The 288,358-nt window shown below is 31.1% G+C and overlaps 2 protein-coding genes, 2 long non-coding RNA genes and 1 pseudogene across 4 annotated transcripts; all 5 read left to right on the top strand.

Annotated features, from left to right (window-relative positions):
• The first annotated feature begins 14,651 nt into the window (after positions 1–14,651).
• On the top strand, positions 14,652–42,196 carry LOC142317933 (uncharacterized). The gene is made up of 5 exons (XM_075354471.1): positions 14,652–14,768; positions 25,300–25,404; positions 37,897–38,025; positions 38,823–39,269; positions 42,188–42,196. The coding sequence occupies exons 1-5, from the start codon at positions 14,652–14,654 to the stop codon at positions 42,194–42,196; spliced, it is 807 nt and encodes a 268-aa protein (XP_075210586.1).
• An 11,696-nt stretch (positions 42,197–53,892) lies between these two features.
• LOC142318431 (uncharacterized) lies at positions 53,893–61,197 on the top strand. The gene is made up of 3 exons (XR_012754908.1): positions 53,893–53,979; positions 55,182–55,336; positions 60,991–61,197. It is a non-coding gene; the product is annotated as an uncharacterized LOC142318431 (long non-coding RNA).
• Positions 61,198–110,450: 49,253 nt separating this feature from the next.
• Positions 110,451–117,709, top strand: LOC142318430 (uncharacterized). Its single transcript, XR_012754907.1, has 3 exons — positions 110,451–110,537; positions 111,738–111,892; positions 117,503–117,709. It is a non-coding gene; the product is annotated as an uncharacterized LOC142318430 (long non-coding RNA).
• A 299-nt stretch (positions 117,710–118,008) lies between these two features.
• LOC142317932 (uncharacterized) lies at positions 118,009–165,209 on the top strand. Its single transcript, XM_075354470.1, has 9 exons — positions 118,009–118,074; positions 119,738–119,845; positions 127,281–127,391; positions 128,893–128,982; positions 141,946–142,035; positions 145,219–145,422; positions 159,154–159,222; positions 164,043–164,132; positions 165,029–165,209. Exons 1-9 carry the CDS (start codon positions 118,009–118,011, stop codon positions 165,086–165,088), a joined length of 888 nt encoding a protein of 295 aa, XP_075210585.1. The 3' UTR covers positions 165,089–165,209.
• A 21,031-nt stretch (positions 165,210–186,240) lies between these two features.
• On the top strand, positions 186,241–221,591 carry LOC142317931 (uncharacterized; annotated as a pseudogene).
• Positions 221,592–288,358: the final 66,767 nt, after the last annotated feature.

The raw sequence follows: 288,358 nt of genomic DNA, 5'->3' as shown, positions 1-288,358 counted from the left end.
TCGTAATTTTCATTAAAATTGATTACATTCCTCTTTATATTGCAATGAGATGACAGAAATATATACTATTATTTCAAGTTTTTGAATTAATGAGATTATTATAAAGGCTTATATTTTAATTGTGAATGGATGCATATATTGAAATTAAATAAATTATCTCAATTCAGTAGTAAATGGTGTAAACTATTTAGCCATTTTATAACTGAAACTAAGTAATCAATGCAATATAATTCATTAATTTCATTGAATTAGTTTAATATTTTACAATTTTAGAATAAAATAATTTGTAAATTATTTTCTGATTTTTATTTTTATTTTTTTTATTTAGTCCTTTCATTAACAAAGTTTTTGCATTTGTTATATTAATAAAAACAATTTATAAGAAAATATGTGCCAAAAGACTGTTCTTTAAAATATTACATAATTTTGATCTCAATATTCACTAAGAAGTATGTTTATTTTTAATAACAGAACAATATGATAACAAGTTTTATTGCACATTCTAAAATTAATAAAATCTAATTAAAAATGAATATTTGTTTGTAAATTAGTTGTAATAAATACATTTTTAACATGTTTTTAGAATTTATTTATAAAGTTTTATTTTAGCTTTATAATAAAGAAATAATTATTACATAATAATATTATTATTGTTATTATTCATATTAAAAGTTATAATAAGTAGTAATGATAATTAATTTCTGGTAATTCTGTCAGAACTTCCTTCTTTGTAATTATTCAAACCTTACTTGAATTTTAACTAAATTTAATATTATAATGTTATAAATATTAGGTTTAAAAATGTTTCTGCTATGTAGAATTAGTTAACTATGTTTAATCATTGGAATATCCTTTTAGTCATAAATAATAAAACAACTTTATTGGTATAAAGCTGATAAATTCATAATTAAGTTAAAATAGCTGGGTAAATTTTTTTCAAGTAATTTAATATATCTTTACAGAGTGTGTTACAAATTTCAATTTTTTTTAATAGTAATAAACATTTTATTTGTTTTATGTGTATAAGTTACTTAATATTTTATTTTATTAACTGTAATATTACAGAATTCACTTGTCAATATTTATGTAAAGTTTTTAACATTACATCTTGTTCTATCATGTGTACTGATTGTTGGTTTAATTTGTTATATGCATGTACAAATGGTCATTCATTAACCTCTCATAAAGATAAAATCCCATGTTTTTCCCCAGTTATCATCTTACACATCAGACTCATAGGATTTTTATGATTGTTAAACAAGTTCATTTATCAGTCTTAAATCTAGGTCATTAGAAGGTGATTTGACTTCTTCAGAATACTGATATCAGCAGTAATATTGACATTACATAACTCAAACCCTGTCCAGAATTATTTCTCTAATGAACATTAATATCTAGAGTTACAAAATAAAACAAATTCTAATTATTGTAAATTATTTAATTGTTACAACCTACAGTAAGGGATTAATTATTTGATAGAAGCATAATTTTTTTTTGACAGGTATGGAAGTATTTTTAAGAAAAATCTATACATTCAATTTTATCATTATCTTATTAAGATAATAAGATTGAGCAACAAACAAGTGCATAATGTAAGTATGACATTTTTAGCAACTGCTGAGAAAAAGTCCAAATAGGCTATACATTTGGAGAATTCTAGAAATTTAGATTGTCAAATGAAACCATTGTCACCACCAATCACAGTAAAAATCATAATGTTTTTCATATAAATGTAAACAACTAATGTATGTCCTCTATCCTGAACCACTTTGCTAGATAGGTGCTCCTATTTATTCATATTTTTCTAACTTTTCTGAGTTACTAGCAGCAAAATTATTTTTGAGTGGGGAATGCTTAGCTGGTTATTATTCAACAATGATCATTCATTTCTTGTGTATGGTTTGGAATTTATGTTGTAAGATGATTTTATAATATTTATTATAGAGTTTAGACTCTTAGCTTAAGTTTTTTTTATTTATTTTGAAGTTGTAATAATTGATGATTTGTGTACAAACAAAATTATAATTTAAAATATCTTTTTTTTGTTTATAAACCTCACTTTGTTAAGAGTTCAACAAAACATAGGATTTGAAAGAATTTATATACTGAATGAGAAACCACAGTTAAAATAATTGTTTGAAATTCCTCCTTCACAATGTACACAGCAATCTGCCCGACATAAAATATTTCTAGTGGCTTACTATATCAACTCAGGGTTGTTTCATACAAATACAATAGCATTTGTGTTTTTATAAGTATCTCTTGTTTGCATTGACTTCTTGATGGTGTTCTATTGTTTTCATAAGGCCCCAAATGAAGTAATCTAGTGGCACTGGGTCAAGTGATTTTGGTGTCCAATTGTTGGTCCACCACGTCCAATAAAGTTTAAGAAATTAGTTTTCAAGTGACTTTTAGCTACTAAAGAAAAAAGTGGCATTGCACCATCATGCTGGAAAATCATTCGCCATCTAGTTTGTAAAGGTACTTCCTTCAAAAGAGCTGGCAAATAATTTTTTAAGAAATGAATATGTGCATCTCCCTTAAGGTTTTCATTGAAAACAAATGGTTTCTGAATTTTGCCATAAATAATGCCACACCAAACATTAATGAAAACTCTACGTTGGGAACTACTTTCCACAGTACCATGTGGATTGTTTTCACTTTACAAATGACTATTTTTAGAATTGAAGACTCCATTTCTTGTAAAAGTGGCTTCATCAGCAAATAAAATTGAATTTATCTTATCAGCGTTTTTTAAAAGCCAGTGACAGAAGTTTAATCACTGGGAGTAATCTGTTGGTTGCAAATTTTGAACCTTCTGCAGGCGGAAAGGATAAACATTTTCTTTCCTTAAGATGTGCTACACTTTGTTTTTAAACAAATCAATATGACATGAAATTCGCCTTTACTAGTTCCTGGGCTACATTGAATATGCTGAATCACACAATGTTCATCATTAAAATGATGATTTACTTGGCATTCAACAGAAAACGAACACATTGGAAATGACCCTTTTGTTTGTAAATGCTGATACACCAAAGAAAAAGTTTTCATATTTGGAATCCACCTTCCAAAAAATCTCTCCTGATATTCACATCAAGCAGTTCAGAATTTCTGTTACAAAATCAGAGAACAAAATTTTTGTGTCATATTCCTTGTTAGAAAATTGTAACAGCATTTTTACACACTACATATGATGACACTATACTTCCTTTATTTGTTTGATAATTTATGACAACAGATTCAAACAAAGTATGCAGTTTTCATTGTTGACCAGCTGGTGTTAGTATTGCCAATCTATAAAATTTTTTTAAATATTTCTAAAGTAACATAAATCTCAATTTCATTTTTTACACAATTATTTCGTTTTACCTTTGTGAATTATTAAATATACATAGCTAAAATACATAAATAAATTTTTTATTTCTTTTAAAATTATTTTCAGTAATTAGTGTTTTTGTTATTCAAAAGAATGTTAATAAGGTACAGAAAGTACAATATGATTTTCTGTCTGTTTTGATTCTATAGAAAACTGATTTTTAAAAGTTTTTATTTACTTTTTTATGGCTAAATTATAATAAAAATTTGCTAAAAAATTCTATAAGTTTAGTTACTAATTCTTCTGCATTTATTATTCATTTAACAAAGCTATTGTACTACAAACCTAAAAAACACCAAATTTTTCGACATCAAATTTTGTGTTTTACATCAGATATCTTAAAAACTACTTGAGTTACAGTTCTGGGACCTGTTTTATTCAATTTCTCAGCCTAAGTTACACCAGACACCACCAACTTTTCTCCTTAATTTGGGTCCCAAAAATTGCAGTAGGGCTTCTTTTTATTAGAAGAGCTGAAATCCAGGCAAAATCTTTTGCTAGCTGTAAGTCAAAAACAAAGCGTTTCCAGACCTATGTTTATATGAAATTATTTTTACCAGTAAAACATGACTTGAAAGTTTTTTCATGAGACACGTACATAATATTATTGTAGTGTATATAGGTTTAACATTTGGATACCCAAATTTCAGGCTAAATATATATATATTAGAAATAATATTTAAAATAGTATTCTCATACTGCTCCAACATTCTTATTACTTGTGTTTAATAAACAGTAGCATGACATTTTGTAGTATTCTGGATATATTATTTAGATTGTTCATTCTTGCAGTACTGAATAAGCTGTTAAATTTTTTATTTTGAAGTTTCCATCTATGCTGCTTTTAAAATTAATTTTATAGTCTTATTTATGAAATAATGTTTTTCTTTCTCTTTCTATCAAAGGATTCTTTTGAGAAATTTAATTTAAATCTCTTCAAATACAAATTTACAATGAGAAAAGAAATAAACATGCAGATCTGAAATTCTGGTAATTTGAGTAGAACAGGTGTCACTTTATATAGCAAAATATAATTGTTATTCTGCTAATTTCCAGACTTTATTTTGCTGCCTTTCCAAAAATATGTATTTACTTGTATACTTAATAAATTCTCTTTTTAATTTGCAATTTCTTTTCTTGATAGCAGTAAAATTTATACAAAACTATCTCAATCCTAAACACCATCAGTAAATAATATATTTGCAAGTAAGCAGCAAAAACTGCTTATTTCAAAGTATACAGAAAATACATACATACGTGTTATATACCTCAAACACTTCCTAAAAACTCTTAACATTTAGAATCATAATCCTTAGTTTACTCAACGCATCCAAATCACTTGAAGATCACACAGAACTCAGTCCTAAAATACTGAGTAACAGATTGATGTAATAACTCATTAACACCCTCATATGGAACATTAATAAAAACAAAGATAATAAAAAATATTATTACACTAGGATACATTTACAAAGATTCAAAGAAACAAAGGTGATTATTATTATCCTTCAGAACAAAAAACAAAACAAACTGTTGTACACAGTCACCAAACAAACACGTGCACTGGAGTTTAGTAGATTTGTGCAATTATCACTTAAAGTGTCTGTTGATTTTTCCTATATTTTAATGCACTGATAGACCGTTAATAGATTATAAAAATAATTAAAAACAGTAGGTTAAGATACTGTTTGAATTTAAACAAAATTTAACAAAAGTTTTATACTGATAAGCAATTTTAGGTACAGCTGAGCAGTTATAGCAAGGCGTTTATGGAAGGGAGTAGATGTACAGCTGTGGGAATTTCACAAGAAATGCGGGGAAGAACTTATTTGTAACAGGAATCAGTATACTAATCTATTTAAAAAACATTAAACATAATATTACCCTAATTAATGTAACTCTTCAATACTATTAATTTCACCATCTGAATCGTCATTGTCACTGGATTCACTGTCACTATTACTATCAGTATAGTTTTCACAATCATTTTCTATGTTCACTATAGTTTCTGATACCTGGTCAATCACGGCCTCAGTCACTAAATATTTTTTTCAAACTGTTGCACAACCAATCATCTTTATTAATTGCACTAATTTTACACAATCATCCAATTTGAAAGTCACATTTTTCAGCAATATAATTCTATTTCAGCCTATATCATCTCAGTTGGATTGAGATCCGGGCGATATGGTGAAATCCGTAATACACTAACCCTTTTCAACAAGTAAAGCATCTATTTTATACATTTTAAATCTTGATTTACTGATAGAAATTAATTTATGTATTTTGGGTTTTAACATTTTTTCATTGGACAGTATATTTTTTTCAGTAAGCCACTCAATCATTTCACATTTCTTGGAGGTTGATTTTGGTGCACCATTGAACTCCAAATTATGATATGGTGCGTTATCAATGAATAACCCTGAATGTTGTAATTTTTTATAAGTTGATTTCTATCCCATTTTTCATAATTTCTATAGTTCATACTATTGTGGTAATCGCCAGACTTTTGCCCATATTTGAAAATCAATAACACATCTTTTATGAAACAGTTTTCCCCACCAGCACGAATGATAATTACTCGTTGACCTTTAGAAGTCAGAACAAGTAACCTGGATATTTCATTGGAATCGTTTGTCCAACAATATGGCCTTGTGCATGTTGAATGCACTTGCATTTTGTCCATATAGATGACTGGTTGTCCTTCAACTCTGTATTTTTCTAATGCCCATAGATATAGTATTCATTTCTTCTGAATATAATTTTTCTCTATCAAACATTTTTTATTATTACAAATCTTTTTCCGTCTGAACTCTAATTGTCTAATAACCTCCCACAAAGCCTATTTTCCACCCTTAAAGTCCATTTTGTTTTTTACTACTGTTAATAAACTTTTTATAGTAGATCGTTGACCTTGTGAAAAATAAAATTCATTTGTACTTTGTATAATAACACATTTGTTAAAGTTATAAATTTATTTTGCAAATGGTTTTTGTTTGGAGTAGAAAATCCACTACCTGATGTTGCATTTTTTTACTTTCCTGAGTTATTCATTGAACACTACAGCGAGAAATTCCTGTTGCTTTAGCAGCCCTTTCCTGAAATTTTGTTATTAACCATGGACCTTCCATGGCTTCTTTTTCATAAAAGAACAGACATTGAAAATAACTTCACAAGTATGTGTAAAACTTTATACCATCAATTTTCTTTGGAATTTCCATAATTGCAGATGTAAAACTGTTAACAATAAAAACCATGAAACACATCTGGTATTTACAATTAGTATAATTTAAATCAATAAATAAAAATAATAAACAATATTCTTATCATAAAATAAAAATGAATGTATAAAAACTTATTTTCCTAATAATTTTTACATAAATGCACACCATGATTTAACAATAACTGTGTTTAGTGTTTTATGTACTATACTGAATACATTTCTTTGTTTTTATTGCTGAATTAAAATGTTTGTTTTTGTTGGTGAACTGATGACTAATCAGAGTCATGTGTGTGACTACACACCTTCAATTTTAAGAAACCAACACTTTACTGGAAGGAAGCAAGAACCAAGCCCAATGATTAATATGTTTAGACTATTTAAAATGTTTGTAGCTGGCAGTGAGATAGCCATGAATTTGTTTACAAAAACATTATTGCATGAAAATTGATGCTTATAAAAAAATTTATGTAAGCAACAAAATAATTTGTACTTTTTTGATAACCAACCAATGATTTTAATCAAAATATTTTAAAGTTTTATAATACAGTATAAAAAAATTACACAAAAAAAATGTGGCACAATGCATTATGCATGTACAATCATTGTACTGCAGCTAATGTTTTTAACTTTCATTTATACTTCGAATTGAATTCTATGATGTCAAACTAAAAACTGAGTAATCAGTGCCCACTGAAAAATGGCTTCAGTCTGTTACTCTAATTAGAAGAGAAAGTGCCTTGCTAGAACAGTTCCACTATACAGTGATAAACAGTAACAGAAAGAAAGAAATATTTGTTTGAAGAAAGTAGAAGAAACAAGCTCATTTCACATGTTTTTACCATTTCTGCTACATGTGCCATGGTGATGATTGCTTGAGCACACCATTTTTACCTGGAAAATTTGGTATGTACATCTGAATGAGTATACATATATGCTTTAAAAAAGTTAAGTTTTTGCTGGACTCTTTAAATTTAAATTATATTCTTTGAAGAAAAACAAAATATTTGCTAGTGAAGAATTAGTTCTTCTAATAAATTTTTATGATCTGATTGATTACTTCCAGAGCACAGTAAATTGGAAGAAATCTGTTATTGATTAATTGAAAATACTTCATTAACATATATATATATCTGAAGTTTACAGGACAAAATTTGAAGTTAAGAGTACATCTGCTTATACAGAGTGATTCAAAGAAACGGGAAATTTTGAAAGTTGTGTTGTTAGCCGTGGGCGATTGTACCACTTGATAAGTGGCGCCAGCCTCTCTAACCTAACCTGCCATTTAGTTGTCATGGATCCTTGGAGTGGTGCGCAACGTGCATTTACTATCAAAGCGTTTTACAAAAACAATGACAGTGTGGAGGGAGCGCGTAGAGAATTTCGCCGTCATTTAATCTGGGACGGCACGACCGTGTTCCATCAGCACATGCAATTAAAACATGGATATCTAATTTTGAGGAAACCGGTTCGGCAATGAAAAAGAAACCTCCAGGCCGTGAGCGAACCGTCCGTACACCACAGAATGTTCAAGCTTTACAAGATGCTGTCACACGAAGTCCACATCGGTCAATCCGTCATCTCTCAGCATCTTTACAATTGCATAGTTCAAGTGTTCGAAGAATGTTAGTGAAGGACTTGCAATACCATCCGTACAAGTTGTAGATCGTCCACGAACTGAAACCGAACGATGCAGTTGTGCGAGCACAATTCTGTAATGTAATGCTTCAGAAGATAAATGATAACGAAGAGTTTGTTCACGAACTGTGGATGTCAGACGAAGCGCATTTCCATCTCAGTGGATTTGTTAACAAGCAAAATTTCAGGTACTGGGCACAAGAAAATCCTACGCAGCTACACCAGCGTCCGTTGCACAGCCAGAAAGTGACCGTGTGGTGTGCTATGTCATCTTACGGTGTTATAGGCCCTTATTTTTTTGAGGATGACAACGGTCTTGCGATTACGGTGACGTCGGCTCGTTACGTAGCCGTGCTTGAAACCTTTGTTGTGGAACAACAAACGAGATTTCCACCGATTCTTAACACAGCCTGGTTTCAACAAGACAGAGCAACGTTACATTGAGCAACCTGCTACAATGGAAGAACTGAAGGCAAAGATCCAAGAAGCAATTGCGGAAATTCCAGTTGAGATGTTACGTCAAACCATGAACAATTTAACGAAGAGACTTCGTGAGTGTTTACGTAGAAGAGGAGGTCACCTGCAAGATGTCATCTTTAAAAAATAAACTAAAATGTATGTATCCTAAAATGGCAACATTTGTACAATTACATGAAATAAAATTCATTTTCTAAAAAAAAATTTTCATTAACGTTATTTAATTTTTTAAATTTCCCGTTTCTTTGAATCATTCTGTATTATATGAAATGTAAACCACCTTAACAGTAGTTGATTAAACTTAGCGTATGTATATTTATATATATATATATATATATATATATATATATATATATATATATATACTAAATTGCAAAACCGAAAAACTTTACAACCTCCAACACATAGAAAACTCTGTGAGTTTATCATCATTTTGTCTTCTTCCTTTTGTCAACAGCAATGATCATCAGTAATAGAGGAAATTAAAAAAAATACACACTCATGTATCAGTATCAATAAAATTGGTAATGAAACTTGGGATTGATTAAAATGTGGTTCTGAATAACATTGCTGTTTATTTTGCTTGAAATAATTTAAGTTAGGTAATCACACATCATTATTTACTTTTTGTATAAAAAGAAACATATTAAATAGAAATTTTTATATTGTGTACATTTTTCTACCTTTTCAGCTTTATCTTAGCTAAATCACACGTTGAGCAATATATATTACATTAAAAAAATATCTGAAACGCAGATGTAAAATATAAAAATTGTGACAATCTTAGCAGAGAATGTATTTATTTTAATAATAAACAAAAATTTTATTATCTTTTGATTATAATTTAATTTACAAAAGCAGGTTATTGTGTTATTGTCCGCAAAAGGGAGACTGATTTTATAAAATTGCTTGAATTTTAATGTCCTTTTCCAACCAAAAATTGTCCATATGCTGTAACTCAAACTATATAGTAAAATATTTAACATTCTGGATTCTAAAAATTTTGTCCACAACAGAGAGTTGTGTCTATGTGAGAAAGTGTCCTTGAAGAAAGGTTTATGTAATAAATAAAACTTTGCTTTAAATTTTATGGCTGTAGGAGAACGAAGAATAAATTAATTTGTAGGAAAATTTGCAATTTTAACAATAGAAAAAAATTTGCATATAATTGAAAATAATAAATAGACATTGTGAAATTTTTAGTATTCAATTTTTTAATAGTTTTGGGAATTTTATTTTAAAGTGTTTTATTGCTTGATGTTCTTAATTATTAAAATTTTTGTAAATGTAATTTAAAAAGAAATATATGTATAGTTGGAGGAGAAAGTGGTGGCAATCTAAGATAGTGAAATAGCAAGGACAGATATAGTTTTCAATGTGAGTGCAGATGACATTAAAAGAATATAAAGTTTAGGGAATAGAAAGAATTCAAGTAAAAACAATTAAAGAAACTGAAACAAAATCTGCAGTAGGACACAATTTAGAAAAACCTTTTAAATGCGTTCATTCTAGAAAAGATTTGAGACAATCATGCTTAATATCTAATTGTGTGTTGCTTTATTTAGTTTAAAATAGTTAACAGTTCAACTGATAAAAACCTGAATCTATGTTTATATCTTATATTTTTGACTTGATACTCATTACTTATATTTAAATCATACCATTATACTTCATTGTTGCATGATCTATAATTGTTTTAAGCAAGATCTTGTATTTTTTGGTAGATCATATTTATGATTGTTAAATCACTATGAGTTGCATGATAATGTAAGTTAGTTAAACTTTGGGCATATATTTTTTCATCAGTAAATCAATCTGCTCTGAGTTTCTAATCATTTTATAACTTACAGTAAGTATTGCTATATATTGCATGTACAGAATTGTAGACAATCAGGTTTTGACAATAAGATTAATAAATTCTTAAAAATATTTGTTGTTTTATGAATACCATTTTATATCTACACATTCTAAGTCTACAATGTGTGGATTTACAGTACTACAGTTGAATGAATATATCTTTTACTTTTATTATTTGTTGATTTAACTTATATGCTTGCAAATGTTTAAAAAAGTAAATTGCATAACATTTTTAGATAATCATGATTGGAATTTTTGTATAAATTATGATTTAATTTGGGAAGGTAATTTCACTACTGAAGAAAAGAAAGGTAAATGAAGATTTATATTGATAAGAAGTATTATGAAATGTGACAAAGAGGTTATGAAACGATAACATAAGATATTCATGGATTACTGATATTGAATTATATAATAAAATTAATTTATAGGCAAGCTAATTGCATTACTTATTTTGATAAATATATTTATTTGTAACAAAGTATATATTGTAGACTGTTGAATAAGATAGTATAAAGATTTCAAGAGAGTGCCTGGTAATATGTTTTGTAAAAAAAACCTATATCTGAGAATATTTTGATTAATAGGAAGATATATTTTATGTAAGAAATTATTTAATATTTGATTATTTTTTTTTTAAATGCCCTCTCTTCTTACCTAAACAATTAGAATCAACTATTCTACAAAATTGGACTTAATTACAAACAGTAATTTAACAATTTTTTGTGACATATTTCATTCAAACTATGAACTGAATCCAGCCAAACTACATGCTTTTTAATTACCAAAACATATAATATGATTATTCTAATATGCACAGTTAGCAAGCAAATAACTGTTAAACAAATATTTACATAAATAACCTAAATTATAAAATAAACAGTTTTAAACAAAATTTGCTAATTATATATTATTGGTAAGCGTTCTAAATGCTCCCTATAAAAGTATTATGAGAGCTGTATAGAAGTTATTCATTTAAAATTTAAAAATATTTCTTTGATAAAATGTTTACATTGTCTTTTTAATTTCTTATTGCAGGCTGTAGCTTTTGTATCATAGAGGAACTAAAGAAAAATGTTGATTCATAGATATGGACTCTTGACAAAACTTTTTTTCACTGAACATTTGTAACTGTTTTTACAATTAAAATCAGTATATAAATACTTAGAGGTATAATAAGTGTTTTAAATGTTTAAAAATATACCTTTCATGTTTTCATTTTGATTAAATCCAAACATAATCTAAGGTATGTTTCTGGATTAGTAACATACAAATTTAAATTTAAAATTATTTCCATCACTGTTAGTAAAAATTATGGTTAGCACTTTATTCAGTTTATTCTATAGTAGTTAGGATATGAGCTTTTAAAGTAGTTCTGGGACAATTCCTGGTTTAGTATGCTGGCATTTATCTTGTTGTATTTAATAAAATAAATGGGTAAGTACTAGAAATAATTACATAATTATTAATAATAGTTTAGTATTAATTTGTTTTGCTTACTGTCATTAGTAAATATTTTAGTACTTTGTTTTATTTAAATTCTTACTTCTCAATACTTTTTGTTCAAATAATTCATGTAACAATACTTAGTAAATTATGTATTACTGTACCTAACATAGCTTCTCAATAATAAGACAATCAGATTAAGGTTACTAGTTTCACAATAAATTGGAAAAATGTAATTTTTTACAAGAGAAATTTAATTAACGGAGTATATCTAGTATATTAGCTATGCTTTGTGTAGATAGTCTAACAGTTTGATCTTATAACACCAAACAAAATTATGTATAAAAAAAAGCTTATTAATTGTAATATTACTTTTTAATTTACCTGGGCCTTTTGATTCTGTGTAAAAAAAATTATGTTGGATTCTGCTAGCAGAATAATGCATGGAACCATGTGTGATTTTTTTTAGAATAAACTTTACATTGGCATTCATCTTAAAGGAATTATTTAGGAAAAAAAATCGTAAAATGGCAATTTGAGTCAAAATGATAAAAATCTTGATGTCACAAATTCTATTACATTTTAAAACCAAATTATCCATTCTTATGTAAATGGATACACATAAAACATCAGATGTATAACAAACTGGGAATCTTTCCACAACCCAGAATATAATAAAATTACATGTAAAGTGCCATTTCATATTGTGATAAACTATTTCAATAGTACTTTCGTGTTTTTATTTTGGTTCTAATTGAAAAAGTTAACAGCAAATTGGGTTCTACCTCCTGTATGCAGAATTACTTTGTTTTTGGTAAATAATTTTAAACTGCAGTAATGGTGTTCAAAAATACTGACAATCACCCTTCCATAATCATCAAAACTCATTTATTTTTCATCTGTTTTTGGATGATATTTTGTTCAAAGGGAATTTCTACCATCTGCTATGTGAAACAAAAGTGGAAGGTTTACTGAAAGTTGAATAAAAGTTTTTTCCCTCTGACCTTGAACATCAGTGAGTTTTGAAAAAATGTGTAGATGAACTTTTCTAAGAATGAATTTATACAACACTACTTGTCAATAACATTAGCAGGTTCCTAACTCAAAATTTTAAACACAAAATAAAAATACTTTAGGAGCTTTGCAATAAATATAACAGAAACTTACAAACAATATCATATATACATAATGAAATAATTAATTTTCATACATATTTTTATAAACTGGATACTAAAATACTATAGTTATAACATTAATCATTGCATTTGCTCAATATTTCTTCATTTATTGTTAATGTATTAAATTCATTGCAACTAATTAACTAATGTATAACCAAACAAAACTGTTTTTATCCAGGCAGGGTACTGCAATGGTTATGCTTATATTGTGACAGAGAGAGAGAGAGAGAGAGAGACAGTCTTATAAAGAATGGTTCAGTGACTTTTACTGGATTTATATGACTAGGTGTTGTCTTATACATACTGACTAACAAAATTATGGCAAGAAATATCTTTATTTGTCACATAAAATTAATTTATTTCGTTGAATTTAAAGGTTAATATACTATGAATTGCTACTATTTCATAATAATGAAGTCCACATTATGTATATTTTACAATTTTAAAACAATACAAGTGTAACTTATTAAGACATGTATAAATAATTATTCAAATTAAATGTATTAAATTCCTGAAAATAATAATAAATATTGCATAACAAATAATTAAATTAGAAATTACACGTTAGTATTGAAAGATTAACATTAACATTTTAGTGTCTGTATAACACTAGTATATGTAGTACAGTATTGATGTCATAACATTGATAAGTTTAAAAAAAGCAAACCACCAGTTTTGCTATTTGACTTTGCCAGCAAGTATAAATTACTGTGTTCTAATTAATAAGTAAATATCGAGAATAAATGAGTTGCACAGATGTAAAGTAAGAATAGTTGTTGGTTTTAATAAACTTAGGTACTAGTACACTGAGATATGTGTTTATTGGTAAATAGTGAATCACATGCTTTTCAGTAGATATTATCCTAACTTTCTATTCTCTGGTCCTAACTATTTTTTTTTCTAGTCTGTGTGCATTCTAAGAACAGTTCTGTACGTTTTATATGGAGATGTAAATTAAATTTCAAGATTTTACTACCTGACTGTCCTCAACAATAGTGTTTGTTGGAAAATCTATCTACTCCATTTCAATCCTTTGTGGGTGAATTTTATAGCAATTCTCTATACTTTAAAAAAACCTTCCTTGATAATTGTCAGGTGTTTGGACTTAGGGTACTGGTGATATTGAGGTATGTGATGATGAGTGTGTCAATGATTGAGGACTTTGACGCATGTTAGTAAGGAATTTATTCCATTTTTGTTTTATATTATGGCCAAACAGTGGAACTTTTTATCATTATGATGAAAAATTTGAAACAACTTGAAATAAAAATATAATAAATACAATATTTAAAAAATTTCTATCAAAATATTTTCATTAGTTTTTATGGCCATTTTTCTGTTCTTACCATAGCGTCACTTGATTTTATTTGGTTTTTCATTTCTCTACTGCTACGTTCTGAAACTCGTTGACCCATTCTCTCTTTATTACATGTGTCACCATGTTATGAAGTCAAGCATGGCTGCTATGTTATCGCATCTAAAAGAGTGTGTAGAGATTGAATTTTTAACAGCTGCAAAAATGAATCCTAGTGATGTTCGTTGTCATCTAAAAGGCATTTGTGGTGATGAAATTGTTAGTTGAAATAGTGTGATTTTCATTTTCTGATTTTTCATCAGAAAATGTAAAATTGTAAAGGGAATATTGAGGATGAAAACTTCAGTGGTCAACCAGTTTCTGTAACTGGTGAGAAGGACCAAAAGGAAGTGGATGAATTGATTCAAAATGACCTCCACATCATACAATAATGGCACCCAGGTTGACATGTTGAAAGAACAAATGGACACACTGCACAACTGGGCTACTGTGAAATCTGTTTGCAGTGAGTAGTCTTGTGAATTTCAAATTTTAACCTATTCCACACCTTCTGTACTCACCAGATTCAGTGCCCTATGATTCTCACTTCTTTCTGCAATTAAAGAAAGATATTATGGGGATTCAGTTCACCATCCATGGTGGGCCGAAGAATGCAGTGAGGTCATAAATCTAGGAAAGATCGCCAGTATTCTTCATTGATGGAATGAGAAAACTGATTCACCAATGGAAAAAAATCTGTAGCTGTAAATAGAGACTAAGTGGGAAAATAAATATAAGTTTTTGTAGCAAATAAAATGCACTTTTATATCATATCTGTTTCATTGCGCAAGTTATGAATGACCGTACATTATATTGTAGCCAACTTTCTTAGTCTCCTTTTCCTATGTTAATGAAAAAAGTATTTAGCTGGTTGTATGATAGTTTTTGTTTTCATTTCAATGTATAATAAAAGTTCCACAATGTATTATGACCAAAAACAGCATCACTTTTTTTTACCTACGACTTCATCTTCCTATAATATATGTATGTAACATGTATGCTTTTCATTGCAATACTAAAATGAAGTAAAAAATTTCTTTTTTATTTCAGCAAAGTTAGAGAACTAGCTTATAGGTTGCATGCTTGTATTTGTGCGTTAGTAAGTTGGAGAGTTAGAAAGTATAATAGAAATCAGTAACTTAGTTACTAGAACTATAATTAACTATGGCAATTTTTTAATATTCTTGGTAATTACAGGTGGTATTCTTGGATATTTTTGTTTTTAATTGCATGCAATCAAGCAAATACAAGTTTTGAAATGCATTGAAGAATTTGGTTTAAGCAATAGCAACTACAATACCTTACTGAAATTTCACAATATTTTTTTTAGATTACCAGTATACCCATCTTCCTAATGAGTTGAACCATTAAATACAAGTATAATGCTTGTTTCATAACAGAAATACATTAATGATTTACTTAATCACATTAATGTACAATGAATGACTGTTCCAATTTTCTTATTTAGTGATCAGTAAAACATTTACGATACTGGAAGCTTAAATTGAAGTATCTTTCTCTGAGAGTAATACATAATCTATATGTTCATTATACCACTAGACCCCTATAATGAACAGAGTGAAGATATTTTCAAGGTTGCCACTTGCATTTCTCTGGTTGACATGCTGATTAGTAATAGTATAATTGGCTCAATAAAGAAGATAAAAGTAAATAACTTTCATCCTTATTAACAGCATTAAGTCTTGCATGTGATGGTTATTATTCATGAGAATGTCTATATTGTCTTCAAAAGTGGCTAACTCACATAATCTACAACGTTATAGTTATGCTACTTTACCTACACATATCTGTACTTGAACGACTGTTTATTGTTTCTGCTAAGTTAGAAGAGAAAGTTTTTTCATTAAGTAATGGCAGCAAAGTAAGGTAATGATGTTATTAACAAAATATATAAGTTTAATTATATTTACATTTAGTTATTATTAATTTAATTTCTAATACATATGTAGAAATAAATAAATTACCGTTTGTCTAATTGTAATTAAAAATTATGTTTTAAAATGTAATACTGAAAATATGACAATATAAAAGTAGTATTCCCAACATTGTGACTGGATTTTGAATTACATATTTTTTTTCTATAACCTCTTGGACCACTGTTAGGTATTGCTTCAGATGATGAGATGAATGATTTGTAGCATGTGAAAATCCCATGTCTGACCGGGATTTGCACCTGGGACCTCTGGATGAAAGGCTGAGACTCTACCACTCACGCCACAGAGGCCAGTGAATTTACATACTGTAAATTTACAACTAAACAAAGCCTTATCAATTGTTAAAAGTAGGTGGTATCTTTCAGTAAATGTAATGAATAAAGTAGAAGCACAAATACACCTCACTTTTTAATTTCATATGATGTATGCGATTGATTTCATCATAATGAAATATTTAATAAAAATTATAACCGTGTTATTTTTATCAGATCTGTTTGGCAAAGAAACGTAAATGTAAATATTTAAGTTAAATGCAGATTATTGTTTTAATATGATGTGATATATAACTTATTTAGTAGCCAATTACAAAACCGCCAGAAAAGAATTAATAAAATCAATTATTTTACAACTTTTAAGTACCCGTCAGCAGAAAGTTTTCCCGCCATGCAATAATGCAATTAAAAAAAAATCCGTTCATAAAAACATTCTATGCCAATTGTAGTGTTCAGATTTATTTTATTCGAAGTTTTATAAATGCCAAATATAAAATAGATAGCCTAACAAATTTTGGTAAATAAAGTGAAGACCGACTGGATTAGAATATAGATGAATACAATAAATTATAATTAAAGAGGTCTAGGAAATGATTAATTAAATTTCCTGAAAATAACCTTCTTGTAGAGTGTGGGTAGTTTTATATCTGCTTACTTTTGTTTAGGTTCCAGAAGAAAACAGAATTAATAAAAATATGTATAAATAAATTGTATTCATTTCATTTAATTTTAAAAAAAATAATTCAGTACGGTAAACATTTTTATTTTATTTTATCATATGTACGGCATAGAGTGTTGTTAAATCTCTTTGGAATTTTAAACTGCCAGCGACCGTTGCTGTTATTCGTGTCCATTATTGGTATTACAGAAAATTCAAGATTGTTGTGCATGTGGTTTTTATTTTTGTGGTTTGAAGTTTAATTCTTTTATGTAAGTAGGTTTTTTAAATACGTTAAAGTAATCCAGATTTTCTCTCTTTTGGATGTAATTTGTGCATATTTATAATTTTTTGTACTTTTATTTTACGGATTAACTGTAAATAATTTTTCATTCTCTTGTCGTCTCATAGCTGTGGAAGAAGGTATTACTTCTATTTATTACTATTACTTGTTTGTATTTTCTACTCTGGGTAAATCCATTTGAAGTGTCCCAAAAAAACATAAGCGGTTGCTTGACCAATTGAAAAAAAATAGAAACCCAATTGTTTCGTACATGTCTCAGGACCTTAAAACTATCTTTGTTTTTATTTAAGCAGTTTATCTGTGGTGACCATTTTTGTTACGGTGCACATATCTATTTTTGTGATTGTAAGGGTTTACAGAAAAAATCATAACTAAAAAACTATTGGTCCTATTGGATCCTGGAAGGATGAAACAAAAAGCAACTTTATCATATTTTCTCAATGTAAAAGATTGGTCCAGTGGTGTATTTACCTACCTCTCATCTTTCTATGAGAAAATTACCAATAAATTTGAACATGAAAAAAACGATGAAATTTCATTTTTAGTAATTTTTTTCAAGAGGCAGGAATGGCATACACAATTTGAATTATTTTTCTATATGTAGGTATATTGAGATTGTAGGTTTTTTATATGTAGGTATATTGATTGTAATTACTAACACTATATGTTAATAATTTTACCATAAATAATATTAATGGTGATATATACTTACTGCTATGTTTTTATTAATTTTGAAAACTAATTTTTTTTTTTTTAATTCAAGTTTTGGCTTTAAATAACTCTGATGGTGCTGGTGATAAAAATCTCAAATTTGCACAACTTACACTGTTATTGTAGATGTTTATGGCAAATAAAAAAGTTTCTTGTATATTGTACCAATAAAGAAGTTATAACCTCTCAAAAATCTTAAAAAACCTGTTAAAAGCGATACCATTTTGACTCGCTAAACAAGTGCTCCAAGGGGGTTTCTTGTCTCTTCTTTGGACTTTAATTTTTTATATTTAGTCCCTATTTTGTTGAAGTTGACATTTTCAATATTATTAAATAATTATTTTAAAATTATTGAGGTAGGTTGTAATTTAATGATAACCAATACCAGTAACCTAATACAATTTTAATTAAAAAAAATCTTGTAAAACCTACCCAAACTGAGATTTCAATGAGTAGGCTACATATTTTTTCAAGAATACATTTTTATTTTTATATTGGTTTATTTTTGTAAACACTATTGAAGAAAAAATAAATTGTAGCAAAATTTTAATTATTCTTCAATGAAATAGCCTGTTTTTTGTAGCAATGAAAGTTTATTATTTAGTGTGGTTAACAAACAGCTGTGATATCTCTTCTAATAATTCTCTTGAAATTGTGTGAGAATGACCCGTCACAGTAGTTAATTCAAGTGGTGTCATGTGGTCTCAGGACTTTGCAGATCGGTACCCACACTTTGTCTTGTTGAGACTTTTGAAATGATGTACGTGGCCATGCTAGGTGGAAAAATGAACCTGCACACATTTTTCGAGGCTAATATCTACCGCTTCTATCCATCATTGATAGTCATATACAAAAGCAATAGTCTTTTTCCATGAGTGAAAGTGGTACAATACTTGACACAGGATGATCTTCATAGTCCGTGGAGTTTGAAGTAAAGTAACATCTTTCAATGCCTTTTGACACAGGAACATACTTATGGTAGCTTCTAGTATCTTAGTTTTTAATTAATTTTGATTGAAGTGATACACCAAAATGCTACAAGCAGCATCCAATTGTTCAATATTGTAATGTGGGACAATATATTGCTCTTGGTCTTTGCATTCATATAGTTCTTTGTTCTGCTGAGAAAAAATATTTTTGAAACACAAAGAAACTGGTTTTTTATGAGTTCTCAAAGTGTTGCAAAAGAACTGTCCATACAGGTGACTGTATGTTGTCAAAAACATTTTCACGATATTTTCAAACACTAGTGACATCTGAATTAACATGTAAAAAAATAGGTTCTTGGTTTCCATCACTAAATTCACAAATTTTAATGAGTTCTTGTGGCAGTATAATGTTTTGACACTTAATCAGATAAATTCCTATGGAACATTGTTCTTCCTTTGTTTTACTTGAAAAATAATGTGAAATTACTTGAAAATAATGTAAAATTTTAACTAATTTTAAAATTGCTAATAATATTTTTAAGTAAAAATTATTTATTTAAACACTTCCAAACACAGGATAATTTGAGACACTTGGTAAAGTTGTGAACAGGTCACTGACTAATGTCAGACTCACCAGTCTGTAAATGCAAAGCTAAATGATGCAACAAGCATCTGAATTAACATGTAAAAAAATAGGTTCTTGGTTTCCATCACTAAATTCACAAATTTTAATGAGTTCTTGTGGCAGTATAATGTTTTGACACTTAATTCAGATAAATTCCTATGGAACATTGTTCTTCCTTTGTTTTACTTGAAAAATAATGTGAAATTACTTGAAAATAATGTAAAATTTTAACTAATTTTAAAATTGCTAATAATATTTTTAAGTAAAAATTATTTATTTAAACACTTCCAAACACAGGATAATTTGAGGCACTTGGTAAAGTTGTGAACAGGTCACTGACTAATGTCAGACTCACCAGTCTGTAAATGCAAAGCTAAATGATGCAACAAGCATAATTGAGCATGTTGCAACATGAATTTTCCTGATGACTGGAAATGATTTCAAGCGCCTGTTATAACATGAGCACTGCAACTGAATGGTTGAAACAAGTCTATTTCAACTATAGTATTAAGTATCAAAATTTTAAAGTGCCAAGAAGACAAGAAACCTCTTGGAGCAGTTATTTAGTTAGTCAAAATTGTATCGCTTTTAACAGGTTTTTAATGACTTTTGAGAGGTTATAATTTTTTTATTAGTTAATACACAAGAAACTTTTTTATTTTCTATAAACAAAAACACTGCAAGTGGTGGAAATTTGAAATTTTTATCACCAGCCCCATCAAAGTTATTTGAAGCCAAAATTTAAATCATGTAAAAAGATTAGTTTCAAAAAATTCATAAAAATTTAGGGGTAAGTATATCACCTTTAATATTATTTATGGTAAACTACTAACAACAGCTACATATAAAAGAATAATTCAAACTTTATGTATGAATTTCATTTTTAATTTTATAGTAGAGTAATTTTATAGTGTTTTTGTAGCTTATGGAACTCTTTTCTTATTAATAAATTTCTATTCATGATCAGTATCAAATTCTGGTTAGGCGTGACATTTTTCATGCACTATAAAATTCCATTTCCATGTTCCATGCACAAGCTTCATGCTTATATTGCGATATAAAAAATAAATATTGTTTACAATCAATTTTTATGAGAAAATATAATTATATTTTCTCATTTAGTAAATGCTAACTATTATAAGATTAATATTTTTCTAATCTTACTGACACTACTGTCAGTAAGATTAGAAAAACTAAATCATGAGAATTACTGCAACATTTTAACAAATTATTTGATTGCAGAAGCTTACAATTTGTAGAAAGCAACACCACCTTGTAAGGTGATGTTGTAACAGGTAACAGCATTTTTAATATTTAGATTTGTGTGACAACATTTAGCAAAAGAAACATTTCTTAGGTTTTTCCATACAAAACTTGTCACAGTAAAGTCGCCTAATAATTATAATAATTTAACTGTGGCTGCGCTGTTTGTGTATGGTGAGTGAATTACATATACAATTTATTTTACGTTTATAAATTGTACAATAAATCAAACATATTTACTTTGTAGCATTAATTTATTGTTTTTTAGTACAACTGAAAGAGGAGGAACTGCTTGACATGATGAATGGTGATAATAAAAAAAGATCTCTAACAATTGAAGAGAGCAGACCAGAAAATTTAAAAGTTGAAAATGAAGTGGTAAGTGTTAGATTTTATATACAGTGGCACACCCAATTATTTAGATGGACATTGCAAGGCCAAATCTGGATAATTGAAAAGGGTAATTTAAAAAAGGTTGTGGTATATATTGCACATATAATTCTATATTTAATGAGTAATACAATAAGTAAAAAAAAATAAAAAGTTAATGTGTTTCAGTTAAATTAAGAAGAAATTTGGAAAATGAAAATACAATGTACAGTGTAAGAAAAAAGAGATAGTAATATGGTACAAAATATACAGTATACAGACATTTGCTTTTATAATCAGTTTTACAAAGGTTGGTGTATATATATATATATATATATATATATATATATATATATATACACGTTTTTACTAATATTTGTTGAGTTGCAATTAGGCAGTTAAGTAACACTGTATTATAAATATTAATGTAAAAAATTCCTATTTAAGCAAAGATTTGTTTCAATGGTTTAAATTTTCAAATAATATAAAGTTTGCTTGTCTGGATTTAAGCAGTTCAATTAGTTGGGCCATCTGGAAAATTGGCATCCCACTGATTATCTTTTCATTATAATTATCTAATATGTAAATTTTAAATTACATACCTAGAATTTATTTCTTAACTCGTATATATATTTAGCCCACCCTGCTGGTCTAGTTGTTAATATGTGGCAAATCAGTTGTTTAACAGCTGATTTTTGAAGTCAAAAAGTTCTAAAGTTCAAATCCTAGTAAAATTTCATGATTTTATAGAGATCTAAAATCTAAACCATGGATACCTATGGACTTCGGTTGTTGGGGTTCCATTAACCATATGTCACAGGAATGGTACGCCTGAGTGTACAAGACTACACATTGTTTACATGTCATACATATCATCCTCATTTAAGTGGGCCATGGTGGGGTAGCTTTATTGTTCACTAGTTGGTTACTAGTTTCTAAAAGAGTAATGACAATATTAGTGGTGTAGCCATGATTAGGAGTTTTTACAATTTGTGTGTCTGCACCTACATATGCTATCAAGTTTTATTTATATATATCCAGTTTCTGACTCTGAAATGTCTTAATATCAAAGTGTGCTCTTTTTATTCTAATAAAGTGAATGAAGTTTAGCCTACCTTTCCAGTAAACTTTCATCATCTGCTAAACTTTTTTCTGGTGTAATACATCTCTGAATTTTTTAACAAGATAGTCAATAATCGATTTTATTTTTTGAAGATTTATTAGTATTATTATCATCATCAGTAAAATTGAGGAAACACAATAAGAAGTTTGATTCTTTGGGCTAAAACTTTTCCAAATCCAAGAGTTGTAAAAAGGAAATTGTTTGTGTAATAACATTCAGTTTATGGCTTTCAGGTAATTCCTGATAGCATATATACAGCTACAAACAAAAGCATCTCATAATTATCAGTCTGTTTCCACAGGTGAAACCTCAAAAAGTGGTTTATTAATTTGTTTTTTTTTTTTAAGAAATCTTTGATATAAAGATTAGTTTGCTTCACTAGAATGTCAACTAATTTATTTGTAAAAAATAACCCGAATAATGAATATACATTGTTAGGATCATCAATTGGGGAGCTTATACCTGGAGTACAAGTAAATATTTGAGCATTGCAAAGCTTTGTGGTAACGTCATACATCAGCCATTCTAAGCTCAATGTTTTGTATTTTTTTTTTGGCAGCAGATGCTCAAGGTGTTCTAAATATCTGAATAGGATGTTCAAGGTCATCTGAACAGGATGTTTTAAATCCTGTTCCTCATCATGCTCATAATCTGTAATATCCCCACGAAAATGAGAATCACTCTCTGAATCGGTGTCAGCTAAATCATATAAAAGTTCAATTGTATCACTAACATTTACTCATAATGAACCGGCCATGTTGAACTAATAAATATCATTTACAATCTCTAATTATTATGTAAGTAATAAAGGCTGGAGTAAACAACTGCATTGTTAATTATTTATGTATGGTCACATCCATGAACACAAACAATTGGAAATAAAAATGACTGAAAATTACACAAAAATAATAGTAAAATTATTAAACGATAAAAGAAAACAATAGATTACATAAATAAATAATAAAAATAACGTAAACTCAACTTATGGAGCAATCAAAACTACGAAAACAAATCCATAGTAACACCTGTTCAGAATGCTCTAAGAATCGAAGACATATAGAATAGAGAAACAATATGATACTAGCGTTTCAGCATTAAATTAGAGTAAAAATGGAACTAGACTCTGTTATGTTACAGTAACCCATCAACAAACACAATAAAATGGGTCAATTCATAATGCTGAATTATTTCATCAGTGGCACTTTTCAGCAAAAAAGTGGATGACGAATTATTTCGTCAAGGAAATTTTTATCAGGGTAGTTATTTGATGAGTTATTTCATCAAAAACCATGAAGGGGGTTAAATAACTTGCTATTAATGTCAGTATTTGGTGTCATAAGTTTAAATGATTTATGTTTGGTTGAATTGTAGTTTTAATCTCGCTTGTCTAATCAAATTCCTTTTACGTTCCTGTTATTTCCTACATTTTTCCCCTGGAAACCTGAAATATTTTGCAATTGTCATAGTAAATATTCTTTGATGTATTTTTCTGTTATTTTTATTTCTTCTATATCTTTTTCAGTTTCTCTGTTATTATTTTTTAGATTTTTAAAGTGTATAAATAGCTTGTTAGGGTTCATTCTTTGTAGATGACCGACCATAAAAGGTGATTTTTCTTTTTCTGATTAAATCTAATATTTTCTCCATGTTCATTATTGTGTCTTCTTTTCTGTCTTTGATGGGCTGAAAGACCCTTTTTTTTAATATTGTTCATTCATTTGTCTATTAGAAGTTGTCAGATGTTCAGTCAGACATAGAGCTTCTGATCAAATGTGACTGTTCAGTACTGCCTTATTTTATCATTCAGTGATATTAATTTTCTGCTGTAGGTGTTTAGTTAATTGATAGATTAGGCACTTTACTGTGTTTGGACCTAATGGCTTCTTATTTAGAGATGTTTGACTTCAATAATCTCTTCTGGGTATTTTAAATCTTCAATTTCAGTAATTTCCTGTGTGTTATTAGTTTATTTGACAGCTAATTAAATATCATTATAAGAAATTTAGAAAAGTAACCAGACAACAGTACTGTCTTTTCATAACTTCAGCTTACAGGAAGAAGAGCCTTATTGTGCTTCTGAATTGCTGAATCATTTGAAAATCTTCCCACCAATTTATTTAAAATAAAATTAAATATTCTCTTTTATGGAAACAACATTCCTCTGTTGATGAATTTTTAAATAATACTAATTATAAAAAAAACACAATTTATTTGCATTCCGATCAACTTGTATTTAAATATATGCTCAAAATAATTTTCAATAGCGCTCTGAATTGTGAATTATCTTTTTGTGACTTTTTTCATTTATACCTTAACATTATTTCATGTGTTTTATGTAAACAATTAATATAGACTTTGATCGCATCTATTTTTATCATATAATTTGTTTTTCTATTAATCTATTTTATGATGACAGTATATCTTCATAATAAATGAATTTACAATGGTATAATTAAGTTTGTTAGAATAAAAAAAGATATTTTATTGAATATTAATTAATTTCAACATTTTTGTAAGGTTTTTTTTATCTTATTTTTAAAGGAATCCGAGATCTCATTAAATGATGACATTTCACCTAGGATTAATCTTAAAATTAATGATGTACACACTGTAAAGGCAGAAGAGATAGAATTTTATCCGGGTCATGTAAGTATTTATAATTATTGGATATTGTAACAAACATGATTTGCCTCTTGTTAATTTCATTACTGTATATATATAAATACCTCTCACAATTTAATATCCTTTGACAACATTTGGAACTATTGCATTCTTTCTTTCCATACTACTTCTGCACATTCTAATTTGAATTTAGTTGTCAAACAGAAAACATGTCGTTTATCTTGTCACTTCAACAACATTATTTTTCTCTCCTTATCACACACTATGAATTTATTTTTATTTAATTTTAAAGTAGATTTATATTATTGTAGCTTATTGAACTGTTTTCTTATTAATAAATTTCTATTCATGATCAATATGAAATCTTGGTTAGGTGTGACATTTTTCATACACTATACAATTCCATTTCCATGTTCAACCGGAAAATCTCCACTACTACATACATATACTCATATTTTCTTGATTGTAAAACTTACTTATATTTTAGATTGAAAACATATCTAAAAACCTTCTTCTCAGTTATGCTGAGAAACTTGGGTAAAAATTTGGTTGATATTGATTAAGGACTTTCTTTGTTTATCCCGAACAAACAAAAACCCACGTACTCTTTATATAATAGTATAGATATAGATAGGAAGTATTATCAGCAAGTACTGCTTTGTTAAAGTGAAGCTTAATTCTAAGAATATATATTAAATTAATTTTAAGTTCACCCAAAAAGATTTTTAATTTGAAAGTTGTTAAAAAAAATTTACAGATTGCTGGCATGCAGAAATAAGAAAATGAGTGAAAAATCTCATACACAACCCAGCAGCTGTTTTTAACATATGAATAGATTTTTTAAACAACTTTGTGTTCATTCAAAACAAATAAATTTTGCTGCTTTTATAAAATAAATTCTAATTTTCTTATCATTAAACTTTAAAATCCAATATCTTCATTGTTTGCATACTGTCTAATTCATAAACTATCTACAATGCTAACTTCACTCATTGTAAAGTTCTTGTTCAGCTATTTATTATTACTGTACATCCATTCTCAAAATTGAATATTTTCTCCATGTATGTTAAATAGCTGAAACCAATCAAACTAGATAAACTACCTGATGATTAACATCATATCGGCCGCTTAGTATGAGAGGTGTGCAGCAGTATCTGACCCGCTAGACACAATCAATGTAATAGATATCATGTTGCAAGAGTTGTGAAGTGGACAGTTAAGGCCAGTCACTGTCATCTGTGCAGATGGGTGGTGTCTGTATATTTTTAGTTCATGTTGGATTTTGGAATTGAAATCTTACTGCTGGTTCATGGCAGTTTAATAATTTTTTGAAGTACTTCCTATAATTTTGCAATTGTCTTTGTTGTTAAGGCCTAATTTTCCATTTTTATTCTCAAGCAAAGGCTGGGTAATTTGTATTTGGTAAATTTTTAAATTTATTTATTTATATTTAATTTAATGGACAGGCATGAGACCCATGAATGCAAAATCATAAATACATAATAAAATAGAAAATCATGTTTTTTTTTTGTTTTACATCGGAAGTGGGAAAATATGTTTAAACCAAATGCTCAGTAGCCTGTACATACTGGGTGTGTGAGGTTCACCGCCTACTGCAGTGGACTAGCTAAAAACCCACTTCTCATGCAATGTGGTGCTGGAACTGACGTAAAGGCTCAACCTCAGCACCACGTGCGTCACGGGTACCCCTCACATTCATACAAATATTTACACACCACATTCACATGATATTTACAACTCAATATATAGTATACAAGTAGATTCTTAACCCCACACAGCTATGCTGGCCTTAGATGGCAGGGGAGCCATTGCTGATAGCAGTGTCGAGACACCCTGCCATCTGCCCCCAATGACGGTGCCCAGCACTACCCTCAACTGACATTCTTGCTGCCCACCTCATGTTCTTCCTTTAGTAGTTTCTGGTGGAGCGCTCACCAGAAACCACTGTGAACACTTGGTCCAACCCTCACCGAACAAGAGTATCAACTGCATGACCCCCCAGCGAGTCCAAACCATCACATGGCAATTCTTCCTTCCACCTGGGACACATGAAAAAGATGTGCTCCATTGTGTTAGTTTCTTCACAATACTGACATTGATCTGTACACCTCCTTCCAATCCTGCAGACGTAGACCCCAAATGACCCACGGTCTATTGACCAATACAGCTACCTCTAGGATCAAAATATAGCTCTTAATTTCCTTTTGGATTCTTCCACCTCCTGCTATTCAATAAACATACGGCTCCTCGCCTCCTCTTTGCCTTCTGTGGTCTTGTCCCTTTTTTCCTTGGCTATGAGGTCCAATGGTGGCATTCCCACCACCACTAGTGAAGCATCCAAGGAAACTTTTTCCTATATAGTTGGGCCACCCTGATTGCAAACTTCCTATACATGCTGTTCAGTCTGAAGGCCTCCCACTTTACCGCCATCACATACAATATTGTATGTGATAGCAGTAGTATCCAGTATATCCAACACCACCGTAGATGCTAATATGTTGCATTTAGATGCCCTGGGACCTCCGACATTGGCCATTAGCCCCATCAGTGTTGAGGACATTCCCTCCATCTTTGTGGCCACCTAAAATAGATCTATCATTGTTTTTGTTAGTTAATTTTTTTAAAATCTTTGGAATCTTTGGAATCATTAGATAAAGATTCCTCAACTTTAACAGTATAATTAAAAAATAAATCTTAGACTAAGAGTATTACAAATATTTTGTTCTTAAATATATCTTAATAATAAGGTAGATCTATGTTGTTTTTGAAGCTTGTGGAAGTTTTTCTCATTAATAATTGTGTAAATTCTCAGTAGAGAACTGCTTCAAAAATTAAATTTTTTATAAATATTTTTGGTACATGATTATCAACAATATTGTTAATATGTAGTTGCAATTCTTAAAAAAAAATTCTATATTGGTGATAAATATCAAATCCGAGTCAGGTATGGCATTTTTCATTTGCTACAAAATTCAGTTTCCATGTTTCATGCACAAACTTCAATATTATATGACAATATGAAAAATAAATATCATTTACAATCAAACTCCTATTTAGTAAATGTTAAATGTTATAAAAATATCTGGTAAGAATTGTTGAGGTATAAGATTAAATTCAAAATCTTAGGCAACGTTATCTCTAAGGTAAATGATATTTACCATGATAAAAAATTTTACTGTAAGCAGTATTAAGATAATGTCAGTAAGATTAGAAAAAACAAACTCATGAGAATTACCACAAGTGTTTTAACAGATTATTTAATTGTAAAAGGTTACAATTTGTGGAAAAATCTATAAGTTGAGTTGAAACATTTTTTGATAATATTTTGCAAAATCTGGCATATTAAAGTCACCTAATAATAGTAATAATTTAACTGTGGCTGTCCTATATGTGTATGCTAAGCAAATTACAGGAGCAATTTTATATATTTAATAAATTATACAAAAAAATCGTAAAAATCTTTACGTTGTAGCATTCATTTTTTTGTTTTTTATTACAGCAAGTAGATTTACTACAGCTGAAAGAGGAACTACTTGATATCAAAAAAGATCATTTAGCAATTGAAGACACCAATTTGTATAAATCAGAAAATTTAGAAGTTAAAAATGAAGTGGTAAGTAAGGATATTAGATTCTGCATACAGTGAAAACACCAATTGTCCAGATGAACCTTTACAAGGCCAGATCTGGATAACTGGGTAAAAATTTACTTTAATAAGTTTTACAAAGGCTAAAATACATATATGTTTTTGCTAAATGAATTGCAAAAAGGTCAATTGAAAAATTCAGTAAAATAAACATAAATAAAATATTTCTGGTTGAAGTGAAGATTTATTTTTCAAATAATGTATTATTTTTTCTTTAATTTCTTAATTTGGATCTAAGCAGTCCAGTTTGTCAGACATCTTGAAAATCGGCATCCTACTGTATTGTTTTTCATCATTATGGCCTTGCATGTAAATTTTGGATTCCATGCAGTTCATTTGTGAACTCGTATATATTAATTATTTAGCAGATTAAACTTTTTATAGTCCTTTTTTTTTCTCTCTACATAAATGTCTATATGTACGATAGAATATTCTTTCAGCCTCTGCAAAGCACGGAATTAGAGAAACACTCTTGCCTCTAATTTCTTACTTCAAAATGCCTTCAGGCCTAAGCTCATTCTCAGTGATAACTTTTATAAATTCTTTAACTGTTCACAATTTATATAATAACTATTAGCTTTTTACATGTGTAAAAATTGTTTGTTTTAAATAAAAATTAATAAAACAAATTTTAAACTTCTAAAAATATTCGAAATGTTTTTAAAGATTTTTTATTAATTTTTATTTAGCTTTGTAATTTTTCCAGTTTTATTCTGTAGATCAGTCAGGGAAATTCCCAATTCTTTCATATCTTCTGTAATTTCTTTGATCCATCCTACTTCTAGCTTTTGGAACCAGAGCTTTTCAATGATATTTCATGACAGTCGTGTTTCCTTGTGTCCTTATGAGATGACCAAAGAAAGAGATTCTTTTTTTCCGCATAGTATCAGAACAGGCTCTATTTCTCGATACACCACCTCATTTGGCACAATCCACCATCGGCCTTCTTTTTGGTGTTTTTTATTGATACACGTTCCGACAATTCTCCTCTCTATTTTCAGAATTTTTTCAATTCGGTTTGTCTGAGTGATTTTGAAAAGGGTCTCGCTTCCGTAGGTGACTTCTGGCTGTACTACAGTTTTATAATGTTTAAGTTTTGCTTTAGTCGAAAGGCATTTTTTGTTATATGTTGACTGAGTTAATTTTTGGGATTTAATCATTTTATTTGTCCGGTTTTGCCATGTCACTTTTTCATTTAAATTATAAATTATTAAACCCCATGATATTTAAATTGCTTTACTATTTTAATTTTCTGATTGTTTACCGTAATGTGCTCTATTACCAGAGGATCTATGGCCATTAGTTCAGTTTTTTCGAAAGAGATATGAAGCCCTATCTTTTGTGCTAGGTTTTGAAGGCTCATGATTTGTGTTTTGGCTTCTTGAATATTATTTGCTAAAAGAGCGAGGTCATCTGCAAATCCTAGGCGATTTAGTGTGATGGAGTTTTTCTTAGTACCCATTTTTATATTTTTGGGATTTATTTCATACCATTTTCTCATGACAAATTCGAGGGCGCAGTTAAAAAGGAGTGGTGAGAGGCCGTCTCCTTGCCTCAATCCAGTTTTTATGTAGAAGGGTTGAGAGAGTTCACCTCTGAATTTCATTCTGGACTGGGTATTGGTTAAAGTTAATTTTATCATGTTTAAGAGTTTAGGGTGAAGGCCCAGGTTTCTCAGAATATTCAGCATGGTTGGTCGGTGTATACAATCATAGGCCCTTTTAAAGTCAACGAAGGTGATTATTAGTTGTTTTTTCCGTCTTTTAAATAAGTCCATCATAAGTTTTAGGGATATTATTTGCTCCGGGCAACCTCTCCATGGTCTAAATCCCCCTTGGTATTCCCCAAGTTCCAGTTCATGTTGGTTGTATATGATTCTAGACAGGATTTTGTATGTTTTTAATGCTTTATTATATGATTATCAGGTTTGTATTTTTTATTTGTATACCCATCAATTTAGTTTTCTATAATGTTATTTGTGTAAGATTATTTTACATATTTTTATGGGTAATAATGTAGTAATATTTGTATTACTGAAAAATTCTGGATTATATTTTTAATATCAATCAATGACGTATGATATCCATTTTTTTATAGCTATATTCTTTATACTAAAATTACAAAATTCCCATTTGTCGTTTATGTATTTATTGCTCTGTTTATAATGTACTTAAAAATATTAACCTTCTGGGACCAAATATGATTAGAATTCCTATTTATAATAATTTCATTTCAGGTAGGTTTTTTATATAATTCAGTTATTATTTGATTGTTTTTATTTTAATATTTACATCTAAATAATTTAATTTTCTGTTATGTTCCATTTCATATGTAAAATATAAAGTTTTATGATCTGAATTTAATTTATTTAAAATTACTTCATCATTATCTATAACTGGTTCATATATAACTAAATTATCATCCACGAATCTGACCCACAATAAAATTTAATATACGTTATTTATGCCATATACTATTATCAAATTCCTGCAATATATTTTTGACATTAAAGCAGATAAGGGAAATCCCATGGGTAAAATATTTTCTCATATGTAACAGGTTCCAATAAATTCAAAATAATTCTGCTTACACATGTTTCTAATTGCTAAATATTTATAAATTTTTTGTCTTCACCTGCTTTTATTAATTTATTTTCTATTGAGATTGTGTAATCAATGGGTTAATCTGGGAACATATTGGTTATATCTAAGCTAGTAATTATAGTTTTAATAATGTTTAACTTATTCAATTTATTAATTCATATCTGTTTTTTATATTTTATTTGTATTCTAAATTTATCTTTGATCTAATTGCTATATCAATAATTTTAGTAATAATATAACTTGGGGCTGTTTTGAAATTAATTAATGGTCTTGTTGTTATACCTTCCTTGTGTAATTTTGGGAAACCTGTAAGTTTTGGGGTACAAGGTATATGTGGATAATCTGATATGATATTTTAATTTATTATTATTATTAAATATTTCCTTGTATTTAACTATGGAATCTTTTTTTAATTTTTAAAACTTTATTGTTGGGTCATTAATTTTTTTTAAAACCATTTCATTTATATATTCATTTTATTTCTCAATTGAAATAACGGGAATTTTTGTTTTATCGTATTCTTCTGGTATTTATAAAATTAAATCCAACAATTGCAAAAAGATTACAAAATGTAAAAAGCTAATAGTTATTGTGTAATTATAAACAGTTTAAGAATTTATAAAAGATATCACTGAGGATGGGCTTAGGCCCAATAGCATTATGATGAAGTAAAAGATTAAAGGTGAGTGTTTCTCTAATTCTGTGAATTGCGAAGGCTATTGTGTATATATATATATATATATACGGGTGTAACATTTAGGATCAGACTTTTTAACTTTTCTCCAAAATAACATCTTTTAACAAAAGTCAGATTGAGCCTTCATGGGTTATGCTTGGAAGTATCCCAAACAAATAGGAGAAATTTGTTTGGTGAACTGAATCTAAAAAAACTTCATAGCTTCATTTATCATCAAATCACACCTCACTAGATCACATTTAGAGATGTAACTCGGAACCTAGTTTGACAGGTGTCCCCTTGAGAGGCGTCACTGAATGGTCTTTTATAAGAAATACACCACCTGCTGAACCAAGCAACACCAGAGTTTAGAAAAGGCAGCATTTGGATATGGTGGGCTGCCACTTAGAAGATAACATGCAACTTGGAAGCATTGGAATGCCCTAACACTACACACACAAATAAGAAAAATACAAAGTCCAAAATCAAACCATCTACATTTCCACACATAAAGTAAACTTGCTGCATCAGAATGGTAAACTAAAAATAATAACTGGCCGAATGGACCAATACAAAATTCTCATCATGGGTCTGCAGGAAATGAGAAACACTGACCAGGATGCCATGGAATCTCACGGATATAGACTCTGCAGAGGTATACCTGGAAAGAGAGTGATGAAAAAGTCCCACAGTTTTGAACTGGCTTTTTAGTCAGACTCAAAATAATAAACTCCATACAAGAATTCAAGTCACAATCTCCAAGAATCGCAACACTCACACCAAATGCATCTAATAAAATCTACACTATAATAAACAGCCATGCATCCACTAATAATAAAAATAATTCTCCAAAAGACCATAAAGAAACAGTATGGTTCTGGAATCTACTCGACCTAACTATAAATAACATAACTGAAATCCATGTTAAACAATTAATTGGAAACTCAATGCCCAACTAGACAGAGAAAGAAGACCACGACATAATCGGAAAATGGCCCGCCCAAAAGAAAACAAACAAAAATGGACAGAGATTCATCGATCTCTGCAGAAATGACAACCTAATCTTGAAATCCACATATTTCAAGAGGAAACCTTAAAAAATCAAAATCATAAAACACCTTGATTACATTATAGGAGAATGGTAACTAGACCGTCTTTATGGATAAACAGCACCACATTGAGATCTACAGTGTAAAAGTCATCCGAGGCGTAGACTCTGGATCCAATCACTATGTAGTCAAAATTAAATTTGCTTCACAAAGAAAACAACAAAATCAAGTCCTAAAACTAGAAGAAAAGACGATCCTGCCCGACTGGTCAAGAATGAAAATGACCAAAAAGCAACCAAAAAAATAACAATCACAGATAAACTCGAAGATCCAGTCATCAACATTAAACAAATTGCAGAAGAATTAGCCCCAATAAAATCCTGTACAAAAACATCAATGTTGGAATAGCAAATGTATCAGAACAGTGGAAAAAAATCTACTATTGCTATTAATCCCAAAAATTAGAAATATTCTTCCAAAATCTAGTAAAACAAAGAAAAGAAACCACCTGACCCCTAAGGAGAATAAAGAGACTACATCATTAAAAAAACACTGAAGTCAATATAAGAAACTGGCTAACAGAAATATAAACAATGTGGAAATCCTTGTTAAATATTTTAACGATATCCTAAATTGCGAAGAACCAACAATATTCTTAAACTTTAACACCAACACCACCAGAAAACATCAACCCTCCCACAATAAAAGTAATCTACCAACCACTGGGTGAGATGAAAAATTACAAAGCACCAGGAGAAGATCAGACTTTTCGAAAGATCTGAATATATGCATGAAGATCAGCAAAAATTGTCCTTCATCATCAGTTTGTCAACATCTAGATCAAAGAAGAACTACCAGAACAGTGGACGATAGCCCTCATCCATTGACTACACAAAAATGGGGGCAAAACAGACCCTAACAATTAACTGGGGAGTCTCACTCCTAGACACAACATACAAAATTCTTTCAAGAATCATCCTCAACAGGAGCAAACCACAACTCGAAAAAACCAGGAGAATACAAGGAAGGTTTCAGAGCCTGTAGGAGCTGCCCAGAACACATCTTGAGTTTCAAGCTAATAATGGATTACAAGAGGATGTGGTCATAATGTTTGTAGATTTCAAGAAAGCTTATGACTGCATCCCTACTAAAAATTCTAAGACACCTTGAACTACTTATCAAATTATAAACATGATAAAACTGACCCTTACAAACAGTGTCAAAGGTAAAATTCAGAGGTGAGCTCTCAGAACTTTTTGAAATCAAAACAGGATTGCGCCAACGCAATGAGTTCTCATGACTACTGTTCAACTGTATTTTAGAAATTGTAATTAGGGAATGGCTCAAGCTCTCAAAAAGTTGTCTACCAAAAGTTAAAATGGGTGGAAAAATTGAAACAAACCTTCCTAGTTTTGCTGACGAGTTGTCACTTGTAGCAAATGGCATTGATGAAACTAAGTCACTGATATTAGTACTTCAAAACATTACAAATAAAATTGGACCCAAAATTTAGTAACCCAATTTAAATACCTTGGAGAAATAGTAACAAACAATCTAAACAAACATTCCTTCATCTGAATAAGAAGAAAAATCTAGCTGAAGCACAAAAATGAACCTGGTACACTTATAATAAAAATGCCTATCAATAAATACAAAAATAAGACACTAAAACACAGTTATAAAACCATAAACCACTTATGCAGCAAACACTCTTCCACCTGAACAAACAATCAAAGACAGACAGATTCCAGAAGAAGGAAAGAAAAAATTAGAAGAACTTGCATGGATAAAAAGTATCTGAAAGATGGGCAGTGGTGGGAGTGTGCCAAACAAAATCATGTACAAAGAGTTGGAACCCATTACTGATATGCATAAGAGGAGATAAGGATTCTTTCGACATAATCATGTGGATGCAGTATTCAAGACTTTGGAAACTGCTAATGCAGTACAATCTCGACTCTGAAAATACAAAGGCAGGATGCAGATGATTGAGAGAAATGATAGGATCTGAAGGAAATTGGCATTACATCAGTAGACGCCACAGGTACGATAAAATTAAATGAGAAACTCATGAACAAAAACTCTTATAAGATAAAACCTCACAACACAAACATTTTCAACACTAGAAAGGGCACAAAGATTGAAATGTATGAAAAAGTAATGGGAGGACCACAAGGCCCAAACAGTCCCATCAAAGAGACATGCATAACAGACTGACTAAAATGATCCTATGCGGTCATAAAAGATAATAATAATATATATATTTAGCCCACCAGGCTGATCTAGTGTTTAACTCATCACAAAAAAGTTGTTTTAACAGCTGATTTTCAAAGTCGAAAGTTCTCAGGTTCAAATCCTAGTAAAAGTCAGTTGCTTTTATACAGATTTAAAAACTTAGCAGTGAATACCTGTGTACTCTGGTGGTTGGGGTTTAATTAACCATATGTCTCAGGAATCGATCTTCTGAGTCTCTACTAAACTAAACAAAGTGTAGTCTGATACATATCATTATCTCATTGAGCCATGGTGAAATAAGTTTACATGTTGTGAATCTTCTATGTATATATTTCTAATCTTACTGTGAAAACGATTAAATTATTTTCTATGGAAATAGTTCATAAATATTTATGAATTTAGCCATTCAGAGTTCAAGATCACAGAATAATAACTTAGATTCATGTTTGCCAGTTCACAGAGTTATTACTATATTTCAGTTTAATACTAGTCATACATTTTTTTTTTAAATGAATTTTAATGTTTTTGAAATATGAAAATGTTTTCCTTCTTAGTGTGGAAATTTCTAAAACAAGGGGCAGGACAAATACCAACATCACATTCCCGACAGTTATATTGTGATTCCTTTCTTATGTTGTTTGCATAACAAACAATACATCTTTTAGGTGCAATTTTTATTCTGTATCGGGAATATACGACAGGAAATGTCATTCTCAGAGTATGAGAGAATCATCTCCTACAGAGAGCCTACAATTTTTGGGAGTGACTTTGATGAATTTCAACATTTTGTTCAATAAGAACATTTTGTTCTTCTCAGAATTGAAGAAGAGTGTACTGGACTGTAAAGTTAAAAAAAAATGTATTAAAATTGTAGCTCCAGCTTTTTAATGTTTTTAGTGAATGGAGTCATATATAATTTATAATTTTCTGTTTAAAAGACCATTAGTTGGTTGCTTTAAACTTTCTTCCCTAGTTTTTTTTTAAAGTTTGATTTTGTTTCATGTGAAGCAACTAAAACACGTCTGGGCACAGTCATGGTAATGTTCTCTGATAGTTTTGATGTCCATTGTACATAAATTTCTGTGGTATAAATAATTGAGCTACTTGTATGTGGCTGACTATCACCTTTATTTCAGTGGTAATATCATGTTTATGTAACACTTGTGTATATTTGTTGCGTGAAGAAAATATTGCAAAACCTCTTCTCTTTCATTCTTGAGAATGACTACTGCCATTTTTATTAGTGATGTGTCTAATGTCAGGTCTTGCATTAATCATTCACTTGATATATATATATATACACTATAATTCACTTCTTAAATATTCAGGTAAAAAAAAAAAAAGTTACACAAATAAATATAAATAAAAATTTCAATGTATGAAATGTTTTACAGTTTTCAGCGAGTTTGTTGTTTTCATTATAAATACTTAAATTTTAACTTAGAGTGTATTTATTTTTGAAGATAATGGATGTTCTGATGTTTAACCAGACTGATTGATATGTACTGCCACATTGGCCAAAAAGATACTGTTCACTACAATAATGTGCCGGTACAGATGTCTGTGATAGTAGTTGCAAAACTCAATGATAATTTACACTTTGACAATGACATGTGGAAGCATGTGCTGTATTCACCTGACTTAGCTTCAATTAATTACTTCCTCCTCCCAAATCTGAAGAAATGGCTCATTGGACAAAGATTCATTTCTAATGATGCAAAGGTGAGAGAACTGCTTATTTCGCTGAGTTGGACAAATCACATCATACTGATAATATAAAAAAAGTTGGAAAATCTGGGTAAATGAATCAAATTGCAAGAGAATTAAGTTGAAAGTTTAAAAAAAATTCTTCAAAACCTTCTTCAACAACCGCCATATTTGTTTTAAATTGACTTATAAAATTAATTTTCTCAGAATTAAATTTGTGATTAATGTGTTTGCTATTTTTTTATTTTTTGCGAATACACTTTGAGAAAATAAAGTGTATAATATATATATATTAATAACAATTGTAATATTATATTAATAGTAAATTCATATAAAAATAAAATTAAAATAATTTTCTTCTTTTTTGGCTAAATTTTGTCATAATACTTGGATTTTTCTAAAATTTTTAGCAAGACAGATTTTAATGGTATTTACTGCCAAAAATATTTATTTTTATGATATGTGATTTGTATATAAGTGGTATTATTACTAAGTTCCAGTCAGAAACAAAAAAAAAAAAAAACATTTATTGGAAATTAATTAGTTTGTAATATGATTTCTTTATCTTTTTTTTTAAAGGAATCTGAGATCTTATTGAATGATGATGTTTCACCACAGGTTAATCCTAATATGAAAAGCAATGAACTTCGAATAAAAGATTTTCACACAGTGAAGACAAAAGATGGGATGGTATTTTATCCATGTCGTGTAAGTATTAGCAATTGGCTATTGTAACAAACATGATTTGTCTCTTGTTAATTTCATTACTGTATATATATATCATTGTGTTCGTTATGTATAGTAATGTTGTGAACAGTAGAAAGAGATATTTGCAGTCCATAACGAGGTCGCCTAATAAAGTTAATGGGACGGGCAGTGAATGCGTCGCTTACTTGATCCATTGCCTCATCACAACTGAAACCTTTGATGATTTCTGTCTCTTCTGTCTCTTAGAGGACGTTAAACTTTGACATAAAAGAATTGATATTCCATTCAGTTTGTACAAGCTGTTAAACATGTGTACATGATTGAAACTCCATTAACAAAAGCATGCACTGAATGGTTTTTGTGGGATCCATATCTTGATGGACTACAATCGCATTGGAGTCAGCTTGTCTGCACATCATACGCATATTCTACTGAATATTGAAAACACACTGAACAATTCTTCGAGATTTATGCTATCATTGAGTACTAAGAAGTTAGGACTGATTTCCTAAATATAGGCCATTTATTTTGGATACCTTTAGCCCAGACAATCTCTAAAGTTTCAGCTATGTGTATAGATATGCAATAGGATAAGTAAAGTTTTTTTATTATGTTAAACTTTACTTGTGAATCATGAAATAATATTCCAAACGATGTTTATTTTGAATATATGTTTAAAATATTCAGTTTTTTATCCATATTTTGCGGCTTTTTACAAAATAGAATAATGGTATTGTAATGGAAATAATTTTACATTAATTGATAATTACTTTTTAATTGTTGTTTTAATTTTACAGGTTATTATTGATAAATTAACCATCACTGCAAGTACTAACAATTGTAAGAGATGTGTAAATAATTCAGTATATGGTGGAATTATAAAACAAAAAACCAGTGAATGCAAGTGTGCGAATTGCGATTTAAGAACAGAAAATTTAGTGAAGGATATAAGTAATGAAAATGAGTTACCTCAGCATAAAGGAAAGAAATTGGTTTGTGAATTTTGCAATGAAAGATTCAGATGTAAATGTTATTTAAAGAGGCATGTTAACTGTCATGCTAAAGAGAAAGAAAATAATTCTAACTCTTGTCAAAAGTCTCTTATTCTTGAAAATAAGTTAAAAACACAACTTATTACGCACAAAGAAGAGAAAAATTATGTTTGTAACTTTTGTCAAAAGTCATTTAATCACAAAAGCAATTTAAAAATACATCTTAATATTCATACAAAGGAGAAGAATTATGTTTGTAACTTTTGTCAAAAGTCATTTAATCACCAAAGCAGTTTAAAATTACATCTTAATATTCATACAAAGGAGAAGAATTATATTTGTAACTTTTGTCAAAAGTCATTTAATTGCAAAAGCAATTTAAAAATACATCTTAATATTCATACAAAAGTGAAGAATTATATTTGTAACTTTTGTCAAAAGTCATTTAATCACAAAGACAGTTTAAAAAATCATCTTAATATTCATACAAAGGAGAAGAATTATATTTGTAACTTTTGTCAAAAGTCATTTAATCACAAAAGCAATTTAAAACTACATCTTAATATTCATACAAAGGAGAAGAATTATATTTGTAACTTTTGTCAAAAGTCATTTAATCACAAAGACAGTTTAAAAAATCATCTTAATATTCATACAAAGGAGAAGAATTATATTTGTAACTTTTGTCAAAAGTCATTTAATTGCAAAAGCACTTTAAAAATACATCTTAATATTCATACAAAAGAGAAGAATTATATTTGTACCTTTTGTCAAAAGTCATTTAATCACAAAGGCAGTTTAACAAGACATGTTAATATTCATACAAAGGAGAAGAATTATATTTGTAACTTTTGTCAAAAGTCATTTAATCGCAAAAGCAATTTAAAAATACATCTTAATATTCATACAAAGGAGAAGAATTATATTTGTAACTTTTGTCAAAAGTCATTTAATTGCAAAAGCACTTTAAAAATGCATCTTAATATTCATACAAAAGAGAAGAATTATATTTGTACCTTTTGTCAAAAGTCATTTAATCACAAAGGCAGTTTAACAAGACATGTTAATATTCATACAAAGGAGAAGAATTATATTTGTAACTTTTGTCAAAAGTCATTTAATCGCAAAAGCAATTTAAAAATACATCTTAATATTCATACAAAAGAGAAGAATTATATTTGTAACTTTTGTCAAAAGTCATTTAATCAAAAAAGCAATTTAGAAATACATCTTAATATTCATACCAAGGAGAAAAATTATGTTTGCAATTTCTGCCATAAGGTTTTTAATCGGCCTTCTGTTTTAAAGCGACATCTTAATATTCATAACTAATGAGAAAAATTATATTTGTAACTTTTGTCAAAAGTCATTTCATCTCAAAAACAATTTAAAAATACGTCTTAATATTCATACAAAAGAGAAAAATTATGTTTGTACCTTTTGTCAAAAGACTTTTAATCAAAATTCTGGTTTAAAATCACATTTAAATGTTCATACCAAGGAGAAAAATTATGTTTGCAATTTCTGCCATAAGGTTTTTAACTATAATTCTAATTTAAAGCAACATCTTAATATTCATACAAAACACAAAAATTATATTTGTAAATTTTGTCAAGTCATTTAATTTTTAAAATATTTGTGAAGTTCACAAGTGAGATTTCTTAAACAAATCACACGTTACATGTGTTTTTCTCAAATTCATTTTCACAAATAATGTTGATCTTGAATGAATCTAATACCTCATTCTGATTTTGTATTAAAGTTTACTCGCATATTTAAAACAAATAGGAGGATTCCTGCGCCTGTTGTTTGTATTGACCTCAAAAACCTTTTTTTTTTAATTTGTTATCAACATGTAAAAAAATGACTGCTTCTTTCAATATATTTGTCAATTTCTTAAAAATGTTTTCTTATCTTATCTCCTGGTTGTGAGTTATTTTCCTCTTTTTGTTACACACTAACATTGTTAAAAGTTCTCATAAACTTGAATATGAACAGAAACTAACATTTTGAAATACATGTCTCAAACTGTTGTGTTATTATTGCTATTATATTCTCAAATATATTCTATTCACAATAGAAAAAGGTTTTGGAAAGTATAGGAGCTGCAAACTTAAACAATAGAGGGCAGAGACTTGAGATGCCAGGTCTCTTACCACACTTTGAAATTTGATCTACTTCTGTACCACTTAACTCTTTACTGCTATTATTACATTAATGCTATCGTCGGTTCATAGCTGACCCAAAAATTGAAATTCTCACAATAATAAATATTTTTTTTTTGTTGACAAAATTATTGACCGTATTTGCAATGCAAAAACATACAAACATGGCTTTTTTGTTGTTTTATATAAAATTTAATGAGATTACCTGATTGTAGCATGTAAAACATCAAATTACTTAATATACATTATTTCAAATATCTATCATTGCATTTAAGAAATAAAATATTCAACATAATGTTTAGAATATATATAAATTAATAAAACTAATTTGATCTAAATATGTGATATACGTATGAAAATTGCAAATGTGTTTTTTGATAAAAAGATTAACAATTTTAATGATTTTTTTATTTCTTAATACAGACTACTTATGAAAATTTTTTACACGTATTATAAAATAAACGAAGTAATTAAAAATTTAAATAATCAAAAAATGTTCTATGTATGATGAAATTTAAAAATGTCTGATTCTTGAATGAAATGTATTTGTAACAATAAATTGTGATATATCAAAACTAATAGGAGACAAATATGTATTGAAAAATTGTAAAAAAATCTCTTTTTTACTATTTATTTTTTCCACACAGAATCTTCCCTTTCTAATCCACCCTGATATATTTCCCAATTTGTTTGTTGATGTGCTCTTCTCTTCTTTGTATTCCCTACAAGTTTTGTAAGATTTTTAAGGTTACTGAAAGGCGAGACATTCCTCTGTAATTATTGACTCCACTGTAAATTTTGTCTCCTCTTTTGTGTTAAGGATGAATTGGGGCAGACTGGCCATTCTTGCAGGATTTTTTCTGTCTTCCAAATATTTTCTGTAATAGATCATTGATTAATTAGCTAATAATCATACTTTTAAAAATTACACAGTTATTGGGTCCTCACCCGGATGCTTTATTATTTTTTAGAGATCTGATTATTCTTTATTTCTTGTTTATTCAGGGGACTTGAGTTTTCTTTCTTTAGTTACTGGTTACAAACAGTTCAGCTTTTTTCTGGATTTTTTAGCAGTTTCAACAGTTTTTCAAAACTATTGGCTAAACTTTTACTATCGCAAAATATTTTTTATTAAATTTTATATGTACTCAATTTTTTATGAAATAAAGTATTTTATTGTAATAAAAAATTAGTTTATTTAAATTTCAGTTTTAGAAATGATTATAATATATAAATTGCGATTATTATGTGATGTTAAGAAATAACATTTTGTTCATAAAGTAAAAGATTTGAGAATTATATAGTCTGATTTTATAATATGTCTGTGAAATGAAAACTTTAACATCCTTTTAAATATTTAAGTGGATTAAACTATATTTATATACTCTTATTTAAAAATTGCGTTTTTGATTATTTTCATATGTACATTCAAAGTTATTTATTTTTTAATCAAATACAGTTCTATAAAAAACATATTGCTTTTTTATTTAAAATGTAGAAGATTCCTTTTCGTAAGAATAGTTGGTTGTATTATATTGTGACCAGATGCATTTATCTTGTACCAGTTAGATAATTAAAACTAAATTAAAGCTACCCTCTTTGCCTGACCTATGTTGTGAATCTGCATAGTCTTAACTTTTCCGTTTAAATTTTTTAGTGTCCCAGCCATGGGGGTTTAAATGCGGTGGCCTCACATCAAAAAGTAGATTATTATGAGGTTTCATTTATAAGAATCTCATTTTTCTACATTTAATGGGGTATGTCATTGTTATAATTTTAGGCATATATGGACAATGTTAATGATAATTTTTTCTTGCATTTTTTTTTGTTTTAACTCATTTTCTCTCTCTCTTCTCCAGTCTATTTCTTTCCCGACCATCTTCTTTTTCTATTTTCCAACTCGTAATTGAAAATTAACTTTCTAAACAGATCTTGTTTTAAAAAAGTTTCAACAATACCTACGTCTTAGAGAACCTTTTTAATCGCTTCAGGCCAATTAATTTATTTTGTTTTTCTTTCTGCAGAAATCTATTATTTTCTTTCAGTATTCTATTATTACTTTTTAAAAAGATGAGACAAAAGAAACAGTTGTGTACCCTTTTTAATTAAATTTTACTCTGCTTGGGTTTTTTTATAACTTTACTTGTTCCTAGTCGGTTTAAGTTGTTTTGACTTTCTTGAACCTCTTTGTTTTTTACTCTAAATTACAGCCTCTCCTAGTTTAGATCCTCCTAGGTTCTTGTTTAAATCCAGTTTTTAGAAAAGAACTCTTTAGTGTTTTCTTTTTGGTGCTTTTGTGTACCCTTTTTAAATTTTACTCTGTTAGATTTTCGTACAACTTTACTTGTTAAAAGTTCCTCTTCGGTTTAAGTTGTTTTTACTTTCTTCAACCTTGTAGTTTTTATTTTTTATACGCTAAAATAAAATCTCCTTGTGTATATCGTTTTAGGTGATTAAGTCGAATTAGATTCTATTTAATAGAACTCTTCAGTGTTGTCTTTTTTGTTTTTTAAAACTTAATGGATTGTTTTTTTTTTTTACTGTAAAATTTTTTCTCCTTGTGTTTAACAGTTTTATTATATAGTTATTTTTTCTTTTGTACTAGTGATATAGTGAAGCTCACTAAATACATTTAGATGTGAACCTTTTTCCTTCTCTGTTTACCTTATTTAATCTCTTACTTTTCTTAATATAGTCAATAAAGTATTTTTCTTCTATCTAATTTCTCTTGATAAGTTGAGCTGTTGTTGTTTCTTTTATATTAAAAAATTGATTAGCTTAAATCTTTTTATGTAAGCGTTATGATGTAGCAAAACTTAAAGTAATATACTTCTACATGAAATGCTAATAAAATTAAATTTGAAATAAATTGATCGTTGTTCAGTTATTATTTAATCATTGTTAAATATAATTGACTTTTTTTTTAGTTTTACTGGCAGTAACTGCTATGGTCATTAGCCCAATGGAAAATATAGCAGATGAAAAATTTCATACCTGACTTCTTAATTTTTTTACATTATTTAGGTAGATTTCATAATAAATTTAGCGATTGTAAAGTATACTATAATTCAATTTCTGGAAAATTTCTACATATCTTTGTGTTTCACGTCCTCCCAGACCCCAAAATCACAATCAGCTCAAAAGTTTATATATACATATATATATATTTCACTTTCAAATTGTTCCTTAAAAATAACTTGTCACAAAATCTCAGTTAAGTTCATTAACATTCAAAATCAGAAAAGGGGGCTGCATTTTCGAATAAAAAAATATCACTATAACTTAATTATTAAGAAAAATATAGAATTCATTTAAAGTTGTTACTACTCTATGGATAAGGGCCTAAAACTTATATAAGTAAAGTTTTTTGATATAGCCAACCATTGGCCCAGGGTGTGTAAAAATGTAGTTTTGAAGACAAAAAGTTATACCCTCCCTAGGCACAGTAGGCAATCGGTTTAAAGTGGTTGTTAGTGCTCCAAACATTACCTAAAACTTATGTTCTTTAACAATTTTTGATATGACCTACCCTTACGACAAGGGATGACCAAAATGCTCCTGAAGTTGTAAAAAGATGGGGCATGTTATATGCCTAACATGAGAAACTTTTTTCACATGCAACTATCGTCATATTGAGTAAATTTGAAGTTTTTCTTAACTTTAAGGTGGAAATATTTTTTTAACACTGATGAAATCTACCTCTGCCTTCCAGCATGTCGAAGGGATTTTTTTTTATTCAAATATTTATTTAGTCCTTCAGATGTTTATTAAAACATTATAAATGGTCTGATATTTTACATTATTCATGCATGTGAAACACCACTGTATATGTGAAACATGTGAGGTGTTTACATGTGCAGTATTCATTCAACCCAGATGTAAGAATTTTTGAAAACAGTTCTTTTTTCAGATGGCTTAATTCAGCTTGTTTCTGGAGTGTAGGGCCATTGATGATGTGCACTGTGTTTTATAGTCTGCTCCAGGTACAAAGCTGAACATACTAAAGCCGTTAGAAAGCTTGCGAGAATCAATTTTGTTTTTGATCTGCAAGTAAATTGGAAGACCAAAAGGTTGTGGAACATAGTTTGCTGGCTTCCTTAGATTCTTAGCCCTGTGGAGGATGGCTGAGGGTGTCTGATGCTATTATAGAATAGCAACCTGTGTAGCTAGGGGCCTGCCTGGGTGCTTACTACCTACCAAGGTAGGTGTTTTGGCATGACGTCCCAGTAAGCTTAGATATTTGCTGTTAGGATGAGAATGGATCTTTGGATAAATGTGTGATGAAGCTGCAATATGGGAGGGTGTAGGCATTACCCTGCTTCTGAAAGCAGACCAGAGCAGAGAAAAATAGGGTAAGTTTTCATTAGAAGCTTATTAAATTTGTGAATCTGTTTCTTGATTTATGAGTAAACAAGAAGACTTTGAGTAAATTGAATTGCAAGACAGAATTATTTTTTGCGATCAACATTTTGTTTTATAACACAAAACTTAATTGGTGTGAGAGTAGTACTTTTGGTGTCTAAAGACTCAACCAAGTAATGATCTGAGTGCACATTCTAATTGAAGTTAGATAAGGGAAGAATTTTTGTGTGAAACCTTCAGTGTTAGAGGAAGGCATGGGAATCACACTTCTACAAATCGGTTTACTTGATTGAGAGTTGTAAGTTATGGTAGGTGGATCATGGTTGGAAGAAGGCAATGGTAAGTTGTGTAAATACAATGATGGAAGTGTCTGCAAAGGCATTTGCATTGTTGGCTTCCTGACAGAGGCCAGACTGATGACTGTGAAGTGATACCAGGTTTAGAGGGTCTAAAAGATGACCTCTGGTAAAATGGTAAAACCCGTCAGGACTAGGACTAGAGGGGTATGTGGTGACTGGGATTATCACAAGGTGGAGGGAGTCTTCCCTATGGGGGTCAGGATGTGGTAAAGAGCTTGAGCTGTACTGCAAACCGCTTAAAAAAATAAATAAATGTCACAAATGACTGACAAAGTACACTGCACAAATGAAACACAACATTGAAATAAATATAGCAAACAGAGAACTAACACTTCTGTTAGCCATTAAGTTACAAGGAAAAATCAATATAATCGGTTACAGATCTTAAAATAAAATGAATCGCGTACATTTAATTTGGTTTAAAAATTAATTTTATTTCATTTGTAATTTTTACATTTTTCATATGTAAAAAAAAACTTGTAAAATAACTGTGGTGTATGAATAATAGAAACACATTTTTTGTACATTTCTATAAATATAAATAATATTCTGATTTTTATAATAGCTGTTAAAAAACATGTAACAAAATAAATAATTGTTGCTGCAATGCACCCGTACACATATAAACATAACATAGATTTTTAACATACATACATTTTAAAATTACACTCTATGAATCATGAGACCTTGCCGTTGTTGAGGGGGCTTGAGTGCTCAGTGATTCAGAGTAGCTGGACTGAAGGTACAGCTGTATCGGAGAGGTATCTGTTGAGAGCCAGACTAAAGAATGATTAATGAAAGAAGGCAGCAGCTCTTTCAGTAGTTGTTTACGGCATAGGTCGGGAGGACTTACGGCCATAGCAACAACAGTTAATCTTCAGTACTGTGCAGCTGAAAGCAATGGAAAACCACAGCTGCTTTTTTTTGCAAGAAAATGTAACTCTCTGCATATTCATATATAGTAAAGATGGAGGCGCCTACCTTAGTAAAATATTAAAAAAGAACATTTTATGAGTCTGAGCGGAATGTTGGTAGGTTAGAAAATTTAAAGAGGTAAATGAATAGATTTAACGTAGATGTAGCAGGAATTAGCAAGGTTTGGTAAGAAGAGGAAAACCGACTTTTGGTCAGGTGATTTTAGAATAATTAACACAGCTTCAAATAAAGGGCAGGCAAGGAGTAGGTTTCATATTGAACAAGAAGATAGGGAAGAGTAGATCTGATTGAAATCCTTTTACAAATATAATTGATTTACTTCTATATTGTTTTATTGACATAAATTAATTGAACTGTCTTTGTATAGGTGAACACTAGACTGAACAATTATCAAAACTGTAACTGAGCTTGTAATTTATTACGGGATAAAACAAACTCATACAAATTACATTTAACATTTTATTATATGTTTTTTAGTTACTTTAAAGAAACTTGTTTTTTTGTAAGTTGTGTTCTTTGTAGAATCAGAAGTTTACATCCCTGAATGTAAAATTAATATATTACAAATTAATAATTCTGTTGAATTAAATATATAAAATATGCATACTGACGGTATTCCTTTTTTGAGCTTAGCAATCCCAAAACAAGAAGATGAATCTTTGGCATTATTTTAAATGTAAAAATGGATTTAATTTTTTTGAACTTCCTGATAATTTTAATTTTATGAATCTGAGTTTTAAAGGATAGAGAAATATGGTACAAATAAGAATCGAATACCTACTTGGTGAGCTCTTAATCAAAAATTTATATTGTTTTCACGTTTAATCATCTCAGTCATTCCAGAAGTTTCTACATAATGCTTCATGCATTGCCACTCAAACCCTCTTTCGTAATCTAGTACTCGAATGATGAATTAATATGAATAAATAGAGAATAATGAACTTTTATTTGCATTTGAAGCTATTAAATTGATCCCATTAAATTCTCTCAGAATGACAAAGCGCAATATTTTAAAAGAAAACAGATATAAATTAAAATACAACTGAATATAGGGAGAAAGGAATAAAGCAGACGAAATCTAATTTTAAATAAAGTAGATTGGCTATATATTAAAAATAACATTAATAATTTATTTGATTGAATGAAAATAGGTGTGAATGGTTAAAATATTTACTAGCATCGGTCAATAAGATTTTAAAAAATCTCTAAATTCACAAATAAATGTTAACCCTTCCCTTCAGCAACATATTCAAAAGAACTTTAAGTCAATATATTTTACAGCTACACTAATAGGACAGGGTAGGATAAAAATATTTTGTGGATAAAATGTGTATTTTATATGTTTATAAATATATTTATATTTTTATTCTGCATTAAATTTAGTAAAACAACAAGCTTAAGAAAAACATGAATTCTACGGCTTACGAAAAATAATTTTTTTCTTTACGATTGTAAAGAAATTGCGGTTTGTAAGTTTAACTCAGTTACCACCCTGCAAAAACGGCCATCCCGAATAATTTTCGGCCACACAGTTGCAGATAATTTTTCATGTACTGAACAATATTATGCTCCACACTTTTTTCCCTTGCTTCCGAAAGTAATTTCTTACAAATAAAAACCGGTAATACCCTTTTAGGAAATTCCACATAATACTACTGAAAACTACTATGATAAACGCATAATGTGCAACAATAAAACAATATAGTTCAAAACATAAATCCCGACCCAATACTTGCTTACATAAAACATGATTAATAAAATACAAAATTAGATACAGACGATGCAATATCACCTATATATACATAAAAATACAATACACTTAATACATACAGAAACTAATTTCACCCAGCTACATATATCTACTAATATGCAATACAATGAATAATAATGAAATACACAATAATAAAACACAAGCCCCGACCGAAAAAGAGCACATCAACACAACCCTTGCGAGGTACTCCTACTCGCCATTCTTTGTCTCTCTTACACGCACAAAGCCTCAACCATGGCAGTTATACTCCGCCACGCTGCTTCCGAGGCAAGCATCTTAGGGACTACATTCCCGACCCTTAACTCCCCAAACTCATCCACTACTGGGCGCCTTACATCATGCCACCGCCCACAACATGTTATGGGGAGTTAACGACCCTACAATACTGACATAGAGCAGAAGCCCAATTCCCAATCGTATGAAGATATGCCCCAAAGCAGCCATGGTTACTCAAAAACTGTGTCAGCTTATAAGAACGTCCTCCTCACCCAGACAATTATTTCTGCGATGAGGGATATGGTCATTCACCCGTTCTCGACTCTCTCCATCTCTCCTGCCACTGGTTGATAAGCCATGTACACGCGTCACCGGCCGCCGTACCCCGCTCATCTGCTACGAGACTCAAGAGTGGAACTTCGACAATGAAAAACACCGCCTCTTTGGATACAGTGCTGTACGCACAAGCAATCTGCAAGGCAAGCATTCTCTGCAGCCCATCCAGGTGCTCCCTGGCCCGCCTGGTGCTAAGGGCTGTAATCCATACGGAGCCCTATACAAACACACCGACTACGCCACAGAGGCGAGGAGTCTCCTCTTGCTGGTAGATGGGCTGCCAAGAATTCTCATTAGCTTCGCTAGGGCACTAACTCGTCCTCATTGCTATTCACCTCGCAAGTGTGCTCAAGAAAAGTCCTCCGCCTGTCCAACCAAACGCCAAGGTACTTAGCCTTGCTGGTGGTCGCAATATCAGTTTCACCGACTCAGGAAACGATGGGGTCAAGCCTTCTGCCAGCCAAGACCACTGCTACCGTCTTCCGTTCTGCTAATTTAAGGCCATTTGACTCGAGCCACTCCTTTGCCATGCAAATTGCTGCATTGCCCTGTTCAGCCACTTCTTGTTGTACTACTAGGGCCGTGACCCTTCCGGATACCCGATTCTGAACACAACATCGTATGCGACGTTCCATAGCAGAAGCCCGAGAACCGAGCCCTGCGACACATCACCCTCCAACTCATGGGTAATTTGCATTACTTCAGAGTTGGCGACTACATACCTACGGGACAGGTACAGATTTACGATCCGCCGGAGTACGCACTTGCACCACGTCTCTCCACTTCATCATGAGTCACTCGCCAGGGCAGGGTATAGCAAGCGTTTTCAACAACCGGAATCATTCTGATACGCCAGGAACCAGCAGCAGCCTCATCGACCAGCTTCATTACTCGGTTGAGAGAATGCACTGTGAACCTACCTTTGCAAAAACAATACTACCTACCCTAGCATGCAACTCGGTCGTCAATCTACCCACAAGAAGGCGCTCGAATAGCTTATCGAGTGTACTCCGTAGGCACAAAGGACGGTAGCCAGTGACATTAACTTCCTGATTCCTACCCTTTTCCAATAGCACCAACCGAGCAACCTTCCAAGCATCTGGCACAAAGTCATGTGTAAGCAGTAGTTGGCAGCATCTTGTAGCTTTTGCGGGACCACATTGACCAGGACTTGCACTGCATCACTCGGTGTTTCTAGATGGACTAAATGGTGATGCCATCTAGTCCAGTATTCTATTATAAATATTTTATCAAAAATTAATCCAAAGATGAAAAAATAAAATCATTAAACTTATCAAGAAATTTTTTTAATATATTTAATAATTATATTATTGTAACCTCAAACAGTCAGACATTAATTAACTCTTGGAATACTTTGTTTTTATCCAATAAACCCATCAGCAGTTATGCTAAAACCTAATTTACGCTTAAATATTTATTAATAACATGAATAATGTACATAAAAAACCTGTTACCCATTATTTTAAGTAAACACATATATACTGTTATAGTTAGTGTTAATCTCTATAAATATTAGTGTAGCTAGCATGTAAATGTTAGTAGTTAGCAATTAGTATGGTAATTGTTAGTAACATTTTTTTTTTGCGTACATATTAATGTTGCTATATTTCAGCAAGCATTAACGAAATGATAAGATATGTTTTTCTTTTAAGACATTATAAATTTAATCTGCTCAGAAGGTTGACATAATAATTATTATTACATATGTGCCTATCAATTAATTATAGCAAACCAAGAATGGGTTGATAAAATCATAAATATTGAAAGAATTGATAAGAAGACAATAAAAATATTAATTATTTACAAAATTTCTTTTTAAATTTAATGTATATAAAGGGTTGACAGGATATTTGTTTATTAAAATATTATATGAAACAAGAAATCTAAAGCATTGTGAAAATAAAAGTTTCTGTTATCATACCTGACCGTGAAATAATTAATATAAAGGAATGTAAAAATAAAATTATTGATATAAACATAAAACGATTATTTACAATTCAGCTAAGGGTAAATAATGAATGAAATCATAAGGATGTGTATGTAAAAGACAGTTTAAAAATTAATCCACATTCCTCAAGGACATGGGGGTGGTAAACCATGAAAGAATGGTTGAAAATTTGTGTTGCTAGGGTGAAATGCAAAATAAGTGGTTTGCTAAACAAAATAATTTTTGTTTATATAAATAAATTACAAAGTAAACTGCTAACGTTTCCACATTAATTTTAGGGTTGATTAGGTCAAGATAGGACAAGATTAACTTTTTAACTGTGATTTGGGTTACAGCCACCTCTGAAACAATATGGCCTGCAATAAAAAAAGGTACCAATAAATATAAATTTTTTACATTCTAATTTTTTAATAATTTTGTAAAAAAAATGTCTATTAAGAGGATGAATACAAGGAGAGCGAGTAGTGGAAGTAGTTGGAGTGAGGTTATCCTAGAACAGTCATTCTTTTTATGGAAGATAAAAATAATAGCAGAAAATGTTAATTATCACACTGAGGAAGGGGAATGAAAACCAGTAATTACTAGCTATATTTTTAGTAAATTATTTAGTATTTGTGAATAAAAAAGCAATTACTACTTCAGTTAATTTTATCAGTATTTATTGAAATACTATTTACCGATACTACTAAGTAAATACTGAAATTTGGGGGAATAATACGTTTCATTTACTTAAATTTATCAGTTATTACTAGCTCGTTGATTGTTAGTAGTAATCATACTAAAAACATTTACAGTTTAATAAAATGGCTGCATTTATGAGCATTTGTACTGTAAAAACAGTGTGTGGTGTAAGAACAATCAGTGGTGATCAGTACAAGAAAATTTGTGTTTGTGAAAGAATCTGTTGAGTTTTTGACAATATTTTTTTTACCTGAAACAAATGAAACTAGAAGAGTTACTTTAAGCATGCAACAAAAAACTGAAGTTTTTCTCAGACATTAATCATATCCAGGATTTCAGAATGGTGTTAGCAAGGATTTCATACAGAAGAACTGATACAAAAGCATTCAATTATGTTCTCGAAAAAGCAGTTTTTAAGGAAAATTGATGGATAATTTTTTTCTGAAATGCAACTGAAATTGCTAAAGCCAAAGGAAAGTGGAGTATTAGATTCAAAATTCCATATGTAATTGATGCTGTTGATTGTAGAAAAAAATAATTATATTTCATTATATAAACTAAAAGGATTTGCCAGACAACAAAGTATCCAGCACTGAAGCCGTATGATCTGGAAGCACTCATGATAGCTGGATTTTAAAACCCAGCATAATTAGTAATGACATTTGTAAATTTAGATCTAAATTCATCAGGTTCTATAAGTATTTTCCAAATTTAAAGCAATATTACACAAACAAGTTGCTCTTCAAAACTTTTAATCTTTTTTTTATACAAGAAAAAATTTACAATTTTCTTTTGGAATGTTGAGTATAGGATCCAGGCCAACCTTTTCTATCCACTTCTTCGAATTTTTATTAATCAATCAAGTTGCTGTTATCACAACGGTAATGACTTTACTGAGTTCAGTCTGTAAATTTCCTTATACTCTATTGCCAGAGGGTTGTACTTAGTTATTTTATCTACTCAGCCTTAATAATATTGTGATCAGATATCAATGAGAAGAGCAGTCTTTTCTTTAATGTTGTGGAGAACCACGTCTGGCCTATTCGCAGCAATAATTTTATCAGTATTTACCGAGAGATCTAACACAGTCTATAGTGCTCATTTTCCAGCACAGGCCTCGCCTTATTCATAACAAGGACACTGTTCCCTGTCATCTACGAGTCCTAATTTCAACGCGAACGCCTGATGAACAGTGTTTAATGTAAGATCGTGGTGATGCAGATTTCCTTGTCAGCCAGACTGGCGCACTCAGTTATAAAATGATCAATTGTCTCCGATAATTGGTGACACATCCCGGACTCATCACTGATTTTCTATGAACTGTTTGTAATTGTTCATCGCAACGACCTTATCCTGGATGGCATGTAAAAACCTTCAGTTTCTCTAAATAGAAGTCCGTCCCTCAGCCAACGCGTTTATGCGACCTTATTAGCATTTTCGTGGTAATGGACAAATCTACCGTGGAGCGCCTTAGATTTCCATGCTTGGATCCTATGTCTAGTTGTAATGATACTATGTAGAAATTGTCAACATTCAGATTTAGAGGGGAGTAACCCTTGTCAGATGCAACTACTGCTTTGTCCAATGATGATGTTTCAGATCTGGAGAGAAAATATCACTTCATTGAAGCAATGTGTCTGTTACAAAGTGATTTTAGGTCGAGGAGGCCTCTATCATTTTCTTTAAGAGATATTTAGACATTTGACTTCGGATTTAGGGTGATGCATTCTGTATTTTGTCGGCGATGCGCGTACAAAGATGTTCATGTTTCAAGATATCTGGGACCAATAAACATCTCCTAACAAGTATATGAGAACATTGTTATTATTATTAAATGCTGGCTTAGTATTTTTTTTTAATTTTAATAAATTACAATCGCTTCTAAGAATTTTATGAAAATTTCAGTACAATTTTTATTTTTACATTAAACCACTTAACTTTTCCGTGAATGAAAAATTATTTTTAAGTATGTTGTGCAATATTATACGTATGTATTTATATTTTTTTTCCAAGATTATATCCAGAGGTCGTATGTATTAAAGTATACAATTGCATGTGTTGGCATCACTGATCAATTTGTGGGAAAGCGTTGTTAGGAAGAGATGTAGTAGATGTTCTAATTTTATTATTGTGTACTTGTTGGTGTTTACTTTGTTTATCTGGCTAAGTAAGTAATGTTATGCTATTCAAATATAAATCAATAGAATTTAAGTTTGAATTTTTTGTATTGATCAATTATTGGTGTGAACTTTAACCAGTCATGTAAATTGTTCTAATTTTAACCCACCGGTCTGGTCTAGTGGTTAACGCGTCTACAAAGGTCTACACACACACACACACACACATAATTTGAAATGTAGAACAAAGATGTGTGTAAACAAAGATTTACAAACCAATATTATCAATCTATTTCACTGACATATAATAAAAAGAACTTCAGTGAACCTGTGCTTATTGACATCTATATATTTAAACAAGCTTGCATTGTTTTTTGAATTCTGCTTAATCTGAATAATGTTAGTATTTTTCCCTATTTTTGGTAACATTTATTATTGTGGGCATGTTGAAAAAAAAAAAGTGTATTCTAAAATGGGGCATACAAATTAGAAAAAGTTTTTAGATAACAAGAGTGTGGGCTGGTGGTTCAGCTTGTAATGGAATTTATTATTACCTTTTTGTATAGTTTTTGGTTGGGGATTCCTCCATTAAATCCAAAATGGCAGCTTCCAACTCGTGATGTTTTGTAGTAAACTTAATTTAACATTTTTATTAAATAAGTAAGTTATTTGTATATTTTTAGTCACAGGAACCAAGTGGTATAGTGAGTGTTCAAAAATCTTATAACTGGGAGATCATTAGTTCTAGTTTTCATGATGTCTTTTTTTTTTTAACTTATTATTTAAATAAAACACATGAAATAATGTTAGGTAAATATATTTATAAGAAATAGCAAGGTGATCAGGATGTAGAAAAAAAAATTTTTTTAATTTAATTAAAAATTCATCTTCAGAGTAATTATTTAATAGTGCCATCACAAATGAATCAATATCAAATATAACCTCATTCAAGCCACTATAAAACATAAAGAACAGTCATTAAGGAATTATAAGAAAGCTGTCTATGAGAGGTGTTTGGAAGAGTCTATTTAGTAATGTTGTTGTTTGATTTAATTCAGTAATATTTTGAAAGGATTTTGTTTGTCAAAGGTAAGAAGGAAATACCTTTGTCGTTATTTCATTCTGTTTCATCTGTTGTTTTCATGATTGTTTCTGTAATTTGCTGCAGTAAAATTAACCCTTGCTCCCTTGTTATTTAATTTCTGGCTGATTTTGCATATTTTGATTTAATTATTTTGTTTGGATTTTTCAGTTCAAGTTGCTAGATTTTGAATTGAATTGTTACCTTGGCTTCTTGGTAGTTTAATGATCTTTTAAAGTACTTGCTGGAATTTTGCAATTGTCTTTGCTGTTGTGGCCTAATTTTCTATTTTTACCCTAAAACAAAGACTGTACAATTGCTATTTGGTAAGTATGTTAAATTTTAAATTGTATTTATTTATTTAATTGATATAGACAGGCATGAAACCCATGAATACAAAATCATATTAAAAAATCAACATAATTACATAACAAAATTATCATTCATAAGTTAGAATAGCTCTTGAAAAGGTTAAGGTATTAAGTGTACTTTACATAGTATAGGTGGCATAGTAATAGATAATCTATGTGAGTTGATTGAACCATGAAAATTAAGTCAAAATAATTACTAAAAATTTTAGTAGCAAATATTAAATCTGTCCTGATCAGAAATCTCTCAATTCTTGGTATTTTTAACAAATTAAAGATATGAATAAAGTTATGATTGGTAATAGAATCATAGAATTGGCATAGAATCACATGCAACACATGTAAAAAAAATTCTATGTGGTATTTCAGGTAATTTTAATTGCAAGTCAGCAAAAGGTCACCAAACAACAGAGTTTATTAATTTTAATTTAGTACTTCATAAATGCATGACCTAAAATTTTAATTAAAATTTGTAGAGTCTCTTAATAAAATTTATCATTTTTAGTGACTTACAGTATTACCAGTTTATTCATTGAAGGATAACTTGCTATCAAAACATACAGCTAAGTCTTTAATAGAAGATACCTTTTGTATTGCAGTATTATTTTATATTATTCAGCTGCACAATTATATCAACATTTTCAAACCTTCCAAATTGAATATGAAATTAATTTTTTTAAAGTTAGCAGAAATAATATTTTTGCTCACAGTTCAAGTTGATTGGAAGTAATTGAATATCAACTAGATTTGTAATCGGCTTAAACAATTTCATATATCATCTGCAAAAAATTTAAAAAATGCGAATAGCCTATGAATAAACAGTAATTTATAAATACAAGGAAAATTTGAGAACCCAAATGCATGCCTTGTCTTAATCCATATCTAACATAAATAGGCTTAGAGATAAAATTATCAATTTTAACATAAGGAATTCTGTTTGTACGAAATGGATATATCCAAGACAACAATTTATTATAAAATCCACACGCAGCAAGTTTTTTAATAAGTAATTTGATATTAACTACACCAATGGCACAACGAAAATCAGTATAAAATGATTCAAGATATGAAAGAATGATTGAAGAGCTTAGTTAAAAACTGTACAAAAAAGACAGAGCGTTTCTTCACTAAAAGAGGATGATTATATTCTGGGCCTACGAAAGAGTTATCATTAACTCAAATGGCCTTTTCAGTATCATTCTCAGTTAAAATAATGCAGGAATCGTTACAGTTAAATGTAATTTTAGTTAAGGAAAAATCGTTAATATAGACACTTTCACATTTTTAAGTGAAAAGGTTATATAATATTGGCGCCCTTATTAGCATACTCACTTCAAAAAGCGTACAAGATGGATAAGATCTGCTGTTGTCATTTTTATTAGCAAATTTTTAAAAAAATCTTTGACAAAGAGTATTGCATACAATTTCTTTTTAAATAATTCTTAATAATAAATAGATTACGTTTTTGAAGCTTATGGAATTTTTTGTTATTAATAATTGCGATAATAATTTCACTAGAGAACTGCTTCGAAAATTAATTTTTTTTTATAAGTAGTTTTGGTACATGACATTCAACAATATTACTGTAGTTGTCGCCATGAAAGATGCTACTTGCGTTTAAACTGTTGTATATCTGTTAAAAAAATCACACAATAAATGAAGGTGTTATTGGAAACTGCAGTTATTTTTTAACTAAATGGATTCAGCCAATTTTAGTTACCATCATATATTTCAAAATGAGGGATGGGTCAATCCATTTGATGTGAGGCAAGGATGGTTTGACCAATTAAAAAAAAAAAAATTGAAACTTACCCACTTGGTTCCACATGTCTCAGGACCTTAAAAGTATTCTTTTAAATTATTTTAGTAAGTCAGGAGAATTTCGTATGTTCCTTCACAGCGAAAGTTATTTAGTTTATACAGTCTTAATAACTAATTTATAACAGTTTTATTTAAGCATTTTTCCTGTGGTGGCCATTTTTGTTACGGTGCGCACACTTATTTTTGTGATTGTAAGGGCTTACAAAAAGATTCATAACTAAAGAAAACCATTAGTCCTGAAAGTATAAAACAAAAAAAAAAATTATTCATATTTTCTCAAGGTATAAGATTGTTTCAGTGGTTTATTTACATATCTCTCGTCTTTCTGTGTGAAAATTACCAATAAAGTTGAACATGAAAAATACAGAAATTTCACTTTTGGTCATTTTTTTTTTCAAGAGGCAGTGATGGCATGCACAGTTTGAATTATTATTTTTATATGTAGGTATATGTTAGTAGTTTTACCATAAATAATATTAATGGTGATATACATACCCCTAAATTTTTATGATTTTTGAAAACTAATTTTTTTACAAAAAATTAAAATTTTGGCTTTAAATAACTTTCATGGGGTTAGCAATAAAAATCTCTAATGTGGACAGCTTACAGTGTTTTTGTAGATTTTTATGGAAAATAAAATAGTGTCTTGTGTATTGTACTATTAAAAAATTATAACCTCTCAAAAATCATGAAAACCCTGTTAAAAGCTATATGATTTTGACTCTCTAAATAAGTTCTCCAAGGGGGTTTGTTGTCTTCTTTGCACTTGACAGTTTTTATATATTTTTATATTTAGCGCCTGTGCTGTTGAAGTTAATGTTTTCAATATTTTTTAAAATTGTTTTTTATTACTTACATTAGTTATAGTAATAGTTTTTTTCAGTAATTTAATTATAAATTAACCAATAACAGTAACCTAAAACAATTTTGATTTAAAAATATTTGTAAAACATACCCAAACTGAGATCTCAATAAGTAGCTCACATCTTTTTTTCAAGAATTCATCTTTATATATTGGTGTATTTTTGTTCACCAAAATAAAATTCTAACGAAGAAAAACTAAATTGTAGCAAAATTTTAGTAATTATTCAATGAAATAGCCTGTTTTTGTAGCAATGAAAGTTTATTGTTTAGTGTGGTTAAGCAACAGCTGTGATATCTCTTCTAATATGTCTCTTGGAAAAATGAACCTGCAGATCATCATTTTCAAGGCTAATATCTACCATTTCTATCCACCATTGATAGTCATACACACAAGCAATAGAGTCTTTTTCCCTAAGTGAAAGTGGTGGAATACTTGACAACAGATGATCTTCTTAGTCCTTGGAGTCTGAAGTAAAGTAACATCTTACAATGCCTTTTGACACAAGAACATATTTATGGTAGCTTCTAATACCTTAATTTTTAATTAATTTTGATGGAAGTGATACACCCAAAATGCTACAACCAGCATCCAATCGTTCAATTATGTGATGTGGGGCAATATATTGCTCTTGGTCTTTACATTCGTATAGTTCTTTGTTCTGCTGAAAAAAAATACTTTTGAAACAGTTAACACAAAGAGACTTTCCAGGTACTAAATTTAAATTTGGAAAATGTGTTCTTTTAGAGCTTGCTCTAATGTTATTTGTCAAGTTTTTCTTAACTGTTTTTTTTATGAGTTCTCAAAGGGTTGCAACAGAACTGTCAATGCAGGTGACTGAATGTTGACAAAAACATTTTCGTGATATTTACAAACACTAGTGACATCTGAATTAACATGTAAAAAAATAAGTTATTTGTTTTCATCAGTAAATTCACAAATTTTAATGAGTTCTTTTGGCACTGTACCAGTACAATGTTTTGACACTCTTCATTCACATAAATTCCTATGGGACATTGTTCTTCCATTGTTTTACTTGAAAAATAATGTAAAAATTTAAATAATTTTAAAATTTGGTAATATAATGATGAAAACTTATTTATTTAATAAACACTTTCAAAAATAGGATAAAATTTGTGACACTTGGTAAAGATGTGAACAGGTCACTGACTAATGTCAGTCACACCAGTCTGTAACTGCGAAGCTAAATGATGCAACATGCATAAATGAGCATGTTGCAGCATGAATTTTCCTGATGACTGGAAATGAATTCAAGCGCCTGTTATGAGATGAGCACTGCAATTGAATGGTTCAAACAAGCCTATTTCAACTATAGTATTAAGTATAAAGATATTAAATCGCCAAGAAGAAAGAAATCCCTTTTATTAAGTCAAAATTGTATTGCTTGTAACAAGTTTTTCATGATTTTTGAGAGGTTATAATTTTTTTATTAGTACAGTACACAAGAAACTATTTTATTTTCCATAAACATCTACAAAAACACTACAAGTGGTGGAAATAAAAATTTTTTATTACCAGCCCGTCAAAATTATTTGAAGCCAAAACTTAAATCATGTAAAAAGATTAGTTTCCAAAAATTCATAAATATTTAGGGTTAAGTATTATATCACTATTCATATTATTTATGGTAAAACTACTAACAATACCTACATGTAAAAAAATAATTCAAACTGTGTTTGGCATCCTCGCCTCATAAAAAAATTACCAAAAGTAAAATTTCCCTGTTTTTCAAGATCAAATTTATCGCTAATTTTCTCGTAGAAAGAAGAGAGATAGGTAAATAAACCGCTAGACCACTCTTTCACCCTGAAAAAATATGAATATATTACTTTTTGGTTCATTCTTTCCGGACTTACAGTTTTTTAGTTACGATTGTTTTCATAAACCCTTGCAATCACAAAAATAGGTGTGTGTACCATAACAAAAATGGCTGCCACAAATAAACTGCTTAAATAAAAAAAAAAAAATTTTAATTTTAAGGTCCTGAGACATGTGGAAAACAAGTGGGTGAGTTTCAATTTTTTTTTGGTGGAATTGGTGTCAATTCTTGGGTCACATTAAATGGATTGACCCAGAAAGATATTTGGAATATATGTAAATTTGTACAATGTAACAAAAAATAAATATGGTGCAAAAACAAAAAAAAGTTTCTATGTGTAGAAATTTACTTTTATAATTGAGATTAATAAATTCCTTAATGTGTGTGTGCGCGTGTGTGTGTTTCCTGAATGAATTGCAAAAATTCAGTTAAAAACCCGCAGTAAAATAAACACTGATAAAAAATAATTCCTCTGTAGCAGAGATTTGAGTGTACAAGATTACACATTGTTTACATATCATTCTCATCTAATTGGCCCATGGTAGGGTAGTTTTATTGTTAACTACTTGAACAAATTGCAACATACACATTAAGGGAATAAAAAGTATATATATATATATATATATATATATATATATATATATATATATATATATATGACAGCATTTAGAACCACTGCTTTCTTTCCTTTCCATATTAATTCTACACAGTCTAATATGAATTTGGTTGTCAACATTATTTTTCCCTCCTTATCACACACTGTATGAATTTCATTTTTAATTAAAGTAGATTTATATTGTTTTTGTAGCTTATGGAACTCTCTTCTTATTAATAAATTTATATTCATGATCAATATCAAATCCTGCTTAGGTATGACATTTTTCATACACTATAAAGTGACATTTCCATGTTCCATGCACTAGCTTCATGCTTATTTTGCGATAAAAAAATTAATATTGTTTACAATCAATTTTTATGAGAAAATGCAATCATATATTCTTATTTAGTAAATTCTGACTATTATAAGATGAATATTTTTATAATCTGTTAAGTATTTATGAGAAATAAAATTAGATTTCAAAATTTTAGGTAACATTATCTCTGATGATCGTGATAAATTATATTTATCATGATAAAAAATTTCACCGTAAGCAATATTAACACTACTGTCAGTAAGATTAGAAAAACTAAATCATGAGAATTACTCGAACAGTTTAACAAATTATTTGATTGCAGAAGCTTACAATTTGTAAAAAACAACATCATCTTGTAAGGTAGTGTTGTTTTCAACACCCATTTATATGGTGAGTAACAGCATTTTTAATATTTATATTTGTATGGCAACATTTAGCAAAAGAAACATTTCTTAGGTTTTCCATATAAACCCTGGCACAGTAAAGTCACCTAATACTAATAATAATTTAACTGTTGCTGCGCTGTTTGTGTATGATAAGCGAATTACATATACAATTTATTTTACTTTTATAAATTGTACAATAAATCATAAACATATTTACTTTGTAGCATTTATTTATTGCTTTTTATTACAGAAAATAGATTCAGTACAACTGAAAGAGGAGGAACTGCTTGAAATTATGAATAATCAAAACAGATCTCTAACAATTGAAGAGTTTAACTTAGTTAAACCAGAAAATTTAAAAGTTGAAAATGAAGTGGTAAGTGTTAGATTTTATATACAGTGGCACACCAATTATCCAGATGGACATTTCAAGGCCAAATCTGGATAATTGAAAAGGGTAATTTAAAAAAGGTTGTGTGATTCTATATTTAATAGGTAATACAATAAGTAAAAAAAATAAAAGGTAAATGTGTTTCAGTTAAATTAAGAAGAAATTTGAAAAATGAAAATACAATGTACAGTGTAAGAAAAAAGAGATAGTAATATGGTACAAAAGATACACTATATCGACATTTGCTTTTATAATCACTTTTACAAAGGTTTGTATATATATATATATATTTTGTTACTAATATTTGTTGAGTTGCAAATAGGCAGTTAATTAACACTGCTGTAACAGCTGATTTTTGAAGTCAAAAGGTTGTAAAGTTCAAATCCTAGTAAAATTTAGTTGCTTTTATAGACAATTAAAATCTAAACCATGGATACCTATAGACTTTGATTGTTGGGGCTCAATAAACCATATGTCACAGGAATGTTACGCCTGAGTGTACAAGACTACACATTGTTTACATGTCATGCATATCATCCTCATTTAAGTGGATGTTCGTGGGATAGCCTTATTGTTACTAGTTGATTACTAGTTTCAAAAAGAGTAATGACAATATTAGTGGTGTAGCCATGATTAGGAGTTTTTACAATTTGTGTGCCTGCATCTACATATGCTATCAAATTTTATTTTCATATATCCAGTTTCTGGCTCTGAAATGTCTTAATATCAAAGTGTGCTCATTTTATTCTAATAAAGTGAATGAAATTTAGCCTACCTTTCCAGTAAACTTTCATCATCTGCTAAAATTTTTTCTGGTGTATATACATCTCTGAATTTTTTAACAAGATAGTCAATAATCGATTTTATTTTTTGGAGATTTATTAGTATTATCATCATGAGTAAAATTGAGGGAATACAATAAAAGTTTGATTCCTTGGGCTAACACTTTTCCAAATCCAAGAGTTGTAAAAAGGAGATTGTTTGTGTAATAACTTTCAGTTTGTGGCTTTCAGGTAATTCCTGATAGCATATATACAGCTACAAACAAAAGCATCTCATAATTATCAGTCTCTTTCCACAGGTGAAACCTCAAAAACTGGTTTGGTAGTTATTATTTTTTTTAATGAAATCTTTGACATAAAGATTAGTCTGCTTGACATAAAGAATGTCAACTAATTTATTTGTAAAAAATAACCCGAATAATGAATATACATTGTTAGGACATATAGAATAGAGAAACAATATGATACTACCGCTTCAGCAATAAATTAGAGTAAAAATGGAACTAGACTCGCATATGTTACAGTAACCCATCAACAAACACAATTAAATGGATCAATTCATAATTCATCAGTGGCACTTTTCAGCAAAAAAGTGGATGACGAATTATTTTGTCAAGGAAATTTTTATCAGGGTAGTTATTTGATGAGTTATTTCATCAAAAACTATGAAGGGGTTAAATAATTTGTGTCTTCTTTTCTGTCTTTGATGGGTTGAAAGACCTTTTTTTTAAATATTTTTTTAATTTACAATGGTATATTTAAGTTTGTCAGAATAAAAAAAGATATTTTATTGAATATTAATTAATTTCAACATTTTTGTAAGGTTTTTTCATCTTATTTTTATAGAAATCTGAGATCTCATTAAATGATGACATTCCACCTCGGATTAATCTTAAAATTAATGATGTACACACTGTAAAGGCAGAAGAAGAGGAGGAATTTTATCCAGGTCATGTAAGTATTTATAATTATTGGATATTGTAACATACATGATGAGGTTGGACAGAACCCTGAAAAAGAAACTAAATTATGAAATATAGGTAATAGGAACTATAGTAACTAAAGTACACACGCCTTTGACAATGAAAAATTCATAACTTATTTCTTTGCAATGGCGGCAGAAATATTCATTAATGAAGTAGAAGAATAAATCTATCTTTTCCTTAATGAATTTCTTTAATTCACAACTTCACCCATCTTGGGAGTGAAGAAATAATGAAATTTTTAATATCTCAATGTTCAAGGGAGCTAGGGCCTCGGTTAATGGCTTAAAACCTTCTCTGGGGTAACACATATGTATTCTGAAATTTGAAAGTAATCAGTCAGCTTCCTCTCACATGATGCATGAGCAAACAGACAAACTATATATATATATTCCCAGTTTGAATTTTCAAAATCGGATGATTGTTTTCTGATATAAGAGCACCTCCAAACAAGTTGTCCAGGGGCACCCCGTTTGTTAATAGTTCATAGTAATGATTGGGCTAGCCTCCCATGAGGTGTTTGTATACCTACTCTAGCCTCACATGCATACCCCAAGGGAAGGTCATTATTGTTAAACAGAAAGAAATTGTTCAAAATTTAATATTACTCATTATTTTTGTAATATTTTCAGTCGACTGATATGATGCATTCAGTTCAACCTCACCTCACACAGTGATGACTCACAGTTCATTAAAGATTGTGCTTCAACCATGAAAATATTTACACACCACATTCACATGATATTTACAACTCAATATTTACTATACAAGTAGATTCTTAACTCCACACAGCTATGCTAGCCTTAGATGGCAGGAATGCATTTCATGGGAGCCATTGCTGATGGCAGTGTCGAGGCACACCTGTCACCTGCCCCCAAAGACTGGTGCCCAGCACTACCCTCAACTGACATCTTTGCTGCTCACCTCATGTTCTTCCTTTAGTAGTTTCTGGTGGAGCGCTCCACCAGAAACCACTGTGGTCAACTCCACCAGAAACCATGGTCCAACTCTCACCGAACAAGAGCATCAACTGCATGACCCCCAAGCGAGTCCAAACCATCACATGCCAATTCTTCCTTCCGCCTAGGACACATGAAAAAGATGTGCTCCAATGTGTTAGTTTCTTCACAATACTGACATTGATCTGTACACCTCCTTCCAATCCTGCAGACGTTAGACCCCAAATGACCCTTGGTCTATTGACCAATACAGCAGCTACTTCTGGGATCAAAATATAGCTCTAATGTCCTTTTGGATTCTTCCACCTCCTTTTTTTTTTTTCCTACTCACCCCGATCGGATATCCAATTAAGTATACTCAGTCGGGGAGAGTGTCCTTTTACTCTCAAAGGAGGCGTCCCCCACCCGCCGGCTATACGTCCAGCACGGCAGGTTGGCCTCCCCGTTCTCGGATCTTTTGTTTTACATTGCCTGCCTCTAATCCCCCGCTTTAGAGCCAAGGTCCGGCTATGCCGTCCCCCAGCGCCTCAGCAGGGAACCGGGACTCGGTCTTTACGCCTTTGGCCTCTAATCGACAGCGCTGACTCCACAAAGAGCCTAGGCTCCCGCAGGGACGACCCCGCCGGCATGCTAGTCCTCCATGTACCGCTTCTGCAATTTAATGCCCAGTGTTTTACCTTCTCGACTCCGGTCACCGTGGACCGTCCCTTTCTAAATCCGTATTGTTCCGGATGTAGACATTGTTTTTCCGGATGTACTTTTCCCATATTATTTATGAGCGTAATCGGTCTATATGCTGTGTTCTCTTGAATTTGTCCTGCCTTTGGGAGGAAGACTGTTCTTGCTTCCTTCCAGCATTCAGGGAAGCTTCTATTTTGTAGGCCGTAGCTGGCTACATCGACTATTTCCCAAGGTACAATTCTAGCTATTATCTTAATGATGGTCGCTGGGATGCCATCTAGGCCGGGGCTTTTCTTATTTTTTAATTTATTTATAGCTTCCATGACCTCTTTTTGTGTAAATCTTCCTCCCTGGCATTCTATCATCTCTCTATTATATTGCTCCTCCGTTCTGGGGAATAACTTTCTGATCTGCAACGCAGCCGTTTCTTCATTCAGTGTCGGAGCTTGTCTCCCAAGACGCTTGGTTACTATTTTGAAAGCCTTTCCCCACGGATCAGCATTCAACTCCTCGCATAGTTCTAACCATTTCCTTCTTTTGGCCTGCTTTATGAGGAAGTTAAGCGTCTTTCTCGCTTGCCTATATTGCTCTGTCGCAATGTTACATCCTATTTCCGAACCAACTCTAGCTCGCAACCTCTGGGCCGTCCTCTTGTGTCTTTGCATAATTCTACGCTGTTCCTCTATCTCCCTGGACCCCCAAAAGACCATATTATGTTTAATATTATTTCTCCTCTGTATGTTCGCCATCTCTTCTTTAACTATATTTTGGAATATTTCAGGTGTTATCTGAGTACTATTTCTAATTCTATTTGCCGCATTATTAGCCACTCTATATATCTGTTGATCAGACAGTCTGATATTGTTATTTATCTGTCTTATTTCTGGCCGTTTCTCTCTGAAGTTAACAAAGATGGCTCTGTGATCGCTGGCTGTTTCGTCATTAAGAACCATGAAATCAGTGCGCATCCTTCCATCAATTATAACTAAATCCAGGACCGATTGATGCCCTCTTGCTTGGTAGGTGGCTGTTCCGTCATTAATAATGTCATTCCTGTCGCTGCCAGCAATTCCTCCAAGAGTTTTCCTCTAGCGTTCGAGGAGACCGCTCCAGCTAGAACACTCCTGCAGTTAAAGTCTCCAAGGACTACAATTCTCTTCCGAGCTCGTATAATGACTTGTTGGAGGTCAAGGAGTCTGTTCTTAAGAGATTCCCTGCTGTAGTTAGGGCTGATATATACACCTATTATAATCTTATCGCTTACTTCAACAGCAATGAGTCCGTCACCTCTACCATACAGATCATAATCCACATTTCCAACGATCTTTCTAATTGCCGCATCACCATTCCCATCGGTCAGCCACTGTTCTCTGGCCGCCGAATACACATTAGGTTCGGTGGCCACCAGGAAGTCCGCTTCGTATCTAGCTGCTATTTCTATGCTCAAATCACTAGAGAGTAGGCTCCTGTTATTATTAACTAGTATTACTTTAGTCATGACCTATGTTACAGCACGGGTTCCCGGTCCTATGTGAAGTGGCTCCACAGTCCAGGCATATGGTCGCCTCCTTGCAATCTTTAATTACATGGCCGGGTTTACCACAGTTGAAGCAGAGGTTTGAACAGTCCTGGCCTCTGCACTCTCATCTGCTGTGACCGACATCCCAACATCGATAACATTTCTCTATATCCGTCCGAATGTAGGCCCTGCAACTCACCCACCCTACTCTCAGCCTTGCTGCAATTAATTTTGTTGCATTCCTTTGACTTGTGACCACCGTGGCATTTTTTGTGTTTCCAAATGCCTCCCTTAGTGATGTGACCTGAAAGTTTTCTCCTTGTCCTAGTACCTTCTCTACCGCTTCCCTGACCTCTCGCTCAGTAGTGTCGCCTAGCATGTCTTTTACATGAACGACTGTTCTGCGGTCTCCTCTTGTTCTTATATCCACCTGGAGATCCTCTGCTCTGTTCTTCAGCAGGGAGGAAAACTTCCCCGCCTTCTGCGCCTCACTAATTCAGACCTCTAGTTGTTGATCCCTTCCCTGTTTAATTGACAGTATTTCGCCGGCCTCCTCAACCTTAACCTTTTCTTTCATGGTTTTCAACAGATCGGCATAAGATTTACCGGGGGCCCTTACTACGACCGTTTTACTTTCAACGACCGGGGGGGTTCACCTCCTTGTTGATACCGACCTCGACCTTGCCCTCCCTTGTTCGCTCAGGCTGGGGAGTAACATCCTCGGCAAGGTCTTACCCTTCCTCATCATGTATATTACTATTTTTCTCACTATGATGCCCGCTGGACCACTGGGAACCACAAAGACAGCTGACTCCAGCTTACCTACAGCTCTTCGTAAGGCCTTTATAATATGAGAGGCCATTATCTTATCTCCTTCTCTAGAGTCATACATTACCGTGTACCTAATTCCGGTATTTGTGATCTTTCCATCTTCGAGGATGGCGGAGTCTTGTAAGATCATTGTCCCAGGTGCCGTCCCAGCATACCGGCTGGATGGCTTTAATCCATTCAAATCGATGAAAAAACAGCTGTCATCTCCTGGTCTTAGATCTTTCTCCTGGGTCAGCCTGTTCATTACCCAGGTTGACCATCGTGTGGGTAATTGTCTATCAGTTGTTCATCTGTCAGCTCTACATCTAGAATATCTGACATCTCGTTCCTGCCATGACTTTCGGTTTGCGTACTTTGGTCAACTGTGTCTGGAGTCTCATCATTTATTCGTTGTAAACCTTTATAAATTTCTGTCAGCTCCCTCTCATGAGCCTTGATTGCCGTTACACTGGCCTTGCCAGTTAGTTGCCTAAGCTGTAATAGTGCATTACCCAGCCTGTACGTAACCTCCTTCAAATTAAGGGGGGCCTCCTCTTCTTCTGATGAGCCTGCTCTCGGCCGCTTGGCGGTTCTCCCCTCTACTTTCTTCCACTTTGCTTTTCCTTGATTTAATCCTGTAATGTCCATGTCTTCTGAGATTTCAGAAACACTATCCCTCCTTCCGGCAGTTCCCCTCGAGGGCCCAGCCTCTGGAGAGGCCTTATCTTCTATTGGAAGCGAGCTTCGGATTCGAAATCAGGGGTTGATTCCGAGTCCTATGATACCCCACACGGGCGGGTGCCCCCCAAAAAATTTGGGGGGGGGAAGTAAAATGTATGTGTCCAAATCCGGGGTCAAAATATGAGGGGCGGTCAGAAGGTCAGAAATCTTTGGTTTCGGATAGATATTTGGGAATTTTGGTTCTATGGTAAAAACTATAGGAGATATGGAGGATAGGAGTTTGCCCGTGTAAAATATCGCAAACACTTAGAAAAATTTCTACTAGTACACAGTAAAACTTCTGAAAATTTTACAAGTTTACTTGTATTTCAATGATGTCACGAACAAGCTTGACTTGCAAAATTTGTCTCTATATAAGTTAAATGTATATACTTGAACACTTAAAAAAAAAAACCTTATTCAAAGTACTTTTTAACTCACTCTGTCCGTGTAGTTGTATTTACTTACAATCCCACACCCCTTCGGTTCTTAACCGTTGTCCAAAAGGGCAGTAGCAATAAAAGTTCTCTACACTTTCCTCAAAATTTTGTATTTTCAAAAAAAAAAAAAAACCGAAACTCAAAAAACTTTGCACTTGTGTCCATTAACCATACCACTATAATTTCCGATGTCCGTATCCAGTAAAAAATCCAAAAAAACCCAATCAAAAAGTAAAATATCGCGGAGCTAGGAAACACGTCTGCACTCGGTTCCGTCCACAACTCGACTCGACTTCTTCCACCTCCTGCTATTCAATAAACATACGGGTCCTTGCCTTCTGTGATCCTATCCCTTTTTTCCTTGGCTATGAGGTCCAATGGTGGCATTCACACCACCACTAGTGAAGCATCCAAGGAAACTGTCCTATATAATTGGGCTACCCTGATTGCCAACTTCCTATACTTGCTGTTCAGTCTGAAGGCCTCCCACCTTACCGCCATCACATACAATATTCTATGTGATAGCAGTAGTATCGGCTATATATCCAACACTACCGTAGACGCTAATATCCTGCGTTTAGATGCCCTGGGACCTCCGACATTGGCCAATAGCCTCATCAGTGTTGAGAACATTCGCTCCGCCTTCGTGGCCACCTAAAATAGATTTATCATTGTTTTTGTTAGGTTATTTTAAAAAAACTTTGGAATCATTACATAAAGATTCCTCAACTTTAACAGTATAATTAAAAAATTAATCTCGACTTAGAGTGTTACAAATATTTTGTTCTTAAATATATCTTAATAATAAGGTAGATCCATGTTGTTTTTGAAGCTTATGGAAGTTTTTCTCATTAATAATTGTGTAAATTCTCAGTAGAGAACTGCTTCAAAAATTAAATTTTTTATAAATATTTTTGGTACATGATTATCAACAATATTGTTAATATGTAGTTGCAATTCTTAAAAAAAATTCTATATTGGTGATAAATATCAAATCCGAGTCAGGTATGGCATTTTTCATTTGCTACAAAATTCAGTTTCCATGTTTCATGCACAAACTTCAATATTATATGACAATATGAAAAATAAATATCATTTACAATCAAACTCCTATTTAGTAAATGTTGAATGTTATAAAAATATCTGGTAAGAATTGTTGAGGTATAAGATTAAATTCAAAATCTTAGGCAACGTTATCTCTAAGGTAAATGATATTTACCATGATAAAAAATTTTACTGTAAGCAGTATTAAGATAATGTCAGTAAGATTAGAAAAAACAAACTCATGAGAATTACCACAAGTGTTTTAACAGATTATTTAATTGTAAAAGGTTACAATTTGTAGAAAAATCTATAAGTTGAGTTGAAACATTTTTTGATAATATTTTGCAAAATCTGGCATATTAAAGTCACCTAATAATAATAGTAATAATTTAACTGTGGCTGTCCTATATGTGTATGCTAAGCAAATTACAGGAGCAATTTTATATATTTAATAAATTATACAAAAAAATCGTAAAAATCTTTACGTTGTAGCATTCATTTTTTTGTTTTTTATTACAGCAAGTAGATTTACTACAGCTGAAAGAGGAACTACTTGATATCAAAAAAGATCATTTAGCAATTGAAGACACCAATTTGTATAAATCAGAAAATTTAGAAGTTAAAAATGAAGTGGTAAGTAAGGATATTAGATTCTGCATACAGTGAAAACACCAATTGTCCAGATGAACCTTTACAAGGCCAGATCTGGATAACTGGGTAAAAATTTACTTTAATAAGTTTTACAAAGGCTAAAATACATATATGTTTTTGCTAAATGAATTGCAAAAAGGTCAATTGAAAAATTCAGTAAAATAAACATAAATAAAATATTTCCGGTTGAAGTGAAGATTTATTTTTCAAATAATGTATTATTTTTTGTTTAATTTCTTAATTTGGATTTAAGCAGTCCAGTTTGTCAGACATCTTGAAAATCGGCATCCTACTGTATTGTTTTTCATTATTATGGCCTTGCATGTAAATTTTGGATTCCATGCAGTTCATTTGTGAACTCGTATATATTAATTATTTAGCAGATTAAACTTTTTATAGTCCTTTTTTTTTTCTCTCTACATAAATGTCTATATGTACGATAGAATATTCTTTCAGCCTCTGCAAAGCACGGAATTAGAGAAACACTCTTGCCTCTAATTTCTTACTTCAAAATGCCTTCAAGCCTAAGCTCATTCTCAGTGATAACTTTTATAAATTCTTTAACTGTTCACAATTTATATAATAACTATTAGCTTTTTACATTGTGTAAAAATTGTTTGTTTTAAATAAAAATTAATAAAACAAATTTTAAACTTCTAAAAATATTCGAAATGTTTTTAAAGATTTTTTATTAATTTTTATTTAGCTTTGTAATTTTTCCAGTTTTATTCTGTAGGTCAGTCAGGGAAATTCCCAATTCTTTCATATCTTCTGTAATTTCTTTGATCCATCCTACTTCTAGCTTTTGGAACCAGAGCTTTTCAATGATATTTCATGACAGTCTTGTTTCCTTGTGTCCTTATGAGATGACCAAAGAAAGAGATTCTTTTTTTCCGCATAGTATCAGTAACAGGCTCAATTTCTCGATACACCACAGTAGTACGGAAATTGGCGTTCGGCGCCAGGAAGTTAGTCATCCAAGATGGTGGCTGTCCGCCATCTTGGAAAATGGCGGCCAAGATGGCGTCCAGGTCGGCCATCTTGGATGACGTGACGTCGGTGGCGCCGCAGCCCGCAGTCTTTCCGATGTGATTTTTTAGGTCGGCCATCTTGGATTGTGACGTCGTAGCCCGCAGTCTTTCCTAGGACGTTCCTCGAGGAGGATCCGAGTCGTTGCCCGCCCCGCTCGAGGTCTTCGTTGTGGCTCGTGCACCGGGGGTGGTGACTGTAAAAAAAAAAATTAGACTTACCTCGAGGATGAACCTGGTCGTCCAGGCGTCGCCGCTCGAGAGGTTCTCGTCGTAGATCGTGCATCGGGAGTCGGTGTCTGCTGCGCGTGTGTGTCAGCGGAGCGACGTAGAGAGAGATGTTTACCGTGCGGGATGCGGCGCTCGACTGACGATTGAACAGGAAAACATGCGCCTATCACCCCTCACATCCGCTCGACTCCGATTAAAACAGGAAAAAGCCTGCTTATCTATCAAGGAAAAAAATATTAAAATAATATTATTTTAAAGAACAAGGAAAAATACTAAAATAATATTATTTTCCTTGTTACGCCGGTGCCCCGTCAGTGTTGCCAACTTGATTTATTTTGTGTCGACATGTTTATATATTGAAGTAATATTTCAAAGGTTGGTATCAAACAAAAAAAATTATTATTTTCCTTATAAAACAGGAAAATATAATCATCCGACCACACCCTACCAACAAAAGTGTCTTGAGTTGTTGTAACCGGTTAAATCCAGTTGTGTTTGTAGTTCGAGTGCGACTGATACGAACGGTCGATACATGACACATACTTGCTTATCTGTAAATAAAAAAATGGTTGCATTTCCACACCACCCAGAAGGTAGCAACCGCGGCGCATTGAGATTTTTTTAACGAGTGATCTCTCCCCTAGAGGTCTACAAAACGCTCGACTATATATATATATCTTAAGAAACGTCTTCATGATACTTCTTTACAAGACCGGGATGTTATGAACAACAAATGCAGATAATGAGTAATGATAAACTTATACAAGAAAGCACATCTATGTGAAACAAAAAAATCCCAAGATAACCCTCTAATTTATGAATGCGAAACCTGTCTTCTTGTGTAAGTTTATCACTACTCATCATCTGCGTTTGTCGTTTATAACATCACGCTCTTGTAAAGAAATAATGATTCGCATACATAAACGTAATATTGCAAGCATATGTCTATCGCACCACTTTCGAAAATACTTAAAAAATTTGTTAAACACTCTCCTCACCATTTGTAACACAACTGATAGTGGATAAATCCAATATCATATATGTCACGGGCCTTGGAACCATTGCATACAGTAAACGTAAATAAATATCGTTTTAAAACAATAGTTAGTTACGATTTATTGTATGGGGGTTTAAAGTGTTTTTGTTTTGTGTATGTGTGTAATTTTGTGTTGATTGTGTAATGTGTTGTAGTCCTTAAAAGGACTTATTTAAACATCGTAGAAATTAAAAAATTTGTTGACGGTTTTCTTTATCCTCTTCTTTGCGTTTCGTATTCTTGTATAAAATAAAATAAAGAGAAGCGATGTGTCGTCCTTTCATATATCGATTGGTTTTAACGTAATCGAATTCTGAATTTTCATTTGTATCGTACGCCACCAACAGCGGTTGGATATCATCGTTACAACCATCGGCAGAACAATCTACCTCATCACAACCTCTGAAGAAAAGTCCTCCGTCCGTCGCTATATTAGAAGTTACTCTTCTTCTTTCATTTGCAACATACACGTTTACAGCGAGTACGTTGTTTTTTCGATGCGACGTATTGAGATCGTGTAACACGGACGCATTCAAATTCATATTTGACGAACGATTTAATTTGAACGCCTTTACGTTACCGTCGACACCGTAGAATCCAGAAAACAGTACTTCTTTGCTGTGAATAAGTGCGATAGCTTGTTCACCGCATTCAAATTCGCAATAATATTTTCGTCCATATCTATCCGAAATCATCATCATTGAAAACCACTCTTATGGCCAAGTTATCACCGTTTTTATCAAAATCATGTTCAGTTAAGTCGATAACATATGCGTAACTGTGTTTTAATTTAAAACACGTAGGCGTCAGACGTTGATCACCAACACGTACGCGCACATCTTCTTCTCTAACAGGAATCATGATGTTTACACCTCGAAAGTTTCTCAACGAATAAACTGCTTCACTCAGTTACACTGTATTTATAAGCTCCTCCCCACCACCACAACTACCACACCCTGCTATCAACGAATCAGAATGTCACAACCTCCCCTCCACAATTCGACAAAAATTCATCTGATAGGTATGGTGATATCCTGACAAGTGCATTTTGTATGATTTGAAGCTACAATTTTTCTATGATACATTTTCAAAGTGTTATTAATAAACTATTTTAATTTCGACTATCACCTTTTCGATACCATTAACATCTGGTTGGCATACGAATTCAGGACTCTGGCAACAACCCGAACCTATATCACAACGATGTAGAACGACATAAACCGGTCTGAAAATAAATCTTTGAGAATTTAAATCTTTCGAAAGACTCATTACCGGTACGGATCTTTGTTGCGGTATTTTACACCGAAAAGCTAACGTTTGCATATACGTTTCGTAGAATAACGAATGGTGACACTCTACAGTAGTTATAATGTAACACAAAATCTGTACACACTATGAAATATTCATTTTCCCGATGTTCAACCGTTCACACCAAATGCAGAAGTACGAATAAATTTATTGTCGTTAGCAGACGACTAAGGCGCCCCTCGCGAGAAATTTTAAAAACAAAGAACTAAGATCGTTTTTGTTTAAACACTCTCCTCACCATTTGCAACATAATCTGATAGTAGATAAATCTATTACCACATCATGTCGCGGGCCTTGGAACCACTAAATTCAATAAAATGTAAAAAAATATGGTTTTTTTTGTTTGAAAAAACAATAATTAGTTACAAATTTATTGATGGGGGTTTAAAGTGTTTTTTGTTTTGTGTATGTATGTGTAATTTTGTGTTGTTTGTTTAATGTGTTGTTTGTTTAATGTGTTGTCCTGAAAAGGACAGTTTGAATAGCTACCTGGTATTATTCGAATACCACATCGAAGGCTTTTCCGATGCGTCCTTTGAAGACGAGTTTAAGTTTCATTTCCATTATTGTGTCAAATTCGTCCTCTTTTAGTGTTTCCGCAAACCTTCTCGGCAAGTAAACATTGAACGTTGTTTCCTCACCATCGCGTAAACGACACACGATACTTTTTCCATACCGCGTTGCAATTTTTCTCAACCATACAACCTCGTACGGTTTCCCAATTGTTAGATCACCAACGCTCTTCGTCTCTAGGTTGGTTGCAACCAGACGCTTATTCAATTGGTGAATAAAATTGTTTCTACCGTCAGTCATTATGGTGTTGTTATTTCTTCAAACGTTAGCTCTAGAATGAGACTAGGACGGTTACGAATGGCTATTTATACCCACAAATCTGCTTATCAACATCCGCATTCGGTATTCCAAGAATCGACGAATAATATTAATTTTAATTTTTTATCAAAGCGATAAATAATTCCACGAATTGTATTTATTTTAATTTCTTATCTATTGTCCACACATTCGCTAAATTTTTTCATTATAAACAGGATAACAGAAATAAATTGTTATTTTTTCCTTTAAAACAGGAAACGTCTATCACCAATCACATTCGCTCAAGTTGGCTTATCTATTGTCCTCCGCTCAATTTTTTCCTTATAAACAGGAAAACAGAAATAAATTCTTATTTTTTCCTTTAAAACAGGAAACGTCTATCACCAATCACATCCGCTCAAGTTTTAACAACTATTTTTTTTTACTTATCAACCGCATGAACATATATAAATCTTTACGAATATAACAATCCTTTTATCCAAAAAATCGGTCCTTTTCAGGATCACCTTAAACACTCTCATTTACATATTACATGTCCACTACGATCACGTAATCTGCCAATCCACCAAATATATAGTTATCTAATGCCGTCGACAATTCAAATACATCGTCTTCTTCAATATTCGGATAAGACCAAACACAAACGACATAAAACTTTCGCGGTACCAACGCACTATATCGTTTTAAAAATTGATACGTTTGATCTTTCTTTATGGTGCTTTCATCCGAATAATAGTAAATTATTCTAGTATGCTTTAGAATAGTATTAAGAGTTGTTTGCCAGCTTAATGCTTGTAATGACTGAACACCAGTCACATATTCCCGTACTTTTCTTTCCTTGATAGACATAATAAACGCTAGTAGTGAACACTGTAAGGTCTGACAAGTGAATGAAAGTTACAATTTCCACACCACCCATGAGGTATGTAACATAGCGCGTTGAGATTTTTTTTTAACGAGTGATATCTCTCCCCGTGAGGCCTATAAACACTCGACGTATAGTTTTACAAACTTACTTTTAAATCTTCAGTGAAGCCGTCTTCTTTCATTCCGTAATAAGTTAATTTCATCGAATGATGTCTTACAACGGTCATTTCGTCTTCGGTAAATCTATTTGTATATTTCAGTGGTAAATAGATTCGAAAGCAACCAAGTTCATCCGCTTCGGCGTCGTACAATATGGCGCAAATACGATACTCATATAAAGGTGTAAACACCTTTCTCATATCCAACAATACATAGTCTACTCCAGCATAAAGATCAGACAACTTTTTCCACGGTATTTTCTTGAGAAAACAATCTTCATCGTTGAAAGTGTTAACAAATGATATGGCATCCATCATCACACCCGCAGGGCTGACACTCAAATGATTAGTTAACGATGGTACCGTGTAGATGTTTATATCCCCTCCACACCTCTCAGCAATTTTGCAAAGTAATCGATAGAGCTAGTTACAGTCGATAACTCTACAGGCAAACGGATTTTCCCATAACACTTCGTATTTATTTGCACGTAACATAGCGTATATTCTTTTCACGTTTTCAATAATCAAATCGCAGGAACACAAGTATTCTGGTAGTCCACGTCCGCAATAGTCGAATTTCTTACAATCGATAGCGTGTGTTTTATCACCACAGTGAACAGAGTGAGTGACAAGCATCATAAAACAATATTTACAAATATACGATGCAATAAACTTCAATTCGTTAACCGAATCGGTAAAAGTCTTCTCCATCACTAATACAAATCCGATAATTTTTTACATAAAAACAATATCTCTTTGTAATCGTTTAAGTTACGATTGGTCTTTGCGATTCTTTCGTTAAGTTTTTTTATTTTTTTTTGTCAAAAATATGTTCATATCACACTCACTCACCACAATCCAATCTATCATCTCTGTCAGTTCATTTTCAATATCTTAAAAGTATTCTTAAAAGTACGGTATTTGGTAATGTCTCAGTTTCTGTAATTATTGAAATCGGAAATCGACCCGTTAATATATCCTTTAAATGCGTTAGATTTGTTATCGGACTAGTCGGTAAGAAAGTCACCATCCATGTGGACACTTCCATCGTTAAGGCTTGAATGATTGTGGTTTTATATTATACCTTACCCCCACCACAATCACTATAACGAATATAATGTCTACACATTCCGTCTACGGTATCGATTTTTAAACTGTCTAAATATTCTTGTAATCCGTTGTAAAGTTCAGCGTAAGTAGCGTCGAATTTGAAAACCACTAACGGTATTGAAACGGTGTACATCTGCGGTTATACTTGTTGCGTGTGGAAACGCAGCGGTTGTAAGTTTCATAAGATGACGCAACGTTCTTACGCATCGATTTGGAAAAAATCTAATTGTCCACACCGATGCGGCTATATCAACATCCATCGCTAAACTGCGGATGGAATTGTACATCGGGAGGTCTATATAGTTGGTTACGTTTCCACACCACCCACGAGGTAGTAACCGTGGCGCGTTGAGATTTTTTTTACATGAGTGAAATCTCTCCCCAATAGGCCTAACACTCGAATCTTTTTGTTTTTTTTTTTCAAATTTTTGCAAGCATAAATAATATTCCTGGCATAAGGAAGGTTATTACTATAATTGAGATCTCTAACCAAAGATGTTTATTCATCAACATCTTGCAGCAGACTGAGCTCTACAGCGGTTCTCGACGTGGAACAACATGTTCAAACGAAAGCGGCACGTTTTCCTTGATGCAGTCTTGACAACGAGTTGAGTGGCGATGAGCATCCATCCTTTCGTTACACCAACAACATTTTACACACAATTCGTTAAAGGAATAGTAATAACCGTTTTTTGCCAATTCCTCTTTGTTTTCAGCGTTTGTGTTCACAAACGAACGCAATCGATAGGCTTCCCTCACAAGATCCAACGGCTTTTTACACAACTTTAACCATTCCATATAGAAACAACCGGAATGTAACGCACATTTTCCACTCACCTTGTGCGCGGTGTGGTACGGACAATTTACGATAAAGTTTAATTTCGGTTTCGGTGCGTCGTCCGGTATCTGACGAACATCGTTATGAAACCGTCGCAAAAATTCCACTTTCTCCAGCCCTTTGGTGTATATCGTGGCAAACTGTGAACATAACGCCTTCATGATATCGTCATTGTATACGACTTCGCCGTAATTCCAATCGATTTTGTGAAAATTCCTCTCCAACCATCCGGCCATCCGTTTGTATTTAGATGACATTTCTGACTTTGGGTACGGTGATCGAAAATAAAGAATCATATAGCATCCATTACCGACAACAGCAAGTTCCTTAACTATAAACTCACCTCGTTTGCCGAGAAAGCCGTGATACTCGATAACTCCTTCCATGACGAACGCTCAACCGTGAATGAGGACGGAGATATGTAACCACCTATGAAATTACAATGCTGGTGGGGGATATCCCTTCGTTCTCCTCCTCCCCCTTATCCGCCTTCTTCTTCTTATTGGTCTTGGTCTTTTTGATCGTCTGTTCAGGTTTATCATAAGATTTTTTACGCTGATTTCTCTTTTTGCGGATCTTCGTTGGTTTCGATTTCATCTCCTTCTCAGTCGGTTTCGGATGGTGTTCGGTATTATCGTTCATGAATAGAAACGATTGAACGTCGTCTGGCGAATAAGAACATCCTCCTTCCATGACGGATGGTCAACAACTACTGATTTGTATGCGCGCTGTCGGATTAAGCCTTTTTTAATTAGAAGTGGTGGGAGTAACCCCCTCCACCTCTTCTTCATCCTCTTTTAGAGGACCATCATAGTCATCATCATCATGTGCATGTAACGTTATGTTAGGTAATGAGATATTGGTAGCGTTTACCTTTGGTAACACTGTTGTCTTCGCTGAAGGTAATGATGATTTTACATTCACTATGGTTTTCCTCTTCAATGCGGTTTTGTCGATGTTTACCTTTGGTAACACTATTGCTTTTTCTGAAGGTGATGATGTAGTGTTGTTGCTAACTACGTCAGCAGACACGTTTTTTGAAGATGATGATTCGGTAGTGTTGTAAAAAATGGTCAACGCTTCCACAGACGATGAATTACACCATATTAACGGTACCGACGACGTTTGTGACGAAGAAAAAATAATTTTACATCTTATCGGTTTCATAATCGGACATGGTACCGGATAGATGTTAAATAATACTGACACAAGTAATCCGATCAATAAGCCTGTTTTAAATACTCCCAATGTTACCAACCACCACTTAAACGACCACCACCACCACCATCGTGATGCCGATCGTACATCGTACCCACCTTTCTTTTTTTCATCATCAAATGTAAACGTTTCCGTCATTACATAACCTTTTTCACTATTGCCGTAAGCGGAGTGTATGTGACGATGCTATCATGTATAATGAGACAGTAGGCAGTTGTCTGGGGGGGTATATTGTTTTTGGTCTCGAAATCGATACGCACATCTACCGTTCCTGTTTTAAGCGATTCGTTCTGACGGGAACAGTCAATAACTATTAATGGTACACTGGCTTTGAAATCTGCCAAACTGTAAGCGGGACACTCGTCCTCCGATTTGTTGTAATAACCAGACCGAAAGCTGGCAAACATTTCATACATCATATTCACATCACCCTGTAGACTGTCGTACGGATAGTATTGCGAATTCAAATACAGACGAACGTTTACCAATTCGCACATATCGAAGTGTGTCAGTGATTTTGTAGCTTTATCTTTTCTGTCCGTCTGTAAATCGAATATCACGTATCTCGGTTTCTCCGTTTGCGCACACGTTTTTACCGTCCATGAATGTATGTTTGTTTGTGGTAGTGCCGGATATTCGTGGATTTGCCATGTACGAAAAGCTATCGCTAACGGTCTATCTCGTTCTACTACTTTCAACAAATCTAACCGCATCGTATCGGCAACATGAACATATGGAATTTTCCACGCTACCTTTGTCACTTTCAACTTGGAATCGGGTGCTTCTTTGGAAGATATTAATGCGTTCACATCGTTGGAAGATCTAAGCAAAACCAATTCTTGTTTGACGTTCAATATTATTATGTGTTTGTAGTCTTCCACGAAACCCATCAGCATACGCAGCGGTATGTAGAAGCAAAATCTTCCCGTGTGTTCTTCCAAATCGAATTTATCCGACGCTTTGAACTTCCACCCGAAGTTTTCCAAAATATTTTCTTCGCTTTTACGCAACGATAAGATGTTTTTTATCGTTGTTGTTATTCCCAGCTTTTGTACGCGACACATCTCCGTTCCGTTTATCTCGTATCGTATCTCCTCGAAGAGAAACGGTATCGCGTTGTTTGTTAACCACGATTCAGTTGCCTTGTTATCGCCTGCCTTAGTAGTTAGCTTCCCTTCAACCATCAAATAGCTTCTATGCGGTAACGTGTACACATCCTGTTGGTGTATCGGTATCCGGATTTCATCGTTGTTGTTGTAAGTCGACGAAGAGTACGGTAGATGAGTGTGATATTCGTACTGAATGATAGTGTTGTCGAAAGAAACGCTTTCACCGACGTTTAACATATTAACTCCTGCCATTACGGTTCACCAAAACTGTAAAACCAAGTTTTCGAAGAAACAACACGTTACGCGATGTTAACGCTTTGGTGTTTGCACGTCGACTGATTGGTGTGTGTGACGTTTCGCTACTACTACCACCGCTATTGTATATTAACCCCATCGGTTGATTTTCCTTTGTAAATGCAGTCTCACCGTTACGGTTTCACCGCGGAAATTTATAAGTTTTCCGTCCTGATCGGTAAACTTTACTGCGATATCGTCTAAGTTCTTTGTATTCACCGGTAGATATATTATATTCTTTGGCGAATCGATTATTTTAAAACCAGGCGGTACGCTTAGCGTGAATTCGTGCAACACGTGTCCTGATCCGTTCGTATAGGAGCCTCGTATAAGGTTGCATTCGACCCGTACGGTGTTCACGTTGTTAATGGCGACTGGCTTCGATGACTCGTGCCATATATTTGCCGTCAGATTAGTTTTCTGGAACCCCAACAACGGTGCGAGACTATCTTTTGACGTAAGATCGATCGCGGCACTGCATTTAAGTTCGCATTTTAACGTGTTGTTATTCGGACGCATAAGTAAATCTATTTGGTGTTTGTCTTTGAGTTCATCGCTCAATCGTTTAGCGATATCGTCCAACTCGTACGATCCGGTCGGAAGCGTCAGTTTAATTGTTTTTTAGGTTTCTTTGGAACGACAATAATTGTGTTGTTGATTCCCTCTTCGACATTCGGAATAGAGTTATATGTGGTTAGGTTTATCAAGGCCAATTCCCAATCACCATCAGACAAATCCAATGGTGGAAAGAATGTAGCGTGTAATAACGACCTATTTCCACTTATACAGAACATGTTTACCTGTAGACTGACGAATCACGACTGAGAAATTCGAGACATAAATGACCGCAGATAACAGTGTTTATATTCTGTCTGGCGTTATAATTGAAATTTATAATCGCATCGGATGGAAAATAACGCATCAATTCGTTAGGTGGACGAAGATTACCGAAACTTTCAAAATAGTCCACCATCCGTCTACGTTTTCTATAACATACCCAGTGTGTACCATGACCGGTACTGCGATCAAGATTAACTATCGCAGACTCGTTAGTCTTTGGTTTTTTGGGTAATGCGTCCAACATGAAGACTCTTCGAAAATCGGCTATATTTAGTTTTCTGGCGTACCATATCAGTTCTATATTCGATAGCGGTCGCACTGGTATTCCCTTTATTGGAGACAACGACGACGGCGACGACGTTTTTTTTTACCACCAATCCCCGAACCGGTCAAAGGGTAGGGTTTAAGGTATAATCCCTGTCCTGCAGTGCTTGCTTTTCTTTTCATCATTTCAACAAGACGTTTTATATTAGTTCTTTTTGATCGTCTTCTTACTCTTCCACCACCGAACTTTGCTTTTAACTTCATCGCGTTTATAACCGCTAATGCGGTAGCCTTTTCTGCGATGCTCGAATCCTTAGCTTTAACTCTTTCCCAAGCGCTATCGGCTAATCTACGATCCGCAGCCGCTCTGTTTTCGTTGTCACTGTACGTAGCGTATGCGATATCGTGTTCTTTACAAGCCGCGTCCAACTTGTTTACACCAGGGTCACCTCTCTTTAATAGTTTTTTAAATTCGTTCCCGGCCCGCAGTACTGATAGCCCGGAATATGTAGCTCTACCGGCAATAAATCGATTCCTTTGTTTAAAACTTTACCCACAACCTTTTTGACACCTTTTAATGCCTTATCACCGATATAAGATCCTAACGCACCAGCAGCTCCTGTCGTTAGAGATGTTAACAGTCCTCCGCCTCGTTTAAGACTGGCTATTCGTTTAGATCTTCTCACCTTACCCTTTCGAACAGGAGAACGTTTTGACCTCCTCACTCTTGCCATGTCGGATAGACAATGAACCCATTTACAATGTTCCACCATCTTACATTGGTTCCGTGATCGGTGGTCTTATCATAACATCCTCCTTCTTCTTCGACGCATCTTTGTTTGAATCCGAGATCGGAGGGCGTATCATATTTTTGTACAAATCTTCTTTCGTTGCTGAATCCGTGATCGGAGGGCGTATCATATTTTTGTACACATCTTCCTTCGTCGTATCTGTTTTTGAATCCAAGATCGGAGGGTGTATCATATCCTTCTTCATCGTATCTGTTTTTGAATCCGAGATCGGAGGGTGTATCATATTTTTATTCACGTCCTCCTTTGTTGTATCTGTGATTGGTAGACGAACCTCATTCTTAGTCAGATCCTCCTCCTTATCTTCAATGCGTCTTTCTAGATCTGTGATCGGTTGGTCTTTTTGTAACTCCACTTTAACATTATCTGAAACTTGTTTAGACTGTTGTTTGCTTGGCACACTGACTTTGTCTAAAAGTTGCATAAAGACGTCTCGATCAACATTATTATAATTCGGATAATTAGGAAGTTCATCCTCTACATACTCCATTATCAATCTGTAAAATCTGAACAGACATTCCACAACGTATTCTTTTGTAGTTAGATCTGATGACTCTACTGGAGTTCTAGCGTTGGTAACAACACTTCCTTTGACATCTACTATTCCATCTTTCCTAAACAAACACCTATCATCGATATCTTTTTTTACACGAAACTCCTTTTGATCAACATACCACCTTGTGACAAGATCCTTTGCTCTTATCGCCTCACCAGAATTCATCAGGACGCTTTCTTTCATATCAATAATATTCTTTTCACCAAACAGGTTGTTATATAAATATTTGAGGTTTACGGCATCGCTTTTTTCGATAGGTTCACCAACATCACACAAACGCTTATTTGAAAAGGAAATATTGATTAAATTAAAACACAGTTACGCATATGTTATCGACTTAACTGAACATGATTTTGATAAAAACGGTGATAACTTGGCCATAAGAGTGGTTTTCAATGATGATGATTTCGGATAGATATGGACGAAACTATTATTGCGAATTTGAATGCGGTGAACAAGCTATCGCACTTATTCACAGCAAAGAAGTACTGTTTTCTGGATTCTACGGTGACGACGGTAACGTAAAGGCGTTCAAATTAAATCGTTCGTCAAATATGAATTTGAATGCGTCCGTGTTACACGATCTCAATACGTCGCATCGAAAAAACAACGTACTCGCTGTAAACGTGTATGTTGCAAATGAAAGAAGAAGAGTAACTTCTAATGTAGCGACGGACGGAGGACTTTTCTTCAGAGGTTGTGATGAGGTAGATTGTTCTGCCGATGGTTGTAACGATGATATCCAACCGCTGTTGGTGGCGTACGATACAAATGAAAATTCAGAATTCGATTACGTTAAAACCAATCGATATATGAAAGGACGTCACATCGCTTCTCTTTATTTTATTTTATACAAGAATACGAAACACAAAGAAGAGGATAAAGAAAACCGTCAACAAATTTTTTAATTTCTACGATGTTTAAATAAGTCCTTTTAAGGACTACAACACATTACACAATCAACACAAAATTACACACATACACAAAACAAAAACACTTTAAACCCCCATACAATAAATCGTAACTAACTATTGTTTTAAAACGATATTTATTTACGTTTACTGTATGCAATGGTTCCAAGGCCCGTGACATGATATGATATTGGATTTATCCACTATCAGTTGTGTTACAAATGGTGAGGAGAGTGTTTAACAAATTTTTTAAGTATTTTCGAAAGTGGTGCGATAGACATATGCTTGCAATATTACGTTTATGTATGCGAATCATTATTTCTTTACAAGAGCGTGATGTTATAAACGACAAACGCAGATGATGAGTAGTGATAAACTTACACAAGAAGACAGGTTTCGCATTCATAAATTAGAGAGTTATCTTGGGATTTTTTTGTTTCACATAGATGTGCTTTCTTGTATAAGTTTATCATTACTCATTATCTGCATTTGTTGTTCATAACATCCCGGTCTTGTAAAGAAGTATCATGAAGACGTTTCTTAAGATATATATAGTCGAGCGTTTTGTAGACCTCTAGGGGAAAGATCACTCGTTAAAAAAATCTCAATGCGCCGCGGTTGCTACCTTCTGGGTGGTGTGGAAATGCAACCATTTTTTTATTTACAGATAAGCAAGTATGTGTGTCATGTATCGACCGTTCGTATCAGTCACACTCGAACTACAAACACAACTGGATTTAACCGGTTACAACAACTCAAGACACTTTTGTTGGTAGGGTGTGGTCGGATGATTGTATTTTCCTGTTTTATAAGGAAAATAATAATTTTTTTTGTTTGATACCAACCTTTGAAATATTACTTCAATATATAAACATGTCGACACAAAATAAATCAAGTTGGCAACACTGACGGGGCACCGGCGTAACAAGGAAAATAATATTATTTTAGTATTTTTCCTTGTTCTTTAAAATAATATTATTTTAATATTTTTTTCCTTGATAGATAAGCAGGCTTTTTCCTGTTTTAATCGGAGTCGAGCGGATGTGAGGGGTGATAGGCGGCTGTTTTCCTGTTCAATCGTCAGTCGAGCGCCGCATCCCGCACGGTAAACATCCCTCTCTACGTCGCTCCGCTGACACACACACGCGCAGCAGACACCGACTCCCGGTGCACGATCTACGACGAGAACTTCTCGAGCGGCGACGCCTGGACGACCAGGATCATCCTCGAGGTAAGTCTAATTTTTTTTTTACAGTCACCACCTCCCGGTGCACGAGCCACAACGAAGACCTCGAACGGAGCGGGCAACGACTCGGATCCTCCTCGAGGAACGTCCGCGTCGAGGCGACGACGACAAGGTTCTCGTCGTGGATAGTGCACCGAGAGGCGGCGGGCGCCGCCTCCCGGTGCACGATCTACGACGAGAACCTTGTCGTCGTCGCCACGACAACCAGGATCATCCTCGAGGAACGTCCTAGAAAAAAGACTGCGGGCTACGACGTCACATTCCAAGATGGCCGACCTAAAAAATAACAGGTTGGAAAGACTGCGCCGACTCCCGGTGCACGATCTACGACGACCAGGATCATCCTCGAGTAACGTTCTAAAAAAACAGGTTGGAAATACTGCGGGCTACGACGTCACAATCCAAGATGGCTGACCTAAAAAATCACATCGGAAACACTGCGGGCTGCGGCGCCACCGACGTCACGTCATCCAAGATGGCCGACTTAGACGCCATCTAGTCCGCCATTTTCCAAGATGGCGGCAGTCCGCCATCTTGGATGACGTCACTTCCTGGCGCCGTACGCCCATTTACGTACTACTCACCACCTCATTTGGCACAATCCACCGTCGGCCTTCTTTTTGGTGTTTTTTATTGATACACGTTCCAACAATTCTCCTCTCTATTTTCAGAATTTTTTCAATTCGGTTTGTCTGAGTGATTTTGAAAAGGGTCTCGCTTCCGTAGGTGACTTCTGGCTGTACTATAGTTTTATAATGTTTAAGTTTTGCTTTAGTCGAAAGGCATTTTTTGTTATATGTTGACCGAGTTAATTTTTGGGATTTAATCATTTTATTTGTCCGGTTTTGCCATGTCACTTTTTCATTTAAATTATTAATTATTATTTCCCCATGATATTTAAATTGTTTTACTATTTTAATTTTCTGATTGTTTACCGTAATGTGCTCTATTACCAGAGGATCTATGGCCATTAGTTCAGTTTTTTCGAAAGAGATATGAAGCCCTATCTTTTGTGCTAGGTTTTGAAGGCTCATGATTTGTGTTTTGGCTTCTTGAATATTATTTGCTAAAAGAGCGAGGTCATCTGCAAATCCTAGGCGATTTAGTGTGATGACAAATTCGAGGGCGCAGTTAAAAAGGAGTGGTGAGAGGCCGTCTCCTTGCCTCAATCCAGTTTTTATGTAGAAGGGTTGAGAGAGTTCACCTCTGAATTTCACTCTGGACTGGGTATTGGTTAAAGTTAATTTTATCATGTTTAAGAGTTTAGGGTGAAGGCCCAGGTTTCTCAGAATATTCAGCATGGTTGGTCGGTGTATACAATCATAGGCCCTTTTAAAGTCAACGAAGGTGATTATTAGTTGTTTTTTCCGTCTTTTAAATAAGTCCATCATAAGTTTTAGGGATATTATTTGCTCCGGGCAACCTCTCCATGGCCTAAATCCCCCTTGGTATTCCCGAAGTTCCAGTTCATGTTGATTGTATATGATTCTCGACAGGATTTTGTATGTTTTTAATGCTTTATTATATGATTATCAGGTTTGTATTTTTTATTTGTATACGCATCAATTTAGTTTTCTATAATTTTATTTGTATAAGATTATTTTACATATTTTTATGGGTAATAATGTAGTAATATTTGTATTACTGAAAAATTCTGGATTATATTTTTAATATCAATCAATGACGTATGATATCCATTTTTTTATAGCTATATTCTTTATACTAAGATTACAAAATTCCCATTTGTCGTTTATGTATTTTATTGCTCCGTTTATCATGTACTTAAAAATATTAACCTTCTGGGACCAAATATGATTAGAATTCCTATTTATAATAATTTCATTTCCTGCTTTTATTAATTTATTTTCTATTGAGATTGTGTAATCAATGGGTTAATCTGGGAACATATTGGTTATATCTAAGCTAGTAATTATAGTTTTAATAATGTTTAACTTATTTAATTTATTAATTCATATCTGTTTTTTATATTTTATTTGTATTCTAAATTTATCTTTGATCTAATTGCTATATCAATAATTTTAGTAATAATATAACTTGGGGCTGTTTTGAAATTAATTAATGGTCTTGTTGTTATACCTTCCTTGTGTAATTTTGGGAAACCTGTAAGTTTTGGGGTGTAAGGTGTATGAGGATAATCTGATATGATATTTTAATTTATTATTATTATTAAATATTTCCTTGTATTTAACTATGGAATCTTTTTTTAATTTTTAAAACTTTATTGTTGGGTCATTAATTTTTTTTAAAACCATTTCATTTATATATTCATTTTATTTCTCAATTGAAATAACGGGAATTTTTGTTTTATCGTATTCTTCTGGTATTTATAAAATTAAATCCAACAATTGCAAAAAGATTACAAAATGTAAAAAGCTAATAGTTATTGTGTAATTATAAACAGTTTAAGAATTTATAAAAGATATCACTGAGGATGGGCTTAGGCCCAATAGCATTATGATGAAGTAAAAGATTAAAGGTGAGTGTTTCTCTAATTCTGTGAATTGCGAAGGCTATTGTGTATATATATATATATATATATATATATATACGGGTGTAACATTTAGGATCAGACTTTTTAACTTTTCTCCAAAATAACATCTTTTAACAAAAGTCAGATTGAGCCTTCATGGGTTATGCTTGGAAGTATCCCAAACAAATAGGAGAAATTTGTTTGGTGAACTGAATCTAAAAAAACTTCATAGCTTCATTTATCATCAAATCACACCTCACTAGATCGCATTTAGAGATGTAACTCGGAACCTAGTTTGACAGGTGTCCCCTTGAGAGGCGTCACTGAATGGTCTTTTATAAGAAATACACCACCTGCTGAACCAAGCAACACCAGAGTTTAGAAAAGGCAGCATTTGCCACTTAGAAGATAACATGCAACTGGAAGCATTGGAATGCCCTAACACTACACACACAAATAAGAAAAATACAAAGTCCAAAATCAAACCATCTACATTTCCACACACAAAGTAAACTTGCTGCATCAGAATGGTAAACTAAAAATAATAACTGGCCGAATGGACCAATACAAAATTCTCATCATGGGTCTGCAGGAAATGAGAAACACTGACCAGGATGCCATGGAATCTCACGGATATAGACTCTGCAGAGGTATACCTGGAAAGAGAGTGATGAAAAAGTCCCACAGTTTTGAACTGGCTTTTTAGTCAGACTCAAAATAATAAACTCCATACAAGAATTCAAGTCACAATCTCCAAGAATCGCAACACTCACACCAAATGCATCTAATAAAATCTACACTATAATAAACAGCCATGCATCCACTAATAATAAAAATAATTCTCCAAAAGACCATAAAGAAACAGTATGGTTCTGGAATCTACTCGACCTAACTATAAATAACATAACTGAAATCCATGTTAAACAATTAATTGTAAACTCAATGCCCAACTAGACAGAGAAAGAAGACCACGACATCATCGGAAAATGGCCCGCCCAAAAGAAAACAAACAAAAATGGACAGAGATTCATCGATCTCTGCAGAAATGACAACCTAATCTTGAAATCCACATATTTCAAGAGGAAACCTTAAAAAATCAAAATCATAAAACACCTTAATTACATTATAGGAGAATGGTAACTAGACCGTCTTTATGGATAAACAGCACCACATTGAGATCTACAGTGTAAAAGTCATCAGAGGTGTAGACACTGGATCCAATCACTATGTAGTCAAAATTAAATTTGCTTCACAAAGAAAACAACAAAATCAAGTCCTAAAACTAGAAGAAAAGACGATCCTGCCCGACTGGTCAAGAATGAAAATGACCAAAAAGCAACCAAAAAAATAACAATCACAGATAAACTCGAAGATCCAGTCATCAACATTAAACAAATTGCAGAAGAATTAGCCCCAATAAAATCCTGTACAAAAACATCAATGTTGGAATAGCAAATGTATCAGAACAGTGGAAAAAAATCTACTATTGCTATTAATCCCAAAAATTAGAAATATTCTTCCAAAATCTAGTAAAACAAAGAAAAGAAACCACCTGACCCCTAAGGAGAATAAAGAGACTACATCATTAAAAAAACACTAAAGTCAATATAAGAAACTGGCTAACAGAAATATAAACAATGTGGAAATCCTTGTTAAATATTTTAACGATATCCTAAATTGCGAAGAACCAACAAAATTCTTAAACTTTAACACCAACACCACCAGAAAACATCAACCCTCCCACAATAAAAGTAATCTACCAACCACTGGGTGAGATGAAAAATTACAAAGCACCAGGAGAAGATCAGACTTTTCGAAAGATCTGAATATATGCATGAAGATCAGCAAAAATTGTCCTTCATCATCAGTTTGTCAACATCTAGATCAAAGAAGAACTACCAGAACAGTGGACGATAGCCCTCATCCATTGACTACACAAAAATGGGGGCAAAACAGACCCTAACAATTAACTGGGGAGTCTCACTCCTAGACACAACATACAAAATTCTTTCAAGAATCATCCTCAACAGGAGCAAACCACAACTCGAAAAAACCAGGAGAATACAAGGAAGGTTTCAGAGCCTGTAGGAGCTGCCCAGAACTCTACTACTAAAAATTCTAAGACACCTTGAACTACTTATCAAATTATAAACATGATAAAACTGACCCTTACAAACAGTGTCAAAGGTAAAATTCAGAGGTGAGCTCTCAGAATTTTTTGAAATCAAAACAGGATTGCGCCAAGGCAATGAGTTCTCATGACTACTGTTCAACTGTATTTTAGAAATTGTAATTAGGGAATGGCTCAAGCTCTCAAAAAGTTGTCTACCAAAAGTTAAAATGGGTGGAAAAATTGAAACAAACCTTCCTAGTTTTGCTGACGAGTTGTCACTTGTAGCAAATGGCATTGATGAAACTAAGTCACGGATATTAGTACTTCAAAACATTACAAATAAAATTGGACCCAAAATTTAGTAACCCAATTTAAATACCTTGGAGAAATAGTAACAAACAATCTAAACAAACATTCCTTTATCTGAATAAGAAGAAAAATTTAGCTGAAGCACAAAAATGAACCTGGTGCACTTATAATAAAAATGCCTATCAATAAATACAAAAATAAGACACTAAAACACAGTTATAAAACCATAAACCACTTATGCAGCAAACACTCTTCCACCTGAACAAACAATCAAAGACAGACAGATTCCAGAAGAAGGAAAGAAAAAATTAGAAGAACTTGCATGGATAAAAAGTATCTGAAAGATGGGCAGTGGTGGTAGTGTGCCAAACAAATTCATGTACAAAGAGTTGGAACCCATTACTGATATGCATAAGAGGAGATAAGGATTCTTTCGACATAATCATGTGGATGCAGTATTCAAGACTTCGGAAACTGCTAATGCAGTACAATCTCGACTCGGAAAATACAAAGGCAGGATGCAGATGATTGAGAGAAATAAGATAGGATCTGAAGGAAATTGACATTACATCAGTAGACGCCACAGGTGAGATAAAATTAAATGAGAAACTCATGAACAAAAACTCTTATAAGATAAAACCTCACAACACAAACATTTTCAACACTAGAAAGGGCACAAAGATTGAAATGTATGAAAAAGTAATGGGAGGACCACAAGGCCCAAACAGTCCCATCAAAGAGACATGCATAACAGACTGACTAAAATGATCCTATGCGGTCATAAAAGATAATAATAATATATATATTTAGCCCACCAGGCTGATCTAGTGTTTAACTCATCACAAAAAAGTTGTTTTAACAGCTGATTTTCAAAGTCGAAAGTTCTCAGGTTCAAATCCTAGTAAAAGTCAGTTGCTTTTATACAGATTTAAAAACTTAGCAGTGAATACCTGTGTACTCTGGTGGTTGGGGTTTAATTAACCATATGTCTCAGGAATCGATCTTCTGAGTCTCTACTAAACTAAACAAAGTGTAGTCTGATACATATCATTATCTCATTGAGCCATGGTGAAATAAGTTTACATGTTGTGAATCTTCTATGTATATATTTCTAATCTTACTGTGAAAACGATTAAATTATTTTCTATGGAAATAGTTCATAAATATTTATGAATTTAGCCATTCAGAGTTCAAGATCACAGAATAATAACTTAGATTCATGTTTGCCAGTTCACAGAGTTATTACTATATTTCAGTTTAATACTAGTCATACATTTTTTTTTTAAATGAATTTTAATGTTTTTGAAATATGAAAATGTTTTCCTTCTTAGTGTGGAAATTTCTAAAACAAGGGGCAGGACAAATACCAACATCACATTCCCGACAGTTATATTGTGATTCCTTTCTTATGTTGTTTGCATAACAAACAATACATCTTTTAGGTGCAATTTTTATTCTGTATCGGGAATATACGACAGGAAATGTCATTCTCAGAGTATGAGAGAATCATCTCCTACAGAGAGCCTACAATTTTTGGGAGTGACTTTGATGAATTTCAACATTTTGTTCAATAAGAACATTTTGTTCTTCTCAGAATTGAAGAAGAGTGTACTGGACTGTAAAGTTAAAAAAAAATGTATTAAAATTGTAGCTCCAGCTTTTTAATGTTTTTAGTGAATGGAGTCATATATAATTTATAATTTTCTGTTTAAAAGACCATTAGTTGGTTGCTTTAAACTTTCTTCCCTAGTTTTTTTTTAAAGTTTGATTTTGTTTCATGTGAAGCAACTAAAACACGTCTGGGCACAGTCATGGTAATGTTCTCTGATAGTTTTGATGTCCATTGTACATAAATTTCTGTGGTATAAATAATTGAGCTACTTGTATGTGGCTGACTATCACCTTTATTTCAGTGGTAATATCATGTTTATGTAACACTTGTGTATATTTGTTGCGTGAAGAAAATATTGCAAAACCTCTTCTCTTTCATTCTTGAGAATGACTACTGCCATTTTTATTAGTGATGTGTCTAATGTCAGGTCTTGCATTAATCATTCACTTGATATATATATATATACACTATAATTCACTTCTTAAATATTCAGGTAAAAAAAAAAAAAGTTACACAAATAAATATAAATAAAAATTTCAATGTATGAAATGTTTTACAGTTTTCAGCGAGTTTGTTGTTTTCATTATAAATACTTAAATTTTAACTTAGAGTGTATTTATTTTTGAAGATAATGGATGTTCTGATGTTTAACCAGACTGATTGATATGTACTGCCACATTGGCCAAAAAGATACTGTTCACTACAATAATGTGCCGGTACAGATGTCTGTGATAGTAGTTGCAAAACTCAATGATAATTTACACTTTGACAATGACATGTGGAAGCATGTGCTGTATTCACCTGACTTAGCTTCAATTAATTACTTCCTCCTCCCAAATCTGAAGAAATGGCTCATTGGACAAAGATTCATTTCTAATGATGCAAAGGTGAGAGAACTGCTTATTTCGCTGAGTTGGACAAATCACATCATACTGATAATATAAAAAAAGTTGGAAAATCTGGGTAAATGAATCAAATTGCAAGAGAATTAAGTTGAAAGTTTAAAAAAAATTCTTCAAAACCTTCTTGAACAACCGCCATATTTGTTTTAAATTGACTTATAAATTTAATTTTCTCAGAATTAAATTTGTGATTAATGTGTTTGCTATTTTGTTATTTTTTGCAAATACACTTTGAGAAAATAAAGTGTATAATATATATATATTAATAACAATTGTAATATTATATTAATAGTAAATTCATATAAAAATAAAATTAAAATAATTTTCTTTTTTTTTGGCTAAATTTTGTCATAATACTTGGATTTTTCTAAAATTTTTAGCAAGACAGATTTTAATGGTATTTACTGCCAAAAATATTTATTTTTATGATATGTGATTTGTATATAAGTGGTATTATTACTAAGTTCCAGTCAGAAACAAAAAAAAAAAAAAAAAAAAACATTTATTGGAAATTAGTTTGTAATATGATTTCTTTATCTTTTTTTTTAAAGGAATCTGAGATCTTATTGAATGATGATGTTTCACCACAGGTTAATCCTAATATGAAAAGCAATGAACTTCGAATAAAAGATTTTCACACAGTGAAGACAAAAGATGGGATGGTATTTTATCCATGTCGTGTAAGTATTAGCAATTGGCTATTGTAACAAACATGATTTGTCTCTTGTTAATTTCATTACTGTATATATATATATATATATATATATATATATATATATATATCATTGTGTTCGTTTAAAAAAAAATGTTTGTAACTGTATTTAGTTCTGTTTAATTAATATCGATTTATTGAGATGATTGTGAATGATAAATGGTCAATGTGTGAGAGCAAAGTGTGTTTTTGAAATTCATTGATGACTGAAATATGTGAATTTTAACCTGTTGATGGAGTTGACATTTTAGTAAGCTTTGGGTGATTTGTTGTTAATTGTATTCAGTGTTCATGTTTCAATATTTATCAGGTAGGCAGTTTAAAGTGGACTTGGTTCAGACTAAACATGGTTGTGACATAAAATCTGTAAATGAAAAGAAAATAATATAATATAAAATCTAATTTTGTGTTTACATTAGGAAGACTTAACATATCTACCACATTTTGACAAAAGATATCCGAAGTGATCACCCTGCACAGCTGATGCAGCAATGTTAAAGTAATCATATTGAGAGTCACCTGATGCAAACTGTTGTCAATGACTTCAGTTTTTTATTGTGAACATTGGCCTTCAGTTATTGATAGTGTAGGACTTGCAACTAGACAAATCGTCTAGTCAGAATTGCAGTAGACAAATCGTGGTGACAAGGAAACCACTGTTCTCCAAAATTATTGCACTGAAGCATGAATAGTTTACAACAGACAATAATAGATTAGAGTAGTAATATACACCTCCAATAATAGAGCTAATAAGAGCAGTGTAAAAGGTAACACTAAAATACATGTAGTTCAAGCCCTCTCAGTTCGTTTTTAAGTTTCTTGCCCTGTGTGGAAATACATATATATATATATATATATATATATATTAGTGTTTCTTGCATGCGCACCACTTCATCAGATTTATTTACTAGTTTTTTAAAATGTTTTTAATATATTGTTAGAAGAGACGCGAATTTAGAAGAATCAAAAAAATTATACATTTTCATTTTGTTTATTATAAAATTATACATTATAAATCGTGTTTTCCAGTTTGATGATATATGATAACATATATATATGTTGTATTTTTTAATAAAAAATTCAACTTGAACAACCCAAGTACAGAATTATAAAGTAAATGAAATGACACTTACCTTATTTTTTATTCCAAAAGCACCTTTACAGGATCCTGCATCATCAGCTGTATATAATATATTTATATAAAATTACATATCAAACATAATAAAAAATTAAAATATTGTAAATAGTTAATTTTAATATTGAAATTTCAATGTAGTGAAAATATCAAGAAATTTAATTTAGATAATACTAGGTAAAGTTCGGACATTTTTCAGAGATTTTAAACATATAAATACAAAAGATTCCAACTTGATCAACTTTCAGACAGAATATGATGATGACACTTATAAAAGCAGCAACAGATGGCAGCACATTTTTAGATAAAAAAAAGAAATAATCATAATTTTTATAAATAGCGTGATTTAAATCCACTCAGTAATGTAAATTGGCTTTCCAGGTTACACAGCGTAAATTTATTCTATTTATTTTTTTTTAAATTTAAGTTGCTATTTATAGTAGAAGTAGTTATTTTATTTAACTGACTTCATACGTTTTTTATATATGATTGTAGTTTTAATTTTCTATTATGTTTGATATGTAATTTTATTTAATTATATTATATACAACTGATATGCAGGATTATTATTTTATTATTAGACCTACGCCTTCAATTTTTTGTTTTAAATCGTCCAAATCTCAAACTTTCCTTTGTTACAACTTTTAATGAAATTTCAAGGAAAAAAGTTAGAGAAGTTATATCTGAGAGATCTAGCTGGCCATGCAGTTGGTACTTCATCTGATCCTACATCTAGGGAATTTTTGTCAGGAATATGGTAACATCTCAATATAAGTGTGTAGGAGCACCATCTTGTTGGAAACTGAATCCGGCAGGAATCTGAGGAACAGGAAAATTCTCAAACAGGTTGAGATAAATGTACCCTGTCACAATGAGCTGCATGAAAAAAATCAGTTTGATTATACCATTTTTGTTTCATCATAACTAGACATTGACTTTGGGTGTGTCCTTTCATTTTTAATTACTGCATGGGGTTTTAAGTACATTAAATTTGACAGAGTGTCTTTAACTATCCTGCACAAATGAAAAGTTGTCTCACCACTAAATAAGATATCTAACTATAAATAAGAGTTGTAACTTGTATTCTTGCAAACTGAGTGCTTATAGTAATGTTGTGAACAGTAGAAAGAGATATTTGCAGTCCATAACCAGGTCGCCTAATAAAGTTAATGGGACGGGCAGTGAATGCGTCGCTTACTTGATCCATTGCCTCATCACAACTGAAACCTTTGATGATTTCTGTCTCTTAAAGTCATACTTGGAGGAGGTTAAACTTTGACATAAAAGAATTGATATTCCATTCAGTTTGTACAAGCTGTTAAACATGTGTACATGATTGAAACTCCATTAACAAAAGCATGCACTGAATGGTTTTTGTGGGATCCATATCTTGATGGACTACAATCGCATTGGAGTCAGCTTGTCTGCACATCATACGCATATTCTACTGAATATTGAAAACACACTGAACAATTCTTCGAGATTTATGCTATCATTGAGTACTAAGAAGTTAGGACTGATTTCCTAAATATAGGCCATTTATTTTGGATACCTTTAGCCCAGACAATCTCTAAAGTTTCAGCTATGTGTATAGATATGCAATAGGATAAGTAAAGTTTTTTTATTATGTTAAACTTTACTTGTGAATCATGAAATAATATTCCAAACGATGTTTATTTTGAATATATGTTTAAAATATTCAGTTTTTTATCCATATTTTGCGGCTTTTTACAAAATAGAATAATGGTATTGTAATGGAAATAATTTTACATTAATTGATAATTACTTTTTAATTGTTGTTTTAATTTTACAGGTTATTATTGATAAATTAACCATCACTGCAAGTACTAACAATTGTAAGAGATGTGTAAATAATTCAGTATATGGTGGAATTATAAAACAAAAAACCAGTGAATGCAAGTGTGCGAATTGCGATTTAAGAACAGAAAATTTAGTGAAGGATATAAGTAATGAAAATGAGTTACCTCAGCATAAAGGAAAGAAATTGGTTTGTGAATTTTGCAATGAAAGATTCAGATGTAAATGTTATTTAAAGAGGCATGTTAACTGTCATGCTAAAGAGAAAGAAAATAATTCTAACTCTTGTCAAAAGTCTCTTATTCTTGAAAATAAGTTAAAAACACAACTTATTACGCACAAAGAAGAGAAAAATTATGTTTGTAACTTTTGTCAAAAGTCATTTAATCACAAAAGCAATTTAAAAATACATCTTAATATTCATACAAAGGAGAAGAATTATGTTTGTAACTTTTGTCAAAAGTCATTTAATCACAAAAGCAGTTTAAAATTACATCTTAATATTCATACAAAGGAGAAGAATTATATTTGTAACTTTTGTCAAAAGTCATTTAATCGCAAAAGCAATTTAAAAATACATCTTAATATTCATACAAAGGAGAAGAATTATATTTGTAACTTTTGTCAAAAGTCATTTTATTGCAAAAGCAATTTAAAAAAACATCTTAATATTCATACAAAAGAGAAGAATTATATTTGTAACTTTTGTCAAAAGTCATTTAATTGCAAAAGCAATTTAAAAATACATCTTAATATTCATACAAAGGAGAAGAATTATATTTGTAACTTTTGTCAAAAGTCATTTAATCAAAAAAGCAATTTAGAAATACATCTTAATATTCATACCAAGGAGAAAAATTATGTTTGCAATTTCTGCCATAAGGTTTTTAATCGGCCTTCTGTTTTAAAGCGACATCTTAATATTCATAACTAATGAGAAAAATTATATTTGTAACTTTTGTCAAAAGTCATTTCATCTCAAAAACAATTTAAAAATACGTCTTAATATTCATACAAAAGAGAAAAATTATGTTTGTACCTTTTGTCAAAAGATTTTTAATCAAAATTCTGGTTTAAAATCACATTTAAATGTTCATACCAAGGAGAAAAATTATGTTTGCAATTTCTGCCATAAGGTTTTTAACTATAATTCTAATTTAAAGCAACATCTTAATATTCATACAAAACACAAAAATTATATTTGTAAATTTTGTCAAAAGTCATTTAATTTTTAAAATATTTGTGAAGTTCACAAGTGAGATTTCTTATACAAATCACACGTTACATGTGTTTTTGTCAAATTCATTTTCACAAATAACGTTGATCTTGAATGAATCTAATACCTCATTCTGATTTTGTATTAAAGTTTACTCGCATATTTAAAACAAATAGGAGGATTCCTGCGCCTGTTGTTTGTATTGACCTCAAAAACCTTTTTTTTTAATTTATCAACATGTAAAAAAAATGACTGCTTCTTTCATGTGTCAATTTCTTAAAAATGTTTTCTTATCTTATCTCCTGGTTGTGAGTTATTTTCCTCTTTTTGTTACACACTAACATTGTTAAAAGTTCTCATAAACTTGAATATGAACAGAAACTAACATTTTGAAATACATGTCTCAAACTGTTGTGTTATTATTGCTATTATATTCTCAAATATATTCTATTCACAATAGAAAAAGGTTTTGGAAAGTAATAGGAGCTGCAAACTTAAACAATAGAGGGCAGAGACTTGAGATGCCAGGTCTCTTACCACACTTTGAAATTTGATCTACTTCTGTACCACTTTAACTCTTTACTGCTATTATTACATTAATGCTATCGTCGGTTCATAGCTGACCCAAAAATTGAAATTCTCACAATAATAAATATTTTTTTTTTGTTGACAAAATTATTGACCGTATTTGCAATGCAAAAACATACAAACGTGGCTTTTTTGTTGTTTCATATAAAATTTAATGAGATTACCTGATTGTAGCATGTAAAACATCAAATTACTTAATATACATTATTTCAAATATCTATCATTGCATTTAAGAAATAAAATATTCAACATAATGTTTAGAATATATATAAATTAATAAAACTAATTTGATCTAAATATGTGATATATGTATGAAAATTGCAAATGTGTTTTTTGATAAAAAGATTAACATTTTTAATGATTTTTTTATTTCTTAATACAGACTACTTATGAAAATTTTTTACACGTATTATAAAATAAACGAAGTAATTAAAAATTTAAATAATCAAAAAATGTTCTATGTATGATGAAATTTAAAAATGTCTGATTCTTGAATGAAATGTATTTGTAACAATAAATTGTGATATATCAAAACTAATAGGAGACAAATATGTATTGAAAAATTGTAAAAAATCTCTTTTTTACTATTTATTTTTTCCACACAGAATCTTCCCTTTCTAATCCACCCTGATATATTTCCCAATTTGTTTATTGATGTGCTCTTCTCTTCTTTGTATTCCCTACAAGTTTTGTAAGATTTTTAAGGTTACTGAAAGGCGAGACATTCCTCTGTAATTATTGACTCCACTGTAAATTTTGTCTCCTGTTTTGTGTTAAGGATGAATTGGGGCAGACTGGCCATTCTTGCAGGATTTTTTCTGTCTTCCAAATATTTTCTGTAATAGATCATTGATTAATTAGCTAATAATCATACTTTTAAAAATTACACAGTTATTGGGACCTCACCCGGATGCTTTATTATTTTTTAGAGATCTGATTATTCTTTATTTCTTGTTTATTCAGGGGACTTGAGTTTTCTTGTTTAGTTACTGGTTACAAACAGTTCAGCTTTTTTCTAGATTTTTTAGCAGTTTCAACAGTTTTTCAAAATTATTGGCTAAACTTTTACTATCGCAAAATAATATTTTTTATTAAATTTTTTTATGTACTCAATTTTTTATGAAATAAATTATTTTATTGTAATAAAAAAATTAGTTTATTTAAATTTCAGTTTTAGAAATGATTATAATATATAAATTGCGATTATTATGTGATGTTAAGAAATAACATTTTGTTCATAAAGTAAAAGATTTGAGAATTATATAGTCTGATTTTATAATATGTCTGTGAAATGAAGATTTGAGAATTATATAGTTGATTTTATAATATGTCTGTGAAATGAAAACTTTAACATCCTTTTAAATATTTAAGTGGATTAAACTATATTTATATACTCTTATTTAAAAATTGCGTTTTTGATTATTTTCATATGTACATTCAAAGTTATTTATTTTTTAATCAAATACAGTTCTATAAAAAACATATTGCTTTTTTATTTAAAATGTAGAAGATTCCTTTTCGTAAGAATAGTTGGTTGTATTATATTGTGACCAGATGCATTTATCTTGTACCAGTTAGATAATTAAAACTAAATTAAAGCTACCCTCTTTGCCTGACCTATGTTGTGAATCTGTATAGTCTTAACTTTTCCGTTTAAATTTTTTAGTGTCCCAGCCATGGGGGTTTAAATGCGGTGGCCTCACATCAAAAAGTAGATTATTATGAGGTTTCATTTATAAGAATCTCATTTTTCTACATTTAATGGGGTATGTCATTGTTATAATTTTAGGCATATATGGACAATGTTAATGATAATTTTTTCTTGCATTTTTTTTTGTTTTAACTCATTTTCTCTCTCTCTTCTCCAGTCTATTTCTTTCCCGACCATCTTCTTTTTCTATTTTCCAACTCGTAATTGAAAATTAACTTTCTAAACAGATCTTGTTATAAAAAAGTTTCAACAATACCTACGTCTTAGAGAACCTTTTTAATCGCTTCAGGCCAATTAATTTATTTTGTTTTTCTTTCTGCAGAAATCTATTATTTTCTTTCAGTATTCTATTATTACTTTTTAAAAAGATGAGACAAAAGAAACAGTTGTGTACCCTTTTTAATTAAATTTTGCTCTGCTTGGGTTTTTTTATAACTTTACTTGTTCCTAGTCGGTTTAAGTTGTTTTGACTTTCTTGAACCTCTTTGTTTTTTACTCTAAATTACAGCCTCTCCTAGTTTAGATCCTCCTAGGTTCTTGTTTAAATCCAGTTTTTAGAAAATAACTCTTTAGTGTTTTCTTTTTGGTGCTTTTGTGTACCCTTTTTAAATTTTACTCTGTTAGATTTTCGTACAACTTTACTTGTTAAAAGTTCCTCTTCGGTTTAAGTTGTTTTTACTTTCTTCAACCTTGTAGTTTTTATTTTTTATACGCTAAAATAAAATCTCCTTGTGTATATCGTTTTAGGTGATTAAGTCGAATTAGATTCTATTTAATAGAACTCTTCAGTGTTGTCTTTTTTGTTTTTTAAAACTTAATGGATTGTTTTTTTTTTTTACTGTAAAATTTTTTCTCCTTGTGTTTAACAGTTTTATTATATAGTTATTTTTTCTTTTGTACTAGTGATATAGTGAAGCTCACTAAATACATTTAGATGTGAACCTTTTTCCTTCTCTGTTTACCTTATTTAATCTCTTACTTTTCTTAATATAGTCAATAAAGTATTTTTCTTCTATCTAATTTCTCTTGATAAGTTGAGCTGTTGTTGTTTCTTTTATATTAAAAAATTGATTAGCTTAAATCTTTTTATGTAAGCGTTATGATGTAGCAAAACTTAAAGTAATATACTTCTACATGAAATGCTAATAAAATTAAATTTGAAATAAATTGATCGTTGTTCAGTTATTATTTAATCATTGTTAAATATAATTGACTTTTTTTTTAGTTTTACTGGCAGTAACTGCTATGGTCATTAGCCCAATGGAAAATATATCAGATGAAAAATTTCATACCTGACTTCTTAATTTTTTTACATTATTTAGGTAGATTTCATAATAAATTTAGCGATTGTAAAGTGTACTATAATTCAATTTCTGGAAAATTTCTACATATCTTTGTGTTTCACGTCCTCCCAGACCCCAAAATCACAATCAGCTCAAAAGTTTATATATACATAAATATATATTTCACTTTCAAATTGTTCCTTAAAAATAACTTGTCACAAAATCTCAGTTAAGTTCATTAACATTCAAAATCAGAAAAGGGGGCTGCATTTTCGAATAAAAAAATATCACTATAACTTAATTATTAAGAAAAATATAGAATTCATTTAAAGTTGTTACTACTCTATGGATAAGGGCCTAAAACTTATATAAGTAAAGTTTTTTGATATAGCCAACCATTGGCCCAGGGTGTGTAAAAATGTAGTTTTGAAGACAAAAAGTTATACCCTCCCTAGGCACAGTAGGCAATCGGTTTAAAGTGGTTGTTAGTGCTCCAAACATTACCTAAAACTTATGTTCTTTAACAATTTTTGATATGACCTACCCTTACGACAAGGGATGACCAAAATGCTCCTGAAGTTGTAAAAAGATGGGGCATGTTATATGCCTAACATGAGAAACTTTTTTCACATGCAACTATCGTCATATTGAGTAAATTTGAAGTTTTTCTTAACTTTAAGGTGGAAATATTTTTTTAACACTGATGAAATCTACCTCTGCCTTCCAGCATCTCGAAGGGATTTTTTTTTATTCAAATATTTATTTAGTCCTTCAGATGTTTATTAAAACATTATAAATGGTCTGATATTTTACATTATTCATACATGTGAAACACCACTGTATATGTGAAACATGTGAGGTGTTTACATGTGCAGTATTCATTCAACCCAGATGTAAGAATTTTTGAAAACAGTTCTTTTTTCAGATGGCTTAATTCAGCTTGTTTCTGGAGTGTAGGGCCATTGATGATGTGCACTGTGTTTTATAGTCTGCTCCAGGTACAAAGCTGAACATACTAAAGCCGTTAGAAAGCTTGCGAGAATCAATTTTGTTTTTGATCTGCAAGTAAATTGGAAGACCAAAAGGTTGTGGAACATAGTTTGCTGGCTTCCTTAGATTCTTAGCCCTGTGGAGGATGGCTGAGGGTGTCTGATGCTATTATAGAATAGCAACCTGTGTAGCTAGGGGCCTGCCTGGGTGCTTACTACCTACCAAGGTAGGTGTTTTGGCATGACGTCCCAGTAAGCTTAGATATTTGCTGTTAGGATGAGAATGGATCTTTGGATAAATGTGTGATGAAGCTGCAATATGGGAGGGTGTAGGCATTACCCTGCTTCTGAAAGCAGACCAGAGCAGAGAAAAATAGGGTAAGTTTTCATTAGAAGCTTATTAAATTTGTGAATCTGTTTCTTGATTTATGAGTAAACAAGAAGACTTTGAGTAAATTGAATTGCAAGACAGAATTATTTTTTGCGATCAACATTTTGTTTTATAACACAAAACTTAATTGGTGTGAGAGTAGTACTTTTGGTGTCTAAAGACTCAACCAAGTAATGATCTGAGTGCACATTCTAATTGAAGTTAGATAAGGGAAGAATTTTTGTGTGAAACCTTCAGTGTTAGAGGAAGGCATGGGAATCACACTTCTACAAATCGGTTTACTTGATTGAGAGTTGTAAGTTATGGTAGGTGGATCATGGTTGGAAGAAGGCAATGGTAAGTTGTGTAAATACAATGATGGAAGTGTCTGCAAAGGCATTTGCATTGTTGGCTTCCTGACAGAGGCCAGACTGATGACTGTGAAGTGATACCAGGTTTAGAGGGTCTAAAAGATGACCTCTGGTAAAATGGTAAAACCCGTCAGGACTAGGACTAGAGGGGTATGTGGTGACTGGGATTATCACAAGGTGGAGGGAGTCTTCCCTATGGGGGTCAGGATGTGGTAAAGAGCTTGAGCTGTACTGCAAACCGCTTAAAAAAATAAATAAATGTCACAAATGACTGACAAAGTACACTGCACAAATGAAACACAACATTGAAATAAATATAGCAAACAGAGAACTAACACTTCTGTTAGCCATTAAGTTACAAGGAAAAATCAATATAATCGGTTACAGATCTTAAAATAAAATGAATCGCGTACATTTAATTTGGTTTAAAAATTAATTTTATTTCATTTGTAATTTTTACATTTTTCATATGTAAAAAAAAACTTGTAAAATAACTGTGGTGTATGAATAATAGAAACACATTTTTTGTACATTTCTATAAATATAAATAATATTCTGATTTTTATAATAGCTGTTAAAAAACATGTAACAAAATAAATAATTGTTGCTGCAATGCACCCGTACACATATAAACATAACATAGATTTTTAACATACATACATTTTAAAATTACACTCTATGAATCATGAGACCTTGCCGTTGTTGAGGGGGCTTGAGTGCTCAGTGATTCAGAGTAGCTGGACTGAAGGTACAGCTGTATCGGAGAGGTATCTGTTGAGAGCCAGACTAAAGAATGATTAATGAAAGAAGGCAGCAGCTCTTTCAGTAGTTGTTTACGGCATAGGTCGGGAGGACTTACGGCCATAGCAACAACAGTTAATCTTCAGTACTGTGCAGCTGAAAGCAATGGAAAACCACAGCTGCTTTTTTTTGCAAGAAAATGTAACTCTCTGCATATTCATATATAGTAAAGATGGAGGCGCCTACCTTAGTAAAATATTAAAAAAGAACATTTTATGAGTCTGAGCGGAATGTTGGTAGGTTAGAAAATTTAAAGAGGTAAATGAATAGATTTAACGTAGATGTAGCAGGAATTAGCAAGGTTTGGTAAGAAGAGGAAAACGACTTTTGGTCAGGTGATTTTAGAATAATTAACACAGCTTCAAATAAAGGGCAGGCAAGGAGTAGGTTTCATATTGAACAAGAAGATAGGGAAGAGTAGATCTGATTGAAATCCTTTTACAAATATAATTGATTTACTTCTATATTGTTTTATTGACATAAATTAATTGAACTGTCTTTGTATAGGTGAACACTAGACTGAACAATTATCAAAACTGTAACTGAGCTTGTAATTTATTACGGGATAAAACAAACTCATACAAATTACATTTAACATTTTATTATATGTTTTTTAGTTACTTTAAAGAAACTTGTTTTTTTGTAAGTTGTGTTCTTTGTAGAATCAGAAGTTTACATCCCTGAATGTAAAATTAATATATTACAAATTAATAATTCTGTTGAATTAAATATATAAAATATGCATACTGACGGTATTCCTTTTTTGAGCTTAGCAATCCCAAAACAAGAAGATGAATCTTTGGCATTATTTTAAATGTAAAAATGGATTTAATTTTTTTGAACTTCCTGATAATTTTAATTTTATGAATCTGAGTTTTAAAGGATAGAGAAATATGGTACAAATAAGAATCGAATACCTACTTGGTGAGCTCTTAATCAAAAATTTATATTGTTTTCACGTTTAATCATCTCAGTCATTCCAGAAGTTTCTACATAATGCTTCATGCATTGCCACTCAAACCCTCTTTCGTAATCTAGTACTCGAATGATGAATTAATATGAATAAATAGAGAATAATGAACTTTTATTTGCATTTGAAGCTATTAAATTGATCCCATTAAATTCTCTCAGAATGACAAAGCGCAATATTTTAAAAGAAAACAGATATAAATTAAAATACAACTGAATATAGGGAGAAAGGAATAAAGCAGACGAAATCTAATTTTAAATAAAGTAGATTGGCTATATATTAAAAATAACATTAATAATTTATTTGATTGAATGAAAATAGGTGTGAATGGTTAAAATATTTACTAGCATCGGTCAATAAGATTTTAAAAAATCTCTAAATTCACAAATAAATGTTAACCCTTCCCTTCAGCAACATATTCAAAAGAACTTTAAGTCAATATATTTTACAGCTACACTAATAGGACAGGGTAGGATAAAAATATTTTGTGGATAAAATGTGTATTTTATATGTTTATAAATATATTTATATTTTTATTCTGCATTAAATTTAGTAAAAACAACAAGCTTAAGAAAAACATGAATTCTACGGCTTACGAAAAATAATTTTTTTCTTTACGATTGTAAAGAAATTGCGGTTTGTAAGTTTAACTCAGTTACCACCCTGCAAAAACGGCCATCCCGAATAATTTTCGGCCACACAGTTGCAGATAATTTTTCATGTACTGAACAATATTATGCTCCACACTTTTTTCCCTTGCTTCCGAAAGTAATTTCTTACAAATAAAAACCGGTAATACCCTTTTAGGAAATTCCACATAATACTACTGAAAACTACTATGATAAACGCATAATGTGCAACAATAAAACAATATAGTTCAAAACATAAATCCCGACCCAATACTTGCTTACATAAAACATGATTAATAAAATACAAAATTAGATACAGACGATGCAATATCACCTATATATACATAAAAATACAATACACTTAATACATACAGAAACTAATTTCACCCAGCTACATATATCTACTAATATGCAATACAATGAATAATAATGAAATACACAATAATAAAACACAAGCCCCGACCGAAAAAGAGCACATCAACACAACCCTTGCGAGGTACTCCTACTCGCCATTCTTTGTCTCTCTTACACGCACAAAGCCTCAACCATGGCAGTTATACTCCGCCACGCTGCTTCCGAGGCAAGCATCTTAGGGACTACATTCCCGACCCTTAACTCCCCAAACTCATCCACTACTGGGCGCCTTACATCATGCCACCGCCCACAACATGTTATGGGGAGTTAACGACCCTACAATACTGACATAGAGCAGAAGCCCAATTCCCAATCGTATGAAGATATGCCCCAAAGCAGCCATGGTTACTCAAAAACTGTGTCAGCTTATAAGAACGTCCTCCTCACCCAGACAATTATTTCTGCGATGAGGGATATGGTCATTCACCCGTTCTCGACTCTCTCCATCTCTCCTGCCACTGGTTGATAAGCCATGTACACGCGTCACCGGCCGCCGTACCCCGCTCATCTGCTACGAGACTCAAGAGTGGAACTTCGACAATGAAAAACACCGCCTCTTTGGATACAGTGCTGTACGCACAAGCAATCTGCAAGGCAAGCATTCTCTGCAGCCCATCCAGGTGCTCCCTGGCCCGCCTGGTGCTAAGGGCTGTAATCCATACGGAGCCCTATACAAACACACCGACTACGCCACAGAGGCGAGGAGTCTCCTCTTGCTGGTAGATGGGCTGCCAAGAATTCTCATTAGCTTCGCTAGGGCACTAACTCGTCCTCATTGCTATTCACCTCGCAAGTGTGCTCAAGAAAAGTCCTCCGCCTGTCCAACCAAACGCCAAGGTACTTAGCCTTGCTGGTGGTCGCAATATCAGTTTCACCGACTCAGGAAACGATGGGGTCAAGCCTTCTGCCAGCCAAGACCACTGCTACCGTCTTCCGTTCTGCTAATTTAAGGCCATTTGACTCGAGCCACTCCTTTGCCATGCAAATTGCTGCATTGCCCTGTTCAGCCACTTCTTGTTGTACTACTAGGGCCGTGACCCTTCCGGATACCCGATTCTGAACACAACATCGTATGCGACGTTCCATAGCAGAAGCCCGAGAACCGAGCCCTGCGACACATCACCCTCCAACTCATGGGTAATTTGCATTACTTCAGAGTTGGCGACTACATACCTACGGGACAGGTACAGATTTACGATCCGCCGGAGTACGCACTTGCACCACGTCTCTCCACTTCATCATGAGTCACTCGCCAGGGCAGGGTATAGCAAGCGTTTTCAACAACCGGAATCATTCTGATACGCCAGGAACCAGCAGCAGCCTCATCGACCAGCTTCATTACTCGGTTGAGAGAATGCACTGTGAACCTACCTTTGCAAAAACAATACTACCTACCCTAGCATGCAACTCGGTCGTCAATCTACCCACAAGAAGGCGCTCGAATAGCTTATCGAGTGTACTCCGTAGGCACAAAGGACGGTAGCCAGTGACATTAACTTCCTGATTCCTACCCTTTTCCAATAGCACCAACCGAGCAACCTTCCAAGCATCTGGCACAAAGTCATGTGTAAGCAGTAGTTGGCAGCATCTTGTAGCTTTTGCGGGACCACATTGACCAGGACTTGCACTGCATCACTCGGTGTTTCTAGATGGACTAAATGGTGATGCCATCTAGTCCAGTATTCTATTATAAATATTTTATCAAAAATTAATCCAAAGATGAAAAAATAAAATCATTAAACTTATCAAGAAATTTTTTTAATATATTTAATAATTATATTATTGTAACCTCAAACAGTCAGACATTAATTAACTCTTGGAATACTTTGTTTTTATCCAATAAACCCATCAGCAGTTATGCTAAAACCTAATTTACGCTTAAATATTTATTAATAACATGAATAATGTACATAAAAAACCTGTTACCCATTATTTTAAGTAAACACATATATACTGTTATAGTTAGTGTTAATCTCTATAAATATTAGTGTAGCTAGCATGTAAATGTTAGTAGTTAGCAATTAGTATGGTAATTGTTAGTAACATTTTTTTTTTGCGTACATATTAATGTTGCTATATTTCAGCAAGCATTAACGAAATGATAAGATATGTTTTTCTTTTAAGACATTATAAATTTAATCTGCTCAGAAGGTTGACATAATAATTATTATTACATATGTGCCTATCAATTAATTATAGCAAACCAAGAATGGGTTGATAAAATCATAAATATTGAAAGAATTGATAAGAAGACAATAAAAATATTAATTATTTACAAAATTTCTTTTTAAATTTAATGTATATAAAGGGTTGACAGGATATTTGTTTATTAAAATATTATATGAAACAAGAAATCTAAAGCATTGTGAAAATAAAAGTTTCTGTTATCATACCTGACCGTGAAATAATTAATATAAAGGAATGTAAAAATAAAATTATTGATATAAACATAAAACGATTATTTACAATTCAGCTAAGGGTAAATAATGAATGAAATCATAAGGATGTGTATGTAAAAGACAGTTTAAAAATTAATCCACATTCCTCAAGGACATGGGGGTGGTAAACCATGAAAGAATGGTTGAAAATTTGTGTTGCTAGGGTGAAATGCAAAATAAGTGGTTTGCTAAACAAAATAATTTTTGTTTATATAAATAAATTACAAAGTAAACTGCTAACGTTTCCACATTAATTTTAGGGTTGATTAGGTCAAGATAGGACAAGATTAACTTTTTAACTGTGATTTGGGTTACAGCCACCTCTGAAACAATATGGCCTGCAATAAAAAAAGGTATCAATAAATATAAATTTTTTACATTCTAATTTTTTAATAATTTTGTAAAAAAAATGTCTATTAAGAGGATGAATACAAGGAGAGCGAGTAGTGGAAGTAGTTGGAGTGAGGTTATCCTAGAACAGTCATTCTTTTTATGGAAGATAAAAATAATAGCAGAAAATGTTAATTATCACACTGAGGAAGGGGAATGAAAACCAGTAATTACTAGCTATATTTTTAGTAAATTATTTAGTATTTGTGAATAAAAAAGCAATTACTACTTCAGTTAATTTTATCAGTATTTATTGAAATACTATTTACCGATACTACTAAGTAAATACTGAAATTTGGGGGAATAATACGTTTCATTTACTTAAATTTATCAGTTATTACTAGCTCGTTGATTGTTAGTAGTAATCATACTAAAAACATTTACAGTTTAATAAAATGGCTGCATTTATGAGCATTTGTACTGTAAAAACAGTGTGTGGTGTAAGAACAATCAGTGGTGATCAGTACAAGAAAATTTGTGTTTGTGAAAGAATCTGTTGAGTTTTTGACAATATTTTTTTTACCTGAAACAAATGAAACTAGAAGAGTTACTTTAAGCATGCAACAAAAAACTGAAGTTTTTCTCAGACATTAATCATATCCAGGATTTCAGAATGGTGTTAGCAAGGATTTCATACAGAAGAACTGATACAAAAGCATTCAATTATGTTCTCGAAAAAGCAGTTTTTAAGGAAAATTGATGGATAATTTTTTTCTGAAATGCAACTGAAATTGCTAAAGCCAAAGGAAAGTGGAGTATTAGATTCAAAATTCCATATGTAATTGATGCTGTTGATTGTAGAAAAAAATAATTATATTTCATTATATAAACTAAAAGGATTTGCCAGACAACAAAGTATCCAGCACTGAAGCCGTATGATCTGGAAGCACTCATGATAGCTGGATTTTAAAACCCAGCATAATTAGTAATGACATTTGTAAATTTAGATCTAAATTCATCAGGTTCTATAAGTATTTTCCAAATTTAAAGCAATATTACACAAACAAGTTGCTCTTCAAAACTTTTAATCTTTTTTTTATACAAGAAAAAATTTACAATTTTCTTTTGGAATGTTGAGTATAAGATCCAGGCCAACCTTTTCTATCCACTTCTTCGAATTTTTATTAATCAATCAAGTTGCTGTTATCACAACGGTAATGACTTTACTGAGTTCAGTCTGTAAATTTCCTTATACTCTATTGCCAGAGGGTTGTACTTAGTTATTTTATCTACTCAGCCTTAATAATATTGTGATCAGATATCAATGAGAAGAGCAGTCTTTTCTTTAATGTTGTGGAGAACCACGTCTGGCCTATTCGCAGCAATAATTTTATCAGTATTTACCGAGAGATCTAACACAGTCTATAGTGCTCATTTTCCAGCACAGGCCTCGCCTTATTCATAACAAGGACACTGTTCCCTGTCATCTACGAGTCCTAATTTCAACGCGAACGCCTGATGAACAGTGTTTAATGTAAGATCGTGGTGATGCAGATTTCCTTGTCAGCCAGACTGGCGCACTCAGTTATAAAATGATCAATTGTCTCCGATAATTGGTGACACATCCCGGACTCATCACTGATTTTCTATGAACTGTTTGTAATTGTTCATCGCAACGACCTTATCCTGGATGGCATGTAAAAACCTTCAGTTTCTCTAAATAGAAGTCCGTCCCTCAGCCAACGCGTTTATGCGACCTTATTAGCATTTTCGTGGTAATGGACAAATCTACCGTGGAGCGCCTTAGATTTCCATGCTTGGATCCTATGTCTAGTTGTAATGATACTATGTAGAAATTGTCAACATTCAGATTTAGAGGGGAGTAACCCTTGTCAGATGCAACTACTGCTTTGTCCAATGATGATGTTTCAGATCTGGAGAGAAAATATCACTTCATTGAAGCAATGTGTCTGTTACAAAGTGATTTTAGGTCGAGGAGGCCTCTATCATTTTCTTTAAGAGATATTTAGACATTTGACTTCGGATTTAGGGTGATGCATTCTGTATTTTGTCGGCGATGCGCGTACAAAGATGTTCATGTTTCAAGATATCTGGGACCAATAAACATCTCCTAACAAGTATATGAGAACATTGTTATTATTATTAAATGCTGGCTTAGTATTTTTTTTTAATTTTAATAAATTACAATCGCTTCTAAGAATTTTATGAAAATTTCAGTACAATTTTTATTTTTACATTAAACCACTTAACTTTTCCGTGAATGAAAAATTATTTTTAAGTATGTTGTGCAATATTATACGTATGTATTTATATTTTTTTTCCAAGATTATATCCAGAGGTCGTATGTATTAAAGTATACAATTGCATGTGTTGGCATCACTGATCAATTTGTGGGAAAGCGTTGTTAGGAAGAGATGTAGTAGATGTTCTAATTTTATTATTGTGTACTTGTTGGTGTTTACTTTGTTTATCTGGCTAAGTAAGTAATGTTATGCTATTCAAATATAAATCAATAGAATTTAAGTTTGATTTTTTTGTATTGATCAATTATTGGTGTGAACTTTAACCAGTCATGTAAATTGTTCTAATTTTAACCCACCGGTCTGGTCTAGTGGTTAACGCGTCTACAAAGGTCTACACACACACACACACACATAATTTGAAATGTAGAACAAAGATGTGTGTAAACAAAGATTTACAAACCAATATTATCAATCTATTTCACTGACATATAATAAAAAGAACTTCAGTGAACCTGTGCTTATTGACATCTATATATTTAAACAAGCTTGCATTGTTTTTTGAATTCTGCTTAATCTGAATAATGTTAGTATTTTTCCCTATTTTTGGTAACATTTATTATTGTGGGCATGTTGAAAAAAAAAAAGTGTATTCTAAAATGGGGCATACAAATTAGAAAAAGTTTTTAGATAACAAGAGTGTGGGCTGGTGGTTCAGCTTGTAATGGAATTTATTATTACCTTTTTGTATAGTTTTTGGTTGGGGATTCCTCCATTAAATCCAAAATGGCAGCTTCCAACTCGTGATGTTTTGTAGTAAACTTAATTTAACATTTTTATTAAATAAGTAAGTTATTTGTATATTTTTAGTCACAGGAACCAAGTGGTATAGTGAGTGTTCAAAAATCTTATAACTGGGAGATCATTAGTTCTAGTTTTCATGATGTCTTTTTTTTTTTAACTTATTATTTAAATAAAACACATGAAATAATGTTAGGTAAATATATTTATAAGAAATAGCAAGGTGATCAGGATGTAGAAAAAAAAATTTTTTTAATTTAATTAAAAATTCATCTTCAGAGTAATTATTTAATAGTGCCATCACAAATGAATCAATATCAAATATAACCTCATTCAAGCCACTATAAAACATAAAGAACAGTCATTAAGGAATTATAAGAAAGCTGTCTATGAGAGGTGTTTGGAAGAGTCTATTTAGTAATGTTGTTGTTTGATTTAATTCAGTAATATTTTGAAAGGATTTTGTTTGTCAAAGGTAAGAAGGAAATACCTTTGTCGTTATTTCATTCTGTTTCATCTGTTGTTTTCATGATTGTTTCTGTAATTTGCTGCAGTAAAATTAACCCTTGCTCCCTTGTTATTTAATTTCTGGCTGATTTTGCATATTTTGATTTAATTATTTTGTTTGGATTTTTCAGTTCAAGTTGCTAGATTTTGAATTGAATTGTTACCTTGGCTTCTTGGTAGTTTAATGATCTTTTAAAGTACTTGCTGGAATTTTGCAATTGTCTTTGCTGTTGTGGCCTAATTTTCTATTTTTACCCTAAAACAAAGACTGTACAATTGCTATTTGGTAAGTATGTTAAATTTTAAATTGTATTTATTTATTTAATTGATATAGACAGGCATGAAACCCATGAATACAAAATCATATTAAAAAATCAACATAATTACATAACAAAATTATCATTCATAAGTTAGAATAGCTCTTGAAAAGGTTAAGGTATTAAGTGTACTTTACATAGTATAGGTGGCATAGTAATAGATAATCTATGTGAGTTGATTGAACCATGAAAATTAAGTCAAAATAATTACTAAAAATTTTAGTAGCAAATATTAAATCTGTCCTGATCAGAAATCTCTCAATTCTTGGTATTTTTAACAAATTAAAGATATGAATAAAGTTATGATTGGTAATAGAATCATAGAATTGGCATAGAATCACATGCAACACATGTAAAAAAAATTCTATGTGGTATTTCAGGTAATTTTAATTGCAAGTCAGCAAAAGGTCACCAAACAACAGAGTTTATTAATTTTAATTTAGTACTTCATAAATGCATGACCTAAAATTTTAATTAAAATTTGTAGAGTCTCTTAATAAAATTTATCATTTTTAGTGACTTACAGTATTACCAGTTTATTCATTGAAGGATAACTTGCTATCAAAACATACAGCTAAGTCTTTAATAGAAGATACCTTTTGTATTGCAGTATTATTTTATATTATTCAGCTGCACAATTATATCAACATTTTCAAACCTTCCAAATTGAATATGAAATTAATTTTTTTAAAGTTAGCAGAAATAATATTTTTGCTCACAGTTCAAGTTGATTGGAAGTAATTGAATATCAACTAGATTTGTAATCGGCTTAAACAATTTCATATATCATCTGCAAAAAATTTAAAAAATGCGAATAGCCTATGAATAAACAGTAATTTATAAATACAAGGAAAATTTGAGAACCCAAATGCATGCCTTGTCTTAATCCATATCTAACATAAATAGGCTTAGAGATAAAATTATCAATTTTAACATAAGGAATTCTGTTTGTACGAAATGGATATATCCAAGACAACAATTTATTATAAAATCCACACGCAGCAAGTTTTTTAATAAGTAATTTGATATTAACTACACCAATGGCACAACGAAAATCAGTATAAAATGATTCAAGATATGAAAGAATGATTGAAGAGCTTAGTTAAAAACTGTACAAAAAAGACAGAGCGTTTCTTCACTAAAAGAGGATGATTATATTCTGGGCCTACGAAAGAGTTATCATTAACTCAAATGGCCTTTTCAGTATCATTCTCAGTTAAAATAATGCAGGAATCGTTACAGTTAAATGTAATTTTAGTTAAGGAAAAATCGTTAATATAGACACTTTCACATTTTTAAGTGAAAAGGTTATATAATATTGGCGCCCTTATTAGCATACTCACTTCAAAAAGCGTACAAGATGGATAAGATCTGCTGTTGTCATTTTTATTAGCAAATTTTTAAAAAAATCTTTGACAAAGAGTATTGCATACAATTTCTTTTTAAATAATTCTTAATAATAAATAGATTACGTTTTTGAAGCTTATGGAATTTTTTGTTATTAATAATTGCGATAATAATTTCACTAGAGAACTGCTTCGAAAATTAATTTTTTTTTATAAGTAGTTTTGGTACATGACATTCAACAATATTACTGTAGTTGTCGCCATGAAAGATGCTACTTGCGTTTAAACTGTTGTATATCTGTTAAAAAAATCACACAATAAATGAAGGTGTTATTGGAAACTGCAGTTATTTTTTAACTAAATGGATTCAGCCAATTTTAGTTACCATCATATATTTCAAAATGAGGGATGGGTCAATCCATTTGATGTGAGGCAAGGATGGTTTGACCAATTAAAAAAAAAAAAATTGAAACTTACCCACTTGGTTCCACATGTCTCAGGACCTTAAAAGTATTCTTTTAAATTATTTTAGTAAGTCAGGAGAATTTCGTATGTTCCTTCACAGCGAAAGTTATTTAGTTTATACAGTCTTAATAACTAATTTATAACAGTTTTATTTAAGCATTTTTCCTGTGGTGGCCATTTTTGTTACGGTGCGCACACTTATTTTTGTGATTGTAAGGGCTTACAAAAAGATTCATAACTAAAGAAAACCATTAGTCCTGAAAGTATAAAACAAAAAAAAAAATTATTCATATTTTCTCAAGGTATAAGATTGTTTCAGTGGTTTATTTACATATCTCTCGTCTTTCTGTGTGAAAATTACCAATAAAGTTGAACATGAAAAATACAGAAATTTCACTTTTGGTCATTTTTTTTTTCAAGAGGCAGTGATGGCATGCACAGTTTGAATTATTATTTTTATATGTAGGTATATGTTAGTAGTTTTACCATAAATAATATTAATGGTGATATACATACCCCTAAATTTTTATGATTTTTGAAAACTAATTTTTTTACAAAAAATTAAAATTTTGGCTTTAAATAACTTTCATGGGGTTAGCAATAAAAATCTCTAATGTGGACAGCTTACAGTGTTTTTGTAGATTTTTATGGAAAATAAAATAGTGTCTTGTGTATTGTACTATTAAAAAATTATAACCTCTCAAAAATCATGAAAACCCTGTTAAAAGCTATATGATTTTGACTCTCTAAATAAGTTCTCCAAGGGGGTTTGTTGTCTTCTTTGCACTTGACAGTTTTTATATATTTTTATATTTAGCGCCTGTGCTGTTGAAGTTAATGTTTTCAATATTTTTTAAAATTGTTTTTTATTACTTACATTAGTTATAGTAATAGTTTTTTTCAGTAATTTAATTATAAATTAACCAATAACAGTAACCTAAAACAATTTTGATTTAAAAATATTTGTAAAACATACCCAAACTGAGATCTCAATAAGTAGCTCACATCTTTTTTTCAAGAATTCATCTTTATATATTGGTGTATTTTTGTTCACCAAAATAAAATTCTAACGAAGAAAAACTAAATTGTAGCAAAATTTTAGTAATTATTCAATGAAATAGCCTGTTTTTGTAGCAATGAAAGTTTATTGTTTAGTGTGGTTAAGCAACAGCTGTGATATCTCTTCTAATATGTCTCTTGGAAAAATGAACCTGCAGATCATCATTTTCAAGGCTAATATCTACCATTTCTATCCACCATTGATAGTCATACACACAAGCAATAGAGTCTTTTTCCCTAAGTGAAAGTGGTGGAATACTTGACAACAGATGATCTTCTTAGTCCTTGGAGTCTGAAGTAAAGTAACATCTTACAATGCCTTTTGACACAAGAACATATTTATGGTAGCTTCTAATACCTTAATTTTTAATTAATTTTGATGGAAGTGATACACCCAAAATGCTACAACCAGCATCCAATCGTTCAATTATGTGATGTGGGGCAATATATTGCTCTTGGTCTTTACATTCGTGTAGTTCTTTGTTCTGCTGAAAAAAAATACTTTTGAAACAGTTAACACAAAGAGACTTTCCAGGTACTAAATTTAAATTTGGAAAATGTGTTCTTTTAGAGCTTGCTCTAATGTTATTTGTCAAGTTTTTCTTAACTGTTTTTTTTATGAGTTCTCAAAGGGTTGCAACAGAACTGTCAATGCAGGTGACTGAATGTTGACAAAAACATTTTCGTGATATTTACAAACACTAGTGACATCTGAATTAACATGTAAAAAAATAAGTTATTTGTTTTCATCAGTAAATTCACAAATTTTAATGAGTTCTTTTGGCACTGTACCAGTACAATGTTTTGACACTCTTCATTCACATAAATTCCTATGGGACATTGTTCTTCCATTGTTTTACTTGAAAAATAATGTAAAAATTTAAATAATTTTAAAATTTGGTAATATAATGATGAAAACTTATTTATTTAATAAACACTTTCAAAAATAGGATAAAATTTGTGACACTTGGTAAAGATGTGAACAGGTCACTGACTAATGTCAGTCACACCAGTCTGTAACTGCGAAGCTAAATGATGCAACATGCATAAATGAGCATGTTGCAGCATGAATTTTCCTGATGACTGGAAATGAATTCAAGCGCCTGTTATGAGATGAGCACTGCAATTGAATGGTTCAAACAAGCCTATTTCAACTATAGTATTAAGTATAAAGATATTAAATCGCCAAGAAGAAAGAAATCCCTTTTATTAAGTCAAAATTGTATTGCTTGTAACAAGTTTTTCATGATTTTTGAGAGGTTATAATTTTTTTATTAGTACAGTACACAAGAAACTATTTTATTTTCCATAAACATCTACAAAAACACTACAAGTGGTGGAAATAAAAATTTTTTATTACCAGCCCGTCAAAATTATTTGAAGCCAAAACTTAAATCATGTAAAAAGATTAGTTTCCAAAAATTCATAAATATTTAGGGTTAAGTATTATATCACTATTCATATTATTTATGGTAAAACTACTAACAATACCTACATGTAAAAAAATAATTCAAACTGTGTTTGGCATCCTCGCCTCATAAAAAAATTACCAAAAGTAAAATTTCCCTGTTTTTCAAGATCAAATTTATCGCTAATTTTCTCGTAGAAAGAAGAGAGATAGGTAAATAAACCGCTAGACCACTCTTTCACCCTGAAAAAATATGAATATATTACTTTTTGGTTCATTCTTTCCGGACTTACAGTTTTTTAGTTACGATTGTTTTCATAAACCCTTGCAATCACAAAAATAGGTGTGTGTACCATAACAAAAATGGCTGCCACAAATAAACTGCTTAAATAAAAAAAAAAAAATTTTAATTTTAAGGTCCTGAGACATGTGGAAAACAAGTGGGTGAGTTTCAATTTTTTTTTGGTGGAATTGGTGTCAATTCTTGGGTCACATTAAATGGATTGACCCAGAAAGATATTTGGAATATATGTAAATTTGTACAATGTAACAAAAAATAAATATGGTGCAAAAACAAAAAAAAGTTTCTATGTGTAGAAATTTACTTTTATAATTGAGATTAATAAATTCCTTAATGTGTGTGTGCGCGTGTGTGTGTTTCCTGAATGAATTGCAAAAATTCAGTTAAAAACCCGCAGTAAAATAAACACTGATAAAAAATAATTCCTCTGTAGCAGAGATTTGAGTGTACAAGATTACACATTGTTTACATATCATTCTCATCTAATTGGCCCATGGTAGGGTAGTTTTATTGTTAACTACTTGAACAAATTGCAACATACACATTAAGGGAATAAAAAGTATATATATGACAGCATTTAGAACCACTGCTTTCTTTCCTTTCCATATTAATTCTACACAGTCTAATATGAATTTGGTTGTCAACATTATTTTTCCCTCCTTATCACACACTGTATGAATTTCATTTTTAATTAAAGTAGATTTATATTGTTTTTGTAGCTTATGGAACTCTCTTCTTATTAATAAATTTATATTCATGATCAATATCAAATCCTGCTTAGGTATGACATTTTTCATACACTATAAAGTGACATTTCCATGTTCCATGCACTAGCTTCATGCTTATTTTGCGATAAAAAAATTAATATTGTTTACAATCAATTTTTATGAGAAAATGCAATCATATATTCTTATTTAGTAAATTCTGACTATTATAAGATGAATATTTTTATAATCTGTTAAGTATTTATGAGAAATAAAATTAGATTTCAAAATTTTAGGTAACATTATCTCTGATGATCGTGATAAATTATATTTATCATGATAAAAAATTTCACCGTAAGCAATATTAACACTACTGTCAGTAAGATTAGAAAAACTAAATCATGAGAATTACTCGAACAGTTTAACAAATTATTTGATTGCAGAAGCTTACAATTTGTAAAAAACAACATCATCTTGTAAGGTAGTGTTGTTTTCAACACCCATTTATATGGTGAGTAACAGCATTTTTAATATTTATATTTGTATGGCAACATTTAGCAAAAGAAACATTTCTTAGGTTTTCCATATAAACCCTGGCACAGTAAAGTCACCTAATACTAATAATAATTTAACTGTTGCTGCGCTGTTTGTGTATGATAAGCGAATTACATATACAATTTATTTTACTTTTATAAATTGTACAATAAATCATAAACATATTTACTTTGTAGCATTTATTTATTGCTTTTTATTACAGAAAATAGATTCAGTACAACTGAAAGAGGAGGAACTGCTTGAAATTATGAATAATCAAAACAGATCTCTAACAATTGAAGAGTTTAACTTAGTTAAACCAGAAAATTTAAAAGTTGAAAATGAAGTGGTAAGTGTTAGATTTTATATACAGTGGCACACCAATTATCCAGATGGACATTTCAAGGCCAAATCTGGATAATTGAAAAGGGTAATTTAAAAAAGGTTGTGTGATTCTATATTTAATAGGTAATACAATAAGTAAAAAAAATAAAAGGTAAATGTGTTTCAGTTAAATTAAGAAGAAATTTGAAAAATGAAAATACAATGTACAGTGTAAGAAAAAAGAGATAGTAATATGGTACAAAAGATACACTATATCGACATTTGCTTTTATAATCACTTTTACAAAGGTTTGTATATATATATATATATATTTTGTTACTAATATTTGTTGAGTTGCAAATAGGCAGTTAATTAACACTGCTGTAACAGCTGATTTTTGAAGTCAAAAGGTTGTAAAGTTCAAATCCTAGTAAAATTTAGTTGCTTTTATAGACAATTAAAATCTAAACCATGGATACCTATAGACTTTGATTGTTGGGGCTCAATAAACCATATGTCACAGGAATGTTACGCCTGAGTGTACAAGACTACACATTGTTTACATGTCATGCATATCATCCTCATTTAAGTGGATGTTCGTGGGATAGCTTTATTGTTACTAGTTGATTACTAGTTTCAAAAAGAGTAATGACAATATTAGTGGTGTAGCCATGATTAGGAGTTTTTACAATTTGTGTGCCTGCATCTACATATGCTATCAAATTTTATTTTCATATATCCAGTTTCTGGCTCTGAAATATCTTAATATCAAAGTGTGCTCATTTTATTCTAATAAAGTGAATGAAATTTAGCCTACCTTTCCAGTAAACTTTCATCATCTGCTAAAATTTTTTCTGGTGTATATACATCTCTGAATTTTTTAACAAGATAGTCAATAATCGATTTTATTTTTTGGAGATTTATTAGTATTATCATCATGAGTAAAATTGAGGGAATACAATAAAAGTTTGATTCTTTGGGCTAACACTTTTCCAAATCCAAGAGTTGTAAAAAGGAGATTGTTTGTGTAATAACTTTCAGTTTGTGGCTTTCAGGTAATTCCTGATAGCATATATACAGCTACAAACAAAAGCATCTCATAATTATCAGTCTCTTTCCACAGGTGAAACCTCAAAAACTGGTTTGGTAGTTATTATTTTTTTTAATGAAATCTTTGACATAAAGATTAGTCTGCTTGACATAAAGAATGTCAACTAATTTATTTGTAAAAAATAACCCGAATAATGAATATACATTGTTAGGACATATAGAATAGAGAAACAATATGATACTACCGCTTCAGCAATAAATTAGAGTAAAAATGGAACTAGACTCGCATATGTTACAGTAACCCATCAACAAACACAATTAAATGGATCAATTCATAATTCATCAGTGGCACTTTTCAGCAAAAAAGTGGATGACGAATTATTTCGTCAAGGAAATTTTTATCAGGGTAGTTATTTGATGAGTTTATTTCATCAAAAACTATGAAGGGGTTAAATAATTTGTGTCTTCTTTTCTGTCTTTGATGGGTTGAAAGACCTTTTTTTTTAAATATTTTTTTAATTTACAATGGTATATTTAAGTTTGTCAGAATAAAAAAAGATATTTTATTGAATATTAATTAATTTCAACATTTTTGTAAGGTTTTTTTCATCTTATTTTTATAGAAATCTGAGATCTCATTAAATGATGACATTCCACCTCGGATTAATCTTAAAATTAATGATGTACACACTGTAAAGGCAGAAGAAGAGGAGGAATTTTATCCAGGTCATGTAAGTATTTATAATTATTGGATATTGTAACATACATGATGAGGTTGGACAGAACCCTGAAAATAGGGTTAAAATTATGAAATATAGGTAATAGGAACTATAGTAACTAAAGTACACACGCCTTTGACAATGAAAAATTCATAACTTATTTCTTTGCAATGGCGGCAGAAATATTCATTAATGAAGTAGAAGAATAAATCTATCTTTTCCTTAATGAATTTCTTTAATTCACAACTTCACCCATCTTGGGAGTGAAGAAATAATGAAATTTTTAATATCTCAATGTTCAAGGGAGCTAGGGCCTCGGTTAATGGCTTAAAACCTTCTCTGGGGTAACACATATGTATTCTGAAATTTGAAAGTAATCAGTCAGCTTCCTCTCACATGATGCATGAGCAAACAGACAAACTATATATATATATTCCCAGTTTGAATTTTCAAAATCGGATGATTGTTTTCTGATATAAGAGCACCTCCAAACAAGTTGTCCAGGGGCACCCCGTTTGTTAATAGTTCATAGTAATGATTGGGCTAGCCTCCCATGAGGTGTTCGTATACCTACTCTAGCCTCACATGCATACCCCAAGGGAAGGTCATTATTGTTAAACAGAAAGAAATTGTTCAAAATTTAATATTACTCATTATTTTTGTAATATTTTCAGTCGACTGATATGATGCATTCAGTTCAACCTCACCTCACACAGTGATGACTCACAGTTCATTAAAGATTGTGCTTCAACCAGAAAATCTCCACTACTACAGATATATACTCATTTTTTTTTTGAGATTGAAAACATATCTAAAAACCTTCTCAGTTATGCTGAGAAATGTGGGTAAAAATTTGGTTGAAAGTGATTAAGGAGTTTTTTTGTTTATCCCAAACAAACGATAGCCTCTGCCTCTTTATATAATAGTATAGATAGAGATAGGAAGTATTATCAGCAAGTACTGCTTTGTTAAAGTGAAGCTTAATTCTAAGAATATATATTAAATTAATTTTAATTGCACCCAAAAAGATTTTTAATTTGAAAAAATTAACAGATTGCTGGCATGCAGAAATAAGAAAATGAGTGAAAAATCTCATACACAACCCAGCAGCTGTTTTTAACATATGAATAGATGTTTTTAACATTTTTATGTATTCATTCAGAACAAATAAATTTTGCTGCTTTTGCAAAATAAATTCTAATTTTCTTATCATTAAACTTTAAAATCCAATATCTTCATTGTTTGCATACTATCTAATTCATAAACTATCTACAATGCTAACTTCACTCATCGTAAAGTTCTTGTTCAGCTATTATAATTATTATTACTGTACATCCATTCTCAACATTGAATATTTTCTCGATGTATGGAAAATAGCTGAAACCAATCAAACTAGGTAAACTACCTGATGGTATAACATCATATCGGCCACTTAGTATGAGAAGTGTGCAGCAGTAACTGACCCGCTAGACACAATCAATGTAATAGATGTCATGTTGTTAGAGTCGTGAAATGGACAGTTAAGGCCTGTCACTGTAATCTGTGCAGATGGGTGGTGTCTGCATAATTAGTTCATGTTGGATTTTGGAAATGAAATCTTACTGGTTCATGGCAGTTTAATAATTTTTTGAAGTACTTCGTATATTTTTGCAATTGTCTTTGTTGTTAAGGCCTAATTTTCCATTTTTATTCTCAAGCAAAGGCTGGGTAATTGTATTTGGTAAGTTTTTAAATTTTTGCAAGAGGTAAATTTTTTAATTTATTTATTTATATTTAATTTAATAGACAGGCATGAGACCCATGAATGCAAAATCAATAAGTACATAATAAAATAGAAAATAGTGTTTTTTTTTTGTTTTACATCGGAAGTGGGAAAACATGCCTAAACCAAACGCTCAGTAGCCTGTACATACTGGGTGTGAGGTTCACCGCCTACTGCAGTGGACTCGCTAAAAGCCCATTCCCTCAGGCAATGTGGTACTGGAACTGCTGTAAAGGCTCAACTTCAGCACTACGTGCATCACAGGTACACCTCACATTCATGAAAATATTTACACACCACATTCACATGATATTTACAACTCAATATTTACTATACAAGTAGATTCTTAACTCCACACAGCTGTGCTAGCCTTAGATGGCAGGAATGCATTTCATGGGAGCCATTGCTGATGGCAGTGTCGAGGCACACCTGTCACCTGCCCCCAAAGACTGGTGCCCAGCACTACCCTCAACTGACATCTTTGCTGCTCACCTCATGTTCTTCCTTTAGTAGTTTCTGGTGGAGCGCTCCACCAGAAACCACTGTGGTCAACTCCACCAGAAACCATGGTCCAACTCTCACCGAACAAGAGCATCAACTGCATGACCCCCAAGCGAGTCCAAACCATCACATGCCAATTCTTCCTTCCGCCTAGGACACATGAAAAAGATGTGCTCCAATGTGTTAGTTTCTTCACAATACTGACATTGATCTGTACACCTCCTTCCAATCCTGCAGACGTTAGACCCCAAATGACCCTTGGTCTATTGACCAATACAGCAGCTACTTCTGGGATCAAAATATAGCTCTAATGTCCTTTTGGATTCTTCCACCTCCTTTTTTTTTTTTTCCTACTCTCCCCGATCGGATATCCAATTAAGTATACTCAGTCGGGGAGAGTGTCCTTTTACTCTCAAAGGAGGCGTCCCCCACCCGCCGGCTATACGTCCAGCACGGCAGGTTGGCCTCCCCGTTCTCGGATCTTTTGTTTTACATTGCCTGCCTCTAATCCACCGCTTTAGAGCCAAGGTCCGGCTATGCCGTCCCCCAGCGCCTCAGCAGGGAACCGGGACTCGGTCTTTACGCCTTTGGCCTCTAATCGACAGCGCTGACTCCACAAAGAGCCTAGGCTCCCGCAGGGACGACCCCGCCGGCATGCTAGTCCTCCATGTACCGCTTCTGCAATTTAATGCCCAGTTTTTTACCTTCTCGACTCCGGTCACCGTGGACCGTCCCTTTCTAAATCCGTATTGTTCCGGATGTAGACATTGTTTTTCCGGATGTACTTTTCCCATATTATTTATGAGCGTAATCGGTCTATATGCTGTGTTCTCTTGAATTTGTCCTGCCTTTGGGAGGAAGACTGTTCTTGCTTCCTTCCAGCATTCAGGGAAGCTTCTATTTTGTAGGCCGTAGCTGGCTACATCGACTATTTCCCAAGGTACAATTCTAGCTATTATCTTAATGATGGTCGCAGCGATGCCATCTAGGCCGGGGCTTTTCTTATTTTTTAATTTATTTATAGCTTCCATGACCTCTTTTTGTGTAAATCTTCCTCCCTGGCATTCTATCACCTCTCTATTATATTGCTCCTCCGTTCTGGGGAATAACTTTCTGATCTGCAACGCAGCCGTTTCTTCATTCAGTGTCGGAGCTTGTCTCCCAAGACGCTTGGTTACTATTTTGAAAGCCTTTCCCCACGGATCAGCATTCAACTCCTCGCATAGTTCTAACCATTTCCTTCTTTTGGCCTGCTTTATAAGGAAGTTAAGCGTCTTTCTCGCTTGCCTATATTGCTCTGTCGCAATGTTACATCCTATTTCCGAACCAACTCTAGCTCGCAACCTCTGGGCCGTCCTCTTGTGTCTTTGCATAATTCTACGCTGTTCCTCTATCTCCCTGGACCACCAGTAGACCATATTATGTTTAATATTATTTCTCCTCTGTATGTTCGCCATCTCTTCTTTAACTATATTTTGGAATATTTCAGGTGTTATCTGAGTACTATTTCTAATTCTATTTGCCGCATTATTAGCCACTCTATATATCTGTTGATCAGACAGTCTGATATTGTTATTTATCTGTCTTATTTCTGGCCGTTTCTCTCTGAAGTTAACAAAGATGGCTCTGTGATCGCTGGCTGTTTCGTCATTAAGAACCATGAAATCAGCTGCATCAGTGCGCATCCTTCCATCAATTATAACTAAATCCAGGACCGATTGATGCCCTCTTGCTTGGTAGGTGGCTGTTCCGTCATTAATAATGTCATTCCTGTCGCTGCCAGCAATTCCTCCAGGAGTTTTCCTCTAGCGTTCGAGGAGACCGCTCCAGCTAGAACAGTCCTGCAGTTAAAGTCTCCAAGGACTACAATTCTCTTCCGAGCTCGTATAATGACTTGTTGGAGGTCAAGGAGTCTGTTCTTAAGAGATTCCCTGCTGTAGTTAGGGCTGATATATACACCTATTATAATCTTATCGCTTACTTCAAACAGCAATGAGTCCGTCACCTCTACCATACAGATCATAATCCACATTTCCAACGATCTTTCTAATTGCCACATCACCATTCCCATCGGTCAGCCACTGTTCTCTGGCCGCCGAATACACATTAGGTTCGGTGGCCACCAGGAAGTCCGCTTCGTATCTAGCTGCTATTTCTATGCTCAAATCACTAGAGAGTAGGCTCCTGTTATTATTAACTAGTATTACTTTAGTCATGACCTATGTTACAGCACGGGTTCCCGGTCCTATGTGAAGTGGCTCCACAGTCCAGGCATATGGTCGCCTCCTTGCAATCTTAAATTACTTGGCCGGGTTTACCACAGTTGAAGCAGAGGTTTGAACAGTCCTGGCCTCTGCACTCTCTTCTGCTGTGACCGACATCCCAACATCGATAACATTTCTCTATATCCGTCCGGATGTAGGCCCTGCAACTCACCCTACTCTCAGCCTTGCTGCAATTAATTTTGTTGCATTCCTTTGACTTGTGACCACCGTGGCATTTTTTGTGTTTCCAAATGCCTCCCTTAGTGATGTGACCTGAAAGTTTTCTCCTTGTCCTAGTACCTTCTCTACCGCTTCCCTGACCTCTCGCTCAGTAGTGTCGCCTAGCATGTCTTTTACATGAACGACTGTTCTGCGGTCTCCTCTTGTTCTTATATCCACCTGGAGATCCTCTGCTCTGTTCTTCAGCAGGGAGGAAAACTTCCCCGCCTTCTGCGCCTCACTAATTCAGACCTCTAGTTGTTGATCCCTTCCCTGTTTAATTGACAGTATTTCGCCGGCCTCCTCAACCTTAACCTTTTCTTTCATGGTTTTCAACAGATCGGCATAAGATTTACCGGGGGCCCTTACTACGACCGTTTTACTTTCAACGACCGGGGGGGGTTCCCCTCCTTGTTGATACTGACCTCGACCTTGCCCTCCCTTGTTCGCTCAGGCTGGTGAGTAACATCCTCTGCAAGGTCTTACCCTTCCTCATCATGTATATTACTATTTTTCTCACTATGATGCCCGCTGGACCACTGGGAACCACAAAGACAGCTGACTCCAGCTTACCTACAGCTCTTCGTAAGGCCTTTATAATATGAGAGGCCATTATCTTATCTCCTTCTCTAGAGTCATACATTACCGTGTACCTAATTCCGGTATTTGTGATCTTTCCATCTTCGAGGATGGTGGAGTCTTGTAAGATCATTGTCCCAGGTGCCGTCCCAGCATACCGGCTGGATGGCTTTAATCCATTCAAATCGATGAAAAAACAGCTGTCATCTCCTGGTCTTAGATCTTTCTCCTGGGTCAGCCTGTTCATTACCCAGGTTGACCATCGTGTGGGTAATTGTCTATCAGTTGTTCATCTGTTAGCTCTACATCTAGAATATCTGACATCTCGTTCCTGCCATGACTTTCGGTTTGCGTACTTTGGTCAACTGTGTCTGGAGTCTCATCATTTATTCATTGTAAACCTTTATAAATTTCTGTCAGCTCCCTCTCATGAGCCTTGATTGCCGTTACACTGGCCTTGCCAGTTAGTTGCCTAAGCTGTAATAGTGCATTACCCAGCCTGTACGTAACCTCCTTCAAATTAAGGGGGGCCTCCTCTTCTTCTGATGAGCCTGCTCTCGGCCGCTTGGCGGTTCTCCCCTCTACTTTCTTCCACTTTGCTTTTCCTTGATTTAATCCTGTAATGTCCATGTCTTCTGAGATTTCAGAAACACTATCCCTCCTTCCGGCAGTTCCCCTCGAGGGCCCAGCCTCTGGAGAGGCCTTATCTTGTATTGGAAGCGAGCTTCGGATTCGAAATCAGGGGTTGATTCCGAGTCTTATGATACCCCACACGGGCAGGTGCCCCCCAAAAAATTTGGGGGGGGGGGGGAAGTAAAATGTATGTGTCCAAATCCGGGGTCAAAATATGAGGGGCGGTCAGAAGGTCAGAAATCTTTGGTTTCGGATAGATATTTGGGAATTTTGGTTCTATGGTAAAAACTATAGGAGATATGGAGGATAGGAGTTTGCCCGTGTAAAGTATCGCAAACACTTAGAAAAATTTCTACTAGTACACAGTAAAACTTCTGAAAATTTTACAAGTTTACTTGTATTTCAATGATGTCACGAACAAGCTTGACTTGCAAAATTTGTCTCTATATAAGTTAAATGTATATACTTGAACACTTAAAAAAAAAACCTTATTCAAAGTACTTTTTAACTCACTCTGTCCGTGTAGTTGTATTTACTTACAATCCCACACCCCTTCAGTTCTTAACCGTTGTCCAAAAGGGCAGTAGCAATAAAAGTTTACTACACTTTCCTCAAAATTTTGTATTTTCAAAAAAAAAAAAAAAAAACCGAAACTCAAAAAACTTTGCACTTGTGTCCATTAACCATACCACTATAATTTCCGATGTCCGTATCCAGTAAAAAATCCAAAAAAACCCAATCAAAAAGTAAAATATCGCGGAGCTAGGAAACACGTCTGCACTCGGTTCCGTCCACAACTCGACTCGACTTCTTCCACCTCCTGCTATTCAATAAACATACGGGTCCTTGCCTTCTGTGATCCTATCCCTTTTTTCCTTGGCTATGAGGTCCAATGGTGGCATTCACACCACCACTAGTGAAGCATCCAAGGAAACTGTCCTATATAATTGGGCTACCCTGATTGCCAACTTCCTATACTTGCTGTTCAGTCTGAAGGCCTCCCACCTTACCGCCATCACATACAATATTCTATGTGATAGCAGTAGTATCGGCTATATATCCAACACTACCGTAGACGCTAATATCCTGCGTTTAGATGCCCTGGGACCTCCGACATTGGCCAATAGCCTCATCAGTGTTGAGAACATTCGCTCCGCCTTCGTGGCCACCTAAAATAGATTTATCATTGTTTTTGTTAGCTTATTTTAAAAAAACTTTGGAATCATTACATAAAGATTCCTCAACTTTAACAGTATAATTAAAAAATAAATCTCGACTTAGAGTGTTACAAATATTTTGTTCTTAAATATATCTTAATAATAAAGTAGATCCATGTTGTTTTTGAAGCTTATGGAAGTTTTTCTCAATAATAATTGTGTAAATTCTCAGTAGAGAACTGCTTCAAAAATTACATTTTTTATAAATATTTTTGGTAGATGAGTATCAACAATATTGTTAATATGTTTCATTTTTTTGTTTTTTATTACAGCAAGATTTACTACAGCTGAAAGAGGAACTACTTGATATCGAAAAAGATCATTTAGCAATTGAAGACACCAACTTGAATAAGACAGAAAATTTAGAAGTTAAAAATGAAGTGGTAAGTAAGGCTATTAGATTCTGCATACAGTGAAAACACCAATTGTCCAGATGAACCTTTGCAAGGCCAGATCTGGATAATTGGGTAAAAATTTACTTTAATAAGTTTTAATACATATATGTTTTTGCTAAATGAATTGAAAAAAGTTAAATTAAAAAAACCAGTAAAATTAAGATCGATAAAAAAAAAATCCCTATTGAAGTGAAGATTTATTTGAAAAAATTGAAATTACAAGTTAAACACAGAGAGAGAATCTTCTAAGAGGGCCTACCTTTTTTGGAAATGACTATGATAAATTTCAACAATTTTCTGTCTGAATTGAAGAGGATTGTACGTCTCACCACTTTTCTTATGTAAACTATGAGCATTGAATACAGTGATATTGAAAAGTTGGCAGAACTGCTTTTATATCGCCCGTTTTGTCTTTTTCTTTTGAATGGATATGCGCTCAGCATTTGATCCACCTTATCAACTCAGTCTATAAAGATATAATCGTTGACAACATTTGGAACTATTGTCTTCTTTCCTTTCCATACTACTTTTACGCCATTTATGTTAAGTCATCAAACCCAAGACATCTCGTTTATCTTCCCACTTCAACATCATTTTACCCTCCTTATCACACATTGAATGAATTTCATTTTTATTTAATTTTAAAATAGATTTATATTGTGTTTGAAGCTTATGGGTTTTTTCTTATTAATAATTGCGATAATAAGTTCACTAGAGGACTGCTATGAAAATTACATTATTGTATAAGTATTTTTGGTATGTGATAGTCAACAATATTATTAATACATAGTTGCGATTCATCAGCAAAAATTCCGATATCATGATCCATATCAAATCCCGGTCAGGCATGACATTTTTCATGTTATAAAATTCCATTTCCATGCTCCACACAAGCTTCATGCTTATGTGATGATATAAAAAATAAATATTATTTGCAATCAGACTCATATAATAAATGCTGAATATTACAGAATTAATATTTTTATTATCTGGGAAGTATTTATGAGAAATAAGATTAGAATTCAGAAAAATTTTAGGTAACATTTTCTCTCATGTTCATGATAAATGATATTTATCACGATAAAAAATTTCAACAAAAGCAATATTAATACAGTCAGTAAGGTTAGAAAAAACTAAATCATAAGAATTACAGCAACAGTTTAACAAATTGATTGTAAAAGATTACAATTTGTAAAAAACAATACCACCTTACAATTTGTGAGTAGCACCATTTTTGATAAAATTTAGCAAAAGAAACATTTTCTGGAATAAAACTTGGCACATTAAAGGCAACTAATAATAATAATTATTTTTATGTAACTGTAATAATAATAATAATAATTATGTGGCTATAATAAATTGTAGCTGCACTATTTATGTGTGTGGTAAGCGAATTAGATAAATAATTTATTTTTATTTTATAAATTTCAGAATAAATCATGAACATAATTACTTATAGCATTAATTTATTGTTTTTTTTTTATTACAGCAAATAAATTTAGATAATGAAAAACGATCCCTATCAATTGAAGACACCAGCTTAGTTAAATCAGAAAATTTAGAAGTTGAAAATGATATGGTAAGAGTGTTAGATTTTGTATATAGTGGCACACCAATTATCCAGATGGACCCTTGCAAGGCCAAATCTGGATAATTGAAAAGGGTAATTTAAAAAAGTTTGTGGTATATACTTACCGCACATATCATTCTATATTTAATGAGTAACACACTAAGTAAAAAAAATAAAAAATAAAAGTAAACATATTTCACTAAAATTAAGAAGAAACTTTGAGCATATGTACAATGTAAGAAAAGAGAGATTTAGTAATATGGTACAACAAATACAGTGTGTAGAATGTAGAAAAATACTTTTACAAAGGCCAGTATATATATATATATATATATATATATATATATATATATATATATATATATATATATATATATATATATATATATATATGGTTTGTTAAATGAATTACAAAACTGTAGTTTAAAAACCCAGTATATTATACTGGGTTTTTAAACTACAGTTTTGTAGCCATTCTCTGCTTAAATGGGTATTTTTCTTATCAATCTTTATTAAAAATACCCATTTAAGCAGAGAATGTTTCAAATAATGTATTAGTTTTTTTTTAGTTTCCTTGTCTGGATTTAAGCAGTCCAGCTAGTTGGACATTTGGAAAATTGGTGTCCCGCTGTATTATGTTTTATTATTATTATGTAAATTTTGGATTACAAAATTTTAGTTCATTTATTAACTCGTACATATTATTTCTGATTATTCCCCTTCAGGAGGGAGCGTGAACTTGAGTCAATCATTGCTTTACTTCTTTTTTGTTTTCAAAATCTCTTCCATTCAGTATGTTTCTTCTTTCCCTCTGTCCATCTTCTTCCTATTGTTTCTCTTTTTTTCTTGTTCGGTTTTGTAATTTCATCTCTAAATTTCCTTCTGTCCTTTGAAATCTTCTTCTGAGATGTTGAGTCGTTCCAGGTCATCTTGTGTTTCTTTCGTTCAAATCGACTTTAATTTACTTACATTGACGATGTTGGAAATTTTCTTAGCAAGTCTATCTTCACTCATCCTGTATAAGTATCATATATATTTTTGCTAAATGAATTGCAAAAAGGTCGATTGAAAAATCCAGCAAAATAAACATAAATAAAAAATTTCCTGTTGAAGTGAACATTTATTCTTTCAAATAATGTATTTTTTTTTAAATTTCTTAATTTGGATTTAAGCAGTCCAGTTTGTCAGATATCTCGAAAATCGGCATCCTACTGTATTGTTTTTCATTATTATGGCCTTGCGTGTAAATTTTGGATTCCATGCAGTTCATTTGTGAACTTGTATATATTAATTATTTAGCAGGTTAAACTTTTATTACTCCATTTTTTTTCTCTGTACATAAATGTCTATATGTACAATATAATATTCTTTCAGCCTCTGCAAAGCACAGAATTAGAGAAACACTCTTACCTCTAATTTCTTACTTCAAAATGCTTTCAGGCCTAAGCTCATCCTCAGTGATAACTTTTATAAATTCTTTAACTGTTCACAATTTATATAATAACTATTAGCTTTTTACATTGTGTAAAAATTGTTTGTTTAAAATAAAAATTAATTAAACAAATTTTAAACTTCTAAAAATATTTTAAATGCTTTTAAAGATTTTTTATTTGTAACAAATATTTTTTCAGTCAATAATGAAAAAGTATTACAATAATTATTAATTTATCATATCTTATCTTTGCATACAAACTTAATTTTAATAAAAGTGTCTCCATCAAATTCTGTTTGCAGATTTATAAGGCTGAATTCATGTTTACATATATATATATATATATATATATATATATATATATATATATTCATCTTCAATATTTATTTTTTCAACTATTTTCAAATTTCCTTCGAAACTAAATAATAATCAAAATTATTATACAATTGTCAGCAACATTTGAGAAACCTATTATTCTATTTTTAAATGATTTAAAATGTTCATTAAATCTATCTTTAAATGATCTATTTGTTTTATATATATTTTCATAATTGTTCTATATTTAACTTTATAAATACCAGAAGACCCACGTGTATTTTTTACTTTTTCATTATTATAAAATTTTTAATGTTTTATTATATGATTATCAGGTTTGTATTTTTTATTTGTATATGCATCAATTTAGTTTTCTATAATTTTATTTGTATAAGAGTATTTTACGTAAACATTTCACTATTTTTATGGGTAATTATGTAGTAATATTTGTATTACTGAATAATTCTGGATTATATTTTTAATATCAGTTAATGACGTATGATATCCGTTTTTTTATAGCTGTATTCTTTATACTAAAATTACAAAATTCCCATTTGTCGTTTATGTATTTTATTGCTCTGTTTATCATGTACTTAAAAATATTAACCTTCTGAGACCAAATATGATTAGAATTCCTATTTATAATAATTTCATTTCAGGTAGGTTTTTTATATAATTCAGTTATTATTTGATTGTTTTTATTTTAATATTTACATCTAAATAATTAATTTTCTGTTATGTTCCATTTCATATGTAAAATATAAAGTTTTATGATCTGAATTTAATTTATTTAATATTACTTCATCAACATTATTTATAACTGGTTCATATATAACTAAAACATCATCCACGAGTCTGACCCACAATAAAATTTTGTATACGTGATTTATGCCATATACTGTTCTATTATCAAATTCCTGCCGATAAATTTCTGACATTAAAGCAGATAAGGGAAATCCCTTGGGTAAAATATTTTCTCATATGTAACAGGTTCCAATAAATTCAAAGTAATTCTGCTTACACTTGTTTCTAATTGTTAAATATTTATAAATTTTTTGTCTTCACCTGCTTTTATTAACTTATTTTCTATTGAGATTGTGTAATCAATGGGTTTATCCGGGTACATATTAGTTATATGTAAGCTAGTAATTATAGTTTTAATAATTTTTATAAACTTTATTTAATTTATTAATTCATACCTGTTTTTTATATTATATTTATATTCTAAATTTATCTTTGATCTAATTGCTTTATCAATAATTTTAGTAATAATATAACTTGGGGCTGTTTTGAAATTAATTAATGGTCTTGTTGGTATACCTTCCTTATGTAATTTTGGGAAAACTGTAAGTTTTGGGGTGTAAGGTGTATGAGGATAATCTGATATATTTTAATTTATTATTATTATTAAATATTTCCTTGTATTTAACTATGGAATCTTTTTTTAATTTTTAAAACTTTATTGTTGGGTCATTATTTTTTTTAAAACCATTTCATTTATTTATTCATTGTATTTCTCAATTGAAATAACGGGAGTTTTTGTTTTATCGTATTCTTCCGGTATTTATAAAATTAAATCCAACAACTTGAAAAAGATTAGTTATTGTGTAATTGTAAACAGTTTAAGAATTTATAAAAGATATCACTGAGAATGGGCTTAGGCCTGAAAGCATTTTGATGAAGTAAAAGATTAAAGGTGAGTGTTTCTCTAATTCTGTGAATTGCGAAGGCTATTGTATATATATATATATATATATATACGGGTGTAACATTTAGGATCAGACTTTTTAACTTTTCTCCAAAATAACGTCTTTTAACAAAAGTCAGATTGAGCCTTCATGGGTTGTGCTTGGAGGTATCCCGAACAAATAGGAGAAATTTGTCTGGTGAACTGAATCTAAAAAAACTTCATAGCTTCATTTATCATCAAATCACACCTCACTAGATCACATTTAGAGTTGTAACACGGAATCTAGTTTGACAGATGACCACTTGAGAGGCATCACTGAAAGGTCTTTAAGAAATACTCCACCTGCTGAACCAAGCAACACCAGAGTTTAGAAAAGGCAGCATTTGGATATGGTGGGCTGCCACTTAGAAGATAACATGTAACTGGAAGCATTGGAATGCCCTAACACTACACACACGAATAAGCAAAATACAAAGTCCAAAATCAAACCAAAGCAAATCAAATCATCTACATTTCCACACACAAAGTAAACTTGCTGCAGCAGACTGGTAAACTAAAAATAATAACTGGCTGAATGGACCAATACAAAATTCTCATCATGGGTCTGCAAGAAATAAGAAACACTGACCAGGATGCCATGGAATCTCAAGGATATAGACTCTGCAAAGGTATACCTGGAAAGAGAGTGATGAAAACGTCCCACAGTTTGGAACAGATTTTTTACTCACTCAAAATAATAAACTCCATACAAGAATTCAAGTCACAATCTCCAAGAATCTCAACACTCACACCAAATGCATCTAATAAAATCTACACTATAATAAACACCCATGCATCCACTAATAATAAAAATAATTCTCCAAAAGACTATAAAGAAACAGTAGGGTTCAGGAATCTACTTGACTTAACTATAAATAACATAACCGAAATCCATGTTAAACAATTAATTGGAAACTCAATGCCCAACTAGGCAGAGAAAGAAGACCATGACATCATTGGAAAATGGCCCGCTCAAAAGAAAACAAATGGACAGAGATTCATCGATCTCTGCAGAAACGACAACCTAATCTTGAAATCCACATATTTCAAGAGGAAACCTCAAAAAAATCAAAATCTGAAAACACCTTGATTACACTATAGGAGAATGGTAACTAGACAGTCTTTATGGATAAACAGCACCACATGGAGATATACAGTGTAAAAGTCATCTGAGGAGTAAACACTGGATCCAATCACTATGTAGTCAAAATTAAATTTGCTCCCCAAAGAAAACAACAAAATCAAGTCCTAAAACTAGAAGAAAATTGGATCCTATCCGACTGATCAAGAATGAAAATGACCAAAAAGCAACCAAAAAAATAACAATCACAAATAAACTCAAAGATCCAGTCAACAACATTAAACAAATCGCAGAAGAATTAGCCCCAATAAAATCTCGTACAAAAACATCAATGTTGGAATGGCAAATGTGTCAAAACAGTGAAAAAAAATTCTCAAAAAAACATTCATTATTATTGCTATTAATCCCAAAAATTAGAAATATCCTTCCAAAATCTAGTAAAACAAAGAAAAGAAACCACCTGACCCCTAAGGAGAATAAAGAGACTACATCATTAAGAAACACTGAAGGCAATAGAAGAAACTGGCTAACAGAAATAAAGACAATGTGGAAATCCTTGTTAAATATTTTAACGATCTCCTAAATTGCAATGAACCAACAAAATTCGTAAACTTTAACACCAACACCACCAGAAAACATCAACCCTCCCGTAATAAAAGTAGTTTACCAAGCACTGGGTGAGATGAAGAATTACAAAGCAGTAGGAGAAGATCGTACTTTTCGAAAGATCTGAAAACATGCAGGACGATGAACAAAAATTGTCCTTCATCAACAGTTTGTCAACATCTGGATCAAAGAAGAACTACCAGAACAGTGGACGAGAGCCCTCATCCATTAGGGCAAAACAGACCCTAACAATTACAGGGAAGTCTCACTCCTAGACACAACATATAAAATTCTTTCAAGAATCATCCTCAACAAGAGCAAACCACAACTAGAAAAAAAACCAGGAGAATACAAGGGAGGTTTCAGAGCCTGGAGGAGCTGCCCAGACCACGTCTTGAGTTTCAAGCTAATAATGGATTACAAGAGGATGTGGTCATAACGTTTGTAGATTTCAAGAAAGCTTATGTGACTGCATCCCTACTAAAAATTCTAAGACACCTTGAACTACTATCAAATTATAAACGATAAAACTGACCCTTACAAACAGTATCAAAGGTAAAATTCAGAGGTGAGCTCTCAGAACTTTTTGAGATCAAAACAGGACTGTGCCAAGGCAATGAGTTCTCACCACTATTGTTCAACTGTGCTCTAGAAATGGCAATGAGGGAATGGCTCAAGCTCAAAACGGTTTCTCCCAAAAGTTAAAATGGGTGGAAAAATTGAAACAAACAAAACATTACAAATAAAATTGGACCGAAAATTTAGTAACCCAATTTAAATACCTTGGAGAAATAGTAACAAACAATCTAAACGAAAAATCCTTTATCTCAATAAGAAGAAAAAACTAGCTGAAGCTCAAAAATTAACCTGGTACACTTGAAATAAAAATGCCTATCAATAAATACAAAAATAAGATACTAAAACACAGTTATAAAACCATAAACCACTTATTCAGCAAACACTCTTCCACCTGAACGAACAATCAAAGGCAGACAGATTCCAGAAGATCGAAAGAAAAATTGGAAGAACTTGCATGGATAAAAAGTATCAGAAAGATGGGCAGTGGTGGAGTGTGCCAAACAAAGTCGTGTACAAAGACTTAGAATCCATCACTGATATCATGCGTAAGAGGAGATTAGGATTCTTTTGACATAATCATGAGGATGCAATATTCAAAACTTCGGAAACTGCTAATGCAGTACAATCTCGACTCGGAAAATACAAAGGCAGGATGCAGATGATTCAGAGAAATAAGATAGGATCTGAAGGAAATTGGCATTACATCAGTAGACGCCACAGGTGAGATAAAATTAAATGAGAGAATCATGAACAAAAACACTCATAAGATAAAACCTCACTACACAAACATTTTCAACACTAGAAAGGGCACAAAGATCGAAATGTATGAAAAAGTAATGGGAGGACCACAAGGCCCAAACAGTCCCATCAAAGAGACATGCATAACAGACTGACTAAAATGATCCTATGCGGTCATAAAAGATAATAATAATAATAATAATATATATATTTAGCCCACCAGGCTGATCTAGTGTTCAACTCATCACAAAAAAGTTGTTTTAACAGCTGATTTTCAAAGTCGAAAGTTCTCAGGTTCAAATCCTAGTAAAAGTCAGTTGTTTTTATACAGATTTAAAAACTTAACAGTGAATACCTGTGTACTCTGGTGGTTGGGGTTTAATTAACCATATGTCTCAGGAATGGATGATCTGAGTCTCTACCAGACTAAACAAAGTGTAGTCTGATACATATCATTATCTCATTGAGCCATGGTGAAATAAGTTTACATGATGATGACTAAAAGTTTACATGATGTGAATAAAAGGATGTGAATCTTCTTTGTATATTTTTCTCATCTTACCGTGAAAACTATTAAATTATTTTCCATGGAAATAGTTCATAAATATTTATGAATTTAGGCAATCAGAGTTCAAGATCACAGAATAACAACATACATTCATGTTGCCAGTTCACAGAGTTATTATTATATTTCAGTTTAAAACTAGTTATAAAAATTTTTTTTTAAAATGAATTTTAATGTTTTTGAAATATGAAGATGTTTGCCTTCTTAGTGTGGAAATTTGTAAAACAAGGGGCAGCACAAATACCAACATCACATTCATAACAGTAATATCATGATTCCTTTCTTATGTTATTTGCATAACAAATAACACATCTTGTAGGTGCAATTTTTATTCTGTATCGGGAATATACGACAGGAAATGTCATTCTCAGAGTATGAGAGAATCATCTCCTACAGAGAGCCTACATTTTTTGGGAATGACTTTGATGAATTTCAACATTTTGTTCAATATATAGGGGGTTTTCTGAATTGAAGAGGAGTGTACTGGACTGTAAGGTTTCTAAAAGTGTAAATAATTATTTATTCATTTCAGTTTTGTATTTATTGGTTGCAGCCCCAAAAAATGTTCATGTTTCTTATTTTAAAATTATATTTAGGGAAAACAAAAAATAATATAAATTTAGAGTTTTGATTTCATAAATGTAATATTTTCTAATTTTAATTTTCAAAACCATTACCACATTTTTTTCAATTAGGTTATCCTGAGCAATTACTTGATTAACTTTAATCTGTTTTATACTTTAATATAACAGTAGGTATGCTTAGGATGAGGAAAATCAAGATCTAAATGTCAGAAAGCTGTTTTGGACGATAGCTGACCCATGCAGGGTTAAAGTCCACACTGCATTATCAGTACTGTAGTTAATTAGCTCTCAGTTTTATGATTTACTAAGACCTGTTCAGATGCTAATCCAGTCTATGGAGAGAGGTTAAGGTTAGAGTTGAAGTTAAGGTTAGATTTTTGTGTAGTTTTGTGAAGTTACGGATAAATTTCCAAAGTATGGCAATACTTAACACTCTTGTAGGAGACAACTATTAAGATTAGTTTATAATTTAACCGTAAAAGTGTAACTTGTCTCCACAGAATAGATTGTCATCTTAATTGGTCACCATAACTAACAAAACTTGTTAGCTAATTGACTAGAATACTAATATTACAGCTAAGACTTTGACCTTGCACGGTTCATAGCTGTCCAGACCTGTTCTCTGTCATTTAGATCTTTTATTTTTCTGATCCTAAGCATATACATTGTGGTATATTAAAGTATGAAAAAATTGAAGGCGGGGTCAATCCATTTGAAATATCCCAGAAAAAAACATAAGTTGGTTGCTTGACCGATTCAAAAAAAAATTGAAACTTACCCACTTGTTTCCTACATGTCTCAGGACCTTAAAACTATATTTTTTTATTTAAGCAGATTACCTGTGGCGATCATTTTTGTTACGGTGCACACACCCATTTTTGCGATTATAAGGGTTTATGTAAAGAATCATAAATAAAGAACTTTTAGTCCTGAAAGAATGTAACAAAAAGGATTATATATTTTTTCAAGGTAAAAGATTGGTCCAGTGGTTTATTTACCTATCTCTCTTCTTTCTGTGAGAAAATTACCAAAAATGTTGTAATGAAATACTGTGAAATTTCACTTTTGTTAACTTTTTTCAAGAGGCAGGGATGGTATACACAGTCTGGATTAGTTATCCAGGTATATGTTAGTAGTTTTACCATAAATAATATTAATGGTGATATACTTACCCCTAAATTTTTATGAATTTTTGAAAACAAATCTTTAAAAAAATCAAATTTTGGATTCAAATAACTTTGAATGGAGGTCTGGTGATAAAAATCTCAAATTTCCACAACTTGCAATGTTTTGTAGATGTTTATGGCAAATAAAAAAGTGTCTATGTGTTGTACTAATAAAAGTTAAACCTTCTCAAATACCATGAAAAACTTGTTAAAAGTGATACCATTTTGACTAATTAAATAAGTGCTCCAAACGGGGTTTCTTGTCTTCTTTGCACTTTACAGTTTTTATGTATTTCTTTTTATATTTAGCTCCTATGTCGTTGAAGTTGATGATTATCACAACAGAATTGTCCATGCAGGTGACTGAATTTTGACAAAAACATTTTCATGCTCTATCCACCCTGTTCCAAGCCTTCTTTGTCCCTTTGTAGTTTCTCCTTCTACTGATCCTATCCATGCGGTTGTCGAAGATGCTGCTTCCTGTAACCAATATGTCCTATTCTTAACGATTTCTTTTCTTTTATCTACTGTTTGCATAATTACTTTTGGTTTGTTAATCGTGTTCATTATTTTCTCATACCTCTCTATCCATCCATCTTACATTTTCAGTATCTACATCTAAAAAGGCTCAATCCAGTCCCTCTCTCTGTTCCTCATCGTCCATGCTACACTTGAATGTAATTAAAGTCCATGTAGTTGAATGTAATTAAAAGTCATGACAACTCAAATTTTAAAAACATTGGTTAAAGAACATGGTGTACAATAAAGTAGAAAAATTATCAAAATTGTAGCTCCAGCCTTTTTAGTGTTTTTAGTCAATGGAGTCATATGTAATTTATAATTTTCTGTTTAAAAGTACATTAGTCGGTTGCTTTAAACTTTCTGCCCTAGTTTTTTTTTTAAGTTTGATTTTGTTTCATGTGAAGCAACTAAAGTACGTCTGGGCACAGTCATGGTAATGTTCCCTGATAGTTTTGATGTCCATTGTACATAAATTTCTGTGGTAAAAATAATTGAGCTGCTTGTGTGTGGCTGATTATCACCTTTATTTCAGTGGTAATATCATGTTTATGTAACACTTGTGTATATTTGTTGCGTGAAGAAAATATTGCAAAACCTCTTCTCTTTCATTCTTGAGAATGACTACTGCCATTTTTATTAGTGATGTGTCTAATGTCAGGTCTTGCATTAATCATTCACTTGATATATATATATATATAAACACTATAATTCACTTATAAGTTACACAAATAAATATAAATAAAAATTTCAATATATGAAATGTTTTACAGTTTTCAGCGAGTTTGTTGTTTTCATTATAAATACTTAAATTTTAACTTAGAGTGTATTTATTTTTGAAAATAATGGATGTTCTGATGTTTTACCAGACTGATTGATATGTACTGCCACATTGGCCAAAAAGATACTGTTCACTACAATAATGTGCCGGTACAGATGTCTGTGGTAGTAGTTGCAAAACTCAATGATAATTTACACTTTGACAATAACATGTGGAAGCATGTGCTGTATTCACCTTACTTAGCTTCAATTAATTACTTCCTCCTCCCAAATCTGAAGAAATGGCTCATTGGACAAAGATTCATTTGTAATGATGCAAAGCTGAGATAACTGCTTATTTCGCAGAGTTGGACAAATCACATCACTGGAAATATAAAAAAAGTTGGAAAATCTGGGTAAATGAATCAAATTGCAAGAGAATTAAGTTGAAAGTTTAAAAAAAATTCTTCAAAACCTTCCTGAACAACCCCCATATTTGTTTTAAATTGACTTATAAAATCAATTTTCTCAAAATTAAATCTGTGATTAATGTGTTTGCTATTTTTTATATTTTTTATTTGTTTATTAATGCTTTAACAAATAACACTGACAGACAAAAAAAAATTTTAATGTTTCTTTAAGTGTAATACCATTTCTTGAAATGGTTTGTTGTGTACATTACAGATCTGTAAATACAATTTTTCTATTACCGTTGGTTTTAAATAAATTACGCTTCAAAAAAAATTAAGGGAAAATATAGTTAAAATCTGTAAAATTTATAATTTTGCATGGCCATACCTATTTTAGAATGATTTCCCTGCTTTTGTTTTATAAATTCCCTCAGGCACAACCCAAATTAATGTCCAACAGTAATCGGCTAGCATGTTAGTATTGAATTTCTCTTTACAGCGGCTTTCCATCACCGAAATATATTGATGAAAACATTCACCGTGTTCATCACTTACATCTCTGAGGTTGTCTGGGAAAAATCCGATGTGAGTGGAGGAAATGTATTTTCAACGACATATTACAACTCAAAGCTCTATATGAAGTAAGAAGTTGACAACAATATCGTGGTAATTGTCAGAGTTTTGTTTGCCGAGAAAATTTTTGTAATCGTCTTTAAATGAAACCCAAGCTGCACATTCTACATTAGTTAACATTGAGTTAAATACATCATCTTTGATTGACTCTCTTATTTGAGGACCAACAAATATTCCTTCTTTAATTTTTCCTTCTTACATTCGGAAATTTCTGCCTGATGTATAAAAATCCACGACTATACTTTTACAAAGTCCTAGCTTGATAATGAGAGGAGGTAAGAATATTTTATTGGATTCAACTAAGGGCCCGTGAATAATATTTTTCCTATTTGGAGTTAAGTTGTTTTGTTTCTTCCACTCTTTGGTAACATAATGTTTATCCCTAGCTCAGTTGTCCCATTTGCAAAGAAAACACATATAGTCTAATTGCATGTCTAACAAAATAACTATAACTTTGAAATCACCACATATGTTCCAGCTATGTTTCTTTATAATTTTTTTTTTCAAGAACATCTTTCATCAAATCATATTCTGTTTCAAATTAATACCATAAGCGATTGGTATCGAAGGATATTTGTTACCGTTGTGTTGTAGAACCACTTTTAAACTCTGCTTGGACAAATCTATGAAAATGCACCAGTCCACAGGTTTGTGATCTTTAACCAAATTATTTTCATCAATAAAGTAGAGATAATTTTTTTGTCGGCTTCGAAAGCTTAAAATGTTTGTTTTTTTTTGAAGTAAATTCCAACTTGTAGTATGATGATGATCCTAACAGTTCAGCTTGATTTTCTTATAAATTTAAATTCCACACCAAGTCATTTAATTCACTTTGTGATATTTGTATGGCTTATTGGAAGATAATTCAAAAATAAAACCATTGTTGTTTTCATCATTGCTTTCGAAACATACATTCACACGTGGCTTAGGAACTAGAATAATTTCACTGTGAGCTACAGGCTTGATTGCAGATTGTAGTGAAGGATATTTTACAGTATGTTTAGATTGTTTAGAAATTCCAGATGCACTTGTTAAACAAAAGTAACAATTGGTTACGTGATCCTTTAGTTCACGTCAAACCATAGGTACACTTAATCGCAAAGCCCTTCCATGTACCTTTCAGCTTGATCTTATATGTAAATTTTGGGATTAGATACAGTTTTCATTTCTTAACCTATATAGCCCATAGCATTTAGCCCACCAGGTTGGCCTAGTGGTTATCTTGCGGCAAATAATTTTTTACCTGCTGATTTTTGAAGTTGAAGGTTCTCAGGTTCAAATTCGAATAAAAGTTAGTTGCTTTTATACGGATTTAAAAGCTAAACTCTGGATACCGATGTACTTTGGCAGTTGAAGTTTTATTAATCATATGACTCAGGAATGGTAGACCTGAGTGTACAAGACTACACATTGTTTACATATCATTTTGATCTCATTGGGCCATGGTGGGGTTTCTTTATTGTTCACTTGTCAAACAAATTGTAACATACACTTTGAGAAAATAAAGTGTATAATATATATATATATATATATATATATAACCATTGTAATATTCTATTAATAGTAAATTCATATAAAAATAAATTAAAACAATTTTCTTATTTTTTGACCTAATTTTGTCATAATACTTGGATTTCTAACATTTTTAGCAAGACAGATTTTAATGGTATTTACTACCAAAAATATTTATTTTTATGATATGTGATCTGTATATGTGTTATTATTACTAAGTTCCAGTCAAGATAACAAAAAAAAAAAAAACATTTATTGAAAATTAATTAGTTTGTAATGTGTTTTCTTTATCTTTTTTTTAAAAAGAATCTGAGATCTTATTGAATGATGATGTTTCACCACAGGTTAATCTTAATATGAAAAGCAATGAACTTCAAATAAAAGATTTTCACACAGTGAAGACAAAAGATGGGATGGTATTTTATCCATGTCGTGTAAGTATTAGCTATGGCTATTGTAACAAACATGATTTGTCTCTTGTTAATTTCATTACTGTGTATATATTTCAATATGTTCATTTTTTAAAAAAATGTTTGTAACTGTATTTAGTTCTGTTTAATTAATAGTGATTTATTGAGATGTTTGTGAATGATAAATGGTCAATGTGTGAGAGCAAAGTGTGTTTTTGAAATTCATTGATGACTGAAATATGTGAATTTTAACCTGTTGATGGAGTTGACATTTTAGTAAGCTTTGGGTGATTTGTTGTTAATTGTATTCAGTGTTCATGTTTCAATATTTATCAGGTAGGCAGTTTAAAGTGGACCTGGTACAGACTAAACATGGTTGTGACATAAAATCTGTAAATGAAAAGAAAATAATATAAAATCTAATTTTGTGTTTACATTAGGAAGACTTAACATATCTACCACATTTTGACAAAAGATATCCGAAGTGATCACCCTGCACAGCTGATGCAGCATTGCTAAAGTAGTCATACTGAGAGTCACCTGATGCAAACTGTTGTCAATGACTTCAGTTTTTTATTATGAACATTCGCCTTCAGTTATTGATAGTGTAGGACTTGCAACTAGACAAATCGTGGTGACAAGGAAACCACTGTTCTCGAAAATTATTGCACTGAAGCATGAATAGTTTACAACAGACAATAATAGATTAGAGTAGTAATATACACCTCCAATAATAGTGCTAATAGGAGCAGTGTAAAAGATAACACTCAAATACCTGTTGTTCAAGCTCTCTCAGTTTGGTTTTTAAGTTTCTTGCCGTGTGTGGAAATATATATATATTAATTAGTGTTTCTTGCATGCGAACCACTTCATCAGATTTATTTACAAGTTTTTTTAATATATTGTTAAAAGAGTATGTGAATTTAGAAGAATTTTAAAAAATATATATTTTTATTTTATTTATTATAAAATTATACATTATAAATAATGTTTTCCAGTTTGATCATATATATACATATATGTTGTATTTTTATAATTAAAAAATCAACTTGAACAACCCAAGTACAGAATTATAAAGTAAATGAAATGACACTTACCTTAATTTTTATTCCAAAAGCACCTTTGCAGGATCCTGGATCATCAGCTGTATATAATATATTTATATAAAATTACATATCAAACATAATAAAAAATAAAAATATTGTAAATAGTTAATTTTAATATTAAAATTTCAGTGTAGTGAAAATATCAAGAAATTTAATTTAGATAATACTAGGTAAAGTTCGGACATTTTTCAGAGATTTTAAACATATAAATACAAAAGATTCCAACTTGATCAACTTTCAGACAGAATATGAAGATGACACTTATAAAAGCAGCAACAGATGGCAGCACATTTTTAGATAAAAAAAATAAATAATCATAATTTTTATAAATAGCGTGATTTAAATCCACTCAGTAATGTAAATTGGCTTTCCAGGTTCCATTGCGTAAATTTATTCTATTTATTTTAGTTTTTAAATTTAATTTGTTATTTATAGTAGTAGTAGTTATTTTATTTAAATATATTATATAAAACTGATGATGCGGGATCCCGCAAAAGTAGTTTTACAATAAAACATTAAATGTTATTTCATTTACTTGGGTTGTTAAAGTTGGTTTTTTATTATAAAAGTACAATATATTGGTACAGAAGAAGATAAACTTTTACTATAATACTATGGATACTACAATCTACAGAGTGTCTAAACTAAAATATCTATAAGTACAGCTTAATATTAAGAGAACCAGTTAACATAACTTGATAACTTTTTTTTTAAATAAACAGCAAGTCTTGCCATGTTTTAATGTAAGTTTGTCTACTTCAGTGCATGCACTTTTTGTAGCTCTTCAGATGCTTAGAGAATATTTTTTTGTTTTAAATCGTCCAAATCTCAAACTTTCCTTCGTTACAACTTTTAATGAAATCTTAAGCAAAAAAGTTAGAGAAGTGATATTTGAGAGATTTAGCTGGCCATGCAGTTGGGATTTCATCTGATCCTACATCTGGGGAAGTGTTCAGGAACATGGTAACATCTCGATATAAGTGTGGTGGCGTACCATCTTTGTGGAAACTGAATCCGGCAGGAATGTGAGGAACCGGAAAATTCTCAAACAAGTCAAGGTACATGTATCCTGTCACAGTGGGCTCCATAAAAAAAAATCAGTCTGATTACACCAGTTTTGTTCCGTCATAACTAGACATTGACTTTGGGTGTGTCCCTTTCATTTTTGATTTCAACATGGTGATTACCTCTAGCAAACTGATATCATTGGCGGCAATCATTTTGTTTACTGTGATGAAGGAGTTGTAACTTGTATTGTTGGAAACTAAGCGCTTATGACTAATGTTGTGAACAGTAGAAAGAGATATTTGCAGTCTGTAACTAGGTTGCCTAATAAAGTTAATGGGACTGGCAGTTAATGTGTCGCTTACTTGATCCATAGTCTCATCACAACTGAAACTTTTGATGATTTCTAGTCTCTTAAAGCCATACCTTGGAGTACGTTAGACTTGGATGTAGAAGAATTGATATTCCATTCAGTTTGTCCATTAACCAACGCATGCACTGAATGGTTTTTATGGGATCCACATCCTGATGGACTACAATTGCATTGGAGTCGGCTTGTCTACACATCATATGCATATTCTACTGACTTAAAAGTGTACTGTACAAGTCTTGGAGATTTATCCTATTATTTGTGTCTACTAAGAAATTAGGACTGATTTCCTAAATATTGGCCATTAGTGTTGTATACCTTTAGCCCAGACAATCTGTATATAACATTTTTTATATGTAAAGTGTGTGGGTTTGTATATCTGATCTACATGGATATAGAAGTAATAAATATATTGATTTCTTATTAATTATAAATTTGCTAACTATTTAGTTTTGTTGGTTTTTCAAAAACATCCATATGATAAAGTTTTAGCCAAGTGTATAGATATGCTATAAGATAAGTAAAGTTCGATGTTACAATAAACTTTACTTGTGGATGATTAAATAATATTCCAAACCATGTTGATATTGAATATATGTTTAAAATATACAGTTTTTTATACATATTTTGCGGCTTTTTACAAAATATAATAATGTTATTGTAATTGAAATTATTTTACATTATTTCATAATTACCTTTTAATTGTTAGTTGTTTTAATATTACAGGTTATTATCAATAAAGAAACCATCAAGGGAAGTACCAAGAATTATATAACTTGTAAGAGATGTATAAATAATTCAGTATATGATGGAATTATAAAAGAAAAATCCAGTGAATGTAAATGTGTGAATGGTGATGTAACAATAGAAAATTTAGTCAAGGGTATAAATAATGAAAATAAGTTACCTAAGCAGAAAGGAAAGAAATTGGTTTGTGAATATTGCAATGAAAGATTCAAATGTAAATGTTACTTAAAGAGCTACGTTAACGTTCTTGCTAAAGAGAAAAAAAATAAATCTAACTTTTGTCAAAATAATTTAAAAACACAACTTATTACGCATAACGTAATAAGACTTTTAATCAAAGTTCTTATTTAAAATCACATTTAAATGTTCATACTAAAGACAAAAGTTATATTTGTAACTTTTGTCAAAAGCCATTTAATCACAAAAGTTATTTAAAAAAACATCTTAATATTCATACAAAAGAGAAAAAATTTGTTTGTAAATTCTGCCAAAAGGTATTTCATTCACTTTCTTATTTAAAGATTCATATTAATTCACACACCAACGAGAAAAATTATATTTGTAACTTTTGTCAAAAGTCATTTAATCACAAAAGGTGTTTAAAAAGACATCTTAATATTCATACCAAAGAGAAAAATTATGTTTGTACCTTTTGTCAGAAAACCTTTAATCAAAGTTTTAATTTAAAATCACATTTAAATGTTCATACCAAGGAGAAAAATTATGTTTGTAATTTCTGCCAAAAGGTTTTTAAGTGGCCTTCTAGTTTAAAGAGACATCTTAATATTCATAACTAATGAGAAAAATTTCTGTTTGTAACCTTTGTCAAAAATCTTTCAATGAGTTACAGTTCAAAAAGATATCTTAGTATCCATATTAGAGAATTGTTATGATCTTTAAAAATCTTATATTAAGAAAATTGATTATGGAAAAAATTGAATAGCATTCTTTTAAGTGTGCATAACTTAAAACAAGTATAACAAAATTTATGTAATTTTTATAATTTAACATTAATGTTTTTCTAATTTTTGCATTTGTTACATCTTAAGGTGGGCATTGAGAGTTTTACCTCATATGCCTCAAACACAGGTTTAAAAAATCAATAAGGATGCAATCATACATTTGTAATTTATATATTGTATATAATTTGTATATTTATTGAGAGAAAAAAAATTTATTAAGTTTCTTGATCCACGTAAACATAAGGAAAACCGGTCAGTCGAGGTATTGTTGAATGTGGTGGTTGATGGTGTAAGGGATAATTATTGAAGAGATTAGCTGAAATTGAAACTTGAGCAGTTTTATAGTAGGTAAACAAAAAAATTACTTTTGGCATAGTTATGGCTACGAAGTACTTTTTTTTGGGGAATTTTAATACCATTGTAATAGCACTGCCACTGTTAGGTATTGCATCAGAGGATTAGATAAATTGGCAGTTTTGTAGCATGTGAAAAATACCATGCCTGATCTGGATTTGAACCCAGGACATCCAGATGAAAGCCAAGACATTACCTCTCACTCCAAGGCTACAGACTATTTAAAAATATTTTAGATTTATATATTACTCTAGTTTTTAATATGCTAGCGATGTTTATGAATGTTTTAAGCCCAGAACTATGCCAGTCAGATAATTTGGTTGGTGCTGAGGAATTCCTCCATTTCAGAAAAGGTGATAACAGAAAAAATGTTGGTGAAGTTCACAGATGAGACTTCTTATGCAAATCACACGTTACATGTGTTTTTCTCAAGTGCTTTTTCACAAATAAAACAGATCTTAAATGAATCTAAAACATTCTGATTTTTATTAAAGTTTACTTCACATATTAAAAACAAACAAGAAGTGATACCTGTGCCTGTTACCAGAGCTGACCTTAAAATCTTTATTAGTTTTTAATTTTTTACCAACATACTTGTAAACAGAGGACTGATTCTTTATGTATAAATTTCTTTAAAAATGTTTTTTTTTATTATTCTGGTTGAGAATTATTTTCCTCTTTTTCTTTTACACTAACATTGTTAAAAGTGCTCCATAACCTTGAAAATAAACAAAAACTTAACATTTTGAAATATATGTCTCAAATGGTTGTTAGTATTCCTGTTACATTATCAAATATATTGATTCACAATAGGAAAACATTTTGAAAAGTGTAGGAGCTGCAAACTTAAAAAATACAGAATAGAGACTTGAGATGCCAAGTCTCTCACCACGCTTTGAAATTAATGTGCTTTTGTACTACTTTAACTCTTTACTGCTATTGTGAATTTTATTGTATTAATCCTATTGTCGGGTCACGGCTGACCCCTAGAATTGGAATTCTCCAAATCTTTCACATAATTAACTTTTTTTTTTTTGTTAACAAAATTAATGACTATATTTGGAGTAGAAAAACATAAAAAAGTGGTGTTTTTTTTTGTGGTTTAGTATAAAATTTAATGAGAACACCTGTTTATAGCATGAAAAACATCATATTACTTAATATATATTTCAAATATTTATCATTGCATTTAAGAAATAGAATATTCAACATAATGTTGTAATGTGTAATTTCATAAAAATTAGAAACTTGTTTTTTGATAACACTTTTATAAGATTAACACTTTTAATGAATTCTTTTTTTCTAAATAATAACTATTAATGAAAAATTCCATTTTTACACGTATAATAAAATAAATGAGGTAATTAAAAATTTAAATAATCAAAAACCTTCTACGTATCATGAAATTTGAAAATATCTTATTCTTGTATGAAATGTATTTGTAACAATAAATTGTGTTATTTCAAAACCAGTTGGAGAAAAATATGTATTGAAAAATTTTAAATGAAGAAAACAATCATTTTCAAAGAAAAATTGCAAGATTTTATTCAAGATCTTCACTTTTGCAAGCATTGCGTATGATATTTGTACTATAACTTGCATACATGGTCTCCACACTCAGTATAGACATTGGAATGTTTGTTGTCATTGGTTGATGGGCATATATGACATTGCCTGCGTTTTTTCTGTTGCGGTTCAGCTTCTATTTTTCATTTTTCTGTCTGCGATCTTGGAAGTCTGGATTCTTCAAGTTGACGTCTCATATGAGTTGCAAGTGATTTTCCCAACTGGTGATAATTATTATTTAGGAATCATAGAAAAGTAATGTCGATTACGTAAATGAAAATCCTTTTGATTGTATTTAAAAAACATTTAAGGTATTTTTTTTTTGTTCAGTACTTTTTAAAAAATGAAAACGGAAGTATAATGAGGCACTTTCATGCAAGACATAGTATTGGACTGAATTATACGAAATCTGTTTCTCTGTCTTTTTGGGTGGAGTTAAATATTTTTAATTTTTTCATAATAAGTAACAACAAGTTTTACAATAAGTAAAAACACAAAAATAAATTAAGATATTTAACTTTTAATTTTGTTATTATAAAAGTTTGATGACAAAGGCTACCAGATAATGAATAGCAGCCCGGTTTTGTACCTTAGAAACATGTTCTGATTTTTTAAGGAAACCGTAAAAAATGAAATAATTTAGAATAGAAACTAACTGGTGTAATGTATAATGAAGACAAGTTAGCTTTTTATTTTTGCACATCAAAGCAAAACAATGTGTGCTTTTATTAAAAATGAAAAGAGTGGTTTTTATTTTCAAATAATTGTTTGTAACCGGGTCCCAAATATTTGTAATGAAGATGCGGTACTGTTAACAGTGTGAAATTCATTTACGAAGCCCATTATAATATTAACCGTAACTATTCATTGTATATAATACAGTTACATATAGTGACCTTTTTTAAAATTTAATTCATAAATACTTTTATAAAATAAGTTGTTTAATGGAGTTATTTAGTTGTTTAATTTTCTTCTATTCACTTATTTTTGTAACTAGGTGTCAGGAAGATTATACAGTTCATAAAATTCTTCGAAACCTCTTACAGTAAAACGTGGAGAAACCAAACAAATTGTATAAGGGGCAAAAAAAAAAAACAAAGAAATAAAAAAGAATATTTTAATAAAAGCATTATTAAATGAATAATAAAATGCTTTAAAATATTGAAAAAAATTATTAACAAATGTACATAGTCTATTCACCAATATAATAAAGAAGAAGAATAGAATAGAAGAATATATTGATACATGTTAACTTTTTCTTTTGTTGTTTAATCTTCGGAACCACCGTAATGTATTACTTCAGAGGATGAATGAGGTTACGTATGAGTGTAGTCTTATACAATCTTACGTCAACCATTCCTGAGATGTGTGGTTAATTGAAACCCAACACCAAAAACACTCTGAATTCACGATCTTGCATTCAAATCCTCCAGGTACACAATTAAGTTTACTTTAGAGGATGAGATGAATGAGTTGCAGCGTGTGTGAAAATGCCATCCCTGACCGGGATTCGAACCGGGGCCTCCGGGTAAATGGCCGAGACGATACCACTCGCGCCACGGAGGCCGACAGCATTCAAATCTGTATAGGTATTTCTTTACTGTTACGTGTTAACTAGGATGAATAATAAATATAATTTCTTTATTGCAGAATAAAATTACCGTACTCTGCATCGTTCAACTAATTACAATAACAGTATTTTTTTTAAAACAAATAAAGATTATTTATGTTGTTTAGTGCTGCGTAACATGTGTTTAGCATGGTGTAAAAATACATTTTTTTAATGTATTTTGACAAGCGTACCTATTCTAATGTTTCATTCTTAATGGTTTTTTTTACCAAATGTTTAATTAAACAATTTAAAACATTAAACCGATAATTTCCACAGTACACAAAAGAAATAAATATAAAATCCGTGAACTTTTTTATAGTGAGGCTTGATCAAACAATAATTAACGCATGCAATAAACAAATATTTTTACTCCCTCAAAGAATGGATTATTACAGCTGTTATTGAAGAAAATAGACGTGTCTAGCGACTGTTACTAGATGTTTTTTGAATTTCGTGTAATAATCAATGATGCTGATTTAATATTTGGTATTGTAGTGCAGAAAATAATCTTTTAATAGACATATATATATATACACACACTAGTCGGTCAGGGCTCATTTCGCTCGCCCGACCTCTGGCTAGCCAGAGGGCTCCGCCTTTTGGACCCTCGACACGTTCGTATCCTCATGTTTGTAAGAATATTAAGTATCTTACTGAAATATTAGCATTTCGCTACGATGAACTTATTGTAGCTACAGCTCCATTTATCGATTCGTAACTAATGATTCGCATTTATCGCTCCAACTAGCTGTTCAGCCCGGCTTCAAAGCCAGGCATCGCTTCGCTCTGCTCTTTGGGGCGTAAAAAGAGATCCAGTCTTTGAAAACTGATTTATTTATCGTAATCGTGTAAAAATGTATGATTTTTAATTTTAGTTATAAAATTCGCTAAATTTTTTGGAAAATAATTGTAACTAATTTAATTATAATTGTAACTAATTTTCCACACAACCCATATGAGATACAGCCAAATGTGTGTTTTTTTAGTCTCGAAAAATTTTTCAAGACACGATTCACTTTTGAGTGCCTCACAGTAACTGCGTATTACGAAATATTACCGTAATTATAAGGTTTTTACTATCTGTTTTTCCCGTACTTTAATTATTATTATTATTATTCGATATCTTATTTCTATTTCATAATTTTAACATTAACCAATATACTGCTAGCAAATACACTGTTGAATTTTTAAAATTGGTCGTGCGTTCTGGATTTCGACCGAAGCAACGTCTTCTAGGCGGTTTCCGGTCGCCCCTAGCTGTGTTTAATGTACATTTTGGAGCCTGGGTCCGTGGCGCTAGTGGTAGCGTCTCGGCCTTTCATTCAGAGGTACCGGGGTCGAATCCCAGTCAGGCATGGCATTTTCACACGCTACAAAAATTATCATTCATCTCATCCTGTAAAGTTGTACCTAATAGTGGTCCCGAAGGTTAAAAAAAAAAGAAGAAGAAGTAAATTTCAGGAAAAAACGGATAACAGAATAACCGGATAACCAGTGTACATCTTTTTTACGCAAATGTTAGCACTCAACACGATTATAAGCAGTTTGAATTTTTAAAATTAGTCATACCGTCTCGTAGATATAATTGAATTTCGGAATAAGAGAATAATCGGATAACCGAATAATCGAAAGTATAAAAGAAAAACATATAAACCACCCTTGCAATAAATAGAAACTTTTTGCCGAATTAGATTTATTTTGTATACTTATTAGATCCTTAATCTTGCATTTGAAAGAAATTAACTCCTATATATATAACTCTATATAACTCTATATATATATACATATATATATATATATACATATATATATATATATATACATATATATATATATATATATGTATAAAATGTAGGTTCTCACTTCAAAATTAGAACACGGAGTGCCTCAGGAAATTTTATATTTCCCTTGGTTGTTTTTTTATTGTTTATTAATGACCTGTCTCAAAATCTTGAGTCATCTTTATAATCCTCTTCGCCCACGACGAAACTGTGTTTTCATCTTTATATAATTATTCAAAAGCGATTAAAAAATCTACCATAGCTTTTGTAGGAAAAAAATTCTTTCCTTGACTGATTGCAAAAGTATAACATTAAATATAAATAAAATCGTTAATTTGTGTGCTTCTCGGGTAGACGAAAAGTTGGTGATCACGTGAATAAAATCCCATCAATGACAACTACAGTATTTCCGTTACCCACAAAGAGAAATTTTTGGACGTTTCATTAGTTTGTAAATTCTCGTGGGATAATGAAATTGATTTCGTTTATAGGAAAATCCACCCCAAACTGCGATCGCGAATAGCTACCACCAAATTGTAAGTTCCCTATCCCCTTTCCTTTCAAGAAAAGAATGAGGGAATGAGTCCAGCAGCCATCAGTCCAGCAGTCACAAGCCCAGCAGTCACCTGCCCAGCAGCCACTGACAGCATGGAAGAAGGAAGAAACCTGCACTTTCCCCCGTTCAGCCCTTCGGGGCCTCGGGAATATTAAGGTTAACGGTATGTAACTTCGGTTACTACCAATTCTCGGAAAGTGCAGGCCAAAGAAGAATGAAGAGGTCATCGGAAGATGAAGAAGAAGGAAGACCCTCTACTCGTCCCAACATCACGGACTGGAGTCCGGAACAGAGCCCAGCAGAGATGCGTCCTAAAAGGCAGCCACAAACAGAAGTAGATGAAGAACTTCTACCCAACCTCTCCTTTAACACTTACATGTTAATTAAAATAAACCAGCAATTGCGACTCCTCCGGAGTAGGGGTCGCATTGCTCCCTCCTGATAGTCAGTGCCCCGTTGTGGCGTATTCCTGCTAGCCTATGAAGCGTTAGCACCGAAAGGACTTCAGTGGACGGTCTGAAGAGGAATTACGTCGGGAGAACAGGTTTCATAAGCCTAGCCTTCCGCGGTCGGCCCATAAAAAGGGTTTGATAACGCTGGTTTAACAACGGATTGGAATGCAATTAAATCCGTCCTTAAAATACTAAATAATAAACACAACAAAACTTGAAAAATTAGACCCGTCATTTAAAATAAACCTTTTAAAAACACGCCCGCTTAGAATCATTCAGCAGCAAGGGACTCTGTCCAGGTTCTGCGATCTGTAGGGAGAAACAAACTCCCGCCAAATTTGCATTCCATTCCTATAAGAAAATCAAACCTCACTGTTTTATTTCGAAGGATCATCATTATTAAATATTTATTATGCTTACGTATAATCCTATCTAAATTATATCATTTTTTAGCGATACAAATGAGGGATGTCAGATCATTATCTGGTGCCTGATATGAAACGTGTATATCGATATCTGGAGAATTAATAACGATAACTTATTACTTTGTTTATATTTTTGAAGGTGAAACTTTTATTAAAAATATCAGTAAGTATTTAAGAAAAAATAATATTATCCTTTGCCAAATCAGACAACTGAGCTGTTCTCTTGCATTCAACATTCTACTTCAGATTAAAAAAAGTGACATATTGTGATTCGTTTGCCATTAAAATAGATTGCTAAATTATTTGAAAAAAATTTCCCAACAATTTACTTAAAATACTACTAAAAAATCTATTTTATGGAAAAATATTATTTAAATTAATTTAATTAAGCACGGCCCGTTGGTATTAATATTTAAATTATTTATGTAATAGTTAAAACTAATTATAGTATCTATAATTAGTACTATAGTAACTCATAGATAACAATTGAGAATTTCATAGTCATGACGGATAACGTTAACTTTATTTTACCTTTCGAGGATCAATTGTTATATTTATATTTTTATTTAATTCAATTTAGTATAACTAATGAGATATGAAGTAAATAGTTTTGATATATAACACATCACTGTTCCTGAGGATGAATTAATAATCCATAACCGCTCGAACATTACTATTACAGATTTTTGGTAAGGGGAAACTATTATATAAATAATTTTTAAAAAATTACTCTGTAAAACAAACAGAAAAATAAAACAAAAATCTTGATTTATCAGCATCATGTAAAACGTAAAGATTAATTTGCGCTCAAAATAATTTTCAATAATGGATTCTGAATTGTGAATTATTTTGTAGTTTTATGTTTAATGGATTAACTTAAGGTTATTTCAGATCTTTGTATTTAAATAATTAATATGGATTTTACACTCGTCAATTTTTATTTATATTTATCATTCAAGTAGTATATTATTATACTGCTTTCTTTTTCCTGTTTAGCCTCCGGTAACTACCGTTTAGATAATTTTTCAGAGGATGAATGAGAATGATATGTTTGAGTGTAAATGAAGTGTAGTCTTGTAAATTCTCAGTTCGACCATTCCTGAGATGTGTGGTTAATTGAATCCCAACCACCAAAGAACACCGGTATCCACGATCTAGTATTCAAATCCGTGTAAAAATATCGGGCTTTACTAGGACTTGAACGCTGTAACTCTCGACTTCCAAATCAGCTGATTTGGGAAGACGCGTTAACCACTAGACCAACCCGGTGGGTAGTATATTATTATACTGATCAGAATAAAAACCACTACATTATTCGGGTCAGATTTACATATTTATTTATGAAAGAGTGATCTATATAATGTAATATAATATCTTATTATGAGAGGTCTCTTCTCTCTTCTTTTTCCGCCTCCGGTAACTACCGTTTTAGATAATACTTCAGAGGATGATATGTATGAGTGTAAATTAAGTGTAGTCTTGTACATTTCTCAGTTCGACCAATCCTGAGATGTGTGGTTAATTGAAACCCAACCACCAAAGAACACCGGTATCCATGATCTAGCATTCAAATCCATGTAAAAATAACTGGCTTTACTAGGGCTTGAACGCTGGAACTCTCGGCTTCCAAATCAGCTGATTTGGGAAGACGCGTTCACCACTAGACCAACCCGGTGGGTTGTGTTATGAGAGGTCTAGACGTGTGTAACACGACTGAGGCTTTTGACACATACGATGTTTATTGACTTCTGTTTGCCAACATAACGAAGAGTCAGATTTGGAATTTTTAATGTTTCGTTTTTCTTATGCAGATTGAGCAGGATGCAAAGATTCAGTTTCCTTAACAACATTGAGTTTTAAGTTTTTTAATGGTTTCTGTATGTTAACCACGAGTTGTAAAAGAACAATGTGAACATTACATTGTTTAATTACATATTTCTTTTACCTACGGATATTTTAGGGAATTATTTTACAAAGCGTAATTATTTTTAAAATTCCTTGATTTTGTATCTTCCTTCTTATTCAAAATAGATTTTTTTTTGATATTTCAATTAATTTACAGAAATATAACGTAACGGTATTGTTACATGTCGTTATCCTTGAAAAATCTTTGAGCTATTTTTTTTACGTAAAATTTGTACTAGCGTAAGCATCTACTTTCAGCATTCATTTGTACCTAACATCAAACGGAAGGAAAATACTATCAAATTATTAAACGTGTCAAATCGCATTGGTCTATTTCATGTTTCCCTGTAATAAAAAAAATAAATTCAAATAAAAAATTGTCTCAAGGGTAAAATTACGAAAATATAATTTCTGTAAATAAAATTCTTAGCCTAATAAATAACAGATTTAATGCGTTCTAATGTTTTCCTCGATTTTGAATTTTCAATACATATTTTAATTTAATCTAAAAAAGCGAAAAGAAAACTGAAAATTGTATTTACTTAAGACATGTAGAAACGTTTATTAAATTGTTTGCCCGGTATAAAATAGCTATTATCTCTCCAATCTTAGAAATTTTATTATTCCAATAATTTTGTGAATAAATCGTATACTTACATGGAAAATAAATAATAGATGGTAACAATAACAGTCATTTATTTATATACTGGCCTCTAAAACGAATAATAATTTCCGATAAATATTACAACACAATTCAGCAATTTATCGGTTTCTCACTCGGGTAAATAATCTTTCAATTGAATAAGAATATATGTGTTAGGTATATCAATTTTTATTACAAAAAATACAATTTATATAAGTGATTTTAAATAAATGATATTGAAAACTATAATTTCGTTTCCTTACCAATAAGAATTGATATCGGAGACATTTAACAGAAAAGACTAAATGATATGAATAATATATTCTTTAAATTACTGTTCTGTACAACAATATTACAGGAGAAATCCCATTACGATGTAACCAGTACGATTAACACCTTTAGGAAGTGAATGTCTTAAATCGTTTTCACCTAAGGAAGAATAAACCTAATATGAAGAACTGTAGTGTTAAAAAAACAAAAAAACAAAGAAATTCCGAGATTTTATGATTCGATTAAATTTCTTTTTAAAACATTTAAATTTATCGGTCTGCTTCCGTTAAAGGAAACAACATCTGAACTCGGTTATTTTACTTGCGATTGGAGAAGTAAACAATTTGTTTACACGTGTTCATTAATAATTGCTCTTGATTTTTCTGCTTTGTTTCTTTTTCAAACGTTTTCGGACAAAAACGATAACAAACGAAATAGGATTTCACCCTTCGCAATTTTCAGCTTTATCGAAACATTATTTAAACAAATAATCCTTTTTGTGGTCTATAAAGATATTCATAAAATTTTTATCAACTTTGATAAATATGATAAAAATTTGTTAAAAAGTTTCGAATCTAAAAATATATATCCTTATTTAGGAAAACGTTATTATAAATACGTTTTCCTTGCGTTTGGTCTATCGATAATTCCTTTGGGTATTAAAGATCGTCTAATCGATTTAATTACCGGCGGGTTAAATAATTTTTTTTTTGTACATTTTTTGGTTACTACTTGGTTTAAGCTCATATTTTCCAGACCACGTGAACTTTGTGTTCGTTACTTCCGTTATTTTTTCAGTCTATAATCGGTTAAAAGTTCTAAACAAGTTAATTAAGCGATTTGTAAAAAAACTTCAAGAATGAATCGTTTAAAAATGATACGCCTACAAAATACATTGAAAAAATACGACTTTTACAATACGATTTACACAAGTGTTACGAAGCACTTAACAACATATACGGTCCTTATTTGTTTTACAAAAATATTATGAATGTAATTTACTTGTCGGTACAAAGTTATTTTTCGTGTATATTCGTAAATGAAAGTAACGTATTTGTTTCATCATCTTGGATAGCGTATTATGGACTGTGTTATTTTTTTTTTTTCATTATATTGGTGGATAGACCGCATAAATTGGTAAGCATTCTTTTTTTCAGCCGTGCAAAACAGAGTTATTCTATTAAAAATGTGCATTCCGAGATTTTGTCGCTTTCATTCTTTGTGCTTAACTTTCTGTTATTCAAAGAAATATTTTGCTAGTTTTTTGTAAGTTTAAGCCGAATTGATTTTAAAATATTTTTTCAGATTACCTTTTTAAGTTCAAGCTTCATCCTGATAAGATGGAGATTAATAAATTTATAGACGTTAATATATTTTGTAAATTATCTATTAAGTAATTCCTATGTAAATTACATTTCAATTTTATGAGTTATAGCCCACATTTTTTCTCGTATTTTAAATCTGTTCCAAAAGTAAATACTTTTATTTTTCGTTTCTTCAAAGTTGTGTTTTTTTGGGAATATTCAATACTGTTTTTAAAGAATTTAAATTAAGAATTACTGATCGACTAAAAGAAAAAAAAAGCCGAGTAACATAAACCTTATGTTTTGTAGAAAACATAACTCGTTTTAGAAAATTCATTTTCAAATTCCTCCCCTTTTCTATCCTTTATATTGTGATTTTTCCAGAACTCTTCATTTATAAACGCCTAAGTTATAATAACAATACGCACTCAAAAATTCGCCTACCTAGCTTGAATAGTTTGAGAATGAGTCAATCTATCGGTCAGGACACTTTGCTTTAAATAAATAGCTAAATAGAAATACATTACAAATTACGACTTATAAACCGTGATTTGTGCAAGCTGATTTGCTGTAAGAGATCTTATAAGATAACAGTCGGGATAATTTTTCGTATCGGACCTATATTTTTAAAACACGTGGTGACTGAATGCCGTGACAAAATAATGAAAATTTTTATTTCAAGGTAAATTGAAACCAATTTCATTGAAACTAATTGAAATTAATTTCACGATTCACTGAATCACCCCTTAGACTAATGATTGTTCTTACCATTAAGTAGCTTTAATTAATTTTGATTTGTCAATAAGTGATACGACATAATAATTGCATTACCATAATGATGAATATAAGTAAACTATTATGTTCTTAAAAAACTGAATTTGCCAATATTTAGGTAAGTATTGATAACGTTTTGCTTTCCGATGTACCTCCTGCCGTCCAAATTTTAGAGTAACAAAATTTTCATGAATTATGCCGATAATTCACCTAACGACTCGTTTAGTTTTACAGAATTACTAGAATTTTGTTATGAAGTATTGTTATAAAATATGAATCCTTTAATCGTAAACCGATAGCAATTTTTTTCTAACTAAAAGTCATCTGCCGTCTGTAGGTAACAGTCTGAAGCTATCTGCTAACGTCACACCCAAATTATATAACCTTTACGATCGGGAATAATTCCAGTATTGTTAATACAGGCGAAGGATGTTTCAATAGAGATTCTCTATCAATCCCGTGCTTGTATGGGATGTGACACGAGTCTCAAGATTTTACTGAAAATTACACAGCCATTCAGCAGAATAATAAACAATGATTAACGTGACTATTAAGAAAGATGAGTCACATTCAATCCTGATATTCACTCCGTACACCATATCCAATTCTGACCACTGCTTTTTGACCTGTAAGACCGAATATATATATATATATATAATTGCTTATTGAGAATACGTATTTAACCAGTAAATTACATTATAATTTATGATAAAAATATATATGAATTTTACAGAGTTATATTAAGATACCCATCCGTAAGCCTGAAATATACAAATACATCCACCTGAAGCATTTATCTTACAATAGAAATTACATTACACAGTATACATTTTCCGGCTTAACAAACAGACTAAAATACGTTTAACAGAATTCAACCTAGCTACCTCAGATTAGTTTTGCCTTCTGATGGAATTGAACTCCTGAACACTATTATGGTAATCCATTACTTCGCTAGAATTCATCGAGTTACTTCCACAAGAGTCAAAAGTCGGATGGAAAAAGAAATGAATAGCAGTTTGAGAAATATCTACAGAAATTTGTTAACTTCCGATTACAAAAACTAAAAGTAAAACTTAATAAGATAATTTAATTTTAGTCTTTTCTTTTCATTTGTATTCATAACTTATTTTACCAGTTTTTATCGATATTATTTCTATTTTGTTATAGAAATATTTCTTTGACTTATTATACAAAATCTATCGCTGATTATTCAAGCAAATATTATCGTAGCATAATACCGCAGTACAAATCAAAATATACTAAAACGTGTCAAATTTTATTTAACATTTTCTTTTGTTTTTCTGTTTAAGGTTCGAGAAATGATAAAAGATTTACTGAAATTGAACACAGCATTTATGGATGAAGACTTATTTAATGAGGTACTGATATAACGAGGGTGTTTAGATAAAGTGATTTAACCCTCATTGTTTTATATTTGGCAATTTTACATTCATTCTCACAAATGCCATATCACATTCATTTCTAGTTAAGATATTTAAGCCGCGCTGATCTTATTTAAAATATAAATGCAAAAAATACATCTGGTTAACCGACCGATTTGAATAATCTATCCACGCAAAATGGTTTTTAATCTACAAGCAATTTTGCATATCCCATAATTAGTCAGCTGATGTTAGGTAAAACGATTTAAAAACCATTTTATTGTAGGTTAAGTCACTTTACCGAGGTTTCCTCCCTAGTTGTACCAAATGTGCAACCCTATCAGAGAGGTATCTGTTGAGAGCCACACTAAGGAATGATTCCTGAAAGAGGGCATCCCAACCCCGTAGGGGGAAGCACTCATCTTGTGAGGTTACCGGTCGCCACACCACTCCCTCCGTTCCAAGCCCTGACGGCCTTTACCGAAGGTCGTCTTTAGACCCTAACTGATTACATCTCACAGTCATCAGCCAGACCTCGGTCGGGATGCAACCGATGTAAATGCCTGGCAGACATTTGCATCAGTAAATACATATCAAATTTTGCCTTTACGTAGACCTCAAACGGACATCTTCACATCCAATCTAACATGATTCCCTCAAACTAACTAACCGAAAGCGCGAACCCCGCACCTAGTACAGATTTGACAACATCGTTCATGACTGTGAATGCCTTAGAATTCCTGAAAGAGGGCAGCAGTTCTTTCAATAGGTGTTAAGAGCGTAGGTCAGGAAAACTTAAACGGCCATATCAACATCACTCAGTCTTCTGAGTACTGCGCAGCTGAAAGCAATGGTAAACTATAGCTGCTTTTTTTTCCAAAAAAATGTAGCTCTTTGCATTTTCATACAACAAAGATGGAGGCGCTTTCCTTGGTAAAATATTCCGGAGGTAAACTAGTCCCCCGTTCAGATCTTTGGGTGGGGACTAGTAAGGAAGTGGTCACCAGAAAATCAAAAATAACTTTCTACGTGTCGGAGCGTGGAATGTTAGAGGTCTAAAAAATGTTGATAGATTAGAAAATTTAAAGAGAGAAATGTATAGGATAAATATAGATATAGTAGCAATTAGCGAGGTTCGGTAGGAAGAGGAAACGACTTTTGGTCCGGTGATTTTAGAATTATTAATTCGGCTTCAAATAATGGTCAGGCAGGAGTAGGTTTCGTAATGAACAAAAAGATAGAAAAGAGAGCAGAGGATTTCACAAAGCTTAGCAATAGAATCATTGTAATCGCGATAAAATCAAAACCTAAGCCGACAATGATTATTAACATCTACATGCCTACAAGTGCCCATAATGATGAGTATTATATGTATGAAGAAATTGACGAAGCAATTAAACACATAAAAGGAAATGAAAATTTAATAATACTTGGAGATTGGAATACAAGCAATGGAAAATGCAAGGAATGAAAATATTGAGGGTAAATATGGGCTGGGCAAAAGGAATAAAGGAGGGGACCGACTCATTCAGTTTTGCACGAAGTATAATTTAATAATTGCACCACACCCAGTTTAAAAATCATAATAGAAGAATATACACATGAAAAAGTCAGGTTATATCACAAGGGATCAGATAGATTATATCATGGTTAAGCAAAGATTTAGAAATCAACTCGTTGACTGCAAAGCTTACCCTGGAGCAGACATTGATGGCGATCATAATTTAATGATAATGAAACGTAGATTGGGGTTTAAAATCCTGAAGAAAAGGTGTCAGATGAATCAGTTGAATTTAGAAAATCTTGAGGAAGAGGCAGTAAAGAAGATTTTGAGGAGGACATCGCAAGAGGTTTGAGTAAAAAAGATAAGGTAGAAAATGTAGAAGAAGAATGGGAGAGTGTTAAAAAGGAAATTACTAAATAAGCAGAAGCGAACTTACGCGTAACAAAGAGAGCTGGTAGAAAACCTTGGATTTCAGACGATATATTACGCTGATGGATGAACGTAGAAAATATAAAAACGCTAGTGATGAAGAAAGTAAAAGGAACTATCGACAATTAAGAAATACTACAAGCAGAAAGTGCAAACTAGCGAAAGAAGAGTGGATTAATGAAGTGTTCAGAAGTGGAAAGAGAAATGAACTTTTGTAAAATAGACCGAGCATACAGAAAAGTTAAGGGAGATTTTGGCGTACATAAATTAAAATCTCATAATTTGTTAAACAAAAATGGTACACCGATTTATAATACAAAAGGAAAGATCTATAGGTGGGTGGAATATGGTGAAGAGTTATACGGAGAAAATGAATTAGAAAATGGTATTATAGAGGAAGAAGAGGATGAAAGGGAAGAAACAATACTGAGATCTGAATTTGAGAAAATTAAAAGATTTGAATGGCAGAAAGGCTCCTGGAATTGACGGAATACTTGCAGAATTACTGTGCAATACAGGTGAGGAAGCGATTGATATATTAAACAAACTGGTGTGTAATATTTACGAAAAAGGGGAAGTTCCGCAGACTTCAAAAAGAGTGTTATAGTCATGACACCAAAGAAAGCAGAAGCAGATAAATGTAAAGAATACAGAACAATTAACTTAATTAGCCATGCTTAAATAATCTTAACTAGAATTCTGTACAGAAGAATTGAGAGGAGAATAGAAGTGTTAGGAGGAGGCCAATTTGGTTTCCGGAAACGTACAGGGACAAGGGAAGCAATTTTAGCGCTCAGATTAATAGTAGAAGAAAGATTAAAGAAAAACAAACCAACATACTGGGCATTTGTAGACCTAGAAAAAGGCATTCGATATCGTAGACTGGAATAGTATGTTTAGTATTTTAAAAAAATTAGGGTTCAAATGCAAAGATAGATGAACAATTGCTACCATTTATAGGAAGCAAACAGCAACAGTAATAATTGAAGAACATAAGAAAAAAGCCGTAGTAAAAAAGGGAGTCCAACAATGATGTTTCCTATCCCCGTTACTTTTTTATTTTACATAGAAATTAATACTCCTAAGCAGGATGAAAGTGGATGTACGAGCCGTCCTAATAAAACTCAATTATAAGCAAAGAAAGGATTATAAGTTTTTTTGGGAGAAAATACTGTTAAATCACATTACAGCCGTGCTAGTTTACAAAAAATATATTTACCTACGGAGTTCAAAAATTTAACAAATGTGTACCGTGTTTCCAAAAAAAAATATACAAGGATATTTTTAGAAATGAATTCAACATAGGGATTCATGCACCAAAAAAGACAAATGCGTTCTGTATCGAAGTTACAAAAATAAATTATCATGAGATGGCCTAACAGTGACGGGTAAAATAACCGTATCGTTGAAAAGATGTACTGTAAGAATTTATTACAAAAGGATCAGGACCCAAGTAATGAAGGATAATTTCTGTGTATCATTTGATTTGCAGAAGGTTTTAAACTACCTCAATGGTGATAACATGTTGCTTTACTACGGTCGAAAGTATCCTATTTATAATCGGACTTTTTATGAAAGTGGAATAAAAAACGGATATTGTTACCTTTGGGATGTGTGCAACCGGCATAGAGGTTGAAATGAGATCGGTTTAATTTTGTATTTAAGTAAACTAGACGCAGAAGGTAATTTTAACAATGTAGCCGTATATCGTGTCATTTGTCTGAGGCAAAACAAAAATCGAAAAGTAATCTCAATGCTTTATACATTTCTACAATCATCTAATTTTATACAACAGATTTCAATTAATTATCTGTTTCCCGGACACACGTACACGCCTGTGACTCAGTCGGTATACGTATTGAGTCCAAAGTAAACAAGAATCTGATTTGGCAACCATCTGAACGGCCGACTATCATCGGTTACTCAAGAAAAAACCCTCACTCATCCTTATAAAGTGACAACAGTGAATCACAAAGAATTCAAAGACTGGAAGTCTGTCCAAGAGATATTTCCTTATTCAACTAATAAATACGAAGACGGGACTAAAATTACATTTAGAAATATTACAAACGTTACTTTTTTTTTAAAAATGAAGATTTTTTAAAAATTAAAAGATATTTTAGCGACACAGATCAGTAACGTACAGTAAAGATTCGGGCACCAAGATATCGCCCTAAATCCTTAGGTCCCAAACGTTTATACAACGAGAGGCTTCCTATTCCTGCTGTTAAGCGTAAAGATTTGTCGGTGCTTTGTAATAAAGGAATTAATCATCACCAATACTACCGGAAGTATCAGAAGTTACCGCATCAGTAAGTTGCACCAGATACATCGATAGACACGATGAAGAAGATGATAGTGTTTCTAGTGATGAGTGATAAAAAATGTAACGTAAATAACTATTTATTAAACTATTTTTTATTATAACTATCTAAGCGGGCTAATCGATGTTAATTTGTGTTCGTGAACTGTATTTTAAAAATAATATTTTTATTGTCTGTTCATGAAATGTGTTGAATTTTCCAAGGGTTACTGCTTAGTAACCCACTGAAAATTATTCATTCAGGTAAGGCAGCTTAACCCTCATATTTCAGTTTTATTTTTTAAATTTTACTGACAACATATATGGTAAAAATGGAATAGTGTAAATACAACAACGATACTAATAGAAGTAAGTATTATATAAATTTAAAAAAAAAAAAAATTTCTCTTCTGAAAAATTTTCTTTTATGTGGGTCAAGTCATTTTACCTAAACACAATCGGTATACACATACTTGTAATAATACTACTTGGGGTAAGAAAGAAAAAGAGCGAAAGGGTGTGTATATGTGAAATCGATGAACGGAGTTAGGAACTACATACTTATGTTATACTTTGTTACAGATATATTTATTGATCGATCAACTTCATACTACACCGTTTAATGTTTGCGGTAGCTTTGGCTTTGTCGTAAATAATGCCGTTATAATCAAGGTAATTAACTAACCTTAATTTAATCCGCCATTAAAAATAGCTAAGAATTTCAACAATGTTTAAAACACGGCTATGTTTACCTTATTGTTTTTAATGTTTATTATTAAGTTTTTATTAAAATAAACGATAAACATGTATTATTAGATTAATCTAATGTTATACTTGAATATTTATGTTCGTGGACATGCAGCATGTGTATGCAGTATGTGCATATGCTTTAAATAAAATTTACGCCATTAATAGGTTTTTTGAAAATCAAAGGTGAAAATTGACTTTTAATATACTTAATTTGTGTTGGGACTTCGTTGTTTTTTTAAATGCAATCGTGAGTGTAAGACAATTATAAATAAATTTTCCAGTGTATTTAATAATTAATCGAATTCAGATATTTTTATTTAAAATTTATTTTTTTAGATTTTACCTTAACTTTTAACCTATATTTACTTAATTATTACTACTCATTTTTTAACCTAAAATTTAGTTTTACCTTAACTCAAACTCTGAATTTAGGGTAGAAATTTGTGGACCCGATTTAGTTTTAATTAAGCGATTAACTTATTCCCTTATTATAATAAAGTAATTTAAATTCCCTTCAACAATTCAATAATATTTGAAAAGTTTTTCTATAATATCTTTTACTCAGAATTAATGAAAAATAATGTAAAACATAACCTCTCAGACTTGTATTACTACATATAGAAAGGTATTTTCTCGATACAGTAATGTGATAACAAGCAGCTTTGTTTTATTAGCGATAAAAATCCAAGTGTAATTTTTATATGTTCCATAAATTTATATTTTATAGTTTTGTATAGAAATACAAATTTTTACGTTTCATAAAAAAATCTTATTATGGAAGAAAGTGGAAATTGTTGTAATGTTTCTTTGATTTTCAGGTAGTGGATGATGTTGTGAATTACACTATACTCCTTTTGCAATTAGATCATGGTAACTAAGGAAATAATTATGTAAAATGAAGCGGCCTTTTCTATTTAGTGAAAAAGTTTGTTTTTTTAAATAAGAAAGATGAAGAAAGGTAGATGAAGAATTACATTTCCAAATCTGATATTCAATAAAAATTCGAAAATGACCAACACTCTGTTAATACCGATATTATAAATGAATTTAATGAAGCGGTTAGTATAAGAAGTTCAATTTAAAAAATTATGTAATAAGTAAAATTATTATTAAGTAAAAAATTAATAATTAAAAAGTTAATATCGGATTAAAAAAATTAAGAAATTTTCTTAATCGGTTAAGTATTTTATATAACATTATTTTAAGTTTAATTTAAGATACTGAGATTTCGTTGACATTTTGTAAATTAGGAATGCTGCACCCCAGCACTGTATTAAGAGAGAGTTATTTAATGAAATAGAAAAGTTTTCCAAATACGTATAGAGAATTCGAATATTTATTAAAAGTTTGTTATAAGATTGCTCTAAGGATATAGTGTATTTGTTAATTAACCGTTGTAGAACAATTAAATTAATTTTTTTTTAAATCGCTTTTATTTGATAAAAGGAGATTCAAAGTGTATTATTTATTACGAAAAAATAAAATATTAGTAAAAGACATTATAATTAGGAAAATCAAAAATTTTAGGCTTAGTAAATGAACTGAAAATATTTACGTTCGCTTGAAATAATATTGCGACAAGAAATAAATTGCAAAAAATCTATTATCCCAACTAGTAATTACCTAGGTTTATCTTGAAAGATATGATGCATTGACGGAAGATTTTACTAGCGAAATTCCTGCCATTGATAGGCTAATATTTTTGACGAATAGTGCATTAACACTGTGGCCTTGCATGAAGCATTTTGATGTGAAAATGTCTGGCAATTGTCGGTAAATATATGATTCTTTGGTAAGACAATGGGGTGAATTTGATCTGGAGTTAAATCTCAGTGCTGTTATCTTCTACCAATAACGTAATAATATTACATTATTTTTGTCCAAGAATGTTCTTAGAGAAATGAGTTTGCTGGTTTTGGTTGGTGGTTTTTCTAGCTGCAAATCGTTAAGCTCACTTGGAAACGATTTCCGTTGCACAATCTTCACCAAAGCACGCTCTGCTAATCGAAGTTCAGAAGCTGATAAAGGCCATAAAGGCTCAAATTTTGTGCTTGAGAGTTATTAATAAAGTGTAAACAGTAACTGTTTACACGTTGAGCTCTTGTAAAACTAGAAAAATTATTTAAATTGATCATTTGGTTTTTGGCTGTAACACATGTTAACACTGTATGACGACGCTCTGAAATTTGATCACCAATTGGTAGAGTAACTGGCTCTTCTAAAATTCCTGTGACCTGTACAAAAATGAAGTCTCTTCCAATACAAAGTAAAGTAAGTAATCGAATCAGTATATGTATATAGCCTTTTAACATTTATTAATAAACAATTCTAGTTAAATATATTGTCTTTCTTTTCTATCTTACCTTAAAATAGTAATTGCAAATTTTAACCCATTTCTTATCTGCTTTCTGTAGGAAAGGTGAAGGGGTAATAAACAAACAAACATGAAGTATTAACAGAAATACATTTATTGACAGTTAATACATTTATAAAATTACATTTAATTTCTAATATTCTCTATAATACACTACAAAACAAATTAAAAGTTTAAATGAAAAACAGACTTTTTTTGTCCTCAATCATTTGACTGGTTTGATGCATCTCTCGAAGATTCCCTACCTAGTATCAGCCATTTCACTTTGGTATACCACCTACATCCCTAACAATTTATTTTACATATAACAAATGTTACCTGTCTGCACAATTTTTCCCATCTACCTGTCCCTCCAATATCAAAGCAATATTCCAGAATGCCGTAAGATGTGGCATATTAAGTCATATTAAGTCTGTCTTCTTTTAGCTATATTTTTTACAAATGCTTATTCCTTCATCAATTTGCTGCAATAACGTTTCATTTGTTACTTTATCCAGCCACCTGATTTTTAACATTCTCCTAAAGCATCACATTTTAAAAACTTCTAATCTTCTCTTCTCAGGTACTCCCATCTTCCAAGTTTCACTTCCATATAAAGCTACATTCGCTTTCATATAAAGTACCTAAGCATATTCTCAAAAATGGTTTCCTGACAAATTAATTTTTTATGAAAGCACACTGTATTTCTGACTGAAAGCTCATTTCACCCGTGCTATTCTGCATTTTATATCGCTCCTGTTTCGTCTATCTTTAGTAATTCTAATTCCCAAAAAACAAAATTCTACCTCCATAGCCTTTTCTCATCTTATTTTTATATTCAGTGGTCCATCTACTTTATTTCTACTATACTCCATGCCATTCATTGTTTCTTCAAAATCTTTTCTATCTCGACTAAAATTAATATATCACCAACAAATTGTTACTGTAAATATTAGCATTTTTATCTTTTCACGTTGTACTGTTACTCTGAATCTAAATTGTTCTTTAACATCATTAACAGCTAGTTTTATGTAAAGATTAAAAATTAGTGGGGATAGGGAACATCTTTGTCAGACTCCCTTTTTTATTATTGCTTCTTTCTTATGCTCTTTGATTATTACTGTTGCATTTTGGTTCCTATAAGTGTTAGCATTTGTTCTATCACTATACTTGAACCCTAAACTTTTGAAAATGCTAACATTTTATTCCAGTCTACATTGTCAAATGCTTTTTCTAAGTCTATATGTGCCATGAATGTCGGTTTGTTTTTCTTTAATCTTCCTTCTACTATTAATCTGAGCACAACAATTGCTTCCTTGTCCCTATACTTTTCCTGAAACCAAATTGGTCTTCTCCTTCCACTCTCCTCTCAATTATTCTGTACAGAATTCTAGTTCAGATTTTTGATGCATGAGTAGTTAAGATAATTTTTCTGTATTCTTCACACTTTTCTGCTCCTGCTTTCTTTGGTATCATGACAGTAACACTCTTTTTGAAGTCTGATGAAACTTCCTTCTTCGTAAATATTGCACACCAGTTTGTATGACTATAATATACTTATCGCTTGTGCAGTATACTACTGCACAATATACATTGTGCAGTAATTCTGCAGCATCCAGTTTATCCAAGGAGCCTTTCTTCCATTTAAATGTTTTAATGCTCTATTAAATTCATATCTCAGTACTGCAACTCTTTTCATCCTCTTCAACTTCCTCTTCCTCTATAACAGCAGTTTCTAATTCATTTCCTCCATAAAACTCTTCATTATATTCCGCCCACATATTAACCTTTCCTTTCGTATAATAAATCGATTTACTATCTTTATTTAACACAATTTATGTACCAAAAATTCTCTTCTATTTTTCTGTATGCTCTGTCTATTTTACCAATGATCATTTCTTTTTCCGCTTCTGAACACCGTTCCATTCTTTCAATAATTTGCACATCCTGTTTATAATATTTCTTAACTGTCAATAGTTCCTTTTACCACCATCACTAGCATTCTTATACTTTCTATGTTAATAATCAGCTGCAATCATCCCCCTAGGTTTGTTTTTGTTGATTTAAGAATTTCCTTTTTAATATTCTCCCATTCTTTATATTTTCTACTTCATCTTTTTTACTCAGACCTCTTGTGATGTCCCCAAAAATATTTTTACCTCCTCTCCTCAAGCTTCTCTAAATTTCAGCGATTCATCTGAAATCTTTTCTGTAGGATTTTAAACCCCAATCTACATTTCATTATAACTAAATTATGGTTGCTATCAATGTCTGCTCCTGTATATACTTTGTAAGTCAATGAGTTTCTTTCTAAATTTTTGCTTAACCATGATTTAATCTATCTGATACCTTGTAGTATCGCCCGGCTTTTTCCAAGAGTGGTTACTCTTCTATTATGATTTTTAAACTTGGTGTGGTGCACGAAGTAAATTATAATTTGTACAAAACTGAATGATTCGGTCCCCTTTATTCCTTTTGCGCAGCCCATATTCACCCATAATATTTTAATTCCTTGCCTTTTCCAATGCTTGTCTTCCAATCTCCAAGTATTATTAAATTTTCATTTCCTTCTATGTGTTTAATTGCTTCGTCAATTTCTTCATATACACACTACTCTATTATACTATTACGGGTACTTGTAGGCATATAGATGCTAATAATCATTGTCGGCTTAGGTTTTGATTTTATCCTGATTACAGTGATTCAATTGCTAAGCTTTTTGAAATAATCTGCTCTCTTCTTTATCTTTTTGTTCATTACAAAACCTACTCCTGCCAGCCCTTTATTTGACACTGAGTGAATAAATAACCTAACCAAAAGTCTTTCCTATTTGCAACGAAAATTGCTAATATATATGAAAGTTGATATAGAAATATTACATCTACATCAATATAAATATGAATAAAGATATTTATAAAAGTTGTAAACGGAAAATATTACACCAAAACACTACTGACATAACAATTGTTTGTTAGCATTTGAATATTCAAAACTTGAAAACAAAGTTCTGATATTACATAAAAAAAATTGTAAACTATTACACAATTACATGAATTATTAATAACACTAATATTTTAAGTAATATTTTTATAACAATTAATATTATATTGTAATACCGTTAATTGAATTTTCTAATAAATTTATTTTAATATAAGTAATCATTTCTGAAGTCTATTTCTTTTAGTTATAAACTAGATATGATGATACTGAATATGATATAGAAGTAATTTTTCATACCCGATGTGAAATTATTATTTACACATGTCGATGGAGATACATAACGATATCGAAAATGGAAACTAAAGCGCTTAATTTAGCTTTTAATTTATATTTTTCCTATAATAACATGTTCATGAAAAATGGTACATTAGTATCATTAAGTTTTCCAAAATCACTTGTTATAGTTTTTCAGGCACTAATGATATTCTATGTGATACGCATAAATTAATGGAGACTGATTTGACTTTATATTTAAAAGTAGATATTTAAAAAAACAAATCTGTTTTAACTGAAGAAAATCAAAAAAAATTTGCCAAATATTTATTTATTTTATTTTTTTGCAAAGTACTTTATGACAGACAATTCACTTACCAATGATTATTATTATTCTACATTACAGCAGACTACTTTTTACAGCTGTTAGGCTTTTTCCATCATTTCCCAATTCACACATATAGAGTACCATTAGCACTTGAAAAAATTAAAAGAAGTGATTTTGGTAAAATTAGGAATCATGTTGTGAGGTTTTGAAGTTGTACCAACATATTTAATAGAAATAATTTTTTAAGAGATGAAACTGAAACATATATTCAATAGTAAAGATAATCGGAAAGTTTAGATGTAATACATAAATAAATATATTCATTGCAAATAAGTGTTAATTACGATGAATTTTGAGATCCCCGTAGGCTGAGTATAGTGACCTTGAATAGACAGTTTCGTCTCCAATCGGCATTCAGATCAATACCCCACCTAACGCGCCTCGACCGATACCACATTTAACGCCCTTCCACCCAGCGGCCCTACTGGCACCCGTCGGATGTGTACAACCATCATCCCAACGAACCTCCATCCCGTTCGGCAGCGTTCCCTTCTCCCTACAGCACATCTAGCACACTTTGGATGAGCCGCTTCCCCCACCCAACGTGCCCCGACCGATATCCCAACTAACACGCCCCGACCGATACAACACCCAACGCCCTTCCACCCAGCGGCCCTCCTGGCGCCCGTCGGATGTGTACATTCCTCATCCCAACGAACCTCCATCCCGTTCGGCAGCGTTCCCCTCTCCCTACAGCACATCTAGCACACTTTGGATGAGCCGCTTCCCTCACTCAAGGCCTCAATTCTACTCAAGACCCCCACCCATCTACTCTCCTGGCGCCCGTCGGATGTGTAATGTCTCCATACCAACGACTCTCCACTTCCTTTTGCGACGTTTCCTCTCCGCTGATCTCAACGTCTTCTATGGTGTTTCCTGCTTCGTGCTTCTATGAACTCGTTCAGCTAAATTAGTGCGCAACGATGTAGGACATTCAAGATGTCCGGATGGGGTCTGCAGCGAAGGCAAAAGCTGAGTTAAAGAATCACCGATGTAAATTTCTACCGAGGCATTTAAATCGGTGGCATCCGAACCGAGGCCTGGCTTATTACTGTGAGGTGTAATCAGTTGATGGTCTATAAGATGACTCCCGTGTTAAAGCCCATCAGGGCTATGAACGGGTGTGGTGGCGACCGGAATCGTCTCAAGGTGGGCGTCTTCCCCTACGGGGGTTGGGATGATAGAACTCGCTGAATTCTTTTCTCCGGCGTTTCCCCTCTGTTGATATAACTCCCTGAAAATAAAACATAAAAATACATTAAACTTAATATTCCGTTATCATAGGAACAAAAATTTTATCATATATTTTATTTCAATTTTATATTACGTTTAGGATATAAAAGAGTCGATGGTATTTTAAGTATTCATACTGCATCTTAGTTAGATTTTATTACACATATGTATATAATTATCGTTCGAAAAAAGTTACGAAAATAATTTATTATTGTTTTTAAAAATATATTGTGAATATCAATTTATTACACGAAAAAATTAAATAAGTAAATAATATTAATTCGTTTATTTAACTTTTCAATATATCACGAGATACCAAGTTTTAAGAATTCAAACGCTAACAACCAACTGTTATATGACAAGGTTTTGGTGTAATATTTTACCATTTCATCTATTAATATTATCTACATATTGAAAATATATATTAACAAATGAGAAAGAATATATAATAAATAATATGGTTTTGCAAATATAACATGACCAATGTAGTCAAACTGAATGAATTTTTCGGCGTTCTCAAAAAAAATCGACTAAAACAGCAGGTCCAAGAAATGTATTTCGTGTAGTTTTCACATCCAACGTAAAACGAACATTTGGTGACGAAACACACTTTTTTTGGTTTAATTCCAGCTTTGTTTAATGAGTAAATTTTGTCACCAAGACTTGTAGAGAATTCAGTTCTAAGAAAACTGTTGTAATAAAACCTGTGAAAAAAAAAGTAACTTTTGTTATCAAAAACAAAACTTAGCAGAAAAATGTTAGCAAATGTTAGCAGCAAAATGAATCTAAAAATTAAAAACGGCCGTTTTTTGTACAATAAATTTAGACCTTCGAAAAATTAAAATACTTTTAATCTACTGTTCTTTTAAAAAAATACACATCGTGGTTTATTACTGCATTAATTAACAATAAATGTTCGAAGATTCCACCACTGACATCGATGCACTTTTCAACGCGATTCCTTACATTCTCTATCGCCAACTAGTAATCGATGAGGGCGCCCTCAACCGCCTTGATGAGGGCAGCGGCATTGAGAATGCGAGCGGTCAGTTCATTGCGTGTGTCTACCTTTTGCCTCCATACCTAACATATAATCAGCCCCATAAACAATAACCTAAGAGAGTAAGGTCCAGTGATCTAGGTGGCCAATTTACCGGCCCTCTACGTCAAATTCATTTAACAGTAAATTTTTCATCTAACAAATGTCTTACTTCATTCGTGAAATGTTTTATTGGTGATCAATGAAGTCGATAGTACATTCACCTTTCACCGATGGAAAATTTTCTAGCGCTATACGAAATTTTTTAAAAATTCCGGATAATTTATCTTCTGATTTGAGTATAAAAGGGTCGTTTTAGTATTAATTGGTTTTCGATCGTGCCACACCAAACGTTCACCGAAAATATATTCTGAAAGTTTAATTCGATTACAGCATGTGGGTTTTTTCAGACCAACGATAAGTATTCCTTGTGTTTTTTATGCCATTATGAGTAAAAGTAGCTTCGTCCAAAAATAGAATGAATGGAATTAACTGGTAATTATTGTTAACCCGATGACAAAACTGCAGTCGTCTGGTACGGTCACCAAGAGGAGATGTTGAACTTTCTGAACATTAAGGATGATATTCGTTATAGTGTAATGTCCTTTATACGGTATTTTGTAGAATATTGAGTCGTGTAGAAATTCTTCACGTGCTTTTAGTAGGATTAAGCTGTTAGTTTGCCGGTTCTAGCACCTGAAGAATGTTTTTTCTTACCTTCAACGTATATCGGTTGACGTTCAGATGAAACATGTGCATTGGAAACTGTTATTTTCACGAAGATTAAAAATTCTACAAAAATACTTTACCGTTTGGAAATATTCGTCCACGATTCCTACGTTAGTATTCTTCCACCGCAGCTGCAGTATCTCCATCGCAAAAGCCGTACGCAAAAATCATATCGGTGTATTCTGAATGAGTGGAGAGACACGGTATTTTTTCAAAACAAAGAACTCCAAATAGAATTTCACTTTTTTAAATTCAGTTTCAATTGGAGAAATGTAGGTACAGTTTATAGTGCAACAAACACAAAAATACTGCATAACTTGATTCTCAATAATAATTTAACGTTTGTTAAATGTTAAATGTTTGTGAAAAACAACTAACCGCTAATTTGAATAATTTTCACATTAATTTTAAAGCATACAATTATGCATAAAATATATTTTTAAGCACATAAAACACACTCACGTGTACATTAGAATATATTATTTAACAAATGCAAGCATTATTACTGGTGTTTTCCTGGATTAGTAGTAATTCTAAGAAATAATATGTTGAAGTACATTATTTTATTCAGTTGTTTAAAACGTACTCTGTTATCTTGTACATCTAACGTAGTTATACCTAGATACATAGATATTCCTTCCAAATACAAGAGTCTTGTATTTGGTATAAGGTATATCCAATATAACATAGAAAGAATATCTATATGTGAAATAATTATTTTACATGTATAATAAAATAATTTTTTTTATATTCATCGCTAAGAAACAACTTAACTGACGCAGTCGGTAGGAGATCTTCAATGGAATGAAATGCAAAAGTGGTGGTAGTTTCACAAATTCCCCCTTCGAATCGCAGAGACTGGACAGTGTCCCTTGCTGCTGTATGATTCTGTAATCGGGTTTATTTAAAGATTTATTTTTAATGACGGGTCTAAGTTCCAAGTTTTGTGAACGGATTTGTGATTAGCATTCCATATCCGTTTGTATCAGCGTTCTCAAACCCATTTCTGGGTCCGACCGCGAGAAGCTAGGTCGGACCCGACCTAGCCTTTAAAACCCGTGCCCCCGACGTAATTCCCCTTCAGACCGTCCGCTGAAGTCCTTTCGGTGCTAGCGCTTCATATGCTCCAATCAAAAACCAAAATAATTTTAGATTTAACCGATACCGAATCCTGCAACATTTTATTCAAATCAAATTACCTTTCGAAAAATTCAATACCCAAAAATTATATCAAATGCCAGGAAATAATATTAGTAAGACACGAACAATGCTGCATCATACAGCGGAACAATATGCTGACCTTTCAAGAGAAATAGATAATCTCGATATATAAAATAAAATTAGTTTAAAAAATAATAAAACAGTAGAAGAATTTGAAACCGATCATTTTTTTAGAGTAAATGAACTCGGGAACCGTTTGTCAATTATGAATTTACATTCGGAAATTAATACTGTCATAACATCGAAGCACGAAGTAGATATAGGATATTAATCGAAACTGGAAGTATCAGATCTTTTTTAAGAAATTTATTGGCTTCAGAGTGTCTAGGTAAAGACCTTTTCGAAGTAACCACGGCCATGGTATGTCGAAAGAAGCATGTTTTACTCTAATATCATCATTAAGAATTAACCGATAATATAGAATTATAATTATTATAAAAATAACTTTATAAATAAGTAATTAATAAATATTTTTATTTGATTTTCATAAAAATTTTGATTTGCTATTAGGACTATGATTTGAAGGAAATGAAAATCGGTTTAGATTCTGTAAATAATAAATTAACTTGAAGTATAGTTTGTGCCTATATATTATTTTAATACAATTGAAGAAATGTAAACAGAGCACATCTGTTAAAAAAAATAATTTCCATAGTGCAGGTACGCACGAAGCGAAATATTAGGTTTCATAGGAAACGTAAAAAACCGTGAAGTCGTATTGTCTTATAGAAATATCGATGGACTTGAATTACCACAACGTATAATTACGATCAAGGACCACGTAGCCTACTGTACAATAAAAATTACCACGTTAGTAAACAAAAAATTAATATATATTAAACCGATTTTAGCAGAAACGTTAAGTAACCACAATTGTGTACCAATAATAAATATTATGCTAATAATAAAAGGAGTAAGATTAGTCGCGGAACGAAAACATAAATTTATCGACGATTACTATAACAAAATCACATACTAAATGTTTAAAAAAGAACGCGAAAACTATATTGAGAACGCAAATTATGTAAAATGTTTTGAAATGTGTAAAAATATTTTGTTAAATGAGCCGATACTACAATGTATTTTATTAAACTCACCATAGATGCCAGCAATTTTGCTATCGGAACTGTTAATTAAGCCATAATGACGGCACATATCTACCCATCGCATATGCAAGTCGGACCCTCAGCGATACTGAAATAAATTATTCCACAATAGAAAAGGAATTACCGTAGTTTAAGCGACGAAATATTTTCCTCCGTTTCTTTACGGAAGAAAATATTAAATATTCATCGATCATAAATATCAATGGCTTCTTTCTATTAAGGAACCAAACTCCAAACTTTTAGTGACGATTAAAATTAGAAGAATTTGACCACAAAATAGTTTACAAAAAAGGAAATAAAAATAAAAATGCGGATTTATTAAGAATACAATTAAATAAAAATGAAAAAAAAAACAAAAATGTTGAAACCGTGCTAGTAGATACAGATGAAAAAGATAAAATTATTAATGAACTGATAGTTTATATTTTCCAGAACTGTGTGTAGATGACCAGTCGATGATTGTAAATGTAGATGACGGCGAAAATCACGGAGAAATTCAACCGATTGAAGATAGTCAGAAGAATAACGTCAAGTCAAGGAAGATACGGACCAGACAATGTGTACGAAGGTAACTCCTGTGTGAAAATACCAATAATTAATAGATGAACCACTCAATTTTGGAAAAAATCAAGGAACATTAAAATTGATACAAAATAACCCTCATAAAATTAAAATACAAAAATCGTTTGATAATAATAAAACTAGATTAACAGTGGAAATATCCAAAAATAATTTTTTTTCCGTAATTAATTATATAGAAAAATATTTAGTTCCTAATCCTGTATAAAATATAGTTTGTATTTTGAAAATGATTTTTACGAAAGATCTGCACGGGTTTTCACCGAATATTTTAAGTTTCCAATATTCCAATTAATAAGATGTATAAATAAATTTTTGATATCTGGAACGAAGGATTATAAGAAAAATAATTATGTAGGAAAAACTAAGACTTTTTAATAACCAACCAGAATTTAAAAAGAAGACTATTAAGTTATCAGGCACATATTATCAAAATTACTTCATTCCATTATCAAAAATTAACACCGTTTGAATTTTCTTATAGGCATATTAACCCAAATTCATTATAAAAGCAGATATATAGTAGTAGGTAATAAACGATTATATTAATAAAGAGAAAGGTAAAAAAAGTTTATGAACATATAAAGGAAACTAATGAAAAATCAAAATTAAAAATTCAAGAAATAATAAAGAAGGTTTACTGGAAATACCACCAGATGTTTATATTAAGACTGTCCATAAAGTAAAACAAAAAATAAATACGATAAAAAGTCAGTTCAGTAAATAAATAATGAAATACAGCAGAAATAGAAGCAGACATAATACAAAAAGTAAAATACATTTGTCAAAAATTAAATGACCTCGAAAGATTAAACAGATATAAAAGAAAAAACCTTCCTTCACTACAGAAACTAATCCTTATTTATATTTCCTGTTCCTAAAAGGAATTCATCCTGGAGTATCTAAAATAAAAAACTATTAATTTGGAAATAGTCCCGGTAGAATTAGGTTCTGACAAATTTTTAGCCTCTTATCATACATTTACTCATTATTATAGTTTAGATAAATTATTTATTCGAATTTAATCTAAGTAAAAATGAAAACTTTTTGACTGATAATAGTCATAATTCTAGAGATGTAAGTAATTATTTTAAATTTATTAATTAAACGAAAATATTAATAAATGAAAAGTTAGAAAAAAGTAGTCTAAGTAATAAAGTAAAAAATAAAAGAGGTTCTGTTAAGGGCCTCGGTTCAGGTGTTAAATTATTTACTAGTAATTTGGATGCACATGATGGAGAGAAATAGGAGAAATTGTTAGAACAAAATAAAATATAAACAAGAAGGTATTGTAAATCAAATTAATGAACAGTACTCTGTTAGTACAAATATTATAAACGGGTTTCATAAAACGGTTAATATAAATGAAGATAATTTTAAGAAATTGTTAATAATGAATAAAAATAATAAAGATTTTTTTTTAAATTAGAAAAATTAAGAGATTTCTTTAACGAGATAAATATTTTGTATAATATTATTTTAAGTTTAGTTCAAGATATTGAGAAAATCTATGATATTTTTTAAATTAGGAATGCTGCAACATAGCGATATTAGAAAGTTATTTAACAAAATAGAAAAGGTTTCCACATTACGTTAATCAACTGACATTGGAACCAAGATAAGAAAATAGAGAATTCGAAAGTTTAGTAAAAGTTACTTGTAAGATTAATTCTGTGGTAGCGTATTTTCTTTAGTTGCCAATCGTAGAACAATTAGATTGTAATTTGTATAAAATGATTTCTATTCCGACTATCACAATACATGACAATACCAAAAGTAGAAATTTTTTACGACAAAAATCTAAATTGGAAAAATAAAAAAAATATAGGTTTAGATAGTAAATGTGGCGATAAAATGTACTCTAAATATTTATGTTCGTTTGAAATAATATCGCATCAAGAAATAAATTGTGAAAACCTTTTATTCAATCTAGTAATACAAATAATTGTAAATGTTTCTTTAGAAGTTAATGACAATTTTATTAAACGAATACCAGAGATGCAATATTTTTTGGCGATACCGCAGCAAAAGGAAAAAAATAAAATTTTAAATTATAAGGAAACGATAACAAAAACTCTCCAAGGAATACACCTTAGTCTTAATAGCAAAATTAAATATAGAAATAACCCTCTACATTATACAAGTTGCAAGCATCCAACATTTTTGGATAATAATGAATTAAATTTTGTGAGGCTCAACACAGAATTTTCTGTAAACATAAAAACATTAAGTTTAGATAAAAGAAATTTGAATAATTTGTCATCTGTTAGAAAACAAACGATTGTTACAATCAAGTATCTCTCTGAATTTTATTATCGTATTTAATTTTAGTAATTATTATTGTTTATGTAATGTATCGTAAAATATTTAACAGCGGGAATCTGAGCCAGCTAATCAGCAGCCCCCGGAAGTTTTATTTGGGGAAGGAGGAGTTAGAATTAGTAGTTAGTGTATGTAACTGGTTTGTATTCCTGGAATAGCATTTATTTAAAGAAAGAAATATTTCGTTGAAGCCTTAAAAACAACTTAAAATATCTAAAGAAAACTTTTTAAACTAAAATTATGGGAATTGTAATAAAATTTTAATATATATATATATATAAATATTATATTTAATAAATTTAAATAAAAATATAAAGACAATCATGTCAAAGATAAAATTCTTTTGTAAATTTATAGACAACTATATTTTCAAATTTACCTTAGATTATGTCCGTGTATCCAAAATATAAAATAATTATAAACCTCTATCCACTGTTAACTAATTGTGTTTATTTTCAATATTTCTCCAAATTATGTCCTCATATATTCTACCTTCAAAATTGTATAATGAATATGAATGTTTATTTTTTAATCGTACTTTTTGAACGGTTGCTATGAAACAGAAATTGTTGTAAATAGTTTTAATTTTTAACTTTGTATATTTTTTTAATTTAACGGCAGCCAGGGACCAGGAAGTGGCATCCATTGTCTGTCGGTCGTATCCCCGAGTTATGAAGGATGGTCACAGTAGGGCGGTGTGCTTCTCAGGACCTTCGGGACAGTCGACCAAACTTTGCGTCGTTGAGTCGCGAACTTCGATCGACGGGTTAGGGAAAGTTATCTTGTGCACCTGTTGGTATCAACGCCAAATGGTATCGTCAGGAAACGACCGGTAGGCCCGCCGACTACGACAGTGGTGGTTAAAGTAGAGGGGAAAACCTACGCCGATCTCCACCGCTCAGTGAAAGAAGCTGCGTCGCCAGGTGAAGTGATCCACTATGCACGTAAGGGGCACGGAGAGGACCTTCATATGCGGGCGCGGGCCGAAAATGGTTCGGCTGAACGAATTAGTAAGGATATTTCCGGCAAGGTTGAGGTCACCACTACGGTCCTGACAGGGAGGGGTGGCAGGAGGTTTCACGTCCTTGTCAAGGACATAGATGTTCTAACTACTGAGGATGAGTTCGTGAGAAAACTTCGAAAGGTTACGGGGAGTCAGTGTTGATAGACGTTCCGTCCATGCGACTGGGTTATGGTGAAACGCAGGTGGTCGCTGTATCCTGGCAGAGAAATAATTGGTCGACGGATGTGTCCGTATTGGATGGGGTGGCTTGCAGAGTCATGAGGCGTTCGGTTGATGACCTTTCTTTCCGCTGCTGGAAGCCGGGCCGTAGAGCCAATTGTTGTACTGGGCCAGACCGTAGTGGGCATTGCTTTACCTGCGGTGAGGCTGGTCACCTGTGGAAGGACTGCCGGCGGGAGGCTCGATTTCTTTTCTGCAGTTTGCATGAGTATGCACCTGGGGGGCTGGGATCGACTTCACCTGCGCCATAATATGCGGCATCTGCTTAGCGCTATTGGGTGTCTGTGGGGGACAACCCCGTCCAGGAGGAGTTTGAAGCTCCGGGGTTCCCACCATCAATGATTGACCGGGAACTCCTTCACAGCACCTTCGAGGAGAGAATGATGACCGTAGTCCCGGTGGGGGATCCCTTTGGGGGTTCCTCATTAGAGGCACAGCGGGAAAACCGGAATCCCGGTGAGGGGTCCCGTTGAGGTAGCTTGAGGCGATGGCACCCCCTGGAGCTGAGTTTATGCTTGGCTGCGGACCCGGCTCTGGGGAGAGAGGAAAATACATTAAAAAATTATAAAAATGCATGCTATTAACAAATATACACGAACCTTTTGCAACGTTTTGGTAGAAAAATCGAGCAAGATGAATTCACAACTTATTTAACCTCAAAAAACTTTTCTTTTTTAATTTGCTATATCGAGTTCAATCAGCAATTTATATGTAAATTATTACAAATACACTTAAAAATGATTAAATTCCCTGTAAAATGAGACGTCTTGCGTTAATTTGTCTTTATTGAAAAATATTTCACAGCAATTTTAATACAAGTTTAAGCACACGCAGGAGTAACTTTCTAAAATAATTGCAAAAAATCAGAAATTAAGTTTTTTTTAAATAAATTATTCATGATGTCTTTAAGTTGTAGCTAACTTAAACAATTATAGTAATAATAATTTATTACGCTTGCAAATATGTAAAATTAGTTTTTTGCTTAAATTAATTCACTACAGAAAGCTTTTAAAGCGTGTACGGTATTTAGAAGTATGGAAATATAATTTTGTAGCGAATTAAAAATACCATGCCTGAGCGGGTTTCGAACTTGGGACCACCGGATGTAAGGCCACGGAGATCGACTATATGAATATAATTAATTTTAATAAATTTTGCTAAGAAAGCTAGTTTTCTCATTTTTTGCCTTCTAACCGAAATTAAATTTTGCAGGAAAATGTTAAAAAGATTGAAGGTTATAAAATTCAATCAACGTGTTGAAAATAAATTCAGGTTTTCGATCTAGAAAATTAACTTCAAAAAGTGATATCATTCTATATGTGACAAATTTTCCATCTAATCGTTTATTAAATATATGTTTTACGATGATATTTATAAAATAAATTGAAAAAACCAAACTCATTGCTCAAGGGAGAAAAAAGCTTTTATTTTTTGTATATTGTATAAAAAATAAAAAAGTAATTCACGCGGCTAAAGCAAGTCCTACAACTGCGGGTTGTTTCTGAGGGACAGCTTACACACACAACTTAATTTAAAACATTTCTTCTCTTATTTAAATATAATATTTTTTCGTTTATTTAATTCAATGATTCTAACTAAAGCACGCGCACATACCGTATTTAATTCACGCTGTTGTGTCGGTACTAGTGGCAACGGTAGGCACAAACTAAACTAATGTAATTTCACAACTTACACAGAACAAATTTAGCTTGTACGGTCGACAGACTGGTGGTATAGCCGCGAGGCCTACCGCACCAGGCACTGAGTCAACCTGGCGATCTAGCTCGAGATTCAATCAGACCGAGTCACATTTTACTATTTAAGTATTATCCATTTATTTAATTCTATCGTTCACCTGTGACGTCGCAACATAACAGTCGACTACAACTGCATTTTTTGGGGTGGGATTGCGATTTTGCAAAACTTTTGTTACAAATATTGACATTTTTACCCAAGAAAAATTAAAATCTTATTAAGATTAATATCAATTTAATTTAATCTTAATCTCAATTTTAATTTTAATTTTTGCAATTTTAATCTATTTACTGTTGAAAGATATTAGTTTTTTATTGTATTTCCTAACCAGTAAAAAGTAAAAGTGGTTTGGAGTAAATAATTTAATTATTGGTGGATTATCTGATACTGAACTAAATATAAATGCACTAAACTTGTCAGTGCATTTAATTGCTCTATAAGGTATAATCATTGAAAAAAGTGAAAATCTCTGTTTGAAAATCAGATTAGAATTTGCATAACATTTTAGAAATAAATTAAAAAATTACATTATCATTTGCACATTTCCAATCGTAATATAGTATTTATATTTTTTTCTCTTTCGTGTTAAAATACTTTGTCTTAATTTTAATCTTAATTTTATTAAGATTAAAATTGAATATTTGACATATGTGCCCAAGAAAAATATGACCTTATTTAGCCGAAATCTCTAGATACTGAGGGTGACCTTGCTCTACAGCCTCACCACCATAACCATTAAAGTTGAAAATTTAATAGTATCAATACTACAATATGTAGAAGTAATCTGACCAAGTACGGTCAAAATCGGTCCACTAGTTCTGGGAATATAAGGTGATTTAAAGACCAACACCGAATACACATGCACATATTACCATTAAGAAAATTTCCAACTGGATTTTAGGTTGAAATGTTTTTATAAAATACAGATTAATTTTTATTGTGTCGGTAAAATAAATTACAATTAAAATGAAATTCCACACGACCGATTATTAATCTGATTATTTTAAAAATACAAGTAACGTTGTGTTATTGTTAACATTTGAATTTAGATTTACGTTTCCAACATTATATTTGAAGTAAAACATAAATACAATTAAATTTTTAATTTTTTTAATTTTCTAATATGTATGTTGCAATCTATTCAACTAGTGAACAATAAACCACAGACTCAGGCCAACCATTCCTGAAATATGTGGTTGATTAAACTCCAACCACCAATGTATACCGGTATCCACCATCTAGTATTTAAATTCGCATAAAAGCAACTAACTTTTACTAGGATTTGAACTTCAGAACCTTCGACTTTGAAAATCAGCTGTTACCAACTGATTTGCGATGACGAGTTAACCACTAGACCAGAAAAATGGGCTAAGTAAATTTGAACATAAACAATGTTATCTAATAGAATTAATTCAATAATCAGAACCATTTATTTAAACTAGTCTTTCATAGGTTTTTAATATTTTATTAGAAAATGTATAAACAACAAGAAAGCTTAACAATTTAAATATTTTTATTGTTTCTTTAATATATTAATTTTAACCAACAATCTGTGTATTGAAACACATAAAATTACGAGTGGGTAAATATTTTGTTTTTAACAAACATTTAAAACTTTTAAGAAAATTTCCTTTATCTATTCTGTTAACAAATAAGAAATGAAAAACATAATTTGCTTTATAATGGAGCTTTTGAACAAAATTATACTCGAGTAGTTGGAGAGAATGTATGATATGACATGCTCTTGAATTATTAATGTTGATAAACAGCTGTAAATTTAACAACTTTCCCATATAACATAAGTGTTTTAACATGAAAGAGAAAAAATATAAATAATGTATTACGATTGGAAATGTGCAAATGATAATGTAATTTTTAATTTATTTCTAAAATGTTTTGCAAACTCTTATCTGATTTTCAAACACAGATTTTCACTTTTTTCAATGATTATACTTTATATACCAATTAAATGCACTGACAAGTACATATTTAGTTATATTCTCAGATAATCGACCAATACTTAAATTATTTATACCAAACCACTTTTACTTTTTACTGGTTAGGAAATATAATAAAAATCTAATATCTTTCAACACTAAATAGATTAAAATTGCAATAGAAGGACGGACACTCAAGGGTCAAATTCGTAAAGAAAATTTTTTTAATATAAAAAGCTAGGACATAGTAATCGGGCCACAACTGTTTTATGTAATTACTATTACAATAGTTAAAAACTGTAGTCAGAAAATTTTTTAGTGAAAAAGTAAAATATATGTTTCAAGGCACACTTGTGCCTTGAAACTTGTATGCACAGACATTAAGTCCTTCTTTAGATTGCGATTACTGCACTGGGGAAAACACTGTAGAACACACGTGTTCATGTGCAATCAGTTCCTGCAGCATATGTAAGCATGCAGGGGAGAATTTGGCATATGCTTTTCCCAGAAAACATCATTGGGACTGTGCTTCAGACCGAACGATAATGGCATGCGGTGTCCATGATGCCGGTTAAGATCATCTGCACCAAGTTGGCGGAAGATGTCCAAGGTTGAATTAATACCTTTGAGTCTCCCTTAAGGCATGTTCTTGGTCCCAAGAGTTTGAAGTTTAAAAATTTAAAAAAAACTCAGGATTCCAACAAATTCGAGGCGTGGGGCCAACAATGGAGGGTGCGGATGGAGACAAGTCACACGGGTGCTGAGATAAGGTGGGCTCAGTATCCCATGTTGTAGAGGAGAGGTTTTAGTGGGCGGCCCATAAGTGAGAGTCCCACATTACTATAGAGTATGAGCCCAAATGGTGCTTATAAAAAAAGGAAAAGCTTATGTATTTCACAATGAAAACAGAAATGGGCAAGAATATCCATAGAATAATAATGGATGGAAATTTTTAAAGCTAGGTTGTTTGTTTAGAACTTGATAAGAAAATCTTATGTAATATAATCACCAAAAGGAGAAATTTCATGTAAAAAAAGTCTGCTAATATTAAATATGTATATAAGAATTAGAAAAAAGTTATTGAAGATATTTAGATGGGGTGTAATACATCATAAATGATAAATGAACAAGAAAAAGTGGAAGAAAAAATAGAAATGTGGTATTGCAAGAGAATGTTGAAAATAATGTGGACTGATCAAATTTGAAGCGATTTCAAATTAACATGAATATAAGAAAAGAGCATTTTGTAACAGAATCTTGGTAAAGGTGAACTAAGTTGAAAGTATAAGACACCCAGGTTTAGCTAATTTGACAATAGAGGGAAATATAAAAGAAAAGCAAAGAGATGAATACATTTCCTAGATATTTCAGGATGGAAACATAAATAAACATATTTACTACATAAATGCACAGAAAAAAAATGTAAATAGAACAGAAATATGTTCTTCTGAGTAAATTAAGTTGTATTTAAATATTTTCAATTTCAAAATAGTATAATAAAAATTAAATGTTGTTCACAGTTATTTTATCTAATACTTAAAACTTATTATTTAAAATGAGGATAAAAATAATATATAAAACTCATCACACTAGCAATTCAATCCGTCTAGCATTCAATAAAATATTCAATACTTATTAAAAAATTTGTAATATAGGATCAATTGTATTGATACAATACGCAATATACAAAATATCTGTCTGGATTTCATTTCTTCCTCTATGAATCATGAGACCTTGCCGTTGGTGAGGGGGCTTGAGTGCTCAGGGATACAGAGTAGCTGGACCGAAGGTGCAACCATATCGGAGAGGTATTTGTTGAGAGCCAGACTATTCCTGAAAGAGAGCAGCAGCTCTTTCAGTAGTTGTTAGGGGCGTGAGTCAGAATGACTTAAACGGCCATATCAACATCACTCAGTCCTCTGAGTACTGCGCAGCTGAAAGCAATGGAAAACTACAACTGCTTTTTTTCGAAGAAAATGTGGCTCTCTGTATTTTCATATAGCAATGATGGAGGCGCCTTCCTTGGTAAAATATTCCAGAGGTAAACTAGTCCCCCGTTCGGATCTCCGGGTGGGGACTACTAAGGAAGGGGTCACAAGAAAATTAAAAAATAACATTCTACGAGTCGGAGCGTGGAATGTTAGAAGCTTAAAAAAGGTTGGTAGGCTAGAAAATTTAAAAAGGGAAATGGATAGAATAAATGTGGATGTAGTAGGAATTAGTTCGGTTCGGTGGGAAGAGGAAGGCGACTTTTGGTCAGGTGATTTTAGAATAATTAACTCAGCTTCAAAAAATGGGCAGGCAGGAGTAGGTTTCATAATGAACAAGAAGACAGGGAAGAGAGTAGAGTATTTCAAAACGCATAGCGATAGAATCATTTTAATAAGGATAAAATCTAAACCTAAACTGACAACGATTGTTAACGTCTATATGCCTATAAGCGCCCATGATGATGATGAGGCAGATTGATGAAGCAATTAAACACGTAAAAGGAGATGAAAATTTAATAATAGTTGGAGACTGGAATGCAAGCATTGGAAAAGGCAAGGAAGGAAATATAGTGGGTGAATACGGGCTGGGCAAAAGGAATGAAAGAGGGGACCGACTTACAGAGTTTTGCACGAAGTATAATTTAGTAATTGCCAACACCCAATTTAAAAATCATAATAGAAGAATATACACTTGGAAAAAGCCAGGCGATACTGCAAGGTATCAGATAGATTATGCTTGAAGGCAATATTGATTGTAGACGATAGCACAAATATAGCCTCGGAGAAATTCAATCTCCACTGGATACCATCAGCGATTGGCTGCGTCAATAGAGAATAAAGGTAAATCCGATAAAGTCGCGTAGCGTTCACGATGAGAAGCAAACATTTTTCGGAAAATTTCTCAGAATACCTCATGCCAATATGGAATTTTACATTGATCGCCGTTTAACTTGGAGAGTTCATGAAAGAGAGAAAAGAAGTTATTTGACATTAAGTTTAAAAAGATGTACTGGATATTGTGTAAGGAATCGTAACTTTCTTTATCCAACAAGATTCTTCTTTACAAGGCTTTCTTGAAGCCGTTAAGGACTTACGAAACTGAAATCTGGGGCAGAACCGGTAACAAAAATGTGAAGATCATTCAACGGTTTTAGAATAAAATACTACGGATAACCCAAACTCCGTGGTTCGCGAGGAAAACTGAGATCCACGATTACGTAAGCATTCCATACGTTTGAGAAGTTTAATGCCTAGTTTAGATATATGAGTCCAAATTGGAGAAACCTATTAATCATCTACCTTTGAATTTACTAGACAGCCTTGAAGACGGTAGGAGGCTATTTCATAGTTACTAACTTATTCGTAGTATTTATCTTGTATCTAGAATATTAATGGTTTTTTTACATGTTGAGGATTATGGTTGGATGATCCTCTTTCAAGTGACAGTCTGTCAAATGACATAGATTCAATATAGAAGCTGCTTGTAAATAAAGAAATTCAGCAAAAAAAAAAAAAAAAAAAAAAAAAAAATGGAAGAATAAAAAATAATTACGTATCTTTTATGATTTTTAAGCGATCTAAATCATTAGATTTTAGTTAGTGTAAAATTCTAAAATATTCGTTTTCTTTTCACTTTAGTACCTCGCCCTGCATTTTCTGTACATTATACAGATTACTATTTTTCATTATTCTTCACCAATGGAAATTGTGATGGAATTGCACAGGTAGATTATCCTTAGATGGCCTTGAATATCTTTGTTTCCCGTCACCGATGATCACGACTGACTTGAATCGAAAATGAGATTGTAAGAGTATCACTTTCTTACACATAGTGTATCTTTTAGAGAAGAGAGCGACTTGTTCACAATATGTGTATTATTGAACCGTATTTTTAGATTAAATTTCTTCATCAATTAATATTAATCTAATAACTAAAAATTAAGACGAATTAGTGCGGCATACTGTCTAAATAAAAGTAAAAAAGATTTTTTTTTTATTTCTTTTGTTGTAATAATTAATAAAAAGCAGAAAGTAAAAAAGTACGGATGAGGTGATGCATGTTAAATTTGGTGAGGTTATGGGCCATCACTGGTATAATGACCGGGCGTTTATATTGGATATTGCAGTTGTTGTGCGCTCGCCCTATAATTTACCCAGTCCTATGGCAATGATGATCTCCAAGATCGCCATATAAATTATTATTCTGCAAACCGAGACAGCACAGTACGCGTTCATTTTAAATATAATAATTTGTGAGCTGATCATTTGTAAACGTATTGCTTTTATTCTTCAGTATCTGCGGTTCCAATTCGCTTTTTAGATCTGGAATATGTGATATTTTCGATTACGTTATCACTTTTATCTATGTACAAAGGCTATTCCTTATAGTATCTTGCCCTTGCTGAACGTGATTACTCTTTCGTTTGTAATATTTCCCATCTTCGTCGATAAAAATAAATCTGTATCCGATAGGTAGCACTTTTTCATATTCTGAAATATTTCGCAAACGGGACGAGTAGTGTGCGTTTATAGTTTGTAAATTCTACTTTATCTTCTCTAACCGACCCGCCCCTATTAGTTACATAGAACAGTCGTGGCATTAATATGCGTTGTACTTTATTTACTGACAAAATTCGGTAACTTTGGCCGGGTTGTCTTTTACATTTACGCGGTGATTACTGGAACAGAATCTGTGGATGCAGAAGGGACAGTATTCGACGGCATCGGTTACTTTGTCACTCAACTCGACGATCTGGATATGCCATTTATTCCGCCCTTTGTATTTATCAGTGTGAAATGCCTGCGTTGTGTAGACAAATTATTGAGGATCAAATTCACAGTACGTTTCATCTTGCAGTCGTCAGACTTACGGTGAATGTACACACCTCTAGCTCGAAATATATCTTTTATGGCTATTTTACCACCCGGTTAGTAATCGTATACGCCAACTACATCGTAAAAATACACAAATATAGCGAAATCCGGGTTCTGCTGCTCAAATTTATCTATATCGTAAACGGAGATCGGAATTTGCATGCCCTCCATGTTCAGAACATGTTCGTACTTTTGCGGCCAAGTGTCTTTGTAATTTCTATTACCCGTTGGGTCATAAAGGTAAGCGAGAATTGACAGCTGAAAAAATTTATCCTTATTTAGTTGCTTGTTAATTTGCACTTTATTACTGTACGTTATAACTCCGTATTACAACCGACATAGATAGGATCGTATTGAGACACTTTAAAACTAGCAAAAAAAGAAAACCGTCAATCGCCACTTTTGCCCATCCACTGTGGGAAATTTTCATTTATAAGTTCAACCGCAGATTCGTACAGCTTTTTATACTCGTGATCCTTGTTTGCAGCATCGAGTATTTCACGGCTACTACTGTGAAATGTAGGGGTATTGGTTGTTATTTCTTGGTCATCTCTTGAAATAATAATGGCCTTTTTCACAACGACGCGAAACTCTTATACCATTTTACGTTACAGTGATTTGACTCCCTCGTAATTTTTAAGTAATTATAAACAGCCGCATTCATAGCCTTTAACAACTCTGGTATGCCGAACACGCAATTATCTCCCTTCTGTAGGTCGGAAGTTAAAGAGTCGGGTACAGTTATAACATCGTAATCCCTCTGTTTTCCAGGCACTTGTTAAACGTTTCTACAAGGCCAATCTATAAAAGTTTCCACCTGAACTTTTGCGGAGAGTTGACAGATTTATTCATGTTGACAGTTAATCCATTTTTGGTAAGATTTACCATCCATTTTTCTATAAATAATCCAAATTGTCTGTAACCTAGATCTTTACATCCAGTCTAATTACATTACCAGGACAAATAAAATTGGCTTTTGACAAGAGGGCATTAAAATCATTTTAAAAAATCACTCCGAAAAAGAATAAAAGCCTCTGGAATTAATCGAATCTATTTAAATAATACAATGTAGATTTATTTTTCTGATCGAAGCAGATTTTATTGTTGAATCAGTACTTGTATTTCCTCTTTGTAGCTAGGAAGGGAAAAATTGTATTTTAAATATAAAGATCAAATATTCAGCGGGTATTGATGACTATAATCCTGCTAGTGAATAAAAAGAAGTATTAGTGGCTATAATAACCTGAGTTGCAAATGCGAATAAAGAATATTTCAGGAAAGAGTATTTCACGGCTGCTTTAATGTTTTTGTGGTTATTCCCCTACTTCAGCAAGTTTCGGCAATTTACAAAATTGTTGGCCGATTTCATGAACGTACACATTTTCTAAAGTATTTGTAAAATTATGATTAATCGCGTTTAAATCTTCTTGAAAAAAAAGAGTATTAACAAAATTTCAGCAAAGCATTGGGAAAAAACTACAACAGACAGCTATTTCCCAGTCTTGGAATCAATAGTTCAAATTTCGTAGATAAGAGAAAAATTCATTTTAAATTATATGCAATCTGACAAAGCGTTCGAATTAGTTTCATATCATTTCTGGTGAAAAATATTTGCAATTATGGTGTCACAGGAGCAACTTAAAATCACCTAAAATTATCCATTACCAGTCGAAAAGTAGTCGTCGAAATTTCATTTTTTTTATAAGAAACGTGTAAAATTTACTTCTCGCTTAAAAGAAATACAACGCAGCGTGCCTCAGGGAGTGTGCCTTTAAAATCTTCTAGTCTTACTAAAAGTAACCAAGAAATGTTGAGCCATTGATTGTAACCGTTTGCAAAGACGAAAAGGATGTATTATATATGAAGATATTATTTAAACGAATGAAAAATATTGGGATAACAGCTCAAAAATTTATTCACTGGATGGATTGTGAACATCTAACTTTGAATACGGATAAAATCATATTTAAATTTGAATCTGGCTTCTCAGGTAGACGTAACCTCTCTATTTGCGTGTAGAAAATTCCTTTCAATGATAATGCTGTTTTTTCGGTTCCCACGAAGCGAAATTTCTGAGTGTTTTTTAAGATGACAAGTTCTCCTGCAAAGATCAAATCGATTACCTTTGTAATCAATTTGAGGTTTGCCTCGATTTAATATTACAGTACTTGCTCCGTAAAAACGATAAGTATGTTTCGTTTTTAATACATAATATCATGCCTGTAATATTCTTGTATAAATTATAATATCATATGTTGGAACTTCCTCCAAAAGTCAGATCGAGGTTTTAATACAAAAAAATAGGCTGTCAAATCATTATCTCGGGTCGATAAACATAAATCGCTTAGACTTACATCTAAAAATTAAATACATTAACTTGTTTTAGTGTTTAATAATATTTTATATATATATGTATATATTTATATTTTATTTAAAATTTGTATTGTATTCCCTTGATCTATAATAAATGTTTTTTACGTAGTTATCAGAATATATTATTGAACCTTTGTTTCATTTATTTATTTGTTTACTTTACGGTAGATTTCAACTTTGTTTCATACGATTGTTAGTAATTTAAATAAAATATTTTATTCTTTCAACTAATATTTCAGCCAGACTTTTTGCTTGGCTGAGTCGCTGACCAATTTATTTTATTGTTCTACTTTCATCTAATGCTAAAGACCAAACTAGCGTCTTAAGTGTCCGTTTAGAAAAATGCTAGTAATGAAATTAATAAATTTACCAAACACTTGATATTTAGAATAATGTGATTTTTCTAACATTACATTTATTTTTATTCTTTTATACAGTTACAGAACTTGCAGATAACCTAAATATACAAAGAGATTGAAATTAAATTTGATTATTTTTATAAGTGGTCTTAAAATGGGACAAAAAGTTCTCGCACCAAACCTTCAGTAAATAAATGATTTTCTTTTATACAATTTGAACTAAATTATCCTTTATTTTCTTGTCAACATGTGTATAGTATCTTCAAACATTTGTATGTAGTTCTTTTTACTTTATTTATAAAAATTTGCAATTCATTTCAATGTACTGTTATATAACAGTACATTTATAAATTATAAACGAAAAGGTTTAATTTAAAACATAAATTGTAAAATCGATCTTCTCCCTTAATGGATATTTTATAAATTATAATTAGTTCTATATTTTATACTGTATTTTATTATTTGACAAGTATTCGTACACTTAAGCTGGTGATTGCAGAATATATGGAATATAGCTGTTTCAAAAGATACATTTTATTTCGTCAATGTTAAAAACATAATCTCTTTTATACATTATTAAAAATTTTATACAATATTTTAAATACAAATTATTTTATACAATATTAAAAATTGTAATGTCGGACAGTAGAAAATGACCGACTCATATTCGTTTTTGTATAACTCAGTTCAAATAGTATTGAAGTTTTTTAAATTTTTTGGTTTCCTTCCGCTAAAAATAACAAGAGCCGAATTCGGATTCTTCAAATACGACTGGAAGTGTTACGCATTTTGGTATTCCTATTTAATTTTAGGTGTAATTTTTTCCTTCTCGTACTTTCCAAGATATTTCGAAACATTCCAAGATATCATCGGCACAAATAAACATACCAATTACAGTCCGAATTCTAAATTAATAAGTATTCTATTGCATTTCTATTCGTTGAATATAATTTTACAACAGCTATCCCTTATACCATTGTTTAAGAATATTAATAATATTTTTATAAAAATCGAAAAATTTGATAAAAACGTGCAATCGTACTTTCCTTCCTACAATGTAAATAGATTTTTTGAGAACGAATACGATAAATATTTTAATTTCGCTTTATTAACAATCATCTTTCCATTTACATTACTATGCGCTTACCTAGACTACATGAATTTTAAAATTTATAGCGTGCTTGAAAGAGGTTTGTTTCTTTTTTTATTGACTTTTCCAGCTCACATGAGTTTCATATTGAATGTTGTATTTTTAACAGCTTTACAAAAAAGGATAAAAATTTTGCATCATTTACTGAGTACGTTCACAGTAAATATTAGACGAGGCACGTTAGAGCACGATACACCGTCACAATTTATAGGGAAATTAAGATCGCTGCATAATGATTTGAATGAATATTTTTCTGAAGTAAAAAACGCATTCAGATGGGAACGTTTGTTTAATCATTTTTATACTAGATATGCTAATAATACCATCGATGGTTTTTTCATTAAAAATGAAATTTCACGCTCGAGTAGCAGTATTTGCTTTTTATCATATTTCAATATATGTGGTTGTAGCCGTTTTATCCACCAGATCAAATATAATGGTAAGTTAAAAAATTTTAAAATTAGAATTAGCCGTTTATAAAAACGAAATTATGTTCGATAAAATGTCTGGTATTTATATCTAAACAATATTTTTTATCGCTATCTGTTGTCGAATTTTTCTTCGACGGAAAGTGGCATTTTAGAACCGTAGTAACCCTGAAAATGGAACGGTGGTCATGAAAAGATCTGTTTATGTGTTTAGCGACGGAATGGAATGTTTTGTTGGGTCCGGAAGCTGGTATCCGGCGATGTCGGCTCGGCTGTAGTCGGGAAGTTACTACTCGTCTTTTGGGATAGGACCGAACTTTACCTCAGCGGAAGTTCGATCCCCACTGGAATGGCAGTGATGGCCCCACAGCCTCGAAGTTTCGGGTGGGCCTCGGTCATCTTCCGCCATACGGCCAAGGCGGTTCTCCCGGGGAACCTCCTAGACCGCTCCTGCTGATGGGTCTGATGATCGGCCTGCCGGCCAGGACGCTTGAAACCCGGCGAACTTCGGCGGAAAGGTAGCGTTCGTGCCCAACAACCCCCATGACCACCAGGCCTGCTTCTCCGGCGTGGATGCTGACATCTAACGGGAGGTCCCAGGTTGGGCTGGCCAGGGATTTTCTTCTTTCGTCTTCTATCTTCTTCTTCTCCAGGTTCGCCGACGAATTAGCTCTCGCAGTACTGACACCGTACTTAACTGACAGATCGTTGTGGAGCCGTACCGCTGTGGTGGGATACATTGCGCGTCAGCTATCTTGTGGGGGGAGTGATGCTCTACATGTGCGTAGGTATACTGTACTACCGCTTACATCTGAACGGCGACCATCGAGCCCGCAGATATGAAGCCCAACATGTATGTAGAAAAAAGTGCCCCTCGTCTATGCGGGCGCATATGGATCAAGATCGGATGAATCTCGCTATAGTTCAGTTGTCAGGGTGTTGTGTCCAGGTTGGAGCCTAGATACGTGTACGTTTAGCCGAATGCCTTTCATAAACTCTCCCTGTACGTTGAATGTCAATGTACCAGCCATTTGGAGCCTCGAATCCTGCATGTCGACCATCACCTGCATGGCCTGCGTGTTGTCTGAAGAACACTTTATCGTCCATCATAAATTTCGGTTGTTTACTGATTTCTACGAACCTCTTTTCACAGTAGACCTCCTGGTATGATGCTCCCTAACTTCTTACGCTTGCAGTTTGTGAGCGCAGTCCCATTATCTGTTACCAGAAATGTAGGACAGCTTTAGCTGCAAAACGTTTCCTGTAGCTAAACCTAGGAATAGTTTTACACAATCTTTAGCTCATATGGCTAAAGATTGTGTCTGTATCAGCTAGAGGAGCAGGCCTTACCTCTATCTAGCGGGAAAACAAGGTCAGTCGGTATCACTAGGAACTTATTCTTTCGTTCCGTTTGTGGATACGGAGCCATTAAGTCAATCGCCATATGCTTCTAACAAGTTGTAGGTCTCCTAGTTCTCTGATTTTCTGGTAGAGTGTTTGGCCCTCGTTTGTAGCGGGCGCATGTACGGCACTGCCCGATGTACTGCTGAAAGTTCTTCATAAGACCCTGCAAATCACTCTCTTAGCCATATCAAAACCTTATTTTCTGTTCTGAAAATGAAAGTTTGGTCTGTGAAGTACGGTTGATTACCCACACCAGGGTGAGACATTCAAGATCACTGGAATGATATATCTTCTCTGCCTCTAAGAGCTTCGTGCTGGCGGAAGAGATGACTCTTCGCTACTCCTTCTTGTCTTGTTGGTAAAGTACGGCTCCGAGTCATTGATGGCCTTCGTCGGTTTGAAATACAGAAGGAAACTCTTGACCCGGCCGAGATAACTTCAACGGTTGGCTGAAGCCCTGTCAATGAGCTTCTAAAGCTTGCTGTTCACTGTCATCTGTTATGCTCAATAAATACTTTATTGTGTCTAATAAATGTTCTGTTAACATTTATAATTGAGTTAATGTCACGAACAGTTGATATTTGAACTAAAAAAATTAATTTAAGTAAAAAAAAAACAAAGTCTGAGTTCAGGTTGTTATATTTTAATTAAGATAATATCGGCAGAAATATATTTAATTATTTTTGTGTTAAACACTGATATTTTATAAAGCATTAAAGTGTTTCATAATGTTCATAATTTTCTTTTATCAGGTTCGTGCTATCATAAAAGATTTATTAAAAATGAACACGGTTCTTATTGACGACGACTTAAAGGATGAGGTAAAAATATTTTCATTTTTATTTTATTTTTTTATCATAAGTAGATGTTTGTGTATATGGATACGTGCATCCATATGAGTTAACAATTGAAAGGTCTATTTACTACTTTTAGGTTAGTGTCTTAGGCTAGCACACGCAACATAAAATTTGTACGTGCAGAAAATGACAAGCATTTAGAAAAAATAATGGCAATTTAAAAAAAGAACAAGATTAGGATTACTGTTTGTTCACGGCATATCTTACAATACTTATGATTTGCACGAGTACTAGTGTAACAATCTCGTCAAGTGTAACCATTTGTATACAATATTTTCTCCGTGCAGACGCTTCATAAAATATTGTTTAAATAGCAATGAATTGTAAATTTCCAAATTTTTAATACAAAGCTTCAAATTTTACTTGCTTTGAAGTCATATATACAAAATTATACGTATTGATAGTTCAAGAGCTTTTTTTAAGTGGATGCTCAGGAAAGGGTTTTATTTTCGATCGTATTCGCTGAAAACTCTCAAAAAAAATATTAGGAGTCGTTGCATCCGGATTAATTTTTATAAAGTAACTTGTGGAATTGTTTGATTATTATTATTTATGATTTTTTAATATTATTATTTTTTTACATTCTAGACTAGAATATTATTCAAAAATCCACTTTAACTTTTAAATAATTTAAGCTACGAAATTCTTAGATAATAAAAAGTATTGTAACGTTTTGTGATATAAAAAATATACTTTCACATTGTACAATAAAATAATAGAATGAAAAAATATTATTGTAAATTAATAAATATCTTCTTAGGTAATACTTTTTTTATAATCCTTGGAAAATTGATTCATTAATAGAAATATTTTATATATATAAAATGGAAATTTATACTGTCAATATTTTGAAAAATATCCCGTACATAAATTGCGGTAAGTCTACAGGTCAAAACACGTACTTATAACGATACAAATTACCCAAACGTCTACTGTATATTACACTCAGTGTTTATGGGTAATTTGAAATCAATAAAATGGAAAATCTCGTAGCAATAATCAGTCGAATATAAACTAAACTTCTCTACAAAGTTAAAGAGATTAAGCCCTGAAAGCATTTCATCGCTAGACAATTATCTAGTCACCGATACTTCACGGATCGCTGTAAAATTTTCAGTAATCCTTGTTGTAAACATAACCTGTTTATGTGATTTTTGTTAAGTTCGTTACATCTTTTATTAGAGGAGCATTGTGTTTGGGTATACGTGCAGAACACGTTGTTGAATTTCAATCACATATCTACAGAAAAAATATAAATAAAATGTAAAAAAATTGTTCCGCTTATGAATAATTCACGTTCGACTTTACTATGAATATGAATATTCATTTTCATATTCACATCCACACGCTACGGTTATTGAAATTTATCTCTTGCAGTTTCCGCTTGTTGAATTTCAACCTGAGATAACGTTCGGCAAGTAGCCTTATGTATTCGGGATATATTATATTCGATAAGAAATGATAAACCAAGTTTTACAAAATGAAGCCCGACTTGATCCGATACAAATAAGGCATTCTGTATTTTAACTGAAGAAATTAGTATGTAATATTATAATATTATTTTATTTTTTGCAATTTTTTAACAGCTCTTATTGTTGCAGATATATTTTTTGATAAGTCAGCTGCATGAGACACCGTTTAATACTTGCACAAAATTCGGACTTGTTATTACTAATACTATAATTATTAAGGTATCGGAATATTATTTTTACATAATTAAAAGCGTAACGTATAAACGTATATTAATAATTACATAACCTTCGTTTTGAGTCAAATTTTTTGTACATATTATCTAATAAACCTATAGAATATTTTTACAACCTTAGTTGATCCTGATGTTTTGTTTAAAATTAAGCAGTATTAAATTTCAGTACGTAGAACCAATTAATATTTCACATTTCACTACAAATATTTAGGATCGGTGGATGTTTTCTTCACATAATTCGGAAATTATCGAGTGTTTTAATCAGTTAATAAAATTTAAAAAATCTCATTGCTATATCATACATCTAATAAAGTGAAAATGAAGTTGTTCCTTAAGAATACGCCACGTTCACAATAAATGCAGGTATGGCTGACTCCTAAGCTATTCAGGACAGGATGATATTTCTAACAGTGAAGTGGCCTAACACTTTGAAATATAATAGTTTTTCCTGTGCTGTAAGTTTACTGCTTCTAAGGCTGGGGATTCTCAGTTTATTACCATTACGCATTTCATTTATTAATACTCAATTCTGAAGTGGTTTTAGCTAAATGAATACTGGATGAATACTAACGATGCAGAGAACTCTTTCCTTTATTTTCATCTTTTATATCTGCGAAGTTCAGATAAACATTACTTGTACATGTAAGGAACTGTCGACAATAAGTCTGCTGTAAAAATCAACATTCTGCTTCTCGGGTGCTTATATGAAAATTCCTGACTTCTAATACATTACCACAATCGGTAGCAAATATTATTATTTTTCTTGATCTTGTTTTATTTCTTGATGGAGAATAATTTTTTTATAAATTGATTTTATAATAAAATGATTGCGCTTTTTGAACTGCAATAAATGCATTATTTAAAGAGTTACATAAATCAAAACTAAATCTCCATAACGTTATTGTATTTTTTATCTCAATTGCAGTAAAATTTGTGTTACTGCTCTAATCAAAATATTTTTATATCATATTTTTAAAAAAATACTTTTTGTGTTCAGGACTTATCCAGACAAAAGATCTAAATCTTTCAGATATTTAAAACAAATAATTAAAATTAATTGATTTGTTATTTTGTATTAAAAATATTTTTATGTAAAATATTTTTTTCACCTACTATTATAAGATATAAATTACGTTTGTTTAGACTTTTTTTTAGTAAATTTATGTACTAGTCGCTCCCTTTATTTTTGAACATTTCTTACCTATCTGAATAAACAGATTTCAAATACATTACTGTATACAGGACCCTAAACAATTATAAATTAGATATTTACAAAAATGAAACCACAGATCATAAAAGTAGCAGTAGAGCCGACGAATAAAACTGCTTGAAAAATTGATGGGGTCTAAACAAAAAAAAGTAATGTATTATTTATTTCGTTATTTTTTCACAATTATATATTTTACGATAAAATTAAGGATTTAGCATTTCTTAACCAAACACTAAAAAATTAGAATTTACTACTACTTTTATAATATATTTACTGATAAAAATTTTTCTTTCTTTTTTAGGTTCTAAATGAGATTGTAAATCAATTAATATTAATTTTCCAGTTGGATAACGACGGATTGTAATACATATTTTATAAAACGTTGATACCAAATAAATTAAAAGAAAAAATAATAAAATTTTCAAGACAATTAAGTACAAAATGAAGATTTAATGATTTATATTATTAAAGACTATTAACTTCATTTCATTTTTGATTTTATCGTATATTGTATGAAAAAATGCGCGCGCACACCCGCACACACAAATAATCTTAGTATTAGTATCTCCAAAAAATAAAAGTATTAATGGAGTTCATCAACAAATCATGACCAAAATGTAATTTAATAAAATAATTATTCTTTCAACATTAATTATCTTTATTTATTCTACTAAAACCCTAGAAAAGTAGAGACCGGATCAGCTATTTTTTTTCACAGTCGGTCATTTACAAGTAGTAATGCGGAGAACAACATATCTGGCTTAAATTAAATTTTATCATCGCTGAAGAAGATGGTATATAATACAACTTAAGTGTTTCATTTACACGAACCGAAGGTCAACACCAGTGATAATAACACAAACGCCATCGTTTATATGCGTGCATCGACCAATAGTGTACATATACATTTGATAAAAATGCTTTAGAAATGAAATAACGAAAGTTTAACTTAATAAAATTATTAAATTTATTATTATTTTTCAAAATAAGCCCTTATAAGTCGATACATTTCTCCCTGCAATTGTTCTGCTATTTGAAATAATTAAATATACGGTATATGTTGATATCAAAATCTTCAAAAGGTTCTTCATCGCATTTGTTTTTCATTATTAAAAAATGTTACGCTTTCGATTGATATAATAAAAACTGTAAAGAACCGGTAGTCACCAGAGCCACGATTAGTAAGTAGAAAGACCTATAAACACGTGCAACAGCATGGTTTGACAGTAAATTCTCAACATAACCCGCAAAGGTAAAGACAGAATGTGCTATTTTTTTCACTCCCAGTGATTCACAAGCGATAATGCGGCAGAGAACATAACCGGCTTAAATTAAATTTTATTATCTGTGAAAAAGCCGGTTCACATTACAACTTAAGTGTACCCTTTACTAATAAACATTAACAAAAGGTAAACAACGATGACAGTAATAAAAACTCTTTCTTTTAAATCAGCATATCCATTAAAATTGTATATGTACACCTGATCAAAACGCATGAGTTATGAAGCAAAGAAAAAATTAACTTAATAAAATACTTGAATAGTTATTATACTTCAAAACTGGATGTGACCTTATTATTATCCTGATGTATTAAAATACATATATTTTGAAATAAGAAAATTTTCATAAGGTTATCGGTTTCATTTGGGAAGCTGTCAAACTCGTACAATAATATTTGTCGTTAGAAATTGTCAATGAACCTTGATCAACCGGTAGGAATATTTCTGATAAATCTTCAAGACACCGCTTCACAAGAACCGAGGTGGTTCGAGAAGTATACTCATGTTTTAGGGAAACCGTGATAATAATTTAAACGTTTGGGGAACAGAAATGGCTTAATAAGATGATTTTAAAAGGAATAAACATCTCGAGGTATATATGTAGTTAATTATTTAAAAGTTTAAACTTTTTCGCAGTTCAAATATTTATAAACTAACGACCCGTAGGAGCTTCGCTCGGGCTACATTGTTACATGCGTTTACCGTAGCGGTCAGCCTTTTTATTTTATATTTTTTAGTCAAGTAACGGGAGGCAGTTGCAGCCAGTCACATATACAGTAACGGTGGCACTGGCTGTATTAAGTACCCCTTAAAGAAATCGGATTTAAAAAACCGGAACGGTTTTTACATATATATAACTGAAGATTATTTGCAAGCCCATTCCCAGTTAATTTCTCGCTAACTGTTGTCGGGATCGGGAAAATTAATCATTCTTCAATTTTTTTTTACCTTTTTCATCACATTTCAAAGTCGAATTTCAAAAATCTATAAAATGGTTTATCGGTATACAGTAACTAAAAATCAGGTTGTTTTCTTCATTTGTTACGGAGAAATTAAAGAAACAACAGGGTTAAAAAGAAAATTCCAAAAACCATTTAACCCTTGAAACTTGCAATTTCAAAAAATCTAGAAACTGGTTTTTAGATATTCGTTATCAATCAGTTCAAACCCAGCTCACACAGTAATAGACATCAAAATTCATTAATTCATTAAAGTTTGTACTTCAACCGGCAAATCTCCAGTAATACAAATATATATAAATAAAACGTATATAAATTTTTCGGGATAAAATACAGATAGATTACTTTATTTAATGAAAATTTATTTCTATTATTATGTAATATTATTTATTTAATTGTTTAGAATCATTCAGTTCAAACCCTGTTCACAGTTCATTAATTCAATTATTTAATATTTTTGCTTCGACCGGCAAACCACCTCTACTATATACATATATTTTTCTTTTCGAAATGAAAGAAATATCCAAAAAGTGGGTAAAAATTTATTAGCGATACATCGGGTGGTTTTTTTTTTTTGCTTTATCCTGAACAAAATGACCTTCTTCCTCTTTATATAGTGGTATAGATAAATCTATTATAATGTTAGAAAATTATTTATCAAATGTGAAAATATAATACAGTTAGGTACGTGGAATATATCTGCAAATTCAGAAATTTAAAGGATATGTAATTAATCGGACGAGTAACTGGATTAAGTATTATGAGGAAGAAAATGCTAAAGGATATTAACAATTTTATTGCTGAAATGTATTAAATTCGTTCGTTGGGTTTCTTCTTGGTGGGGTAGAATAAATTCTAGCGGTTAAAAAGACCAATCCTTTCGTTTAGGTACATGTTACGCTATACCCATCGGGTTGGTCTAGTGGTTAACGCGTCTTCCCAAATCAGCTGATTTGGAAAGTCGAGAGTTACAGCGTGCAAGCCCTAGTAAAGCAAGTTATTTTTCCACGGACTTGAATACTAGATCGTGGATACCGGTGTTCTTTGGTGGTTGGGTTTCAATTAACTACACATCTCAGGAATGGTCGAACTAAGAATGTACAAGATTACACTTCATTTACACTCATACATATCATCCTCATTCAGACGATATGGATGCACTTGAAAGCGTTTTATTGAAACCCTTCACACAGACGTCACTGGAACAGCTAATTCGTTAGCCTTTCAGTTAAAGCTAGGCTTCCTAATGAATTTCCTAGGACTACGCACAATAGGACTCTTACACGTTCAACATTGTATTAGGGCACACTCGGTAGTCCAGTACTCTTCGATTTACAAATATAGCCGGTGGACTGAAATTGTTTATACCACCTACGAATGTAGATGGTATAAACTATTTTAAATTATTACGTAGTAAAACAAAAAACATTGTGTGCGCGTAAAGGACACACAAATGCATCACTTAATAACGACTATGGTCGTCTGAGAAATATTTTCAAGTTGAATTGCGATCTGGTGGTCGATAAAACGGTGCGTTGCGATTGCTATGCCTTTCACCCACGAAGATGGGCGTTTTCCTTTGACATGACTGTATCTTCTCCTATGCTACATGATCATAGATCCAGCACTCATTTAGAGTTATGATTCTCTTCAACAAAGTCAAAGTTGGTCACTGGGGGGAATCACAAATGTATTTCAAACGGAACGCCTGTTGAACGGTAAATACACATTTACACTTTGCAAACTGCAAAACACAGAACGCTTTATGTTGGAAGGGAGGGTCGCCATCTTTATTACAAGCATTTATGATTTTTGCTACAGTTTATGAGCTTGCATCCAGCTAAAACAGTTTCAAGTTGCTCTTTCATTTCATGTATAACTAACCAATGTACATGAAAATTAAGAAAATTACACACCTTTAAAAACCCGATATTCATTTTAAAACATTTTGTATTAAAAATAAAAGAAATGTACAAAAATAGTTTACTGATTATACTTTTCGTTATTTTTCCACAATTATACCACGTACAATAAAATTAAGCATTTCTTAACCTAACATTTTATAATTAGAATTTACTATTACTGTTTTTATATTTGATAATTGAAAAGATTTTTTTTTATAGGTTGTAAATGAGATTGTAAATCAATTAATATTAATTTTCCAGTTGGATCGTGATGAATTGTAGTAAAAATTTAATAAAATATTCAGATCAATTATATCTTACAAGAAAAAAGAATCAATTTTTGTACGATAAGTTAGAAAGTTTATAAAATAATGTATTTTCTACAAGCGGAAAAGTTAAAAAAACTAAGCTATATAAAAATAAAAGTAATCGGCCATAATATTAATAACAGATAATAAGGAGTACTTGCTTAATGAGATTTAAAATGAACGGGCAAGTAAAAATTATCTTAACCCAGTAAAATAATACGCCTTTGAATGAACTGAAAATTTACTTTGTAAAAATAAAAATTACAAAAATATAAATAGAACGTAATTTTTGCCACTGAAGCTTCTGGAAACTAAGGTACAGGATAATATCTATAGCTGTTACCGTGTCAGTTCTGATAAATTTCATCCCTCTTAGAAAGAAACTTTGCTGGAACATAAACTAAAAAAATGTAAACGTCATAATATTCAATACAGAATAAATACCATTCTTTTTTCCAGTGCGTGTGACATTGTAACGGGTTAAAACGAATCCTTTGTTCTATTTAGTGACCCGTTCGACGGTTCCAAGAAAGACCAAATTCTGAAAAATTTAGCTGTAGAAAATCAATAACAAATAATACTGGGCTTAAAACGCAGTAGCTCTTTTGATAAACGCGATGAAATTTTACTAATTAGGTTTGCGATTTGCACTAAGTAGACATAGATAACTGTAAATTTAGAAAATAATTAAGCACACGATAAAAATAAGTAGTGTAGTAAATAGAATAAGTAGAGTGATGTAGTAGAAAGAAAGCCAATAGCGTTGACTGTACAATGTATTAACGTCTCTTACTGGGTTTCGTAAAGCGTGGTAATTACGTAATTCTTTATCGGCCGAACAGTGATATCGTTAATACTAATATGAATTGGTGAAATAAAAATAATCGCGTCGGTTGAAAAGTTCAGACAATTGCCATTTACAGGCGTTCTGGAACGCAATTTTTCATGCTAGAAGATAACATACTTAAGATTACTTACTCCTGCATAATGCAGGAGTAGCCGCAAATAGCTCGCTACATCCAAGCTTAACGTAACGATTATATATTCCATTCATAGTACTCTTAAAACATAAAAATTGAAGAAACATTTTTTTCTTCATTATATAAAAGATATTTTATAATAGAGTGTATTTGAAAAAGATGTTCTTCTCAAAAGTATAAAGATGCAATTTGAGGAAAAGCAGTGCTTAAGAAAAGTTCCTTTATTTCAAACTAGTCCTTAACAATGAAAATGCTGGTTCTGCTCGTAAATTGAATAAATCATTGTTCTGCAAATGAGGAAAAGAGTAGTCGTGAGTTTATTTGAATATCTGTTCTTAATTTATGCGATGAGATAAACTCTTCCATGAAAAGACATTTAATTTTGGGGGATGAGAAAATGTTTCAAAATCTTTTATACAAACAAAACAAAAATGAGTCAAACTATTAATTTTCCGATCCCAAATTCCAGTTTATCGTTATTATTGTTGTATTATATATTTTTTTAAATATTTTCCTAGTAATCGTCTAAGGTAACGTACTATTTTTATCCATTTTCTGAATCCATTTTCTATCCTTTCAACATTTGTATATTACTTTTAGATAATATATGAATCTCTTTTCACGTATTATAACTGTTCAAGACAAATTAAAAATTCATTAAATTATTAAGTTACATAGCAGTACACTTTTAAACCCATTAACAAAACTGTTTTATTAAAAGATAAATTATAAGATTGCTCTTTTATCATGAAGTATATTGCATAAAGTGCATATGTAATTTTATAATTTATTCTATTTATTGAAAAGTATCGGTGCACTTACGCTTCTATATGTTATATGAAAAACATTCTTTTCGATGTAATAAATTTTATTTCGTTAATCCTGGAACACAATAAATTGTAATATCGATATAACAGAAGATGACCAACTCACATTCGTTTTTATATAATTCAGTTCGAGTAGTATTAAATATTTTTCGATTGTTTTGTTTACTTCCATTAAAAATAACAACAGCAGAATTTGGGTACTTCAGATACGACTGGAAGTGTTATGAATTTTGGTATTCGTATTTAATTTTAGGTATATGTTATTCCTACTTGTGCTTTCCATTATATTTTCACGGCATAAATACATATGCCAGTAACACGTCAATTTCTAAACTAGCAAATTTTCTAATGTATTTTTATTCGTGGACTATAATTTTACAACAACTGACATTCATACCGTTGTTTAAGAATATTAATAATATTTTTATCAAAATCGAAAGATTTGATAAACGTGTGCAGTCTGACTTTCCCTCCTACAATCTTAATAGATATTTTGAAAACGAATGCGATAAATACGTTAATATTGGTTTATTCGTAACCATCATCCCAGCTATATTAGTATCTACTTACCTACAATACATAAATTTGAACATTCATGTGCTTCAAACAATTTTGTTTTATTTTTTAATGATTTTCCCAATGCACATGTGTTTCGTACTGAACGTTGTGTTTTTATCATGTCTACAAAAAAGGATGAAAATTTTACATCATTTACTAACTACGTTCAAGGAAAATATTAGACGAGGCACATTAGAACATGATACGCCATCAAAATTTATAGAAAAAGTAAGATTGCTGCATTATGATTTAAATGAATATTTTTCTGAAGTAAAAAATGCATTCAGATGGGAACGTTTGTTTAATCATTTTTATACCAGATATGCAATTACACCGATGATAATTTTTTCATTTAAATTAAAAGATCATGTTCCAACTGGATTATGGATTATATATTATATTTCAGTGTACGTGATTGTAGTGTTTTATCCACCAGATCAAACAACATGGTAAGTCAGATTTAAAAAAAAAATTAAATATTCTTTTTTTTTTTTTTTTGTCTTCAGTCATTTGACTGGTTTGATGCAGCTGTCCAAGATTCCCTATCTAGTGCTAGTCGTTTCATTTCAGTATACCCTCTACATCCTACATCCCTAACAATTTGTTTTACATATTCCAAACGTGGCCTGCCTACACAATTTTTCCTTTCGACCTCTCCTTCCAATATTAAAGCTACTATTCCAGGATGCCTTAGTATGTGGACTATAAGTGTCTCTTCTTTTAACTATATTTTTCCAAATGCTTCTTTCTTCATCTATTTGCCGCAATACCTCTTCATTTGTCACTTTATCCACCCGTCTGATTTTTAACATTCTCCTATAGCACCGCATTTCAAAAGCTTCTAATCTTTTCTTCTCAGATACTCCGATTGTCCAAGTTTCACTTCCATATAAAGCGACACTCCAAACATATACTTTCAAAAATCTTTTCCTGACATTTAAATTAATTTTTGATGTAAACAAATTATATTTCTTACTGAAGGCTCGTTTCGCTTGTGCTATTCGGCATTCTATATCACTCCTGCTTCGTCCATCTTTTTAAAAACGTAATTATGTTCAATAAAATGTCTGGCAGTTATAGCTACACAATTGTTTTTATCATTAGCCAAACAATACTTCTCTCCTGAATTAGAAATGTTTTGGTAAGCTGACTTGGTATAAATATATGTTGAGGTTTTATCATACACGGCGAAATTTTAATTGTAAAATAAATAAATAACTGAGTTTAAATAAAATCTCAAAGCTTGATATCAGAAGGCGAGAACACCTGCTATCCTCAACAAATATCTTATTTTGCTTAATTAATGTTTTGTGTGAAACCTTACAATAGATTAATGTTCACAAATATTTCATATTTGAACTAAAACCATGCATTTATATAGCAAAAAAAAATATTGATTTAGGATCGTAACAATTTATTTATCCTAATATCGATAGTTATTTTTGTGTTGAACATGGCTATTTTAAAAATCATTTAAACGTTTAATAATGGTCATAATTTATCTTTTCCAGGTTCGTGCTATGATAAAGGATTTACTAAAAATGAACACGGTTCTAATTGATGACGACTTAAAGGATGAGGTAAAAATAAATTTTTATCTTGAGTGGATGTTTGCGAGTGGATGCACCTGTAAGTTGAAAAGTTTTATTTACTCGTTTTAGATTTCTGTGTTGGGATAGTACACACTCAATAGAAAAATGTACATGGCCAAAACGATATAAATTTTGAAAAAAACGTGAGTTTAGAAAGAAGTAAAAGTTTTGGATGACTGTGTGTTCAGTAAATATCTTCCAATACTAATAATTATCATAAGTTCTAACAAAGCAATATTGTCTAGAATAACCCATTTATAATATTTCTGTCCTTTATAAACGCTTAAGTAATATCGTTCAAAAAGCAACAGAATGTGAGTTTCGAAATTTTTAAATGCAAGCTTCAAATTTTACAACCTTTGAAGCGATATATCCATAATTAATATATATATATAATTAATTACGTATTTATATTTCAGGATCTTTTTACAAGTTATGGACCACGAAAGGGTTTTATTTTCTACGGGTTTCGTTGAAAATGCTTAAATAGAACATACGAATATGAACACAATATAAAAAATATGTTCCTCTTATGAATAAATCATCATTTCGACTATATTAAGAATATGAATATTAATCATACGGTAGGGTTACTGGAATGCTCTTGCAGTTACTGCTTGTTGAATTTCAATAAACGATAAAGCTGTTGAAGTAGCCCTATAAAATTTTGATATGTTCGATGAGAAATGAGAAACCATATTTTACATGCTGTGGTTACAGGTTATGATTAAAATGGTGCACTCTAAATATTAACTGGACAAATGTGGCTTCCACCATTAAAAGTTTATTTTGATTTTTATGCAATTTGTTAGCAGTTCTTATTTTTTTTGTTACAGATTTATTTCTTGATTAGTCAGCTGCATTCAACGGCATTTAATGTTTGTGGAAAGTTCGGACTTATTATTACTAACGCTATAATTATTAAGGTACCGGAATCTCATTTTTACACACTAAAAACGTAACATGCACTTACAATTATATGCGTTTAGATTCATATATTTAAGGGATGATTTTCCTTACAGTGAAGTGACAGAACACTTAAGTGCTCTGCCACTTCTGCTACTATGCTTTTAAGAGCACAGTAGTTTTTTCTATGTCTGATTTTACTGCTTCTAAGTTTGTGGATATTTACTTTATTTTTTATACTCCTTTCATTTATTATACTCACTTCATAAGTGGATTTAACTAAAAGTTTAGTGTTTTCAGGACAAAGGATAGCTTTAAATCTTCCATACCTTCAAAACAAATACTTGAACTTAATCGATTTGCTATTTTCTATTAAACATATTTTTACCTTACATACTTTCCCCCTACGATTAGCGAGCGATAGACAACAGGATACGTTTGTTCAGAATTTTTAGCAAATTCATACTCTAGTCGATTGCTTGGTTTTTGTACATTTTCTACCTACCTGAATAAACAAATGTAAAATAGATTACTGTAAACAGGACCCTTAACAATTATAAATTAGATATTTACAAAAATGAAACCAAAGCACTAGAACCGTTGAATAATACGGCATGAGGAATTTATATATTATATGTTTCATAACGAATATCGGGGGATTAATGGTATGTAATATTCACTAAGTTTTACGTACATTGATAAATTATAAATAAAATGAAAGAAAAACTTAATCAGTTTTCTTTATAAATGTTCAATTTGAGCATCATTCGTCTCACGGCACACATCTAGCCGATAGGAAGTTCATCCAATACTTTAATCAGCAAGCCCGTAGTAATTGATGCTAAAGCGGCCTCAATCCTTTGTCTGAAGTCGGTTAGGTCAGCCGGTAACGATGACGTATATACTTGATCCTTTATTAACCTCCAAATAAAAAAAAAATCACACGGGGTCAGATCGGGCAAACGTGAAGGCCACGTCAAACAAGCCCTTCTGGTCTCCGGCGAACGATTCAGAGTTTGGAGAGAATTTCATTCAACCGATCCCGTATAGCGTTGTGCCAATGAGAAGGAGCACTATCTTACTGTCAAATAAATTTCTGCGGTTCGTACTGCAGTTCAAGAAAGAGCCATAGGTGTAGCATATGAAGTTAGTTCATTCCAGACACGCTTGCTTCCGCGAAAAAAAAAGTTGGTATACTTTTCGTCAGGATACGGCACATAAAACGGGATCTCGTTCACGCAGAAATATTTAGTGAGGATTCTCTGATCCCCAGATACTTTATGTGAGTTTACTTTTCAATTAACATGAAATGTTGATTCGTCATCGATACGACGCGATAAAGAAAGTTTTCGTCACGGTGCATCATCTCTTTTGCGAAGCTAACATGCAAAACATAATCTGTAGGGTTTAGAGCTTTTAACAGCTGCAGACGATATGGATGCACTTAAAAGCGTTTTATTGAAACCCTTCACACAGACGTCACTGGAACAGCTAATTTGTTAGCCTTTCAGTTAAGGCTAGGCTTCCTAATGAATTTCCTAGGACTACGCACAATAGGACTCTTACACGTTCAACATTGTATTAGGGCACACTCGGTAGTCCAGTACTTTTCCATTTACAAATACAGCCGGTGGACTGAAATTGTTTATACCACCTACGATTGTAGATGGTATAAACTATTTTAAATTATTACGTAGTAAAACAAAAAACAGTGTGTGCGCGTAAGGGTCACACAAATACATCACTTTATAACAACTATGGTCGTCTGAGAAATATTTTCAAGTTGAATTGCGATCTGGTGGTCGATAAAACTGTGCGTTGCGATTGCTATGCCTTTCACCCACGAAGATGGGCGTTTTCCTTTGACATGACTGCATCTTCTCCTAATCTACATGATCATAGATCCAGCACTCATTTAGAGTTATGATTCTCTTCAACAAAATCAAAGTTGGTCACTGGGGGGAATCACAAATGTATTTCAAACGGAACGCCCGTTGAACGGTAAATACACATTTACACTTTGCAAACTGCAAAACACAGAACGCTTTATGTTGGAAGGGAGAGTCGCCATATTTATTACAAGCATTTATGATTTTTGCTACAGTTTATGAGCTTGCATCCAGCTAAAACAGTTTCAAGTTGCTCTTTCATTTCATGTATAACTAACCAATGTACATGAAAATTAAGAAATATTACACACCTTTAAAAACCCGATATTCATTTTAAAACATTTTGTATTAAAAATAAAAGAAATGTACAAAAATAGTTTACTGACTATAATTTTCGTTATTTTTCCACAATTATACCACGTACAATAAAATTAAGCATTTCTTAACCAAACATTTTATAATTAGAATTTACTATTACTGTTTTTATATCTGATAATTGAAAAGATTTTTTTTTATAGGTTGTAAATGAGATCGTAAATCAATTAATATTAATTTTCCAGTTGGATCGAGATGAATTGTAGTACAAATTTAATAAAATATTCAGATCAATTATATCTTACAAGAAAAAAGAAACAATTTTTCAAGACAATTATGGTCAAAATGAAGCCTTTAAATCTTCTCACTTATGGTTTTAACTTCTTACTTCGTAGTAAAACGCAAAAGGGTGTGTGCGTAAGTGACACACAAATACATCACTTTATAATAACTATGGTCGTCTGAGAAATATTCTCAAGTTGAATTGCGATCTAGTGGTCGATAAAACGGTGCGTTGCGATTGCTATGCCTTTCACCCACGAAGATGGGCGTTTTCCTTTGACATGATTGTATCTTCTCCTAAGCTACATGACCGTAGATCCAGCACTCATTTAGAGTTATGATTCTCTTCAATAAAATCAAAGTTGTTCTTTTAGCAAACCAGAATGGTTTTCGTGAAACACGAAAACAGCAGTGGGGATCCTCAGCGCAAATTTTCCAGTAACGTTTCCTGCAAACGTTGTCAGTTGGCATTGACTGTTCTGTACCGACTGAATTTCCCCTTTAATTTAAATCTCTGAAATTTCATTTATGATCTTCTTTCAATCACAGCCAATCGTTCTCAATTGTTTCTGAATGTTTGCTGATTGAGAGCCAGATTACCGTTTTCCGAACGGTAGCGAATGCAGTGTGCAGAGTTTTACATAAAACCACATGACTTCGCTATGAAAAGCAAATGAAATACTAGTCCAGTTTCATAAAGCAAGTTGTTGGCAAGAAAGGAAATTCTTCAGGAATTATTTTTTGTACTATAATCGCAAATATTTGTAGAGCAGATCTGAAATACACGTATGGCATATCAATATTTATTAAAAAAAGATGCTGTTCTGGAGTCAATAAAACATTTATAATTTAATTTTATTTTCAACCATTTTTACAAAAAAAATACGCAGAAATATCATAATGTATTTTATTTTCACCGAAATTATAAGATAATTTTAGATAACATTTTGGGTTATTTATTTTACTTCAATATACTTGTACATGTTTTATCTAAAAGATCAAATAAAATTGTAAATAGCTATTTTTTAATTAATAAAAATAGTTTAAATTGTATAAATTCTTTAAAAGTTCTTATGTGTTCCAAGAAAAAAATTACTTTTCTATTAAAACTAAATTATCGACAAAACGAACGAAATTAAGGTTTCTTCTAAAAACCACTACTGATATAAATGATATTGTTAACCCCGATATTATTATCATCGGTTATTGATTACTACTTAAATTTATAATAAATTTTACAAAGCTGCTGTTGATTCAAGCACATTATTTCGTTTAAAATATTTATGAAAATTAGTCGCAAATATTTTCTCAATATGTCGATCCTATCATTTCACCTCGTAATTTACTTATCTTCCAACAATTACCGTTACATTAACTATCAGTAATTGCTGATGTAACCTTCACCTCATACGAGTTGAATTATTATTAAGACCTATTTTTATTAAGAGTAGTGTAATACTCCATCAATATTATGTATCTAACCAAGCATAACTTTTTAATATTAATGTACAGCGTCATGTTATACAACAGCCATATCAAATTTATTTTCTTAAAATTGAAAATTAATTATTTATTTTAACAAAATATTTTTACCATTTTTATAAATTTACTAATCCAATAAAGCTGAATTTGCTGACTGCTAGTTTTAAAATGCAGTTGATCTCATTTTTAAACAATATATATAATTGATGGCTTCATTATTTTTATTTTATCCAGTGTCAAATTTATTTATTTATTTATGCTCACATATAATCAATATGATTGCACAGTGTCATACTTTTCTGTAATAACATGGAATTTAACTTTTCTCATTTTTATTTCTTAATTCTACTCCGGTCAAGATGTAGCGTTTACTATTTTTCAAAGTACTTCTGGAGTTTTTTTTTTTTGCTATCCATGGAACTTGAAAGAATAGATAATAATCACAAATACAGAGTGAAGAATAAATACATTCTTTTATTTATTTTAATCACTGTTGCCCTGTAACACCATGTGAGATAAAAATTCACAGTTGTATCGGTCATGTCAATAGGTATAATTAGAAAAAAAAATTATTTTGAGCGAAACAGGAGTAGCGATGAAAAACTTTATACCATTTTAAATTTCAAATAAAACAACAGCACCTCACCTATATGAAACTCATTAGACTATTGAAAGGATGTCTAACCGATTCATACCAACTTTCAAACCCAATTTAATATAAAAGTCTTTCTAATTAAGAAGAAATGAAACCATACCTATTAATTTCATGATATTATTCACACAATTCTCTTCATTAATTATACACGTCTCCGTCTATAAATTCGGATGAATTTTTATAAAATACTAAAGATTTTCCGACATAAACCGATAAAAGTTTCAGCAGTTGAAGAGGCTGGAAACTTAGTTTTAAGGATTTAAAGAAGGTTTCTGTATCAATTATGATTAATTTATCCTTTATTAGAAATAAACCTTGACTCGCACAATATTTACCAAAAAATAATTACACATTAATATTCAGTAAAGATAGATATATGTGTAAAACACCATTTTTGAGCACTTTATTTTTAATATAAGTGAAACAGTGTAATGATTGATAAATAATATAAATTGAAAATTATAACTGAGAAATAACATCAGATTTTAATGGGTAATTTCTGTTTTTATAACTGAACTAATTTATTAGGTTTTTTAACTTATTATTCACCCTTTTTTTTTTTTTTGTCTTTAGTCATTTGGCTGGTTTGATGCAGCTCTCCAAGATTCCCTATCTAGCGCTAGTCGTTTCATTTCAGTATACCCTTACATCCCTAACAATTTGTTTTACATATTCCAAACGTGGTCTGCCTACACAATTTTTTCCTTCTACCTTCCTTCCAATATTAAAGCGACTATTCCACGATGCCTTAGTATGTGGCCTATAAGTCTGTCTCTTCTTTTAACTATATTTTTCCAAATGCTTCTTTTTTCATCTATTTGTCGCAATACCTCTTCATTTGTCACTTTATCCACCCATCTGATTTTTAACATTCTCCTATAGCACCGCATTTCAAAAGCATCTAATCTTTTCTTCTCAGATACTCCGATCGTCCAAGTTTCACTTCCATATAAAGCGACACTCCAAACATATACTTTCAAAAATCTTTTCCTGACATTTAAATTAATTTTTGATGTAAACAAATTATATTTCTTACTGAAGGCTCGTTTCGCTTGTGCTATTCGGCATTTTATATCGCTCCTCCTTCGTCCATCTTTAGTAATTCTACTTCCCAAATAACAAAATTCATCTACTTCCATAATCTTTTCTACTCCTATTTTCACATTCAGTGGTCCATCTTTGTTATTTCTACAACATTTCATTACATTTGTTTTGTTCTTGTTTATTTTCATGCGATAGTTCTTGCGTAGGACTTCATCTATGCCGTTCATTGTTTCTTCTAAATCCTTTTTACTCTCGGCTAGAATTACTATATCATCAGCAAATCGTAGCATCTTCATCTTTTCACCTTGTACTGTTACTCCGAATCTAAATTGTTCTTTAACATCATTAACTGCTAGTTCCATGTAAAGATTAAAAAGTAACGGAGATAGGGAACATCCTTGTCGGACTCCCTTTCTTATTACGGCTTCTTTCTTTGTTCTTCAATTATTACTGTTGCTGTTTGGTGCCTGTATATGTTAGCAATTGTTCTTCTATTTCTGTATTTGAACACTAATTTTTTTTAAATGCTGAACATTTTATTCCAGTCTACGTTATCGAATGCCTTTTCTAGGTCTATAAACGCCAAGTATGTTGGTTTGTTTTTCTTTAATCTTCCTTCTACTATTAATCTGAGGCCTAAAATTGCTTCCATTGTCCCTATACCTTTCCTGAAACCAAATTGGTCTTCTCCTAACACTTCTTCCACTCTCCTCTCAATTCTTGTGTATAGAATTCTAGTTAAGATTTTTGATGCATGACTAGTTAAACTAATTGTTCTGTATTCTTCACATTTATCTGCCCCTGCTTTCTTTGGTATCATGACTATAACAGTTTTTTTGAAGTCTGACGGAAATTCCCCTTTTTCATAAATATTACACACCAGTTTGTATAATCTATCAATCGCTTCCTCACCTGCACTGCGCAGTAATTCTACAGGTATTCCGTCTATTCCAGGAGCCTTTCTGCCATTCAAATCTTTTAATGCTCTCTTAAATTCAGATCTCAGTATTGTTTCTCCCATTTCATCCTCCTCAACTTCCTCTTCTTCCTCTATAACACCATTTTCTAATTCATTTCCTCCGTATAACTCTTCAATATATTCCACCCATCTATCGACTTTACCCTTCGTATTACATATTGGTGTACCATTTTTGTTTAACACATTATTAGATTTTAATTTATGTACCCCAAAATTTTCCTTAACTTTCCTGTATGCTCCGTCTATTTTACCAATGTTCATTTCTCTTTCCACTTCTGAACACTTTTCTTTAATCCACTGTTCTTTCGCCAGTTTGCACTTCCTGTTTATAGCATTTCTTAATTGCCGATAGTTCCTTTTACTTTCTTCATCACTAGTATTCTTATATTTTCTACGTAATTTATAATTATTTGAACTAATAACTAATTTTAACGCTGGTGACTTTATCTTAGATAATATTGTCGAAAATAAGCATCCATTTTGGATATCAGCATTTTATATTAGTTTATACATTAATTTTGTTTCACGTCACTCAAGTAGTTATGTGGTGTAAGTGAGATGTGTTGTATCCGTAACCTGGACACACTGGTTCGAATCAAATTTCATATACATATATTTTTTTAAATTTAAATACGAGGTTTGTTTAAAAAAAAGAAAACCTCACGTTTTTAATTACGTGCCAGTGGAGATATTTAGTGACATGCGGTTGGCAGCAGTGTGTTCTGCATAACCTCCTCTGTAACCACATGTTCTTGGATTGTGATATCTCATTTAGTTTTCTTGTTATTGTTATATGAGTGCAACATGTTTAAGTGTTAGTAGCGATTTTTTTAATGTGTGATTTTTTGATGATTGAACTTTTGTCTCAATGTCGTAGCTGTAAACCCAGCTTTCGTCTCACGCTATGATCCTTTGCATGAATATTTCATTGTCATCGGCTTGTTCAAGGAGTTGACAGCAATTGTCCACTCTATGTTCTTTCTGCTTTTTATTCATCAAATACAGAACAAACTTTGCTGCCTATGCATATTCAATTTTTCAGTCAAAATGTCACAGCATGATCCAATCGAGATGCTAACTCTTTCTGCAAGTTCTCTGACAATCAATCAGCGATTTGCTCGCCTCAGATCGTTGATTTTCTGAACGTGTCATCAGTTGAAGTCGAAGGCCTTCTTGGTCGAGGGTCATCTTCAATTGGCTGACAACCACTTTTAAATTGTGAAAACCATTTGCAGCATTGAATATGACCCAGAGCATCATCTCTGTAAGATTGTTTCAAAACTTGAAAAGTTTCTGTGAAAGTTTTCCCCTTTAACACAAAACTTTATGTTGTATTGTTGCTCCTGAAAAACACACATTACAAAAATCACTACTACCACTTAAACGTGTTGCACTGAAATAACAATAACACAGAAACTAAATGAGATATCAACAATCCAAGAACATGTGGTTAGAGAGAAGGTTATGAGGAACTCAATGCTTCCAACTGCATGTCACTAAATATCTCCGTTGGCACGTAATTAAAGACGTTTGGTCTTTTTTTGAACAAACCTTTTATATAGATTTATTAATAATTATTAACCTAGTGAAATAAATATTAATAACCTATTGATTTTAATTATTGAATTAAAATGAAAAGTACATAAAATTTTATTTCACTAATAACTTCTGATTATTTTTTGTTGTTGTTATTGAATTATTATTTATTGTTAAAATTTTTTTTACAATCAGAGTTTAACAATTATTAATAAATCAATATATTTAAATTAAAAAAAAAAAAAATTTTTTTAAATGTATATGAAGTCGAATTCGAACCTATGTATAACTTCCCTTTATAAGTTCTAAATATTTCATTAATTAAAATTTCTTTTGGCTATAACTCTGAAACCAATGAAAATAAGTACCACTTATCATATATTGTTGAAAAGCTCTCAATGAGGACTTATTACTGCAGTTAAGAAAAAGTCCAAAACCAAAATTTTTTTTATTTTGGCTTTTTTGGACACATTGATCTAGTCGATTGCAACATTCTATGGATAATTGTTTTTGAGTTGTGCGAGATACATACATTTTGTACATACGTATGTATGTACAGACGTCACACCAAAACTAGTCAAAATGGATTCAGGGATGGTCAAAATGGATATTTCCATTGAAATCTGAAAACAAAATTTTTTGTGATCACAGTACTTTTTTTATTTTCTACAAGGAAGAAAAACAGATCACATAAAGAAATTAAAAACTTCATCATACCCCATAACGTAACATTAGCATTAATTCATTTACACTCCAGTAATAGAAAACTTTATTCTTAAAATCAGATAAAACAAATGAAGTACCATAAGAATACATCTCAAAAATAATACAGTACTAGACATTATTACAAAACAATATTATATTCTCAAACAAATGTGCATGTAATCTAACGGCTTTCCTATGGGTTATATTTCCAGTAGTATAGCTGAAATATCTGCAACATGTAGAATGATAAACTGTGTTACTTACCAAAATTAAACAAGATCACATATTATATTTACAATGAATAAACTTATTGTACCAAGGCATTGTAAGGCAGTTATTACCACAGATAAGCAAATTATACCGATTAAATTTTACACCTGAATATGAACACATTAAAAAAACGAATTTTCTTGAGCTCACTATTACAAACAACAAACAAAAATACACTTAAAAAATATACAGAAAACCAGCAATGGAAGTTGGTCACCTTCATAACATTTTAAACCACTCAACCTCACATAAATTATGAGCATTTATATTATCTACAGAGTTAACTTAACTATGTCACCTGAAGACCTCATAGAAGTACTCGATAAAACACCTAGCCCACTCAAATGGATGTAACAGCACACTCAGTGATGAAGTCTTATAAAAATAAATAGAAATTAACATAAAAATAAACAAAACCAAAAATACATTACATTAAAAATATAAGTTAAAGAATTAAAGAAAATAGTTTATGAGTATAAACAAGTCAGAGTATGATATGGCCTTTGGAATAACAACTAAAACAAAATTCATACAGAAAAAAATCACTAAATGAACACAATATTCCTGATATATAAACTGAACTGCTGTCACTACACAATGATCAAATGTAAGCAGCTTCAAATAAAGATTCAATGAACAATTGAAAACCCTCCATAACAAAATCTACATTAATCTTGATATTGTACTTACAAATAAACACCAACATATTTGAAAGCTATTTAATAAACAATATAAAAACACATAACAACATATGTTAAATGTACAGACATGATTCATATCCAGTACATTTTATGATCACATTTTTATTACATACGAGGTGTGATAAAAAAATACGGTGAATGAATTTTTATAACGGCAACTGCCGACGCTACATCCATATGCTGTAATTTGTCCAATAGCGTGATCAACTGGGACAGGCAGGTACAAGTTGTAACACGTTTGAGCTTGCCAGTCAGCTGTCAGAGCCGCTAGAGTGAGTTTGTGTTTATCGTGTCTGTCGCGCAAAATGGATTTTGAAAATTGTGTGTCAATTTGCACGGATTTGAAGGGTCGTCTTCATGCAAATCCGGACTTCATGGCCAAAATTGTAACTGGAGATGAAATTTGGCTCTATGGCTATGACCCTGAGACCAAAATGCAGAGTTCCCAATGGAAAACCAGCTCATCTCGCCCTAAAAAGGCACGTCAGTCAAAATTCAACATCAAGATCATGCTCGTTGTTTTTTTCGATAGTGAGGGCATAGTGCGATCAGAGTTCGTTCCAAGGGGAACAACTGTAAACTCTGAACTTTTTAAGGGTGTACTGCAACGTTTGCGAAACGACGTACGAAAAAGGTGACCAAAAAAATGGACCATTGTCTTCCTTCTTCACCACGACAACGCGCCGTGTCACACCTCGCTTCTCATTCGCGAGTTTTTGGCCGAAAAAAGTGTTCCTGTCTGTCCACATCCGCCATACTCACCGGATATAGCACCATGCGACTTTTGGCTCTTACCAAAAATTAAAACTGTGCTTAAAGGAATACGTTTTGACACCATTGCTGACATTGAGAGGGCCACGACCGAGCAGCTGAAAGCCCTTCCGAAAGACACCTTTCAGAAATGCCTCCAGTCATGGAGTCAACGTTGGGATAAGTGCATTGCTAGCCAAGGACAGTACTTTGAAGAAGATTTCATCGAATTCTATGTAACCTTATTACTTTTTTAATAAAAAATTATTCACCGTATTTTTTGATCACACCTCGTATTTACCAAATTAGAAATACACCAACATCAACGGTCACCTTAGTGAAAACAACATTACTAAATGTGGTTTGCAAGGTCTACTAAAACAGTTTTGAAATAAGTTATTGAAAAATATTTAACATTTAATTTGGTTTGTATGGTAACTTTTAAATAGACTAAAGGAATCTGATTTTCTGAATAAATTATCTAAATTGTTTATTGTTATTTTATTTGTATGGTTGTTCAGATAATATTTGTAGTTTAGTTAACTTATATTGTGTTTCTTATTTAAGGATCGATGTGGGACAATTTGTAGGAAATCTGAACCTAGCTGCTTTATGAACCGCTGTAACAAATCTACTGTTGAAATACGAATTTCTGAATCGGACTTAAGTGCAAAGAAACCACAAATTGAAAAAAAAGTGTACTCTGGAAGATATAATCAGCCAACTGCTGAATCAAAACCGTGAATTTCAAGGGGTGCTAAGGAAGCAACGAGTTTGGAGAAGACGTAGTCCAACTGCAGAAACTAGTGACGAAGAAGATGAACCTCAAACTACATGAACTACCGCCACAACGAATTGATCTGCATGTAATATGAAAGTATTATCATGGTTAGGAATAAGTGTGCTTTTACACAACGTCCGCATTATCTACCACAATCCAGCACACTTTGGTCTAATGAAAGAACTAGTCTTACTGGAGATGGTATATTGTCTATACATTGATTAGTAGTGTTCATGTAACTACATGATACTATATTTTCATAAAATCTCTCATAAATTTTAGATTTATTATTCTCTTATTAAGTTTTTAATGCATGTAAAATGAAGTATCAGGTGCAAAAGAGATTAAATTGAATTTAGAAATAGGATTATAATCCATTTTTATACAGCAAAATCAGTATAATCTTAGGTGTAATACTACTGGCTGGCCTTAGCCAGTATTTAGTTATAGGTGACTATAGTTAGTATTGTTAGGTGAATTATAGAATCATAATTTTGGGATCATGATTATAGAATGATAATATTTTTATGTAGCTCATCAAACAGCAAGAGATGAATATCGAAAATTAAAAACACAACTGCCAAAAAAAGCATTGGTGATGAATATTGCTATTAAATGTAGGATAATTGAAGAGCGTGGGTGACAATCTTGTATATATTTTTTTTAAATTTGTTAAACCTATTTTTTATATAGCCTATCATACTCTCGCTAGTGTAAGGATTCCAATGTGTGGTCATAACATCTAAATTGATTCAGCCATTGAGCTGCTACAGTGGAACAAACAAACATACATACATACATACATCTTAAATGTATTACACTCCTTTTTGGGCAGTCGTGTAAGTAAAAGAAAGGGATTAGTAGTAATATTTAGCAATAAAATTGTGGCGCAAAGTGGACCAATGGTGGTGTGCCGGGCAACTGCACATGGCTCTTACTACAACTCTCTCCTGCTAGAAGCAATCCAGTGTCAAATAATTTACAAATTATTTAATTTAATTTCTATGCATAGATTATTTTTATTTGTATTTGTATTTACTTATTATTTATTAATTTTATTAACAAAAGAAAGGGATTATTAGTTTATATTTAGCAATAAAATTGTGGCGCGTAGCAGACCAATGGCGGTGCACCAGGTGGCTGCACACAGCTCCCTCCATGACTCTCTCCTACTTGAAGCAGTACATTGACAATTGATTTACTGATTATTTTATTTAATTTCTAAGCGTACATTAATTTGAATTATATTTCATACTTGTATTTTTATTTATTTATTAATTTTATTAATAAAAGAAAGGAACTATTAGTTAATATTTAGCAATAAAAATTTCATCCTCACATGATTGAACATACTGCCTGTCAAAAATCATATGATTTTTTTTTTTCTTAAATGCTTATAAGCAATAAGTAAGAAGAATCAACACCAACAAATAAGAGAAAGAAGAAAGAACTTGCTTACATGATTGAACATATTGCCTGTCAAAAATCATAATTTATTTTTCCTAATTGTTCACAAACAATAAATAGCAGTAATAATAATTATAAAATAGATTAATAAATTTTATTACCATTATTCATTCATTCAGTATCTTAAATCTTAAAACACAACTATTTTTGATAAATAAATTGAGGAAAAAATTTGTACTATCGATTATCAATTTAGAATCGTATATTTGATTTTTTTTGTGGCCTTCTAGTTAAATTTAAACTTTAATGTTTAATATTCTTTTTCAGATCTCTTAGAAGTTGCTGGTCAGATCAGGAAAGTTTGAGTCGGCAGGATTTGTCAGGTGAGTATGATAATTTGCAACATGTGTGGGAAGGTGTTCATTTGCTAGATGAGCAGAAAATGAGCTTGAAGCGTTCACAGTCATTTTCCAGTCAGAACAGTTCACCAGATGAGTCAGTAGTTGGGTGCAGCTTATTAAGACTTTCACCTACTTCTCCAGCTGTATGACTTCATCAACAACATCAACATCTTGCTGTTGCAAGTCCTACAAGCAAAAAATCTGGATCATTACCACATAGCTTTCCTCTTAGGCTATGTTTTTCTGCTACAATCTTTTTTTTTTTTTTTTTTTTTTTTTTTTTTTAAAAAAACTCGTCATACTCCTGAATGGCGATCAACTCCAGAAAGACCTATCACCATTGCTTCAGACAAACCTCAAGAACTTAATTTAGATGATATGGAACAGTACATGGACAGAGAGAAGAATAGTTGTTTAACTTGGAAACATAAGTTTCCTTTACCCACCCCTGTAGATTACACGACTGAAGAAGAGACTACTATTGAATACAGTGTAAGTATGCAACATCTTAATGTTCACCCAGAGTATAAGATTTATAGACCCAGTGTTACAAAAGCTACATTAAAACATGTAATATCAAGTGTAAGCAGTAAATTGGCCAGTTTGAGGGTCAGCTCTGAAATGTTAGATGAGACAGAGATGGAAAAAAGAGGTCGTTTAATGCAAGCTTTAGCAAAGTTAAGGCATCGAAAGGATGAAGAAAGCAATCTTCCAGTTTATAAACAAGGTAGTTCTGGACTTGGGGCTCGAATTGCTCATGGGTCAGATTATGCAGATCCAAGGGTGTTATTTCCATCGATAACATCATCAAAAAAAGCTGCTTCTTGGCATTAGGCCGTACTCAGTTCTTTCACTAGTCTCAAATTTAACTTCATCAAATGATGGAGATAAAACATCAGGTTACGGTGGAAGTGTAGCATCTAATTCAACACAGAATCAACAGAAGGTTGATTCAAGAAGGAAACAGAAGAACACATTATTGAAAGCGATGGTTCGGCAGATAGTTTTTATGAACGTTCATTTGAAGCAATTGAAAACACCATAGATAGTGAAACGTATAGAGATAGTGCAGTATTTAGTGATCCTGAAGAAAGTATTGAAATCATTTATAAACCAAATATTAAAAGACATAAAATACCTTCAGCTATTCCAGTTAAACTAAGCAATTTACGAACTGTTTAGATTACTAATAAACAGCAACCCCCTCCACCACCACTGACACAAACAATTAAAAGTATATCTAAACAAGAACCTGATGAAGGGGATTCTAGCTCAGTTGCTTCAACAATTATTGAAAACACATGTGCAACTACTTCTCGAGGCTGGGTTAAGCATGTGATTGGAAAATACAGGGTGATTCTACTTCACAAACATAAAGTACAAGGCTTAAAATCTTCATAATATAATAGTCAGTGTTTTATTACACTCACATAAATTTTGTAAGAATTAAAATTACAGTTTTATGAAATCTTAATCATTGGTACATAGTACTATTTATCTAAAATTTTTGAAATGATTTTAAGTTTTTAAATTTTTGTTAATATAATGTAAGAGTAATAAAATATTTTGTACAATAATTGACAAAACATTTTTGGATAGCATTTTACAGCCTCTGCATAGTATTATTCCAATGTGCACATAGAAGGAATCTTTTTAATTTGTGTACGTACTGTTCAAGTTATATGCTATTTAGCATCAGCTATACCCACTTAATTTTACTGGAATGGTTTTTCTTTAATATTTTGAGAATTTATTCTTTCTAATAAAAATAAAAGAAAATGAGGTTATTGTAAGTTTTTTTGTAATTTATTATTTTTATAACCTGTTCAAATAGGAAACCGTTTTAGGACCTTTACATCTTATAAATATCAGGTACTTATTTAAAAGATGAGTGCCAAATCAGCCTTTTTATGAGCTAGAAACAGTTCTTTCATTATGATTTATATTTACTGTAATTCTTCATTGCATTATTTTAGATTTACATATGCTTGTAATTAGTATTATATGTTACAGTTATTATTCCCAACATAATTTCTTCAGGATGTTACTTCCAATAAAATTGTTGCTTAGGTGTTTATTAGGTAATATATACTTCTTCACACCTGCTCCTACAAATATGTGTATTCGATACTTCATATACTGTTTATACTCAAGTGAAATAAAAATTCCCTCACTGGATAAAAATATTATGTATTCTCCAAGGTATCAATATTCTGCTTTATGATTTTTATGGTTAGTGTACTTAGCTTTACAAAAGTAAGTTGGCACCCATCTTATAAATATTGAACATAGTTTTATTGAAGCCAAAATCTATTTGCCTTCATTATCACTTATTTAAATGTAATTTGATGAAGGTATGTGCAAGACTAGTTACAAATTTCTGTTTTAATTTCTATTTCCTTTACAAAAGAAAAAATCCAGTTTAGTTTTATAAGAATGAAAATTAAATGTCTTTCAGAGGGTGGGTTATGTTTTGGGTGGAATAATAATTGTTAAAAGTGATAAATATAATATATTTAGCTCTGTCCTGGAGTTATGTAATTATACCAGGGGGTTGTAGAGTTCTACAGTTTTCTTTAATAGCTAGTTGTAATTTTTTATACTTAATGCATTATTTATTATGAAACAAAACAGTACCTTTAGGAGGACGCAATGAGAATTACAATTACAATTAAGTACAACCTGTGAGGTGTTCAAATTGCTGGCCTTCCAGCATTTACTCATTCCTGCAATCTAGTTTTTACACTGAACCACATTTGCACAGAGGTTTTTATTATTATTAATTTCTGGATGGAGCCATCGCATAAAAGATTGCATAATCTGGAAATTGTTAGTCTACTTGGTGGAGGTGTATAAAATTCTGTAACCCATTTTCGTCGAATCATTTCAGGATTCTCAGTGTTCCAGTATTGTTTGACTCTCCACTTCCGTTGGTCGATAATTAAATAACCAGCCATGATTATCTGAAAAATACTACTAAGTAATTAAGTAACATACTAATTAAGTAACAAATAATAAATCAAGTAATACCTATTATAACTGTATACCTACTTTTGCACCCTCTTGTAGTTATTTTATATCTTAAGTATTGACAATAACTATTTAAATTCAAATTTTATGTATTGCTTTTAAAGCTCCTGTAAAAATATAGTAAATAACTTTATTTTAAAATTGTTTTCTCTTTATGTTATTAGAAAATTAGGGATATTCAGAAAATTAAGATACAAAGAATAAAAAATATTTTATTCTGAAATTAAATTAAAAAAATATTTACATTATATATTATTTTAAATTGTTCTTTTAGTTTTTTAAAAAAGGGATTATGGTTGTTGCCTACCCAAAATTCCCTACTCTGTTGTAAATTCTGTATAATGCAAGAAGTATGAACCTACTCACTTTCTGATATGATACTTTGACTGCTTTGTCATCACCATCTGAATTTATATTGTAATATAGTGCTTTTAGGGTCTCATAGTTAGTATCAGTACTTTTTCTATTTCTTCCTTGAGCAGTAGTCAGTAATAGATGATCAGCCCTTTTCTGTTTCAAAAGATGGTTTTCAGATTTTTCTGATATTTTGTCATTTTCTTCTGACAGTGTTCAATAGCATTAGTTTCAATTTGTGATTGCATTTTTAATGCTTTGCCTATTCATATCTTTGTAATTAACAGTAAAATGAACTTCAGATACAGTTCCTCCTTTCACACAGAGGAATTGAATTACTGAAAGCACCCTGAATTTGGCTGGATTTAGGGTAGTTATGGGCATTTTGAACACATCACAAGCACAGTGTGACCTGCCTGATGCCCATAAGCCGTTAACTGACTCTAGATGTCATGTGAATACTGTCATTTTTATTACAATAGCAATGTATTTTTACTTTCTGAGTACCCTCATATGTTGCACTAATTCACCATTTTAAAGAATGGGTTATCTTAGGTGTATAAACAATGTTTGTGTGAGTATGCATGCATGCGTGCACACACATGCATATACACACGCAGATGGGTGAGTGCATATGTTCGCTTAATAGAAATTTTTATATTTATTTTTTCAGATGTTACTTAAGATGCGGTTTCATTTGAGCAGCAGTTGTATCCTACAAAAAAGTAAGAGAAGAAAACTTGTTACATGGCTTGTTTAATACAATACATTAGATTTTGTTCTGATGTCAAACATTGCTATTCTCTTCTGTTTAGCAGTTGTAAATATTTCTCTGAGGTGTACTTACAGTGCAATAGAAAGACTGTTTGTGTAATTTTTCTCTGTAAATTTTAAACTGTGGTTCTTTTCTGCGTTTTTATAATTTACTTAATATATACCTTTATTACTTGCTTACATTTCTGTAGGATCATAAAGAAAAAATGAATGAATAATACTGCTTATATACAAGACGTAATGTTTTCTTCTTTTCTATAGAGTTTTCTCATTATCAAACACCAAACCTTTAATCACCTTATTATTAATATTAAGGAGTACAAAATTATCAGTTTAAAATATCATATTAGTTTTCAGATAAATTTTAAACTGTTTTCAGCACTTCCTGCACAATTCCATTTTAGATTCAGCTGAATCTAAATTCCATCTGTTACATTCAGTTGATGTTTAAATAAAACTATCTCTGTTATCATTACGTTTCTATTTTCTTACGTTCAATACACATATAATAATAAATTTTAAGACTGTTGTTAAAGATTATTGTAGCGAATATAATTTGTTATTTTTTTTTGTTTTTTATATCATAATTCTTGCATTTAAATATATAACATCTTTATTATAATTATTAGAAAAGTAGTATTTGAAAATGTATATTGTTTAAATTTGTAAACTGTATTGATATTATATTAATTTTTCTTGTACATAGTCATAAATTTCATTTCTTTTCTTTATGTGTTTTTATTTTATAAAACTACAAAAAAAAATGTTACGTTAAATATTATATTAAATGATTTTATTAGTTTGTTAAGAAGTAGTGTTTTTCTATAAAAATAATTATAAACTATAAAATAATATATAGACATTTTTATATTGTTCTTTATTTATTAAAATTATATTTTTATGTATTTATTTCTGTATCATATGTTTTTCTGTACTGTCATAAATTTTTAATACTATATATATATTTTAATGAAATGTGAATTTTTTCATTATTTTGTAGAATCTAATTTTATTTTTACATTATATTAAGAATAGTTATTTTTATGATGAATAGATTTTCCTTAATTTTAGTTAAATTAAAAAGCTTTATGTTAATTAAAAATAATGTATTGATTATTATTGTTTATATTTTTAAGTTAGTAATAATGACGAATTTATAATAAGGATTTAAACAATTGTAGATAAACTACAGTATTTGTATATTTATAGATAGCTTTAAATGATATCATTATTGATATTATTATTACTTTACTAATTATTGATAATGTAAAAATAATTTACATTGAACAATATTTGCTTAGCATGATCTAATGTAAATTTTGTAAACTTATTTGTGAGTGTGCCAATGAAAATGTATGTAAGGAAAGAAAATTAAATTAGAATGTTAGCCATTGTTTTATACTTGGCCTAAAATATTAATGGTCACTTGCTTTTATTTCATTAAAAATTGCAGTAGCATATAAAATTCTAAATACATATAAAAGTAGATTCAAAAGATAATATTTTATCCATTTTTTTAATTTCCAAATGATAGAGAATTGAAGAGTTACAAGGGTCGCTCAATAAGTTCTTAGAAAAAGATAGAAAACAATTTATTTTGTGTAGATTTTTTTTATTTTTCAGCATAATCTCATTTTAACTCTATACACTTTTACAAGTATTTCTCAAACTTTTTTAGGCCATCCAAAAAGTAGGATTTCGGAAGGTCCTCAAAATAAGCTTCTGTTTGGGCGATGACCTTCTCCTTCAACGTGAACCATTGCCCACTGAGCCATTTTTTCAAGTTTGGAAATAAAAAAAAATCACTCAGGGCCGAATCCAATGAATATGGTGGATGTTGTAATAATTCAAACTTTAATTCCATAATTTTCGCCATCGAAACTGTGCAGGTATACACCTGTGCATTGTCTTGATGGAAGAGGATCATTTTCTTTTCCAATGAGGATGTTTTTTCTTGATTTCTTTGCTCAACTGGTGCAATAACGATGCATAATACTCTCCAGTTATTGTCTGTTCTATTTCCAAATAATCAGTGTAGATGATACTGTGTGCATCCCTAAAAACCGTGGCCATCACCTTGCTGGCTGATTTCAGTCTTCACCTTCATTGAAGCCTGTTTGCCTTCAAAAACCCACTGTTTCTGACTGTTCCTTTGTTTCCTTTCTGAAGTAGTGTATCCATGTTTCATTCACAGTTATGACACTTATTGTAATGACACTTACTAAAATAATAATTATTAAAAGTAAACCACTTTTGATACTGTGAGCGCCATTTCTTGGATTTACTTAGGACTTATTAACCCTCATATAATTTGACCCTTTGTTGACCCTCATATAATTGTAGGGAAGATTTGTAAAGTCAGTTCTTATAGAGCTTTACAAGTTCATGGAGATTACTTGTTGAGCATTCTTATTGTGTTTTACAATGTTTTTTTTTTTTTTTTTTTTACAGTTTATGTATTATTTACATTTAATGTTATTTTTTGCTATATATTTTAATTATTTAAATAAGTCATGACATTTTACATGTTAATCATTAATAATGTGGCAAGGCTGCCATACACACACACACACACACACACACACACACACACACACACACACACACACACACACACACACTCACACACACCATACTTTACACATATTTCTGGGCTTAAATTTTTATGTAATGTGATAATTTAAATAAGAATTAACTAGAAGAGTATTAAAAAATTTCTCATGAGTGTGACTCAAATAACTTCTCTTGATCAGATGGGGTATGTCAAAATAACAAAAAGTACTTTACATCTCTTTGTTGTTAGTATTCCTCTAACACATGAGGTAACCTTTTTACAGTTCTCTTTAACTGGATGTGCAACTGTACTTTGATGTTTTTAATTTTGTCACCTTATTTCTTCTCAGGTTTTTCTCATATCAGTGTACATTAGGAAGCAACAAAACTCTGTATTGATTCAAACATTTTTTCTTTATTGTTACTAAGGTCTTTTTTCTATAGTCTCTGTAAAGGTAATCTTTAGTCTCTCCTCCATAATAACTACATTTGCTACTGTGTATTTAAATATTGTAAAGATCACTGGAAATATGTAACAAATTAGTTTACCGATTAAGTTTTCTTCCTTTGATTATTCTGAGGTACTGAAAACTTGGCACCTTTCAGAATTGTTACAGTAGTTGTATGTGTGTGTGTGTGTGTGTGTGTACTTGTGCTTAAAGAAGGACGTTTCTTAAAATTGTGCTTGTAAAAATAATAATTTAAATATAATAGATTATGGAAATATAAATTTAATAATTTTAATACTTTCCAATGGAATAATCCCATGGGATGAAGAAAATTCTTATACAATTTGGAACTTGAAATATTCTTTAACTAAGACAAGAAAATGGAAGTGCTTATAATTAAAAGAATTAAGTAATAAAGTAATATATTTCTGCCAGAGATAAGAAAGCCTATATTGTATAAGAAAGCTTTTCAATAATAAATACATGTTTATTTATTTATTAATGGTTTTTGAGATTTAAGTTATTGGTCCTACGTAGTTTTCAGAATGATTTATTCTATTACAAATGCCTCTTGCTCCTTAAAACATGTTAAATTAAAACTTAAATTGTTAATTTTATATTTGCATTTCAATAACTCAAAGGGAAAGATTCGTTGAAGTTTTAACCTTCTGATAAATTTTTAGTTAAAATTTTTACAACTTATATTTAAATATTATCTGATAAAACATAAATATCTTAATAATTACATTTTTGATTGCTTTAAGTGTTTTCAAAATATCTTGGCCCATTTCACATGTTATTTAATGCTTGATTTATTTCATATAAATAAATTATCATTATTACTTTAAATGTAATTTTGATAAAACAATAATCCCTTAACATAAATACTACTTTTAGTAGTTATAAACATATACAGATTTGGCATTATTAAAGAACCACAAATTTGTGATAGGATTTCATAGTTAACAGTATGGTTGATTCATCCAGAAACAATGAAGAAATATGACCTTTATTACATGTGACTTTCACACTACATTAGATAATTTTTCATCATAGAAACCTTAATAGTGGTCAAACCAGCATTAAGGATATCATTACATAGACTCAAAGAAAACTCTTTATTAATTAGGGACTAATAATTGTCCTAAATTTCATTATACATGGTAATTATAAAGTTTTTTCTTTTATGTATCTTTTGTAATGTCGTAATTTTCATTAAAATTGATTACATTCCTCTTTATATTGCAATGAGATGACAGAAATATATACTATTATTTCAAGTTTTTGAATTAATGAGATTATTATAAAGGCTTATATTTTAATTGTGAATGGATGCATATATTGAAATTAAATAAATTATCTCAATTCAGTAGTAAATGGTGTAAACTATTTAGCCATTTTATAACTGAAACTAAGTAATCAATGCAATATAATTCATTAATTTCATTGAATTAGTTTAATATTTTACAGTTTTAGAATACAATAATTTGTAAATTATTTTCTGATTTTTATTTTTATTTTTTTTATTTAGTCCTTTCATTAACAAAGTTTTTGCATTTGTTATATTAATAAGAACAATTTATAAGAAAATATGTGCCAAAAGACTGTTCTTTAAAATATTACATAATTTTGATCTCAATATTCACTAAGAAGTATGTTTATTTTTAATAACAGAACAATATGATAACAAGTTTTATTGCACATTCTAAAATTAATAAAATCTAATTAAAAATGAATATTTGTTTGTAAATTAGTTGTAATAAATACATTTTTAACATGTTTTTAGAATTTATTTATAAAGTTTTATTTTAGCTTTATAATAAAGAAATAATTATTACATAATAATATTATTATTGTTATTATTCATATTAAAAGTTATAATAAGTAGTAATGATAATTAATTTCTGGTAATTCTGTCAGAACTTCCTTCTTTGTAATTATTCAAACCTTACTTGAATTTTAACTAAATTTAATATTATAATGTTATAAATATTAGGTTTAAAAATGTTTCTGCTATGTAGAATTAGTTAACTATGTTTAATCATTGGAATATCCTTTTAGTCATAAATAATAAAACAACTTTATTGGTATAAAGCTGATAAATTCATAATTAAGTTAAAATAGCTGGGTAAATTTTTTTCAAGTAATTTAATATATCTTTACAGAGTGTGTTACAAATTTCAATTTTTTTTAATAGTAATAAACATTTTATTTGTTTTATGTGTATAAGTTACTTAATATTTTATTTTATTAACTGTAATATTACAGAATTCACTTGTCAATATTTATGTAAAGTTTTTAACATTACATCTTGTTCTATCATGTGTACTGATTGTTGGTTTAATTTGTTATATGCATGTACAAATGGTCATTCATTAACTCTCATAAAGATAAAATCCCATGTTTTTCCCCAGTTATCATCTTACACATCAGACTCATAGGATTTTTATGATTGTTAAACAAGTTCATTTATCAGTCTTAAATCTAGGTCATTAGAAGGTGATTTGACTTCTTCAGAATACTGATATCAGCAGTAATATTGACATTACATAACTCAAACCCTGTCCAGAATTATTTCTCTAATGAACATTAATATCTAGAGTTACAAAATAAAACATATTCTAATTATTGTAAATTATTTAATTGTTACAACCTACAGTAAGGGATTAATTATTTGATAGAAGCATAATTTTTTTTTGACAGGTATGGAAGTATTTTTAAGAAAAATCTATACATTCAATTTTATCATTATCTTATTAAGATAATAAGATTGAGCAACAAACAAGTGCATAATGTAAGTATGACATTTTTAGCAACTGCTGAGAAAAAGTCCAAATAGGCTATACATTTGGAGAATTCTAGAAATTTAGATTGTCAAATGAAACCATTGTCACCACCAATCACAGTAAAAATCATAATGTTTTTCATATAAATGTAAACAACTAATGTATGTCCTCTATCCTGAACCACTTTGCTAGATAGGTGCTCCTATTTATTCATATTTTTCTAACTTTTCTAAGTTACTAGCAGCAAAATTATTTTTGAGTGGGGAATGCTTAGCTGGTTATTATTCAACAATGATCATTCATTTCTTGTGTATGGTTTGGAATTTATGTTGTAAGATGATTTTATAATATTTATTATAGAGTTTAGACTCTTAGCTTAAGTTTTTTTTATTTATTTTGAAGTTGTAATAATTGATGATTTGTGTACAAACAAAATTATAATTTAAAATATCTTTTTTTTGTTTATAAACCTCACTTTGTTAAGAGTTGGAATACAACAAAACATAGGATTTGAAAGAATTTATATACTGAATGAGAAACCACAGTTAAAATAATTGTTTGAAATTCCTCCTTCACAATGTACACAGCAATCTGCCCGACATAAAATATTTCTAGTGGCTTACTATATCAACTCAGGGTTGTTTCATACAAATACAATAGCATTTGTGTTTTTATAAGTATCTCTTGTTTGCATTGACTTCTTGATGGTGTTCTATTGTTTTCATAAGGCCCCAAATGAAGTAATCTAGTGGCACTGGGTCAAGTGATTTTGGTGTCCAATTGTTGGTCCACCACGTCCAATAAAGTTTAAGAAATTAGTTTTCAAGTGACTTTTAGCTACTAAAGAAAAAAGTGGCATTGCACCATCATGCTGGAAAATCATTCGCCATCTAGTTTGTAAAGGTACTTCCTTCAAAAGAGCTGGCAAATAATTTTTTAAGAAATGAATATGTGCATCTCCCTTAAGGTTTTCATTGAAAACAAATGGTTTCTGAATTTTTCCATAAATAATGCCACACCAAACATTAATGAAAACTCTACGTTGGGAACTACTTTCCACAGTACCATGTGGATTGTTTTCACTTTACAAATGACTATTTTTAGAATTGAAGACTCCATTTCTTGTAAAAGTGGCTTCATCAGCAAATAAAATTGAATTTATCTTATCAGCGTTTTTTAAAAGCCAGTGACAGAAGTTTAATCACTGGGAGTAATCTGTTGGTTGCAAATTTTGAACCTTCTGCAGGCGGAAAGGATAAACATTTTCTTTCCTTAAGATGTGCTACACTTTGTTTTTAAACAAATCAATATGACATGAAATTCGCCTTTACTAGTTCCTGGGCTACATTGAATATGCTGAATCACACAATGTTCATCATTAAAATGATGATTTACTTGGCATTCAACAGAAAACGAACACATTGGAAATGGCCCTTTTGTTTGTAAATGCTGATACACCAAAGAAAAAGTTTTCATATTTGGAATCCACCTTCCAAAAAATCTCTCCTGATATTCACATCAAGCAGTTCAGAATTTCTGTTACAAAATCAGAGAACAAAATTTTTGTGTCATATTCCTTGTTAGAAAATTGTAACAGCATTTTTACACACTACATATGATGACACTATACTTCCTTTATTTGTTTGATAATTTATGACAACAGATTCAAACAAAGTATGCAGTTTTCATTGTTGACCAGCTGGTGTTAGTATTGCCAATCTATAAAATTTTTTTAAATATTTCTAAAGTAACATAAATCTCAATTTCATTTTTTACACAATTATTTCGTTTTACCTTTGTGAATTATTAAATATACATAGCTAAAATACATAAATAAATTTTTTATTTCTTTTAAAATTATTTTCAGTAATTAGTGTTTTTGTTATTCAAAAGAATGTTAATAAGGTACAGAAAGTACAATATGATTTTCTGTCTGTTTTGATTCTATAGAAAACTGATTTTTAAAAGTTTTTATTTACTTTTTTATGGCTAAATTATAATAAAAATTTGCTAAAAAATTCTATAAGTTTAGTTACTAATTCTTCTGCATTTATTATTCATTTAACAAAGCTATTGTACTACAAACCTAAAAAACACCAAATTTTTCGACATCAAATTTTGTGTTTTACATCAGATATCTTAAAAACTACTTGAGTTACAGTTCTGGGACCTGTTTTATTCAATTTCTCAGCCTAAGTTACACCAGACACCACCAACTTTTCTCCTTAATTTGGGTCCCAAAAATTGCAGTAGGGCTTCTTTTTATTAGAAGAGCTGAAATCCAGGCAAAATCTTTTGCTAGCTGTAAGTCGAAAACAAAGCGTTTCCAGACCTATGTTTATATGAAATTATTTTTACCAGTAAAACATGACTTGAAAGTTTTTTCATGAGACACGTACATAATATTATTGTAGTGTATATAGGTTTAACATTTGGATACCCAAATTTCAGGCTAAATATATATATATTAGAAATAATATTTAAAATAGTATTCTCATACTGCTCCAACATTCTTATTACTTGTGTTTAATAAACAGTAGCATGACATTTTGTAGTATTCTGGATATATTATTTAGATTGTTCATTCTTGCAGTACTGATTAAGCTGTTAAATTTTTTATTTTGAAGTTTCCATCTATGCTGCTTTTTAAATTAATTTTATAGTCTTATTTATGAAATAATGTTTTTCTTTCTCTTTCTATCAAAGGATTCTTTTGAGAAATTTAATTTAAATCTCTTCAAATACAAATTTACAATGAGAAAAGAAATAAACATGCAGATCTGAATTTCTGGTAATTTGTCACTTTATATAGCAAAATATAATTGTTATTCTGCTAATTTCCAGACTTTATTTTGCTGCCTTTCCAAAAATATGTATTTACTTGTATACTTAATAAATTCTCTTTTTAATTTGCAATTTCTTTTCTTGATAGCAGTAAAATTTATACAAAACTATCTCAATCCCAAACACCACCAGTAAATAATATATTTGCAAGTAAGCAGCAAAAACTGCTTATTTCAAAGTATACAGAAAATACATACATACGTGTTATATACCTCAAACACTTCCTAAAAACTCTTAACATTTAGAATCATAATCCTTAGTTTACTCAATGCATCCAAATCACTTGAAGATCACACAGAACTCAGTCCTAAAATACTGAGTAACAGATTGATGTAATAACTCATTAACACCCTCATATGGAACATTAATAAAAACAAAGATAATAAAAAATATTATTACACTAGGATACATTTACAAAGATTCAAAGAAACAAAGGTGATTATTATTATCCTTCAGAACAAAAAACAAAACAAACTGTTGTACACAGTCACCAAACAAACACGTGCACTGGAGTTTAGTAGATTTGTGCAATTATCACTTAAAGTGTCTGTTGATTTTTCCTATATTTTAATGCACTGATAGACCGTTAATAGATTATAAAAATAATTAAAAACAGTAGGTTAAGATACTGTTTGAATTTAAACAAAATTTAACAAAAGTTTTATACTGATAAGCAATTTTAGGTACAGCTGAGCAGTTATAGCAAGGCGTTTATGGAAGGGAGTAGATGTACAGCTGTGGGAATTTCACAAGAAATGCGGGGAAGAACTTATTTGTAACAGGAATCAGTATACTAATCTATTTAAAAAACATTAAACATAATATTACCCTAATTAATGTAACTCTTCAATACTATTAATTTCACCATCTGAATCGTCATTGTCACTGGATTCACTGTCACTATTACTATCTATAGTTTTCACAATCATTTTCTATGTTCACTATAGTTTCTGATACCTGGTCAATCACGGGCTCAGTCTCTAAATATTTTTTTCAAACTGTTGCACAACCAATCATCTTTATTAATTGCACTAATTTTACACAATCATCCAATTTGAAAGTCACATTTTTCAGCAATATAATTCTATTTCAGCCTATATCATCTCAGTTGGATTGAGATCCGGGCGATATGGTGAAATCCGTAATACACTAACCCTTTTCAACAAGTAAAGCATCTATTTTATACATTTTAAATCTTGATTTACTGATAGAAATTAATTTATGTATTTTGGGTTTTAACATTTTTTCATTGGACAGTATATTTTTTTCAGTAAGCCACTCAATCATTTCACATTTCTTGGAGGTTGATTTTGGTGCACCATTGAACTCCAAATTATGACATGGTGCGTTATCAATGAATAACCCTGAATGTTGTAAATTTTTTATAAGTTGATTTCTATCCCATTTTTCATAATTTCTATAGTTCATACTATTGTGGTAATCGCCAGACTTTTGCCCATATTTGAAAATCAATAACACATCTTTTATGAAACAGTTTTCCCCACCAGCACGAATGATAATTACTCGTTGACCTTTAGAAGTCAGAACAAGTAACCTGGATATTTCATTGGAATCGTTTGTCCAACAATATGGCCTTGTGCATGTTGAATGCACTTACATTTTGTCCATATAGATGACTGGTTGTCCTTCAACTATGTATTTTTCTAATGCCCATAGATATAGTATTCATTTCTTCTGAATATAATTTTTCTCTATCAAACATTTTTTATTATTACAAATCTTTTTCCGTCTGAACTCTAATTGTCTAATAACCTCCCACAAAGCCTATTTTCCACCCTTAAAGTCCATTTTGTTTTTTACTACTGTTAATAAACTTTTTATAGTAGATCGTTGACCTTGTGAAAAATAAAATTCATTTGTACTTTGTATAATAACACATTTGTTAAAGTTATAAATTTATTTTGCAAATGGTTTTTGTTTGGAGTAGAAAATCCACTACCTGATGTTACATTTTTTTACTTTCCTGAGTTATTCATTGAACACTACAGCGAGAAATTCCTGTTGCTTTAGCAGCCCTTTCCTGAAATTTTGTTATTAACCATGGACCTTCCATGGCTTCTTTTTCATAAAAGAACAGACATTGAAAATAACTTCACGAGTATGTGTAAAACTTTATACCATCAATTTTCTTTGGAATTTCCATAATTGCAGATGTAAAACTGTTAACAATAAAAACCATGAAACACATCTGGTATTTACAATTAGTATAATTTAAATCAATAAATAAAAATAATAAACAATATTCTTATCATAAAATAAAAATGAATGTATAAAAACTTATTTTCCTAATAATTTTTACATAAATGCACACCATGATTTAACAATAACTGTGTTTAGTGTTTTATGTACTATACTGAATACATTTCTTTGTTTTTATTGCTGAATTAAAATGTTTGTTTTTGTTGGTGAACTGATGACTAATCAGAGTCATGTGTGTGACTACACACCTTCAATTTTAAGAAACCAACACTTTACTGGAAGGAAGCAAGAACCAAGCCCAATGATTAATATGTTTAGACTATTTAAAATGTTTGTAGCTGGCAGTGAGATAGCCATGAATTTGTTTACAAAAACATTATTGCATGAAAATTGATGCTTATAAAAAAATTTATGTAAGCAACAAAATAATTTGTACTTTTTTGATAACCAACCAATGATTTTAATCAAAATATTTTAAAGTTTTATAATACAGTATAAAAAAATTACACAAAAAAAATGTGGCACAATGCATTATGCATGTACAATCATTGTACTGCAGCTAATGTTTTTAACTTTCATTTATACTTCGAATTGAATTCTATGATGTCAAACTAAAAACTGAGTAATCAGTGCCCACTGAAAAATGGCTTCAGTCTGTTACTCTAATTAGAAGAGAAAGTGCCTTGCTAGAACAGTTCCACTATACAGTGATATACAGTAACAGAAAGAAAGAAATATTTGTTTGAAGAAAGTAGAAGAAACAAGCTCATTTCACATGTTTTTACCATTTCTGCTACATGTGCCATGGTGATGATTGCTTGAGCACACCATTTTTACCTGGAAAATTTGGTATGTACATCTGAATGAGTATACATATATGCTTTAAAAAAAGTTAAGTTTTTGCTGGACTCTTTAAATTTAAATTATATTCTTTGAAGAAAAACAAAATATTTGCTAGTGAAGAATTAGTTCTTCTAATAAATTTTTATGATCTGATTGATTACTTCCAGAGCACAGTAAATTGGAAGAAATCTGTTATTGATTAATTGAAAATACTTCATTAACATATATATATATATCTGAAGTTTACAGGACAAAATTTGAAGTTAAGAGTACATCTGCTTATACAGAGTGATTCAAAGAAACGGGAAATTTTGAAAGTTGTGTTGTTAGCCGTGGGCGATTGTACCACTTGATAAGTGGCGCCAGCCTCTCTAACCTAACCTGCCATTTAGTTGTCATGGATCCTTGGAGTGGTGCGCAACGTGCATTTACTATCAAAGCGTTTTACAAAAACAATGACAGTGTGGAGGGAGCGCGTAGAGAATTTCGCCGTCATTTAATCTGGGACGGCACGACCGTGTTCCATCAGCACATGCAATTAAAACATGGATATCTAATTTTGAGGAAACCGGTTCGTCAATGAAAAAGAAACCTCCAGGCCGTGAGCGAACCGTCCGTACACCACAGAATATTCAAGCTTTACAAGATGCTGTCACACGAAGTCCACATCGGTCAATCCGTCATCTCTCAGCATCTTTACAATTGCATAGTTCAAGTGTTCGAAGAATGTTAGTGAAGGACTTGCAATACCATCCGTACAAGTTGTAGATCGTCCACGAACTGAAACCGAACGATGCAGTTGTGCGAGCACAATTCTGTAATGTAATGCTTCAGAAGATAAATGATAACGAAGAGTTTGTTCACGAACTGTGGATGTCAGACGAAGCGCATTTCCATCTCAGTGGATTTGTTAACAAGCAAAATTTCAGGTACTGGGCACAAGAAAATCCTACGCAGCTACACCAGCGTCCGTTGCACAGCCAGAAAGTGACCGTGTGGTGTGCTATGTCATCTTACGGTGTTATAGGCCCTTATTTTTTTGAGGATGACAACGGTCTTGCGATTACGGTGACGTCGGCTCGTTACGTAGCCGTGCTTGAAACCTTTGTTGTGGAACAACAAAAGAGATTTCCACCGATTCTTAACACAGCCTGGTTTCAACAAGACAGAGCAACGTTACATTGAGCAACCTGCTACAATGGAAGAACTGAAGGCAAAGATCCAAGAAGCAATTGCGGAAATTCCAGTTGAGATGTTACGTCAAACCATGAACAATTTAACGAAGAGACTTCGTGAGTGTTTACGTAGAAGAGGAGGTCACCTGCAAGATGTCATCTTTAAAAAATAAACTAAAATGTATGTATCCTAAAATGGCAACATTTGTACAATTACATGAAATAAAATTCATTTTCTAAAAAAAAATTTTCATTAACGTTATTTAATTTTTTAAATTTCCCGTTTCTTTGAATCATTCTGTATTATATGAAATGTAAACCACCTTAACAGTAGTTGATTAAACTTAGCGTATGTATATTTATATATATATATATATATATATATATATATATATATATATATATATATACTAAATTGCAAAACCGAAAAACTTTACAACCTCCAACACATAGAAAACTCTGTGAGTTTATCATCATTTTGTCTTCTTCCTTTTGTCAACAGCAATGATCGTCAGTAATAGAGGAAATTAAAAAAAATACACACTCATGTATCAGTATCAATAAAATTGGTAATGAAACTTGGGATTGATTAAAATGTGGTTCTGAATAACATTGCTGTTTATTTTGCTTGAAATAATTTAAGTTAGGTAATCACACATCATTATTTACTTTTTGTATAAAAAGAAACATATTGAATAGAAATTTTTATATTGTGTACATTTTTCTACCTTTTCAGCTTTATCTTAGCTAAATCACACGTTGAGCAATATATATTACATTAAAAAAATATCTGAAACGCAGATGTAAAATATAAAAATTGTGACAATCTTAGCAGAGAATGTATTTATTTTAATAATAAACAAAAATTTTATTATCTTTTGATTATAATTTAATTTACAAAAGCAGGTTATTGTGTTATTGTCCGCAAAAGGGAGACTGATTTTATAAAATTGCTTGAATTTTAATGTCCTTTTCCAACCAAAAATTGTCCATATGCTGTAACTCAAGCTATATAGTAAAATATTTAACATTCTGGATTCTAAAAATTTTGTCCACAACAGAGAGTTGTGTCTATGTGAGAAAGTGTCCTTGAAGAAAGGTTTATGTAATAAATAAAACTTTGCTTTAAATTTTATGGCTGTAGGAGAACGAAGAATAAATTAATTTGTAGGAAAATTTGCAATTTTAACAATAGAAAAAAATTTGCATATAATTGAAAATAATAAATAGACATTGTGAAATTTTTAGTATTCAATTTTTTAATAGTTTTGGGAATTTTATTTTAAAGTGTTTTATTGCTTGATGTTCTGAATTATTAAAATTTTTGTAAATGTAATTTAAAAAGAAATATATGTATAGTTGGAGGAGAAAGTGGTGGCAATCTAAGATAGTGAAATAGCAAGGACAGATATAGTTTTCAATGTGAGTGCAGATGACATTAAAAGAATATAAAGTTTAGGGAATAGAAAGAATTCAAGTAAAAACAATTAAAGAAACTGAAACAAAACCTGCAGTAGGACACAATTTAGAAAAACCTTTTAAATGCGTTCATTCTAGAAAAGATTTGAGACAATCATGCCTAATATCTAATTGTGTGTTGCTTTATTTAGTTTAAAATAGTTAACAATTCAACTGATAAAAACCTGAATCTATGTTTATATCTTATATTTTTGACTTGATACTCATTACTTATATTTAAATCATACCATTATACTTCATTGTTGCATGATCTATAATTGTTTTAAGCAAGATCTTGTATTTTTTGGTAGATCATATTTATGATTGTTAAATCACTATGAGTTGCATGATAATGTAAGTTAGTTAAACTTTGGGCATATATTTTTTCATCAGTAAATCAATCTGCTCTGAGTTTCTAATCATTTTATAACTTACAGTAAGTATTGCTATATATTGCATGTACAGAATTGTAGACAATCAGGTTTTGACAATAAGATTAATAAATTCTTAAAAATGTTTGTTGTTTTATGAATACCATTTTATATCTACACATTCTAAGTCTACAATGTGTGGATTTACAGTACTACAGTTGAATGAATATATCTTTTACTTTTATTATTTGTTGATTTAACTTATATGCTTGCAAATGTTTAAAAAAGTAAATTGCATAACATTTTTAGATAATCATGATTGGAATTTTTGTATAAATTATGATTTAATTTGGGAAGGTAATTTCACTACTGAAGAAAAGAAAGGTAAATGAAGATTTATATTGATAAGAAGTATTATGAAATGTGACAAAGAGGTTATGAAACGATAACATAAGATATTCATGGATTACTGATATTGAATTATATAATAAAATTAATTTATAGGCAAGCTAATTGCATTACTTATTTTGATAAATATATTTATTTGTAACAAAGTATATATTGTAGACTGTTGAATAAGATAGTATAAAGATTTCAAGAGAGTGCCTGGTAATATGTTTTGTAAAAAAAACCTATATCTGAGAATATTTTGATTAATAGGAAGATATATTTTATGTAAGAAATTATTTAATATTTGATTATTTTTTTTTAAATGCCCTCTCTTCTTACCTAAACAATTAGAATCAACTATTCTACAAAATTGGACTTAATTACAAACAGTAATTTAACAATTTTTTGTGACATATTTCATTCAAACTATGAACTGAATCCAGCAAAACTACATGCTTTTTAATTACCAAAACATATAATATGATTATTCTAATATGCACAGTTAGCAAGCAAATAACTGTTAAACAAATATTTACATAAATAACCTAAATTATAAAATAAACAGTTTTAAACAAAATTTGCTAATTATATATTATTGGTAAGCGTTCTAAATGCTCCCTATAAAAGTATTATGAGAGCTGTATAGAAGTTATTCATTTAAAATTTAAAAATATTTCTTTGATAAAATGTTTACATTGTCTTTTTAATTTCTTATTGCATGCTGTAGCTTTTGTATCATAGAGGAACTAAAGAAAAATGTTGATTCATAGATATGGACTCTTGACAAAACTTTTTTTCACTGAACATTTGTAACTGTTTTTACAATTAAAATCAGTATATAAATACTTAGAGGTATAATAAGTGTTTTAAATGTTTAAAAATATACCTTTCATGTTTTCATTTTGATTAAATCCAAACATAATCTAAGGTATGTTTCTGGATTAGTAACATACAAATTTAAATTTAAAATTATTTCCATCACTGTTAGTAAAAATTATGGTTAGCACTTTATTCAGTTTATTCTATAGTAGTTAGGATATGAGCTTTTAAAGTAGTTCTGGGACAATTCCTGGTTTAGTATGCTGGCATTTATCTTGTTGTATTTAATAAAATAAATGGGTAAGTACTAGAAATAATTACATAATTATTAATAATAGTTTAGTATTAATTTGTTTTGCTTACTGTCATTAGTAAATATTTTAGTACTTTGTTTTATTTAAATTCTTACTTCTCAATACTTTTTGTTCAAATAATTCATGTAACAATACTTAGTAAATTATGTATTACTGTACCTAACATAGCTTCTCAATAATAAGACAATCAGATTAAGGTTACTAGTTTCACAATAAATTGGAAAAATGTAATTTTTTACAAGAGAAATTTAATTAACGGAGTATATCTAGTATATTAGCTATGCTTTGTGTAGATAGTCTAACAGTTTGATCTTATAACACCAAACAAAATTATGTATAAAAAAAAGCTTATTAATTGTAATATTACTTTTTAATTTACCTGGGCCTTTTGATTCTGTGTAAAAAAAATTATGTTGGATTCTGCTAGCAGAATAATGCATGGAACCATGTGTGATTTTTTTTAGAATAAACTTTACATTGGCATTCATCTTAAAGGAATTATTTAGGAAAAAAATCGTAAAATGGCAATTTGAGTCAAAATGATAAAAATCTTGATGTCACAAATTCTATTACATTTTAAAACCAAATTATCCATTCTTATGTAAATGGATACACATAAAACATCAGATGTATAACAAACTGGGAATCTTTCCACAACCCAGAATATAATAAAATTACATGTAAAGTGCCATTTCATATTGTGATAAACTATTTCAATAGTACTTTCGTGTTTTTATTTTGGTTCTAATTAAAAAAGTTAACAGCAAATTGGGTTCTACCTCCTGTATGCAGAATTACTTTGTTTTTGGTAAATAATTTTAAACTGCAGTAATGGTGTTCAAAAATACTGACAATCACCCTTCCATAATCATCAAAACTCATTTATTTTTCATCTGTTTTTGGATGATATTTTGTTCAAAGGGAATTTCTACCATCTGCTATGTGAAACAAAAGTGGAAGGTTTACTGAAAGTTGAATAAAAGTTTTTTCCCTCTGACCTTGAACATCAGTGAGTTTTGAAAAAATGTGTAGATGAACTTTTCTAAGAATGAATTTATACAACACTACTTGTCAATAACATTAGCAGGTTCCTAACTCAAAATTTTAAACACAAAATAAAAATACTTTAGGAGCTTTGCAATAAATATAACAGAAACTTACAAACAATATCATATATACATAATGAAATAATTAATTTTCATACATATTTTTATAAACTGGATACTAAAATACTATAGTTATAACATTAATCATTGCATTTGCTCAATATTTCTTCATTTATTGTTAATGTATTAAATTCATTGCAACTAATTAACTAATGTATAACCATACAAAACTGTTTTTATCCAGGCAGGGTACTGCAATGGTTATGCTTATATTGTGACAGAGAGAGAGAGAGAGAGACAGTCTTATAAAGAATGGTTCAGTGACTTTTACTGGATTTATATGACTAGGTGTTGTCTTATACATACTGACTAACAAAATTATGGCAAGAAATATCTTTATTTGTCACATAAAATTAATTTATTTCGTTGAATTTAAAGGTTAATACACTATGAATTGCTACTATTTCATAATAATGAAGTTCACATTATGTATATTTTACAATTTTAAAACAATACAAGTGTAACTTATTAAGACATGTATAAATAATTATTCAAATTAAATGTATTAAATTCCTGAAAATAATAATAAATATTGCATAACAAATAATTAAATTAGAAATTACACGTTAGTATTGAAAGATTAACATTAACATTTTAGTGTCTGTATAACACTAGTATATGTAGTAAAGTATTGATGTCATAACATTGATGACACATAAGTTTAAAAAAAGCAAACCACCAGTTTTGCTATTTGACTTTGCCAGCAAGTATAAATTACTGTGTTCTAATTAATAAGTAAACATCGAGAATAAATGAGTTGCACAGATGTAAAGTAAGAATAGTTGTTGGTTTTAATAAACTTAGGTACTAGTACACTGAGAGATGTGTTTATTGGTAAATAGTGAATCACATGCTTTTCAGTAGATATTATCCTAACTTTCTATTCTCTGGTCCTAACTATTTTTTTTTTCTAGTCTGTGTGCATTCTAAGAACAGTTCTGTACGTTTTATATGGAGATGTAAATTAAATTTCAAGATTTTACTACCTGACTGTCCTCAACAATAGTGTTTGTTGGAAAATCTATCTACTCCATTTCAATCCTTTGTGGGTGAATTTTATAGCAATTCTCTATACTTTAAAAAAACCTTCCTTGATAATTGTCAGGTGTTTGGACTTAGGGTACTGGTGATATTGAGGTATGTGATGATGAGTGTGTCAATGATTGAGGACTTTGACGCATGTTAGTAAGGAATTTATTCCATTTTTGTTTTATATTATGGCCAAACAGTGGAACTTTTTATCATTATGATGAAAAATTTGAAACAACTTGAAATAAAAATATAATAAATACAATATTTAAAAAATTTCTATCAAAATATTTTCATTAGTTTTTATGGCCATTTTTCTGTTCTTACCATAGCGTCACTTGATTTTATTTGGTTTTTCATTTCTCTACTGCTACGTTCTGAAACTCGTTGACCCATTCTCTGTTTATTACATGTGTCACCATGTTATGAAGTCAAGCATGGCTGCTATGTTATCGCATCTAAAAGAGTGTGTAGAGATTGAATTTTTAACAGCTGCAAAAATGAATCCTAGTGATGTTCGTTGTCATCTAAAAGGCATTTGTGGTGATGAAATTGTTAGTTGAAATAGTGTGATTTTCATTTTCTGATTTTTCATCAGAAAATGTAAAATTGTAAAGGGAATATTGAGGATGAAAACTTCAGTGGTCAACCAGTTTCTGTAACTGGTGAGAAGGACCAAAAGGAAGTGGATGAATTGATTCAAAATGACCTCCACATCATACAATAATGGCACCCAGGTTGACATGTTGAAAGAACAAATGGACACACTGCACAACTGGGCTACTGTGAAATCTGTTTGCAGTGAGTAGTCTTGTGAATTTCAAATTTTAACCTATTCCACACCTTCTGTACTCACCAGATTCAGTGCCCTATGATTCTCACTTCTTTCTGCAATTAAAGAAAGATATTATGGGGATTCAGTTCACCATCCATGGTGGGCCGAAGAATGCAGTGAGGTCATAAATCTAGGAAAGATCGCCAGTATTCTTCATTGATGGAATGAGAAAACTGATTCACCAATGGAAAAAAATCTGTAGCTGTAAATAGAGACTAAGTGGGAAAATAAATATAAGTTTTTGTAGCAAATAAAATGCACTTTTATATCATATCTGTTTCATTGCGCAAGTTATGAATGACCGTACATTATATTGTAGCCAACTTTCTTAATCTCCTTTTCCTATGTTAATGAAAAAAGTATTTAGCTGGTTGTATGATAGTTTTTGTTTTCATTTCAATGTATAATAAAAGTTCCACAATGTATTATGACCAAAAACAGCATCACTTTTTTTTACCTACGACTTCATCTTCCTATAATATATGTATGTAACATGTATGCTTTTCATTGCAATACTAAAATGAAGTAAAAAATTTCTTTTTTATTTCAGCAAAGTTAGAGAACTAGCTTATAGGTTGCATGCTTGTATTTGTGCGTTAGTAAGTTGGAGAGTTAGAAAGTATAATAGAAATCAGTAACTTAGTTACTAGAACTATAATTAACTATGGCAATTTTTTAATATTCTTGGTAATCACAGGTGGTATTCTTGGATATTTTTGTTTTTAATTGCATGCAATCAAGCAAATACAAGTTTTGAAATGCATTGAAGAATTTGGTTTAAGCAATAGAAACTATAATACCTTACTGAAATTTCACAATATTTTTTTTAGATTACCAGTATACCCATCTTCCTAATGAGTTGAACCATTAAATACAAGTATAATGCTTGTTTCATAACAGAAATACATTAATGATTTACTTAATCACATTAATGTACAATGAATGACTGTTCCAATTTTCTTATTTAGTGATCAGTAAAACATTTACGATACTGGAAGCTTAAATTGAAGTATCTTTCTCTGAGAGTAATACATAATCTATATGTTCATTATACCACTAGACCCCTATAATGAACAGAGTGAAGATATTTTCAAGGTTGCCACTTGCATTTCTCTGGTTGACATGCTGATTAGTAATAGTATAATTGGCTCAATAAAGAAGATAAAAGTAAATAACTTTCATCCTTATTAACAGCATTAAGTCTTGCATGTGATGGTTATTATTCATGAGAATGTCTATATTGTCTTCAAAAGTGGCTAACTCACATAATCTACAACGTTATAGTTATGCTACTTTACCTACACATATCTGTACTTGAACGACTGTTTATTGTTCCTGCTAAGTTAGAAGAGAAAGTTTTTTCATTAAGTAATGGCAGCATAGTAAGGTAATGATGTTATTAACAAAATATATAAGTTTAATTATATTTACATTTAGTTATTATTAATTTAATTTCTAATACATATGTAGAAATAAATAAATTACCGTTTGTCTAATTGTAATTAAAAATTATGTTTTAAAATGTAATACTGAAAATATGACAATATAAAAGTAGTATTCCCAACATTGTGACTGGATTTTGAATTACATATTTTTTTTCTATAACCTCTTGGACCACTGTTAGGTATTGCTTCAGATGATGAGATGAATGATTTGTAGCATGTGAAAATCCCATGTCTGACCGGGATTTGCACCTGGGACCTCTGGATGAAAGGCTGAGACTCTACCACTCACGCCACAGAGGCCAGTGAATTTACATACTGTAAATTTACAACTAAACAAAGCCTTATCAATTGTTAAAAGTAGGTGGTATCTTTCAGTAAATGTAATGAATAAAGTAGAAGCACAAATACACCTCACTTTTTAATTTCATATGATGTATGCGATTGATTTCATCATAATGAAATATTTAATAAAAATTATAACCGTGTTATTTTTATCAGATCTGTTTGGCAAAGAAACGTAAATGTAAATATTTAAGTTAAATGCAGATTATTGTTTTAATATGATGTGATATATTATAATTTATTTAGTAGCCAATTACAAAACCGCCAGAAAAGAATTATAAAATCAATTATTTTACAACTTTTAAGTACCCGTCAGCAGAAAGTTTTCCCGCCATGCAATAATGCAATTAAAAAAAAAATCCGTTCATAAAAACATTCTATGCCAATTGTAGTGTTCAGATTTATTTCATTCGAAGTTTTATAAATGCCAAATATAAAATAGATAGCCTAACAAATTTTGGTAAATAAAGTGAAGACCGACTGGATTAGAATATAGATGAATACAATAAATTATAATTAAAGAGGTCTAGGAAATGATTAATTAAATTTCCTGAAAATAACCTTCTTGTAGAGTGTGGGTAGTTTTATATCTGCTTACTTTTGTTTAGGTTCCAGAAGAAAACAGAATTAATAAAAATATGTATAAATAAATTGTATTCATTTCATTTAATTTTAAAAAAATAATTCAGTACGGTAAACATTTTTATTTTATTTTATCATATGTACGGCATAGAGTGTTGTTAAATCTCTTTGGAATTTTAAACTGCCAGCGACCGTTGCTGTTATTCGTGTCCATTATTGGTATTACAGAAAATTCAAGATTGTTGTGCATGTGGTTTTTATTTTTGTGGTTTGAAGTTTAATTCTTTTATGTAAGTAGGTTTTTTAAATACGTTAAAGTAATCCAGATTTTCTCTCTTTTGGATGTAATTTGTGCATATTTATAATTTTTTGTACTTTTATTTTACGGATTAACTGTAAATAATTTTTCATTCTCTTGTCGTCTCATAGCTGTGGAAGAAGGTATTACTTCTATTTATTACTATTACTTGTTTGTATTTTCTACTCTGGGTAAATCCATTTGAAGTGTCCCAAAAAAACATAAGCGGTTGCTTGACCAATTGAAAAAAAATAGAAACCCAATTGTTTCCTACATGTCTCAGGACCTTAAAACTATCTTTGTTTTTATTTAAGCAGTTTATCTGTGGTGACCATTTTTGTTACGGTGCACATATCTATTTTTGTGATTGTAAGGGTTTACAGAAAAAATCATAACTAAAAAACTATTGGTCCTATTGGATCCTGGAAGGATGAAACAAAAAGCAACTTTATCATATTTTCTCAATGTAAAAGATTGGTCCAGTGGTGTATTTATCTACCTCTCATCTTTCTATGAGAAAATTACCAATAAATTTGAACATGAAAAAAACGATGAAATTTCATTTTTAGTAATTTTTTTCAAGAGGCAGGAATGGCATACACAATTTGAATTATTTTTCTATATGTAGGTTTATTGAGATTGTAGGTTTTTTATATGTAGGTATATTGATTGTAATTACTAACACTATATGTTAATAATTTTACCATAAATAATATTAATGGTGATATATACTTACTGCTATGTTTTTATTAATTTTGAAAACTAATTTTTTTTTTTTTAATTCAAGTTTTGGCTTTAAATAACTCTGATGGTGCTGGTGATAAAAATCTCAAATTTGCACAACTTACACTGTTATTGTAGATGTTTATGGCAAATAAAAAAGTTTCTTGTATATTGTACCAATAAAGAAGTTATAACCTCTCAAAAATCTTAAAAAACCTGTTAAAAGCGATACCATTTTGACTCGCTAAATAAGTGCTCCAAGGGGGTTTCTTGTTTCTTCTTTGGACTTTAATTTTTTATATTTAGTCCCTATTTTGTTGAAGTTGGCATTTTCAATATTATTAAATAATTATTTTAAAATTATTGAGGTAGGTTGTAATTTAATGATAACCAATACCAGTAACCTAATACAATTTTAATTAAAAAAAATCTTGTAAAACCTACCCAAACTGAGATTTCAATGAGTAGGCTACATATTTTTTCAAGAATACATTTTTATTTTTATATTGGTTTATTTTTGTAAACACTATTGAAGAAAAAATAAATTGTAGCAAAATTTTAATTATTCTTCAATGAAATAGCCTGTTTTTTGTAGCAATGAAAGTTTATTATTTAGTGTGGTTAACAAACAGCTGTGATATCTCTTCTAATAATTCTCTTGAAATTGTGTGAGAATGACCCGTCACAGTAGTTAATTCAAGTGGTGTCATGTGGTCTCAGGACTTTGCAGATCGGTACCCACACTTTGTCTTGTTGAGACTTTTGAAATGATGTACGTGGCCATGCTAGGTGGAAAAATGAACCTGCACACATTTTTCGAGGCTAATATCTACCGCTTCTATCCACCATTGATAGTCATATACAAAAGCAATAGAGTCTTTTTCCATGAGTGAAAGTGGTACAATACTTGACACAGGATGATCTTCATAGTCCGTGGAGTTTGAAGTAAAGTAACATCTTTCAATGCCTTTTGACACAGGAACATACTTATGGTAGCTTCTAGTATCTTAGTTTTTAATTAATTTTGATTGAAGTGATACACCAAAATGCTACAAGCAGCATCCAATTGTTCAATATTGTAATGTGGGACAATATATTGCTCTTGGTCTTTGCATTCATATAGTTCTTTGTTCTGCTGAGAAAAAATATTTTTGAAACAGTTTTTGAAACACAAAGAAACTGGTTTTTTATGAGTTCTCAAAGGGTTGCAAAAGAACTGTCCATACAGGTGACTGTATGTTGTCAAAAACATTTTCACGATATTTTCAAATACTAGTGACATCTGAATTAACATGTAAAAAAATAGGTTCTTGGTTTCCATCACTAAATTCACAAATTTTAATGAGTTCTTGTGGCAGTATAATGTTTTGACACTTAATTCAGATAAATTCCTATGGAACATTGTTCTTCCTTTGTTTTACTTGAAAAATAATGTGAAATTACTTGAAAATAATGTAAAATTTTAACTAATTTTAAAATTGCTAATAATATTTTTAAGTAAAAATTATTTATTTAAACACTTCCAAACACAGGATAATTTGAGACACTTGGTAAAGTTGTGAACAGGTCACTGACTAATGTCAGACTCACCAGTCTGTAAATGCAAAGCTAAATGATGCAACAAGCATAATTGAGCATGTTGCAACATGAATTTTCCTGATGACTGGAAATGATTTCAAGCGCCTGTTATAACATGAGCACTGCAACTGAATGGTTGAAACAAGTCTATTTCAACTATAGTATTAAGTATCAAAATTTTAAAGTGCCAAGAAGACAAGAAACCTCTTGGAGCAGTTATTTAGTTAGTCAAAATTGTATCGCTTTTAACAGGTTTTTAATGACTTTTGAGAGGTTATAATTTTTTTATTAGTTAATACACAAGAAACTTTTTTATTTTCTATAAACAAAAACACTGCAAGTGGTGGAAATTTGAAATTTTTATCACCAGCCCCATCAAAGTTATTTGAAGCCAAAATTTAAATCGTGTAAAAAGATTAGTTTCAAAAAATTCATAAAAATTTAGGGGTAAGTATAATATCACCTTTAATATTATTTATGGTAAACTACTAACAACAGCTACATATAAAAGAATAATTCAAACTTTATGTATGAATTTCATTTTTAATTTTATAGTAGATTTATATTGTTTTTGTAGCTTATGGAACTCTTTTCTTATTAATAAATTTCTATTCATGATCAGTATCAAATTCTAGTTAGGCGTGACATTTTTCATGCACTATAAAATTCCATTTCCATGTTCCATGCACAAGCTTCATGCTTATATTGCGATATAAAAAATAAATATTGTTTACAATCAATTTTTATGAGAAAATATAATTATATTTTCTCATTTAGTAAATGCTAACTATTATAAGATTAATATTTTTATAATCTGTTAAGTATTTATGAGAAATAAAATTAGATTTCAAAATCTTAGGTAACATTATCTCTGATCGTGATAAATGATATTTATCATGATAAAAATTTCACCATAAGCAGTATTAACACTACTGTCAGTAAGATTAGAAAAACTAAATCATGAGAATTACTGCAACATTTTAACAAATTATTTGATTGCAGAAGCTTACAATTTGTAGAAAGCAACACCACCTTGTAAGGTGATGTTGTAACAGGTAACAGCATTTTTAATATTTAGATTTGTGTGACAACATTTAGCAAAAGAAACATTTCTTAGGTTTTTCCATACAAAACTTGTCACAGTAAAGTCGCCTAATAATTATAATAATTTAACTGTAGCTGCGCTGTTTGTGTATGGTGAGTGAATTACATATACAATTTATTTTACTTTTATAAATTGTACAATAAATCAAACATATTTACTTTGTAGCATTAATTTATTGTTTTTTAGTACAACTGAAAGAGGAGGAACTGCTTGACATGATGAATGGTGATAATAAAAAAAGATCTCTAACAATTGAAGAGAGCAGACCAGAAAATTTAAAAGTTGAAAATGAAGTGGTAAGTGTTAGATTTTATATACAGTGGCACACCCAATTATTTAGATGGACATTGCAAGGCCAAATCTGGATAATTGAAAAGGGTAATTTAAAAAAGGTTGTGGTATATATTGCACATATAATTCTATATTTAATGAGTAATACAATAAGTAAAAAAAATAAAAAGTTAATGTGTTTCAGTTAAATTAAGAAGAAATTTGGAAAATGAAAATACAATGTACAGTGTAAGAAAAAAGAGATAGTAGTATGGTACAAAATATACAGTATATAGACATTTGCTTTTATAATCAGTTTTACAAAGATTGGTATATATATATATATACACGTTTTTACTAATATTTGTTGAGTTGCAATTAGGCAGTTAAGTAACCCTGTATTATAAATATTGATGTAAAAAATTCATATTTAAGCAAAGATTTGTTTCAATGGTTTAAATTTTCAAATAATATAAAGTTTGCTTGTCTGGATTTAAGCAGTTCAATTAGTTGGGCCATCTGGAAAATTGGCATCCCACTGATTATCTTTTCATTATAATTATCTAATATGTAAATTTTAAATTACATACCTAGAATTTATTTCTTAACTCGTATATATATTTAGCCCACCCTGCTGGTCTAGTTGTTAATATGTGGCAAATCAGTTGTTTAACAGCTGATTTTTGAAGTCAAAAAGTTCTAAAGTTCAAATCCTAGTAAAATTTCACGATTTTATAGAGATCTAAAATCTATACCATGGATACCCTGGAATGGTACGCCTGAGTGTACAAGACTACACATTGTTTACATGTCATACATATCGTCCTCATTTAAGTGGGCCATGGTGGGGTAGCTTTATTGTTCACTAGTTGGTTACTAGTTTCTAAAAGAGTAATGACAATATTAGTGGTGTAGCCATGATTAGGAGTTTTACAATTTGTGTGTCTGCACCTACATATGCTATCAAGTTTTATTTATATATATCCAGTTTCTGACTCTGAAATGTCTTAATATCAAAGTGTGCTCTTTTTATTCTAATAAAGTGAATGAAGTTTAGCCTACCTTTCCAGTAAACTTTCATCATCTGCTAAACTTTTTTCTGGTGTAATACATCTCTGAATTTTTTAACAAGATAGTCAATAATCGATTTTATTTTTTGAAGATTTATTAGTATTATTATCATCATCAGTAAAATTGAGGAAACACAATAAGAAGTTTGATTCTTTGGGCTAAAACTTTTCCAAATCCAAGAGTTGTAAAAAGGAAATTGTTTGTGTAATAACATTCAGTTTATGGCTTTCAGGTAATTCCTGATAGCATATATACAGCTACAAACAAAAGCATCTCATAATTATCAGTCTGTTTCCACAGGTGAAACCTCAAAAAGTGGTTTATTAATTTGTTTTTTTTTTTTTAAGAAATCTTTGATATAAAGATTAGTTTGCTTCACTAGAATGTCAACTAATTTATTTGTAAAAAATAACCCGAATAATGAATATACATTGTTAGGATCATCAATTGGGGAGCTTATACCTGGAGTACAAGTAAATATTTGAGCATTGCAAAGCTTTGTGGTAACGTCATACATCAGCCATTCTAAGCTCAATGTTTTGTATTTTTTTTTGGCAGCAGATGCTCAAGGTGTTCTAAATATCTGAATAGGATGTTCAAGGTCATCTGAACAGGATGTTTTAAATCCTGTTCCTCATCATGCTCATAATCTGTAATATCCCCACAAAAATGAGAATCACTCTCTGAATCGGTGTCAGCTAAATCATATAAAAGTTCAATTGTATCACTAAGATTTACTCATAATGAACCGGCCATGTTGAACTAATAAATATCATTTACAATCTCTAATTATTATGTTAGTAATAAAGGCTGGAGTAAACAACTGCATTGTTAATTATTTATGTATGGTCACATCCATGAACACAAACAATTGGAAATAAAAATGACTGAAAATTACACAAAAATAATAGTAAAATTATTAAACGATAAAAGAAAACAATAGATTACATAAATAAATAATAAAAATAACGTAAACTCAACTTATGGAGCAATCAAAACTACGAAAACAAATCCATAGTAACACCTGTTCGGAATGCTCTAAGAATCGAAGACATATAGAATAGAGAAACAATATGATACTAGCGTTTCAGCATTAAATTAGAGTAAAAATGGAACTAGACTCAGTTATGTTACAGTAACCCATCAACAAACACAATAAAATGGGTCAATTCATAATGATGAATTATTTCATCAGTGGCACTTTTCAGCAAAAAAGTGGATGACGAATTATTTCGTCAAGGAAATTTTTATCAGGGTAGTTATTTGATGAGTTATTTCATCAAAAACCATGAAGGGGGTTAAATAACTTGCTATTAATGTCAGTATTTGGTGTCATAAGTTTAAATGATTTATGTTTGGTTGAATTGTAGTTTTAATCTCGCTTGTCTAATCAAATTCCTTTTACGTTCCTGTTATTTCCTACATTTTTCCCCTGGAAACCTGAAATATTTTGCAATTGTCATAGTAAATATTCTTTGATGTATTTTTCTGTTATTTTTATTTCTTCTATGTCTTTTTCAGTTTCTCTGTTATTATTTTTTAGATTTTTAAAGTGTATAAATAGCTTGTTAGGGTTCATTCTTTGTAGATGACCGACCATAAAAGGTGATTTTTCTTTTTCTGATTAAATCTAATATTTTCTCCATGTTCATTATTGTGTCTTCTTTTCTGTCTTTGATGGGCTGAAAGACCCTTTTTTTAATATTGTTCATTCATTTGTCTATTAGAAGTTGTCAGATGTTCAGTCAGACATAGAGCTTCTGATCAAATGTGACTGTTCAGTACTGCCTTATTTTATCATTCAGTGATATTAATTTTCTGCTGTAGGTGTTTAGTTAATTGATAGATTAGGCACTTTACTGTGTTTGGACCTAATGGCTTCTTATTTAGAGATGTTTGACTTCAATAATCTCTTCTGGGTATTTTAAATCTTCAATTTCAGTAATTTCCTGTGTGTTATTAGTTTGACAGCTAATTAAATATCATTATAAGAAATTTAGAAAAGTAACCAGACAACAGTACTGTCTTTTCATAACTTCAGCTTACAGGAAGAAGAGCCTTATTGTGCTTCTGAATTGCTGAATCATTTGAAAATCTTCCCACCAATTTATTTAAAATAAAATTAAATATTCTCTTTTATGGAAACAACATTCCTCTGTTGATGAATTTTTAAATAATACTAATTATAAAAAAAACACAATTTATCTGCATTCCGATCAACTTGTATTTAAATATATGCTCAAAATAATTTTCAATAGCGCTCTGAATTGTGAATTATCTTTTTGTGACTTTTTTCATTTATACCTTAACATTATTTCATGTGTTTTATGTAAACAATTAATATAGACTTTGATCGCATCTATTTTTATCATATAATTTGTTTTTCTATCAATCTATTTTATGATGACAGTATATCTTCATAATAGATGAATTTACAATGGTATAATTAAGTTTGTTAGAATAAAAAAAGATATTTTATTGAATATTAATTAATTTCAACATTTTTGTAAGGTTTTTTTTATCTTATTTTTAAAGGAATCCGAGATCTCATTAAATGATGACATTTCACCTAGGATTAATCTTAAAATTAATGATGTACACACTGTAAAGGCAGAAGAGATAGAATTTTATCCGGGTCATGTAAGTGTTTATAATTATTGGATATTGTAACAAACATGATTTGCCTCTTGTTAATTTCATTACTGTATATATATAAATACCTCTCACAATTTAATATCCTTTGACAACATTTGGAACTATTGCATTCTTTCTTTCCATACTACTTCTGCACATTCTAATTTGAATTTAGTTGTCAAACAGAAAACATGTCGTTTATCTTGTCACTTCAACATTATTTTTCTCTCCTTATCACACACTATGAATTTATTTTTATTTAATTTTAAAGTAGATTTATATTATTGTAGCTTATTGAACTGTTTTCTTATTAATAAATTTCTATTCATGATCAATATGAAATCTTGGTTAGGTGTGACATTTTTCATACACTATACAATTCCATTTCCATGTTCAACCGGAAAATCTCCACTACTACATACATATACTCATATTTTCTTGATTGTAAAACTTACTTATATTTTAGATTGAAAACATATCTAAAAACCTTCTTCTCAGTTATGCTGAGAAACTTGGGTAAAAATTTGGTTGATATTGATTAAGGACTTTCTTTGTTTATCCCGAACAAACAAAAACCCACGTACTCTTTATATAATAGTATAGATATAGATAGGAAGTATTATCAGCAAGTACTGCTTTGTTAAAGTGAAGCTTAATTCTAAGAATATATATTAAATTAATTTTAAGTTCACCCAAAAAGATTTTTAATTTGAAAGTTGTTAAAAAAAATTTACAGATTGCTGGCATGCAGAAATAAGAAAATGAGTGAAAAATCTCATACACAACCCAGCAGCTGTTTTTAACATATGAATAGATTTTTTAAACAACTTTGTGTTCATTCAAAACAAATAAATTTTGCTGCTTTTATAAAATAAATTCTAATTTTCTTATCATTAAACTTTAAAATCCAATATCTTCATTGTTTGCATACTGTCTAATTCATAAACTATCTACAATGCTAACTTCACTCATTGTAAAGTTCTTGTTCAGCTATTTATTATTACTGTACATCCATTCTCAAAATTGAATATTTTCTCCATGTATGTTAAATAGCTGAAACCAATCAAACTAGATAAACTACCTGATGATTAACATCATATCGGCCGCTTAGTATGAGAGGTGTGCAGCAGTATCTGACCCGCTAGACACAATCAATGTAATAGATATCATGTTGCAAGAGTTGTGAAGTGGACAGTTAAGGCCAGTCACTGTCATCTGTGCAGATGGGTGGTGTCTGTATATTTTTAGTTCATGTTGGATTTTGGAATTGAAATCTTACTGCTGGTTCATGGCAGTTTAATAATTTTTTGATGTACTTCCTATAATTTTGCAATTGTCTTTGTTGTTAAGGCCTAATTTTCCATTTTTATTCTCAAGCAAAGGCTGGGTAATTTGTATTTGGTAAATTTTTTAATTTATTTATTTATATTTAATTTAATGGACAGGCATGAGACCCATGAATGCAAAATCATAAATACATAATAAAATAGAAAATCATGTTTTTTTTTTGTTTTACATCGGAAGTGGGAAAATATGTTTAAACCAAATGCTCAGTAGCCTGTACATACTGGGTGTGTGAGGTTCACCGCCTACTGCAGTGGACTAGCTAAAAACCCACTCCCTCATGCAATGTGGTGCTGGAACTGACGTAAAGGCTCAACCTCAGCACCACGTGCGTCACGGGTACCCCTCACATTCATACAAATATTTACACACCACATTCACATGATATTTACAACTCAATATATAGTATACAAGTAGATTCTTAACCCCACACAGCTATGCTGGCCTTAGATGGCAGGGGAGCCATTGCTGATAGCAGTGTCGAGACACCCTGCCATCTGCCCCCAATGACGGTGCCCAGCACTACCCTCAACTGACATTCTTGCTGCCCACCTCATGTTCTTCCTTTAGTAGTTTCTGGTGGAGCGCTCACCAGAAACCACTGTGAACACTTGGTCCAACCCTCACCGAACAAGAGTATCAACTGCATGACCCCCCAGCGAGTCCAAACCATCACATGGCAATTCTTCCTTCCACCTGGGACACATGAAAAAGATGTGCTCCATTGTGTTAGTTTCTTCACAATACTGACATTGATCTGTACACCTCCTTCCAATCCTGCAGACGTAGACCCCAAATGACCCGCGGTCTATTGACCAATACAGCTACCTCTAGGATCAAAATATAGCTCTTAATTTCCTTTTGGATTCTTCCACCTCCTGCTATTCAATAAACATACGGCTCCTCGCCTCCTCTTTGCCTTCTGTGGTCTTGTCCCTTTTTCCTTGGCTATGAGGTCCAATGGTGGCATTCCCACCACCACTAGTGAAGCATCCAAGGAAACTTTTTCCTATATAGTTGGGCCACCCTGATTGCAAACTTCCTATACATGCTGTTCAGTCTGAAGGCCTCCCACTTTACCGCCATCACATACAATATTGTATGTGATAGCAGTAGTATCCAGTATATCCAACACCACCGTAGATGCTAATATGTTGCATTTAGATGCCCTGGGACCTCCGACATTGGCCATTAGCCCCATCAGTGTTGAGGACATTCCCTCCATCTTTGTGGCCACCTAAAATAGATCTATCATTGTTTTTGTTAGTTAATTTTTTTTAAAATCTTTGGAATCATTAGATAAAGATTCCTCAACTTTAACAGTATAATTAAAAAATAAATCTTAGACTAAGAGTATTACAAATATTTTGTTCTTAAATATATCTTAATAATAAGGTAGATCTATGTTGTTTTTGAAGCTTGTGGAAGTTTTCTCATTAATAATTGTGTAAATTCTCAGTAGAGAACTGCTTCAAAAATTAAATTTTTTATAAATATTTTTGGTACATGATTATCAACAATATTGTTAATATGTAGTTGCAATTCTTAAAAAAAAATTCTATATTGGTGATAAATATCAAATCCGAGTCAGGTATGGCATTTTTCATTTGCTACAAAATTCAGTTTCCATGTTTCATGCACAAACTTCAATATTATATGACAATATGAAAAATAAATATCATTTACAATCAAACTCCTATTTAGTAAATGTTGAATGTTATAAAAATATCTGATAAGAATTGTTGAGGTATAAGATTAAATTCAAAATCTTAGGCAACGTTATCTCTAAGGTAAATGATATTTACCATGATAAAAAATTTTACTGTAAGCAGTATTAAGATAATGTCAGTAAGATTAGAAAAAACAAACTCATGAGAATTACCACAAGTGTTTTAACAGATTATTTAATTGTAAAAGGTTACAATTTGTAGAAAAATCTATAAGTTGAGTTAAAACATTTTTTGATAATATTTTGCAAAATCTGGCATATTAAAGTCACCTAATAATAATAGTAATAATTTAACTGTGGCTGTCCTATATGTGTATGCTAAGCAAATTACAGGAGCAATTTTATATATTTAATAAATTATACAAAAAAATCGTAAAAATCTTTACGTTGTAGCATTCATTTTTTTGTTTTTTATTACAGCAAGTAGATTTACTACAGCTGAAAGAGGAACTACTTGATATCAAAAAAGATCATTTAGCAATTGAAGACACCAATTTGTATAAATCAGAAAATTTAGAAGTTAAAAATGAAGTGGTAAGTAAGGATATTAGATTCTGCATACAGTGAAAACACCAATTGTCCAGATGAACCTTTACAAGGCCAGATCTGGATAACTGGGTAAAAATTTACTTTAATAAGTTTTACAAAGGCTAAAATACATATATGTTTTTGCTAAATGAATTGCAAAAAGGTCAATTGAAAAATTCAGTAAAATAAACATAAATAAAATATTTCTGGTTGAAGTGAAGATTTATTTTTCAAATCATGTATTATTTTTTCTTTAATTTCTTAATTTGGATCTAAGCAGTCCAGTTTGTCAGACATCTTGAAAATCGGCATCCTACTGTATTGTTTTTCATCATTATGGCCTTGCATGTAAATTTTGGATTCCATGCAGTTCATTTGTGAACTCGTATATATTAATTATTTAGCAGATTAAACTTTTTATAGTCCTTTTTTTTTTCTCTCTACATAAATGTCTATATGTACGATAGAATATTCTTTCAGCCTCTGCAAAGCACGGAATTAGAGAAACACTCTTGCCTCTAATTTCTTACTTCAAAATGCCTTCAGGCCTAAGCTCATTCTCAGTGATAACTTTTATAAATTCTTTAACTGTTCACAATTTATATAATAACTATTAGCTTTTTACATTGTGTAAAAATTGTTTGTTTTAAATAAAAATTAATAAAACAAATTTTAAACTTCTAAAAATATTCGAAATGTTTTTAAAGATTTTTTATTAATTTTTATTTAGCTTTGTAATTTTTCCAGTTTTATTCTGTAGATCAGTCAGGGAAATTCCCAATTCTTTCATATCTTCTGTAATTTCTTTGATCCATCCTACTTCTAGCTTTTGGAACCAGAGCTTTTCAATGATATTTCATGACAGTCGTGTTTCCTTGTGTCCTTATGAGATGACCAAAGAAAGAGATTCTTTTTTTCCGCATAGTATCAGAACAGGCTCTATTTCTCGATACACCACCTCATTTGGCACAATCCACCATCGGCCTTCTTTTTGGTGTTTTTTATTGATACACGTTCCGACAATTCTCCTCTCTATTTTCAGAATTTTTTCAATTCGGTTTGTCTGAGTGATTTTGAAAAGGGTCTCGCTTCCGTAGGTGACTTCTGGCTGTACTACAGTTTTATAATGTTTAAGTTTTGCTTTAGTCGAAAGGCATTTTTTGTTATATGTTGACTGAGTTAATTTTTGGGATTTAATCATTTTATTTGTCCGGTTTTGCCATGTCACTTTTTCATTTAAATTATAAATTATTATTTCCCCATGATATTTAAATTGCTTTACTATTTTAATTTTCTGATTGTTTACCGTAATGTGCTCTATTACCAGAGGATCTATGGCCATTAGTTCAGTTTTTTCGAAAGAGATATGAAGCCCTATCTTTTGTGCTAGGTTTTGAAGGCTCATGATTTGTGTTTTGGCTTCTTGAATATTATTTGCTAAAAGAGCGAGGTCATCTGCAAATCCTAGGCGATTTAGTGTGATGGAGTTTTTCTTAGTACCCATTTTTATATTTTTGGGATTTATTTCATACCATTTTCTCATGACAAATTCGAGGGCGCAGTTAAAAAGGAGTGGTGAGAGGCCGTCTCCTTGCCTCCATCCAGTTTTTATGTAGAAGGGTTGAGAGAGTTCACCTCTGAATTTCACTCTGGACTGGGTATTGGTTAAAGTTAATTTTATCATGTTTAAGAGTTTAGGGTGAAGGCCCAGGTTTCTCAGAATATTCAGCATGGTTGGTCGGTGTATACAATCATAGGCCCTTTTAAAGTCAACGAAGGTGATTATTAGTTGTTTTTTCCGTCTTTTAAATAAGTCCATCATAAGTTTTAGGGATATTATTTGCTCCGGGCAACCTCTCCATGGTCTAAATCCCCCTTGGTATTCCCCAAGTTCCAGTTCATGTTGGTTGTATATGATTCTAGACAGGATTTTGTATGTTTTTAATGCTTTATTATATGATTATCAGGTTTGTATTTTTTATTTGTATACCCATCAATTTAGTTTTCTATAATGTTATTTGTGTAAGATTATTTAACATATTTTTATGGGTAATAATGTAGTAATATTTGTATTACTGAAAAATTCTGGATTATATTTTTAATATCAATCAATGACGTATGATATCCATTTTTTTATAGCTATATTCTTTATACTAAAATTACAAAATTCCCATTTGTCGTTTATGTATTTATTGCTCTGTTTATCATGTACTTAAAAATATTAACCTTCTGGGACCAAATATGATTAGAATTCCTATTTATAATAATTTCATTTCAGGTAGGTTTTTTATATAATTCAGTTATTATTTGATTGTTTTTATTTTAATATTTACATCTAAATAATTTAATTTTCTGTTATGTTCCATTTCATATGTAAAATATAAAGTTTTATGATCTGAATTTAATTTATTTAAAATTATTTCATCATTATCTATAACTGGTTCATATATAACTAAATTATCATCCACGAATCTGACCCACAATAAAATTTAATATACGTTATTTATGCCATATACTATTATCAAATTCCTGCAATATATTTTTGACATTAAAGCAGATAAGGGAAATCCCATGGGTAAAATATTTTCTCATATGTAACAGGTTCCAATAAATTCAAAATAATTCTGCTTACACATGTTTCTAATTGCTAAATATTTATAAATTTTTTGTCTTCACCTGCTTTTATTAATTTATTTTCTATTGAGATTGTGTAATCAATGGGTTAATCTGGGAACATATTGGTTATATCTAAGCTAGTAATTATAGTTTTAATAATGTTTAACTTATTTAATTTATTAATTCATATCTGTTTTTTATATTTTATTTGTATTCTAAATTTATCTTTGATCTAATTGCTATATCAATAATTTTAGTAATAATATAACTTGGGGCTGTTTTGAAATTAATTAATGGTCTTGTTGTTATACCTTCCTTGTGTAATTTTGGGAAACCTGTAAGTTTCGGGGTACAAGGTATATGTGGATTATCTGATATGATATTTTAATTTATTATTATTATTAAATATTTCCTTGTATTTAACTATGGAATCTTTTTTTAATTTTTAAAACTTTATTGTTGGGTCATTAATTTTTTTTAAAACCATTTCATTTATATATTCATTTTATTTCTCAATTGAAATAACGGGAATTTTTGTTTTATCGTATTCTTCTGGTATTTATAAAATTAAATCCAACAATTGCAAAAAGATTACAAAATGTAAAAAGCTAATAGTTATTGTGTAATTATAAACAGTTTAAGAATTTATAAAAGATATCACTGAGGATGGGCTTAGGCCCAATAGCATTATGATGAAGTAAAAGATTAAAGGTGAGTGTTTCTCTAATTCTGTGAATTGCGAAGACTATTGTGTATATATATATATATATATATATATATATATATATATATATATATACGGGTGTAACATTTAGGATCAGACTTTTTAACTTTTCTCCAAAATAACATCTTTTAACAAAAGTCAGATTGAGCCTTCATGGGTTATGCTTGGAAATATCCCAAACAAATAGGAGAAATTTGTTTGGTGAACTGAATCTAAAAAAACTTCATAGCTTCATTTATCATCAAATCACACCTCACTAGATCGCATTTAGAGATGTAACTCGGAACCTAGTTTGACAGGTGTCCCCTTGAGAGGCGTCACTGAATGGTCTTTTATAAGAAATACACCACCTGCTGAACCAAGCAACACCAGAGTTTAGAAAAGGCAGCATTTGGATATGGTGGGCTGCCACTTAGAAGATAACATGCAACTGGAAGCATTGGAATGCCCTAACACTACACACACAAATAAGAAAAATACAAAGTCCAAAATCATACCATCTACATTTCCACACACAAAGTAAACTTGCTGCATCAGAATGGTAAACTAAAAATAATAACTGGCCGAATGGACCAATACAAAATTCTCATCATGGGTCTGCAGGAAATGAGAAACACTGACCAGGATGCCATGGAATCTCACGGATATAGACTCTGCAGAGGTATACCTGGAAAGAGAGTGATGAAAAAGTCCCACAGTTTTGAACTGGCTTTTTAGTCAGACTCAAAATAATAAACTCCATACAAGAATTCAAGTCACAATCTCCAAGAATCGCAACACTCACACCAAATGCATCTAATAAAATCTACACTATAATAAACAGCCATGCATCCACTAATAATAAAAATAATTCTCCAAAAGACCATAAAGAAACAGTATGGTTCTGGAATCTACTCGACCTAACTATAAATAACATAACTGAAATCCATGTTAAACAATTAATTGGAAACTCAATGCCCAACTAGACAGAGAAAGAAGACCACGACATAATCGGAAAATGGCCCGCCCAAAAGAAAACAAACAAAAATGGACAGAGATTCATCGATCTCTGCAGAAATGACAACCTAATCTTGAAATCCACATATTTCAAGAGGAAACCTTAAAAAATCAAAATCATAAAACACCTTGATTACATTATAGGAGAATGGTAACTAGACAGTCTTTATGGATAAACAGCACCACATTGAGATCTACAGTGTAAAAGTCATCCGAGGCGTAGACTCTGGATCCAATCACTATGTAGTCAAAATTAAATTTGCTTCACAAAGAAAACAACAAAATCAAGTCCTAAAACTAGAAGAAAAGACGATCCTGCCCGACTGGTCAAGAATGAAAATGACCAAAAAGCAACCAAAAAAATAACAATCACAGATAAACTCGAAGATCCAGTCATCAACATTAAACAAATTGCAGAAGAATTAGCCCCAATAAAATCCTGTACAAAAACATCAATGTTGGAATAGCAAATGTATCAGAACAGTGGAAAAAAATCTACTATTGCTATTAATCCCAAAAATTAGAAATATTCTTCCAAAATCTAGTAAAACAAAGAAAAGAAACCACCTGACCCCTAAGGAGAATAAAGAGACTACATCATTAAAAAAACACTGAAGTCAATATAAGAAACTGGCTAACAGAAATATAAACAATGTGGAAATCCTTGTTAAATATTTTAACGATATCCTAAATTGCGAAGAACCAACAATATTCTTAAACTTTAACACCAACACCACCAGAAAACATCAACCCTCCCACAATAAAAGTAATCTACCAACCACTGGGTGAGATGAAAAATTACAAAGCACCAGGAGAAGATCAGACTTTTCGAAAGATCTGAATATATGCATGAAGATCAGCAAAAATTGTCCTTCATCATCAGTTTGTCAACATCTAGATCAAAGAAGAACTACCAGAACAGTGGACGATAGCCCTCATCCATTGACTACACAAAAATGGGGGCAAAACAGACCCTAACAATTAACTGGGGAGTCTCACTCCTAGACACAACATACAAAATTCTTTCAAGAATCATCCTCAACAGGAGCAAACCACAACTCGAAAAAACCAGGAGAATACAAGGAAGGTTTCAGAGCCTGTAGGAGCTGCCCAGAACACATCTTGAGTTTCAAGCTAATAATGGATTACAAGAGGATGTGGTCATAATGTTTGTAGATTTCAAGAAAGCTTATGACTGCATCCCTACTAAAAATTCTAAGACACCTTGAACTACTTATCAAATTATAAACATGATAAAACTGACCCTTACAAACAGTGTCAAAGGTAAAATTCAGATGTGAGCTCTCAGAACTTTTTGAAATCAAAACAGGATTGCGCCAAGGCAATGAGTTCTCATGACTACTGTTCAACTGTATTTTAGAAATTGTAATTAGGGAATGGCTCAAGCTCTCAAAAAGTTGTCTACCAAAAGTTAAAATGGGTGGAAAAATTGAAACAAACCTTCCTAGTTTTGCTGACGAGTTGTCACTTGTAGCAAATGGCATTGATGAAACTAAGTCACTGATATTAGTACTTCAAAACATTACAAATAAAATTGGACCCAAAATTTAGTAACCCAATTTAAATACCTTGGAGAAATAGTAACAAACAATCTAAACAAACATTCCTTCATCTGAATAAGAAGAAAAATCTAGCTGAAGCACAAAAATGAACCTGGTACACTTATAATAAAAATGCCTATCAATAAATACAAAAATAAGACACTAAAACACAGTTATAAAACCATAAACCACTTATGCAGCAAACACTCTTCCACCTGAACAAACAATCAAAGACAGACAGATTCCAGAAGAAGGAAAGAAAAAATTAGAAGAACTTGCATGGATAAAAAGTATCTGAAAGATGGGCAGTGGTGGGAGTGTGCCAAACAAAATCATGTACAAAGAGTTGGAACCCATTACTGATATGCATAAGAGGAGATAAGGATTCTTTCGACATAATCATGTGGATGCAGTATTCAAGACTTTGGAAACTGCTAATGCAGTACAATCTCGACTCTGAAAATACAAAGGCAGGATGCAGATGATTGAGAGAAATAAGATAGGATCTGAAGGAAATTGGCATTACATCAGTAGACGCCACAGGTACGATAAAATTAAATGAGAAACTCATGAACAAAAACTCTTATAAGATAAAACCTTACAACACAAACATTTTCAACACTAGAAAGGGCACAAAGATTGAAATGTATGAAAAAGTAATGGGAGGACCACAAGGCCCAAACAGTCCCATCAAAGAGACATGCATAACAGACTGACTAAAATGATCCTATGCGGTCATAAAAGATAATAATAATATATATATTTAGCCCACCAGGCTGATCTAGTGTTTAACTCATCATAAAAAAGTTGTTTTAACAGCTGATTTTCAAAGTCGAAAGTTCTCAGGTTCAAATCCTAGTAAAAGTCAGTTGCTTTTATACAGATTTAAAAACTTAGCAGTGAATACCTGTGTACTCTGGTGGTTGGGGTTTAATTAACCATATGTCTCAGGAATCGATCTTCTGAGTCTCTACTAAACTAAACAAAGTGTAGTCTGATACATATCATTATCTCATTGAGCCATGGTGAAATAAGTTTACATGTTGTGAATCTTCTATGTATATATTTCTAATCTTACTGTGAAAACGATTAAATTATTTTCTATGGAAATAGTTCATAAATATTTATGAATTTAGCCATTCAGAGTTCAAGATCACAGAATAATAACTTAGATTCATGTTTGCCAGTTCACAGAGTTATTACTATATTTCAGTTTAATACTAGTCATACATTTTTTTTTAAATGAATTTTAATGTTTTTGAAATATGAAAATGTTTTCCTTCTTAGTGTGGAAATTTCTAAAACAAGGGGCAGGACAAATACCAACATCACATTCCCGACAGTTATATTGTGATTCCTTTCTTATGTTGTTTGCATAACAAACAATACATCTTTTAGGTGCAATTTTTATTCTGTATCGGGAATATACGACAGGAAATGTCATTCTCAGAGTATGAGAGAATCATCTCCTACAGAGAGCCTACAATTTTTGGGAGTGACTTTGATGAATTTCAACATTTTGTTCAATAAGAACATTTTGTTCTTCTCAGAATTGAAGAAGAGTGTACTGGACTGTAAAGTTAAAAAAAAATGTATTAAAATTGTAGCTCCAGCTTTTTAATGTTTTTAGTGAATGGAGTCATATATAATTTATAATTTTCTGTTTAAAAGACCATTAGTTGGTTGCTTTAAACTTTCTTCCCTAGTTTTTTTTTAAAGTTTGATTTTGTTTCATGTGAAGCAACTAAAGCACGTCTGGGCACAGTCATGGTAATGTTCTCTGATAGTTTTGATGTCCATTGTACATAAATTTCTGTGGTATAAATAATTGAGCTACTTGTATGTGGCTGACTATCACCTTTATTTCAGTGGTAATATCATGTTTATGTAACACTTGTGTATATTTGTTGCGTGAAGAAAATATAGCAAAACCTCTTCTCTTTCATTCTTGAGAATGACTACTGCCATTTTTATTAGTGATGTGTCTAATGTCAGGTCTTGCATTAATCATTCACTTGATATATATATATATATACACTATAATTCACTTCTTAAATATTCAGGTAAAAAAAAAAAAGTTACACAAATAAATATAAATAAAAATTTCAATGTATGAAATGTTTTACAGTTTTCAGCGAGTTTGTTGTTTTCATTATAAATACTTAAATTTTAACTTAGAGTGTATTTATTTTTGAAGATAATGGATGTTCTGATGTTTAACCAGACTGATTGATATGTACTGCCACATTGGCCAAAAAGATACTGTTCACTACAATAATGTGCCGGTACAGATGTCTGTGATAGTAGTTGCAAAACTCAATGATAATTTACACTATGACAATGACATGTGGAAGCATGTGCTGTATTCACCTGACTTAGCTTCAATTAATTACTTCCTCCTCCCAAATCTGAAGAAATGGCTCATTGGACAAAGATTCATTTCTAATGATGCAAAGGTGAGAGAACTGCTTATTTCGCTGAGTTGGACAAATCACATCATACTGATAATATAAAAAAAGTTGGAAAATCTGGGTAAATGAATCAAATTGCAAGAGAATTAAGTTGAAAGTTTAAAAAAAATTCTTCAAAACCTTCTTGAACAACCGCCATATTTGTTTTAAATTGACTTATAAAATTAATTTTCTCAGAATTAAATTTGTGATTAATGTGTTTGCTATTTTGTTATTTTTTGCAAATACACTTTGAGAAAATAAAGTGTGTAATATATATATATTAATAACAATTGTAATATTATATTAATAGTAAATTCATATAAAAATAAAATTAAAATAATTTTCTTCTTTTTTGGCTAAATTTTGTCATAATACTTGGATTTTTCTAAAATTTTTAGCAAGACAGATTTTAATGGTATTTACTGCCAAAAATATTTATTTTTATGATATGTGATTTGTATATAAGTGGTATTATTACTAAGTTCCAGTCAGAAACAAAAAAAAAAAAAAAACATTTATTGGAAATTAATTAGTTTGTAATATGATTTCTTTATCTTTTTTTTAAAGGAATCTGAGATCTTATTGAATGATGATGTTTCACCACAGGTTAATCCTAATATGAAAAGCAATGAACTTCGAATAAAAGATTTTCACACAGTGAAGACAAAAGATGGGATGGTATTTTATCCATGTCGTGTAAGTATTAGCAATTGGCTATTGTAACAAACATGATTTGTCTCTTGTTAATTTCATTACTGTATATATATATATATATATATATATCATTGTGTTCGTTTAAAAAAAAATGTTTGTAACTGTATTTAGTTCTGTTTAATTAATATCGATTTATTGAGATGATTGTGAATGATAAATGGTCAATGTGTGAGAGCAAAGTGTGTTTTTGAAATTCATTGATGACTGAAATATGTGAATTTTAACCTGTTGATGGAGTTGACATTTTAGTAAGCTTTGGGTGATTTGTTGTTAATTGTATTCAGTGTTCATGTTTCAATATTTATCAGGTAGGCAGTTTAAAGTGGACTTGGTTCAGACTAAACATGGTTGTGACATAAAATCTGTAAATGAAAAGAAAATAATATAATATAAAATCTAATTTTGTGTTTACATTAGGAAGACTTAACATATCTACCACATTTTGACAAAAGATATCCGAAGTGATCACCCTGCACAGCTGATGCAGCAATGTTAAAGTAATCATATTGAGAGTCACCTGATGCAAACTGTTGTCAATGACTTCAGTTTTTTATTGTGAACATTGGCCTTCAGTTATTGATAGTGTAGGACTTGCAACTAGACAAATCGTCTAGTCAGAATTGCAGTAGACAAATCGTGGTGACAAGGAAACCACTGTTCTCCAAAATTATTGCACTGAAGCATGAATAGTTTACAACAGACAATAATAGATTAGAGTAGTAATATACACCTCCAATAATAGAGCTAATAAGAGCAGTGTAAAAGGTAACACTAAAATACATGTAGTTCAAGCCCTCTCAGTTCGTTTTTAAGTTTCTTGCCCTGTGTGGAAATACATATATATATATTAGTGTTTCTTGCATGCGCACCACTTCATCAGATTTATTTACTAGTTTTTTAAAATGTTTTTAATATATTGTTAGAAGAGGACGCGAATTTAGAAGAATTAAAAAAATTATATATTTTTATTTTGTTTATTATAAAATTATACATTATAAATCATGTTTTCCAGTTTGATGATATATGATAACATATATATATATGTTGTATTTTTTAATAAAAAATTCAACTTGAACAACCCAAGTACAGAATTATAAAGTAAATGAAATGACACTTACCTTATTTTTTATTCCAAAAGCACCTTTACAGGATCCTGCATCATCAGCTGTATATAATATATTTATATAAAATTACATATCAAACATAATAAAAAATTAAAATATTGTAAATAGTTAATTTTAATATTGAAATTTCATTGTAGTGAAAATATCAAGAAATTTAATTTAAATAATACTAGGTAAAGTTTGGACATTTTCCAGAGATTTTAAACATATAAATACAATAGATTCCTACTTGATCAACTTTCAGACAGAATATGAAGATGACACTTATAAAAGCAGCAACAGATGGCAGCACATTTTTAGATAAAAAAAATAAATAATCATAATTTTTATAAATAGCGTGATTTAAATCCACTCAGTAATGTAAATTGGCTTTCCAGGTTACATAGCGTAAATTTATTCTATTTATTTTTTTTTAAATTTAAGTTGCTATTTATAGTAGAAGTAGTTATTTTATTTAACTGACTTCATAATAAATAGATTACGTTTTTGAAGCTTATGTTAAGCTTATACGTTTTTTATATATGATTGTAGTTTTAATTTTCTATTATGTTTGATATGTAATTTTATTTAATTATATTATATACAACTGATATGCAGGATTATTATTTTATTTTTAGACCTACGCCTTCAATTTTTTGTTTCAAATCGTCCAAATCTCAAACTTTCCTTTGTTACAACTTTTAATGAAATTTCAAGGAAAAAAGTTAGAATTTTTGTCAGGAATATGGTAACATCTCAATATAAATGTGTAGGAGCACCATCTTGTTGGAAACTGAATCCGGCAGGAATCTGAGGAACAGGAAAATTCTCAAACCGGTTGAGATAAATGTGCCCTGTCACAATGAGCTGCATGAAAAAAATCAGTCTGATTATACCATTTTTGTTTCATCATAACTAGACATTGACTTTGGGTGTGTCCCTTTCATTTTTGATTACTGCATGGGGTTTTAAGTACATTAAATTTGACAGAGTGTCTTTAACTATCCTGCACAAATGAAAAGTTGTCTCACCACTAAATAAGATATCTAACTATAAATAAGAGTTGTAACTTGTATTCTTGCAAACTGAGTGCTTATAGTAATGTTATGAACAGTAGAAAGAGATATTTGCAGTCCATAACGAGGTCGCCTAATAAAGTTAATGGGACGGGCAGTGAATGCGTCGCTTACTTGATCCATTGCCTCATCACAACTGAAACCTTTGATGATTTCTGTCTCTTAAGTCATACCTTGGAGGACGTTAAACTTTGACATAAAAGAATTGATATTCCATTCAGTTTGTACAAGCTGTTAAACATGTGTACATGATTGAAACTCCATTAACAAAAGCATGCACTGAATGGTTTTTGTGGGATCCATATCTTGGACTACAATCGCATTGGAGTCAGCTTGTCTGCACATCATACGCATATTCTACTGAATATTGAAAACACACTGAACAATTCTTCGAGATTTATGCTATCATTGAGTACTAAGAAGTTAGGACTGATTTCCTAAATATAGGCCATTTATTTTGGATACCTTTAGCCCAGACAATCTCTAAAGTTTCAGCTATGTGTATAGATATGCAATAGGATAAGTAAAGTTTTTTTATTACGTTAAACTTTACTTGTGAATCATGAAATAATATTCCAAACGATGTTTATTTTGAATATATGTTTAAAATATTCAGTTTTTTATCCATATTTTGCGGCTTTTTACAAAATAGAATGTTATTGTAATGGAAATAATTTTACATTAATTGATAATTACTTTTTAATTGTTGTTTTAATTTTACAGGTTATTATTGATAAATTAACCATCACTGCAAGTACTAACAATTGTAACAGATGTGTAAATAATTCAGTATATGGTGGAATTATAAAACAAAAAACCAGTGAATGCAAGTGTGCGAATTGCGATTTAAGAACAGAAAATTTAGTGAAGGATATAAGTAATGAAAATGAGTTACCTCAGCATAAAGGAAAGAAATTGGTTTGTGAATTTTGCAATGAAAGATTCAGATGTAAATGTTATTTAAAGAGGCATGTTAACTGTCATGCTAAAGAGAAAGAAAATAAATCTAACTCTTGTCAAAAGTCTCTTATTCTTGAAAATAAGTTAAAAACACAACTTATTACGCACAAAGAAGAGAAAAATTATGTTTGTAACTTTTGTCAAAAGTCATTTAATCACAAAAGCAATTTAAAAATACATCTTAATATTCATACAAAAGTGAAGAATTATATTTGTAACTTTTGTCAAAAGTCATTTAATCACAAAGACAGTTTAAAAAATCATCTTAATATTCATACAAAGGAGAAGAATTATATTTGTAACTTTTGTCAAAAGTCATTTAATCGCAAAAGCAATTTAAAAATACATCTTAATATTCATACAAAGGAGAAGAATTATATTTGTAACTTTTGTCAAAAGTCATTTAATCACAAAGACAGTTTAAAAAATCATCTTAATATTCATACAAAGGAGAAGAATTATATTTGTAACTTTTGTCAAAAGTCATTTAATTGCAAAAGCACTTTAAAAATACATCTTAATATTCATACAAAAGAGAAGAATTATATTTGTAACTTTTGTCAAAAGTCATTTAATCACAAAGACAGTTTAAAAAATCATCTTAATATTCATACAAAGGAGAAGAATTATATTTGTAACTTTTGTCAAAAGTCATTTAATTGCAAAAGCACTTTAAAAATACATCTTAATATTCATACAAAAGAGAAGAATTATATTTGTACCTTTTGTCAAAAGTCATTTAATCACAAAAGCAATTTAAAAATACATCTTAATATTCATACAAAGGAGAAGAATTATGTTTGTAACTTTTGTCAAAAGTCATTTAATCACCAAAGCAGTTTAAAATTACATCTTAATATTCATACAAAGGAGAAGAATTATATTTGTAACTTTTGTCAAAAGTCATTTAATTGCAAAAGCAATTTAAAAATACATCTTAATATTCATACAAAAGTGAAGAATTATATTTGTAACTTTTGTCAAAAGTCATTTAATCACAAAGACAGTTTAAAAAATCATCTTAATATTCATACAAAGGAGAAGAATTATATTTGTAACTTTTGTCAAAAGTCATTTAATCGCAAAAGCAATTTAAAAATACATCTTAATATTCATACAAAAGAGAAGAATTATATTTGTAACTTTTGTCAAAAGTCATTTAATCAAAAAAGCAATTTAGAAATACATCTTAATATTCATACCAAGGAGAAAAATTATGTTTGCAATTTCTGCCATAAGGTTTTTAATTGGCCTTCTATTTTAAAGCGACATCTTAATATTCATAACTAATGAGAAAAATTATATTTGTAACTTTTGTCAAAAGTCATTTCATCTCAAAAACAATTTAAAAATACGTCTTAATATTCATACAAAAGAGAAAAATTATGTTTGTACCTTTTGTCAAAAGACTTTTAATCAAAATTCTGGTTTAAAATCACATTTAAATGTTCATACCAAGGAGAAAAATTATGTTTGCAATTTCTGCCATAAGGTTTTTAACTATAATTCTAATTTAAAGCAACATCTTAATATTCATACAAAACACAAAAATTATATTTGTAAATTTTGTCAAAAGTCATTTAATTTTTAAAATATTTGTGAAGTTCACAAGTGAAATTTCTTAAACAAATCACACGTTACATGTGTTTTTCTCAAATTCATTTTCACAAATAATGTTGATCTTGAATGAATCTAATACCTCATTCTGATTTTGTATTAAAGTTTACTCGCATATTTAAAACAAATAGGAGGATTCCTGCGCCTGTTGTTTGTATTGACCTCAAAAACCTTTTTTTTTTTAATTTGTTATCAACATGTAAAAAAATGACTGCTTCTTTCAATATATTTGTCAATTTCTTAAAAATGTTTTCTTATCTTATCTCCTGGTTGTGAGTTATTTTCCTCTTTTTGTTACACACTAACATTGTTAAAAGTTCTCATAAACTTGAATATGAACAGAAACTAACATTTTGAAATACATGTCTCAAACTGTTGTTATTATTGCTATTATATTCTCAAATATATTCTATTCACAATAGAAAAAGGTTTTGGAAAGTATAGGAGCTGCAAACTTAAACAATAGAGGGCAGAGACTTGAGATGCCAGGTCTCTTACCACACTTTGAAATTTGATCTACTTCTGTACCACTTAACTCTTTACTGCTATTATTACATTAATGTTATCGTCGGTTCATAGCTGACCCAAAAATTGAAATTCTCACAATAATAAATATTTTTTTTTTTGTTGACAAAATTATTGACCGTATTTGCAGTTCAAAAACATACAAACATGGCTTTTTTGTTGGTTTATATAAAATTTAATGAGATTACCTGATTGTAGCATGTAAAACATCAAATTACTTAATATACATTATTTCAAATATCTATCATTGCATTTAAGAAATAAAATATTCAACATAATGTTTAGAATATATATAAATTAATAAAACTAATTTGATCTAAATATGTGATATACGTATGAAAATTGCAAATGTGTTTTTTGATAAAAAGATTAACATTTTTAATGATTTTTTTATTTCTTAATACAGACTACTTATGAAAATTTTTTACACGTATTATAAAATAAACGAAGTAATTAAAAATTTAAATAATCAAAAAATGTTCTATGTATGATGAAATTTAAAAATGTCTGATTCTTGAATGAAATGTATTTGTAACAATAAATTGTGATATATCAAAACTAATAGGAGACAAATATGTATTGAAAAATTGTAAAAAAATCTCTTTTTTACTATTTATTTTTTCCACACAGAATCTTCCCTTTCTAATCCACCCTGATATATTTCCCAATTTGTTTGTTGATGTGCTCTTCTCTTCTTTGTATTCCCTACAAGTTTTGTAAGATTTTTAAGGTTACTGAAAGGCGAGACATTCCTCTGTAATTATTGACTCCACTGTAAATTTTGTCTCCTCTTTTGTGTTAAGGATGAATTGGGGCAGACTGGCCATTCTTGCAGGATTTTTTCTGTCTTCCAAATATTTTCTGTAATAGATCATTGATTAATTAGCTAATAATCATACTTTTAAAAATTACACAGTTATTGGGTCCTCACCCGGATGCTTTATTATTTTTTAGAGATCTGATTATTCTTTATTTCTTGTTTATTCAGGGGACTTGAGTTTTCTTTCTTTAGTTACTGGTTACAAACAGTTCAGCTTTTTTCTGGATTTTTTAGCAGTTTCAACAGTTTTTCAAAATTATTGGCTAAACTTTTACTATCGCAAAATATTTTTTATTAAATTTTATATGTACTCAATTTTTTATGAAATAGAGTATTTTATTGTAATAAAAAAATTAGTTTATTTAAATTTCAGTTTTAGAAATGATTATAATATATAAATTGCGATTATTATGTGATGTTAAGAAATAACATTTTGTTCATAAAGTAAAAGATTTGAGAATTATATAGTCTGATTTTATAATATGTCTGTGAAATGAAAACTTTAACATCCTTTTAAATATTTAAGTGGATTAAACTATATTTATATACTCTTATTTAAAAATTGCGTTTTTGATTATTTTCATATGTACATTCAAAGTTATTTATTTTTTAATCAAATCAGTTCTATAAAAAACATATTGCTTTTTTATTTAAAATGTAGACGATTCCTTTTCGTAAGAATAGTTGGTTGTATTATATTGTGACCAGATGCATTTATCCTGTACCAGTTAGATAATTAAAACTAAATTAAAGCTACCTTCTTTGCCTGACCTACGTTGTGAATCTGCATAGTCTTAACTTTTCCGTTTAAATTTTTTAGTGTCCCAGCCATGGGGGTTTAAATGCGGTGGCCTCACATCAAAAAGTAGATTATTATGAGGTTTCATTTATAAGAATCTCATTTTTCTACATTTAATGGGGTATGTCATTGTTATAATTTTAGGCATATATGGACAATGTTAATGATAATTTTTTCTTGCATTTTTTTTTGTTTTAACTCATTTTCTCTCTCTCTTCTCCAGTCTATTTCTTTCCCGACCATCTTCTTTTTCTATTTTCCAACTCGTAATTGAAAATTAACTTTCTAAACAGATCTTGTTTTAAAAAAGTTTCAACAATACCTACGTCTTAGAGAACCTTTTTAATCGCTTCAGGCCAATTAATTTATTTTGTTTTTCTTTCTGCAGAAATCTATTATTTTTTTTCAGTATTCTATTATTACTTTTTAAAAAGATGAGACAACAGTTGTGTACCCTTTTTAATTAAATTTTACTCTGCTTGGGTTTTTTTATAACTTTACTTGTTCCTAGTCGGTTTAAGTTGTTTTGACTTTCTTGAACCTCTTTGTTTTTTACTCTAAATTACAGCCTCTCCTAGTTTAGATCCTCCTAGGTTCTTGTTTAAATCCAGTTTTTAGAAAAGAACTCTTTAGTGTTTTCTTTTTGGTGCTTTTGTGTACCCTTTTTAAATTTTACTCTGTTAGATTTTCGTACAACTTTACTTGTTAAAAGTTCCTCTTCGGTTTAAGTTGTTTTTACTTTCTTCAACCTTGTAGTTTTTATTTTTTATATGCTAAAATAAAATCTCCTTGTGTATATCGTTTTAGGTGATTAAGTCGAATTAGATTCTATTTAATAGAACTCTTCAGTGTTATCTTTTTTGTTTTTTAAAACTTAATGGATTGTTTTTTTTTTTTACTGTAAAATTTTTTCTCCTTGTGTTTAACAGTTTTATTATATAGTTATTTTTTCTTTTGTACTAGTGATATAGTGAAGCTCACTAAATACATTTAGATGTGAACCTTTTTCCTTCTCTGTTTACCTTATTTAATCTCTTACTTTTCTTAATATAGTCAATAAAGTATTTTTCTTCTATCTAATTTCTCTTGATAAGTTGAGCTGTTGTTGTTTCTTTTATATTAAAAAATTGATTAGCTTAAATCTTTTTATGTAAGCGTTATGATGTAGCAAAACTTAAAGTAATATACTTCTACATGAAATGCTAATAAAATTAAATTTGAAATAAATTGATCGTTGTTCAGTTATTATTTAATCATTGTTAAATATAATTGACTTTTTTTTTAGTTTTACTGGCAGTAACTGCTATGGTCATTAGCCCAATGGAAAATATAGCAGATGAAAAATTTCATACCTGACTTCTTAATTTTTTTACATTATTTAGGTAGATTTCATAATAAATTTAGCGATTGTAAAGTGTACTATAATTCAATTTCTGGAAAATTTCTACATATCTTTGTGTTTCACGTCCTCCCAGACCCCAAAATCACAATCAGCTCAAAAGTTTATATATACATATATATATATTTCACTTTCAAATTGTTCCTTAAAAATAACTTGTCACAAAATCTCAGTTAAGTTCATTAACATTCAAAATCAGAAAAGGGGGCTGCATTTTCGAATAAAAAAATATCACTATAACTTAATTATTAAGAAAAATATAGAATTCATTTAAAGTTGTTACTACTCTATGGATAAGGGCCTAAAACTTATATAAGTAAAGTTTTTTGATATAGCCAACCATTGGCCCAGGGTGTGTAAAAATGTAGTTTTGAAGACAAAAAGTTATACCCTCCCTAGGCACTGTCGGCAATCGACTGTCCCTAGGCACAGTAGGCAATCGGTTTAAAGTGGTTGTTAGTGCTCCAAACATTACCTAAAACTTATGTTCTTTAACAATTTTTGATATGACCTACCCTTACAACAAGGGATGACCAAAATGCTCCTGAAGTTGTAAAAAGATGGGGCATGTTATATGCCTAACATGAGAAACTTTTTTCACATGCAACTATCGTCATATTGAGTAAATTTGAAGTTTTTCTTAACTTTAAGGTGGAAATATTTTTTTAACACTGATGAAATCTACCTCTGCCTTCCAGCATGTCGAAGGGATTTTTTTTTATTCAAATATTTATTTAGTCCTTCAGATGTTTATTAAAACATTATAAATGGTCTGATATTTTACATTATTCATGCATGTGAAACACCACTGTATATGTGAAACATGTGAGGTGTTTACATGTGCAGTATTCATTCAACCCAGATGTAAGAATTTTTGAAAACAGTTCTTTTTTCAGATGGCTTAATTCAGCTTGTTTCTGGAGTGTAGGGCCATTGATGATGTGCACTGTGTTTTATAGTCTGCTCCAGGTACAAAGCTGAACATACTAAAGCCGTTAGAAAGCTTGCGAGAATCAATTTTGTTTTTGATCTGCAAGTAAATTGGAAGACCAAAAGGTTGTGGAACATAGTTTGCTGACTTCCTTAGATTCTTAGCCCTGTGGAGGATGGCTGAGGGTATCTGATGCTATTATAGAATAGCAACCTGTGTAGCTAGGGGCCTGCCTGGGTGCTTACTACCTACCAAGGTAGGTGTTTTGGCATGACGTCCCAGTAAGCTTAGATATTTGCTGTTAGGATGAGAATGGATCTTTGGATAAATGTGTGATGAAGCTGCAATATGGGAGGGTGTAGGCATTACCCTGCTTCTGAAAGCAGACCAGAGCAGAGAAAAATAGGGTAAGTTTTCATTAGAAGCTTATTAAATTTGTGAATCTGTTTCTTGATTTATGAGTAAACAAGAAGACTTTGAGTAAATTGAATTGCAAGACAGAATTATTTTTTGCGATCAACATTTTGTTTTATAACACAAAACTTAATTGGTGTGAGAGTAGTACTTTTGGTGTCTAAAGACTCAACCAAGTAATGATCTGAGTGCACATTCTAATTGAAGTTAGATAAGGGAAGAATTTTTGTGTGAAACCTTCAGTGTTAGAGGAAGGCATGGGAATCACACTTCTACAAATCGGTTTACTTGATTGAGAGTTGTAAGTTATGGTAGGTGGATCATGGTTGGAAGAAGGCAATGGTAAGTTGTGTAAATACAATGATGGAAGTGTCTGCAAAGGCATTTGCATTGTTGGCTTCCTGACAGAGGCCAGACTGATGACTGTGAAGTGATACCAGGTTTAGAGGGTCTAAAAGATGACCTCTGGTAAAATGGTAAAACCCGTCAGGACTAGGACTAGAGGGGTATGTGGTGACTGGGATTATCACAAGGTGGAGGGAGTCTTCCCTATGGGGGTCAGGATGTGGTAAAGAGCTTGAGCTGTACTGCAAACCGCTTAAAAAAATAAATAAATGTCACAAATGACTGACAAATTACACTGCACAAATGAAACACAACATTGAAATAAATATAGCAAACAGAGAACTAACACTAATGTTAGCCATTAAGTTACAAGGAAAAATCAATATAATCGGTTACAGATCTTAAAATAAAATGAATCGCGTACATTTAATTTGGTTTAAAAATTAATTTTATTTCATTTGTAATTTTTACATTTTTCATATGTAAAAAAAAACTTGTAAAATAACTGTGGTGTATGAATAATAGGAACACATTTTTTGTGCAAATACAGTACTATGCTGTACATTTCTATAAATATAAATAATATTCTGATTTTTATAATAGCTGTTAAAAAACATGTAACAAAATAAATAATTGTTGCTGCAATGCACCCGTACACATATAAACATAACATAGATTTTTAACATACATACATTTTAAAATTACACTATGAATCATGAGACCTTGCCGTTGTTAAGGGGGCTTGACTGCTCAGTGATTCAGAGTAGCTGGACTGAAGGTACAGCTGTATCGGAGAGGTATCTGTTGAGAGCCAGACTAAAGAATGATTAATGAAAGAAGGCAGCAGCTCTTTCAGTAGTTGTTTACGGCATAGGTCGGGAGGACTTACGGCCATAGCAACAACAGTTAATCTTCAGTACTGCGCAGCTGAAGCAATGGAAAACCACAGCTGCTTTTTTTTGCAAGAAAATGTAACTCTCTGCATATTCATATATAGTAAAGATGGAGGCGCCTACCTTAGTAAAATATTAAAAAAGAACATTTTATGAGTCTGAGCGGAATGTTAGAAGTCTAAAAAAGGTTGGTAGGTTAGAAAATTTAAAGAGGTAAATGAATAGATTTAACGTAGATGTAGCAGGAATTAGCAAGGTTTGGTAAGAAGAGGAAAACGACTTTTGGTCAGGTGATTTTAGAATAATTAACACAGCTTCAAATAAAGGGCAGGCAAGGAGTAGGTTTCATATTGAACAAGAAGATAGGGAAGAGTAGATCTGATTGAAATCCTTTTACAAATATAATTGATTTACTTCTATATTGTTTTATTGACATAAATTAATTGAACTGTCTTTGTATAGGTGAACACTAGACTGAACAATTATCAAAACTGTAACTGAGCTTGTAATTTATTACGGGATAAAACAAACTCATACAAATTACATTTAACATTTTATTATATGTTTTTTAGTTACTTTAAAGAAACTTGTTTTTTTGTAAGTTGTGTTCTTTGTAGAATCAGAAGTTTACATCCCTGAATGTAAAATTAATATATTACAAATTAATAATTCTGTTGAATTAAATATATAAAATATGCATACTGACGGTATTCCTTTTTTGAGCTTAGCAATCCCAAAACAAGAAGATGAATCTTTGGCATTATTTTAAATGTAAAATTGGATTTAATTTTTTTGAACTTCCTGATAATTTTAATTTTATGAATCTGAGTTTTAAAGGATAGAGAAATATGGTACAAATAAGAATCGAATACCTACTTGGTGAGCTCTTAATCAAAAATTTATATTGTTTTCACGTTTAATCATCTCAGTCATTCCAGAAGTTTCTACATAATGCTTCATGCATTGCCACTCAAACCCTCTTTCGTAATCTAGTACTCGAATGATGAATTAATATGAATAAATAGAGAATAATGAACTTTTATTTGCATTTGAAGCTATTAAATTGATCCCATTAAATTCTCTCAGAATGACAAAGCGCATTATTTTAAAAGAAAACAGATATAAATTAAAATACAACTGAATATAGGGAGAAAGGAATAAAGCAGACGAAATCTAATTTTAAATAAAGTAGATTGGCTATATATTAAAAATAACATTAATAATTTATTTGATTGAATGAAAATAGGTGTGAATGGTTAAAATATTTACTAGCATCGGTCAATAAGATTTTAAAAAATCTCTAAATTCACAAATAAATGTTAACCCTTCCCTTCAGCAACATATTCAAAAGAACTTTAAGTCAATATATTTTACAGCTACACTAATAGGACAGGGTAGGATAAAAATATTTTGTGGATAAAATGTGTATTTTATATGTTTATAAATATATTTATATTTTTATTCTGCATTAAATTTAGTAAAACAACAAGCTTAAGAAAAACATGAATTCTACGGCTTACGAAAAATAATTTTTTTCTTTACGATTGTAAAGAAATTGCGGTTTGTAAGTTTAACTCAGTTACCACCCTGCAAAAACGGCCATCCCGAATAATTTTCGGCCACACAGTTGCAGATAATTTTTCATGTACTGAACAATATTATGCTCCACACTTTTTTCCCTTGCTTCCGAAAGTAATTTCTTACAAATAAAAACCGGTAATACCCTTTTAGGAAATTCCACATAATACTACTGAAAACTACTATGATAAACGCATAATGTGCAACAATAAAACAATATAGTTCAAAACATAAATCCCGACCCAATACTTGCTTACATAAAACATGATTAATAAAATACAAAATTAGATACAGACGATGCAATATCACCTATATATACATAAAAATACAATACACTTAATACATACAGAAACTAATTTCACTCAGCTACATATATCTACTAATATGCAATACAATGAATAATAATGAAATACACAATAATAAAACACAAGCCCCGACCGAAAAAGAGCACATCAACACAACCCTTGCGAGGTACTCCTACTCGCCATTCTTTGTCTCTCTTACACGCACAAAGCCTCAACCATGGCAGTTATACTCCGCCACGCTGCTTCCGAGGCAAGCAGCATCTTAGGGACTACATTCCCGACCCTTAACTCCCCAAACTCATCCACTACTGGGCGCCTTACATCATGCCACCGCCCACACCATAGCACAACATGTTATGGGGAGTTAACGACCCTACAATACTGACATAGAGCAGAAGCCCAATTCCCAATCGTATGAAGATATGCCCCAAAGCAGCCATGGTTACTCAAAAACTGTGTCAGCTTATAAGAACGTCTTCCTCACCCAGACAATTATTTCTGCGATGAGGGATATGGTCATTCACCCGTTCTCGACTCTCTCCATCTCTCCTGCCACTGGTTGATAAGCCATGTACACGCGTCACCGGCCGCCGTACCCCGCTCATCTGCTACGAGACTCAAGAGTGGAACTTCGACAATGAAAAACACCGCCTCTTTGGATACAGTGCTGTACGCACAAGCAATCTGCAAGGCAAGCATTCTCTGCAGCCCATCCAGGTGCTCCCTGGCCCGCCTGGTGCTAAGGGCTGTAATCCATACGGAGCCCTATACAAACACACCGACTACGCCACAGAGGCGAGGAGTCTCCTCTTGCTGGTAGATGGGCTGCCAAGAATTCTCATTAGCTTCGCTAGGGCACTAACTCGTCCTCATTGCTATTCACCTCGCAAGTGTGCTCAAGAAAAGTCCTCCGCCTGTCCAACCAAACGCCAAGGTACTTAGCCTTGCTGGTGGTCGCAATATCAGTTTCACCGACTCAGGAAACGATGGGGTCAAGCCTTCTGCCAGCCAAGACCACTGCTACCGTCTTCCGTTCTGCTAATTTAAGGCCATTTGACTCGAGCCACTCCTTTGCCATGCAAATTGCTGCATTGCCCTGTTCAGCCACTTCTTGTTGTACTACTAGGGCCGTGACCCTTCCGGATACCCGATTCTCAACACAACATCGTATGCGACGTTCCATAGCAGAAGCCCGAGAACCGAGCCCTGCGACACATCACCCTCCAACTCATGGGTAATTTGCATTACTTCAGAGTTGGCGACTACATACCTACGAGACAGGTACAGATTTACGATCCGCCGGAGTACGCACTTGCACCACGTCTCTCCACTTCATCATGAGTCACTCGCCAGGGCAGGGTATAGCAAGCGTTTTCAACAACCGGAATCATTCTGATACGCCAGGAACCAGCAGCAGCCTCATCGACCAGCTTCATTACTCGGTTGAGAGAATGCACTGTGAACCTACCTTTGCAAAAACAATACTACCTACCCTAGCATGCAACTCGGTCGTCAATCTACCCACAAGAAGGCGCTTGAATAGCTTATCGAGTGTACTCCGTAGGCACAAAGGACGGTAGCCAGTGACATTAACTTCCTGATTCCTACCCTTTTCCAATAGCACCAACCGAGCAACCTTCCAAGCATCTGGCACAAAGTCATGTGTAAGCAGTAGTTGGCAGCATCTTGTAGCTTTTGCGGGACCACATTGACCAGGACCTGCACTGCATCACTCGGTGTTTCTAGATGGACTAAATGGTGATGCCATCTAGTCCAGTATTCTATTATAAATATTTTATCAAAAATTAATCCAAAGATGAAAAAATAAAATCATTAAACTTATCAAGAAATTTTTTTAATATATTTAATAATTATATTATTGTAACCTCAAACAGTCAGACATTAATTAACTCTTGGAATACTTTGTTTTTATCCAATAAACCCATCAGCAGTTATGCTAAAACCTAATTTACGCTTAAATATTTATTAATAACATGAATAATGTACATAAAAAACCTGTTACCCATTATTTTAAGTAAACACATATATATTGTTATAGTTAGTGTTAATCTCTATAAATATTAGTGTAGCTAGCATGTAAATGTTAGTAGTTAGCAATTAGTATAGTAATTGTTAGTAACATTTATTTTTTGCGTACATATTAATGTTGCTATATTTCAGCAAGCATTAACGAAATGATAAGATATGTTTTTCTTTTAAGACATTATAAATTTAATCTGCTCAGAAGGTTGACATAATAATTATTATTACATATGTGCCTATCAATTAATTATAGCAAACCAAGAATGGGTTGATAAAATCATAAATATTGAAAGAATTGATAAGAAGACAATAAAAATATTAATTATTTACAAAATTTCTTTTTAAATTTAATGTATATAAAGGGTTGACAGGATATTTGTTTATTAAAATATTATATGAAACAAGAAATCTAAAGCATTGTGAAAATAAAAGTTTCTGTTATCATACCTGACCGTGAAATAATTAATATAAAGGAATGTAAAAATAAAATTATTGATATAAACATAAAACGATTATTTACAATTCAGCTAAGGGTAAATAATGAATGAAATCATAAGGATGTGTATGTAAAAGACAGTTTAAAAATTAATCCACATTCCTCAAGGACATGGGGGTGGTAATCCATGAAAGAATGGTTGAAAATTTGTGTTGCTAGGGTGAAATGCAAAATAAGTGGTTTGCTAAACAAAATAATTTTTGTTTATATAAATAAATTACAAAGTAAACTGCTAACGTTTCCACATTAATTTTAGGGTTGATTAGGTCAAGATAGGACAAGATTAACTTTTTAACTGTGATTTGGGTTACAGCCACCTCTGAAACAATATGGCCTGCAATAAAAAAAGGTACCAATAAATATAAATTTTTTACATTCTAATTTTTTAATAATTTTGTAAAAAAAATGTCTATTAAGAGGATGAATACAAGGAGAGCGAGTAGTGGAAGTAGTTGGAGTGAGGTTATCCTAGAACAGTCATTCTTTTTATGGAAGATAAAAATAATAGCAGAAAATGTTAATTATCACACTGAGGAAGGGGAATGAAAACCAGTAATTACTAGCTATATTTTTAGTAAATTATTTAGTATTTGTGAATAAAAAAGCAATTACTACTTCAGTTAATTTTATCAGTATTTATTGAAATACTATTTACCGATACTACTAAGTAAATACTGAAATTTGGGGGAATAATACGTTTCATTTACTTAAATTTATCAGTTATTACTAGCTCGTTGATTGTTAGTAGTAACCATACTAAAAACATTTACAGTTTAATAATAATATGGCCGCATTTATGAGCATTTGTACTGTAAAAACAGTGTGTGGTGTAAGAACAATCAGTGGTGATCAGTACAAGAAAATTTGTGTTTGTGAAAGAATCTGTTGAGTTTTTGACAATATTTTTTTTACCTGAAACAAATGAAACTAGAAGAGTTACTTTAAGCATGCAACAAAAAACTGAAGTTTTTCTCAGACATTAATCATATCCAGGATTTCAGAATGGTGTTAGCAAGGATTTCATACAGAAGAACTGATACAAAAGCATTCAATTATGTTCTCGAAAAAGCAGTTTTTAAGGAAAATTGATGGATAATTTTTTTCTGAAATGCAACTGAAATTGCTAAAGCCAAAGGAAAGTGGAGTATTAGATTCAAAATTCCATATGTAATTGATGCTGTTGATTGTAGAAAAAAATAATTATATTTCATTATATAAACTAAAAGGATTTGCCAGACAACAAAGTATCCAGCACTGAAGCCGTATGGTCTGGAAGCACTCATGATAGCTGGATTTTAAAACCCAGCATAATTAGTAATGACATTTGTAAATTTAGATCTAAATTCATCAGGTTCTATAAGTATTTTCCAAATTTAAAGCAATATTACACAAACAAGTTGCTCTTCAAAACTTTTAATCTTTTTTTTATACAAGAAAAAATTTACAATTTTCTTTTGGAATGTTGAGTATAGGATCCAGGCCAACCTTTTCTATCCACTTCTTCGAATTTTTATTAATCAATCAAGTTGCTGTTATCACAACGGTAATGACTTTACTGAGTTCAGTCTGTAAATTTCCTTATACTCTATTGCCAGAGGGTTGTACTTAGTTATTTTATCTACTCAGCCTTAATAATATTGTGATCAGATATCAATGAGAAGAGCAGTCTTTTCTTTAATGTTGTGGAGAACCACGTCTGGCCTATTCGCAGCAATAATTTTATCAGTATTTACCGAGAGATCTAACACAGTCTATAGTGCTCATTTTCCAGCACAGGCCTCGCCTTATTCATAACAAGGACACTGCTCCCTGTCATCTACGAGTCCTAATTTCAACGCGAACGCCTGATGAACAGTGTTTAATGTAAGATCGTGGTGATGCAGATTTCCTTGTCAGCCAGACTGGCGCACTCAGTTATAAAATGATCAATTGTCTCCGATAATTTGTGACACATCCCGGACTCATCACTGATTTTCTATGAACTGTTTGTAATTGTTCATCGCAACGACCTTATCCTGGATGGCATGTAAAAACCTTCAGTTTCTCTAAATAGAAGTCCGTCCCTCAGCCAACGCGTTTATGCGACCTTATTAGCATTTTCGTGGTAATGGACAAATCTACCGTGGAGCGCCTTAGATTTCCATGCTTGGATCCTATGTCTAGTTGTAATGATACTATGTAGAAATTGTCAACATTCAGATTTAGAGGGGAGTAACCCTTGTCAGATGCAACTACTGCTTTGTCCAATGATGATGTTTCAGATCTGGAGAGAAAATATCACTTCATTGAAGCAATGTGTCTGTTACAAAGTGATTTTAGGTCGAGGAGGCCTCTATCATTTTCTTTAAGAGATATTTAGACATTTGACTTCGGATTTAGGGTGATGCATTCTGTATTTTGTCGGCGATGCGCGTACAAAGATGTTCATGTTTCAAGATATCTGGGACCAATAAACATCTCCTAACAAGTATATGAGAACATTGTTATTATTATTAAATGCTGGCTTAGTATTTTTTTTAATTTTAATAAATTACAATCGCTTCTAAGAATTTTATGAAAATTTCAGTACAATTTTTATTTTTACATTAAACCACTTAACTTTTCCGTGAATGAAAAATTATTTTTAAGTATGTTGTGCAATATTATACGTATGTATTTATATTTTTTTTCCAAGATTATATCCAGAGGTCGTATGTATTAAAGTATACAATTGCATGTGTTGGCATCACTGATCAATTTGTGGGAAAGCGTTGTTAGGAAGAGATGTAGTAGATCTTCTAATTTTATTATTGTGTATTTGTTGGTGTTTACTTTGTTTATCTGGCTAAGTAAGTAATGTTATGCTATTCAAATATAAATCAATAGAATTTAAGTTTGAATTTTTTGTATTGATCAATTATTGGTGTGAACTTTAACCAGTCATGTAAATTGTTCTAATTTTAACCCACCGGTCTGGTCTAGTGGTTAACGCGTTTACAAAGGTCTACACACACACACACACACACATAATTTGAAATGTAGAACAAAGATGTGTGTAAACAAAGATTTACAAACCAATATTATCAATCTATTTCACTGACATATAATAAAAAGAACTTCAGTGAACCTGTGCTTATTGACATCTATATATTTAAACAAGCTTGCATTGTTTTTTGAATTCTGCTTAATCTGAATAATGTTAGTATTTTTCCCTATTTTTGGTAACCTTTATTATTGTGGGCATGTTGAAAAAAAAAGTGTATTCTAAAATGGGGCATACAAATTAGAAAAAGTTTTTAGATAACAAGAGTGTGGGCTGGTGGTTCAGCTTGTAATGGAATTTATTATTACCTTTTTGTATAGTTTTTGGTTGGGGATTCCTCCATTAAATCCAAAATGGCAGCTTCCAACTCGTGATGTTTTGTAGTAAACTTAATTTAACATTTTTATTAAATAAGTAAGTTATTTGTATATTTTTAGTCACAGGAACCAAGTGGTATAGTGAGTGTTCAAAAATCTTATAACTGGGAGATCATTAGTTCTAGTTTTCATGATGTCTTTTTTTTTTAACTTATTATTTAAATAAAACACATGAAATAATGTTAGGTAAATATATTTATAAGAAATAGCAAGGTGATCAGGATGTAGAAAAAAAATTTTTTTTAATTTAATTAAAAATTCATCTTCAGAGTAATTATTTAATAGTGCCATCACAAATGAATCAATATCAAATATAACCTCATTCAAGCCACTATAAAACATAAAGAACAGTCATTAAGGAATTATAAGAAAGCTGTCTATGAGAGGTGTTTGGAAGAGTCTATTTAGTAATGTTGTTGTTTGATTTAATTCAGTAATATTTTGAAAGGATTTTGTTTGTCAAAGGTAAGAAGGAAATACCTTTGTCGTTATTTCATTCTGTTTCATCTGTTGTTTTCATGATTGTTTCTGTAATTTGCTGCAGTAAAATTAACCCTTGCTCCCTTGTTATTTAATTTCTGGCTGATTTTGCATATTTTGATTTAATTATTTTGTTTGGATTTTTCAGTTCAAGTGCTAGATTTTTAATTGAATTGTTACCTTGGCTTCTTGGTAGTTTAATGATCTTTTAAAGTACTTGCTGGAATTTTGCAATTGTCTTTGCTGTTGTGGCCTAATTTTCTATTTTTACCCTAAAACAAAGACTGTACAATTGCTATTTGGTAAGTATGTTAAATTTTAAATTGTATTTATTTATTTAATTGATATAGACAGGCATGAAACCCATGAATACAAAATCATATTAAAAAATCAACATAATTACATAACAAAATTATCATTCATAAGTTAGAATAGCTCTTGAAAAGGTTAAGGTATTAAGTGTACTTTACATAGTATAGGTGGCATAGTAATAGATAATCTATGTGAGTTGATTGAACCATGAAAATTAAGTCAAAATAATTACTAAAAATTTTAGTAGCAAATATTAAATCTGTCCTGATCAGAAATCTCTCAATTCTTGGTATTTTTAACAAATTAAAGATATGAATAAAGTTATGATTGGTAATAGAATCATAGAATTGGCATAGAATCACATGCAACACATGTAAAAAAAATTCTATGTGGTATTTCAGGTAATTTTAATTGCAAGTCAGCAAAAGGTCACCAAACAACAGAGTTTATTAATTTTAATTTAGTACTTCATAAATGCATGACCTAAAATTTTAATTAAAATTTGTAGAGTCTCTTAATAAAATTTATCATTTTTAGTGACTTACAGTATTACCAGTTTATTCATTGAAGGATAACTTGCTATCAAAACATACAGCTAAGTCTTTAATAGAAGATACCTTTTGTATTGCAGTATTATTTTATATTATTCAGCTGCACAATTATATCAACATTTTCAAACCTTCCAAATTGAATATGAAATTAATTTTTTTAAAGTTAGCAGAAATAATATTTTTGCTCACAGTTCAAGTTGATTGGAAGTAATTGAATATCAACTAGATTTGTAATCGGCTTAAACAATTTCATATATCATCTGCAAAAAATTAAAAAAATGCGAATAGCCTATGAATAAACAGTAATTTATAAATACAAGGAAAATTTGAGAACCCAAATGCATGCCTTGTCTTAATCCGTATCTAACATAAATAGGCTTAGAGATAAAATTATCAATTTTAACATAAGGAATTCTGTTTGTACGAAATGGATATATCCAAGACAACAATTTATTATAAAATCCACACGCAGCAAGTTTTTTAATAAGTAATTTGATATTAACTACACCAATGGCACAACGAAAATCAGTATAAAATGATTCAAGATATGAAAGAATGATTGAAGAGCTTAGTTAAAAACTGTACAAAAAAGACAGAGCGTTTCTTCACTAAAAGAGGATGATTATATTCTGGGCCTACGAAAGAGTTATCATTAACTCAAATGGCCTTTTCAGTATCATTCTCAGTTAAAATAATGCAGGAATCGTTACAGTTAAATGTAATTTTAGTTAAGGAAAAATCGTTAATATAGACACTTTCACATTTTTAAGTGAAAAGATTATATAATATTGGCGCCCTTATTAGCATACTCACTTCAAAAAGCGTACAAGATGGATAAGATCTGCTGTTGTCATTTTTATTAGCAAATTTAAAAAAAAATCTTTGACAAAGAGTATTGCATACAATTTCTTTTTAAATAATTCTTAATAATAAATAGATTACGTTTTTGAAGCTTATGGAATTTTTTGTTATTAATAATTGCGATAATAATTTCACTAGAGAACTGCTTCGAAAATTAATTTTTTTTTATAAGTAGTTTTGGTACATGACATTCAACAATATTACTGTAGTTGTCGCCATGAAAGATGCTACTTGCGTTTAAACTGTTGTATATCTGTTAAAAAAAATCACACAATAAATGAAGGTGTTATTGGAAACTGCAGTTATTTTTTAACTAAATGGATTCAGCCAATTTTAGTTACCATCATGTATTTCAAAATGAGGGATGGGTCAATCCATTTGATGTGAGGCAAGGATGGTTTGACCAATTCAAAAAAAAAATTGAAACTTACCCACTTGGTTCCACATGTCTCAGGACCTTAAAAGTATTCTTTTAAATTATTTTAGTAAGTCAGGAGAATTTCGTATGTTCCTTCACAGCGAAAGTTATTTAGTTTATACAGTCTTAATAACTAATTTATAACAGTTTTATTTAAGCATTTTTCCTGTGGTGGCCATTTTTGTTACGGTGCGCACACTTATTTTTGTGATTGTAAGGGCTTACAAAAAGATTCATAACTAAAGAAAACCATTAGTCCTGAAAGTATAAAACAAAAAAAAAAATTTATTCATATTTTCTCAAGGTATAAGATTGTTTCAGTGGTTTATTTACATATCTCTTGTCTTTCTGTGTGAAAATTACCAATAAAGTTGAACATGAAAAATACAGAAATTTCACTTTTGGTCATTTTTTTTTCAAGAGGCAGTGATGGCATGCACAGTTTGAATTATTATTTTTATATGTAGGTATATGTTAGTAGTTTTACCATAAATAATATTAATGGTGATATACATACCCCTAAATTTTTATGATTTTTGAAAACTAATTTTTTTACAAAAAATTAAAATTTTGGCTTTAAATAACTTTCATGGGGTTAGCAATAAAAATCTCTAATGTGGACAGCTTACAGTGTTTTTGTAGATTTTTATGGAAAATAAAATAGTGTCTTGTGTATTGTACTATTAAAAAATTATAACCTCTCAAAAATCATGAAAACC

The sequence above is a fragment of the Lycorma delicatula genome, chromosome 1 (assembly GCF_047948215.1).
Source record: "Lycorma delicatula isolate Av1 chromosome 1, ASM4794821v1, whole genome shotgun sequence".
Taxonomy (NCBI): Eukaryota; Metazoa; Arthropoda; class Insecta; order Hemiptera; family Fulgoridae; genus Lycorma; species Lycorma delicatula.
The sequence above is the reverse complement of the archived record's forward strand: the minus strand, read 5'-3'. Positions and strand labels throughout refer to the sequence as shown.

What these genes read in the sequence shown, in the direction of transcription:
- LOC142317933 (XM_075354471.1), top strand. Translation starts at nt 14,652, where the DNA reads ATGGCTGCTATGTTATCGCATCTAAAAGAGTGTGTAGAGATTGAATTT. An exon ending in GCATTTGTGGTGATGAAATT is followed by an intron (nt 14,769 to 25,299) that starts GTTAGTTGAAAT and finishes TTATTTTTAAAG; the next exon opens with GAATCCGAGATCTCATTAAA. An exon ending in TAGAATTTTATCCGGGTCAT is followed by an intron (nt 25,405 to 37,896) that starts GTAAGTATTTAT and finishes TTTTTTTTAAAG; the next exon opens with GAATCTGAGATCTTATTGAA.
- LOC142317932 (XM_075354470.1), top strand. Translation starts at nt 118,009, where the DNA reads ATGAATAATCAAAACAGATCTCTAACAATTGAAGAGTTTAACTTAGTT. An exon ending in TAGAAGTTGAAAATGATATG is followed by an intron (nt 128,983 to 141,945) that starts GTAAGAGTGTTA and finishes GTTTCACCACAG; the next exon opens with GTTAATCTTAATATGAAAAG. An exon ending in ATGAAGACTTATTTAATGAG is followed by an intron (nt 159,223 to 164,042) that starts GTACTGATATAA and finishes ACTTTGTTACAG; the next exon opens with ATATATTTATTGATCGATCA.